The sequence below is a fragment of the Mustela nigripes genome, chromosome 5 (assembly GCF_022355385.1).
Source record: "Mustela nigripes isolate SB6536 chromosome 5, MUSNIG.SB6536, whole genome shotgun sequence".
NCBI lineage: Eukaryota > Metazoa > Chordata > Mammalia > Carnivora > Mustelidae > Mustela > Mustela nigripes.
Genome location: NC_081561.1, coordinates 37,267,320 through 37,555,677, shown reverse-complemented (window position 1 = coordinate 37,555,677; position 288,358 = coordinate 37,267,320). Strand labels below are relative to the sequence as shown.

Genomic DNA, 288,358 nt, shown 5'->3' with positions numbered 1-288,358 from the left:
AGCATCAGATTTCTGGTAATTGGGGAGAGAGGGGGGTTGTTTACCAGACCGACTCTAACCGATGTAATATGGCATACAACTGTAGGTTCAAAGAAATAGTTCTTTTCTCTTCTCTGCCCCTTTTAACAAGGGCACTTGACAACAGGAGAAAAAAAATCTCCAGTAATTTAAATTTATTTATTTATCTATTTATTTAAAGATTTTATTTATTTGAGAGAGAAAGAGAGCACAAGCAGGGGGAGGGAGAGGGAAAAGCAGACTCCCAGCTGAGTGGGGAGCTGGACGTGGGACTTGATCCCAGGACCTTGGGATCTTGACCTGAGCTGAAGGCAGATGCTTAACAGACTGAGCCACCCAGGCACCCCTAATAATATAAATTTTTAAAAAATTCATTTAGTGTATTGTTTGTTGATACAGAGTTCTTCAAACAGTGCCTGCATTTGTTAAGTGCTATGTGTATTCGCTAGTACTGTTATTGTTATTTTATATTTGTCAGAGAGAGAGAGAGAAGGTGCTAGTGCAGGCAGAGAGAGAAGCAGGCTCCCTGCTGAGTGAGGAGCCTGGTGCCCGATTCTATCCCAGGACCCTGGGATCATGACCAGAGCTGAAGGCAGATGCTTAACCAACTGAGCCACCAAGACATCCCTATTATTATTTTTACTTATAGTCCATCTATGACTATAGACTAAATGTTTATGCCCTCCTCCAAATTTATATGTTGAAGCCCAGTCCCCAATACGATGATATTTGGAGGCCAGGCCTTTGAGATTTAATTAGATCTGAATGAGGTGATAGGGGTAGAGCCCTCATGATGGGACTGGAGCCCTTCAAGGGAAGGAAGAGCTCCCTTCAACATGTGAGGCTATCCTAAGTCAGCACCAGAATCTGACCATGCTGGCCTCTTGATCTTGGCTTCCCAATCTCTGGGACTGTGAGAAACGCATTTCTGTTGTTGCCAAGCCATGCAGTTTACGGTATTTTGTCAAAGCAGCCGGAATGGACTAAGGCAAGGGCAAATAATACGAGCCAGCTCGCCCTGCTTCACAGGGTTGATACGAAGGTCATACTTGCTAATGTTATTCAAACCCACTTTATAAATCATAATGAGGCAATACACAAGCTTACATTTCTGACACAAGTAATAAAACGATGCCTTCTTTCAAGTTTCGAACAGCTATAGACATCTACATGGAAGTTAAACAGGAGAGGAAGGAATGGCAGAGGGAAAGCTGCAGTGGAGAAAGGGAGAAAATTGAAGAGAGAAGGTGCCAAAGCTGTGCGGGCTGGTAGGGTTGAGCTGCTGAGCACCTGAAATGCAGCAGGTTAGAACTGAGAGGTGCTCTATGTATAAACTGTACACAAGATTTTGAAGTCTGACTCTGGGGAAAAAAAAAGAATGTAAATGATCTCATTAATTTTTATATCGATGATGGGCTAAAACTATATTTTGGATGTACTGGGGTAAATAAAATATTGTTATTCGTTTTCTTTGTTCTATGTTTTAATCTACTAATGTAAAAACCACACGTGGCTTATATCATACTGCTATTGGACCGCGTTGGGCACCAGAAAGAGGGGAGGTGGACAGGGACAAGGCACCTGAACGAAGGTAGGGGAGAGAGAATGCAGTCAGTCAGTCATGGGATCAGGTCCACAGACCACTCAGGCAGAACTGAGTGTTGAGGTTCCATGGAACTGCTACATTTCGTAGCCCCAGTACACAGCACAGATAGGAATGTTACTACGGTATTTTCCCAACCTACCTGGAGCCAGAAGAAATAAACCAAACACTTTAGATCTGCCCCACAGGTCAGAACTTGGTAATAATTCCTAAAATTAGGAACTGCTCATATGCTCTTCTTTTGTCAGCTTTCCTCCCACTCGGCTTGAGAAGGACGCCAGGAACCAAACTATACTTGCTCAAAATACCTTTGAATAAGGCCCCCCTATGGTTGGTTTCTGTCCGCACAACCTAGCACAGAGATGGCACATTCCTCTGCTTACTGTGTGCTTTTCCCAGGTGCTTTGCAAATGCCTGTTGAATGAAGATTCTAGAAACAATTAATTAGCTCAACCACCCTAGTGATGCATCCTGTACTATAAAAATAGAAGCTTCAAGTCTAAGCACTCCAAAATGACCCAAGTTCACAGGCACACAGCTGACCACCCGCTGCTGCTTTGATTTCTAGGCCGCTGAAGCTGCACCGAAGTAGAGTTCTGGTTAATAAAGGAGACGGGACCTACCCTGACAGAGACCAGTTTCCCCTCTCCCTAAAAAAAAAAAAAAAAAAAAAAAAAAGGCCCGCCTCTGCTTTTAGGCTTAAAGATGAAATTTTGTCAGTATGCAGGCCAGGGACCCCAAAAGGCCTAACTCTAGCCTACCTTTGTGATGCCCAAAGGCACAGTACACAAGGAGCAACGTGTGAGGATACACGCGTATTAATACTTGGGTAACTACTGCCACTGAGGGCTGAGCTCTAACACACAGCTAGGCAGACATTGCAAAAAGGGCCTCCTTTCCCTACCCACGGAAATCTGGGGACCTTGAGCACAGGCACATTTGAAGGGCGAGGCAGGAAGGAGACTAAGCCTGGGGCAGGCCAAGAAAAATCCAATCCCTTATCTACTGGCTGCATCGGAACGGGGCGGGGACGGGGTTTGCCTCCCCAGCCGGGGTGCTCCTCCCAGCCTGGTTTTCCTGTGGCGGCTGGAAGCTGAGTGTAGAGCGAGGAAGGCAGAGCCTAATTGTGCGTCTGGGGTGCAGGACCTGCCCCGTTAGGAGTCGGTTAGTAGCCAGTAATCCTAGTCCCAGAGCGCTCCTGTCTCAAGTCAGCCAGATCAGCAGCGGAGCTCAGAGATGAAGCCCAGAGAGGTCCAAGTGGGATTGAGATGGCTGAAATGTTTCTTTCTCCAGCGGGCTGGAAGGCAAGGGCCGCTGACAGGGATGTTGCCGGCCTCCTCCAAGGCCCTGAGAAAAAGGATCTGGATCAAGCCTGGGCAGTCAGAGGCTGGATACACAAAACCACTCTACCGAAGACCTCATTATGATTCCATATTAGCCAATCACTTGTCTCAACTGGATTTTCTCTCTCTCTCTCTCTCTTTTTCTTCTTTCTCTCTTCTCCTCTCCCTGCTTCTCTTGACTTGTTTTGTTACAAATATACCCTTACACACATCAGAATTTGCCAGCTTAGTGATGCTGTTGTCTTAGCAAAAGATTTTTATTTCTAATAAAAATATTAATTTAGTAGTTATTATGTGCCAGTATGCTAAGCACTTTGAACATGTACATCATGGAATCCTCACAACAATACTACCCATTTTACAGTTAAAGAAACTATGGCCTAGAGAGGTCATTTAATTAGCGGGTTGTGGAACAGCAGCAGGAGCCCCGGCCTGCAGAAAGCCACCGCGCAGTTCTAAGCTCCAGCTGTGGTGCTCTATTTAATTTGCCTGAATCTCTCCCATTCCTTCAGGCCTCCTGCTTCCATCTTACCTTTTACTTACATTTAAAAGAAAGTAATTTACATGTAAAAATAAGCAAATAACATTTACTCCTTTTCTGTTTTCTTTCCTTCTCTTTGTTCTTAATTCCTTATCTTACTCTTCTGATTATTTTACACCCTCCCTTTATTATCTTATTTAAAATTTTCCCTTCCTCCTACTCTCTTAAAACTTTTGGTTATTTTTTTAAAGTAGCATTTCTGGGGCACCTCAATGGCTCAGTCGTTAAGCGTCTGCCTTCAGCTTGGGTCATGATCCCAGGGTCCTGGGATGGAGCGCGCATTGGGCTCCCTGCTCAGCGGGAAGCCTCCGTCTCTCTCTTCCTCTCTCCCTGCTGTGTTCCCTCTCTCGCTGTGTCTCTCTGACAAATGAATTAAAAAAAAAAAAATCTTTAAAAAATACATAAAAGTAGCCTTTTTGGTCCCCCAGGTGGCTCAGTCAGTTGAGCATCTGCCTTCGTCTTAGATCATGATCCTGGGGTCCTGGGATCCAGCCTCTGGTTGGTTCCCTGCTCAGCAGAGAGTCTGCTTCTCCCTCTGCCCATCCCACCACCACCCCATGATGGCACTCTCTCTCTCTCTCTCTCTAATAAATTAAAAAATCTTTAAAAAACAAATATATAAAAAGTAGTCTTTGATTATCAGTGGTATAAATACAGATGTGAGAGAGTGGTAAGGCCATACACTATCCTCTTCTCCCCCCTTGTGGCAGTGGCCCTCCCGTCCCCTCAAGGGCAATGAGTCTCAAACTTGGACATGCATTAGAACCATGTGGCTGGAGGGCTTGCTACAATATGGGTGGCTGACCCCAACTCCAGAGTTTCTGATTCGGCAGGTCTGTGTGGAACCTGGGAGTTGACATTTATAACTTGTTCCCATGTGATGCTCGTGCTGCTGGTCTAGGGACCACAGCTCAGGAAGCATTGCTCTATGGAGTTCTAAACACCTTCAGAGTAGGTTCCCCCAAACTCTTTCATTGGTTCTCAGGAGATTTGCAGGTCTAAGTCTCTCTCGGGGTAGGGGTGCAGGGGGAGGAGTTGTTTTTACAGAGCTATGATGCTTCCTGAAAATCATCTCAATTGTAATTTTAAAACCCTTGGTCTCTGGTACATGAAGTCACTGTAGTTTGGGCAGATTATGTCAATAATGTCATGAGCCAGAATGCAAAGTCCCATGAGCAGGTAAGAGGTCATTTACAGACACGGACAGGTATGGGGGAAAGTCAGGGCTGGTACTAGAGTCGTGGTCCTGATGCTGAGCAGCATTTTGACAGTGGCCTGATTCTACCATGATTACTTCCTTTAGTGGCACAACCATAATAGATGGTCCTTGGTATGTGGCTCCCTCAGTTTCTTCTCATGAAGTCCAAGAGAAATTAGCTTGGGTGAGTGTTAAATCTGAATAACTAGCTCAGTTATGCTTATGCTCAGTGTTTTCCTTAACGAATTGGGATCTAGACTAGGCCTCCCCAGGCCTTCTCAGAAGACTGGGGTATAAAGGCAAGGCAAGGCAGGGAAGCAGGAAAGGCATTAGGATTCTGGGAGGCATCTGAAACTGGGTTTTTTCATCCCTTTGGAAGCCTACTGAAGGTGGTGAGAGCACCAGAAGTTCCTTTACGATTAGATCAAGTCTCCAATTTGGGCATTTTTCTACCAGGAGATATGTGGGTCCCCTTGCAAGATCTTCCTTATGATGGGCTTTGTCTGACTGGCCTCTGTTTAATCTGGTTGTTGTTGTTTTAAAGATTTTATTTATTGGGGTGCCTGGGTGGCTCAGTGGGTTAAAGCCTCTGCCTTTGGCTCAGTTCATGGTGTCAGGGTCCTGGGATCGAGTCCTGAATCAGGCTCTCTGCTCATTGGGGAGCCTGCTTCCCCTTCTCTCTGTCTCTGCCTGCCTCTCTGCCTACTTTTGATCTCAGTCAGTCAAATAAATAAATAAAGTATTTAAAAAATTTTTTATTTATTAATTTGTTAGAGAGAGAGAGAGAGAATAAGCGAGGGGCACAGCAGGCAGAATGAGAAACAGGCTCCCCACTGAGCAGGCAGCCTGATGAGGGACTCAGTCCCAGGACCCCAGGATCATGACCTGAGCAGAAGGCAGACACTTCACCAACTGAGCCACCCAGGTGTCCCTAACCTGATTGTTTAAGCCTCACACCCAACTTCAGAAAGTCCCATCAGTCCTCACTAACAAACTGCTCTTCAGCTCACCTGCGCCCATTGTCCTCCCCCTATTTTATTTTCCCCTAATCCTTGATAATCTTTGCTGCTTGCCTGGCTCATCCCACTGCCAGTGATACAGTTCCAGGTTATAGGATTCCCAATTGTTGTTGCAATAACAGAAGGGGCTTGACTTATAAAACTGCCCTTACTTCCTATACCAGTTGCAAATTTGCAAATCCAAGGCCATCCTTAAGTTCAACAATTCACTAGAATGACTCAAAGAACTCACTGAAAGCTGCTATTCTCATAGTTCTGGTTTATTAGATCTAACAGACACAGATTAAACTCTGCCAAGAGAAGAAGATCATAGGGCAGAGTCTGGAATATTCCAAAGACGGAACTTCCAATTTTCTTCTTCTCATGGAATCATGGATGATGTTAATTTCCTGGTACTGATGTGTGATAATACACATTGGAGCATTGCCAACCAGGGGAGCTCACCCAAGTCTTAGTACCCAGATTCTTTATGGGGACTTTATTATAAACTTGGCTAGTCACCCAAAAGTCTGCCCTCAATCTCCAGTCCCTTGGGAAGTTGAACTGATCCCACCTGACTGAAAGTCCCCACCCTACATCACACTATTGTTGTGACTCAAAGCCTCCAGGTAAACAAAGGCATTTCCAGTTCCAAGGGTTTCAAGACTACCTCTCAGGGTTCAAGGGAGAAAGCCAGACATCTCCTTCAACAAGGTTAAATCCTTGACTACACAGTTACCAAGACCAAATCTGTCATGGTATGTCACTGAGAGCAGCAGTCTTTGGGGCGGCAAGCCACAAAGTTGGCATCCCATCTCATCCCAACTCATTCTGATTTCCCTGAGAAGATGTCAAACTTACCCTAATTTAGGATCTGAACTTTACTGGTAATACTGCACTTCAGGTAATTTCTCAAGGGGCATAACTTCATTAATCAGAAGGTGTGCTGAGAGAAAGGATGTTTATGAAGGATAGCCAGATGGAATCCACATATACAGTACGACTAGGTCACCTCTGGAGGCATAGCCTGGCTCAGGGTCTCATATAGGCATTCTTCTATCTCAGTCACCTGAGTGCATACATTATAAAATATATGCTATCTTGCAGAAAGAGACTGTGTTATCAACCTTTAGGATCTGTGCAACTAGACATTGCCAGCTACTTGGAACAAATAAATACTCTTACGTGCTATATAACATAAAAAATGAACTCAACAGCATGTCACTGGAAGTGCTGTTACTACAACCTGCTCATTTGGGAAGACACATCACAGATTGAGATTCTGACTAATTAGAACACCAGGGAATTCAACCAATCAGAACTCTGCAATGCCCTGATTACTCCTTGGTCTTGGTCATCACACAGATGCCAGCTCTCAAAAGTCAGTAACTAAAGCATAGTGGTAATTAATTTAGCCCTACACAGCAATACAGGTCAACTAAAAGGAGAATTGCCTGCAGCTATGACAAATGTGGGAAAAAAGTTATATACACCCCCAGATATCTCTACTGGAGAGAATATGTCAAGGGCAAAATATATTAGTAAGGTTTACAAAAATGAAAACAAGAAACAAAACACCTCCCCCCCCAAATTTGGAAGGGTGTAACTTTCTCATATAAAACACAAATCCTCATTAACTCTTAAAAGTATTTTTAAGTAAGGACATGATGAGAGTCAATTTTCAAATAACAATAAAGAGTAGGAAGTTGGGGTACCTGGGTAGCTCAGGTCTTGCTTTCAGCTCAGGTCATGATCTCAGGGTCCTGGGATCAAGCCCTGTATTCACTCAGCGGGAAGTCTGCCTGGGGATTCTCTTTCCTTCTGCCCTTCCCCTTGCTCTCTCTCTCAAATAAATAAATCTTTAAAAAAAAAAAAAAAAGAGAGAGAGAGAGAAAGAGAGAGAGAGAAAAAATTTTTAAAAAGGGTAGGAAGTAAAACTTCTCTATCATTCGACTTTTGCCCTACATCCCCTGCCCCCCACCCCACCACCCTGAGTACCCCTCAGTACTAAGCTTAATAGTGTCTTTGAGTTGCATCTGAGAATACACCTTCTACCTATCACAACTTGTCTTTGCAGCAGTTTAGGCCATCAGAGAGCTGTAAACGTGAACTGCTTTAACACTCCCTTCCTGTATTTGCTTTTGCCACACTGTCCTTTGCTCAGATGCAATCAGTCTACCCAGACACTTATTATAAGGTGAGACCCAGGAAAACATGTCCGTATTTGCTGTACAGATACTGTTGAAATCCTCGTTCATTACTTCACAGTATTCTCTCAGTGAAGTCTTACAAGAGAAATTTGTCTTTAGTTTCTCAGAACTGGGAATGATTCCACATCTTCTGATTTGTTTTCCTCTAAGGGACTGTTGCAATTACTATGGCCACATAAGAAGTCTCCCTAAAGCTTAGTGGTGTAAAATGATAATTTATTATGCTCACGAATTCTGTGGGCCAGGAATTCCAAGAGGGCATGGTGGGGGGTCATGTCTCAGCTCTACAAGTGTCTGGAAGACTTGAAGGCCAGGAGTTAGTTAGAATCTTCTGAAGGCTCATTCCCTCATACGTCTGATGCTGGATTTAGCTAAGATCTTGGCAGGTGTTGTTGGTAGAAAGAGTTAAAGTATACCTTCTCCATGCAGCCCAGGAGTCCTCACACATGGCAAGTGGGTTCATCCCCAAAGAGAGGGAGCTAGGTAGAAATTTTATGCCTAGCCATGGACATCACATAGCATCATTTCTATTCCTTTCCGTTTGTTGAAGCAGTCATGAAGTCATCCCGGAGGTTCAAGAAGGGAAATGGAGCCTACTTCTTGAATGGGCGCGGTAAGTTTCCAGGGAAACATGAGGAATGGAAATACTGCGATGTCCATTTTTGGAAAACATGACTGGCCACAGGATCTTCTGATACATGGTCCACTTTATACACTAACTACTGGAAATCCTAGAGGCAAATTTGTGGCCACCTCAGTGAGATTCTATGACTTCATGCCCGACATGGTGGGTATTTACCTCCCTCTGGCTTCATATTGCTTCCCTCTCCTGATTTTCCTTTGGCTTCATTTGCCTCATCAACTTTTATTTTACCTTGCAGTCTTTTTCTGTATCTTTCTGAATCACTGCAAATAATCTTGGGGGAAAACTAATATATAAATTAACTAAAATAGACCTCCAGGAAGAAAAATGATTTCTAAGTATCAAATTCATTTCAATAGGAGAAACAAGAACATGACATATAGGAATCAAATCCCAACAAATGCTCTTTGTTATCCAAATTTCAACCTTAACTTACGTTGACTTAGAATGGAAACCCGGAAGAGTAACTGATTTTTTTTCAAGTCACTTAAAAAAAAAATCTCTACAATAGAATAGTTTTGATTCATCAATTGGAAAAGTATGTTAAATAAGTGATTCCATTTCATAATTGTTCTGCAGTTTGGAAATATGAATTTTGAACAGTTCTGCAATACTTATTTCATCTACTTAAAATGTTTTGTATTGCACTACTTAAAAAATAATACACTTTTTCTGAAAAGGTAGGCCCAGAATTCATTAAGATTCTTGGCATAACTTTTTACAAAGAAGATAATACTATTTAATTTTTCAATGAAGCAATTATGTAGTCTTCCTATCTTTTCCACTAAAGATGAGATATTGAATAATTCTCCCATGGCATAATTAACATTTTATTTGACACGTCTATATTAGGGATTCCTTATCTATGAGGAGCAATGAGTTTTATTAAATATGTCATCTACCATATCAGATTTGTTATAATCAAGTTTCATTTTGCTTCATTTCTTGCTGCACTACTCCTGGGCTCCAAAACCAATTTACTCCCCTGTATATAAATTGGTTATTTCATGAAAAGGTAGCTACTATAACTATGAAATGCAAAATCTACCATAACACAGACTGCAATCGCCAATTTAGGCACACCTAAATTAGAAAGCTAAAATGTGATTATATTGTTAAAGGGATTAATTTAACACCTTTGTGATTGTTTCTCCTGGACATCCGGTCAGTGTAACTACAAGTTCACAGCCACAGAATTCTGCAAAATAAAGGAGTTAATGTTCTTAAAACACATGAAGATTTATATGTGAAACACTGAGTCTTTTGTGGCTTTACCAGAAGAATTAGAATTAATTAGTTCAGGTTTTACTGATCTTTTGGGGAAAGTTTGAAAGCTTGAAGACAACTGAGTAGGTCTTTTACAAACAAAGTTAGAACAGCAGTCACCTGACTAATAATCACCGTAACACATCAAGTCACTGTTCCCTTTACACACCTTTCAATTTCCTGCTTTGTTGAATTTGTTTCTGCAGAGTTGAAATGCTCTCCTGCTTCTCTACCCTGTATCCTCCTACTGGAGTTCTGCCCACATTTCAAGGCTTAGATCCCATCTCAACAATTGCAGAATCTGGGGTTGGGTTTTTGTTTGTTTGTTTGTTTGTTTTGGCACTTCTTCCAAGGCAGATTCTCTATTTCATTCTGCATTTTGGAGATTGTGCTCATCAGTGTATCCTTGGCTCAGCATTTGACATGCATTTCTCATTTCCCCCCAGCCTCCTTCCAGCTTCCCCCTCTTCAATAAGTTCCTTGTTGGAAGCCCCATGTTTTTATCTCCCCCATAGCACTCAGGCCAGGGCTCTGCACATAGAAGGTGGTGAAAAGTGTTACTTGAATTATAAACTGAGGTTGGTGTGCCCATGAAGTTGACATAAAAGTATGTAACCCCAAACCATTAGGAGATGATAACTATTACAGTCTGAGCCTACTGTGTTGCTAACCCCGGGGGTGTGTGTGTGTGTGTGTGTATGCATGCACGTGTGCATTAGAGTCATGTGGCATTTGGGCTGCATTTTGAGCCTCTTAACGTGCTTGCTCCCCTTAAATGCCCTCATTTAGCCAACAGCAGTGGCTCTGGAGAACGGACGAAGAGAGACTGCTGTCTGAACAGTGCACTTCTGCCTTCAATGACTTCCAGCCTCTCCTCCCCTCATCTCTGGCTTGTTAGACTTCATGCTTGGCCTCCACCTTTATCTTGTGCCATTATTTCACGATGGGATTTCATTCAATTGGTCTGCCAGGGTCTTAACCTGTTGCTTGCTTGCTTTTTTTTTTTTTTTCTTTTAAAGATTTTATTTATTTATTTGACAGACGGAGATCACAAGTTGGCAGAGAGGCAAGTAGAGGGAGAAGGGGAAGCAGGCTCCCTGCTGAGCAGAGAGCCTGATCCCAGGACCCTGAGACAGTGACCTGAGCCGAAGGCAGAGGCTTAACCCACTGAGCCACCCAGGTGCCCTTTAACCTGTTGGTTTCTTGGGAAATCTCTTCTTGTGGCCACACCAGGGCCCTGCTCTGGCTTCCAGAGCCCCTGACCCTTCTTACCAAGGGCAGGATCTCAATTTTGATAATCTTCTAAGTGATATTAATGGAATTCATTAATTTTGGAATAAATGATATTAATATCTCAATATTATGATATTCTAAGTAAAAATGGATGAAGATATTTTGTAGACATGGGCCTTATTATTTTTTTAATTTTGTGTTAGTTAAGTTCCTTCAGGTTAGGTTTTTACTCTTGGGGCTCTTTTAATAGTGTATGGAAAACAGCAATATCATCTTCTACAATAAGAATATTTCACTGTGACAAGAGATAGGGTAAATGGCACCGAGTGGGCAAAGTAATGTTTTCATGTCTCTTCCCTATGCACTCTGATTCGATGAGACCAGGTTTTTGTGGATTGGAACAGACTGGCTTCTGGAGACACAAGCCGCGCCCCATCCCCACACTCTGCTTCTGGCATTTTATGATCTATAAAGATTATTGAAAATTTGTTGGCCTCTTTTCCTGCTGGGATCTCAGCTGCTGGTTTTCAGCTAATGTTAATAGGTGCTTACTACCTCGAGCACAATAGCTCTATTTCGGTTTCCGAGAAATGAAACATATAACAAAATGGCTGGGCCGCTAAAGGCAAAAGAATTATTTGCATTAGCAAATGTGAAGGGCTTTATGGCCTACTTTTTGTGCTTACCTCATTCCTGTTCCCAGCTTAAACTTCCCACTTTCTTAAACCTATTTTGAATGTATTCGATTTGGTTGTAATACTTGAATTTTTTTTTTTTTAAAGATTTTATTTATTTATTTGACAGACAGAGATCACAAGCAGGCAGAGAGGCAGGCAGAGAGAGAGGAGGAAGCAGGCTCCCTGCTGAGCAGAGAGCCCGATGTGGGGCTGGATCCCAGGACTCTGAGATCATGACCTGAGCCGAAGGCAGCGGCTTAACCCAATGAGCCACCCAGGCGCCCCTGTAATACTTGAATTTTATAAGTACTCAGATCTTTTTCTGGGTACAAGGTAGGTTGTACACAAATTTCAGAAAGCAAAAACATAGTAATTTTTAACATTTAAGAACCATATGAAAATATTTTCAAGAGGGAATAAGCATATGAGAAAACTTTAATTAATGTTAATTTGGTAAAGAGGCAATTCTGGTCAAATGAATGTATAGTTAAGTGAAAGCTAATCAGAAGATGGCTGTGGTTCAACTATTGTTAAGAATCTTCCTGAAATGATCTTGCTACTGTTTTCGTCTAGTGAGTGGAATGCACTGAAAATAACTGATTTTTTTTCCCTTAGGTGACTAAGGCTCTCACAATGGCCCAGGGATGGCACTGTGAACATTAATTTGGATTAGACTGTAATTGGAGACATACAAGGTTTAAGAGAGGAGGCTGAATTTATACTGACCCCAGGACAAATTGTAAGTCGATTAACAAAACAAAACAAAACAAAACAAAACAAAACCAAAAAACCCTAACTCTCTTCTCTCAGTTTGGTTGTCAGTCATTGATTTCTTTTTCCTGATAGCAACTGATAGCAAACAAATTCCCCCTAGCCACTCCCTTACAAAGAAACAAATATTTAATTGAAGATGATGGTGAGGTCACTTTATCTGATTAATTTAATGAATCATTTTGATTGAGACCTTATTATTTATAGCTTTGGACCTGTGGCACTACAATTAGGGATGAGATCATTTGCTTCCTAAAATGGAATGAAAAACTTGGAAGGACCCTCTCATCCTCAATTTGCCTTCGAAAATTCAGTAAAATATTGCCTGGGAATTTTTAAATTAGGAAAATTATGTATTTTTAGCAGAAGCAATATATTAAAATTGTGCAAGAGAGGATAAAAAAAAGGAATCTCATCTGCCAAAGTAGAGGATAATTAGAGCCTAGTGAGAATATTTAATCTCTAATAAAGAAGAGAATTTTAACTGAATTACTGGATGGAGGTAGAAAAGGCATGCCCCACCCATGTGCTGGTTGGGCATCTGGCGTTCTCAATGATTCCCCAGACAGGTACGCATTCACACTAAAATAGGAAAGGCCCCTTTTAGTGAGGAAATTCTGTAGAATGGGATTGGAACCTGCTTAGGAAATGGTAAACTTCATTTAACAAGTTTGCTTGGTTTCTTGGGTGATCTTCAGTACTTTCTAGGCTACAGAAGGCAGGGAATTCGATGCAATGGGGAAGAGACAGAGAGAAACAAGATGGGTAGAGACGTCTGTGTCTGTGGTGTTGAGAGTGTGATCTCACAAGTGTGCACATGTGTCAGAGAGTGTACTGTTGGCAGGTTTGACTGGGAAGTCAACATAGAGAAATGGCAACCATTGTGGCACAGAAGAGAGCAGAATCTTCAATGATACAGTTGCCTCAGAAAATTTAGGTTCCCACTTTATCAGCACTTGTTTAGTAATTTTTTTATGAGTTGGTCAGTCAGATGCAGTTACTAGAAGCAAACAGAAGAGAGGCTCAGGAAATGAGTCTATTACATACACATGTTCTAGAAGCAGTAGGCACAGCATATGCAGGGTCACAGGGGAAAGACATCAGCTTGGTCAGGAGCCAGAGGACAGGAGAGGGGAACAGCGAAGCCATTACCTTTATTGGAGTTTCCTCTGAAAAGGTAAGACAGGGCAAGAACAACGGTCTAGGATTGGCTAGTTGGAATATTTTTGGTGAGCTTTGGGCTATGAGGGTGTTCTGTATTGGTCTGGTACCTGGCCCTGGGACGATTAAGGCAGAGGAATATTGCCTCCTAAGGTATATGGGCCAAATAGAGGATGTATGGCTCTCTTGGCAAATTAGTTTGCAAATCAAAGGCATGTTCCCAGGTATCTTAAGGTCTTTGGTAGTTGTAAATGGGACTGATTCCTTAATTTCTCTTCCTTCTGTCTCATTGTTAATGTATAGAAATGCAATTGATTTCTGTGCATTGATTTTATCCTGCCATGTTGCTGAATTCTTATACGAGTTCTAGCAATTTGGGAGTGAAGTCTTTTGGGTTTTCCACACAAGATATCGTGTCATCTGCAGAGTGAGAGTTTGACTTCTTTGCCAATTTAAATGCCTTTTCTTTTTGTTGTCTGATTGCTGGGGCTACGACATCTAGTATGGCATTGAACAATAGGGGAGAGTGGGCATCCCTGTCTTGTTCCTAAGGTCATAGGAGAAAAGTTCTCAGTTTCTCCCCATTGAGAATGATATTCACTGTGGGCTTTTTGAAGATGGCTTTTATGTTATTGAGGTGTGTCCCCTCTATCCCTACACTGTGGAGAGTTTTAGTTGAGAAAGGATGCTGTATTTTGTCAAATTCTTTTTTTCCGTGTCAGTTGAGAGGATCACACAGTTCTTATCCTTTCTTTTATTAATGTGATGCATCATGTTAATTGATTTGGGGATGTTGAACCACCCTTGCAGCCCAGGAATAAATCCCACTGTTGGTGGGTACAGCCACTCTGTAAAATAATATGGAGGTTCTTCATGAAGTTAAAAATTGATCTGCCCTAGGACCCAGCAATTGCATTAGTAGGTATTTACCCCAAAGATACAAATGTAATGATCTGAAGAGGCACGTGCACCCTAATATTTATAGCACCAGTGTCTACAATAGCCAAACCATGGAGGGAGCCCAGATGTCCACTGACAGATGAATGGATAAAGGTGATACACACACACACACACACAGGAATATTACTCAGCTATCAGAAAGGAAGACATCTTACCATTTACATGGACGTGGATGGAACTGGAAAGTATTATGCTGAGTGAAATAAGTCAGTCAGAGAAAGACAATTACTATATGGTTTCATTCATATGCAGAATAAAGAAATAGCTCAGAGGATTGTGGGGGAAGGGAGGGAAAACTAAATGGGAAGAAATCAGAGAGGGAGACAAACCATGAGATTCTTTTTCTTTTTTTATAATTTTTAAAAAAATTTTAATAAACATATAATGTATTATTAGCCCCAGGGGAACAGGTCTGTGAATCGCCAGGTTTACACACTTCACAGCACTCACCATAGCACATACCCTCCCCAATGTCCATAAGCCAACCACCCTCTCCCTACCCCCCCACCAACCCTGTTTGTTTTGTGAGATTAAGAGTCTCTTAAAACCATGAGATTCTTAACTCTGGGAAACAAACTGAGGGTTGCTGGAGGGGAGGTGGGTGGGTGGACGGGGTAACTGGGTGGTGGGCATTAAGGAAGGCACGTGGTGTGATGAGCACTGAGTGTTATACGCAACTGATGAATTATTGAACTCTACATCTGAAACTAATGATGTGCTATATGTTGGCTAATTGAATTTACATTAAAAAAAAAAAGGGCATGTTTCCAGCTGGCCCCTTTGCTCTCTCTAAGAATGGGCTAGCTGGGGGGGGGGGGGGTGGTCTCTGCACAGCCAGAGAGTTTCTTTAAGAAGTCAAAATTTCAGAATTCCCAGAAAAGTAAAAATCTATACAAAGATGTATACAAGTCATCACTGAGAATCAAAACATAATATACTGAAACCGAAGTCTATATGATAGCGTGAGATAGTAAGCAGAGGTTAAATGACCGTCCACACACCTGTTTATGACTCAGGGAAACGCAACGCATTTTAGAGCGGTATCTGTAGAGTGAGTGCGCCTGTATGTGGCCTGCATGAATGCTGAAGTGCTATCACCTCTTGTATAATCTTTGTTTTCCTAAACTTTATTTATCTAAATAGAACATTCTCATTAATAATAAATGCATAGATATGTGTATTTCCCAAGATAAACAGTACATATGTTGTAGGGATATTATCTTTTCTTGCCTTTATGGAAAAGCTAAGTAGACTACACTTTAGGTAAGTTCTCTGAAAAGAATGTTTACTACTGTTTTAATGTTCAAGGAAGAAGAAAATACGAATGAAAAAATATACCTTAACATTCTATAAATTCTATAGCTTACTACCTCCTCTGAGCATGCATATGTTTGCAACAAATCATATCCAACCATGCCAAAAACAATTTTTTTTCTCAGTTTCCCTCCAAAAGGTATTATGATGTTTGGCTCGTGCATAGACAGTAAACCAAGTGAGCAAGCAAGCACTGAGAAAAGTACTGATTGATGCCTGGCATAATTTAATCTTTTATTTTAAACATTGTCTTAGTTTAAAAAATTGACATCTTCTCCAGAGAGTGTTTCTTTCCACTCATCTCCAGGTGTGTCATCTGAAAGGGCTTCATGGGGGTTAATGACAGACTAGAGCAGAGCTGGTGAGGAATGCATATTTAATCAGAAGGTACTCTTTGTTCCCCCAATCCTTCTGCCTTTGTTCAAGTTCTCTGTTCTGCCTGATAAACACTGCATGCCCTACTTCCTTCTATAAAAGCTACTACTCTACTAAATCTGTTTGATATTTTCCTTTTATATAATGAAATGATCATGGCAAGGGGAAAAAAGGGTTCTCCCTTTTTCTTCAACCATTGGAAAAACCTAATTGGATAAACGTATTGTACCAACTCAGACAGTAGAGAAGTAGGAAGGTTAGCGAGGTCTACTCAGAGTTAGGGGATGCTTTTGACATCTGTATTTTTTTTTTTTTTTTTTTTGGTACGACAAATTTAAAATCCTTTAGATTGCTAAGAACTACTCTAGGTTTCCTGTTAGCTAATTCCGATGAAAGGATATAAATAACATCGTAGAAGTCGCACGAGATAAACAGAAACCAAGAACATATTGCTGTGAAAAAAAAATGAAATTAAGCTATATATACACCAAAGTCCCCATAAGTATGACATCTCTGAAATATAAGCATGATTACAAATGTAATTCATTTCAGAAGTATGTAGTATGAGAACTTATACCTCCAAAATGAATTTTGTCACCCTCAGAACAGTGGCAGTAAGGTCTCTAGACTACTGGCTTTTAAGCCAGAAGGAATCAGGCCTTCACTGTGGCATGAGCACTCATGACCAAGCCATCCTCCCTACCTGTATTAGTACGTGGTGGGGATAATGCCTACTTCTCAGGGGGACTCGAGGACTACAGGAAAGTGCACTACCCTGTGCTCTGGTATTCAGCAAGTATCAGCTCTCTATTCCTCTTCCGTTTAAGAAGAGGAAGGCGTAAAATACAAGACCCAGAAAGAGCAGGAGAGGCTTCTACTGTCTCCAGAGGCTACACTGCATTTATTTCAATTAGCCACATTTGAGCAAGCAGTACCCGGAGAGCACATGCCTTCTGGGAAAAGGTGGATTTGAATTTTGAATACTTTCAAGAGTAACCAAAGCCCATTTTTGTGAATGATCAAGTTTGGGTAAATGTTTTTTTGGTAACGTAATACACACGCATACACACGCACACACATGAGAGCCCATACAAGTGTGCAGTCCTTTTTATACACGGCCTGACCATAATGAGACAAATTATTTCTAAAGGCACTTCCCACAATGGTTTAGCTTTGGCAGCACGACCCGTCCTCCCAGTGATGACGCTGTCTAGTGCGCAACTGGCCTCGCGGTGGCTTCTGGGGAGCATTCCTGCTGGGGCTGAATGGGAATAATCACACCTTCCTGGTTTATCTCACCTTACAAGTTTAAATGGGGGTCACGAGAGCAAATCAATGAGTTAAATATAAAGTGCTACAAAGTTTGTTCATGGTGGACGGGAAAAGGACTTTAGAGGTCTAAGCTCTCCATTTTAGGTATAGAAAAGTGAGACTCAGAAGAGCACCAAGAACACCACTGGCAAGCGGCTGGAGTTTCCTGAACCTGCTACATTGATGAATGGGAACAGGATGTTCACATTTTCACATTTCCAGCTGGAAGTGCCCACAGGCCATCAAGAGTCGGTGACTGTGAGTCTTCCTGGTTCTCACAGAGATGTTCTACGAAGTTGTATTCCTTTCCCTTGTAAAAAAACAGAACGGCCCTTGATGTAAGCCACGAGGCCATAATGAAAAAGACACATTGCCATTGTTTTCTTACCTTCAGTGTCTCCATGTAATCAGGCGTTTGGTGTTTTTTTGTTTTTGTTTTAGTTTTCAATAAATGTTTTTCCTCCCAGTTTTATTGAGGTATGACTGGAATACCAAAAACTGCATAATTGATGTACACAATTTGGTGAGTTTGAACATATGTGGACTTCCAGGTTACATCACCGTAATCAAGGTAATAAACATACCTATCACCTCCAAAAGTTTTGTGTCTTCCCCTTTTTTTGTGGTAAGAACACTAAACATGAGTCTTAGCCCCTTGACATATTTTTAAGGGCACAATATCTATTGTTCTCCATGCAATCCTTGTCACGCTCTTGGATTCACATCTTCAACCCATCCTTGAAATGTTTCTTTGCACTTTCGTTATCCTCCTTTAACTGTATTTCTGCTCTGGCGGAATACAGACATTGCCGCTACCATCTTTTGACACAACACGTTTTCTTACACAGACTTCATGGATTTAGACTTGCTGAATTTTCCACTAAGTTCTATCTTTAAATTCACTTCACATTTTTGTTTCGGCTGCCCTTTCCCATGAGGACTTCTGTTTATCACATTTCTTTTCTCTGACATGGAAATCAGCAAACACGTCTGCTGCGGACAAAGGTAAAGCATCGCAATAATGAAGAAGCTTACATAAAAGGAAAATTGATGAATGCAGCAGCATGTGTTTGTGATTAAATCAAAGGCCGACTCAAGGCTGCCTAGCAATCCAACCTGATTAACTGTTTTCCAAATCTTGATATTGTACAAAGTAATTGACAACGGCAGGGACAAGGGAAAATCAGATGCAAAATTGGGTGTATCAATGGCAGATGGTTAATAAGACAAAGTGCCCAGAGTCTTCTAGAGTTTCCACATTTCTAGAAATGATCGTTTCTATGACCAACCCTATTTTCACAGACGATAATATAGTTGCCAGTATCCAGAAGGTGGAAAAACATTAAGTTGTTAGTAGGAACCAATCAACTGATCTTTACCACCCATAAAGAGGAAAGGCGTACAATTAATTACACCTTCTAAAGTCAGCGTTCTGAACTTACAGATTGTCCCATAATTATATTAGGTCCGTATTTTTTTCAGTAATAATGATGTTGAAGTTAATAACAGTAATCATAATAGATGAGAAAAGCTAGTCTACCAGTACCAAGTATTAGAACAGGCATTATTTTGTATTTGTAAAAATTTCTAATTCTCACAGGTGTATTCAATAGGAATTATAATCTCCTTTTTATTTGTGAAAAAAACTGAGGCTCAGCATTGTTAAATACTTTGCACATAGGTTGGTAATGTCGGCGCTCAGCCATACCCTAAATCCTGTTATTTCGACTCTGCTATGACCTCACTTAATTCTTGTTGAAACTCCATGGATTTGTGAGGAGAGAGCACAGCATAAAACATTTTTTGGAATTTATTGCCAATATTATTACAGTATAGTCAGGTAATTAACTTAACAATATAAAGCCAGTGAATTCCATTATTAAGACAGAATCGGGGAAAAAGGCTATGGGGTTTAGACTCAAATGACTGGGCCCTGCCATTGATCAGCCAGGAAACTTTAGCCAAATCACTTAGTTCCACTGAAACTCAGTTTTAGTCATCTTTAAAATTAATGTCTGATCAAAGGGTTTTGTGATAATTAAAGGAAGTAATGTGAACCAAGGAGTTTTTACAAATTTTAAAACTTTACACAAATGTGGGTTCTTAGTAGCGTTAAGCAGAAAGAAGACGGTGTAGTGAGTGTGTCAGAATAAATCATCAATAAGATTGGGAAGCTAGGAGCGTTTCCCAGCCCATACCAGTTGAAATGACTGAACCCTCCTGTTCCCAGTCCTACAGCATGGACCTATGGTTGTTTTTTTTAACATCATCTTTTAGCGATTTCATCGGTGTCAGCCCTCAAGTCTGGTAAGCATTTACCGAAGGAAAGGGGACCAATAGAGCTATGTTCGTGGCTGCCCAAATCAGCAGGAAGAACCTGGGCAGGCATGGAGCCATCATACAAAGAGCCGCTGTGGTGGGAACAGTGGACTGGACGGCACAGCTGACCCCGGAGAGATATTTGGACTCAAGGCTTGACCAGCACGGCCCTGTTGCTCATTGACATTATGTTGGGGTGCAGCCCTGCTGGTAACAGAAGCAGAGATGGGCTTTTGGAACAGGAAATCAGAGGGGACACTGAAAAGTACCTAAGAGAGCCCATCAAAGGTAAGGATTTCCAAGTCCCTGGAACTGACATCTTGGTCAGATAAGACAGAAAGGCAACACCTTGGTCAAACAATAGCTTTTTTTCTCCCAGAAATAAATTCATATCCTCATCTACTTCAATCACTTTCAAAGACACTATTTTGGGGGATGAAGAGTAAAAAAACTGAGTGGTAAGATTGAAGTCTTTATGGATGATCATTTGTATGAATCCTAACACAACTAAGACACAAAGCAGAAAACAAGAACAGGTTTATTGCTACTGTAGACATGAACCAAACATTGGTGTCGCTCATCTCTTAACTAAGGCCTTTAGCTACTAGCAAGGTGTGCCAGACTGTGCACACTGATCATCCCTTGCCTTCCTAAGATAGCTTAGTGGCAGCAGCTGACAAAAATCCACAATAAATGTGGTCTACAACTCTGTAATTTTACCATCTCTCTCTGTCTCTCCACACACACACACACACACACACACTCCCTCTTTCTCTCTCTCTCTCTCTCTCTCTCTCTCTTCCATTCCCTCCCATTCATCACTCAGGTGCCAGAGAGACAGGTTATATCAGAAGCACAGGCCTTATCCCTGGCTCAGAACTTTTTCTGGGCCACCTCTTGCCTGCCCCTCAGGCGTTCAATTCCCTTCTCAGGTGCATCGTTAATCTTCCGCTTTTGTTTCTTCATTCCTGTTTTCTCCCTGAGGTGAAAGCATCCCAGCAAATTTGCATATTTGGCTGTCCTCTGGAGGTCTTGGACAGGCTGTAGCAACTGGGTTGGAACCATTTTGTGTTCTCTCACTGATCCCATAGATGGAGATGGGGTTGGTGGGGGATTTCACTGCTGCCCCCAGAGAGGGAAAAACCAAATCGATAGCCCTGTTGCTGTTTCCATCTGTCAGGGTGACATGCCAACTGGCTAATGATGAATTATTGATACTCCTTCCCAAAGCGAGTTAACCAAACAATTCAAAATCAGTGAAAAGGGGGCGGTCAATTGCAAATGAGGTTAACTCCATTTTGTCATGTGGACAGGAAGCTGATGGCTGCCTCCAAGCCAAATCTGCTTGATTTATGTTATCGCTGAGAGAGGTTCTCAGTGCCACAAAGGGAAAGAACACAACAGAATGACAAAACTAGCCTTTTCACCAAAGAAGATTCAGATGGCTCTCCAAATGAGCTGCATTTACTAGTTAACCTCTTCTCCATTCCCCCAGCAAAATTTGGAGAGCAACAACCAGAGGGAATGTTCTCTCATAGTCAAAAGAAATGCCAAGATTTCCTTGACTAACTGGGATCTTTCCATGAATTTGACCTTCCATCCTAAGGGAAAGGTGATTACTGGAAATACAAAGGCTCATCTCTGACTAAATTCCTTCTAAATTCATCCAGGTTTAAGATACTAGAGCAATTAAGGAACCTGAGAGATGACAACCCATTGATTTCACTGAGCAGTGTCTTGGGAGATCACAATGCATTCCCTTACGTATTCAGGGCCCTACATTGTATTCTTTAAGGAGCGCTGAGTACACAGCTGCTTTATTTTACACAACACAAGCCCCAGGAGGTACTTGTGAAAACGTGTCTTCCAGGCTGCCCAAAGTAATAAATAAATGGGCATGTTGTGTGTTTCCATTCATTTGGTTGGACCTTTCATTCAAGTGCCTGCCAAGACACATGCACAGACCAGAATGTTTAAAGGATTAACTTTCATAAATTTTAAGCATTCCACAGCATTTCACCTGTCTATATTTTTCACTCCTTTCTCCAAACCCAGTGAACTGTTACAAACGCGGCTCTGCAGCACCATCTAGTGGGCAGGAAGGGGGGCTAGTGCACTGTTAAGGAGCTATATAAAATTTGAAAGTCAAATTTCAGGTGTGGCCCAACTCTGGTTGCTCACAGAGTATCCCAGCCACATTGTGAGCCTGAAACACGAGTAGGGCAGCGCGAGTGGAGGCTGCCCTGCGGTTGTAGGTTGTAGGGCAGGGCGGGGAGGCTGCCACCAAATGAAGCAGTGCATTGATCTGTACATTTTGATCAGTGGAGAAATCAGTTATTAATCAACAAAGAACTATTGATTTCCCAGCACAGTCCCAGCCAGAAAGCAGTGTATCAGCTGTTCCTATTAATGATGTGTTGGGAAGTCACCCACTAGCAACTCTGCCCCTGGCTTCAGGAGGCAGATCATTAAAAGATGCGAGATCCTGAACCCTCCGGAATGAGGACTGAAGGAGATTGAAGCATTTTAGGTGGTACACAAAACTGATTTGAATTTTTTAGTTCAAAATGGGGTTAGTCATTATTAATTCTCTTTACAGAAAAAGAATATGAAAACTACATATTGATGGCATGTGAGTTCTTCTGCTTAACTAAAAAATGTATTAAGACCAAGAAAAAAGATCAATAAAAGATCAATAATCAATAAATATTTATCAAGTGCCTACCTAGTATCAGGCATTCTTTTAGGGGGAATAAACATTAAAAATCCTGCCCTCTATATTTAGTATTTAATACTCTGTGTCCTGTGTTACAGATACAGGGTGCTGTCACACTTGGAACCAAAATTTCTCTCATTTTGTATAAATACACTTCAGAGTTCTACTAAAATACCATTATGGTACGAGATAGGTTTCTTAAAAGAGAAACAAAAACCTAACACATTCATCTTAGCCATTAGTTTTTCCTCCTTCGTGGGTCTTTGACGAGATTATCCTTAATGAGAAGAGTAAATCCTTGGGTCTTCAACAGAGTTTTCTCCTGGCAATTGTCCTTTATAGCCAGTCTGGAAGCAATTTCAGATGAATGATTAAAAAGTCATCAGGCTTTTAGACAAAGTCTAGGTTCCTAAAATCTTGCTCCATGGGCTCCACCATCAGAGAAAAAGATTTGGTCCTGGGGGTCTGCCTAGCTGTCTCCCCAAGTGAGATTTCACACTCTGTTCTTTGGGGGACAAGAGCAGTTGTCCAATCAACCAACTCTCCCAAGGGTTGACATCGGTGGAGAGTCTGGTAACTGAGGGAAAGCTGAAGAGTGGCAGGAAGAAACACTGGGTAGGATTGTAAAAAGCCACACTTACATGATCTGCAGTAGTGGGTGATAAAAGACGTCTACATTCCAGACACTGAGGAGATCAGGACGAGTGGAGAATGGGTCTGTGAGGTCATGCTGAGGTACCTGAGTGGAACATCTTGGTAGAAGTTGAGATACTATAAGATAAAGAGCAACTTTTGAAGGAAAACAGTTCATTCAATTTTGGAAAGAATAAATTTAAAACATTACAGGGGGGAGAAGAAAAAAAATGAATGGGGGGGCAGTGCCTGTGTTAAGCTTAATGAAATCAAAGGACTGGTGCTGGGTTCATGTTTACCTTTGTTAAAAAGAAAACTGAAGGCCCAGAATGCTGTCACTTAGGCCAAATCACGAAACTGAGTCTTAATGCCTAATGTAATTGTGGTTTCAACTGTCCCCAGACATGTAGTCTTCACTGGCCCATTAGTTATTTTCCAAGGAGCACCTGGGCCCTGCCCAGGACCTTCCCCCCAGCCCCTACAAGTAGTCCCGGGGATCTTCGGAATAAGACCCCTCCTATGCTCCCTAAGGGATGGTGACATCTTTGCCTGGAACAGTCCTTTCTTTTGCTAATAACTTCCTTGCCATCCTCCTTCCTACAAAAGCCTTCCATTCTGTACAATGGAGTCCATTCAGTACTCCTCCAAGGAGCGCCCCTCCACTTGCTAGATGGGAAGCTGTGGGATTCAAGAGTGCCTTAATAAAGCCAATTAGGTCTTCACAATTTACTTAGTTGGTTTTTCATTCTTTGACACATTCATCCTTTAAATATTAAGCCATCGAAAGATAAACTCCCATTTTCCTTTTTAACATAGCCAGTGGAGATCCAAGGATTCGTGTAATTAGGGCTACTTTTTTTTTTTTTTTTTAAGATTTTTATCTATTTCTTTTAGAGAGAGATAGAGAACGTGAGCAGAAGTAAGGGCAGAGGGAGAGGGGGAGAGAGAATCCCAAGCAAACTCGGCGCTGAGCACAGAGCTTGATGTGGGGCTCAATCCCAGGACCCCGAGATCATGACCTGAGCTGAAATCAAGAGTCAGTCCCTTAAACATCAAATCCACCTAGGCACCCCAAGGCTACCTAAAAAAAGAAAAAATCCAATGCAGTATTCACACACTACTTATGATATGCTTAAAATATGATTGGAAAGATAAAACAAGGATACTTGAAATGACTTCACATAAAGTAAGACTTTACATACCAACAGTGATTTAGATAGATACGGGTGAGATTTTCCCTTGAAACTGGGAAAGCTTCAACCTTCCCTTCTCCTTGATTACCTGCCTCTTTTCTCTGACACTCACCAATCACCTATCTTTCCCCACTTATTCACTCCCTTTGGGCTGCAGAAGCAGAAAATAGCTTTGGGCTGTAACTCAGGTAGGAAGAGGCCCAGGAAGTCTTAAATGGCAGGGAGCCTGAAGTCAGGCTAATAAGAGCAGAGCTATTCAGTTCTTTTTTTTTTTTTTTTTAAAGATTTTATTCATTTACTTGACAGAGACAGAGATCACAAGTAGGCAGAGAGGCAGGCAGAGAGAGAGGAGGAAGCAGATTCCCTGCTGAGCAGAAAGCCCGATGCGGGGCTAGATCCCAGGACCTTGGGATCATGACCGAAGCTGAAGGCAGAGGCCCCAACCCACTGAGCCACCCAGGTGCCACAAGCTACTCAGTTCTAATGAAGCATGTGAATCACCCACGGTTCTTGTTAAACTGCAGACTGTGTTCTCTGGGGCCTGAGATTCTGCATGTCTAGCAACTCGCAAGCTATGCTTCCATGTGCTCATGGATACACTGAAAGCCAGGTGCTAGGGCACTGTCAGACTCTCAGGTTTGGGGTCAGACTATCAGCTTTGGGGGCAGATTATCAGCTTTTGGGTTAAACTTGAGATAGAATATTGCCCCAGTCAGTTCTGAGATGGTTGGGCTTGGACAAGTGATTGAGCCTCAGTAAAGATTTCTAAGATTTCTATTTTCTATGTGCCTTCTGGCATCCTTGGTATCTTTGAAGATGGCTCTTAGACACAGGGAAGATTTTTTTTCAGGGACAGTCTTGGTCTTAAAAACTGTTACTTAATTTAAGCTACAGATTAAAAAAACTAAGGGCTTGGGCTCAGGGAGGCGGCTGCTGAGTCTGACTCTCTGGGACCTCAGACCAGTGACTTTCCCTTATCCACATCAACTCATTTATTCTTCACCATAACCCCATATGGGGACCATTATCATCCCCAGCTGGGTGTTAGCTTCCGCTTTTCTAAACGGAGAACACTAATAGTGTGCTTATAAGAGTTAATTGAGTTCCTAGGTGAAAATCATTTAGAAGAGGCTTGGCACGTCAAAGACCTTGTATCACTCAGCCCTTTAGTCTTTAGGTGTAACGTATAAATCTTAGCTTTCTGTTTCTAAATCTAGCAAAGTTTGACAATCATTTGTAAAATAGCGTTTACAGTTAAAGTTGGTTCTGGCCACTGGTGAGGGTGTGTGGGGGGGGGCGTTTTCTGCACACCACCTAGCAATTCTGGGACACCAGCTGGGTGTCCTGCAAGTCATCTCAATGCCGCTACCATCTAACAGAAGCATCAGATCCCATAGGGGAAAGACCCGCCCCCACCTCCTTTGGATGCAGGTTGCAAGCAATCTCCTGTGCTTCTGACTGACCCTCGCCCCGTAGAGGTTCCAGCAACCTCCTCCTTGGGGTGATTAACTTGCTAGAGCACCTCAAAGAACTTAGAGAAACATTTTACTTACTGGATCACCCGTTTGTTAAGACAGGATATAACTTGGAACAGTCAGCTGAAGAAATGCATAGGGTAAGGCACTGGCAAGGGGCTCTGAACTTCTGTGCCCTCTCCTGCTCTGTCACTCGCCTGGTAGTTCCAAGCACTCACCAACCCAGAAGCTCTCGGAACCCAGCCCTTCTGGGTTTTCACAGAGGCTTCACTCTAATCACGACTGATTAAAATCACGGGCCTTTGGTGATGGAACTCACTCTCCCTTGCTTTTTCCGTGGAGGTCATTGTGGGTGGGATTGAAAATTCCAACTCTCCAATCACTTGGTTGGTTCCCTGGGACCAGCTCTCTGCTTAGGAAACCTCAGGGCACTTCAAAAGTCACCTCATTCGCATAATAAAAGACACCTTTGAGGTTCTTCTCAGTAAATTCAAAGGGTTTTAGGAGCTCTGTGCCAGAACCTAGGAAGGACAAAGACCAAACATGTATTTCTTAACTGTAAACCACAATATCACAACAACTTAATCTGTCCTATGCACTTTCAGTTGCATTTATAGAGCGCCTGGGTGACTTCCTCAGTTAAGGAATCAGGACCTGTCTGGGATCAGGACCTGTCTGCTTTCAGCTCAGGTCCTGATTCCAGGGTCCTAGGGTGGAGCCCCATCTCAGTGCTCCCTGCTCAGGGGGAAGTCGCTTTTCCCTCTTCCTCTGCTGCCCCCCCTGCGGGTGCTTTCTCCCTCCGTCAAAATAAATAAATAAATAAAATCTTTAAAAAAAATTAATTGCATTTGTAAATCCAGGGGCGTCCTCATTTTAAGAAATTCATTTGTCTATAAAACCCATGATACCAAGTACCTGAATAATTCTCATAAATCTGAGACTCTGAACTTATAATTATGGGATCTTGAGCAGTGACATAGCAGTGGTAATGGAGGATAGTGGGAGGAAAGGCAGGTGGGGACGAGGGACCCCAGTCCTAGGCAGAAAACTATCCTTAAAAGGAAAAAGATACCATCCTATTGTTCTACGCAAGGTTAATCAGATTATAACAGCCCGCCAACAGTCTCATAAAAACCCCTAGACTCAGAAACTCTGGTGCAACTCTCTCGGATCCTCTTCCTCTTTGGGAGTTTTGTACTATCACTCAATGAACTTTGCTGCCTACCACTCTTCGTCTGGTCTAACTCTTCATACTTCAAAGCCGCGTGACCGAGAACCAAGGGCACTAAAGGAAAAGAAATCCTCAAACAATGGTAGTGATAAATGTGGGCTGGGGGTACAGACAATAAAGAGGTGCATTATCTGTAGCAAATTTAAAACTGATAATAAAACCAATTAAGTGTTGATTAGTTTGCTTTTTATTATCACTATGTACTGACATGCTAAATATATCTGAGATGAACAGTCCTCAATGCTGGGAGGGACCGCACCTATTGTAGATCTACCCTAATCTTGCGTTTTCTTGAATGTTCCAAAACTACTTAAAATCTTAGGCAAATTTTCCTTTACTTTTCTTTCTTTTTTTTGTTTCAAAGATTTTATTTATTAATTTGACAGAGAGAAATCACAAGTAGACGGAGAGGCAGGCAGAGAGAGAGGAGGAAGCAGGCTCCCTGCTGAGCAGAGAGCCCGATGCGGGACTCGATCCCAGGACCCTGAGATCCTGACCCGAGCCGAAGGCAGCGGCTCAACCCACTGAGCCACCCAGGCGCCCCTTCCTTTACTTTTTAAATAAAAATAGCAAATCTAAGTTGTCACTAGACTTATCTGTTAATTACTCTAATATATCATTAAGCATTATAAATGATTAAAGTATAATATTCACTGTATTTTTCCTTAAACATAGCTCAAAGTATTAACACTATAGTTTGATCTATATCATCACTTACACATTTAATTGTAAAAATTCCCAGGGTTTCATAATGTTGACTCAATCATGAAACACTTGTCATAGAAACAGAACAGTGTAGTGGGTTAAGAGTACACATTTTTGGGTAGACAATGTGGCCCTGTCACTTGCTAACCGTGACTCTGGGCTGGTTATACAACCTCGCTGTGTCTCAGTTTACTAATTTATCAAATGGGATACTAGGAGCCAAAGAACTAACTCAAAGGTCACTAATTAATAATATATTCATAATATATTATTATACTAATATAATATATTAATAATATATTAATCTATTAGTATTTGTTCAAAATTGACTATATCAGCTTCTGTCTATTTCTGAATTTTCTATTTCATTTTATTATCTATTTTTAGATAATACCACACTGTCTGGATTATTGTAGCTTCATGTTAATTCTTAAATCAGGCACTGCAAGTTCACAAATGTTCTTTTTCAAAGTGAGATTTTGGCTATTCTTCACTAGTGAAGCTATCTAGGCCTGAAGTTTTCTTGGTGGGAAGTTTTTAATTTTAAATTCAATTTCTTTAACAGATATAGGGCTAGTCATGTTTTTAAAAATTCTTTATTGTGTCAATTTTGGTAATTTGGGTCCTTTAAGGAATGTTTTCATTTATTATAAGTTGTCAAACTTATTGTCAGAAAATTGTTTATAACAGTTCCTTATAATCCTTTTAAAAACATATGTATCTTCCATAGTTAGGTTCCTTCTTTCATTTTGAGTATTGGTATTGGTAATTTATATTTTCTTTTCTCTCTTGATTGATCTTGCTAGGGATTTCTACGTTCTATTAACCTTTTAAAAGAGCCACATTTTTGTTTTGTTGGTTTTTCCTACTAATAGTCTAGTTTTGATTTTACTGATGTACTGATGTCTGCTTTCTCTATATTATCTCCCTCCTTCTATTTACTTTGGGTTAATATTTAGCCTTTCTTTTTCTAATGTTTAAGGGGGAAACTTAGATCAATGGCTTAAGATATTTTGTGTTTTTGAAATATAAGCAAATAAAGCTATAAATTTCCCTCTAAGCCCTATCTTAGCTGCGTTCCACACATTTTAATATGTTGCGTTTTAATTTTTATTCAGTTTGGAATATTTTATTTATCTTGTGATTTCTTTAATCTATGGGCCATTTACCAATATGTTTAATTTCCAATTATTTTTCTTCCTGTAGACTTTTCTTTAAAAGATTAAAAAAAAATTTATTTGAAAGACAGAGAGAGCAACAGGGAGAGAGAAAATGAGCAGGGGGAGGAGCAGAGGCAGAAGGAGAAACAGACTCCCTGCTGAGCAGGGAGCTCGATGTGGGACTGGATCCTCGGACTCGATCCTGGGACTCTGGGGTCATAATCTGAGCCAAAGGCAGACACTAAGGCACCCAGGCAACCCCATGGGCTCTTAGCTTTCCCCCTTCAGGCAGTCTTCCTGTAGGTCCCTCAGTCTGTTACATTTCCAGTTCGTTTTGCATTTATTTAAGAAACGGAGGACCAGGCTGATGCCTTAATGATAATTATTAAGTTATTACTATTAATTCAGATAAAGTATTTTTGATTGAAAAGTTGCTCTGTGCTTAACATTGTGATCTTCTTTATGCGTAGCTTCTGAGACTAGCCTCACTACTAGAGACAGAGATGTCCCGGGACCTTGTACATGTTCCTGTATTTATAGGAATGAAGTTACCTCACTTCTATCATACTCTAGGGATGAATTTCTGTGGTTGATACTGTTGATCTACTATCCCCAGCTTTTTTTTTTTTTTTTAAAGATATGGTGAAACATAACCCAATATTTTAAGGGACTTAGGTGTTAACTTCCTTCCCCCAAGGGGAAGAAATTCTGGTATGGGTTAAGACAAGAGGAGTCCCCAGGGACCACTGCGACTGGTCCCACTAGAGGAGTGAGCTTCTACAGCTAGTGCCAAGTTGTAGGTCTGGAGAAAGCGGCTGTGGAACAAGCCGTTCAACCTGCCTGTCATCGAGGCCTTTTCATAAGTCCTGGAAACAGTCATCTGAATAGGGTGGAGAAGACAGACCCGGTGATGAAGGTCTGGAGGACTTTTCCAGAGGATTTTGCTGTAACTATCCCTCAGGATTCTATTGAAGAAAAGCAATAAAATAAATAAATAAAAATAAATAAAAAAGAAGCGGGTTGTTGCCGTCATCTCTACAACTAATGTGACTTTTAAATAGTTTTTATTTAAATTCAAGTTAGTAACCTACAGTGTAATACTGGTTCCAGGAGAGGAATTTAGTGATTTCATCACTTAGATATATAACACCCAGTGCTCATCACAGCAAGCGCCCTCCTTAATACCCGTCACTCCACCCACCTCCCCTCCAGCAACCCTCGGTTGGTTCTCGTATCATTAAGAGTTTCTTACCGTTTGCCTCCTTCTCTTTTTTTCCCTTTCCCCCATCTTCATCTGTTTGGTGTCCTAACTCCCACATATGACTGAAATCAAATCGTATTTGTCTTGCTCTGACTGACTCATTTCACTTAGCATAATAATGCTCCAACTCTTTTCACATTGTTGTAAATTGCAAGATTTCATTCTTTTGGGTGGCTGAATAATATTCCATTGTGTATATATACAACATCTTTTTTTTTTTTAAGATTTTATTTATTTATTTGACAGACAGAGATCACAAGTAGGCAGAGAGGCAGGCAGAGAGAGAGAGAGAGGAGGAAGCAGGCTCCCCGCTGAGCAGAGACCCAGATGCGGGGCTTGATCCCAGGACCCTGAGATCATGACCTGAGCCGAAGGCAGAGGCTTAACCCACTGAGCCACCCAGGTGCCCCTATACGACATCTTCTTTATCCATTCATTAGTTGGTGGATATTTGGGCTCTTTCCATAATTTAGCTATTGTTGATAATGCTGCTATCAACATTTGGGTGCATGTACCCTTTTGAATCTGTATTTTTGCATCCTTTGGGCAAATACTTAGTAGGGCAATTGCTGGGTTGTAGGGTAGTTCTATTTTTAACTTTTTGGGCAACCTCTATACTTTTCTCCAGAGTGACTACACCAGTTTGCATTCGCACCAACAGTGCAAGTGTTCCTCTTTCTCCACATCCTCATCAGCATTGTTTCCTGTGTTGTTAATTTTAACTGTTGTTTCCTGTGTTGTTAATTTTAATCATTCTGAGAGGTTTGAGGTGATATCTCATCATGGTTTTGATTTGTATTTCCCTGATGCTGAGGGATGTTGAGCATCTTTTCAAGTGTCTGTTAGCCATCCGGATGTCTTCTTTGGAAAAATACCTATCGGTGCCTTCTGCCCATTTCTTAACTGCATTATTCGTTTTTTGGGTGTTGAGTTTACTAAGTTCTTTGTAGATTTTGGATGCTAACCCTTTATCAAATAAATCATTTGCACATATCTTCTTCTATTCCATAGGTTGCCTTTCTGTTTTGTTGATTGTTTCCTTTGCTGTGCAGCAGGCTTTTTATCTTGATGACATCCCCAATAATTTATTTTTTGCTTTTGTTTCCTTTGCCCCTGGCAATGTGTCTAGTAAGAAGTTGCTAAGACTGAGGTTAAAGAGGTTGCTGCCTGTGTTCTCCTCTACAATTTTGATGGTTTCCTATGTCACATTTAAATCTTCTATCCATGTTGAATTTATTTTTGTATATGGTGTAAGATAGTGGTCCAGTTTCATTCTTTTGCACGTAGCTGTCTAGTTTTCCTAACACCATTTTTTGAAGAGACTCTCTTTCCCGTTGGAGATTCTTTCCCACTTTGTGGAAGATTGGTTGACTATATTTGCGGGTCCACTTCTGGGTTTTGTATTCTGTTCCATTGATCTATATGTCTGCTTTTGTGCCAGTGCCACACTGTCTTGATGAATATAGCTTGATGAATATATAATAGAGCTTGAAGTCCAGAACTGTGGTGCCTTCAGGTTTGCTCTTCTTTTTCAAGGTTGCTTTGGTTATTCAGGATGTTTTGTGGTTCCATACAATTTCAAAATTGTTTGTTCTAGCTCTGTGAAAAATGCAGTTGGTATTTTGATAGGGATTGCATTGAATGTGTAGATTACATTGGGTAGTATAGACATTTTAACAATATTTATTCTTCCAATCCATGATCGTGGAATGTTTTTCCATTTCCTTGTGTCATCTTCAATTTCTTTCATCAACATTTTAGAGTTTTCAGAATAAAGATTTTTTTAAACCTCTTTGGTTAGGTTTATTCCTATGTATCTTATGGTTTTTGGTACAGTTGTAAATGGGATCGTTTTGTTTTTTCTTTCTGCTACTTCATTATTGGTGTATAGAAATGCAACAGATTTCTGTATGTTGATTTTGTATCCTGACACTTTGCTGAATTCATGTATCAGTTCTAGCAGTTCTTCGATGGAGTCTTTGATGTTTTCTACATAGAGTTTCATGTCATCTGGAAATAGTGAAAGTTTGACTTATTTCTTGCCAATTTGGATGCTTTTTATTTATTTATTTTTTTGTTGTTGTCTGATTGCTGAGGCTAGGACTGTCAATACTATGTTAAATAGTAATGGTGAGAGTGGACATCTCTGTCTTGTTTCTGACCATATAGGAAAAGCTCTCAGTTTTTTCCCATTGAAGACGATACTAGCTTTCATATAAGGCCTTATGATGTTGAGGTATGTTCCCTCTGTCCTTACTTTGTTGAGGGTTTTTGTCAAGAATATATTGTACTTTGTCAAATGCTTTTTCTGTATTTATTGAGAAGATCATATGGTTCTTATCCTTTCTTTTATTAGCATGGGGTATCATGTTGATTGACTTGCAGATATTGAATCACCCTCGCAGCCCAGGAATAAACCCTACTTGATCATGGTGAATAATTCTTATCATCTACTGTTGGATTCAATTTGCTGGTATCTTCTTGAGAATTTTTGCATCCATGTTCATTAGGAAGATTGGCCTGTAATTCTTCTTTTAAGTGGAATCTTTCTCTGGTTTTGGAATCAAGGTAATGCTGGCCTTGTAGAATAAGCTTGGAAGTTCTCCTTCCACTCTCCTGTTTCCTTTCCTTCCTCTCTCTTTCTTTTTCTCTTCCTTTCTTTTTTTGTTTGTTTGAACAGTTTGAGAAGACTAGGTATTAACTCTTCTTTAAATTCCTGGTAGATATCCCCTGGGAAGCCATCTGGCTCAAGCCTTTTGTTTGTTGGGAGATTTTTGATGACGAATTCAATTTCTTTAATGGTTATGAATCTGTTCAAATTTTCTGTTTCTTTCTGTTCCAGTTTTGGTAGTTCATATGTTTCTAGGAATTCATTCCTTTCTTCCAGATTATCCAATTTTTGGCATATAATTTTTCATAATACTCTCTTATAATTGTATTTCTGTTGTGATCTCTCCTCTTCCATTTGTGCTTTTACTTCTTTGGGTCCTTTCTTTTTGCTTTTGGATAAGTCTGACTAGGGGTTTATCAATTTTATTTTTTCTTTTGAAGAACCAGCTCTTGCTTTCATTGAGCTGTTCCACTGGGGTTTTGTTTGTTTCTATATCATTTATTTCTGCTCTAATCTTTATTATTTCCCTTCTTCTGCTGGTTTTAACTTATCTGCTGTTCCTTTTCTTGTTTCTTTAGGTGTAAGGTTAGGTCTTATATTTGAGGCTTTTCTTGCTTCTTAAGGTTGGTTTGTATTGCTAAGTGCTTCCCTATTATAACTGTTTTTGCTGCGTCCCAAAGTTTTCAGATTGTCAAAATGAAAACACATTTTCATTGCTTCCTTGTATTTTTAAATTTCTTCTTTAATTTCCTGGTTAAACCATTCATTCTTTTAGGATGTTTTTAGCCTCCATGTTATTTGTGGTCTTTTCACATTTTTTCTTGTGGTTGGCTTCAGGTTTCATAGCATTGTGTTCTGAAAATATGCATGGTATGATCTCAATCCTTTTGTACTTTTTGAGGGCTGATTTGTGACCCAGTGTGTGATCTATTCTGGAGAATGTTCCATGTGCACTTGAAAAGAATGTGTATTCTGCTGCTTTAGGATGAAATGTTCTGTGTATATCTGTTAAGTCCATCTGGTCCAGTGTGTCATTCAAAGCCATTATTTCCTTGTTGGTTTTCTGCTTAAATGATCTGTTCATTGCTATACGTGGTGTATTAAAGGCCCCTACTATTACTGTATTTTTATCAATGAGTTTTTTTAATGTCTGTTACAAATTGATTTATATATTTGGGGGCTCCCAAGTAGGGGTCATAAATATGTTGTTAGACCTTGTTGTTGGAGAGACCCCTTCATTGTGATTTATATAGTGCCCTATTTCATCTCTTGTTACAGTCTTTGGTTTAAAATCTAGTTTGTCCAATATAAGTATGGCTACTATGGCTTTCTTTTGATGTCCATTAGCATGATAAATTGTTCTCTATCCCCTCACTTCTTTTTTTTTGAAGTTTTTTTAATATATATTTTAAATTTTTTAAAAAAATTTTTAATTAACATATAATGTATTATTAGCCCCAGGGATACAGGTCTGTGAATTGCCAGGTTTACACTTCACAACACTCACCAAAGAACATACCTTCCCCAATGTCCATAACCCAACCACCCTCTCCATACTCCTCTCCCCCCCAGAAACCTTCAGTTTGTTTTGTGAGATTTAGAGTCTCTTATGGTATGTCTCCCGATCCCATCTTGTTTCATTTTTTCCTTCCCTAAACCCCAAACCCCTCACTTTGCCTCTCAAATTCCTCATATCAGAGAGATCATATGATAATTATCTGTCTCCGATTGACTTGTTTCACTCAGCATAATACCATCTAGTTCCATCCATGTCATCACAAATGGCAAGATTTCATTTCTTTTGATGGGGGCATAGTATTCCATTGTGTATACATACATACTTCTTCTTTATCCATTCATCTGTTGATGGACATCTAGGTTCTTTCCATAGTTTAGTTATTGTGGACATTGGTGCTATAAATATTCAGGTGCATGTGCCCCTTTGGATCACTACATTTTTATCTTTAGGGTAAATACCCTGTAGTGCGATTGTTGGGCCATAGGGTAGCTCTATTTTCAACTTTTTGAAGAACCTACATGCTGTTTTACAGAGGGTTGCATCAGCTTGCATTCCCACCAACAGTGTAGGAGGGTTCCCCTTTCTCCGCATCCTTGCCAGCATCTGTCATTTCCTGACTTGTTAATTTTAGCCATTCTGACTGGTGTGAGGTGGTATCTCATTGTGGTTTTGATTTGTATTTCCCTGATGTCAAGTGATGTGCAGCACTTTTTCATGTGTCTTTTGGCCATCTGGATGTCTTCTTTGCAGAAATGTCTGTTCATGACTTCTGCCCATTTCTTCACTGGAATATTTGTTCTTTGGGTGTTGAGTTTGATAAGTTCTTTATAGATTTTGGATACTAGCCCTTTATCTGATATGGCATTTGCAAATATCTTCTCCCATTCTGTCAGTTGTCTTTTGGTTTTGTTGACTATTTCCTTTGCTGTGCAGAAGCTTTTGATCCTGATGAAGTTCCAATAGTTCATTTTTGCCCTTGCTTCCCTTGCCTTTGGCGATGTTCCTAGGAAGAAGTTGCTACGGCTGAGGTTGAAGAGGTTGCTGCCTGTGTTCTCCTCAAGGATTCTGATGGATTCCTTTTTCACGTTGAGGTCTTTCTTCCATTTGAGTCTATTTTCGTGTGTGGTATAAGGAAATGGTCCAGTTTCATTTTTCTGCATGTGACTGTCCAATTTTCCCAACACCATTTGTTCAAGAGACTGTCTTTTTTCCATTGGACATTCTTTCATTCTTTGTCAAAGATTAGTTGGCCAGAGAGTTGAAGGTCTATTTCTGGGCTCTCTATTCTGTTCCATTGATCAATGTGTCTGTTTTTGTGCCAATACCATACTATCTTGATGATTACAGCTTTGTAATAGAGTTTGAAGTCTGGAATTGTGATGCCACCAACTTTGGCTTTCTTTTTCAATATTCCTCTGGCTATTTGAGATCTTTTCTGATTCCATATAAATTTTAGGATTATTTGTTCCATTTCTTTGAAAAAAAATGGGTGGTATTTGATAGGGATTGCATTAAACATGTAGATTGTTTCAGGTAGCATAGACATTTTTACAATATTTGTTCTTCCAATCCATGAGCATGGAACATTTTTCCATTTCTTTGTGTCTTCCTCAGTCACTTTCATGAGTACTTTATAGTTTTCTGAGTACAGATTCTTTGTCTCTTTGTTTAGGTTTATTCCTAAGTATCTTATGTTTTGGGTGCAGTTGTAAATGGGATTGACTCCTTAATTTCTCTTTCTTCTGTCTTGTTGTTGGTGTAAAGAAATGCAACTGATTTCTGTGTGTGAATTTTATATCCTGACACTTTACTGAATTCCTGTACAAGTTCTAGAAGATGTGGAGTGGAGTATTTTGGGTTTTCCACATAAAGTATCATATCATCTACAAAGAGTGAGAGTTTGACTTCTTCTTTGCTGATTCCGATGTCTTTAATTTCTTTTTGTTGTCTGATTGCTGAGGCTAGGACTTCTAGTACTATGTTGAATAGCAGTATCCCCTCACTTTCAATCTGCAGATGTCTTTAGGTCTAAAATGAATCTCTTATAGGCAGCATATAGATGGACTTTTTTTTTTAATCTATTCTGATACCCAGTGGTTTTTCATTGGAGCATTTAGTCCATTTCAATTCAGAGTGATTGTTGACAAATATGAATTTAGTGCCAATGTATTATCTGTAAACTTGGTGTTTCTGGATATTTTTTCTTTTCCTTTCTAGGGTCTTTCTTTTCCCATCAAAGAGTGTCCTTTCTTGCAGGGCTCATTTAGCGGTCACATACTCCTTTAGTTTTTGTTTTTCTGGGAAACTCTTTATCTATCCTCTATTTTGAATGATAGCCTTGCTGAATAAAGTTTTCTTGGCTGCTTATTTTCCCCATTCAGCACATTGAATATATCATACCACTCTCTTCTGGCCTGTCAAGTTTCTGAAGAGAGATTTGCTACTCACCTTATTTGTCTTCCCTTTCCTTCCCTATAGGTTTTTTTCCCCTTGCTGTTTTCAGAATTCTTTCCTTATTTCTGTTTATACAAATTTTACTGTACTAAATCTTGGTGTTGACTTGCTTTTGTTGATTTTAATGGGAGTTCTCTGTGCCTCCCAGATTTGGATATCTGTTTTCTTCTCCAGATTAGGTAAATTTTCAGCTATAATTTGCTCAATTATCCCCCTTTTCCCTCTCTTCTTCTTCTGGGACTCCTACGATATGTTTTTATGCTTTATGGAGTCACTGAGTTCCCTAAATCTACATTCATGATCCAATATTTTTCTTTTCCTCTTCTTTTCAGCTTCATTATTTTCCATAATTTTATCTTCTGTATCACTGATTCATTCCTCTGCTTCATCCGTCATGTGGTCATTACATTCAGTCAGTTTTGCATCTCGGTTATAGCATTTTTTATTTTGGCCTCATTTTTAGGTCTTCTATTCCTGTGATAAGGGACTCCTGGGATCTTCTGTGCTTTTCTCTAGCCCAGCTAGTATCCTTATGGTTGCTGTTTTAAAGTCTAGTTCAGGCATATTACTTATATCTGTTTTGATTGGATCTCTGATCATGACCTCTTCTTGTTCTTTCATTTGGGGTGAATTTCTCCATCTTGGCAGTTTGTCTGGGTCTCTGTCTTCTGTGTTGGGAAAGCCTGTTAAATTTTCTTCTCCCAAGAGTAATAACTATATTAAGAAGAGGTCATATGCTGTCCAGGGCCTGGTGCTTCAGGAAGTGTCTCTGGTGTATGCTGTGTGCACTCTGCTGTTGTGTTGTTTTTGGCTCCCCTGTCTTTCAGGTCAGTCCTCTGTAGAATTTCTCCTTGCCTGCAATGGGAAGTGTTTGGAATTTGTCCAGAGTGTGGTGAGTTTCAACTTGGTGTGCTCTGGTTTGCTTCTTAAAAGACGCCTGATGCTATTTCCACTAGCACTCTATGGTCGGTAGACTTGGTGTGTAGGGTGGTGGTGGTGGAGTTATGCTGGTCTGGGAGGAAGACCCACTGCTTTGGTTCTCAGGCACACTTTCCCAGGTAAAGAAGCACCTGCAGACCTCAGTGGGGATCAGAACTTGGTGAAAATGGCTCAAGCTTCCACTGTGGGGTGCTGTGCTGCTCACTGAAGTCCGTCTGTGCTTCCATGGTGTGGCCTCTTTTCTCTCTCTAGTTCCGCAGTCTGTTCTGTCAGTCTTCAGATAGATTTCCTGCATGTTCAGAAGGATTTGATATTTATCTAGCTGTATTCGAGGGACAAGGCAAACATAGATCCTCCTACTACTCCACCATATTAACTGTAACATGACTTTCAACAGATTTAACAAACATTTTAACAAACAACGGGGAAAACAGTTTCTAATAATAGCTAGCAGTTATTGAGCACCTTCTATGCATGGGCACTATACTGTCTTTCATATCTTACATTATTTAAATCACACAAACCTCATAAGCTAAATACTATTGTCATCATCCCCTTTACATTTGGGGAATTAAGTGATTTTCCTCAGGTTACTTGCAAGGACATTTTCCTCAGACATGTTTGTACCCAATACAGCTTTTTAAAGATGGAGAGATTTCCTTCCCATCTCAGGCCCCCAGTCCCTTTCTAGAATAAAGCCAACTTTGTTTTTGGGGCAACTGGAAGTCAAATATATTTTTAAAGTTCTCAGTAGAATAGACATCACAATGATTGAAACATTTTCTTCCAATTGTGTGGTCTCTTTACATGGCAAAATAAATGATGCAGAAAAACTCAAGACAATCTCGACAAGCTTCACATTGACAATGGGAGCAAGTACACTTCCAAATCCCATTTGTTTCTCCACTGCATACTAATCCCAGAGTTTATCAGTTTGAATTTATTCCCTGAAGAATAACTCCAGACTTAAGAACTCATTCTTAATCCTTTAGGGGAAATGTTCATATCCTGCATTAATAATCATAAGAATTCAGTAGCTATGTCACCAAGAGCCCTCAGAAGATCATTCTGTTCTCTCACATAGAGACAGGTTGATAATGAACTGATAAATAAAACCTTGAAAAATCAAAATTTACAACATAATACTTGTCAGTCAAACATGTTTTCAATATGATGGCTCTAATAATGTACCTCCTAAGAATTTATTATAATATTAAATAGACAAGCACAATATTGGTGAGAGAGACAGCTACACTTATTCAAAATTTTTCCAGTAACAGCAAACTCCTGGATAGAGGATTAGCTTTATGGCTACAGAACCTGTGCAGTTACATAGGGTGCAGGCTCACATGGGTCCTTTGCCTGCTTTAATGCTCTGTTGTTTTCATCACAAAATTCTTAATAATTTTATCTCAGAATATGGCTTTTGTAAATTAAGTCAATGGAACAATGGAGCATGCATGTAAGCAGAGATGTATACAATATGCACATCTATCATTTCTTGATATTCATCTGAAAGTGTTTGTTATGCTCTATGGGCAGAGAATTCCAGTGGATCCACTGTACATGGGAGTTCAGGAGAGTCAAAAGAATATAGGCAAATATGTTACATATATGACTAAGTGGGAATGCAGACTAAGTGGGAATGCAGATAGTCCCAAGAGGCTACATTTTTCATGTGAACCAGAACTTGCTTCAAGGGTAGAAAGAAGGCAATGGTATTCTAAGATATACAAATGAAAAGGAAATTAACCACATCCTTTTTTACTCATGTCATTTCCCTTTTCACTTACAGAGAAATTAATGACATAGAGGAAGGGGAAAAATAGGGGACCCCACAGTTTCTTTCCATATTCATCAGTAACCTGAAGGTAGAGATTGTTGACAGAATATGTAAGTATTAAAAGTGAAATAACATAGTTGAGTTAATTTTGTGTAGCATTTTTACTCTTCTGGTAAGAACAAAATAAATATGCATGTATAAGCCACAAAATATAAATTGCATAATTTCAGCAATTCTGCATTTGAGTTAAATGCTTTTATATTTGCATTTAAATTGCCATTACACAATACAAAGATGAATAGTAAAATGTATACTAATAATTTAAACATTTAGTTTTTTCTTCACTTCCAATGATATTACACAATAAATCCATAACAAGTCAAGAGAGAAACTGCAGAAGGAAAAAACTTTATGTTTTAGTACCTTTAATGAAATATTGAAAAAGGGGACCTACATTTTCATTTTGTACTGGGCCCCACAGATTACATAACTGGCCTGCCTGAACGAGCCATTTCTCTGCAGCCTGTTAGTAATGGCCAATTTCCTATTACTTTACTTTGTGTTCTAGCTGACCATTCCTAGTTTTCTCCACTGGCTTGTTCCTGGCCATCTATATGTGGAGGCTTGCCCATGCCTGATCCTGGAATCATATGAAAGCTTCCTGATTAAGGCAAAGTGTTGGCTCAATATTGTTAGAAAAGAGACGACAGTCCCCAAATGGAATTGCTTGTGCTAATCCCCATGTGAGCAAACCTAAACTTAATTATAGTTTCAACTTCCCCCAGGAGTAGGATCTTAAATAAATCAATCTTGAATTACCAGTCAGCACTAGTGAGGTAAACTGCCTGGTTGACCTCTGCCATTCCCTAAACAAAGGTGACCTTGACACAAACAATTAGCACTTAGCTAAGATAACTTCCTTGTCCCACCCCCTTCTGCCTATAAGTCTTTTATTTTGTGCAGCTCTTCAGAGCTACTTTCTGTCTGGTAAATGGGATGCTGCTTGATTTGTGAATCATTGAATAAAGCTAGTAAGATATTTAAAATTTACTCAGTTGATTTTCTTTTTTTTTTTTTAACCATATAAAGAACTTGCATGACAGTGGTGCCTAGGGCCAGACCATCTGGTTTTTGCCTTTCACCCCCATGGAGTACGAATTCTTTTTTTTTTTTTTTTTTTTTTTTTTAAGATTTTATTTGACAGAGAGAGATCACAAGTAGGCAGAGAGGCAGGCAGAGACAGAGAGAGAAGCAGGCTCCCTGCTGAGCAGAGAGCCTGATGTGGGGCTCTACCCCATGACCCTGAGATCATGACCTGAGCCTAAGGAAGAGGTTTAACCCACTGAACCACCCAAGTACTCCTGGAGTATGAATTTTTAATCCTTGTGGCCTTCCCCAGCTATCGACTTGCTGCCGGCACTGATATTTGCTATCTAGGGCTTCCCATGTTGTCTCACTGCCTGGGTCTGACCTTGAGAAACAGTATGTATTCCTATTCTACTGAAACCCAGCTTCCAGATTTCCTGGCCCACCATAACCAACAATGGCTCCACTTTTTCAAATTACTTTACTTTTGAATAGGTCATATATACATGTGGCACAAAATTCAAAAGATATGAAAGAGTAAACAATGAAAAGGAAAACTCTCCGAACTTTGCCTCTGACTCATTTGTACTCATCCTTGAAGTCTGTTACTCGACTTAGTTTTTCTGTATGCATTCCCAGGGATAATGTGTGTGTGTGGGTGTGTGTGTGCATGTGTAGTCACACAGACAGACACACATACATGCCTATATGTATATAACACACATATATACACATGTACATGCAAACACATTTATGTACATAAATATATGCACACACAAACATATATATGTATATGTATATATTCATGTTTTAAAAACACAAGTGGAACATTTATACTTTTTTTAACCTTAAGAATATATCCTGGAGATTCTTCCATACCAGTACATATTGGGCTCAATTATTCTTTTTAAGGGCTGCATAGTAGAGCCATTGTCTCTAAAAGACATTGAAATTGTTTCTAATATTTTTGTTTGTTTCTAATATTTTGATATTTCAAACAATGTTTAAATGAATTTCTTTCTTGCACATATTATCACACATTTGTGAATATTTATTAGATATGGAATTTCAGGAACTAAGAGAATATAAAATGTTAATTTAGAAATATATTAACAAATTGGTCTCCATATGGGTTGTGTTGACTTACACTCCCATCAACAGTGTATGCAAGTTTGTTACTCCATGCCTTCACAAACATAGTGGATCATTGAACTTACAGATCTTTGTCACTCTTGCAGGGGAAAATAGTATGTATAGCATCTTTATCTATGAGTAGATGTGCAGGACGGAGTGCAGATACATTGGAATCCACTAGGTAATGTCACTGTATGGGGTAGACTTCTAGATCCTTGCCAATGCTTCTCACTGTCAGAGCTCTAACTTATTCCAATAGATGAAGAGGGAAATAATGTTTCATTTGTGCTTCAATTTGATTTCCCTAATTAGTAATAAAGTAAAAAATATTTCATGTGTTCCTGGAACATTCTTGGTACTTTATCAATGAAAGGTCAAGTTGTGTCTTTTGTCAATTTCTATTGGGTTGCCTTTTTTTTTTTTTTTTTGATACTCATTTTTTTTAATCCTCTGTCTAAGGCCTGGCCATATTACTCCTTTGTGAGTTATATGTGTTGCAAAAATTGTCCCTAACTTTGTGGTTTGTCTTTCTACTCTCCTCAAGTTATCTTTCCATGAACATAAATTCTTAATTTCAAATTAGTTTAATATAGCAATCCTCAATTTTATGATTTATGATTTTTATGCTTATTTATGAAATCCTTCCCTACCTTAACATAATGTAAAAATGGTAAATGCTTACACTGTCTTCTAAAAGTTTTACAGTTCTGCCTTTTGTATTGATGTCTTCAGTCTGCTTGGAATTGAATTTTTATATAATGAGGGGCAGGAATTCCATTTCATATTTATAATTTAGACAACTAATTGGCCCATTACTTTTTAATGTGCAATTTATTGAATAGTTTCTCCTTTTCCCACTTGTCTGCAATTCTCTGGCTATCATGAATCAAGTTTCCATATATGTGTGGGTCTGGTATGAACTCTGTGTTCCCTCTTATTGACTACCTGGTCTATGTCTGGCCCAATAATCCACTCTCTTGATTACTATTGTTTCATGACAAGTCTTCATCTCAATTCCTCCACCTCATTCTTTTAGTGCTTTGTTCCGCCACATAAATTTGAGAGTTTATCAAGTCCTCAAAAACTCCTGTTAGGGATTTGAATAAAATTACTGTTAACCTATAAGTCAACTGGGGAAGACTGGAATCTTTTTTTTTTTTTTTAATTTTATTTATTTATTTGACAGAGATCACAAGTAGGCAGAGAGAGAGGGGAAGCAGTCTCCCTGCTGAGCAGAGAGCCTGATGCGGGACACGATCTGAGGACCCTGAGATCATGACCTGAGCCAAAGGCAGAGGCTTTAACCCACTGAGCCTCCCAGATTCCCAGAACTGGTATCTTTAAAATACTGAGTCTTCTTTTACAATTTTATGTATATATTTTTTCTTGAAGGTTTTTTAATAAACTTTAATAACTTTTTTCAAGAGGAACTTTCACATATTTAGAGCTTTCCTTAGATACTATATATTTTGTTGCTTTTAAAAATGGTATCTTTAAAAACCATTTCTAACTAAATGTGGCCAGTGAATAGAAAAGCAACTGGCTTCTCAGTATTGGTTTAGTACCTAGCAAGGTTGCTACATGATCTTGTGTTTTCTATTTGTAAAGATAGAGAATTGTATCATTTGCAAATAATGTAGAAAATTATATCATTTGCAAATAATGACAGGTTTGTTTCTTCTTTTTTGGTCCTAATATCTATAGAAAATGTTGAATAAAAGCGGTGATAGTGTGTATCACTGTCTTACTTTTCAGCATTCTGGGATAAAGTAAATTTGGTATTTTTTGGTATTTACTCCTAATGAAATTAGGGGAGTTCTCCTTAATTCATAGTTTACCAAGGAGTTTGATTTAATCTTCAGTTTTTATCATTGTGAGAAGTGATACACTTAATATGTTTCCAAAAAATTACTATATCTCTAAAATCTCTGTTCTTGGGGTGCCTGGGTAACTCAGTCCCTTAAACATCTGCCTTCTGCTCAGGTCATGATCCCAGGGTTCTGGGATCAAGCCCTGCATTGGGCGTTAGTCCCACATTGGGCTCCTTGCTCAGTGATGAGCCTGCTTTTCCATCTACCCACCTCACCCTCGTGCTCTCTTTTGCTCTCTCTCTCAAATAAATAAAATCTTAAAAAATAAAATAAAATCTCCATTCTTTCCTCTTTTGCCACCATTACCCTTTTTGTTGATGAAATGTTTTTATTTACACTTATTATACACTTATACCTTTTCTTATTTTCTAATTTAATATCTTTAATTGATATTTTTTATTTGTATCTATAAGAAGTGAGGAATTGTGTGTATTATATTATTTCTCATCATTCATTTCTCTCTTCCTCCCAAGCTGTGTTATAGCATTGTAATATTGTCCATGTTAATAGTGTTTAGATTCTGTTCTTCAACCATAACACCTATACTGGTTTTAGGTTTCTTCTTCTTATTCTTCTTCTCTCTCTCTCCTTTTTAAAGATTTACTTATTTATTTGAGAGAGAGAGGGAGAGCACGAGTACCCTCTAGAGAGCCTCTGTGAGCTCAGGGGTGGGGGTGCAGCGGGAAAGAATCCCAAGCAGATACTCCACTAGCAGGAAGCCAGGGCTCCATCTCAGGGCTTTGAGATCAGGACCAGAAGGGAAACCAAGAGTCAAACACTTAACTGACTTATGGTTTTAGTTTTACTTTAGGCACTGCTTTAGTTTTACTTTTGTAGTTAGAGTTAAGGTTTATAGCCAGTCTGTCCTTCGTAATTTCGTCATCTTGTTAGGCTATAGCGTGTCCTCTAATAATTTCCTAAAGATGTACTCAGGGCAGCTGTATTCCCTGAAATGTTTTTTCTGGAAAATAGTTTGTTGAGTATAAATTCTTGGGTCATATGTTATTTCTTTAGTAACTTTTTGGGCTTTTGAGCTATTATACCATTTCCTGGGCTCTCAGGCCAAAATATATATTTCCTTTAATAGATGAATTGAAGGTCTTGCCTCAATGTTCAAATAATTCTTTTTATCTTTGAAGTCCAGTCCATTACCAAGATAGGGTAGATGGTTTTTTGTCACTATGTGTGTGTGTTTGCGCGTGCGTGCACGCGCGGAACATAGCATGCGCTTTCACGTGAAAGGTTTAAATCTAACTTTTATTGTTTTGAAAAGTGTTCTTGAATTACCTTTAAATATTTTTCCTTTTCTGTTATTTCATTAAAATTTTTTTTTTTAATATGATCAGGAGAGAACTATGTTAGATTTCTCTCACTATTTTTTTTTTAAGATTTTATTTATTTATTTGACAGAGAGAGAAAGATCACAAGTAGGTAGAGAGGCAAGCAAAGAGAGAGAGGGGGAAGCAGGCTTCTTGCTGAGCAGAGAGCCCGATGCGGGGCTCAATCCCAGGACCCTGAGACCATGACCTGAGCCAAAGGCAGGGGCTTAACCTACTGAGTCACCCGGCCACCCTTCCTTTTCCTGTCTTCTATATTTATTATTTGAAATTATTTTTTATTCTTCATTTCCATTTCATTTGTTTCTGTTTCTCAATTCTGTTCTTTCTTACCTTTTTGGTGAGTTTAATAGCATCTCTCATCTTTTGGGCTGCTCTCAGTGTGGCCCTCATTTTTGTAATGATTTTGCTTTGCTCATCCTTCTTGAATGCTGCCATTCCTTGTGTTGCCTCACCATGCTCCTTCTCAGGTCTTGTATCTCTGCTTGAGCTCCCGCTCAACCGCTTTTCAATAAATTTGTGAATTCATGCTGATATATTTGTCCACAATGCCGTTTGTCTCAGGGCAACATTTTCATAATTCCGTGTTTCAGGAATTCTTCTTGTGTTATAGAATTCTGTGTATGAGTTGCCTTGGTCTCGATTTCTCTTCATAGATATTGGCAGCTGCAAGGCTCCTCCTGATGTAATATTTCTTCTCCATCCTGTCTCACTGACCCACTACTTCCTACATTTATAGACTGTTGCTATGATTCTTTCCTTACTCTTGCTCTCTCTAATTTTCCTTTGTGCCAGCTCAGGTCTATGTAAGCTCCTGTCACTCTCCCAAACACACCCTTCCTTGTTATTCCATAAAAGAGGTGGCTGACTTTGGCTCTCAGATGCTACCACTTACCTTAGGAGTTGTGCTTTCTTCTTTGGTTTGAGCTCTGTAGCCATGGGCCCTCTATCTTAGCATCTTTCAGGGCCCATCTTGACCTTCAATGAATCCAACTGCTCTTTCTTTAATGCTGTTGTGTGGGGTTGTATACACCTTTGTTTTACCAAAGATAAAATTTGCCTGTCTCTCAAACTCCTCATTACTTTTAGATGATATTTATGAGAAGAAAGTAAAAGTACTACCTTGACTCAGCCATTTAAAAACCTTTTTATGGGCTTCTTACTTTGTTGTTGGAATGGTCGTCCTGGGCCTATCTTCTGCTCTGGTTTTCCTTTCCAGGCTTGTCTCCATTTCTCTGGCCCAGGAAAAAATTGCATTCCCAGGCTCTTGCCACCCGAGTTGCCATCACTGATGGCTGGATGGGGCTATGAAGAAAGCCTTTGGGAATTAATCAGTGATGATGGATGAAACCTTGCCATTTATAAGAAAAGAAAATGTGTTTGTACTTTTAGTCACTCTTGACAAACTTAATTAGATATTGCAATAGTCTTATGGGATCTGAAAGCTCTGCATCTTTATACCTAGCAGAAGATCTTACAGCTTTCTCCTTTAGAAATGTCCAATCAGTTCTCAATGCCTAGTTCACTTCATCCAGAGGCTCACACTCCAGTGAACTCCTACGCTCAAGGTATCACATCCTACCTGCAAAACTCATAATGGAACCTCTAGTAATTTTCTTACATGAGTGCACAGCAGTGGCTCCCAAAACTAGGACTAATACAATCAAGACCATATTTTTATTATTCTTGTATGTGACCACAGTCTAAATTAAAAAAAAAAGAAGAAGGAGAAGAAGAAGAAGAAGAGTAAAGAGGAGGAGGTGGGGAAGGAACAGGAGGAGAGGAAGAAGAGTTGCAGGGTTGTAGCTGTTAGCTCAGTACTGTGGGAAGAATCGGGCCGGTTCTGGCCAGGCTGATACGGGACTAGACCATGTTTCTTTCCGTGCCTTGGTTGGTAGTCTCTGTGTCCTAGAGGAAAATGGGGGAAAGGAGGCGCAGGGGATACTTTTCTCATGGTGATGAATGGCAAAATATAGTGCTGATCAGCACAGGCTCTGGGGTCAGATGGCCTGGATTAAAGCCCTGGCATTTCCTCCTCCTCAACGTGTGCTTTTAACAAGTTCATAATTTCTGTGTCTAGTTTTTTTCCTTCTCTAAAAAGGGGATAAGGATTTCAATAATACCACCTCATAAGGTTTTGATTAAAGGCAATAATGTACATAATGTGTCTGGCAGGTAGTACTTAGTAAATACATGCTGTTATTGTTGTGATAAAGCTTAATCTTATCTTTTTAATGAAATACTAATGAGGAGGGCCCAGATCTTAACACTGAGACTCAAGAGGAGGATGTGTGGCTGAGAGGAACTTGCAGGCACTGTCACGCAGCTGTAAGCAGATCTGATCTCACAGATTGGCCGGGTCTCCCTTGGCGGGCCTTCTCCACCGGCCGGTGTCTGAAGGCTGCGAGAGCCACACCACCAACCATCAAGCATGCAGCGGCACCTGTGTGTGCTGTAACTCATAGCACTTTCCTATAGTTTTCTCCTTGCCCTTTTCAACAACCCTGTGATGAGGGTGATGCCTTGTCATTCCCACTTTACAAATGGGAATTTGTAGCACAACAAAGTTGTGCTACCGGTAAGAAGTAGAAGCTGTTTTCAACCCAAGTCTTTTCCCTTTTTCTGTGCTCACTTTGCTAAGCTGGCTGTGGAGAGGTTTGGAAACTGACTACAGTGGCCTCGAAAACGTCCTCTCTAACATGCTTCTCAAACTGCAGGGTTTGTAAGGATGATATTTTAAAATGTAGCCCTTCACTGTGTAAAAGCTTTTTCATTGGATCTAGTCCCGTTTGTTTATTTTTGCTTTTGTTGCCCTCGCCTGGGGAGACGGATCCGTAAATACGTTGCTAAGACTGACGTCAGAGCACTTACTGCCCGTGTTTACTTCTCATAGTTTTATGGTTTCCAGTCTTGCATTTAAATTTTAATCCATTTTGAGATAATTTTTGTGTGTGGTGTAAGAAAGCAGTTTACTTGCCTTCTTTTGCATGTAGTTCTTCAGTTTTCCCAACATTTATTGAGGAGTCTGTCTTTTCCCCGTTGTAAATTTTTGCCTCCTTTGTAAAGATTACTAAAACGAATATCCTATTGTTTGTCAACTACGCATCAATTTAAAAAAAAAATCGATTCTAGGAAACCGCCACCAGAGGGTCTGAGTTTGGGGAGGGGCCTGGGAATTCTGCCCTCTTAAAGGACCCAGATGTCTATGAGCATCTTCCAGCACCCCAGTCTGACCATCACTGCATTTGACAGCCCTTGGGTTACATCCACATTTTAGTTTCACTAAACACAGAGTCAAGTGATTCTGTTCACAGGCAGCCTACGAAGCTATACTTGCCAGGGACCAAGGATAAGTAAAACAGATAGAACACCCCTTGAATCTTCACGGAGTTCACAAACAAGTGTGAGAAATGGACAAGTAAACAATCCAGTGTCACAGAGTGTGATGAAACTGTTAATGCCTCTGGAGAATACGCCCATTTGGATCCTGTCCCTTCTATGTTTTTGCTCGTACGTAATTTTATATGTATTCCTATATTTGTCATTAGCACAATTTGGGACAGGCTTATCTAATTGTACGTTTATGAAGGTCTCATCTTAGGTTGCTCTATTTTATGACTCAATTTGTGCATTAAATTACATAAAATTCCTATAACCTTAACACAGACCGATATGTGTTTACATGTGAAATTTTTTCTCCCTGTGTATGTATGTCATTTTTCGTTAGCTAATGTGAATGATGTGAACCTTTTCCCTATAGTCGTCTTGGGTGGTAAATACCATGACCATTTGTGTCATCAGTGATACTACTTATCAAGTGCTTTTGCTTATCTGTATTATCTAATTCTCATCACAATATGATGAGGTAGATGCAAGAGTTATTACCTCTGTTTACCAGCGAGGAGGCAGAGGTTTAGGTTGACTTTATCATTATTGCCCAGCCGGTCAGTGGTACTGCTGGAAGCAAACTTCGTCCTTCTGGCTCCTAATGCATGGCTGTATTCATGGCACTGCATGGCAAAACCATTGAGGAAAACTGCAGAGACTGAAAAATGCCTAACCTGGACAGGGCTTCTGTAACATAATCATAGGAATCTGGTCATCTTCACTTAGCTGTACTGATCTAGGACCTACTCTGCCCAGTCCTTAAAGCTGTGTTTTGAATATTGATGGCGGTAAGCTATGCAAATTACAGTACAGAGAGCAGCAAATACACCAGGCCCATTAAGCATGAGTAAAATGACCACTTTTAAAAGTGGTTTATGGGTCTCACAGGGAAAACACACATATGGATAAAAGGAAACCAAAAGCAAGAGCTTAGTACCTTAGAAGTCCATCCAGAAAACTTACCCGAAGCAAGGACTGTGGCCTCGATCAGAGGGAGACTAAATGTCAGCGTCTGTTTCTATCATTTTCTTTTCTTAGCAGTTTTGACCTTTAATAGAATCGTAGTACATAATTATGTGTGTTCTTTGGAAAGTAAGCTAATTCTTTCCTTGCTCCATATGATCATTGTTATTTGGATGCCTTTGACATACATAAAATACTAGAGATAGTTGAGACAAGCCTGTGTGAATTGGTTAGCAACACACAGTTATTAATGGATAGACTCGTTAGGGAATTTAAGATATGGTCCCAGAATAAGTAGTGTTCAAAGTTGGCAATAAGCCCTGTTTGAGTATTCACATCATCCCCCAAACAGCTGGAGGTAGAGAGTGCATGATTCACTGGCGTTAGGGGTCGCTTCCTAGTGAATAAAGGAGTTTTATGAAAATCAATAGAGTGACTACAATTACCAAGTACATTACTTCAAGTATATTAACAGCCATAAATCAAACATGTCAACTGAAGAATAATGATGATGCTATGTACAAACCAGAAAGCATGATATCAGCTGAGGAAGTGGCCAGAATCTTGTCCAAGGGTTTCTGAGGAAAAGAAGTAGTTGCTTTTTGTTTGTTTGTTTGCTTGCATCACTCTCAAGGCAGTTTATTACAGTCTTACAAAGCAAAATATACAATTTTGTAATCACTGACAGACAGTTGGAAGGGAGAAGAAATCCAATCATGCTGAAAGATTTGGCTGGAATTGTCTTGACTCAACCAACGGAGACTGGCTTGGCTGGGAGTGCGTTTGTCAAAGCCGTGTACTCCCACGCAGCACGACAGAGCTGAGGATTGTTCCAGAACTGCTAAGCAGCAAAGTGCCTGACATGCTAACTAATTTGAAACTTTGGAATGCCAGGGTGGGAGGTTCTGTAGGAAACAGTTAGTGTGACCACTCCCATGATGCTTTCAACTCTTCTACAACCCCGGTTCCGGCATGTTCAGGCCCCTGAATCCCTCTCCGGCAAGGCAGCTCATTCTGCTCGTGACTGGGAGGAAGTTCTGAAACATCGCTGAGTTCCACTGTAGCCCCACAGCATCATCTTAGGTATTGAAGATTGACTTCATTCATGTAGGCAGCTCCTGAATCTTCCCTTCTCCACAATAAACACCCTTAGTTTCTCCAGCTGTTCCTCTCCTTTCATTTTCCAACACTTCACTTTTCTGTTTGAGCTTTGCTAGATACCCTCTAGTATTCATGTCCTTCTTGAAGGGTGGTACCCAAACGTGGAAGATGGTCAGCCTGACGCTGCCGAATATAGCTGTACTAACACCTTCCTCATTATTTTATTTTATTTTGGAGAAATAGTGAACAACTCTGGCTTCTAAAACCTATAGATGATTCATATTGGTGAAATTACACCAATTTATTCATCCAATATTTATTGAGCACTTATTATCTGTCAGGCACTGTGCTAGGTGATGGGAATACATATATATGCCTGCAAGGACTTTATAGTACCGTAGGAGAGATTATTATAAATACCGCCAATTACATTATGGCATGAAAAAGGCTATGGCAAGGAAAAGATAGAAGAGGGGTACCTAAACTAGCCTGGGGTAGTAGTGGTGATGGCATCTGTGGGACTGGAGGACCTGAGGGTTGGGTAGGGCTCTAGGAAGCCCTGGGGCTGGGCTTGGCTCCCAGTGAATGATGGGAGTATGCAGGGGGAAGGTGGGTGTGTGGAGAATAGCATTCTAGGCATGGAGATTAGCAAGTGCCAAGACTCAGAGACAAGATAGAAAAATAAATACCTGTACAGGACTCCAAGTATGTAAGTGTTAATGGTGGGGAGTGCTGAGAGATGAAAGAAGAGGACTGAAAGGAATAAAACATGGTCATACTAAGGATTTGGATTTTATTCTGAGCATAATGAAAAAGTCTCTAGGGGAGCAGAAATGGAAAACTCCCAGACCTCTGTCCTAGCACAGCAGAGATTACAAGACCTAGAACACAGACATTGGGTCTGGGTGAGATGTCTTCCTGCAGTTTCCTCAGACACCTCAATATGGTCATATAAGTTGTTTTGGGTGCTGACCTCATTGGGCATATGAAAAGCAGTGAGTCCACAGTTCTTTGGTTCTCTAGCCCTGTTACATAGACTGCTTTTACATAAACTCTTCTCCTTTTACATAAACTGCTGAGGCCACAATAGTTCCGGTATGCCTCCATGAGGTAAAAGGAAGGAAGTAGGAACTGTGTTCACTCATATCTAATGGACCTTATCTGTATCTTTTGCATTGCTTAGGGGAATAAATCAAAGTAAAAATAATTTCAAACTCAACCGAAGTTTTCATTCTTGGATTTACAACTCTGGACTTGACTGTGTAGGGTGTCCTAATCCGGAAGAAAAGTGACAAATCTGATTTCCTGAATCGGAGTCTGTAAATTTGTAGTGGTGTCTATCATGAGACTGTGTGATATTGTTCAGCAGCATCAATGGCCCAGGTGGGGATGACAAGAAGATTGATGTTCTTCTGGACAGGAGAGAAGAACCAGGGAGGCAAAGAAGTTGAGAATATTGATGTGCATAGTAGGTTTGAAAAAAAAAAAAAAAGTCCCTAAAAATATATTCACCTCCCAATCCCTGAAAACTGTAAATATTACATTATATGGCAAAAGATGTGAAGTGACTTGAAATGAGATGCTTATCTTAGATTATCCAAGTGAGGCCTGGTGTCATCACCTGTATCCTTGTAAGAGAAGGGCAGAGGAAACTCTGATATGTTCACAGAAGAGAGGATTGTGTGAAGAGGGAGGCAGAGCCTGGAGTGACGTGACTACAAGTCAAGGAAGGCCTGCAGCACCAGAAACAAGGAGAGAAGCACTGAGCAGATGCTCTTCTAGAGTCTCTGGAGGGAGTGTGGCCCTGTTGGCACCTTGATTTCAGACTTACTTCTTTCCTCCCTCCCTCTCTTTTCCCCTCCCTCTCTCTCTTTCTTTTTTGATTTTATTTATTTATTTGTCAGAGAGAAAGAGACGGAGAAAGCACAAGCAGGGGAAGTGGCAGGCAGAGGGAGAAGCAGGCTCCTGGTTGAGCAGGGCCCCTGATGCAGGACTCAATCCCAGGACCCTGGGATCATGACCTGAGCCCAAGGCAGAAGCTTAACTGACTGAGCCCCCAGGCATCCCTGATTTCTGATTTTTGCCTCCCAAACTGTGAGGTAATAAATTTCTCTTCTTCTAAGGCTTCAAGTTTGTGGTATTTGTTATAGCAACCACAGGAAGAGGATACAGTGAGAGAATGGCTGAAGCAGGGGACATGGAGACTCGGTTAGATACTGAAGATGGCAGAGGTAAGGAAACATTGCTATAATGGGAGAAAATGGATGTCTTTATGAGGTCCTGGGAATAAGGGAGCAAGAGAGAAATCTGGATGGAGAGGTGGTTGTAGTCAGGAAGACTTTAAGTTTCAGAGATGGAGTTGAGAAGAAGAAAGTGAGAGACCAGGGCTGTGACTGGATTATCCACATGACCATTGCACTCTCCCAAGGTAATGGCAGGACTTGCATGAAGAGGAAGACTGTGAATCAGATGCCAGGTTCCTCAAGGGATCAAGAGGAAGTGAAGGGAGATAAGAGGGAGAGGGTGGGAAGATGTAGACAGTTCAGGATGGTAGAGCCAGAAGACAGGTGCTTCAAAGGAACCTATTTGGAATTTTGTTCAAGATAGAAGAATCATGGTCTTGGAGAAACACTGGAGCAAAGAACATGGCCACCCTATTTTTTGAGTCCAAGATACATGGGATATTGGAAAGTATGCAGCTTGTACTCAAGGGATCTTCCAGAGCAGGGGCCCTGTGTTCTCTGGAGAAATCCTGGCACCCATGAGGGCCAGGACATAAAGAGAACCTTCATGAAGTCATTGAGGATGGACTGGTATTTGTTAACATGTAAGGTGATTTATCAACTAATGCCACATACAGTAGCACTTGAAAACTATGTCCGAGTCAGGATAAGCCTGATGTGGTAATAAAGTCACAACATTTTTGAAATGTGCTCGGGTGACACAAGCCTTTCAGTACAGTTCCATAGTGCCCAGTGCTAGGCCTCCTGGAGAAGGATGAAGGAGCTCCCCCAGTAATTTTAGTAATGGGATAATTTTAGTTAGATCGTGAATATAAAATTTTAGTAATCTTCAATGACTAATTTAGCAAGGTACTCTAAGTAACATTTTTGAAAATACATAAAGGAAGGTCTATGGAATTGCTTGTCATTTATTTGTCTCTGAGCATCAAAGCATGGGCCTGCAATCGGGGAACACTTTGAATACTCTCAAGAGGTCTCTTGTAATTCATGGTAGTTCTCCAGACTGAAGAGCCTTGAATTAATTTGCATTCTTTCGCTTTGTCACTTAACCAGTTACGGGTCACAAAATTGTATTTATGTCTCTTCCCCATTTCTCTGTCTTGTCCACAAATATGTCGTTAGAGACTTTGTTAAAGCTTCCTTAAGCACCATCAGCTTGAGCTAATGTATTAATGTAAAAATAATATCTAATATTATGCACTTTACATGGATAATTGTCATTTAATCCTCTGGATATCCCCATTAGGGAGGTTTTTTAGTATCACTGTCTTATGGATGGAGAGACTGTGAAGCTTAAGGGAGATAAGTAACTTACACAAGGTCAGCCTGTGAATGCAAAAGCAGGGATTCAATCCTAGCCAGGACTTCAGAAACCTTGTCCTTCCTCATTATGCTGAAGAGCTTTACACTTCCTGGAGGATGTAGAAATGGGAATGTGAGTCTTCAAATAAGAAAGTGCTCTGTTCCCTTAAGCCCAAAGGCATTCCGTTGGCAGCCCAGGAGCCCCAGCATTGATTGCTGCCTGTAGCCTGACCCAGCAGGGGCATGGTTCCTTGGGCTGGGGGTGGTTCCTGCAATCTCCAACAGTGCCTTTCCTCCCCCTGCAGTGTGGCTGGCATCCTGAGCCTTGGGTGCCCCAAGCCCAAGCACCAGGACCTCCATTTGGGAAAACTCCTATTATTACGTCTCCTACCAGCTGAGAAAGTGTGGGCTTCTTCCTGTTGCCATCTTGGTTCTGGGGCTGGGAATGGTCACACATTCTCTTCCTGTCCAAAGGGAGCTGTTTCTATGCTCCTTTTCCCTAGGGCTGAGGCTTCTGTCACCTTGTTTTCTACTTATTCCACTTCTACCAGTGTCCCCCTCCCTGTGTCTTTCTCAGTCTCTTTCTTTTTCTTTGTCTCTCAGTTTACTACCTTCCTCCCAACCTAGATTCAGCCCACCATCCTAGGGGACTCTTGCTACAGAGAGACAGATTTTCACTACATATTCTTTCCTTATTAGTTTAGTAACCCAGTTTGCACAGGAAATGTGGTCAGCCAGTCAATAATCGTTCTTATTCTGAATCCATACTTGTTCCTTTTGATCCAAATTTCCTTTCCGAAGCCTTCCCAAATCATCTTTTTGAGAATTAATCCTAGAATCCTAGAATTAATCTATAGTTTATAGGATTGATATCTGTAGTTTAGAGAATTTCTAGTTTTTGAAAAATATGAGAACAATATTTGCCTTTCGTTAGAGCTCCAGCCCAGGTGGTGAATCAGGGATCTTATCTAAAAATCCTTCCTTGTACTGGGATGTAATTCATCAAGGCCTGAGACTTAAACCCACAGCGAGAAGACAGAAGCTCTCTAAAAATCTCTTCATCTACCTCAGACTTCCAATCTCTCTTACAACATTTGTTCTATCCTTGTTGGGTCTGAAGATCATTCTCATTGACAGAGAAGCCTAAAGCAGACTGAGTGTTGAGGGCATTTGGTCATCTGGCAGCACTACATCATGCATCCCAAATAGATAATTTACATTTAACCCCAGAAGGCTGTCTAAATTAACCCTTTTAGTTTATAGTTGAGATAACTGATAAGAACCAGAACCAAAATCCAGGTTTCCTGACTCCCAATCTATATACTTTTTTTTTAAATTAGGTTTGCGAACAGGTTCTCAAAATGTCTAAACAGATTAAACAGTTTAGATACATTTAAGACTCTAGATCTTTAAAGCATATCCCCGTTCTTTCTCATTTAAAGAACTTTATTGGGCACTTAGGTGGCTCAGTTGGTTAAGCATCTGCCTTCGGCTCAGGTCATGATCCCAGGGTCCCTGCTCAGTGGGGAGCCCATTTCTCCTTCTCCCTCTGCTGCTCCCCCTACTTGTGCTCTCTCACTCTCTCTCTGTCAAATAAATAAATAAAATCTTTTTTATTTATTTTATTTTTTATTTATTTATTTATTTATTTGACAGAGAGAGATCACAAGTAGGTAGAAAGGCAGGCAGAGAGAGAGAGGAGAAGGAAACAGGCTCCCTGCCGAGCAGAGAGCCCGATGTGGGACTCGATCCCAGGACCCTGAGATCATGACCTGAGCCGAAGGCAGCGGCTTAACCCACTGAGCCACCCAGGCGCCCAATAAATAAAATCTTTTTAAAAAAGAACTTTATTTAGAAAAATAAATGCAACACTCAAAGGTTGAGGAAAATAAAACAGATGACGTGTTGGCATAGATTTTGGCATAATTGGAGTTTTAGCTCTGTCAGAAGACAATGATCCCATTCTTTGAACTTATGAGGTTAATTGTTAGGATAGCCCTTGAAAATCCATACTTTGAAACTCAGCTTGAAATAAAAACATAGATAAATGCAGATATAATAATTTGTTATTTTATTGTAAGGTTACATACCTTAAAAAATATGGTCTTCCATAAAACAGTCCCAGCAAATGGGCGTGGTAAGGACTTTCTCAGTGGATGTGCCCTGGGATTGATGTAAAACATGGAAAAGTAACAAATGATAAACGTATTGATTTCCCAACAAAGACATTTTCTTTCACAAGAGGAACATACAGATTCATGTGAGGCTGATCCTTAAGAGGACCTAGAGGCATGTGCAGGAAAATCAAATCCTTTTGTATGATATACGTATAAAGCTATGCCTATAGACCAGAAGAGAAAGTGTTTGCTCATCACCCATGGGCTCAAATCTACCTTTTTCTTTGAAATATGCAGGCGATCATACCATTATAATTAAATGTTCCTCTTTAATGTTTACTGGCTCTTCAAATAATTAAAGAGAATAATAGACTAGACTAAGAAATAAGCTGTGATTGCTGCAGCAGGTAGAGCATCTGTGAGGGATGCTCCCCATTGCTGAGATGGAGGGGGCCATGTAGCAAGGACCTGAGAGTATCTAGGAGACTGTTCCTTGGTGGACAGCCAACAAGACACCAGGATCCTCAGTCCTACAAACACAGGGAAGTGAATTCTGCCAATAACCCGAGGGAATCTGGAAGAAACCATTCCCTAGTTGAGATTCCCTAGTCGCTGACATCTTGATTTCAGCCTTATAAGACCCTGACCGGAGGACCCAAATAAAATGTGCCAGACATCTGACCCCTGGAAATGGGGAGAAAATAAACTGGTGTTGTTGTAAGCTGCTAAGTTAATAATTTGTTACACAGTAATAGAACATAAATTCAAGCGTGTTCTCAGATATTCCCTATAATTAATTGGATCTTACTTTGGTTCATTTAATATTACTGTGAGCCCACCAGATGGATAAGGCATCCTTAGAACATAGCTGTTAGGGGCGCCTGGGTGGCTCAGTGGGTTAAAGCCTCTGCCTTCGGCTCAGGTCATGATCCCAGGGTCCTGGGATCGAGCCCCGCGTCGGGCTCTCTGCTTAGCAGGGAGCCTGCTTCCTCTTCCCTCTCTCTCTGCCTGCGTCTCTGCCTACTTGTGATCTCTCTCTGTCAAATAAAATAAATAAAATCTTAAAAAAAAGAACATAGCTGTTAGAGTGGAAAGCCAACTTGGGATTTAAAGTTGGTGTGAAAAACGTAAAAGAGCTTTACTGTTCCTTCTGGACAAGCACAGTGATGATGTGCATGAACACTGGGATCTGAATTCACCACTCTGCTACTTAGGGGGAAATTAGTTAAGTTACTTAAGCTTTTTTCTAAATGGAAAAACAAGTATTTGCCTTGTAGACTTGACGTGCAGTTTTAGCAAAACGCTGTGTTTCAGCAAAATGCCCACCACAGAGCAAGTGTCTGATAAATTGTCACTATTATTATTATTATTCTAATCAAAGAAGGTAAGGCTGAGAGGGTGGTAAAGTACCATGAGAGTAAGAAGGAGGAAAAAAGCAGAGTGTGTGCAGGCAAAGATGCATCCCTATGTAAGCTCTTGCTAGTGGGTCACCAGCTATCACACATACTCAGCAGTCAGATTTTATTCATGGGAAAACCTTCAGAGAGCCTGGAGATAGAGTGAGCGCCACTTTTTTTTTTTCTTTTTTCTGCAGTGAAATAGATTGCATCCCTAGGTTATGTGTCAGTCACCCAAGGTCTATTCAGATTCTGTTCCTGTTTTGAATTTAATGCTCTGCCTATCTCACTGAACCCGAGGCCACTCAAAAGTGAAGCTGAAACTACAGATGATCAAAAAGTGGAGTCCACAGATAAAAAGGGACGTAAGTCACAAGGTATGTCTTTCAAACCTGGCTCCACTGGCGGTCTCTGTCTGCCAGGGCTGAGGAGAAAGAATGGGTCCATTGTGCAAGGCGCTGGACATCATCACCAGCAATGAAAGCATGTCTATTTATAAGGGACTTGAGAAATGCAAAGAGAGAGAAGAAAGAAAAAGTTGTTATGTATAGGTTTTTTTCCTAAATTTAATGGGTTCAATGCAATGTACCTTTCCATATATTGGAAAGGAAACAACATGGGAAGTTAAATCAGTTAATATTTTATGTCCATATATTTTTACATATAATGTAGTTATAAAATGGAAGATATTTGAATGTGATTTAGTGAATTTAGTGTTAGATTTTCAAGCAGAACGTTCAGGTTTTTGTTTCTGTTTTTGTTTTTGTTTTAATTTCTGAAAACTCTCTAAGATGTTGGATAATTATTTTCTGGCCTTCAAACACCTTCATTTTGTTTCAACAGTATCTATACTAGGGCTGTTATCTACAGGGATATTAAATGTCCATTTTCTCTAATAACAACAAACATTGGAAAAAATATAACTTTAAAATTTCCATCTAACATAAAACATTTATTACCTAGTGTGTATCTTTATATAATAAAAAAAAATTAAGAATTGAGTAACCCTCAAGGACTAGTTCTTATCTTAGTCTTTTTGTATCTTCACCACAGCCTTGTCTAGGTCCACACACCCGCTAGCGGGCAGTAAGTACCCAAGGAAGGAATGAAATGTTTCAGACTCTCATCCCCAAGAAGCAGGCTGGCCTGTTAGAAAAGAAGAACTGGCTTGAGATCCAAAGCCCAGCTGCCACTGTAGCGTGGCCTTGGCAAAGTCACTTCCCCTCTGGGCTGTAGTTCCCTTATGTGAAAAATAAGATGGTTGACCTGTTCCCTTTCAGCTCCGACATACGGGAACTTAATGAAGCAAAGACAATTCCCTGAAGTGGGACAACAGTGTCTTGTATGAATATGCAAGAGGATAAACAATCTTACAAGGAGGCAGACTTTTGGAGTATGTGTGTGTGTGGAAGGGTGCTTTTAGGCTGACTCTCAATCTTTTTGACAAAAGTCTGCTTCAGAGATGTTAAAGAGCTATTGAAAACGTTCCATTTAAAGATCGAGTGTTTTCTTCTTCTTGAAAAGGTTATCTATTATCTACTGGCAATCACTTACTTTAGAGGGTATTACTTACTCCTAGCGTATTTGTGGGAGCGAACGCGGGCTCGTGTGTGTGTGCACGCGCGTGCGCACATGGTATCAAATCCTGGTGTTGTTATAATTATGACCAAGGGAATCATTACCATCAAACTCCTGTGACAACAACTCACAGAGCCTTACATTTTTCGCGTTTTATGTCTGAAAAGGAGGGATGTGGAAGAGTGAAAACAACTCATTTCCAGCTGCTTTTGTCCTTAGGTATAAAGCATAACAGTTTCAAGAGCAAAGGAGGAATGTAAAGGGTGAGACTAAAAGGAATCACTCTTTGAAAACTAATGGCAAGTGATAAAAATAAGTCACTAAAAGACAGACCGCCTTTTGATACAGAGCAAGCTTTGATTCTAACAGTGCTGGCTCTTGCTGGAACAAGCACAGAGAAATGAGATCCTTGGCTATTTCAACCCTGAGACACCTACCCCAGAAAATCCTGCTGGAACCAATTACCAAGCATTTTATAGATTTCTGCCATGAGCTCTGCCAAAGATGCCATCTGCTCAGACCCACCTAGCACTGACCTGTTGGTTTCCTAACCTGCACAGGTACTGGGAGGATGCGGCTGCCTAACCCAGTCTGCTTGCCCTGAGTTAGTCTTACAGGGAGACGGCTTAGAAAGCTAATGGGTCAGACAGACGGCAGCGCATCCTGAAAATGAGGTCGCACAAGCTGCCAGCTTTCCAGTCTCTCCTGGGTAATGAGCCGCCGGGAAATGCGTTGAATGGGTCCACCTTTAAAGAGACACAGACAAATATATCATTTATTTACCACCACAGCTTGTGGAGAAAAGCTTTCAAGATTAAAAATTATAAAACATGATGCTGTGAAACAGACCTGCAATTCTCATGTTATTTGGAATCAGGTCACTGGAAAGAGAGCCCAAGCTGCTTCTTAGACAAATGGCTAGAACGTAAAATGGAGTGAGAATCTGGCATGCTTCAACTCACATCTTTCCCCACATACACTGATTCTCTTAGAGCTTTTTGTTTGCTGAGGAAGATGGGAATGGCTCCTGTGAGACATGCTGAAGCAAGGAAGGGTGATGAAAAGCACTTTGGAGGCAGAAACAGCAGACTTGGGTGGGCCTGCTGGTCTACTTATTATCCCTGTCACTTGGAGCTAGGTTCCTAACTTCTATGCTTCTCAGCATCCTGATCTAAAACAAAGGTGAGAATACCCTTCCTGGCCACCTCATGGGGTTTTGAAAACGGAAGAGATAATAATGTATAAAGTCTGACCACACTTCCTCACAGTGCTGCAGAGTACAAGACAAGCATTCAACATGGTTAGGACTGCAAAGTCATTTGAGTATTATCACACTTGTATTGCTCCGTGAAAGATTCTTAAAATATAATATCCAGACTCTAAGATCAGCACAAGAGAGACTGTGTTCACATTAATAAAAGCTTAGATTAAACAAAATCATTTCCTTGCCTTAATCTAAACTTCCAGGTGGCCAGGATTCATGCACCCTTGAGTCCCTCTATGGGGCACTGACTGTATTCAGTGTGCTCATGGGACATTAAAGTTTCTCCTTCATATGTCCATATTTTAGACATTGACTTTGGAGATTAAGCCGATAATTCTCTTCAACCACAGCCAGTAAGTCAATAGGAAAATACTCCAGGCTTTTTAGGATTTCTTAGGGTTGTCATGATTGTCTTTCACTTATAATCTCTTTGTGGTCTCAGAAAGAAATATTTTCATTTTCAAAATTACCCATCAGATTTCCATGGTTTAATGTGGAGTGTCATAAAAATATGCATTTTTTTAAAAAGTAGGCTCTATGTGGGGCTTGAACTCAGGACACTGAGATCAAGAACTGAGCTGAGATTAAGAGTCCGATGGTCAGCCACTCAACCGACTGAGCGACCCAGCTGTCCCAGCAAATATGCATTTGAGACATTTTTGGAGACAGTAGTATGAAATATATAATATTATATCTTAACTCACTTTTTGAATCGTGAAACATTTGAAAATGCTTATTCCTGTGAACTAAATTGATGTGTCCTATGTGACTGATTCAGGTACTAAGTGTAGAAATTCTGACTTGAAACTCTGTGTAAAATTAAAGTCACATTTCTAAAACATTAAGGCTTGGGTGATAGAAAGCAAAACTATGAGTGTTTCAGAGGAAAGTCACCATCTTTGAAGATCATTCTTTTGAAATCAGAATTTAAATTTTTCTCACTAATAATTGAAAACAAGTCTATCCTATAAAAAAAAAATAAGTAAATATAATTCCAAAGCCACAAGCTTGAAAATATATGCCAGGGGAAAAAAAGTTGTTTCTGTTTTATTACAGATTCTTAGGCTGGGTGTAATCAACATTTGTTTTATTGACACTTTTGCAATTTAATTGCTGCCATAGTCACTCTCTAAAGAATAAGCAATTGGCCCTCTGTATTATTAAAATAGCTAATCTACATCTCAGCTTTGTCATCCTTTCTTGCCAATAAGCTTAATAACATTTCTCCCCAAAGAAGCATTTGCATACTCGTGGTATGTAAAATACGGGAATTGGTATGCCCTTGGGTTAGCAGACCACTGGGCCCACACACACTTCTGCTGGATTTTTTTTTTTTTTTTTTGGGTGGCAAGCTTCTTTATTAGTTCTCCCTCTGTCCCGACAGTCTCTCCGCTTTATATCCTTTACCTCGGCCAATCACCGATCTAATCCACGCCCCTCTCCCTGATCACGCTGCGAGCCCGGGCTCACCCATGCTTGCAGCCAGCCAATCAGTCTCGCTTCCTCAATCCCGGGGCACCTCCGCATACGTGACTCCTTGCATCTATTTCATGGCTCTCCACAGCTCCCCCTTTTTATTTATATATGATGGCGGGGATCGTGCCTGTCTTAGGTTGCCGCCCTCACTCCCTACGCTTACCCGTCATCGGGTGTCCCTCCTGGCTGAGGGGTCCCTGTCTTAGGTTGCTATAGGGTGGGGTCTATAGCTCAATTATAGAGCTATAATTGAGAAAAAATATTACTTTGCCTCCCCCGTCTTTGGAAGGGCCCCATTTGAGTGTGACTTATGTTATTCTCTAGCATCATCTCCAATCACCCTCTGTGCCATCTGGAAAGGAGGAAGCCCTGCTTTCCAATATGTGCACTGATGAATGTAGGTTCTTGGAAATTATCACAGTTTGATAATTAAAGGGAGCCCCTCTCAGCCCATTTGCTCATCTAAAAAGCAGAGCTTAGTTGTAAATTCTAGGACCCAAGTGGCTCTTTATAACACTCACAGGCACATGCTACCTAGCCCCTATGTCCTACCAATGATGGGACAAAGTAGGCCGTCTGGGTATAAAATGAGAAATCAGAGTTATGAGAGAATTCTGATCTTTTTTTAGGTCTTGACCGAGTAATTAGGCTATCTACACATTTAATGAGGCAAGAGATCTAGATTTAGAAATGCGGAACTGGATGGAGGCTTAAAGATTAAAGTCCAACTCTTGCTAAACAAAGTAACTGAGAAAACCAAAACCAAAACAAACAAACAAAAAAAACAAAACAAAACAAAAGTAACTGAGGCTCCATGAAATTAGGTGGTCTGCTTCAGACCACAGAGAGAATATCTAGTGTTGGTGGCTTTCAGGTAATGATTAATATTTCCTATCTTGGAGACTTTACTGACAAGTTTCCATAAATAAAATCATTCTATTAGAAACCCATCAAAACCAAGCAACCTGGTAACCAGCCAACCAATCAAACAACCAGCCAACCAACCAACCAATCTGCTAACCTACTGAAAACTTTTTGTTTACATGTGTCTGAGAACACAATATATGTGCCTCCATAGTCACATAACATAACATAGTGGTTGTGTGGAGAGAGAAGGGGCTATAGCTGAGTACTTTTATGTGTGTCATCAGCACTGTATAGGATATTGAATTTCCTCAGGAGCATTCATTATTCCTTGAGGATCCATGATTAATATGTAGGTATAGATAGCCAGTGAAGTAAGTTTTCAAATGATTTTTTTTTTTTTAAAGATTTTATTTATTTATTTGACAGAGAGAGAGACCACAAGTAGGCAGAGAGGCAGGCAGAGAGAGAGAGAGGAGGAAGCAGGCTCCCTGCTGAGCAGAGAGCCCGATGCGGGACTCGATCCCAGGACCCTGAGATCATGACCTGAGCCGAAGGCAGCGGCGTAACCCACTGAGCCACCCAGGCGCCCTCAAATGATTTTGAAATCCTATTTTGCAACTTCTGTTCACAGTTTTCATTCATGTATGTGTTTTCTCAACATTGCTATAAAATTTTGCATTTCTATAGCTCAACTGGGTCTTATGTTAAAACTGATTCGTTGGAAGTGGGAACATAGAATTTGTAACAGATTAGTACTTACAGTAACTATAATAATAGTTGAATAAAATCAGTAAGAAATTTTAATCTGCACATTTTGAAGGTCAAAGTAACAGCTGGTGTTCAAATAACCTATAATACCATTATCTTAATGTCACTATTTTTCATTTTCGCACGTTTTGGGTTGTACTCAGAAACAAACAAAAATTTGTCTCTTCTGGGTGTATTCTTTTTCCCCTACACCCTATACCTCAAATGAGCACAAAATAACTGATCAACTTTTCTTGTGGTGTAGCTTTTTAAAGATGTGTTAGTATCCATAAAGGTATTATAGTGATAAAAACAACTTACCCCCTGTTAATACTATTCTTCTCATACCAACTGTCTAACATTCTGTAAATTGGTTCAAAACTGGTGCTTCCTTCTCAAGTGTGTCTGGTACCCGGAAGCTGGCACCAGCCTATTTGTTCTGTAAGTCTGCTGGTGCACTTGAACGTCTATCTCCTAGATGGACATATGCTCTATGTAGCCTGCAAATGCTGTGGTCATTCTGAGCCTAACTCTTATGTCCAAGCATTTCCTGGGGCCTGGCATGGCTTTCTCTTTGCCTTTCATTTTTCCAACTCCTGTACCATCCATGAAGCCTTCTCAATTTATAGGCCCATCCATAATTTCCCTAACTCTAACAGTAAGACTAATAATAAATTGCAATAACAAAATATTGTCGAGGAACCCAGACTGAAGAAAAAAGTAACAGCTTAGTTACTAGCTCAAAATCATGCCCCTTCTGTGAATAAATTATGAATAAACAAATTGTATATACACCTCAGCTTTCAAAAATCAACCTCAGTCAGTTGTTTTTTGGAAAACTGTAATACTTTGACCATTTGTCTTTTTGGGTTAAAAGCTGACATACATGTTAAGTGTCTCAAGTTAGAAGGCCTTGAAATAGAGGCTTTTACAACACACTTTGTATAGAAGAGTCAAAAGCTACCTTAGCAAAATCATTCTCGTAAAAACAACTACCATAAACACTTTTTTGAATACCATTACTTAGGCCTTTTCATTATCGAAATGTCTTGACTGATGCATAATCATAAATAATTCATTACTATGGGAAGGAAACCCTAGGGAGAGGGAAGATGTTTCCTTCTCTGTGTCTTTCTTTGTGTGCGTAGTTTTTTTCCTATCAGAGGGGACTTATGGATAGAATAATTTAATCTGATATATTCTTGTTTCAGAGTGATTAATTTATGAAGAAATCAATAAATCCAAATTGGTCTATCTTGAACCACTGTCTGAACACATGGAGGAACAGGAGAGAACACTGTGCTGGTGGTTGAGGGGCTGAAGCAAAGAAGAACAGGGAAGAGAGAGAGTAGCCCTCTGGAAGAAACTTCTATCTTGTTGATTCTAGTAAGAATTTTGTGATTCTTCCACCACCACCCTCTGTTTCCCCCAAACAAACAACACTTTAAACTCTCTTTCCTCTCTTCTTGAATTGGTATATTTACTGTGATAAAGCTATCTTTTTTTACACTGTAGGTGTAGAAGCACAGCACAATATAATTTAAAGCTATGGAAGAGATCATTATTTAAGACTTAGAATGAAGGCTTTGAACACTGATTACTGATGGCTCCGTTATCTTTGAAGTTTCTTTGTCTTACAGAGGAAATGTTGATTCATGTTGTAGAGTGAGAATGATGTGCATCATGTGCTATTGTACATTTCCAGTTTCCTGGTGAGGGTTGAAGCTCTCAGGGTGCTTAGAATCATCTAGTTCAGACAGATTACAAGATGAAAACAAAAATGGTTGCTGGGTAGGAGGGAAGTGAAGGTGAGTGATAAACCACATGTAGGGGCAAGAATCAAGATGGAAGATAAATTCACTTGTGACATGTAGATTGATGTAAATTGCTTGAAAATATTGACCACAAGCTATTAGAAAGTGTAACAGTGAGTTGGTACTCTCCAACTTTGGATCTTAATCTTTCATTTACATTACACTGGCATAAATGGACCTTGAAAGGATTGAGCTTCTATGTTTGGCTTATTTTATCTTCATTACATCTGAAATAATTGGTGAAATGTACTTCCACTCCTCAACTGAAACACACTAAATATTTCATATATTCTACATTTGAAATGGAAGGACCCACATGAATTCTAAGGAAACAGATCCTGGATCATTTCCAAAAAGTGATAATAACAACATTATGTGATCATTATAGTCATTGTAAATAGAAGTATGATAAATGCAACAGCTGCTTGAATGAACTTAGGACTGTTACATTTTATTAATGAGGGAAATGGTTCATTGTAGCATTTGGAATAATGTAATCTCTGCTTGGTTGTGACCTGTTAATTGATCAGAAAATCTAAGCAGAGTAAATCTAAATAGTATCTTCCTACACAGTAATTTAAAAACCACTTGTTTCCCATACTGTCTCTGATTATTGATTTCAATATATAACAGGATGTGGGACCATTTAAATGACTTTCCATTAGGCATCATTAGCCAGATATTAGGTGCCAGGGTTCATCCAGAGACATTACTCTCTGGAGAGTATCCTGATGCCATGGCTGTTAGAATGCACTTCCAAATGATATTCAGACTTTCTTTTTTTTTTTTTTTTTTGGCAACTTCTGTATGTAACTTTATTCAGACAAATGCATCATTATTCATGGTATTACTACAGCAATTTTGATATACTAGTTTGGCTGGACCTTTATTATAATTTACATGTTATATATAACTTACAGAACATTATAACAGTAAAAATTGTACACGTTAAAACTAGTGAAAAGTATGAGTCAAAATTTTGTGTATTTTGAAAGGAGTAGGAACAAATGGCCTTCCATCTTGTTTCCATAGTCAGTCAGTAAACTATCTCAATAATGCTCAGCCTAAACATGAGCACCTCTAGGGCTGACAATTGCATATACTGCTGAGAACAAAACTAGGACCATACACTCACAGACGAGAAGGGGCAGGCTAAGTGTCTCCTACTTGAGCAACTAGATTGTTTTCATTCCCAAACATGAAGTTGACTTAGCCCTGTTTTAAGTTCCCCAATCAGTCTCTGTGTCCTGAGGCAAGTGGATGAAAAGATGATGGATTGGTCATTATTTTGAATCATCTTTCTTCTTGTACTTCTACTCTCCATTTAAAACACGAGCGCTGATGACCTCAAATTGACTGTTTTTACTTTAAACAGGACATTAGGATCACATAGTGCATCTTTTTAAAAAAGCATTAAGTGAACAAATGCTTTCACCACTGTGAAAACAAAGAGGGTATATAGATAATTTAATGAGAATCCTATATTCCTTTAGTATTGAGTTCCTTTTGTTCTAGTCCTGCTGGATGTTGGCCCTGGGCAGGTCTTAAATCCTGCTGTGCACCGGAAGTGCTTCCTGTGGCTTCCCACCCTGGCTCTTCTCTGAGTGCTCTGCGAGCTCTACAGTTTAATCATCACAGCAATCTCCCGAGGTATGTGTTACTGTGATCTTGTCAATATCTTAAATAAAAATTGATATATCAATTTCAGTTGCTCATCTTTCATATTAAGAGCTATTTGTCTTTCTTTTTTTGTAAACTGCTCAATTTCTCTACTTTTTTTCTATTCGATTTTTTTCTTCTCAGCCTCTGGGAGCTCTTTATATGTTAATGAGATGAGTGTGGTATGTTATATTAGTGGCAAATATTTTCTAAATTTATTTGTCTTTTGACTTGGCTTATTTTCTTTTGCTATGCAGATATGTTTTTTGTGGACTATGTAATAAGATGTATCGATATTTTATTCTGTGGCACCATGGGCTTCCTTTAATGTAAAGTTAAAACATGTGAAAAAACACCTGTGCAGAAGATGCATAAAAAGCATAGGTTTTAACCTGCTCTAATGTGTATTATATTTTCCCCAAAGAAATTGATTTCTGCACAGTGTGTGACTTGAAACTGCCAAGAAGGTTAATGCCCTAGGCCTTGGCTACAAAGTAGGATTTAAGCCTGTAGAGTTATAAAGCCAAAAGATATTTATCATGGATTTTGGAAGGTGCCCCCCGCTCCCCCCGGGAATTATTCTGCATTATGGCTAAGCTTCCAGCCAAATGTTCTTGTGGGGAGCAAAAGATGTAGGGAAAAAAAAAATAGGCAGTTTAGAGAGCAATCTGCCAGCAGAAACTGAATCCTATCTTAACAAAAGCCTTTATGAGAGGTTTCAAGTAGACCTGTTTTATTGATGAAAAGCCAAGACTCCTCTCCAGATAATAATAACTATAAAAAGTGCTTTGCATACACTTAAAATATAATCCTCACAACAACTTGATGAGTAGGTAACATTAGAATCTTTATTCTGTAGACAATATGAGGTTTATAAATGTTCAGTAACCTACCCAAGGTTACACAGCTAGGAGTGAGAGACAAAATGAGAGCCTAACATAAATCTCATCCAATTCCGAAGACCAGGATCTTAGGTACAACCCTAGCTACCTACAGAGGCTAGCTTAACTTTTTGAGGCTACATTGCCCTTAACCAGGTAATTGAGTTTTGAAGGCAAAGCATGACTATCTTTATATCTACTGGTGGCATCAAAATTCCCTGAGATTTTTTTTTCTTCATTGGTTTTCAAATAGTAATAAAAAAGGTGCTATGGCAGCATCATATTCAAGTCTGAGTTATTGTGAGCTGTGGAGACAGCCACTGTTTTATTCATGTTTATGTTCCTAGCATCTGGCACAGTGCCTGGCATAGATACAGTCAATGGTGTCTGCTAAATGAATGTATGAATGAATACGTTCTCTCCTCATTATTCTCCTACTTATATAATTGATTATTTGCTTTCTAATTTATTTTTTGACTAGTTAATACATTTACATGGTCCAAAGACACAGAAGAGTATGCAGTAACCCTTTTGATCTCTCCAGCTATGGTTCCCATCTACCCAGCTCCCCTCTCCACAGGCAACCTTATTATTGGTTTCTTGTGTATTCATGCATCAATTTCAAGCATATTTAACCCCAAATCAATATAATCCCTTTAACACAATCTGATTCTCTTTTTTTTAAGATTTTATTTATTTATTTGACAGAGAGAAGTCACAAGTAGACAGAGAGGCAGGCAGAGAGAGAGAAGCAGGCTCCCTGCTGAGCAGAGAGCCCAATGCGGGGCTCAATCCCAGGACCCTGGGATCATGACCTGAGCTGAAGGCAGCGGCTTAACCCACTGAGCCACCCAGGTGCCCTGAACACAATCTGGTTCTTAAAAACACATATATTCATTATCAATATGAAAAGGCTTATTGAAAATTTGAAACATGTTAGAAAAGCAGAAAAAGGTCTAATATCTAGATAATCCATTAGAAACATTTTGGAGAATTTTTCTCCATCTGAGGGATCATTAGCTACCTTTAGTTACTCTGCTTCATGCTGCTATCCCTGACTTTAAGCCTGACCCACGTGTTAACAAGGACACGTGTTAACAAGGAAAGCCTAAATAGCACACTCTGGTAAAGTTTCAGCTGGATTGCTCCTAACTCTACCTGCTGCTATAGACAGGGCATTTTAAGGGGACACATAGGAGGCCACTATAAAATGATGACTTCTAGGGACTGAAGGGTCTCGTTTTCTGACATAAACCATGGCAGGATAAGGACATGAAAGCCCCAGTTAAGTATTTAACTGCAGGCATCTTGAGGGGGAACTTTGGCAAAATCTATTCACATCTGCAGAGATTGAGTCAGGAAGGATGGAGATTGGAACGGCTATATGCAGAGAACAAGAACAACGTACAGTTAGCTTGTCGGCTCTAATACGTGAAAATTCTGAGTCTCTGTGGCAGAGCATATATCAGTGAGGATATATGTGAAATGGAGAGATGTACCAGTGGTGAACTTTGCACAATGACAGAAACGGAGAATACCGACCAAACCCAAATCTTCAGTTTGTATTTTTAAGCCAAGGGCCACCACAGGCGAGGGGCTTCATTCGTGTTCTAATTGGAGGGACTGGTAATTTACGCCCTAGCTCTAGTATAAATACATTGGGATAGTTGATGCAGTTACTGTGTGTGTGTGTGTGTGTGTGTGTGTGTGTGTGTGAACCCACACATACAGAACTTTAGTACATTTGACATTTCCCAGGGGTTGAACCAATTTTCAACCCATCACTTTTTTTGTTTGGTTTGTTGTTTTCAAGATCAGGATTAAAAATCTACTCATGTGTGGCTCAGAAAGGTGGTTAGATCCCGGGAATTCAAACACAATTGTGGTTAACCTGAGCCCAGAGTAGACAGAACCAGGTAAGCTGCAGCCCTTATCTGGTATCTGAAGACAGTAGAGCTCTGTCTGGAAATTCCACAACCACACAGGCATTCTCCAAGGTTCTGTCTGGTAAAGCTTTTCTCTTAACTTTCAGCTTCAATGAATTGAGACTAATATGTTCAGTGAAAAGAGCTAAGACATTCTTACTGTAAGTCAGAGTGTAGAAAATATCCATGCAGTAAATTCACAACAGGAATGTTACAAAGTAATTGCTTCCACTCCCCTACCCATTGCCCCAGCTCTGTGGTGGTTGATTTATTCCTCTGCCACATTAACCCATTAACAAGGTGGAGAAGGCTGGGACTCCATGGCCTTAGAAAGCACCTGGCGCATAGTACCTGTTCACTAAATATTTGTTGAGTAGATATTGAATACATCTGCATTTTAAAAAAAGAAAAAAGGACAGTGAAGAAGCTGCAGCTTCTTGCATACTTATCTCATTCTACCCACTCTTGAATTACTTGAAATCTAGAGACTGAGCTATGCTTATCTTCAATGACTGTGCCTCCCACATTCCAGGAGGTAAGAATAATGTGGGGCTCTTGTTACCTAGAGAGTCTGATTCAGTAAGTTTGGATCGGGCTTCAAGGACTGAAAAATAAGTGTTATGGATGATTCTTCGTATCAGGTAAGTTTGGGAAACTTCTCTAGAGCCCTGAGCAGAGTACCGTACACATGTAAGTGCTCAGTAAATATCTGTTAAGTAAATTCAGCTACCGATGGCAGCCCCATATATACATATATAAAAGAAAACAGTGTCAGGTTTACTCCTGACTTTGAACACACAACAGTATTGCAGGAGTAGTTTAATGAGACTCTCCTGGAAGATGATGATTTGAATGTGGGAACAATAATTCAAATCTGGACAAACATCCTTTCTATTGTATAGCACATGGGCTCAGTCATGGAAAATGGAATAGGTACAAAGCATCTCATTTAAAATTTCATTCAGAAATGTTCAGATGAAGTTGTTTATTTCCTTGTAAGACTAGCAGTCATAGTGGAAATAATTAAACTGTTCATTTTCTTTTTCTTTCTTTTTAAAAAAATATTTTGTATATTTATTTGACAGAGAGACACAGTGAGAGAAGGAACATAAGCAGGAGGAGTAGGAGAGGGAGAAGCAGGCTTCCCACTGAGCAGGGACCCCAATGTGGAGCTCCATCCCAGGATCCTGGGATCATGACCTGAGCTGAAGACAGACCGGTAACGACTGAGCCATTCAGGCACCCCTAACTGTTCATTTTTTAAAGGGAACCTCTGAGTTCTCATTCATTAGCCCTCACCACTCCACTTCCTTAAAATATGTAGCTTAAGAAGCAAAAGCAATTTACCACCCAGAATATCACCTCATGGTATGTGGAAAGAATTGAAGACACACTTAGAAAGAAAATGTTGAGAAGATCACTTTGCCATTTGGTTTTGATATACTGGATTTTACTCTTCTTTTGTATAGCCATCTGCCATTTTTTTCCTGGTTAGGCATCTTTTCTTTACAGCAAGAGTCTGCACACTGCCTTCTCTTTTTGTGTGCTTTGATTTCTATTTGCTCCTACCAATGACCCAACTTTCTCCCTACAACTGAATTGTAAGAGGGACTCTGACAGGTCCCTCTCACCTCCATTTTCTTTTGTTATTGTTGGTTTAGAAAGGACTTTCAAACCAGTCTTCTTTCTAGGTGGTTGGGAGACTTACAGACTAATTGCCCTTTCCTCATTATCTTTGTGGTCCAAACACTTCGGGCTGAGGGCACCAAGTCCTAGATTAGAACATAGCCCTATCTGTATGTGAAGTGCCCAAGGGGATGGGAACAATTAGAAGGCATGGAGGGGGTGGGGGTGGAGAATTCTGAGGCTTGGTTACTCTGGGATGTCTTTGTACTATATTTCATTCCTTCTTTAGTTGTAAATAATAATTTAAAGGGCATTTTCTTGGCAAATATATTTCTCTATTATTGTAGTATTTATATACATATGAATTTTTCCCTAAAATTCACATGCAGGTCCTTAAAGTACTACATGTATAATCTAAAAATGATGTTAAGTAAATAATATTACCAACCCCACAGGTAACGTAGACATAATAGGGCAGATATCCATGAAGTATTCTGGATTTCACTGTTGACTTTCCTTTTCTTCTTATTCCTTCTTGACCTTTCCCTATGCCTGGGAGGACCGTCTCACATTAATGTTTGCAAGTCCAAAGCAGAATTAGTGGGGTGTCAATAATGCATTTGAGCTAAATGCTTCAAAGACCGAGGAGACAGAGACAGTTATGAGACAGGGACAGGAGAAGCATGGAGCTAATGTTAACGGACAATAGCAGCTGTACCAGGCTGGGGAAGGGACCACGTCTACTGCCAGCCACCATCTTCTGGAAAGCTGGCTGCACTTGGCACAAGCCCAATTCTTCAGACTTTGTGAGCCCCCCCCCCCCCACCCCCCACAGAGCCAGCCTACAATTTTGTCTTAGTTCTTTTAATTCTCTCTATGCCTTGCCCTCCTACAGAGTCCACACATGCTGCCTCAGTCTTGGCCAGATTAGCTTGGGTGCAAAGCCCCATCCTATTTCAGTTACGTGTTTTTTAAAATCCTCAGATTTCAAACACTGCCTAGATTTTAATAACTCTCCTGAGAGAGGGGTCCAATTAGGGAGTGCTCAGCCTCCCACTGTGTCCCTGGTTCTCCCTCTCCATCCCTTCTTGGGTGCCACTGGAAAAAGCAAACACTTTTTCCTCTGTCTTGTATCTTCTCTGCACGGTCAGCCTCTGAGGTGTATCAGTGGGTCTCTTTGTGAGCTAGGGATGGTTTTACCTTAGAAGTGGGATCTGAAATCAGCTTCAACCTTCAGGGATTAGTCAAAGCATTCCCTTCCTACGGAAGCATCTTTAATTGGTATTAAATGATGGTATGAGAAAATGTTTAACAGGGATGAGGAAGCAGCACAGGGATGAGACACCGTAAAAGGATATTGAAGTTAGAGTAAAGTGAGCAATGAAAAAGGTTAAGAACCAATGACTCACACTATTAAATAAAATATATAGCTATAAAAGAGATGGATATGAAGGCTATGGGGAGGAAGAGATGCATTTTTCACTTTCTTAGTCTCCGTTAATTCCACAGACTAACTTTGCTCTCCTCTCATCTCTTCAAGCTTCTCCAAACATCTCCCCTCCCCTCCTTTTAAAAACTAGGCTATTTGCCTAGATAACAATCTAAATTCGAGAAATCAAGTATTTTTCTATATTGGAATATAGGTGGACTTTTAATATTTTTAAGATGATAGTGAGTGAATGTGAACTTTGAAATGGTACACAATTCAGGTATTAAAAAAGATTTGTTCTAGAAATGTAAGTTGAACAGAACCAGTGACAGATGGCTCAGCATCAGGGAAAGGTATTAAATGCATCTTTAATTGGTGTTAAATACCTCCCTCTCCTGGAGGGAGCGGAGGAGAAAGGAGTCACTGAAATGACTTGATTGTCTGAACACTGCCATGGTGCCTTTTTGTTTATCAAGATGGCATATGTTTTTCTCATCATTAAATGTCCACCAAATTGTGTTGAAACCTGGAAGAAGATTATAAACCAGAACCTGGAGTGTGTAGGAAATACACGGGGGTGGAGAAACCAGCTTGGATTCTGATCCTAGCTCTGTCACAGATGGTGAGGCCTTTGGTAAACCAGTAAACTAGTCTCTGGTACTCGAGGTTTTTCATCTCTAAGTTGGTAAAATCCCTGCCTCCCTCTCTCAGGGGGCCACTGAGCACTGGGGGTGGTCAAATACTGTGAGCTCTTTAGTTTACGAAATGTTTCCCTTCAAATGTGCCCATGATGGGTAATCAAAACTCTGAAACGCTGGATATAAAAGGCGAATTCAGTAGCCCCGACAGCTCAACTCTGCGTTGCTCCAAGTTTATATAAAATGATACACATTTAGGGTTTTAGTTATAAATGTTCAGAATAACTTTGTGGCCACGTATTTAAGATCAAACAGAAAAGTTTGGAAATAAAATGAGCTGGATTTTCCAATGGTGGGTGAATGTTAAAGTTTTCTCTTTGTTTAGTTCTTCAATTATGTCCTTACTTAAAGTCTCCTTTTCAGTATTTTGTTCTCCTAGGCTGCCAGCCGTCAAGGTCTTTTTACCTTTTGAAAAGAAGTACTGATAATTGACAATGAGAGCTATGGATCCAATGATTACTAAGGAACTAGGATTTGTTTCTTCTTGCCTTGGTAAAATCATAATCTCAGATTAAGTATATTAAGTCATTGTTATAATTATAGAGTTTTTTTTTTTTTTTTTTAAATCTAGCTCTCTGATGATCCAAATAAAGCCAGAAAAAAATCTGATAGGCAATATGTTTTTAGGGAAGAAATTCTCAGCAGAGACATTTCCATTTAAGGATAATTAACATTAATCTGTACAAAAGTAAATGGCAAAGATTATTAATTTATTTTCATTGTATTTCAGTTTTTCTAAGACGAGCAAGAACTGTGGAATTTGCTTTTATTAAAAAAGATGGACATACTTTACCTTTTATTATTTAAAACTGTACTTGATAGTGTATCTGGAAATGAACAGTATGTCATGGACCAGATGCTGGCAGCAAAATAACATTTCTACATGTCTGCAAATATTAAAACCACAGATTAGAAAATGGTCTTGAAAATTCTAGAGTTATTATTTCTCATAAAAATTATGAAAAGGAATTAAATTAGCATCTTACTTAAATGCAAACCAAAAATTTTTAGTAACACCTGCCAAGACACAATATTATAAAGGGAAGCATTTTCATTTAAGGGCTTATTATTTTGTTCTGCAGAACCAATCTTGGGTGACTATTTACCACAATTCTTTTGGAGACATTCTTTCAACAAATCAAGCAAAACAGGAGGTACACAGGATAGTCCATAAGAACTACTCAGAAACACTTAAATAATAACACTTTATTAGGTCCTACCAGAAAATAATAGAATGTTCTCACCAAAATAGAAACACTTGGGCTCTGATCCAAGTTCAGTCCTTCATTATCTAATGCTTTGTAATGAGGGTAATGCATGCTCTCAGAACGCTTCAGTTCCTATAGAAGTATACACAAAGAGTAAACTGTCAAATTACAGAACAGTAGATGATGCAGGGTATAGAAATATCCAACCACCATCATTAAGCAAAAAAAGCTATATATTTAAGTGAATATACCAAGTGTTTATTAGGCGAATATTATGTTTAGTTTTCAGTTCTTAAAGAGCTGGAAGGGCTTAAGTAGGGCTTAATATAGCAATGGTTAAACAGGGAAGTTAGGACATTTAGGGTCATTTTTTTTTAATGATTTTTTTTAAAAGATTTTATTCATTTGACAGAGATCACAAGTAGGCAGAGAGGCAGGCAGAGAGAGAGAGGAAGGGAAGCAGGCTCCCCACTGAGCAGGGAGCCCAATGCAGGGCTCAATCCCAGGACCCTGAGATCATGACCTGAGCCGAAGGCAGAGGCTTTAACCCACTGAGCCACCCAGGCGCCCCTTGATGATGTTTTTCATTGAAGTTTAATATATATATTTAAATACAAGTAAGACTCCTCAGGACCAAAATATACCAGGGCACACTATCTCTTGTGGAAGATAAAAATTTCACATGCCACACTCTTTACTATGCCTTCAAGAAATACTAGGAAAATTCTTTGCAATTTCCTCAGCTTATTTGTAAGGAACACATGGACCCTAGTTAGGGGAGGTCCCACTGATACAGTAGCTACTTAAAATGTGTGTTTCTGGGGCGCCTGGGTGGCTCGGTCATTAAGCGTTTGCCTTAGGCTTAGGTCATGATCCCAGGGTCCTGGGATTGAGCCCTGCATCAGACTCCCTGCTCAGTGGGAAGCCTGCTTCTCCCTCTCCCACTCCCTCTGCTTCTGTTCCCTGTCTCGTTGTGTCTCTCTCTGTCAAATAAATGAATAAAATCTTTAAATAAAATGTGTGTTTCTGTGATAGTTGCTTGAGAAGCTACAGGTGAAGTGTGCTTTACAGTTTACAGGTGAAGTTTTCGGAATCATTGATAATGGATAATAACAGAATACAAAAGCTTGAAGAAGATTTAGCTACTATCTAGGGTAACACCCTTCTCCCCTCTTTCTGTTCTTCACATATACTTTTTTACAATTCCCCTCTCCCCCCAGAAGAGCACACAGAAATTGAAGGGATTAAGTGATTGTCTGCAGATTACAGAAGTCATCAGAAGCAGAGCTGAAACTAGGACCACAGTCTTCTCATTTGGAGGCCAGGCCCTTTTCCTTACAGCTCTCTGCTCCAGTAATGAAGTTCATGGCCACACAGCAGTATTTCCCAGCAGGGTTTTGGCACGAATTGCCCATGCTCACTTATACTCTTCCCCAGAGTGTGCAAAGACCTCTACATAGAAGTTGCATTTCCTTTTTTCATGCAGTGTAGTTCAGATGTTAGACGTCATGTGGGATCATCATAGGAATTACTGAGCTGTGTAGTCTTCTAGAACTTCACTTTTCTTCCTTCCTTAATCAGTGCTTCTCAAGCTCTCTGGTTATTATCTGGTCACTATCATTGTTGTTATTTTTAAAATTGTCAGTGTTCTTGCCACAGCTGAGTTCTAGGACATTTGAACTTGTTTATAGCCCCCTGAAGGAGTCGTGGCTACTGATCATGTCCTTGGCCATACAGCAGCATCAACTTGCTATAAGTCTCTAATTGTTTGCCCTCAACTTCTGCACTTGACAAGTTGGGGGAAAGTAGCAAATAGTTTGCGAACCAGCCCTCCTCCAGGACCACACTCTGAGTACTATAGGTCTAAGAGATTCTCTTATAAATAAGACGTCCCCAAGTAACACAGAAAGGACTCCAGCATTCTCTCTTGCATCAAGTTCCTCCCTACCCTCACTTTGTATTCAGCAGATGGCATTAATTTCTCCTTGAAAAAGCAGGAGCTATCAACAAGGGGCCTTCTTTGGGGCACCCGGGTGGCTCCGCTGGTTAAGCGTCTGCCTTCGGCTTGTGTCAGGATCCCGGGCACCTGGATCGAGCCCTGTATCAGGCCTGCTTCTCCCTCTCCCTCTGCCTGCCACTCTGCCTACTTGAGCTCTCTATTCGGTCAGATAGATAGATAGATAGATAAAGTCTTTAAAAAAGGAGGGCCCTCTTCTTCTCATGCTCCCTAACCCCAGATTATTTTTCTAGATAACTAAACTTCTAGATAAATATCCTCTCTCACCTTAAAGAGGGAGGTATCCTTCCTTCCTTCCTTCCTTTCTTCCTTTTTAAAAAAGATTTTATTTCTTTATTTGACAGGGAGAGAAAGAGAGAGAGATCACAAATAGGCAGAGAGGCAGGCAGAGAGCTGAAGGCAGAGGCTTAACCCACTGAGCCACCCAGGGGCCCCTGTAGGTGTCCTTCCTTAAATCTAGCTTGGTAGGGTGATTAAGAACATTTTCTCTGGAGCCAGGCTTCCAAGATTTAGGCCCCAATATTTTCTCTACAAGCTGTGTAATTTTCAGCTGTGGGATCTTGCACTTGCATTTCTTTATCTGCAGAGACCTTAAAATAGCACCAGTATGTAAGTACTCAGTACGTGTTAGCTATTATAATATTCAAGACTAACATTGTCCTCTGAGCTCTGGATCTGTTCCCCAATCTATTCCTCATGGGCCCAATGCTATTGATAACAGCCTTTTCCCCTGGTAACTTCAGTCTGCCATGCCTGTGATCTTTCATGCTTTGTATTCACATTTAATGCCTCCCCCAACCTTTTATAGTTACTCTTTCAGAATAGAAAATCTAGACTTAGTTCTTCTGCTTCCTTACTTCTCATTTGTTCTTTTTTCCCTCTCATTCATTTAAGAAGTTCAGAGTGTTAAAGAAGGTAAAGTGTGTGTTTTGTTTTGTTTTGAGAGGGAGAGAGAGAGAAAGAGAGAGAGAGAGAGAGAGAGAGATGGCAAGAGGGCTGGGGAGGAGCGGGGGAGAGAGAAAGAATCCCAAGCGGACTCCATGCTAAGCACGAAGTCCAAAGTTTGGCCCAATCTCATGACCCTGTGATCATGATCTGAGCTGAAAGCAAGAGTCAGAGGTTTAACCCACTGTATCACCCAGGTGCCCCAGAAGGAATATGGGATATTTAAATCACAACAGCTAGACGTGGATCCTGGCCTCAGAGTGAAGAAAATCAGTTGCATTAGACACACATCTAGGAGGACCTGCTTAAGAAAATCAATCCCTTTGATGAGGTGCTCAGCGTCTGGCACAACTGTCTCCTGGGCATCATTAGTAGCTTCAGGCTGAGTCTCCTTCCCAGTGCTCCAGTTAGCTGGAATGAGGTTAACATGCTTGGGGGCAGATAACTTTGTTGTTCATGACTTGTCCAATAAGACGGGATTCAAATTTCAGAGGTATTGACTTGCACCTTGGAAAAATCACTCTTACTTGGAGTTTTTGACATAAAACTGTCTTGAACCCTTCTAGAGACTCAAAAATTTTCTTGGACAACCTTTCGACTATGATGGAGGCTTTTCTGACAGTCCACAGCAGCACAAAGCAGTTTGAGAAAGGTGAGCCTAGTCATTGTCTGCCCAACACAACTATGAGGACAGACCCATGATTGATACCCAAGAAAGAGACAGACCTATACGCTCAAAGACTGCTGTGGAAGCCATTTGTTGCTTCTCATTGCTACTTACATCTCTGATCTTTCACTGGAAACATTTTTATTGTGCCTGAAGAACAACTTTTAATATTCATTCGCTGATAACAAATTTTCTGGTCTTATTTCTCTGAAAATATTTTCATTTTACATTCATTTGTGAAAGGTATTTTTATAGTACATAGAATTATAGGTTAACAGGAACTTTTTTTAACCACTTAAATACATTATTTTATTTTCTTCCAGCTTCTATTGCTAGTTCTTATATTAAGAAATAAACTGTCAGTCTAATTGTGGCTTTTAAAAAGATGATCAGTTGTTTCTCTTTAGTTGCTTTAAACATCTTTCTCTTTGTCTTGGCAGTTTTATTTTGATGTGTTTTGAAAAAAAACTTTTTAGATTTATTCTATTTGGGATTTGTAATTCTACTTCAGTTTTTGGCTTGATGTTTTAATCAGTTTTAGAACATTCTCTTTGTCAACACCTCTTAAAATACTGTTTTTAACTCACTCGTCTTCTCTCCTAATAGAACCCATTTACAGCTTTCCACTGGGTCTTCTATGTCTTTTCCCTCTCTTCCCGATTTTTTCATCCTTCTTGAGTTTCTATAGTTTATCTGAATAATTTCTTCTTACTTATTTTCCAGTTCACTAATTCCTTTTGCAACTATGCTCAATCTTCTACTAAATCCATTCATTAAATTCTGCATTTTGGTGTTTGTATTTTGAAGGTTAGAATTCCCATTTCTTTCTTTTTTGTAGTTTCCAGAACTCCACAAAAATTCTCAGTTTTATCTTTCATCTCTTTCAATATAAAACCTTAGTTATTTTAAAGTCTATGTCTGATAAAAATATTTGACCGAAGCCTCCATGGGTGCAAATATTGTCCCCTCCTTCTTTTCTTACAGATTTCAATCATGTTGCTTTAGCTCCTTGTGTACCATGTTATCTAAAAACAATTTTATTGAAGTATGATATTCAAGCAGAATAGTGTACATATATATGTACAACATATTAAATTGCTACAAATGATGCCTATCTATGTAACTTGTACTTAGATTAAGAATCATAGCATTACCAACATCCAGAAGCCCCCTTTGAACCTTTCTAGAAATTATTTCTGCATTTTTTCCTCCTCCACCCACCCAAGAATAACTACTATTCTGTTGTCTCATGGTACTGATGAGTTTTGGCCTAATTTTTGGACTTTATATGAATGAAATAATGAAGTATGTATTTTTTGGGTGGGTTTTATCTTTTTTTTTTTTTTTTTACTTAACATATCTGTGAGCTTCATCAGTATTATTTTATGTAGTAGCTGTCCTCTGTTCATTTCCACTGCTATTTCATATTCTATTGTGTGAATTTGTCATAATTTCTTTAGCATTCAATTGTTTATAGTTTTCAGTTAGGGTCTTTAACAAGCAGTGTGGCTAAGAATATCCTTATATTTGTATTTTGATGAATACATGTACTGCCCAGTTACTTTTGATTGCCAGGTACTGTGTTAACAAAATATTTTGGTAGGAGTTATAGAAAAATTTGACACTTGGGATATTATCTTTCTCTAGAGAAAATTTACATTTGCTTCTGCTTAGAACAACCTTAATCTAAAAACTGGAATGATTCTTTTTTTTTTTTTTCTTTAAAGATTTTATTTATTTATTTATTTGACAGACAAATCACAAGGAAGCAGAGAGGCAGGCAGAGAGAGAGAGAGAGGGAAGCAGGCTCCCCGCTGAGCAGAGAGCCCGATGTGGGGCCCGATCTCAGGACCCTGAGACCATGACCTGAGCCGAAGGCAGAGGCATTAACCCACTGAGCCACCCAGGCGCCCCAAAACTGGAATGATTCTTAATCTAAAAACTGGATGAGTTCTTGTCCCTGTAAGGGCCTGGCCATAACTGGGACACTCTGGTGTTTAGAGTACTGGACTTTGTGGGTCCTAACTCAAAGTTAGAACCCCATACCTGATCCCACAGAACTCTCCTTTCTAAAACTCCTTTTCTTTCTTGCTTTATATTTCTCAACTGGCTCATTTCTAGTTGCCTGCTACTTCTCTGGTCACCATGTCTCAGCTTTTTCAATCTCATACATTTTCTGTGAGTGAGTCATATGCATGACTTAAGGAGCCACCAGTACACTCAAGCCGACAAGATCCTTTCTTCTGAACTCCAGAACAGTATTCAGTATTTTCTCCTGCTTCTTGTATGTTTCCAGTAGATGTCTTATGGAGTTTCAAACTCAATGTATCCAAATGGAAATCATTTCAGGAAATGGTCTGGTCATCTCCTTCACTGTCCAAACCAGGGAGTCATCTTAAACTCCTTTTTCTTTCTCATTTCCCTCATTCCATCAGTCTCCAATTCCATAGATTTTGGCTTTAAATACACATACAACTTTATGTTTTAAAAAAATACTTGAGCTCAAATACTACATGTTTGGCCATGAGATTCACAAAGCAATAAAACAAATGAGAAGATACTTGGGAGGTATTCAGATGGCAAGGATGGTACTTTATGAGCCTTCTGTAGCATTCATGGGATGGTTCACACTATACTAAACCTCTCAGAATGCTGCTCTTTAGTGTCTAGTCAAAGAACCAGTTTCCATATCCTTCTGCCCACGTATTCTATTAAAATATATACCCATCTCCTAGGCATACATTATTCTTACTGTCCACCCCATCTGAGTCACCAACTCAATGGAATGCATATTTCAAAGCCTGAAAATAACAATTTATGCATAACTTGTAGATCCATGTGTGGAAGGTAGCCTGTGTGTTGATGAAGTCTTTCTCTATTTCTCCTTTGCCTTTCCTAAATTCTCACCATGCTCACCATGGTTAAGTGTAGTTACCATTTGCCATGATACAAGTTATTATAATTGACTATATTCCCTATGCTGTATTTTTCATCCTCATAGCTTATTTATTTTATAACTGGAACTTTGTATCTCTTTATCCCCATCCCCATCACCTAGTTCACTATTCTCCCAATCCCCTGCCCTCCGGCAACCAGTGGATTGTTCTCTGTATTTATGATTATATTTTTATTGATGTATGTTTGTTTTTTATATTTCACATGTAAGTGAAATCTTATATCATTTGTCTTTCCCTGACTTACTTCACTTACTTAATAGCCTCTAGGTCAATCCATGTTGTCACAAATGGCAAGATCTCATTCTTTTTAATGGTTGAATAATATTCCATGTTATATATAGCACCTCTTGTTTATCCATACATTTATTGATGGACACTGAGGTTGCTTCCATATCTTGGCTATTGTAAATAATGCAGTAAATATAGGAGTTCCTATATTTTTTTGAATTATCATTTTCATTTTCTTTGAGTAAATACCCAGTAGTGGAATTACTGGATTAAATGGTATTTCTTTTTTCTTTTTTAGTTTTTGAGAAATCTCTATACTGTTTTCCATAGTGGCCACACCAATTTACATTCTCACTAGTAACATACCAGGGTAACCTTTCTCCACATCCATGTCAACACTTGTTATTTCTTGTCTTTTCAGTTTTAGCCATTTTGACAGGTGTAAGGTAATACCTCATTATGGTTTTGACTTGGATTTCCCTGGCGATTAGAGACGTTCAGCATCTTTTTATGTGCCTTTGACCATCTGTATGTCTTCTTTGGAAAAATATCTATTCAGATTCTCTGCTCAATCTTTAATTGGATTGTTTATTCTTTTGGCATTGAGTTATAGAATTTCTTTATGTATTTTGGATATTAATGCCTTATCTGATGGACTGTTTGCAAATAAGTCACTGTATAATAAGCTGGCTTTTTGTTTTGTTGATGGTTTCTTTCACTACACAAAAGCTTTCTTTTTTGATGTAGTTCTGATAGCATATTTTTGCTTTTGTTTCTTTTGCCTGAGGAAACATATCCAAAATTTGTTGCTAAGGCTGATGTCCAAAAGATTATTGGTTATGTTTAAGGTCTTTTATGGTTTTACATTTCATATTTGATCTTTTAATCCATTTTGAATTTTTGTGAATGAGGTAGGAAAGTGTCCAGGTTAACTCTTTTGCATGTTGCTTTCCATTGTCCCAACACCATTTATTGAAAAGACTGTGTTTTCCCTATTATTTTTGCCTCCTTTGTTGTAAATTAATTGAACATATAAATGTGGGTTTATTCCTGGGATCTCTATCCTGTTCCTGATCTATGTGTCTATTTTTGTGCCACTACCATACTGTTTTGATTACTATAGCTTTGTGATATATCTTAAAATCTGAGATTATGATACCTTCAGTTTTGTTTTTCTTTTTCAAGATTGGTTTGGCTATTTGGGATCTTTTGTAATTCCATACAAATTTTAGGATTATTTGTTCAGTTCTGTGAAAAATACTATTGGTATTTTGATAAGATTTGCATGAATTGATAGGTTCCTTTGGGTAGTATAGTCATTTTGACAATATTAATTCTTCCAATCCATGAGCATGGTATAGTTCTCCATTTGTTTGTGTCATCTTTAATTTCTTACATCATTGTCTTATAGTATTTAGTCTATAGATCTTTCATCTCCTCTAATTTATTATAATTAAAATATAAATTATAAATAAATTTAAAAATATTTTATTCTCTGATAAAATTATAAATGGGATTGTTCTCTTAGATTCTCTTTCTGTAACTTTTTATTAGTGTATAGAAATGCAATTTCTATATATTAATTTTGTGTCTTTTAACTTCACTGAATTCATTTATTAGTTCTGTATATTAATTTTGTGTCTTTTAACTTCACTGAATTCATTTATTAGTTCTAATAGTTTTTGGTGGAGTCATTACAGTTTTCTATATATATTATCATGTCATCTGTAAATAGTGGCAGTTTCATTTCTTCCATACCAATTTGGATGAATTTTATTTCTTTTTCTTATCTGATGGTTGCAGCTAGGACTTCCAGTACTATGCTGAATAAAAGTGGTGAGAGTGGACATCCTTATGTTTTTCCTGATTTTAGAGGAAAAGCTCTGTTTTTCACCATGTTAGCTGTAGGTTTGTCATAAATGGGCCTTGTCATATTGAGATATGGTCCCCCAAATGCACTTTGTTGAGAGTTTTATAATGAACAAATGTTGAATTTTGTGAAAATTTTTTATGCATGTATTGAGATGATTATATGGTTTTTATCCTTCATTTTTTTAATGTGATTTATTGTGTTAATTGATTTGCAGATATTGAAACATCCTTGCATCCCTGGAATACATTCCACTTAATAGTGGTGAATGATCTTTTTAATGTGTTGTTGAATGTCATTCGCTAATATTATGTTGAGGGTTTTGCATCTACGTTCATCAGATTTTGGCCTGTATTTTTCTTTTTCTTTCTTTCTTTCTTTTTCTTTCTTTTTTCTTTTTTTTTTTTTTTTTTGGTACTGTCTTCATCTGGTTTTGATAATCAGGGTAATGCTAGCTTCATGGAATAAATTTTGAAGCCTTCCTTCTTCTTCTTCTTCTTCTTCTTCTTTTTTTTTTTTTTTGGAAATAGTTTGAGGACAATAGGTATTAACTTTTCTTTAAATGTTTCATAGCATTCGCCTGTGAATATGCTCCTGGGGTTTTGTTTGTGGGAGTTTTTGATTACTGATTCAATTTTTTTTTTAATTTTTTATTTTTTATAAACATATATTTTTATCCCCAGGGGTACAGGTCTGTGAATCACCAGGTTTACACAATTCACAGCACTCACCAAAGCACATACCCTTCCCAATGTCCATAATCCCACCCCCTTCTCCCAAACCCCCTCCCCGCCAGCAACCCTGATTCAATTTTGATACTAGCAACCAGTCCATTCAGACTTTGTATTTCTTCTTTTTTTTTTTTTTTCTTTTAAAGATTTTATTTATTTATTTGACAGAGAGAAATCACAAGTACACTGAGAGGCAGGCAGAGAGAGAGAGAGAAGGAAGCAGGCTCCCCGCTGAGCAGAGAGCCTGATGCGGGACTCGATCCCAGGACCCTGAGATCATGACCTGAGCCGAAGGCAGCGGCTTAACCCACTGAGCCACCCAGGCGCCCCTCTTCTTGATTCAGTTTTGGGAGGTTATATGTTCCCAGGAATTTATCCATTTCTTTTAGGTTGTTTAGTTTATTAGCATTTTTTTTTTGTAGTAGTCTCATATTATATTTCTGTGGTGTTGGTTGTTACTGCTACTCTTTTGTTTCTGGTTTTATCTTGCTCTTTTTTCTTTGTTTGTTGATGAATCCAGCTAAGGTTTATCAATGTTGTGTATCTTTTCAAAGAACCAGCTATTGATTTGATCTTTTCTATTGTTTTGTTTAGTCTATTTTTCATTTATTTCTGCCATGATCTTTATTATTTCTTTCCTTCTACTAACTTTGGGCTTTGCTTGTCATTTTTCTAGATTCTTTAGGTATAAGGTTAGGTTGCTCATTTGAGATTTTTCTTGTTTCTTGAGGTAGGCCTGTATTGCTATAAATTTGTCTCTTAGAATTGCTTTCATTGAATCCCAAAGATTTTGGATCATTGTGTTTTCATTTTCATTAGTTTCCATGTATTTTTTAAAATTCCCTCTTTGATTTCTTCATTGATGCTTTGGTTGTTTAGTACCATGCTGTTTAGCTTCCAGGTGTTTGTGTCTTTTTGTTTGTTTTCCTTAGTTCTTTTTCTGAGGTTTTGTGGATTTGTTTGTTTGTTTGGAGCATATTCTTCTTTGTTTGACTTTCTGTGTTTGTGACAGTGAACCTATCAGGACATCTACACCTGAACTTGAAGGAATAGCCTTGTGTAAGGATATCTCCTGTGTAGACCATGTGAGCCTGGCAGCTTTAGCTGACTGGCTGGGGCTGTAGCAGGCATGGGCTTGGTTTTGGGGTACTTTGTGCTCTAGCCATCCTGGTGGGAAGCTAGAACTCAACTAGGCACAGGCTGAGGGGTGTCCCAGAGCTCTCTATGCAGAGAGTGCCATGGCAGGACAGCTGAAGCTCAAATGAGTGCAAGGTAGGGGGTCCTGGGGCAATCTGTGCAGGGGGTTCCTTGGTGGAACAGCTGGAGCTGAAGTGGGCATAGACCAAGAGATCTGGAGGTACTCCATGCAGGGGGTGCCCTGGTGAGTCATCTGGAGCTGAAGTGGGTAAGATACTAGTGTGTCCCGGAATGCTTTGAATTTATGTGGCCTTGGTGAGATGACTGAACCTGTAGCTGTCCAGGGGTGTCTGGACAGGACACCCTGTACTAGGGCTGCCTTCATGGGGGCAGGGCTGGTGTGGGTTAGGAGCCTGGGGGCCACTAAGGCAGCCAGCCTGCTGGGACATCCAGACCTTCCTCCTGTCTGCACTATCAAGGTGAATAGGGAACATAAACAGTGGCACTCACCTAACCCATCAACCCAGGAGAGAATTTCATCAACTCCCTAGCCATTTGGCAGAGTTCCAGGGTTGGTTCCTTTTATATTTTAGTTGCTCTTTTAAACCAAGGCAGGGCACCTAGGGCTGGTGTGGGAGTGGGGCTAGAGCTCACCCAAGAGCTCTGGAGCTGGTAGGCCAGCTGAGTGGCCCAGACCCTGCTCCCATCTATGCTATGACAGTGGACAGGGAATGTAAATAGTAGAGCTTGCAAGTCCCTCTGATTCAAAGGGAGTCCCAATCATTCAGTGGAAGGCTAGTTCCTTTATAAATCTAACTGTCCCTTTAAAAAATGGCTTTTTTTCTGTGTCTCAGGGCAGATAAATTAGCTCCTGGCCCCTCAGTACTATCCGTCCTACAGCAATTCATAGTATGGGGGTGGGGATTCTCATCATTACCATGTCTCTGTCTCCCTGCCATTCTCTTTGTTGTTCCTCTATCCTCTGTTGTGCAGCAACTGTTCATTCAGCCCTCAGTTCTTCTTCAGGAGGGATTATTCTATATATAGGTGTGAATTTGCTGTGTTCATGGAGGAGGTGAGTTCAGGATCTTCCTATGTTTTCATCTTCAACCTTCTCCCTATAGTAAATTGATCTTTCTAAATTCTTATGTTGTTTATACCACAGCATTCATCATAAATTATATGTTGTATTTTTTGCTGATAGTTTCAAATGCATTAATTTTGTCTCCCCAACTTCAGAGTTAGCTTCCTGGTGGGGCAGGGGTGGGTGGATAAGGCCTGTGTTTTCCAGTCCTTTGTATTCTTTGAACCTAACATGGGCTTGGACTGTACTGGATGCCTGGTAACCATTTGACAGTTAGTTAATTTATAAAAAATTGAAATCACCCAAAACTTGTAGGATTTTTACTCTGATTCATAAAGGAAAACTTGTTCATGTAGGAAAAAAAAATTGTCTTCTCTGCCTTTCTAAGTACCAATGAACATGTTTTAACCTCTTAGCCAAAACAAGTTATTATACACAATTCATGCTCCCTAAGAATTTGTAAATGGGGATAGAGGGCAGTTACACATCAAAAAATTACTGATGTGAAATCAGTGGCTTCCAATATACTCGCATTCATAAAATGACTTAGAGTTTCCAATTGCTTTCCTATTTCATCATGAAAATGATTATATCTGGAATGATATCATCACATAAGCATGTAATAACATGATTGCCTTTAAAAAGGTTCTTTTTAGGGCCCGCACATGAGAAAATATATACTATTGATTACCATAATGTAAGAAAGATCAGATATCAACTGGAAATGGCTTCTTTAAAGGGATTCCAGTGTGTGGGTGGGGAGGGAATAACAGGCTATGTGGAATTTGTGTTAGGCCCATGGGTAGCATGGTGCCAAGGAAAGAAGCCTGGATGAGGAATCAGAGCTCCTGGGCCATATCTCACTTCTACCAATTGCTGTTATAATCTTGAATAAATCATTTACTATCTCTGAATCTTAGTTTTCCCACCCGTAGAACAAGACTATTAATACTATCCCTGGATGGGACGCCTGGGTGGCTCAGTTGGTTAAGCAGCTGCCTTAGGCTCAGGTCATGATCCCAGCGTCCTGGGATCGGGTCCCACATCAGACTCCTTGCTCAGCGGGGAGCCTGCTTCTCCCTCTGCCTCTGCCTGCCATTCTGTCTGCCTGTGCTCGCTCTCTCCCCCTCTCTCTCTCTCTCTGATAAATAAATAAAATCTTAAAAAAAAAAAATACTATCCCTGGCAAATTTTTAACCTTATTCATCTAATATAACACATATAAAAGAATTTCATAATCATCTAAGTAACATAGCAGTGCAAGGGAGTCCTTATTGGGAGCCTCAGTCAGTACCAGGGAGGTGTTTATGAGGAAGGGCTCTGACGCTAAATGGCCTGCAAGGTAATCCCTATTAGCAACCTTCTAACTTTCTCAACCGTAAAATGGGATTAGAACGATACATCTTACCTCACACAGTTGTGAAGATTAAGGAAGATAACACATAAAAACCACCAGCACTGCTTTGTACATAGTAAGATCGACATTGTCATTAGCTATTATTATTGCTAATTATTTCATGCATGATCTAAAAATAATAGGCAATTTGAGATGTTATCGATATGCTGAGAAACACCTGGCTAAAGAATGAAACAACCCTTCAAACAATTACTTTCTGATCGATAGGTAACATTTTTAGAGACATGGGCGAGGTCCCTGTCTTCATGGACTTCTATATGAAGAGGATGGGGAGAGACAATGAATAAATGAAGAAAAAATACATCAGGAAATGACTAAAATGGTGGATTCAGAAAGTACTGTGGATGGAGTGAGCAGTGTGTTGAGGCTGCCATTGTCATGTGGTGGCGAAGTCCGCTCTGAGGAGGGGGTGTTCATGCCAAGGCCTGAAGGATGAGAAAGAACCTGCTATATGGAGAACATGCAAAGAGAGTGTGGAGACAAAATCCCAAGGAGGTAGGGGCTTGCAGACTTGGGGACAGAAAGGGGTGAACCTGCTGGAACATAGTGTGGATGGGAGGAAGTATTCAATAAGATTGTACAGAGGGGCGCCAGGGTGGCGCAGTTGTTAGGCATCTGCCTTCAGCTCAGGTCATGATCCCAGGGCCCTGGGATCCAGCCACATCGGGCTCCCTGCTCAGTAGGAAGCTACTTATTTCCCCAAGTGGGAAATAAGTGTCTCCCTCTCCCACTCCCCCTGCTTGTGTTCTATCCAAAAACAAAACAAAAAAAAGTTTGGAGAGAGGGATTCAATCACATGAAGCCTTTTAGGTCATGGCAAAGAGTTGGATTTTATTCCATGAGTATCAAGAAAACTTTGAAGCATTTGTTTAGGGAAGGGATCAAAGAAGGCAATATAGAATATTTAATTATATATGACAAAGGCCTTTCCAGATGAGCATAAGTAGCAGACAGTTAATTTACAGTAAATTATTTTGTTCAATTAGCAGATTTTGGTGACATTAGAACAGTTTTCAAAATAAATCTAACTGACGGCTGCTAGGACCTTAATTAAATGTAGTATTTAACATTGGTACACTAGATTTAGATTTTTTGCTTTGGGCAATCAGTGCATTCTAAATCCATATTATTGGTCTAGGCAGAAACCACCACATTGTTTATGCCACCCTAGGACATTTAATCTCAGTGCAGTGTGCCCTGCAGTGAAGACTAATAACTTCTCATTTATTAGACTTAAAAGGGAGGGGTTTCTTTTAGCTGTGAAAGAAAACCAGACAAACAGAGCCTTAAATGCATATTGGCTTGTTTGTTATTATTATATTTTGCTTCATGCAACAAGTCCAGAGTAGGTGGTGTTTCAAAGGTTCAAGTTATATCAGAGTCCACTTCTTTGCAATTCCTCGATTTCCTCCCTCGTGGTCCCTACGTGGTTGCTGCAGCTCCTAGCAACACACTTATACCCCAGGCAAGAAGGGGGAGAGAAAGTGGTAGTGCCTGTGTCAGGAAATCAGACTCTTAGATGTGCACAGAAATCTTCTCTTTGGCTTCTACATCTTTGGCTTGAACTTTGTCACAGTTACTGTTCTTAGTCAGAGTAGGTAAATTTTTAGTTTTCAGTAGCTATACTAAAGGAAGAAAAGGAAATAAGGTTGAAATGGGTTTGAGTGAGCTGACCTATGTTATTTTTCACAGTAGGGTTATTACACAACTTTAGTTCCCCCTAGCAGTAACAAGATCTATAGCAGATACTGAATTGCTGCACACTCCTGGCATGAAAAATTACATCTGGAAAGGGTTATCTTGGGAGATAGTTAAATAAATTTTCCAGCTGACTATGAAATCTGAAAGTGAAGGTAAACATCTGCATCAGGTAGTAAATAAAATTTTAGGATTGACTAACTTTCATAATTGATCCCAGATTTCCGTGATTACAGTCACACACATAGCCATCCATTTAACTGATCTTTGTACTTGAGAGGGTGAGCTACTTGGCTTCACTTAGCTATATAATAAAGCATCCTGAAGCAGAAGTGCAATTGCTTCTGAGTGGGTTGGGCTCTTTGGCTGAACCTCCGCTTGTGTATTTTCATGTAACTTCAGGGTATTGTCCCTGTGATTTATTCCTGGATGGAAAAGAAGATGCAGACTCCAGATTTTATAGTATCTGGAAATGCCTTTAAAGGGGAAAGGGAAAGCAGTTAAGTGGCTAGAACTGTAACAATTATAAATCCTAGGCAATGTCTTTACAGAACAATGAAAGTGATTTGGCAGGAAGCTAATGGATTTAATCAATTTTTAAAAATCAAAATAGATTAGCTAGTGGGTGCAGTGGAAAGTGTACAGCTGAGATGTTAGCTCAACCTCCACCACTTACAGTGCTCTCTGGACAAGTTTCCTCAATGGTAACACAGGGATAATAATGGGGACCATACTGGACAGTTGACACTGGGCTATAGAGCAGCCAAATAGCCCTTAAATTTGAAGGGATTTCCAAAATAGGTGGGAGCGATGGTTCCTTTTCTCCACAAAAAGGGAAAATACTTTCTCTTTTCATCCTGTAGAAGCCAGAATCTCGGGCAGCACAAATAGATTTTGCTGAAAATAATCATGAATTGCTTCCTAAGAGCACAGCAAGTTCTTGGGGAGAGGCCTAAAGATCAGCTAGACATTAGTTTTGAAGGGGGTTGGTGTAGAGTCTGGAGTCCAGCATCCAGCATGCAATGGCAGCTGCTCTGTAGGCAGTTTTGGTGATGGGGTCTCGGCTGTGTGCCTTTCCCTGCTTTGTTTCTGTTTGTTCCTTGTTCTCTGGGTTCCAGGTAGTCTCCCCAATTATCCACTTAATGTCCGAGTTTCTCCTTTCAATATTTTTATTAATACATAACTTCATATAACATATAATCTTTTATTAGTTTCAGGTATACAGCATAATGGTTCTCTATGTTTATATATTGCAAAATGATCATCACAAAAGGTCTAGTTTATATCCATCACCCACAGTTACACAAAATGTTTTTTCTTGTGATAAGTTTTTTCCATTTAACATTTTCAAGTATATTTTAATTCCAGTGTAGTTAACATACAGTGTTATATTAGTTTTATGTACAGTACAATGGTTCCAACAGTTTCATATATTACTCAGTGCTCATCAAGATAAATGTACTCTTAATTTCCTTCACTGATTTCACCCATCCCCCTCCAACCACCTCTCTTCTGGTACCATCTGTCTGTTCTCCATAGTTAACTGTGTTTTTTGGTTTGTCCCTTCCTTTTTCCTTTGTTCATTTGTTTTGTTTCTTAAATTTCACTTATGAGTGAAATTATATGGTATTTGCTTTCTCTGACTGTCTTATGGGTTATACTCTCTAGACCGATCCATGTTGTTGCAAATGGCAAAATTTCACTCTTTTTGTGGCTGCATGTACGTAAGTGTGTATATACACACACACATACATACATGCTACCTCTTCTTTATCCATTCCTCTATGCACACTTGGACTACTTCTGTAGTTTGACTATTGTAAACAATGCTGCAATAAATATAGAGATGCATGAATCCATTGAAATTAGTCTTCTCATGTAGTGTGGTTCCTGGATCATACGGTAGTTTTATTTTTAATTTTTTGAGGAACCTCTATGCTGTCTTCCACGGTGGCTGGATGGGTTTGCATTTCCACCAACAGTGTACGATGGTTCCTTTTTCTTGGCATCCTTGCCAACATACATTATTTCTTGAGTTTTTTATTTTAGCCATTCTGACGGGTGTGAGGTGGTATCTCACTGTGATGTTGATGTTGATTTGCATTCTCCTGATGATGAGTGATGTCGAGCATTTTTTGAGAACTTTAAAAATCTACTTTCTTGGCAACTTTCAAATATATAATATGGTATTAATTATGGTCATGATGCTGTACTAGAGTGAGTTTCTGATATCTGTAACAGGGAACTCTAATTAACACTGGAAGGAGCCGGAGTGTAAACGATGCAGTGCATGCCACCCAGACCCTCTGTCGTAAAAGGCCTGTGTCTTCTTTCTGCTTGTTCTGCAGAGTGATGCTCAGCAGCAGGGAGCTGCTCCTGTTGGACGGTTGCCAAATCCCTACTTCGTTTTGCGCTATGCACCATGCGCACATCCTTAAGTGTTTAAAAATCCAACCCTTTGGGATGTTCATTTTTACAAGCATTTAAAATGCTGATTGGAAATCTTTAGTCACTTCATTAAAAGACCCCTTCAGGGTGTGCCTCAGTTGGCTGGGTTAACTAGTGGCAACAAACAGTGGTACTTTGGAGCACTTTTAACTACCAGGAAGTCCATCTTTGTTGTGTGTAAAGCTATTATTTCTTCAGGCAACAAACTAGCACAGTTCTTGAAAGTATCAAATAGGAGATTATGTCTCCCTCCAGATCAGCCATAGCTAGTGAAAATATGTCTTATTTATTTTTACTAAATTTGAATAAGAACTAACCTTTGTACTTTTTTGGTAGTCATTAGCTGTCTGATAATTAGTTCAATCTCAAAATTATGGGAGAAGGGAAAGTAGTGTATATTGAACTCCACAGTATACCAGATGCTGTGCTGGGCACTTTCATTTACTCTCCACATAATTCTCTTAGCAACCCTGAACATGACATAGCATTATCTTCACTTTATAAACAATGATCTTAGATTCAGTTTCAAGGTCCCTCAGCTAAGAAATGGTGGCATGGGATGCCACACATGTTTGCCTGATTCTAAGAATAATGTCTTCTCATTCATCTGATTACTGGATATTCAGCGGGTACCTAGCTTGTAACAGAGATAGTGTTAAATAATGAGTAAGTATCTCATCCCCTGAAGAACTCATTGACTAGAAGGTGAGATAGACTCCAAAACCAACAATATATATAAAGCACAGTGTGAGTGATCCATGATAGAAGCATATAGAGGTATAGGGGAGGGGTTCAGTTGAAATTGTGGGCAAGGAGGGCTTCGCTGATGCATGAGGTCTGTGCTGTGGCTAGGAGGAAGATTAGATTAGTGGTCAGCCAGATACAGAAGAGAGAGATAGACCTATCCATCTACCTAATCTATCTGTTAGGGACTGAATGTTTGTGTCCCCCTTCCCGGACTCATATTTTGGAGCCCTTGCTCCTATGGTGACTGTGCTTGGAGATAGGTCCTCTAATTAGGTTAAATGAAGTCGTAATAGTAGGGCCCTGATCTGATAGAATAATCAGAGTCATAGCTGGAGTGGACTTCACAGAATCATGCTATTAATTGGCCTTATTTTCCAGATGAAGAAACCAAGACCCATCAGGGTTAAACTGTTCGTTTTATGTTACTCAGCAGTTACTGACTGAGACACACTAGAACTCATGCTTCCATGACTCAACCGGTGCTTTCTGGATCACACTGAAGACCTAGAAGGGGCTTGACGTCTCCATCTAGGCCACATCTACTTCTACCGTGGAACACAGTTTTCCCTCTCTGCATAACAGAGAGTACATTCATTTCTACAAAGCTTAATGGAAAATGATATTCTTTTGGCTGGAGATGTTTATAGTGATGATGTTTTTACTATATATATATATTTATGATTTCTGAATATGAAATCAGTATTTGTAAGTAAGGGATACTTGCTATTTTTAATTGCTATCCTTCCATAAGTTTTTCTTCTTTTTTTTTTTTTGCAAGCATAATTTTTAGTGTAGGCAGTTGTTTTTTCTTCAAAGAATATTATTAATATCTCTTATTTTTCCTAGTGTCATATATTTTAGCAGAAGGGTCTGCAATTAGATAATTCCAATTATTCATTTGCATTGCATGTGAAGTGCCACTTTATGTGGAACCAGTTTTCAGTCTATTTACTTATATCTTACTTCATGTGCTATTTCCTGATTATTAAGAAAAGGGAAATAAATTACACTTGTCATAAAGTCTGCTGAGCTGACCACAGGCAATTTAAAATCTATAAACCTTTAGCTGTAACTTCTTAACAATACAGAAGATTAGCTGGAGGGGGGAGAAAAAACATTTGAAGGGAAAGCAAGCTCATGTTCTCAGGATGTAGTGGGGTTCCTCCCCTGCCCAGCTGGTGGGTACATTTACTTGTCAGTTTGGTTGACTTCAGTGTGCTCTGAAAAGTCATGTTCTTCTGGCAATTATTAGCTAATATGTAATGTGAAGAGGTATCACCAAGCATTAGTAATTTTATAGGACTAATTTAAACAAATAGACATCAAGTAACTAAAAGCAAGTAAAGAAGATGGCAGTTTAACGAGGAAGAAATCCATCAAGTATTGACCAGGGAGAAAAGATCTGAGTTCCACAGTGAGATGTATTAAGGGACATAGAATTTTCCTGGACCATGCAGGCCTTTTGGTTCTAGCTGAATGAATCTGTCAAAGCAGAGGAAGGGGTGGGGAGATGAAAAGGATGATTAAAAAGGAAAAATGAAGTGAGCAAATTAGCCTCTCTAGGCTCTTCACACTAGGTTGTCTCCTTTAGCAACTCTGTCCACACCTTGTACCTCTTCATAATACCTACCACACTCTGAAATAGTTTTTTTAGCATCTGTCTTTTCCTGCCTGTCTGTGTTCAGACTAGCCATGATATTTTGGCCAAGTGACTTAATAGTCTTTGCCTCCTTAGTTTCCCTACCTGTAATGTGGGGAAAATGAGATACTTACTTCATGGGTTAGTATGTGTAGAAACTTAGACCACCACCTGGCTCAGGGTTAGCCCAACAAGGATAAGGACTGCTTCTGACTTGTTTCCCACATCATTTCTGATTCTTTAGTACCATGATTTGCTCATTGTAAGGCCTTAATAGTTGTTACTCATCAACTGATCCTAGGCCCAGCAGCCCTCTAAAATACCCAGTCTTGGGGCCTCTGAGTGGCTCAGTTAGTTAAGCATCTGTCTTCAGATTAGGTCATGATCCCAGGGGCCTGGGATTGAGCCCCACACTGGGGCTGCTCAGGGGGGGTCTGTTTCTCCTTCTTCCCCTCCCTCCTCCCCCATCTCCCCACCTCTCTACCCCCCTGCTTATGCTTTCTCTTTCTCTCAAATAAATAAATAAACATCTGAGGAGCTGATCATCTGTTTTCTTCTGTGGAACCTTCATCCTCAACTCAGGGCCTTTGAAATAGATGGTGTTCTTTGGTTGAAAGTGGGCCCCAGGGACAGGATGGATTATCTCTAAATACTGCCCCTGGGGGTCGCTGGTTGTCAGACGAAGGTGGTGGCTCATGCTCATCTTTTCTAGAGAGGACCATTTGATCTAAGAAACTGGGAGCTTCTATCTATGTCATGAGTATCCTTCTCTATGAAGTACTTTTTCTAATTAAATTTTTAAAATTTAAATGACAATAGTATTAAGTCAAATTGCATAATCATAATTATGATAAAAGGAAAGTTACTTGCTCCAATTGTCCTGCTTACATCCCAATTTATAGAATTGGAATAGTTTTGAACTATTTTGTTTTAGTCATTATTCTTATAACAGCACATTAAGTATATATCTCTCTTGATTTTCCATTTTTGACTCTAGATAATACTTGCTGATTTCCTACCATAAAGATAAGGCTTTGCCTTTCTTTTGCTATCCTCTCTGCCTCCTATCACCTCATTCCAGTGTTTGGTAGTTTTATTTTTTAAGTGCTCTTCTGTCTTCTGAATAATGTTTCTGTCAGAATCATTTTTTTCTGATGGTTTACCATGGTCTTTCTTTTATGGTAATGTTGATGCCAGGTGATTCTTGCTGCTGTGTGTGTGTCACACCTGCTTCCTGAGAGTGGGTGAGATTTCCTGCAAATAAGGCATCACTCTGGGCACACTGTGTGTACTCTGATCTTGAGGGTAGGGTGTGCCCACAGGGAGGCTGGTTTAAAAGTTTAGGTTTTCCAAATGCCAGTATGAGGATGGCTTTCCTTTGAAGCCCCAGTACCCATACCTAAAGTCTCAAGCTTTCCCAGGTGGTCCATTCAATTTCTTTGGAAAGGAGCCCTCTATTTTGCCCAGGGGTAAAATGCTCCCACCATGGGTTAGTGCTGGCATAGGGTTGAGGAGTGAAGAGTAAAATCAGGCTGGGGAATCTGGAGTGTGCAGCGGTCCCTGTAGTGATTTTTCAGTGAATCCTCTTCCCATCCCCCCCCCCCCCCACTTCTCACTCTTGTTATACACCCATAGAGAACTCATATGTATTCAAAACCTTACTAGTGGTCCAGAATCCAATGTAAAGAATTGAGAGTGTAGGAATGAGTAACTGAGATGGAAAACAACTTCAGGCTAGTTCAGTGTGTCATTCCTAGATAGGGCTCTAACAATAATCTGTGAAATATGAGATCTGCAGGTGGAGGCCAAGGAATAAACTTTAATGTGTTGAAAAGAGGAAGTTTCAAATCATTATAAATGGAAGCTTAAAGATACAGGCAGGATCAACTATCACACTGAGGCTTAAGTTGAAAAAATTATTGGGATCAACAGGATATTACAGAGTCATTACTGACAAGTATTACCTTCAACTCTGGAGCTCTAAGAGACATAGAGCCCACTTAGTAAGACCCTTTATTGCACCAAGAGAAAGAAGAGACATAAAAAGGTTAGTGACGCCAACCTTTAAGCCAGATCTTAATCCCACTATACCCATTAGCCTGTAAATGTGGACAGGCTGGAATCATTTTACAACATCTCCGCTCCAGCCTTCCTCATTACACATTTGATTCATTTCCAAGGACGAAAGTGTGAATGTGCTTTCAGGATGTTGACTGTTCAATAATTTATGTAAGGTTATAAACACATTTCAGCACATTTAGGAAACAGATTTTCCTTAATTTTTTCTATGGTGTAGTCTCTAAACAATTTCTGGTCAATTAAAACCTCTTGTGATCAATGGTATTGTCAATTCCGTCTTTTATAATTTTCAGAAAAATCTATGCTAAAATGCATTTCTCACATGCATTCGTGTCTAAGAATTACCTCTCTACTATTTTTGTCCATATTGCAAATTTTGCCAAAACCATTTCCTCTTGTCAGCCAGAGCTCTAATATCATTTCTCTTATAAAATATTATGTCATCCATCATTGTTAATGTCACCCATATTCTCTTTATCATGTTTATGTCTTTCTTGTATACACAGCTCTTTGATATTTCAAAACCTTCCTGCTACCATTTCCTTGTTTTAACAATGTCTCTCGAATACCAAGGATATAACACAATTTTGCTTTTCTTTTGGAGAGATACCTCATATTTTTCTAACAATGACTAGTTTAATAGACATTTTACTTTGGAGTTTACTTTTTTCCTCTTATCTCAGCTTGGCTTTTCTTTTTATTCTTACCTTTTCCCTTTACCTGTAGATGTATTCCTGATATCTAGGTTCTGTTTTTATCTAGTTCTCATTTTTATATCATTTATATGAATAAAGTCCATAAAGTTATTTTCCAGATTAATCACAGGATTTCAAGGTTGAAGGAATGATAAAGGTCATCTAGCTCAGAACTCATTGGAAGGTTGAATTTCCTTGATAATATCTATCAAATGTTTATACCACCTGTATTTGGGCAATCACTGTCTCCCAAGTTGGTTTCTTATATGCACAGTTTCATTTTAGAAATTCTTCCTTACATCTGGTCAAATCTGTATTACACCAAATTATTCCTTTCTTTCCGCTCCCAGGAAGTATCCTTTCCTCAATATTTAACACATCTGACCAATAATGATTCTATTTGCATGTCTTTTTCTTTTAGCTCATGTAAAGAGCTCCTTTACTGTTTCAAAAACTCATCTACTCCTCCTCCCTCTTTCAATGCACATGATTTTTAATTTGCATCATTGAACTGTAAATTATGTAAATTATGTAATTTTTCTAAAAAATTAGAGAGGTAATATAAAACTAAAGTCATACAAAATATCCATTTAAAGCATTTTGAAAGAAGTGATTGTATAGCAAGAATGAATTAAGATTTGTGATGGGAAGACTGAATAGCCTCATATTAACTGCATTACTTTCCCCCTCACAATACTGTACCAGTGTTTGGTAGCTGTCATAACAAATTAGCCAAAACTTAGCAAGTTAACACAGATTCATTATCTTATAATTCTGTAGTCAGGAATCAGTTATGGGTCTCACTGGACTAAAATCAAGGTATCAGCAGGGATGTGTTCCTTTTTGTGGGCTGTGATAGGATCTGTATCCTTGACTTTTTCAGCTTACAGAGACTGCCTCTATATTTCTCATGGTTTCAGGTCTTATACTCAAGTTTTTAATCCATTTGGAGTTAATTTTTGTGTATAGTGTAAGACAGTGGTCTAGTTCGATTCTTTTGTATGTGGCTGTCCAGTTTTTCCTAACACCATTTACTGACGGACTTGTCCTTTCTCCATGGTATATTCTTGCCTCCTCTGTCACAGATGGATTGATGCAGATGTGTGGGTTGATTTCTGAACTCTCTATTCTTTTCCACTAGTCTACATGTCTCTTTTTATGCCAATACCATATTGCTTTGGTTATTATCAAATTGTGGGGGTATAGTTTGAAATCAGAGAGGATAATATCTCCAGCTTTGTCCCTTCTCAAGATTGTTTTGACTATTTAGGTGGTTTCGTATACATTTTAGAACTACTTGTTCTAGTTCTGTGAAAAATGCCATTGGGATTATTTTTAAAGATTTATTATTTTTTTAGAAAGAGAGAGAGAGACCGTGGTGGAGGAAGAAGGATAGAGAGTCTCAAGTGCACTCTGCCTTCAGCATGGACCCCAACACAAAGCTTGATCTCAAGATCCTGAGATCACCACTTGAACCCAAACCAAGAGTCAGCACTTAACCAACTGCCACCAGGCACCCCTGCCATCGGAATTTTGATAAGGATTGCATTCAATCTGTAGATTGCTTTGGATAGTATGAACAATTAAACAATTTTTCCAATCCATGAGTGTAAAATATCTTTCCATTATTTGTGTCGTCTTCAATTTCTTATGTCTTATAGCTTACAGAGTGCAGTGAATTTAACCTTCTTGGTTAAACCTTCTTGGTTAAATTCACTTCTAGGAATTTTGTAGATTCTATAGACTTATATAAATGCAATGCATTTATGTACATTAATTTTGTATCCTGTTACTTTACTGAATTCATTTATTAGTACTAGTAGCTTTTCGTGCAGTCTTCAGGATTCTCTATTTGTAGTAATCATGTCATCATCAAATAGTGAATGTTTTACTTCTTCCTTAAAATTTTGGACACTTTTATTTCTTTTACTTGCCCAATCACTATGGCTAGGATTTTCAGTACTGTGTTTAATAAAAGTGGTGAGAGTGGACATCCTTATCTTGTTTCTGATCTTAGAGGAAAAGCTTTTAGGTTTTCATCGCTGAGTATGATGTTAGTTGTGGGGTTTGTCACATATGGCCTTTATTATGTTGAGGTACTTTCCCTCTATTCACATTTTGTTGACAGGTTTTATCATAAATAGATGTTAAAATTTTGTCAAACATTTTTCTGTATTTATTGTGAGGACCACAGGATTTTACCTTTTATTTTGTTAATGTGGCATATCATGCTGATTGACTTGTGGATGGTGAACCATTCTTGCATCCCTGAAAAAAATTCCACTTGAACATGGTGTATATTCCACTTTAATCCACTATTGTATATGGTTTGCTAATATTATGTTGAGGATTTTTCCATCTGTATTCAACAGATATGTTGGCTTTTTCAAATTGTTGTGCTCTTATCTGGTTTTGATATCAAGGTATTGCTGGCCTTGTAAAATGAGTTTCTTCATCTTCAGTTTTTGGAGGAGATAAGTACTAAATCTCTGAATATTTGGTAGAATTCATCAGTGAAACTTGGTGGAATGTCCTGGACTTTAGTTATGCTTTTTGTATGATTACTCATCCAGTCTTTTTAATAATAATCAGTCTACTCAGATTTTCTATTCCTTCATGACTAAATATTGGAAGATTGTTAGTTTCTAGAAATTTATCCATTTCTTCTTGATTGTTTAATTAGTTGGTGTATAATTTTTCCTAGTGGTTTCTTATGATCCTTTGCATTTCTGTGGTATCAGTTGTAACTTCTCTTTCATTTTTGATTTTATTTATTTGAGCCCTGTCTCTTTATTGTCTGGGTTGGTATAATTACAAGTGTGACAATTTTATCTTTTCAGAAAAAAGTTTTATGGATTTTTAAAATTATCTTTTTAGTCTTTATTTCTGCTCTAATCTTTATTATTTCCTTCCTTCTACTAACTTTGATCTTCACTTGTTTTTCTAGTTTCTTTAGGTGGAAAATTAAATTGTTTATTTGATATTTCTCTTGCTTGTTGAGGCAGGTCTCTATTGCTTTGAAGTCCCCTCTGACAATCACTTTTCTGCATCTCATAGATTTTGGTATGTCACATTTCTGTTTTCATTTGTTTCTTGTTATTTCTTGACTTCTCCTTTCATTCCTTCTATGACCCAGGAGTTATTCAGTAGCATGTTGTTTAATCTCGACATATTTGTAGTTTTTCTAGTTTTCTTTTTGTAATTGATTTCCTGCTACATAACATTGTAGTAAGAGGAGATGCTCAATATAATTTGAATTTTTATGAATTTATTGATATTTGTTTTGTAGACTCACATGAGATCTATCCTGGAAAATGTTCCAATTATTCTAGAGAAGACTGTATATTCTGCTGTTTTTGGATGGAATATTCGTATATGTCTGTTAGTCCACCAGGCCTAATGTGTCATTGAAGGCTATGTTTTCTTGTTTGTTTTCTATCTGGGTGATGGATCCACTGATGTAAGTGGGGTGTTAATGTTTTCTACTATTGTTGCGTTGCTATCAGTTGCTCCCTTTATGTTTGTTAGTATTTGCTTTATGTATTTTGGTGCTTCTATGTTGGGTGCATACATATTTATAAATATTATATCTTCTTGCTTGATTGACCTCTTAATCATTGTGTAGTGACAATTTTGTCTTTTATTACATCTTTTCTTAAAGTCCATTTTGTCTGATATGAGCACAGCTACACCAGCTTTCTTTTCATTTCCATTTTCATGGAATATCTTTTTCCATCCATTCACTTTCAGTCAGTCTGTGTTCTTATTTCTAAAGTGAGTCTCTTGCAGGCAGTATATGGATGTGTCTTGGTTTTTTATACATTCAGCCATTCTATGTCTTTTGATCGTAGAATTTAGTTCATTTACGTTTAAAATAATTGTTAATAGGCATATACTTATGCCAGTCTAATTAACTGTTTTCTGGTTATTTTTGTAGTTCTTCTCTTCCTTTCTTCTTTTTTGGTTTTCTTCCCCTATGGTTTGATGGCTGTTTGGTGTTATGTTTAGATTCCCTTCTCTTTTTATGGATCTACTGTAAGTTTTTGCTTGTGGTTACTGTGAGGTTCACTTATACCATCCTATGTATATAACAGCCTATTTTAAGATAATAGCAATTTAAATTCTGAACATATTCTAAAACTACATTTTTTACCTTCCCTCCCTCAAGTTTTGTGTTGTTTGTGTCACATTTTATATCTTTATGTATCCCTTAATTTTTATAGTTTTAGTTCATTTTACTGCTTCTGTCTTCTAACCTTTATAGCAGTTTTATAAGTGATTAATCCACTACCTTTACTATATATTTACTTTTTCCAAAGAGATTTTTACTTTCGTATTTTTTGTCATTAATTAGTACTGTTTCTTTTTAGTTTAAGAGTCCTGTTAACATGTATTGTTAAGTTCTGTTTAGTTATAATGAACTTTTTTAGCTTTTGGGGTGTCTGAAAAACTGTGTATCTCTCCTTCAGTTCTGAATGATAATCTTGCCAGGTAGGGTAGTCTTGATTGGAATTACTTTCTTTTTCTCACTTTGAATATGTCATGCCACTCTTTACTGGCCTCCAAAGTTTCTGTAGAGAATTCTGCTGATAGCCTTATGGTATTTTCTTTGTAAATAACAATTTGTTTTTCTCTTGCTGCTTTTAAGATTCTCTCTTTAACTTTTGGGATTTTAATTATAATGTGTCTTGGTGTGAATGTCTTGGTTCATCTTATTTGGACCTCTATTCCTGAACCTAGATGTCTGTCTTCTCCATCTTAGGGGCATTTTCAGCTATTATAATTATTGTTATTATTATTATTATTATTATGTCCAGTTAGCCAACTTATAGTATATCATTAGTTTTTGATGTAGTGTTCAACAATTTGTAAGATTCTGCTCCTTTCTCTTACTTCTCCTTTTGGGACTTCTTTTCTTCTCCTTTTGGGACATTCATTCATAGTATGAATGTTATTCTGATTGATGTTGTCCTGTAAGTCCCCTACATAACTTCATATTTTTAAGTTCTTTTCTTCTTTCTGCTCTGTCTGGCTGAGTGCCATTGCTTTGTCTTCCAGCTTGCTGATCTGTTCTTCTGCCTCATACAGTCTGCTGTTGAACGCTCTAGTGTGTTTTTCAGTTCAGTTATTATATCCATCAGCTCTGTGGCTTTTGTTTGGTACTTTCTTACATTTGATATCACTTTGTTGAAGCTCCTACTGTGTTCATACATTCTTTTGCAAGGGCAGTGACCATTTTTGTGATGGTTATTTTGAATTCTTTATCAGGTAGATTACTTTTCTTTGTTACCATTAAGGTCTTTTTCTGGGATTTTGTCTTGTCTTTTGTTTAGAACATATTTCTCTGTTTCCTCATTTTGCTTGACTCTCTGTGTTTGTTTCTACATATTAGATGAAATAGGTACTTTTTGGTCTTGAGGGAATGGCCTTGTGTAGGTAATAAACCTTTTGTTCAAAACTTGTCCTAGCTCTTGGTTGTTTTGGAACCTTTATGATTGTCTAAACCTCCTGATTTATTCTTGATATGCCCTTGTTGTTGAGGGTGTGCCAAGACCTGTCAGTGATCCAAGGGGAGGAATCTCATTTAGCATCTAGTTTCAGGCTGATTGGAAGCCAGACCCTCAGGCAGCAGCTTTTAAAATATGCAAATATATTCTGTCCTGTGGGCCCGCAATGGTAATCTCTGCTGGCTTCCAGACCAGATCTGGAGGTGCCAATGGGTGACAGTTACAAAAATTGGGGCTTCAGATGAGTTTATAAGATCCTTTCTGGGAAGTCTCATCAAGACACAGGCCAAGGTGGGGTGGGGGTCCATAGGATGGTGTCTCCCAGTTTGTGTTTCCTGGGAGCACCTCCTTAACCTCTAAATGTGTGGGAAACCTGAAGCCTGTCCCTCAGGCTGAAGTTCCAGGTTAAGTTAATAGGCTTTTTTCACAGGATGACTGGATTGTGTTTCAGTGTGCTCTTTGTGCAGTGTTCTGGGGGGTGGTGGCCTGCCAAGAACAGTAGTTTGGATTGTTACATTCCAGGGAGCTCAGGAATGCCAGTCTCCTTGGCCACCAGGGCCATGCAATTGAGGGGCATCCCCTGTGTAGATTACCCCCACCTGCTGGCTTTAGCGACACAGCTGGATAGTGTAGGGGGTAGAGTATGCTCACAGCTTCAGAAAAGCAAAGGGAAAATGTTTTTGACTGTGTACAGTCTGCAGCTGCAGGAGGAATGCAGTGGGAGAGTGCCTTGTCTGTGTGCACATGCCAGCCTTAGGCTGGAAATAGAAGAATGCAGCTACCACTGGTGCTCATCAACTGCCTGAACTCACTGACTTTACAGGGTAGTGGGAGAATGCTGCAGCCATCTGTGCTCACTGGCCCCAGCTACAGAGCAGGGGAGTGCTGCAAATATCTGTGCTTTCCTGCTTCAACAAGGCAATAGGATAGTGCCACCACTGCTGGCCCTGACCTGTCTCAGCAAGGTGGCAAAACGGTGTTGCCACCAAGGTTTTTCATATAGCAGATAGGTGCAGAGTACAAAAATGGCATCCACCAGTGCCGCTTTTTCTGGGGAGAGTTTAAGTTGTCCCTTCCCCTTCCAGCAGATGCTTTTATTTTTTAAATTAAAAAAATTATCTAAGAGAGAGAGGGAGTGGGAGTGGGAAAAGAGCAGAAGGAGAGGGACAAGCAGACTCCGTACTGAGCATGGAGCCCAAAGTGGGGTCTGATCCCATGACCCTGAGATCATGACCAGAGCAGAGATCAAGACTTGGTTGCTTAACCAACTGAGCCACCCAGGCACCTCCAGCAGATGTTTTAGATTAGCAAATTGATCTCTTTCATGTATCATTTAGATGCTCTTCAAACTGCTGGGGAAGTTTGCCTTTTATTTTTCTTCCTGGGTTTCAAGTGAGTGAGATGTAGGTGAGCCCTTTAAAAGGGGAATCTCAGTTTCCTACAGCACTTTGAGTACTTTGGATGTCAGTACTGTTGGTTTTCTAAGCCAGTCATTTTTGGGGTTCATCTCTCTGGGGAAGATGACAGGGGTCAGGGTTCCTGAGTGGGGCACCAACCCCTTGCTCCTTTGATAGAAGCACTATACTGGTGAGATTCCACCCTACTAAGTGTTGTGGATGGGGTTTTTGGTGAAACTAAAAATGTGATATGGTCTTTTATTGTTTGTTGTGGAGATGTGGTTCATCTAGATTTCAGATCTTTTTCAGAGGGAAATGAATCATAAATACATAGAATATAGATTTGGTGTGTCCATGGGAGGAGGTGAGTTTGGATCTTCTTATGCTACCATTTTGCAGATATACCTCTTTTTAGTTCTCTGAACCAATAGCTACTGAGTACTTACTGTTTAAAAGCTATTATGTTTTCCAGAGTGGCTGTACCAGCTTGCATTCCCACCAACAGTAAAAGAGGGCTCCCCTTCTTCCACATCCTTGCCAACATTTGTTGTTTCTTGTCGTTGATTTTTGCCATTTTAACTGGTGTAAGGTGGTATCGCATTGTGGTTTTGATTTGTATTTCCCTGATGGTTAGTAATGATGAGGACTTTTTCATGTGTCTGTTAGCCATTTCTATGTCATCTTTGGAGAAGTGTCTGGAAGGAGCTGAGATGTTCTTCAACACATGAATGAATAAAGAAGATGTGGTCCATATATACAATGGAATATTACTCAGCCATCAGAAAGGATGAATAGCTGCCATTTGCATCGACATGGATGGAACTGGAGGAGATTATGCTGAGTGAAGTAAGTCAAGGAAAGAGGGTCAATTTCATATGGTTTCACTCATATGTGGGACATAAGGAATAGCATGGAGGTCCATAGGGGAAGGGAGGGAAAACTGAAGGGGAAGAATGCAGAGAGGAAGACAAATCACGAGAGACTCTGGACTCTGGGAAACAAGGTTATAGAAGGGAGGAGATGAAGTAACCAGGTGATAGCTATTAAGGAGGGCACATGTAAGGATATGCACTATATATTGTACTACATCAAAAACTAATGATGTACTATATGCTGGCTAACTGAACATAATAAAAGAACACAAAAGGTATTGTTACATATTATGACAGGTGCTAAAAGAAATGAAAATTATGTTCTATTAATCATCTCTACTAGATAGAAATCTTGCACGCCTTCTTAGGCTTTCTCAATAATGTCTCTTTCTTCTTTCCTGCACTGGTTGGCTAAACACTTTTGGACTTAGATGAAACGTCACATTGCAGGCAGTGGTCCTGGAAGTCACTAAGTGGCCGCATCAGATCTGAGCTATCACTGAGGAGTTGATTAATCCAGCTCCAAAGTTCAGGGGAGTAAGCCTCCAGTGGGGTAGTCCTTGCTCAAAGGAAAAAAGGGGGTTGGAATGGGTTGACTAATAATCCCCCCTCCTTTGTCTGGCATTTACTACTCTTAGGGGCAGCTCCTCCTTACAACTAACAGGAGAAGTTCTAAATGCTGAGAGAACAGGCACCTGTTGAGCTACTTCTGTATTTCTCAATAACTAGTTGTGGAGAAAGCAACAGCCAGGACAGTAGAACTCAGAATCATACTATCCTTTCCTTTCTTCTCTCTCCCTTTATCCTTCACACTGTGCATTCACTACCTCAGTCTTGCATTTCTCAAATCGTTAGAAGATTAATCCTCACCCCTAGGCTCTGTTTTCTAAAAGAGTGGTGCTAAAACACCATCTAATTGGGCTTTATCCAAATACCAGGAAATGAGAAAAACTAATGTTTCCAAACTCATGAATGCTTTTTCTATTAAATAAAAGCCTTAAAATAATGTGAAGAGTTAGTCTTAAACATAAACTATAGCCTTAAACATAAACTATAGACATAAACTATTGATAAACAGAAAAACACACTGAGGGAAAGTTTTAAAAGAAACACCTTACCTTATTTTTCACAGGGTTTGCTCTTGGGCTGAACTTCAGTAGTATCAATCACTACTTAATCTTGACTTTTTGTGAAGGATGAGATCCTTTATAATCTTTCCTGCTATTAAAAGAAAGGATAGGGCGCCTGGGTGGCTCAGTGGGTTAAGCCGCTGCCTTCAGCTCAGGTCATGATCTCGGGGTCCTGGGATCGAGTCCCCCATCGGGCTCTCTGCTCAGCAGGGAGCCTGCTTCCTCCTCTCTCTCTCTGTCTGCCTCTCTGCCTACTTGTGATCTCTCTCTCTGTCAAATAAATAAATAAAATCTTAAAAAAAAAAGAAAGGATAAAAAATGCACTTACTGCAGCAGGCAGCATGCTTCCTTTGACATCCTTGTTTCTCTAAACAATGAAAGAATTCGGAATTTAGAGTGAGGATTTGAATCTGGCTTTTTGACTTCCCATCTATATAAAATGGAGGAGTTGCCTTCTGTGAGGTGAGGAAACAGACTCAAGGAGAATTAACCAGTGTAAGGTAATACCACAATTTGGACTTTTTGCCTAGTATCAAATAAACAGCTTAAAAAAAAATTTTTTTTTCTTATAAAGGCTGCCCCAGTGTCTATAAATGTCATCCACATATGCATGCTTTACTGATTGGTTATCAGCTCATATCAAGCATCTCTCTTGTCTTCCTAACCAGGTCATAGGGGCCTGTGGGCAGGTTCTCTCTCTCTCTTTCTCTCTCTCTCAGTTTTCCCACATGGTCCAGCAGAGTGTCTTTTATAAAGTAGGCACTTGATAATGGTTGACTCATTATTGGAGATGACTGGCAGTGATCACTAACATAGTAAATACTGAATGTTAACTAAGATATTTTAAAGAGCCTTTCTATGTCTATATGTTGACCAGAGAGTGAAATCAAGAATATAGTGATATTGTTTTTATCCTAACTTCGACAATTTTCTATTCAGTTCCGAAGGTCTTCTGGACATGACCAAATGATGGAACATAAGATTTAACTCCACGTCCAGAAGACTATTCAGGTGCATGTTCAAATGTACCTGTACCCAATGGCAAATGAAAGCAGAAGAGCTATATGGGTTGCATGATGCGTGGTAGATGTTCTTTTTCCTATGTTACACAAACACTTCTAGAAGGCTTATTCTTTTAGCTTCACAAAAGTTGGCGCAATAGCCTGCACTGAACAGAATATGTGTTTGCCATTTTTATTTCTCAAAAGTAGCAATTTAAATTATATTTTTCTTTGGTGATATTTACATTGGTTAAAGCATGCATCTTAAATCAGGCAATTTTCTTTTAGTCAAAGTTGTATTGATAGATAGTTTTAAAAATAGATCAGCCTATTGTGCATGTCAAGCTATAAAAATAGAAGCCAGGTCTATGCTTGACAGATTCCAAAGATAGTCTTCACTATGATTAGCTAATACTCACGGTACTGCAGGTCTCTTTAATATTAATGAACCACTAATGTCAATGTGGGAAAGTGAGCAAAGAGCATGGAAGCTTTTTAATATAATCACCCTGGCAGGCAGCAGTAAGATTTACATTTGGGATTTTGCAGTAATTAAAGAAATTAGAGAAATACTCAGGAATAAGAATTTGCTAAAATAAGTCTGCTGCGCCCTCTCCCACGCCCCTTGCTTGTATTCCCTCTCTTGCTGTAATATCTTTTTCTGTCAAATAAATAAAATCTTTAAATTAAAAAAAAAGAAAACATTTATTTATACTGTAAAAGCATCCAATAACTTCTGCATATCAACTGCCCAGATGTACGGAAATTCTATACTCTCTACATTGTGTCCATGGATGTCCCTCTAAACCATGACACAAGATGTTACTCATATTATAATGTGTATTCACTGCTGATGAAGACTCAGAAAGAATGAAGTTTATTTGGGTTTGATGGTCTCTTCATTTCTCTCTTACTCCCTCTCTTATACATCAGAGTTGTTTGCAGTTCTACAACAGAAGTTGCTTAAAGACATTCTCTGCCTTCATTCTGAGGAAACCTAAATGATTTGAGTTTCTGCTGGGATTCCCTAAGGAGGGAGCTGAAGGGCAAGCCACAAGCCTAGGTCAGTCACCTACTGAAAAGCCATACCGTGTATGTCATCACAACATCATAATTATCATGTCATATTTATCTATCTCTCTCCCCCACTCAACTATATACCTGTTCAATTGTTGAATAAATGAATGGATATTAATAGGACTCTTCCTTCAAGACTTTTTAGTTTTTAGAACTTTTTAATTATCTCTGTTATGACTACATATAAAAGGGAAAATTGTATAAGCTCTTCAATATACCTAAGTGGTAGGTAAATATGTTGAGAACTTCCAAGAAAAGAGAAATAATATTTATCTAAAAATATTTACACAGTACCACTGCTGGTGTTCCTATGATAAATGAAATCCTCAAACTCAGTTGAGAACTCATTTTGGCTCATGTATAGCGAGGTCTGAACTTATTAGACTATTTCCAAAATTTTACTTATTTTTTTCATGATTATAGATAATAACATTTGTTAATCTTAAGAAAGTTATAATACATGGGTAAGTCTTAAAAATTACCATAATCTCACCAAGAGATAACTATGCCCATTTTCTGTTCTTGTAGGCTTTTTCAGTGTTATGTGTGAGCATATGTATGTATACACACATGTATTTTTATAAAAATACCATCTTACTTCATATTTTGCTTTCAGACCCAGTTTCTGTTCTTAACCAACTTGTGGTCATCTTTCCTTGTGAATAAATAAGTTTATTTGAACATAATAACTGTAATAATTAATAGTATTCCATTATGTAGAATTATTGTTTAAGTAGATTTATGTATATTTATTATCATAAATGTATTTATGAATTGACACATATGTATCTTTGCATATTTGTCTAATTATCTTAAAATAATTATAAAGAATATATAAATAATTCAAATAATAGAAAGATCAAAATAAAAAAATCATTATCTTGAAATAGTTTATTTATAGTTTTGCTCTTTTGGTCATAAAAATACATGATCTACATTTTGACATGTAGTGCCAAAAGTTCATCCAAAAAACCTGTACCAGTGTATACTCACCTCCCAAGTGGAATGTATAAACTTACCCATTTATTTGCATCATTATCCTTAGTTGACTATAATTCCTCTTTTGCAGCTTTTTCAAATTGGTAAGTGAAAAATGGTACTTCTTGGTTTAATTTGGATTTCTTTGTTTACCACTGATGTTGAACTTCTTTCATCAAGTTTTTTGGCCATATGTAGGCTAAATTTTTAATTTAACCAAAGATTTCATTAAATTTTTCTAATGTTCATTTTTAAAATTTTTTATTTTATTTTTTCAGTGTTCCAGGATTCATTGTGTATGCACCAGACCTAGTGCTCCATGCAATACATGCCCTCCTTAATACCCACCACCAGGCTAACGCCAATGTTTGTTAAAGAAACAGAACTCTGCCAGTCTCCCTGTACCTCTCTTAATTGCAGCACCCCCATTGTAATTTTATAGTAATTAGTATCTTCCTTAACCTAGCCTCAAGTTAGATACTATGTGGTATAGATTCCAAGCCTATGACCAGGCATCCCGTGAGCCTCCAGATAGTGGTGCTGGCTGTGGTTTTGAGGACAGAGAAGACAAAACCATAGATGGAATAGGTATCTAACACTGTGAAGGTAAACCACTAACTTTTCCAGGATGGAAGGGGTCCAAAGTAGTCAACTTGTCACAAGTAGCCTATTGGACTCTTTGAGAGATAAAATATACTGGGGATTCAAATTGGTTTCTGTTGCTAGCTGGTGGGCATTCAGAGGCAGCAATAACAGGTTTGGCTCTGGTAAGCGGAAATTTGCACTGCTGGGTCCATGTGCATCTTTTCTGTAGCCATCATAGCCAGGTCTAGGGTGACTGATGATTGGCCAATGTTAACTGGCCAGGCCACTTTGTCCTCTTAGTTATTTACTGCCTCTTCTGTAGTGGATGCTTTCTGGTAGTGTTAACATACGACATTAAAATCTCCATACTTTGTGTCCATTGCCATATGGCAATCCCCATGCCTCTTCCCCAGGCTTCCTTGCCTGAAGAATGTATTAAATATGGTTCCTGTGGATGAACAAATGTAACAAAGGAAATTCTACTTTTACACAAAGTTGAAGAGTTCAAGAGACTATTACAAATATAATAACACAGGTTGGTAAGTTTAATTAAAGTTGTGATTACTTAAAATTTAGAAAGGTCTTAATTTTTTATTGTTAGAGAACACTGCAAGTCTTCTGTCAATGGGAGAATGATGCCGGGAGAGAGAGCAGGAGACTGAGAACTTGTTTCCTGGGTGGTTACCAGGCCCGAGTCCTTATTCTAGCTCAACACTGCCAACACAGGCATAGGAACGAACACGACAAAACCAGGGTACAAAGCCATATTGGTGTATAGAGCTAAAGAGGATCTGACCTGAATTTGAGGCAAAGAACTCTCGGTAGTAGCTGCCAAACAAAAGCAAGAAGGATGAACCCACTCTTTCAAACTCTCTTCCCGCCAGCTAGAATAGAAGCCTTCTGGGCCTTTGGCGTAAGAAAGCTTCTGGTTTGAGGAATATGCCATAAGGGACCCTGCTAAGGGCCTTATGAAAAGGCACAGTTGGAGCAAACAGCCTGCTGACAGTTGAGATTTGAATTTCAAATGCGGGAACTTCTGAAAGAAAAACAGTCTTAGTGCAACATAAATTGCTTCCAAACACTCAAAGACACAGCAGAAAGGGCAACAGAAAACCACATGAGGCAAAACAATTTTGACAAACTGTTTTGGAATCTGTTCTCTTCCTTTGCATCCCCCACCGCCCCGCCCTCTTCCCCGCCCCAAGTAACCAAAAGCAGCAGTGAAATTAATTGAAACTGTGCAGGAAGTTCCAAGAAACTCTGAGGAAGCAGGTATATTTGAAAACTAGATGCTATGACTGAATCAACAGTCTCTGTTGGGGAAATATCCCCTAGAGAGAGAAAAATTCGTGATTGAGTATGAAGTCAGGCAGTCAGTTGGTATGTATTTAACGGTAAAGATGGAAGCTGTGTCCTGTTAACCAACTCCTAAGCTCTTCTTAAAGGCCCAATAAGGCCCAGTCACAGCAGTTAATCACCACATGTTTTATCATGTTTTGTCAATCTGTCTGCAATAGATTTCAGACTCCTCAACGGAAAGAACCTTCTTTTTATGCCTGGAAAAAGAACCCACTGGGGAATCTACCACTGTGTGGCTGGGGTGCGAGAAGTGCCAACTGTAGATGTGCCACATGCCCAGAAACTACCAGAAGGTTAATTCCTTTCTCAGAGAGGAAAATTGTTTTGTGAGCCATATCTGAGGAAATGAGTAAAATGAGTTGGAGGGTGGGCTTTAGAATAAATTTGAAATGTACAGGCAGATTGCTGTTTTACCATGCTTGTTTGCTTTGCGTTTATGTATCCCTACTGGTGACCCAGTCAAAGAGCAAATGTTGGATTCCTACATTTCAGGCTGCAGACCTATTATTCTACCAGTGGGAAATAAGATTCTCACAGTCCTATTACAGGGAGCCAAATTGCTTCATCCCCAGAAGCCAGAGGATTTCACTAGCTAGCAGTGGGGAGCCCATACAAAGCTGTAATTTGCAATCTGAATCTAATTTCAAACCTCATCTAAAAAAATGAAAATTAATATATTGAAGAAACTCCCTGTATTAACTCACCAGTTTCCCCCCAAATTCCTTAGAATTTATGGATAATCAATTTTTTGAAGAAAATTAGTTGGAGTTTAATCACTGTTTCCAGATTCTTTGGGGTAGACATGGGTGAAGGTTCACTGTGCATATTAAGAAAGAATTCATCATTGCCCAAAGAAATGAGTACCTTTCAGATTTTACCAGCTTAGGAAAACAATTCTGCCTATTAATAAGAGTGAAAAATTTATGTGAATTCAGCCTTAAAATAGACTTGTAGGAGAGCGTTATACCAATGTGAGATTGAATATAGGGGCTGTCACTCCCATAGATGGGGAGAACCATGTTCCTGAGAAAGGTCACATAGATCTAAGCTTTGGCTCTGCTCCCCCACACCAACCCTTTTCTAACACTGAATTAATGAGCTGGCTACTGTCTCCAGCTTCCCAACCATAACAAGTTCACAGTGGAGTGAAGGAAAAGAGCAAGGGAAATTCACAACTGAGAAATGTCCTCTCATAACTTGAAAGCTGCTCTATAGGCAGCACAAAATAAGGATATTATTAGATACATCTCCCTTCAGTGGTGGAGCTTAGGAATGAAGGTATAGGGCTTTCAAAAAGAAAGTGTCAAACAATACCAAAACCCCTTCTTTTCAATCTCCACACTTCTTCTTTGATTTCTGGAGCTCTTAACAAATCATGAGAATTGGCCAAGTTGTGTTTTTCCTCCCTTTACTTCATCTCAGTCTCTGCCAAACGAAAAGCTAAAAAGCTGAGAAATGATCACAAGTTGGACAGAAGGCAAGGAATTGAGTCTGAATAATTTACCAGCTGTTATTCAGTTCAGGATAAGTAGAGCCTGAAGGACACATACATGCTAGAGGTCTTGTGGGGCCTGAGGCTTATATAATTGTGGGCAGGGGGGTTAGAGGGAGGGGAGAGCATTTTCTTTTTTTAAAGAAAAAGAAGACCCATGTATGAAATCAATAATAGGTACAAAAGGGTAGTTATTCAGAATGAGAAATCACAAGGCATGACAACTTTTTTAAAGGCTGAGAAATCCTTCCCCATCTAGGATGTGTTATTTCTTGTTTCAATTACTGCAAAAATTCTTTTCTGTCCTTACCACCACTGGGCAGGCTGGTATTGGGACCCAGTACATAATTTGTAGGGTACGATGCAAAATGAAACTCTGTGGGTGCTTGGCCAAATATTAAGAATTTCAAAATGGAGACAACAGACCATTAAAAAAAAAGATTTTATTTATTTATTTATGTATTTATTAGAGAAAGAGAGAGAGCATAAGCAGTGGGAGACAGAGGGGCAGAGGGAGAGGGAGAAGCAGACACCCCACTGAGCAGGGAGCCTGACTCAGGGCTCAATCCCAGGAGCCTCTAAAGGGAGACACTTAACTGACTGAACCACTGAGGGGTCCCGACAGCAGAGCATTAAACCAAGCACTGGGCCCAACCGAGTGTGAGGTCCCATGTGACTGCATGACTGTATGTCCATGAAGGAGACCCTATCAGCATGGCAAAATACAGAAAAATAATACAAATAATGCAGTATTTTTATTCATTATGGACTCACCTCTATGATAGTTTTCTCCTATTTTTTTTCCTTTGGCTACATATGCTTGATTGACACCTCATATGTTGACTGTTCCATAATATTTTTCAATTAGGAAGACTTGAAAGATAATTCTGTTTTTCCTTTAGCATGTTGAGCATGTTTGATTGGAATTTGTCTTTTTTTTTCTTGGCAGCTTAGAAAAGCTTCTCCTAGCATCACAACTCATTATTTTTCATGTTTTTAGGGTTGTTATCAATTTGGGGGACACTATTGCTAAGTTTCTTTTTCATAGGAGCTGTGAGATTTGTTTTCCACAGCTAGACTGTGTGCCACCCACATGCTTCTGATACCAGGCTCCCTAGGACATGTTCACCATACAGTATGACCCCTGGGGGAGCAGACACAAGAGTGGGTGGTGGAAGTACTCCTTGAAACCATTCCTTCATTAGAACTGCTAGCAATAACATGGAAGTGCTATCTCAGACTAATTGATTCCCAAATTTAAGTTCCTGTTGGCTGACCCCAGAGACACACATGGCCCCAACACTAACAGATAGGAGGGAAAATGTGACTGAGTTTGTGGGAGAGTGGTAGTCAAGGTGGAAAGAAATAGTACCGATAGCTGATTATTATTAAAATATCTCACTTTTGCAGATTTTATAATAATATACGATAATGGAAAGGGCCCATGCAAGCGTGAACCACATTAGTCTCTTTGTAAATCTACTTCATACCACACCGGCATTGGCGATCTACCCACTTAGGATAAAATATTATGCTAGCCACAAAGCAGAGCTATGGAACTGGCTGTCGTACAAACTGGGCAAATGGTGGTCATGAACTTTGTTAGAGACAGGTGACTTTTACATTCCGTATAGCAAGGGCTGCTGGCTGATCTTCCATGCTTTTTTTAGGAGCATGTTAGCACTTAGGTATTAAAGCAGACAGCAATGGCCTAATGGGCAATGATACTGTAGAGTAAGATGGATGAAAAGAGCTTATTCACTTATATGAAGTAAGTGACCACTTTTGAACAGATCATTTGGCATTTACTCCTTGAAAAGTGCTTGTAGATTTGTTACAAAAAGTGTTTCCCAGAAAATTAAAGTTTTATTCTGAAAAGAAGTATTTACTCACTTCTCTAAAGGACTAGAATTATAATAACCAAGGATTGTGCATTGGAAAGAGACTTAATTTGGCAATGCCTCTTCATGTCATTTATATGTAACACATACCACAGGTATCCAGGATTTCTCAGAGTTTACTAGTAGGTATGCTTCTCAAACATTGGTTTTATGATCCAGGTTCAAGAGACAAAGGCAATAGGTTAAAAACAGAGAAAAGGGACTATAATGATAGGCCACCACATTGAAGGTGTCGTTAGAGTCAACTTTCAATTCTTTCTGCCAGAGAGAGGACCAGTGACATGGACAGTTGAACACTGGGTGACTTGATCAGCTGATTAGGGCCATGGCCTCACTCACTCTCTGGGACAAATTCCATGGCCTCCCTTTCACCCTCATCCTTTTTTATTTCCCAGCCACCTTTGAGACTGAGGGACTCTTCTTCTTGAACTTTCTTTCTTTGACTTTGCCTTCTCCACACATTCACCTTATTTCCTCTCATGGTGAGTTTTCTGTTCCTTCCACCTCCCTCTGTGCTCTGTGATCTCCCCATGGCTCTTTCACCCCTCTCCACCTCATGGATGCTGTCTGTGGACTCTGTCACTCCTGCCTTCATTCCTTACCTTTCTAGTCTCACCTGATAGATGCCCTGGCTCATAGAGCTTCAACGTGCCCAAGATTATCCTTCTCCTTTTGCATCCCAGTCCTCCTTGTCACTCTTGTCAAAGCCTTGGGTCATCTCTACTCTTCCAAACTTCTACTTCTGAAATCTCTCAATGGTCCTTTTCTCTCCATCTCCAATAACATCATTTTAGTTCAGAACCTCATCACTGCTTCACTGATTAAAATAATCTCCTAATTATTTTCTCTGATTCAAACTCTATCCTTTTTAATCTATTAGAATAGAATAAGATTAAATTATTATAATCTTTTAAATATTTCTTCTGGTTACCACTCAACTATTACACTTCACTCTCACACACCTTCCAAAGATTTCCACTGCCATCCTTCATAAAGTACAAAATTCCTTGCTACAACCTTTGGGACTTTTCATAATTTGACATTAGTACATCTTTCCAGCATTATATCATACAACTCTTCCTTATTCATCCTTTGATTTAGTGGAGTAGGAATAAAAAGGCAATGTACAACACAGAGTCTCCATGTGGATAACTGAGACCTGACCAAATTTTGTATTGTCTTGAAAGTACCAACAAATGTTTTCATGAGAGATTTAATGAGAAAAGACATGTAGCTAGGTTAATGACTAAGGAAAAGAACACAGGGAAATGGCCAATAATGAGCACAGATGCTCTTAAACAGAACAAGTTGGATACACAGGCTCGCTTCACCCATGGAATGGGTAAAGTCCTTGGAAAAAGCAACTCTTCAGTTAGTGAGGCCGGCTTTGCAAATGTCCCTCAGCACTGTTCCTGGAACACTAAAATCTTATGTAAATTATTATTAGTGAACTGAAAATTTCTGCCCTTTCCCCTGAAAGACAGGGAAATGCTCCAGAATACCTAACCTGACATGCTTTCCCTAGATCTATTATCTCTTTCTTTGCACTGATATTTTATGTCATCTTTTGTGAAAAGCTAATTTTAAGGCAGTTTTCTCCACATTACTTTTTCTCAGAAGAAGGTCTGATTATGTGGGGCATAAAAGGAAGTGAGAAAAATGCATTCGGCACAACTAAGGCTAGGATATTAGGAAAAAAGTGGCATGGTGATAAAAGAGAGACAAAAATTACTTTCCTTAAATTTTTTTTAACTTATTGGAAGAAGAGATATGGTAAAACAATATATATTCTTGTTCTTAAATATCCAAGCCTATTTTGCTTTACCTATTTACAACAGCTTCACATTTGTAATAAAGTTTACTTCTAACAAACTTATGTTGAGATCATACTCTATCCCTCCACCCAATCTCTCTTTCTCTCTCTCTCTCTCACACACACACACACACACACACACACACATATTTACAATATATTTGAAGAAATAAGATGAGTGAAGTCAATATTTAAAGTTCATTTAAAATCCATTGATATATGTTTTTTAATTAATGATTTTATATTTTGTTTTTGAAGTTTTATTAAGCTTATTTTAATTGAAGTATAGTTAACACACAGTGTTATATTACTTTCAGGTGTATAATATATTGATATATATTTTTAATTTACAGTGAATCCTCTTAGTTTAATCATATTGGCTTACATGTAGGAAATGAATTTTACCAAGAGATATATGTAGGAAATGAGGTGTCAAGAGTTTTACCTTTAGGAGAGGGTATCTTGGTATAGTTTGTATTTAATTAAACAGAAAAAAAACTATCACTTTGAAAAGCCAAATATATGCCTTAAGAATTAAAATAAATGAATTTCCAGTTAGAAAATAAATAAGTCATAGGGATATAACGTACAGCATAGGGAATGTAGTCAGTAATATTGTAACAACTTTGTAGAGAGGCATAGAGTAACTAGATCTATTAAGGAGATCATTTTGTAATGTATAAAAACATGTTGTACATCGGAAACTAATCTAATATTGTATGTCAATTATAGTTTAATTAAAAAGGAGAAAAAAGAGGACCAAAAAATTAAAATATGTTGTGATTATTTGAATTAAAATAAAGGCCATTAAAATTTCACAGATTTAATTATTTAAACATCTTAAAACAATTTCAAAATTAAGAACACTAAAGTAATGAGTAATTATCTAGCCTGCTTAACTAAAGAAAATTAGTTTACCAACATTAATTAAGTCTCTTACTGCCATTAGAAGTAAATTAAGCCTATTATCAAGTAGGTTTTTACAAATGGGTAAATTGAGACAGACAAATATAAAATGAATTTCCCAGGGTTATAGTCAAGTCAGTGAAAATTGGAACCTGTGGATTTTAGTTAATTTTTTTTTTTAAGAATTTATTACTACGAGAGAGAAAAAGACCAAGCAAGCACAAGCAGGGGCAGCAGGAGGGGGGAGAGGGAGAAACAGACTCCTTGTGAGCAGGGAGCCTGCCACCACAGGGGGTTTAATTTCAGGACCCTGGGATCATAATCTGAGCAGAAGGTAGATGCTTAACCAACTGAGCCACTGAGGTGCCCCTTAATTTATATTTGTATAGCTGTAATGATTATTAAAAATGTGTTATACTAGTTAATCACATTAGTTATTAAAGAAAATATACAAGATCTCTCGCTCTGTTGAGAGCATGTTTCTTCTGATTAACTTTTATAAAATATTAAGAGCAAAATTAATATATTTCTCATGCAAAGTAATAAAAATATTTAAAAAATTATTTGGGTACATAAAACAAAATTTTTTATTTGTGATAAGAATAGGAAATATTGATTGGTATAGAAACAGGTGAAATTTAGATAAACATCAAGAAGGAAAATCACCACCCATTTCCTTTAGATTCCCCCAGCCCAGGAACATTATCAGCTCATACTTTGCATCTTGGCTTTGAATTCTTTTATAGTGTTTGATCACTTGGGGATTCCCTTTCTGTCTTTGTTTAGGGATATTACTATTTTTAAGAGACTTTTTAAAAAAGCAATGTTAAATTTACAACAAAATTGGAAAGGAGGTACAGAGATTTTTCATATACTCCTCTGCCCCCTCTGCATGCATTTCAAAACCTCACTCCCCCTTCCCCATGATCATCAACACTTACCAGAACCATGCATCTTCTACCAAAGATGAAGCTACATTGACACATTGTAGTCACCCAAAATCCATAGTTTACTTTAGGGCTCACTCATGGTGTTGTATACTCTTATGAGTTTAGACAAATGTATAACAACATATACACATCATTATTATATCATACAGAGTAGTTTCACTGTCCTAAAAACTATCTGTGTACTGCCTATTCATCTCCCCATCATCATCTCCATCTCCCCACTATTGGCAATCAACTGAGCTGTTTGTTGTCTTTGTACCTTTGCCTTTTCCAGAATATCATATAGTTGGAATCATATGGCATGTAGCCTTTTACTTAGTAATGTGCATGTTTCCTCTTTTTCATGGCTTGATAGCTCATTTCGTTTTAGCATTGAATAATAGTCCATTGTTTGCATATAACAGTTTATTTATTCATTCATCAACTAAAGGGCATGTTTTGGTTGCTTCTAAGTTTTAACAATTATGAATAAAGCTGCTATAAGCACACTTCTGCAGGTTTTTTTGTGGACATTAGTTTTTAACTCCTTTGGGTAAATTCCAAAGAGCATAATTAGATGCCAGATTATAGCATATATAGCATAATATATAGATGTTAGATTATATGCTTAGGATATATTTTGTTTTATAAAAATATCACCAAACTGTCTTCCAAAGGGCTGTGTCATTTTTCCAAAGTTGCTGTATATTATCCCCAGCAATGGATGAATGTGTTCCACGTTCTCTTCAGCACTTGGTGCAGACAATGTCACAGATTTTGGCTAGTCTAATAGGTGCGTAATGGTATCTTACTGTTGTTTAAATTTGCAGCTGCCTGATAACAGATAATGTAGAGCATCTTTTTATGTTTATTTTCCATCAGTATATCTCCTTTAATAAGGTGTCTATAAAGGTCTTTTGTCCATTTTTCAATCAGGTTGTTTATTTTCTTATAGTTGAGTATTAAGTGTTTTTTTAATCTTCTACATTTTGGATAATAATCTCTTGTCAGATGTGCCTTTTTTTTAAAAAAATTTATTTATTTATTTGAGAGAGAGAGAATGAGCAAGGGGTAGAGAGAGGGACAAGCAGACTCCCCACTGAGCAGGGAGCCTGATGTGGGTGTTGAACCCAGAACCCTGGGATCCTGACCTGAGCCGAAAGCAGACTTAACTGACTAAGCCACCCATGTGCTCCTCAGATAAGTCTTTTACAAATATTTTCTTCCATTCTGTGGTTTGTCTTTTTATTCTCTTGACAGATCTTTTGCAGAGCAGAAGTTTTTAATTTTAATGAAGTCCAGTTTATCAATTCTTTCATGGATCATGTCTTTTGTGTTATATATGAAATGGTATCACCATACCCACGGTCATCAAGGTTTTCTCCCATGTTGTCTTCTAAGAATTTTATAGTTTTTCATTGTACACTTAGGTCTATGATCCATTTGAGTTATTTTTGTGAAGGTTGTAAAGTCCATGTGTAGATTAATTTTTTGCATGTAGATGTCCAACACCATTTGTTAAAGAGATTATCTCTGCCCCATTGTATTGCCTTTGCTGCTCTGTCAAAGATCAGTGGACTCTCTTGATGGGGGTCTATTTCTTGGCTCTCTTCTGTGTTCCACTGCTTTATCTGTTAAGTCGTTCTTCAATACCACCCCACCTTGATTATTGTAGCTTTATGTTAAGTCATAAAGTGAGGCTGCATCAGTCTTTCAGATTTGTTCTTCAATATTGTGTTGGTTATCTTGTGTCTTTTGTCTCTCCATATAAACTTTACAATCTGTTTATCAACATCCAGAACATAAATTGCTCGAATTTTGAATGGGAATGCACTGATAATATATACCAAATTAGGAAGAACTGACGTCCTGATAATATTAAGTCTTCACACCCATGAATATGTAATATATTTTTATTTACTTCTCTGACTTCATTCATTGATATTATTATTATTATTTAAATTAATTTTAAAAATTCATTTGAGAGAGAACAAGAGTACAAGCAGGAGGAAGAGTCAGATGCAGACTCCCCACTGAGCTGGGAGCCTAATGTGGGACTCTGGGATCATGATCCTAACCGAAGTCAGATGCTTAACCAGCTGAGCCACCCAGGAACTCTGATTATTATTATTTTTTAAGGAATGATTTATTTGTTTCAGGGAAAGAGAGAAAGAGATTGTGCATGCATGCACGAGTGAGGGAGGGGCCGAGCATGGGAATCTCAAGCAGATTCTCCCCATTGAGAGTGGAGCCGGACATAGAGCTCCATCTCGTGACCCAAGAGATCATGAGCTAAGCCTAAATCAAGAGTTGGCCGCTTCACTGCTGAGCCACCCAGGCGCCCCCATCATAACAGCTCCTTATATAAAACAAGGGGTGATTTTACATCTACTTTCCTTATTCTTTTTAACCTTGTTCTATAATGTGGTGAGCATTTAGCAATATATAAATTTGGTATAGGAGAAATGTCTCATGGAAGAGATCTATATCATGGTGCTTTACTTAAAGACTTAACTTTGCATACAGGTCAAGAGATCACCAAGATTTTTTAAAATATTTTTCTTTTCCCAGGGTGGGCAGTATAAGATAATATTAAATTAAGCAAATCTAATCTAGCAGGCTATCAGACCATTAAGAAACAAATAAAATAAAATAAGCCTCTAGGACTTTATTTGCATTCCTCAGTATTATTTCCCTGGAAACAGACAAGCAGCTCTTGTTTACCCTCTCACTTCAGATCGTGTCCCACTGGGTACCCATTTTCACAACACCCTGGATTTTGCCTCTCGGCCCTTAAGTACAGTTGTAATGATATACTTATGAAATTAATGTATAACTGCACCTCTAGATACAGTAATCTGTTTTGCCTTCAGTAGTATCTCTAGCTCAGAGCCAGGCTCTTAGTAGATACATAGTAAATATTTTTTTGAATAAATATATTATACAATTATGGACGGGCTGTACTATACCATGTGATAATTCTTATAATGGAAAGAAACTTCTGATAATCTTTAGGACTGGCACAAAAGTAAAAAGTACATTTCAAGATAAAAAATTGTTGACTATCACACAGAATTTGCAGTGATTTGAGATTCCTTCTGGGAGCCATTTTGGCAAAGGAAATGATTGCCTTCTCTTTATTTTCTCTTATGTATTAATTTTATTCTCCTTATTTTCTTTCCTCTGTCTTCCAAAATTTATTATTTGATTTTCCCTAAAGACAACTATGCAATGAGTTCATGCAAACATCATCTTTAAATTACTGAAATTTTGGTGAACAAATATAGAAACAAACTCCAGGGAAAATCTATTTTGCATTCTTTTTGATCTTTGTATGTATGAAACCTTTTATTCTTTTAACATCTAAAATATTATAGGATCTATTTGCAATTATGCATTTAACAATTCTATGACTGCAAAGTAATTTTCTTTAAGTCACACTTACAATTGCTCCCAATCAATAAAATGATGGCATTTAGTTGACAAAAATCTATCTGATGAATGATAGCTTAATTTAGTACCTGTCCCTAGTATTTAGTTTGAACCTTGGATATACTGTGGCATTGAGGTCTCCTTATCACTATCAATAAGAACCTATACAATTTTATTTTAAAATGTTTTCAAATGAGTTTCAAAATCTGGTCACATTTAAAGAGAAATATGGGAGCTTTAATGAAAGAAACACACTGCTTATAACATGCTGGGCAGATGAAAACAACATCCATTTCAATTGATTAAAAAAAACTTAGGGGCACCTGGGTGGCTCAGTGGGTTGGGCCGCTGCCTTCGGCTCAGGTCATGGTCTCAGGGTCCTGGGATTGAGTCCCACATCGGGCTCTCTGCTCAGCAGGGAGCCTGCTTCCTTCTCTCTCTCTCTGCCTGCCTCTCAGTGTACTTGTGGTTTCTCTCTGTCAAATAAATAAATAAATAAAAATTAAAAAAAAAAAAAAAAACTTAACATGGGAGGGATTTTGGTCAAAGGATTTAACCAAGATGATTACATAATGTGACAAAGGAACAATAAAAAAGACTAGAAAAAACAAAAAAGCATTTTGAAATCTGTTATCTCAACCTCTAATACAGGCTTATATATGTCCCTGAGACAAGTCAATCTCATTCTCCTCTGGTTCTCAGAAATGTCACAGTATGAGGAAAGATGAAAGGACACTAATTTGCTCCAAGGTAAATTTAAAAAATTTATGTGGGACAGCCTGGGTGGCTCAGTCTATAACCTGTTTATCCAGGTCCCAGAGACCATCTCTATTAATAATGAAATCAGAGTAAATTTTGGGTTTATGCTAACTTCAGATATCTTCTAAGCAGGTCAAGCAAACGTTCAAGGTGATGAATCAAAAGAGAAAGAATCCAGGAAGGACAGTCTGTTTTAATCCCAGCTGACAATCTAGTCCTATCCTTGATAGTCCTAGTCCTTGAAAGGCCTGGCAACTACAAAGGCTTTCAGAAAAAAAGAGTTCAACCTTAGCCCCAATAAAGTGATTTGGAGAGTGTTGCTAGAAACATGGAAAAAAATAGCAACCGGGATTAATTTCACTCCCTTAATAAAATCATTTCATTTGAGAAATAGATATTGTATGGCACACCTCGGTGACTCAGCCAGTGGAGCATCTGACACTTGGTCTCAGCTCAGGTCTTGATCTTGGGCTCATGAATTTAAGCCTCATGTTGGGCTCCATGCTGGATGTGAAGCCTACTTTAAAAAAAAAAAATACATACATATATATAGTGCTTCCCCCATGTAACAGGTGTAAATAATTTTTACAAAAGATTTTATTTATTTAAGAGAGAGAGAGTGAGAGTTGGGGGAGGAACAGAGAGAGAGAGAAAATCCTAAGTAGGTTCAACACCGTACACAAAGCCTGAGGCCAGGCTTCATCTCACAACCCTAAGATCATAACCTGAGCAAAAATCAAGAGTTGGACACTTAACCAACTGAGCCACCCAGGTGCCCCTAAAATATTTTAAACAGAGGCCATTGGCCTTGCAAATGATCAGAAAAATAATGAAAATATTATCCTGAAAAAGAATAGATTTTATGCAAAAGAAAAATTACTGGGGACATCAATAGTAGCACAGACCTGGGGCGCCTGGGTGGCTCAGTGGGTTAAAGCCTCTGCCTTCAGCTCAGGTCATGGGATCGAGCCCTGCATCAGTCTCTCTGCTCGGCAGTGAGCCTGCTTCCTCTTCTCTCTCTCTGCCTACTTGTGACCTCTATCTGTCAAATAAATAAATAAAATCTTTAAAAAGAATAGTAGCACAGACTTTCCATGTTGCATCCCCAAGACCTCTTTGTTCTATGCAAACAGCTGGACTTTCTCTCATTGGCCAATCTTGGACAGAGAGGTGTTTACTATGCAGTTCATTAAGGATGAGAAGGTTTCTAAAAATTCCACTGAGGAGTCTCAGATTTCATTAATTAAGGCAAATGTTTACTGAATCATGTGCTGGCAATTTGTTAGCTGCTGAGGACTTCAGACAAATATGATGTTGTCTTTGCTGGGGAGCAGTAATCCAAGGACTAAAAGCTCATAAAAAGAACATGTGGTGCCTGCTACGTACTTACACAGCATTAAATGAAATTTTTGGCTTTTCTATAATAAGCATTACATTTTAAATTCTAAAAGAGAAATCAATACTTCTTTACAAAAAATAATATTTTTCCTCTATAGACAAAACATTCCTATTCTGGAATTATAATAGGTCTAGATGTCTTGGGTGACAGAGACCTAGAAACTTCAGAACCAGAAGATAGGAGTCAACAGCTCTGTGGAATAATGGTGTTTACAAGTAAAGTTGGAGTTGCCAACAATGGTGCTGGCTCTCTCCTTGTCCCAGGAATTCACTCAGAAGCTGAAAACACACGTTTCAGGGTAGAAATATAGATAGCTAGGCTTCCAAATAAGGAAGAAGTTGCATTTGGTGAGCTCCCTCCTCCTCCTAAAATTCGTCATTCTAAATCCTTGGATTAAGATGAGTGTTGTGTGTTGTGAAGCTGCAGTGCTGCTGGGGAGCCAAGTGAGTGTGGGAGAAGTTAGTTAGCTATCAAATATATATGGCAGTTAAGTCTTGTTAATTCAGTTTTTATAGATACTCTATTACCCTGGGTACCTTACAAAATTAATCAAAGCAATGAAATAATGATAATATTTGTTAAAAGAAACCTTTGAAATAGCTTTATCACAGACCAGAAAGGTTAACATTCACCCCTGGTTTTTCATTTAAGAGTAGAAAGAGGGCTTCTCAGAAAATGGGGATGACTAGGTAGTAATACATACTCTTAAAAATGACAATCAAATCACCATAGTGGTGAGTTCATAAACATTTAAGATACCCTAGGGACGTTTGATAAAATGAATTATTATGGTCTATTTGATATTACATAAGGAGACAATGTAAGAATTTTTTAATAAAATAGAGGTTTTAAAATATTTAAAAATTTTTTTTGCTGTAAAATGAATTTTTGAATCTAGAGAAGTCAGGATGGTGTATATTTTGTGTAAGATTAAAGTTTCATTTTTGTGGTTTTAAGAAGCCGCTAATAGAGGTGTGAGCTTAGCAATCCTGTACTCTTAGTAAAGGTAACTAACAGCACAAAAGAATGAGAACAGTCCTAAATGAGATATTTTCCCCTCAGATACAGTATAATCAGATTTTCACTCGTGTGTGTCATTGCCTGTGCCAGCCCACTGCACAGCCCACAGTGGGTTCTCAGAAAAGTGCGTTAATATTAAATGAAAACATTTGCGCTCTCTCTACTTATGACTTTCATTTAGTCTCTTGGGAAAGTGTAATTTTTTTCTAGCTCTTGTGATATGCTTATCTGTGCTTGGCCCCCTTCAATTCTTTTAATCATTTGGTTTGGAGGTGCATTCTTGACACAAAGGCAGATGGTTTATGCCAACTGCTCTTTCTTCCCCCACAACCAAATAATAAAATAAAATTAACAATGCCTGGCAAGTGAGTCTATTTGAAAAACAAAGAGCTCTGTTATTTCTGTGGCTTGTGTGAATCAAACATCTAATGTGATGGATGGGCATCTCAGTCCCTTGCTCTTGGTGACTTAAGGTCACTCTGGGATTTTAGAGCTGGAAGAAATCATAAAGATCATACAGAGCAGTGGTTCCCCAACCTGGCTCTGTTTTAGAGCCACCAGAGGAGCTTGTTAAAAATTCATATCAGAACTCACTCCATATCTAGCAAAGTAGAGTCTCAAGCCGTGGACTGGCAATTTCCCCTGGTGATCCTGGTTTGGGGACTGGTGGTCTGGTTTTGAATTAAATGACCTGTCCAGGGGTTTGGTAGTAACAGAATTAGGACCTGAACCCATGGAACTGTTTGATTCCAGTTTTCTTTTCATACCACTAACCATTGTTATGACCAACATCTTTAGAGAGCACATAATTTATATCCATTTGTGAGTAAGAAAGTGCCCAGAAGTGCCCATGCTCAGGTGGGCACACACACGTAAGACACTTTGAGTTTTTTAAGTGCCTTTGATAGACCTTTCTCTAATTCTTTCTCTCCACATTTCAATGACCTCCTTGACAGAGTTCCCTGAACTCCACCTTCTCTTTGACTATTTCATTCATTCTCCTCTTAAGGCTTCCAAAGGCCATTAATCTGTTTTCACTTTTTTTCTATCAAGACTGTTAATCACAGAAGGACCGGTTTTTATGTTGTCTCACTACCTTCTTTTCTGTTCCTGTCTTCTAGTCTGGTGACTAGACATTTAGGGTTAGATTCCCTGGATTTATGTGCAAGTGGTTTATTTTTTCCCTTATTATTTCCATGCTTTTGTATGTTTTCATTGACCTCTGAGATATTTCTTCCACTTCATTTTGTATTTCACTAATTTGGTTCTCCATAGGGACCTTCTTGTCTTTCAAATCATCTACTTAATGTTTCTTTCTTTCTTTTTTTTTTTTTAAAGATTTTATTTATTTATTTGACAGAGAGAGATCACAAGCAGGCAGAGAGGCAGGCAGAGAGAGAGGAGGAAGCAGGCTCCCTGCTGAGCAGAGAGCCCGATGCGGGGCTCGATTCCAGGACCCTGAGATCATGACCTGAGCCGAAGGCAGTGGCTTAACCCACTGAGCCACCCAGGCGCCCCTGAATGTTTCTTTTTTAACTTAAATTTTTTTTAAGACTTTTTAAAATTTATTTGATAGACAGAGATCACAAGTAGGCAGAGAGACAGGCAGAGAGAGAGAGGAAGGGAAGCAGGCTCCCCACCGAGCAGAGAGCCCCATGCGGGGCTCGATACCAGAACCCTGGGATCATGGCCTGAGCCGAAGGCAGAAGCTTTAACTCACTGAGCCACCCAGGCGCCCCTCTACTGAATGTTTTAGTCCTTAAATGTTTAGTCTTAAATGCTTATGTTCTCTCTATAATAGTTATATATCTAACATATATATTTACTAGTAGGAGCTGTTTCATGTGATTAGGGAGGCTGAGAAGTCCAAGATCTGCAGCTGGCAAGATGGAGACCCAGGACAGCTAATGGTACAGTTCCAGTCTAAGTCTGAAGGCCTGATCACCAGAAGAGATGATGTGTAAGTTCTAGTCAGAGTTGGAAGGCAGGAGAAGACTGATGTCCCAGCTTGAAGGTATTAAGGCAGAAAGAGAATGCTTCCTTTCTTACTCTGCCTTTCATTCTCTTCAGGCCTTCAAAGCATTGGAAGAGGCCCACTCACACCAAGGAAGGCAATCTGCTTTACTTTGTCTACTGATTCAAGTATTGATCACCTTGAGAAACACCCTCACAGAGACATCCAGAAATAATGTTTAACCAAATATCTAGGTACTCCATTGCCCAAGTTGATAAATGCAGTTAGCCATCACCAGTGTCATCAACTTGGCACCAATTTGCATCTTTTTAACATACACTCAGCCTCCAAGTATAGACAATAACAAGGCCATAATTTTGCCTAACATGATACAACTATACAGAGTACAATTGGAACCACACTAGTCCCTTCCTCAGAAGAGGCTACTCCCTAGACCTGCCTGTCGCTTTACTAAGGATGAGAATAGGGAATGCCTGCCGCTGTTTTTAAGCACAGAATTTGATTCTTCCCTACAGTATAGTGCCAGCAATAGTCATGCTGTTACTGTTTGCAGCAAGCATAGTGACCTTTATTTCAAATACAGGACATCACTGTTTACCTATTTTTCCATAAGTACTTCTCTAATGGAACCCAGTTAATCACCAAGCTCATGGTCTCCAGACCCAACTATGATTCCTTCTCGGGCTGCCCAGCCCCCACCGACTGAGAGTGAGAGCAGCTAAGAGTGTCTGTGTAGGAGGAGGGGGGTCTCTGTGCTGTGCAGCACCACGCTAAGTGTGTGAGCAGCATCTGTGGTGGGTCCTGCAGAATCGATGGGGCTGTGGGCTTCCGTGGCTGTGGGCTTCCAGGCCTGCAGACTCAGCAAGAGTATGACAAGGACTGGGTCCCTTCTCCCTGACAGTGCTAATTCAGAGAGAGTGAGGAGTTCTGTATCTGGGCACTATTCTCTGTCTCATTTTGCTCCATTAGTCCCTCCAACATATTTGCAGCCAATTCCCTGTTTCGATTCTGTTTTAGCGTTGTTACTAGTCACTCCATTTGAAATCACCAGAAAGCTTTCTCTTTCCCTGGCTGGAAACTGATTGACATAGTCAGGTAATGAAACTTGTAGAAAGAAGTCTTGTTTATAATGAAGTTGATTGTGTTAAGGTATGAAAAATAGAAGACTCCTCGTAAGTTCATCAAATAGAGCTGTGGGTCTGTAAAACCACGCTTGATAGAAAATCTGCTGTGGGCTGATTGTTTATTCTGTGGTCCACTTTAAGCTAAACTCACTGATTTCTTCATGTTGTGAATCTTCTTTCTGTCTCCCCTTCCCCACTTGATAACCACCCAGTCCCTCATGGAGGCCATTCAGTGTGAGACAGCTTGAACCTCGACAAAATGGTGAAATTACAGAAAACACTGTATCAGTCATTTGTACTCATACTATGACTGACTAGCATAGCAATTACTTTCAGTGCATGGTTATCTCCACTAAGTATTTTCTTTTTAACCATTTAATCTCTAACTTGGGATTAAAACCTTTTTCTGATAAAGTCATTTTAGACATCAGTAGGATATTTTGTGCCCATGTACACCCCAGAGGATGCTGGGTACTACAATATTAGCAGAGCCAGCTCTGAGGTTAACCTTGACGACTTAACAACAATGGAACTCCTTTTATGTGAGTGGCCCCTTGAGCTCCCAGGGGAGGCTGGAAAAGGGCTAACAGTGCCCTTCTTCATTCATTCACGGAAAACCAGTATTTATTTGTCATATTACATAGCGGATACTGTGCTAGGTACTTTGGAGACAACTCTGATTAAAAAAAAAAATGACATATTCGTTAACATATCAGTTAACATATCAGCTGATCAGCCACGCTGGAGCTTTGGAGCTTGACGGGTGATCTTGAGTCTCAGTTTCTTCATCTACAGAGTAGGGGAAACCAGGATGTGTCCTGCAGTGAGCTGTGCCTCGTTTTCAATCCCCCTCCTTCTGCCAGACTGCTGGGGGCAGAGAATTTTATATCTCTTTATCCCCTACCTTGACTCAATATAGAACTGCCTAGTAAGCCCTGAATTGAACACAATTCCTTCCTTCCATTCTCTCTCTTGGATTCAGAGTGTCTAGATGTATCTTTGTATTGTTCTGATACAGAGATTTCTGAGTTTCCAGATGTATTTGTAATATATATATATATATATATATATGGTCCTATTTAATGATATTTTTCTAACAAAGAATCTTGTTCTCCTATCTCAGACTTTTTCCTGTGCCTTCTGTATTATTTCTGCCTGTAATAGGTAGAACACAAAGCTGTGTTGAACACATTCTTAATAATAAAGATATTCCTGAAAGACAGACACCATATGATTTCACTTATATGTGGAATCTAAAAAACAAAACAAACAACAAAACAAAACAGAGACAGACTCATAGATACAGAGAACACAGTGGTGGTTGCCAGAGGGGAGGCAGATGGGGAGATGCAGAAAATAGCTGACGGGGATGAAGAGGTACAAACTTCCAGATATGAAATAATTAAGTCACAAAGATGTAAAGTACCACAGAGGGAATAGAGTCAATAATATTGTAATAACTTTGTGTGGTGACAGGCAGTAACTAGACCTTGTGTGGTGATCATTTTGTAATGTATAAATACATTGAATTACTATCCTGTATACCTGAATCTAATATAATACTGTATGTCAATTATAATTGAATAAAAAAGATAGTCCTATATAAAAATCAGTTTGCCAAGATAATAAGGTACTGCTTAATAATCACGGAGTTCTCATAAAGAAGTTATCTTTGACATGTCCCAACATAAAACAAAGCCTAAAACAGCCATTATATCTGACATAAACTCAACTTCCCGTCTTATCACCCAACTTAGCATATTCTTGGATTTAATATGGGATTTCTGGGTAGGATCTGGGGAAATACTGGTGGCAGTTGTATATTCAAAGATTCCCAAATTAGCCCTTAAAATATAAAAGAATGAAAAAAAGTCAAATTGCTGCTGGGAATATTTATGTAACACTATACTCATTTTTGAAATTAAAATAAATGTCTCTTCTAGCATAAAGGCCTTAGTTAGGGATTTTTATAGCTATTTGTAGCTATAATTTACAAAACCGAGTCTATTTCCCTGTATTTGGATCTGTGCTTTTAGGCTGTTATGATCAGCAACCCCTTAGAATCGAGTCTGAGAAAAAGGCTGGTTTAGGTAGTTTATGTGGGAAGTGAGACTGGAAGTGAAATGGGAAAGCCCAGGTGAGAATGCACCCCTGGGTCAGCACTGCCGGAGGTGGCTAAGGCTTGATGATCTTGGGTCCTTCTGGTATCAGGTAGGATACTTATCGGAATTACCCACCTGAGGAAAGAATGGGAGAAGCATTGGTTCATCCCACCCCCCATTGGTTGAGGTGGCCCATAGGGTATCAAAACATCTGCAGGTTCCTCTTGCACATGTGTGGGACTGAGTGGGCACCAAAGCCAGACACGGTGTGCATGCTAGAGGAGAGGTTCTGTTTAGGTGGCAGAGGGCAGAGCCCCTGAGGAGCTGTCCCCAGGGCTGTGGCTATCTCAGAGGAGGCCGGGGAGATTGTGGGGCTGGATACCAGAGTGTCCAACATGGGCTCTCGGTATTTAGTGAAGAAAAAAAAATTTAGATCAAAGAGGACAAAAATTATTCACAAGGGAAATAATCCCACTTGAAGATGGTATGCTTTTCTTGACTGCTAATATCTGTATTCCTATACTTGGTATAAAGACAACTTATCAGAAGTGGGGAGATCATTGAGCTACTTAATTAAATATAATAAATCTGATGTTTTAACATTAGGTAAGGTGATTAATTCTGCATTCCCGAATCTAGCCTCATTTGGAACATACCCCTGGGGCACTTTATTCTTACATTTATAAATTATGAACTCAATGAACCTAATATTTTGCTGATAACGGGTATATAATACATTAAGGCTTGCTTGCTTTAAACAGATATTCTTTTTAATAGCAATTAGGATGGGGAAAAATGTCCTTTGTTATGGCCCATCCTTACTTTCAGGCTTTCTTATAGTTTAGCTTAGTAATTATAGGGTCATTAATACAATATGAATGCAAAACCCTTACAAATCTGAACAAAACAATTATAAAAATGAAGAGAGGAATGAAAGCTGGAATGAAAAGATATGGTAAATGAGGAAAATGAGCATTTTCCAAGATACCTATAAAAAGTGGATTTAGAGAAAAGGATACAGAAAGAAACCCTTGCACAGACACATCAGGAAAGATACTCTGTGTTACTTTGAATTTTGTGCCAGTCAAAGCCCTAGGTTGCTTCCGGTCATTTTTAAGAACAAGCTCAAAGCAAGTCATTCAAGGAACTCCATGTGCCAAGCCCAGTCCACATTTTCACAGCTGATTCCCAGAGCTCACTTGCAGGAACACTCTACTCCAACCCCACCTAATCTGAGCACTCTACAGATACTAGCTCATTTAATCTGCATACATGTCTATGAGGCACTGAGATGCACACGAGTAAGTGACCTGCCCCAGGGGTCACCAGCTAGTAGGTGGTGGAGCCAGGATTGAAACCGGGTCTGGCTCCCGAGTCTGGGCTCTCCACCGTCACATCCCTGGCTGGCAGCCTGCCCTCCAAACTTGCATATCTCTCTACTGCAGCTTTGCTATCTCTCATGGAGAATGTGCTCTTTCCTCCTTTCTACCTGTTAAAACTGACTTGCCCTTTAAGGCCAAAATCAAGTTCTACTCTCCTCGACAAAGCCTCCCATGGCTACACTGGTCCCAGTCATCTCTTCTTTGGATTCATAAAGTTCTTTTAATTGGCAGAATTCACTGCAAGTTATCGGCATGCATATGCACATTTTTCCCTAATCCAGGCATACCCTCATTCAAGATAGGCCCAAACCTTCTTTTTTCCTCTTAAAAATAAGAAGCTTTCACTCTGTGGCAGAATTGAAGGTCATGAAGCCAGTGCTCCAGAGGAGGACCCCAGAGGTGTGTGTGGTCACCACAAAGGCGTGGTCACCTTTTTGGGTTTCCTTGTAGCACCTGCTACTTCTTATGCCTTGGGCCTAGTCAGTACTCTGTATTCACTGACTTGAATTAAAGTTGAGAACTATGATGATATGAACTGCCATGATTTCATTTCTATTATTTATTCAAATGAAAGCTTAATGTATATTCCAAATTCCAAATAAATGTAGATTGGCAATTTTTACACTATATATGACAGGTAATTTTAAAAGTGCTCACTACAGCAATGTGGTGCTGGAGAGATTTCCCTATTTTCATTTTATATGTAGAAATTGAAAACTTCCAGTGGCCACCATGACAGCATTAATTGTACATAGATCGGCATACATATTTAAAGAAAGCCCAAATACATTCTCATAAAAACAAACTTCTAGTGGTTTTTCAGAGGGATTTGAAAATAGAGACACAGTTGAAATCAATAAAGATGGCATCTCTTGCCAATTTCTTGCCTGACTCACTTGTTCCAAAAGCCAAAAAGGTGTCTGCCTCAAGTCTGGCACATTGGTGGGTCTAGCTTGCTTCTCTGTGCTCTTGAAGTCAGCAATTCCCAGGGTCAGGAAAAGCAGGTGACCTTGGGAAGCTGGCAGTGGATTTGGGAAAGCAGTTTCCTCACATCAAATTAATGATCTGAATCTCAGGCCCTTCCTATCTTTATAAAGCTTAAATGTATTTATTGAGGCCCATCTGTTGAAAATAACAATGGGATTAAAAGCTTTAGGTTCTTCCCTGCATGGAAGAGACCACAGCATGTGATCAACATCCTTTGTCTCTTTCTCCTTCACTAGAAAGCCCTTGGGGCAGACACCTGCTCAGGCCCCCATTCAGGCCCAACCAATCCCCAAGACCCTGTGTAACACTCACAGTCAACTACCCTTTTGCCAAGAAATGGCTCTTTCTAGGGTAGTTTCCCAATCCCACAGATAAATAAAGTTTCTTTTCTTTGATGTTTGATTATATCCTTATTCTAAGAGGGTGTGACAAGAAAAATGTTTTCCAATGGCTACTAGGAATGTATGTGTGTAGTGCGGGTGGGGTGGGTTGGTAAGGGTGGGAATTTAATCATTTCCCTTGACTGTTTAAATTTATAATTATTTTATCTAAAATTTAACTTTACATAAAGAAAATTTCTTGGTAATAATAAGCATACTTATTAAAAGAATCTAGACTAATCGTATCACCCAGGCTTTTCAAAACTATTTACTATGAGACTCACTTAGAACCTTTTTATTATTTATTTTTTAATTAAAAAAATTTTAAGATTTTATTTATTTGAGAGAAAGAGAGAGAGAGAGAGCGCGCACAAGCAGGGAGAAGAGGGAGAAGCAGCAGGCTCCCTGCTGAACAAGGAGCCCTAAGTGGGGCTTGCTTCCAGGACATTGGGATTATGACCCGAGCTGAGGGCAAAGACTTAACTGACTGAGCCACTCAGGCACTCCTCCCCTGGGATCTTGATACAAAGCAGATCTGGAGTCAGTGGGTCCAGTAAGGAGCCTATGATCCCGCATTCCTTTCTTTTTTTATTTTATTTTATTTTTTTAAAGATTTTACTCATTCACTCATTTATACTGAGCCAGCAGGGAGAATCCCAAGCAGACTCAGCACTGAGCATGGAGCCTTACATGGGGCTCTATCCCATGACCCTGAAATTAAGACCTGAGCCAAAATCAAGAGTTGGTCGCTCTGCCAGCTGAGTCACCCGGTGCCCCTGTTCTGCATGTCTAACAAGCTCCAGGTGAGGCCGAGGCTGCTGTCCCTGCCTTTACACCTTAGAAATAAGAAGCCGCACAAGGCAGCCTAAGTCTTCACTTTTTTAAGACACTTCATCATTATGGCAGCATTTGTACTTTCTTTTAGCCCAGCTAGGGTGGCTTTACAGAGGCAGTAAGTCTATCTTCTGAGGGTTAGTGTGAGGGGATTCAATGATATCAGCCCTTGCTTCTCAAAGTGTCGTCTGTAAGCCAGCAGCAGCAGAGCCACCTGAGAGCTTACTAGAATTGCAGAAACCCCAGCCCTACCCCAGACTGAGTCAGCTGTATTTTATATTTTTTATTTTTTAAAGACTTTGTTTATTTATTTATTTGACAGAGGGAGAACATGGGTGGTGGGAGGAGAGTCAGGGAGGAGCAGAAGGAGAGGGAGAAGCAGACTCCCCTTGGAGCAGGGAGCCCAGGGGGAGGCTCGGCTCCCCAGGCTTAATCCCAGGACCCTGAGATCATGAGCTGAGATGAAGGCAGACGCTTAACTGACTGAGCCCCCCGGTGCCCTTCATCTGTATTTTAATAAGATACTGAGGTGATTGTGTGCACACTAAAGTCTGAGAAGTACAGATGTAGCCTGGATGTAGTAATCGGTGCATAGTAGGTGCTCAATGGATGGTAGCCATGACCCTTCAAGTTCTTAAACCATATGAGCTACTTATATTCTTCTTCCCATTTTATAGGTGAGGAGACAGAAACACAGTAACAGGGCTAGGATTCTAACCTAGATCTTTAGATTCTAAAGCCGTGCCCTTAATACTACAAACCTTTTCCTAAAAAGAAATTGAATTTCTTGAGTAGTAAAGGTCTCCATGCCTCTCACCTCGCTCACCTCTCCTTGATCCATTAGCTGCCCAGGCACCGCCCTGTGGGAAAGTGCCTGAGCACCTTTTCCCCAATCGGCGTACCCCCGTTCCTTGTCCCGCACACTTATATTCTGGAAGGTTCAACTGAAGGTTATGTGCTATGTTAATCTACCCAGAGGCATTTGGTTTAATCAGGGTTTTCTGAATGTAATCTTTTGCTCCAATACTCCTGTGGGGAGAATTCTAGGCTGTTTAGGATTGGTGAGGATGTATTTTAGTACACGTCTGTGCTTGAGTGTGTGTGTGTGTGGGGGGCAGTGGTTGAGTACTGTGGAGATCTCTCCTGGCATCCCTTAATCCTAACTCTTGGCAGATACTGGCTCCATTCATATGTAAGACCTGGGTGAGACTCACAGTAGTCCAGATTTTGGAGAGATCTTTCTGTCAGGAAAAATCAAATTCCAAATGAAAGTGGGAGGAGAAGAAGAAAGATATATCTGGACGATAGCCTGAAGTTCAACCAGAAATGTCCAGGACATGGAAGGAACATGATTTTGGGGCCAGAGGTATTAGTGAACAGTTATATCATGGAGACCAGTCATGCCACTTTGATTATGCCTTTTTTTTTTTTTTGGTTATTTTTCTTTTTTTAAAAAATTAAATTTAATTTTTTTCCAGTGTTCCAAAATTCATTGTTTATGCACTACACCCAGTGCTCCATGCAATACGTGCTCTCCTTAATACCCACCACCAGGCTCACCCAACCCTCCACCCCCTCTGCTCCAAAACCCTCATGCCATTCTTTAAGTCAGATTTTTCTTTCTGATTTTGCTTTCAAGTTTTTAGAAACAGGCTAATAGACTATAGGCTTACCAGATAGACTTAGCTATGTGTCTTGATCTTAATTGCTTTATATCTAAACTTGAGATCCTTTTTGGTTTGTTCCTGTTTCTCACCTCATGGGCATTGATTGATTTAATGCCTTTCTACATTTTTGTTAATAAGAATTGAATGGACTTGCTAATTCTCTTTAGGACTATTTTGACTTGATAGCTTCATTTAAAATTGGGGCTTTTATGCGGTGCCTGGGTGGCTTAGTTGATTAGTTGATTAAGGGTCCAACTCTTGATTTTGGCTCAGGTCATGATCCCAGCGATCTCAGGGCTCGAGCACCTCCAAGGGCCCCTTGCTCTGCTCGGAGTCTGCTTGTCCCTCTCCCTCCCTGATTGTCCCTTCCTCCTTCTCAATGGAAATTATATCTGCAGCTTGACAAATATGGTCTTTCCCTATGGTCTTTCCTTCAAGTTGCAGGCTCTCATCCTTGTCCCAATGATTGTTTTTGAACAAAGATTTTCTAAGCCATCATAGTGAAGAAATGGAGAGAACTAGTTCTCTTTTGGAGTGTTTTCGAATTCTGAATTAAAGGGGCTTCAACTGTCGACATTTCCTCCCCTAACATCTCTCCTTCTTCAGCTCTCACAGGCATCTCTTCCCTTGTATGTATATACGTGCACTTTTATGTACACACACACTGCTTTAACATTAATAAATTACTTTATAGACAGTTCAAATTTGGACATCTACAGCAATTCCTTTAATGTCACAGCACATTGCACCCATCACATGATAAAGTGTGAAAAGCAAGGGTCTGTTCCCATGGCACCAATATCATACAGTAAACACTTACACTGTACATGTATGTGTTTATCTGTAGTGGGGTGAATCTCAGTTCATAAACTCAGGCGGGCAAGAAATGTAACTTTTATTCTATAACTGCACTGAATTTTTGGATTTTGAGCTTTGGATCTGGTGGGAGTGGGCAGAGGCGTTCCCCCTCCCCCATACAACCTCCTGGATATTGCTCCTTAATTCTAAGATCCTACCCAGTTTTAAGATGTTGAGGTGGTGAACAGAGAATGGTTTACTGATGCCCATATTGATGCTGAAATCCTAGTACCCATGGCCTCTTTAGAACCTCTTTCTGTTATCTGGGGCTATTCTTTGGTCGTGGAAATCCTCTCCTGGCCTGTCTATGGTCCTATCTTCCTGCACATACACGACAGCTGATATCTCTGGCATTTGACCATTTCTTCTTGTTCTTGGGAATCATGCTGTCTTTTTTCTTTTTACCTCTTTCAAACCTTGAGGAAGCTTCTCCTAGTCTTAGGGAAATCCATCTTACTTCATATTTATGCCTGCTCAGTCCTCTCCTCTTAGACCTTTGGGAGTGAAAGCTGGATTTCTGCTAGAGAGCCCATTCATGCCCTTCCCTAAGGCACCAAACATGGACCTGAGCAGAAGGGGAAGGGAATTGTTGAAAAAGAGGCTGAATAGAGAGCTATCTTGAATACAGGGATAACACCTCAAAGTATCATTTCTGTACAATTCTGAGATTTAGTTATGTATATTTCATTTTGTAGGAACTATTCCCCGTCACGGTACCTATGGTCTTTCCTTCAAGTTGCAGAGTTTGCAATCAGTGAGGAACCAACAAGTGTTCATCCATTCTCTGCCACTTATCAAATAGGCCATTTGGTAGAACAGACACAAATCATAAGCTGTGCAGTGAAATTACCTTTCTATGATAAGTTTCTAAGGACAATTAATTTTAGGTGGCTGGCAAATATACCGTGCAAAGAAGTGGATTGTTAAGTAGCTATGTAGGGCCAAGGTTGTTTTTCTTTTTTTTTTTCCCTTTCCAATAAAGCACTGAAAATCTTACCTTTTAAATATACTCTTGAATTAATGGAAATTATATCTGCAGCATGACAAATATTTTCCAAAAACAAAGAATTTTCATGGAGGGAAATCAAATCAGAAGTAATTGGATGGGTATGAAATCCTTTCATTGCTATAATAATAAGATAATTTATGTAATACCTCAAGCATCTAAATCCTCTAATGGCTTTTTTGAAATATAAAAGACTGAAAAAAATCAGTTATGCCCGTTCCCTCCTTCACTAAGTGTTTATTTGAAAAACTCCTTGTTCAGTTAATGTTCTCTTGAAACATAATAGCAGCTCTGTCTGGGATGGAGAGACAAATTGTTTAGTGGTTTTCTTCTCAGAAATTTCTATAGTAGTTATGGGGGAAACGTTTTCTCAGATAAAGTTAATCCTCTTTTTTCCCCCAGTATTTTGATAATAGCTTATGGTGTTATATTGTACTTCCAATTTTTAGCGCTACTCCAAATCTGCTGCTCAAACTTTCATCAAATTTTATTTTTTTTTCTTTTAAATTGACCACTTCCCAGACACACCTCACTTCACCTCTGGCTATCCATGGCAACCCTGTAGAGCAGAACTCAAACAATCCATGGTGAAAGACAAAATTCTAAATCTGAACTCTCTATTCCTACACTAATTTCCTCATAGGCTAGAAACAAGGAGCTGGAAGACTGGCACTGGTGTATGGGCCACACTTGGGTGTCCTGGGGTCCTGTTTTACAGTCCACGATCTCTGCCCATGCCCCATACCACCCTGGATATCTTCCTAAAATACTGCTTTCTAAACTGAAATCCCTACTCATCATTCTGGAGCTCAAGATTCTGCAACATCTGACAGCATCCAGCCTGTGTCCTAGCCACACACCTCAGGCTCTGTGGTTCTCTCCCTTTGCTGGAAAGTAATTCCTTAGCACCCAGCTAGAGAGGAACCTTTCTTTGCTCACTACACTTGGCTGCACTGATATCCAGCTTGCCTATAACAAACACACTGAGCCACAGACACTGCTCTCTAATTGCCTTATTTTTTCAAATGGATTGTTTATTTTAATTAATGAGTGACTAATGAATTTGGTGGGCAAGAAGCATGGAATGTTTTTAGTCAAGGGATGAGGGGGGCAGGGAACAAGCCATTATGTATACAAGGGACAGGGGTGGTGGTATCAGGGGAGACAGGAAGGACAAGAATTTTTTTTTTTAAATAGCTGTTTGTTTGTTTAAAGATTTTATTTATTTATTTCACAGACAGAGATCACAAGCAGGCAGGGAGAGAGAGGAAAAAGCAGGCTCTCCAAGGAGCAGAGAGACTGATGCGGGACTCAATCCCAGGACCCTGAGATCATGACTGAACCACCCAGGCACCCCAAGGGACAAGAATTCTTAACTTTGGGTCTTTAGGACTGCATAAGTGATAATCTTAGGGGAGAGTTTACCCCTGATTTGAAGAGGGGTGTTTGTGTGTGTTTGGGTACTTGTGCACAAAGAAGGACATTTATGGAGAAGAGATTTATGGAGAATTACATGAAGATCATAAGATCATACAATTTGTGTATCATCTTTTCTTAACTGAGTTTTTAAAAAAGTTTTTATTTACTTACTTGAGAGAGTAAAAGCACAAGCAGGGGTAATGCCAGAGGGAGAGGGAGAAGCAGACTCCCTGCTGAGCTAGAAACCCATGAGGGGCCTGAGGCTTGATCCCAGGACCCTGGGATCATGACCTGACCCTAAGCCAGACACTTAACTAACTGAACTGCCCAGGCGTCCTTCTTAACTGAATTTTTTATTGAGAAAATTGTAGATTCACATCTGGATGTAAGCAGTAATACAGAGAGATCCCATACAGCCTTTATGCAGCTTCTCTCACTGGTCATCTCTTGCAGACCTATACTCTGGTATCACAACCAAGATACTGGCATTGATTCAAACCACCAATCTTCTTCAGATTTCCCTACTTTAATATGTCCTCATTTTTGTGTATGTGCTTATGCAAGTTTATCACATGTGTAGGCTTGTGTACCCGTGGCCACAGTCAGGACAGAACAGTTCCATCAGCACAGGGACCCACCCTGTTGCCCTTTTGGAGCCACCCTCTCTCCATTCCCCCAGCCTTATCCTGACCTCCACTCATTTTCCATTCCTAGATTTTGTCAATTCAGAAATGTCACATAAACGGGAGCATGCAGCATGCAACCTTTCAGGATTCCTTTTTTTCACTTAGCTTAAGTCTCCAGAGCTTCATCCCCATTGTACATGTCAGTGGTTCCTTTTTATTGCTAAGTAGTATTCCATGTTATGGATGCATCAGGTTGTTTAACCACTCATTCACTGAAGGACATGTAGGTGGATCCCCGTTAGGGGCGGTTACAAATAAAGCTGCTATGAGAATTCAGATACAGGTCTTTGTGTGAATGTAAGTTGTATTTGTTTGGGAGAAAAGCCCAAGAGTGTGATTGCTAGGTCATTTCGTAGCTGTGTGTTTTGTTTAACCTTTTAAACTCATTATTTACAATTATTTTCTGACTCCACATTTTTGTATTACGATACAAAGTGCAGTTGCCTGCTCAGTTATGATGTTAATACTTGAAAAAAGCCATCTCTTCTTTGTCTTTTTGCCTTAAAACTCATATCTCATTTTATACTTATAGCACGTTTATAAGCTCAGTGGTATTTTACAGGAAACTGAGACACAGAGATGTGTCTAAGTAACTTAGGCCATACAGAGAATTAATAGCATGGTCTGAAGCAAATCCCAAGACCCCTAAAGTAGAATTTTTGTGGTGACACATTAATGAGTCATGAAATCAACTCAGTCAGTCACAATCAGAATGTTTTTATAAGGAAAGAGACTAGGCTAGAATACAAAATATCATAGTGCATTGCTTATAGTAAGAATATGTACTGTGCAATTTATATATAAATTTATAAATAAATGTATTGTGTAACATATATAAATTGCATGATAATTAAAAATGCTTTCCTTACAGCTTAGTTGTTTCCATTAAAACCCCCATATAATTCCTTTATATTTTCCCCATGACTAACAAGGATGTACAAAAATCTAATTAGTCTAGAAGTTTAACTAATAATTCTTGGTTAATATTGGTTTGAAAGAAATCTTTTATCTATAGGAATTTTTCTAAGTGTTTTTGTCGTTTTATGGAACTTTATTTTCTTTATCACTTGAGGCAAACCTCATATACAAACCTTTCCACATTATAGGAAAAAAGGGAACACTACCTAACACATTTGATAAAATTAACTGATAACAAAACCTTACGAAAGCAGTACAAGAAGTTAGAAATGAGAGGGCTATCCCAAGGCCACACATTTAGAAACAGCTGGAGCCAAGGCCCAACTCCAAATTTTCTGATGCCTAATAATATGGTTTTCCTGAAATCATACCCTGATTCTCTGTAGGGTATTTTCTAAGCAGCATATGGTGTTTAGGTTGATTTTGTTATGGACAGTCTGTATATGTCAGAGCTTTTATACAGAGATCACTGAAGCGGTAACAAGCCGACCAGGAAGGAGAGAGACCATCTGCAGACAGTGGAAGGGCCATCATGTAGGAAAGGGAGAAAATGTTTCTATCTTATAACACAAAGCAGAATTAGGATCAGATTTTGGCATTTAGAATAAGGGAAACTTGTTCTTCCCAAGGAAAATATTTCTAGGTAAGCTGCTCAGGCGCAAAATAACTACCTACCATGGTCTTGAACTATCCAAATACAGAATTACTCAATAACCCACCAGAAAACTATCTATTTGAGCTGCTGGAGACAAATTCTTCAATTGGACCAAATGTTCTTTAAGGTCTTTTTCCAAATCTGAGTTCCTAGGAATCTACAGCTAAATGACTTTCTCCCCTGTTAGTCATTTATCTCTGCAAATTCTACCCACGCACCATATTTCCTTACAATCTGTTTAGAATTAAAGAAATGATTTCTAATTGAAACCTTAACTACCATGATTTTATTTCCAGTAGACATAATTTATCAAAAAACTGAGCTTAAGGAATGTGCATTTTTTTCCTTACAGTTTTTTGAATTGGGTCATAAATCAAATAACTCACATTTCAGAGTAGAAAAGAACAGGATGAAGTGTGAAATTCTGTGTTATCAATGTAAAATGGAGACTTGCCATTTTATAATCCTCAAGAAGTAGGTAGGAGCAGATATTACTCAAATGGAAATTCTGATGGAGAGAAGAAAGTGATTTGCTCAATGTCATGGAGCTAATAAGTGATCACACAGCTAAGACAGGGTCACACACTAACAAGGCCCACACTTGCTAATAGTCTTCGATGACTCCTTGGATAAATATTAAACTTTCCATGGGAGAATATGCATGAAGAGAAACTTCTCACCTCTAACAAGAGCATTTTCAAGGGGTTATAAGTCCAATTGTGAGTAATTGTTTATACAATAAAACTCACTATCCTCTACCTTGCTTACTAATATGTTCTTTTTAAAAAATAGAAGATTCTGCCCCTTTTATGGGGTGTATTTTCCTCAGGAACAAAAAAGAGGTTCCTTTATAGATACACAATTCTATTCTGAAGGCAAAACATTCTAAATCATAAGATTTTACCTCTTGGTCTTACATTTCAAACCCCTCCACAAAAGATATTGATGTCAAGATACTCATGTCAAGTAGTGTAAGGAATAAAAATGTGAGTATAAGTAAATGTTAAAGCAGTAATTCAATGTTTCCCTTTTTACACTGTAGTGTCAGTTAGGCAATACTCATATTTCTTGTGTTCTCACATGATTTTTACTTTACCTTACCGTACTTGAGATCAAGGTCTTGTCCACTGCACCAGAGAAGAGTCGATATTGGCTCCAATGTCTCACACGTTGTTCATAACACCTCTGGACCTACAGTAATGAGAAGAGGTTTGGTTAGATTCTGATTTAGGAAATTCTAGAGATTTTGTTTGAATAGGCATGGGATAGAGATGGAGAAGCTGATAATGTTGGTGGCTGCAGTACCCAAGTGAATGATCTAATAGAGAATGGACTGGCCAGGTTATAGGGAGAACTATATTTTCTTCTCCTGCATGGACTTCTCATTATGCTCCTTGCTGAATGGCCCCATGGACATTTTAAAATGGGCACAAATGAAGAGGAAGATGGTAAAGAGGAACCCACCTAAACATCAAGCCTCTGCTACTGCTGCTGTGTGAACCCATCTCCCTAGTAAACTAACTGCTACATTGCAGGTCTGGGCCTCTGCATATTCCTTGTAACTCTACAGAGCAACCTGACCAATTTTCAGAAATTGTTCTTTGGGACTTAAGTTTGTGAGAGTTTTAAGAAATCCCACATGTTGCCAGCAATCCCACAAAGCTTACCAAGACAGACTCTAATTGACATAGTTTACTGAGAACTGAATTCAAGAGATCATTGCTGAGGGGGACTTTGCTCTTAAGTTTGCAACAAGTGTTTATGCTATGACTATAAAAAGAAGAATGGTTTTACTTGCTGGGGTGGAGGGGTTCTGTTCTTCTTGCCCTTCCAGGCAAAGTGCTAGAGCAATTTCCTGGTCTCTCTCTTTAGAGGAGGAATTTTGGTGTTTAAAGAAGGAGTGGAGGAGATGCTTATATTAAATTCTTGTATTTATCCAAAAATTTTATGAAACTTCTAAAAGTTCCATTTAATTTTTAAACATTCCTGATCATTTTTATCATCTCTGCTTTATTCTAATATTATTTTTAATTGCCATTTAAATTTGTAGATTCACATACCGTTGTAAGAAATAATACAGGGAGACCCCCAGTTTCCTCCAATGATAATATCTTGTGATATTGTGCTATAGTTCTGCAAGAAGAAGATATATAGCACTATGTGCTATAATATCTTGCAGAATTATAGCACAATATCAAAAGATATTGACATTGGTACTGTCAAAATACAGAACACTTCCATCACCACAAAAGACCGCTCATGTTGCCCTTTTAATAGCCATACTCACTTCCTTACCATCTCATCTCCCCCTTGACCCTTGGGAAATATTACTGTTTTCCACTTCTGTCATTTTGTCATTTTTAAGAATTTTACATAAATGGAATCATAGGTTATGTAATCTTGTTGATTGGCTTTTTCACTCTATAATTCTCTGAGAATTCACCCAGGTTGTTGCATGTATCATTTGTTTTTACTGCTGAGTAGTATTCCATAATATGGATATGCCATGGTTTGTTTACCCATTCACCTTTTTCAGAAAGACATCTGGACTTACTCTATGTTTTGGCTGTCATCAGTAAATCTGCTATGAACATTTATGGGCAAGTTTTTATATAAGCATAAGTTGTATCTCCTATTTTTTTTGTCAGGTTTTCTATAGGTTTCTTGATTTTTTAAAAAGATTTATTTATTTATTCAACAGACAGAGATCACAAGTAGCAGAGAGAGGCAGAAGCAGGCTCCCTGCTGAGCAGAGAGCCCGATGCAGGACTCAATCCCAGGACCCTGGGATCATGACCTGAGCTTTAACCCACTGAGCCACCCAGGCACCCCTATAGGTTTGTCAATTGATCTTTTCAAGGTCTTTGATACATTTACTTTCTGTATTACTTTTCCATTTTCAATTTCAGTGATTTTTGCTCTACCTTTAATTTTTCCTTTTTTTCTCTTTGGTTTCCTTCCCCCGCCCCCAGTTTCTTGAGGTAGGAGTTTAAAGGACTGATTGATACTTTTGTTCTTTTTAATATCTTCACTTAGTGCTATAAATTTCCTTTTATGCTCTGCTCTAGCTATGTCATACAGATTGTGATATGTTGTATTTTCATTTTCCTGCAATGTAATTTTAAAAAATATTCCCTGAGACTTCCTCTTTTGCCCATGAATTATTTAGAAATATGTTGATTACTTTCCAAGTTCTTGAAGATTTTCTTATCATTTTGTTTTTGATTTCTAGATTGATTCCATTGTGTTTGGCAAACACACTCTATACAATTTCAATCATTTAAATTTGTTGGTGATTTTTTTGGTTCCAGGATATGGTCTATATTGTATCTAAATATATGGTCTGTATTAATCTATGTTCTGTGAGCACTTGAAAATGTGTATTCTGTTGTTGTTGACAGTAGTGTTCTATAAATGTTGTGTTCTCCAAACCACATTTGACAATACATTAGAGGGATCATTTACCACTATCAAGTGTGATTTATCCCAGAGATGCAAGACTAGTTCAATATATGCAAATAAATAAATATGATACAAACATTAACAAAAAAAGGATAAAAATTCGTCCACAGATGCAGAAAAATTATTTGGCCAAATTTGACAACCATACATGATAGAAACTCTCAATAAATTGGGTTTAGATGGAATATACCTGAACATACTAAAGGTCATGTATTATAAACACATGGATAACATCATCCTTGATGGGACAAAACCATGAGATTTTTTTCTTTTAAGATTTTATTTATTTATCTGAAACAGAGAGAGAGAGGGGGAGAACATGAGTGTGTGTGTGTGGGGGGGGGGAGAAACAGGCTCCCTGTTGAGCAAGGAGCCCCATGTGGGGTTCCATCCCAAGACCCTGGGATCATGACCTGAGCTGAAGGCAGACACTTAATCAACTGAGCCATCCAGGTGTCCCAACCATGAGGTGTTTTTGTTAAGATGAGGGAAAAGACAACAATGTCCATTACTAACACTTCTTTTAGCATAGTTTTGGAGGTTTTGGCTATAGCAGTCAGACAAGAAGACTAAGTAAAATGCATCCAAATTGGCTGTCACTATTTGAAGATGACATGATACTATACATAGAAAACCTTAAAGGCTATCAAAAAACAATTAGAACTAATAAGCAAATTCAATAAAGTTGTAGGATACCAAGCTAATATGCAAAAAATCTATTACATCTCTATATACCAATAATGAAGCTGCAGAAAGAGAAATTAAGAAAACAATTCCATTTAAAATTATACCAAAAAGAATAAAACATGTAGGAATAAATTAAAACAAGGAGATGAAAGATCTGTAGTCTAAAAACAGAAAGACAATGATGAAAGAAATTGAAGATGACAACAACAAATGGGGAGATATGCCATGGACATGGGCTGGAAGAATTAATATTGTTAAAATGTTCACACTACCCAGAGCAATCTATAGATTCAGTATAATCCTTATCAAAATTCCAATGGCATTTTTCACACAACTAGAGCAAATAATCCTAAAATTTGTATGGAACCACAAGAGACCCCAAATAGCCAAAGCAGTCTTGAGAAAAAACAAAGTCTGAAGTATCATAATCTCAGACTTCAAGATATACTACAAAGCTATAATGGTCAAAACACCAGGGTACTGGCACAAAAATATACATAGATAGTAGAACAAAATAGAAAGCCCAGATATAAACCCAGTAATAAGTATTTAGATGATTTACATTTATTGTAATTATAGGTAAATAATTTTTACTATTGCTACAGAAACATGTAAGATTTTTAGGTCATCTTAGTGGACTGAACTCTTTCATCGTACAAGTCTCTTCTCCATCTCTGGTAATTTCCTTTGCTCTGATGTCTGCTTTATCTGATCTAAGAAAGCTACTTCTGCTTTCCTTGATTAATGTTTGAATAATATATACCCTTCTGCCTTTAGTTTCACTGACTATATTGTTATATTTGAAATTTCATGTAGATAACACATAACTGAGTCATATTTTTAAATCCATTCTGCCAATTTCTTTTAGTTGGTGTATTTAGACTATATTTATTGTAATTATTATGTTAAAATTTGTGATTTTAATATTTTTTCTCTTTCTTTAATTTCTGCTTTATTCCCCCTTCCTTCTTGTGGGTTATTTAAACATAGTTTAAAGTTCTATTTTGATTTATCTATAGTCTTGGTTTTTTTTTTTTTCCTACTGATACCACAGATTGGGGAGTTGTTATTGGATAACTGAGATAAAAGTCCTAGATCCCTACCTAGCTTTCTCTGACACTATCCTAATAGGGGTGTTTGGATGTCTCATAATACTAGTAGAAATGTAGAGGTCTAGGCTCCCAACTTGGCTTTTGCTGGCATGGTGGGAGTGAGGCCTTATTTTTTCCTGTTGTGTTTGACAGGAATAGCACAGTTATTATCAGAAAGTTTTCTGCCTTGCTGGGCTTCCCCTTTATTGGCCTTTGCTGGAGAGAGCAGGCTTTTGCTGGCGCTCCCCCCCTTACCCCTGCCCCACCCAAACTCACTGACATCTCTGCATGCTAGATACTTTAGCTCCAAAACTGGAATATATGAGGCAAAAAGAAAACCCAAGGGGCTTACTACCATATCAGTCCTTGGCTCCTGAGGTTCCTTACCTCTACTTTTCATGGTCTTATGTTTGTTTTATACAATGACCAAGATTTTAGTTGTAATTAGAGGAGTAGGGGAAAGTATGTCTAGTCTATCTTCCTGGAAGTCCATTCTCTCATATTTTAAAAGTTATATTATATAATTAACTTTGTAGTTATATCTTATACTGTATTTGAAATTCTTGGAGAGCTAAGTCTCTCTTTTCCCCTGGGGACTTTCACTCATTGCCGTTTTTTCCTCTTTTGTTGGGTGATCCTTATTTGAGCCGAGGCTCAGACTTACAATGATGATGTTTATCTCCTTTGAGAATTTTCTTTTGCTTCTTCTACATACCAAGATATGCTACTTGGGACAACTTTAGAATTTGCCTAGTCTGTAATTTAATTTGGTTTAATATAGTCTCAGGTTCACCTCTTCTTCATTGCCTCTGTCTCAGGTTTAGCTTCCTGATTGCAGTACCAATATAGGCATCTTTCCTTCTTATGTTTGTTTTATATACAAACCTATAAAACCTGCCATCCTTCCTTTGATGTATCTAAGTGTGTATGTACACGTATATTGATCAGTGCTCACTTTTTAGTTCATGGGTTTGTTTTAGAGGCTGGGAACCATCTTGCAGAATTTTCTTACTTTCTTTGAGCCCAGAAAGTCAATAAAATTATGTTTTATGAAATCCAGTTATTTTGCAGAAAAAGAGTTGTACTGCCAGAAGCTGAAGCTATATTTTTTTACCTTTTCAAAAAACAAACAAACAAACAAACAAACACTCTGTCACATTTATTCTCAAGAGGCCATTGAGACATCTCATAACATTAGAGCTGCTTTTCCCAAACTATATTCTGTGTATATCATTGACATAAATGGTAACAGGTTTTTCTCAAAAAAAAAATTTAAATGTTTCATGATAAAAAATTGAGGTATATCATATATATTGTATCTTCTGCTCTTAGGAAAATATAGCAGATATTATCATATTAAAGATTCTGAGAATTTGTGAAGTAAATAAAACTTTACAATTATCATTAACCCTGCATTTCCCAAATTGCTTGAATGTGGAATCTCACATCTTAATTAGTTAATTTAAGGGTAGTTTATTCACACCCCACAGGACACTAGAGTTCTGTGAAACCATTTGGTTAATGCTGATTTAGAGTCTCTGCTTGGAAGCAGTGCATTTACAATGAGAAGATATTGGTTCTAGTTCTGGTTTTGTTGAGCTGTAGGACATTGGTTGAGTGTATAACTTGCTTAACCCCATTCCATTTTTTATAAAGAGGATGAAGGAAATGGTCTCTAGGGTGTTTTCCAGCTCTACCATTATCCTCTCTCAATCAATAGAGTCACCAGTGTCTCCTCTGTATTGTAAAGATGAGTGTGTTGGGATAGTACTGGAAATGTGTGTTCACTGCTTTCCAGACTTACAGAACTCCTCACCTCCCCAGCACTCCCCTCTCATGCATTTACACTACAGAAGACCTGCCTTTATTGGAATTTCTACCCCCTTTTGTATTCAGGTTGAATATTTCTCCTCAGACCTAGTTTTTGTTTTTCAGTCACAACCAGCGAGGCCAATAAATGAGAGTAATGGGAAGAACCCACATGTGATTGGAACTTCCCTGTGTTCATAAGATAGGCAGACCTTGAACAACAGGTTTAGTCCCTCATCTGTTTTTCTAGAATATAGAGATTTTAATTAATTGATTGATTAGTTAATTAATTATTTTGCGAGAGAGAGAGAGAGAGCCTGCATGGGGGGGGGCACAGAGGGAGAAGGAGACACCCTGCTGAGCAGGGAGCCCAGGACCCCAGGATCATGACCTGAGCCAAATGCAGACTCTTAACCTGCTAAGCCATCCAAGCACCCTAGATTTACTGTCCAAAAGTGAAAAGAACACTTTCTGACTCTGGAGGCAGAAGGCTGGGTTTGAGGGCCAGTTGATGATCTTGGGTCCCCATTTTAGCCTATCTGAGATCCTCAGTTTCCCCTCTCTAAAGCAGTGGTGATGCTAATTGTTGCATCTACATTATAGAGCTCCTGTGTGGATCCGAGGTGATAGTAAATAGGGAACTCTTCTGTGTACTACAAAAGCTCTGGTGTGTGAGAAGTGAATAATGCATTTTGTGATTGTGGTTACTTGCAATTTACAGAACAATATGTTGAAACAATAGCTAGAGATGCACATGCTGAGGCTGTTTATGAAAAGGAAATCCGGGAGATAATGAGGATTGAAAATTTAATTTTTAGGGGTGCCTGGGTTGGCTTAGTCAGTTAAGAGTTGGACTCAAGTTCTGGCTAGGGTCATGATCATGGGGTTGCGTGGTTGAGCTCTGTGTCAGGCTCCGAATTCAACAGGGAGTCTGCTCAAGATTTTCTCTCTCCCCCTCCCTCACCCTCTAATCCTCTCACCCTTCACACTTTTTCTTTCTCTCAAATAATAAATCTTAAAAAAAAAATTAAGTTCTAGACTTTCTCTCTGCCTTTCCTTTCTCCTGCTATCTTTTTATGTACGAAGGAAAAACACAGGAAACTAAAAAGTCATAGGACATTCCAGATAAATAAAGATTAAAGAAAATATGGGGCCAATTTAAGTTAAGGCATATTCATAGGCCAAAGTTTATTTTTAGTAAAAAATCCCCTTAGCCTTATTCAACTCAGAAAAAAGTAAACTGATGACCTAGTAGTAAAAATTTATATATACTTCTACTTAGTCTCATAAGTCATTCAGTTCCAGATCCTTTGTGAATTCATTCAATCCTTTGCCAATGAATTAATGAATAATATTCTTCTAAGTGGGTTCCTATGAGAATGGATTTTTGTGTATATAGCTTATTAAATCCTTTTTAATATCTATGATTTTACCATATTAATAAAAGCATCAAACTTATGCCATTGAAATGTAGAGGAAAAGTTATAAGCTTATTATTTCAGTATTCAATAATCTTTCTTGCAAAAGCACCATGCTATGATATTCTTTCCTATAAAAACGATAAGTGATACAAATCCACTCCATCAGGCTGGCTTGGTGGGCAAAGGCACCTTTAAAATCCTTATAGTCACTGCTTTCTGACATTTTCTCCACTTTAAGGAAGAGGACTAAAACAAAATAGAGAACTTACTCTAAAAGGACTGAGTCACAGCTTGGAACATTTCATGTTGATGTGATTTGAAATGATAGTTGAAAATTTCTGGTTGATGGGGATGCAGAATAAAACCCTGAGTAGACCTTGCATCACTGCAGTACAGGGAATGAAGTATCAAGATGAAGATGGGCATGTCCTCTCACCATCCCACGGCCCATTTCCCTTCCGGGCTCCCTGTAGGATTAGTACTCCATGTTCTTTGAGGATGGAACTTCAGTACCACATGTTTGATCTGAAAGTCATGCTACAAAACACTAAGAAATATTTTCCTTCCCTCTGACTCAAATATCCCATTTTCTCTCTTTACCTACCTAATTCTCACTTAACTTTCTGGGTTTTGGCTTAGATGTCGCATATAAATGGAAAGCAGTTCTAGACCCTGTGGCCTGAGTCAGGTCCCCTTTTCTATATTTCTGGGCACCATACAGAACACTTACTCAAAGCAATTCAATTTCCCTTAAATTAACCTGTTTACTTTCCCCCCTCACTTCTCACTCAAACACAACCAGCCAGCACAGCCCAGCAGCACTTTGTGCAGAGATAGGAATGTTCTAATCTATGCTGTCCAGTGTGGTAGCCACTATTCACATGTGGCTGTTATACTCAAAATATGGCAAATGTGACTGAGAAACTGAAGTTATAATTTTATTTAATTTTAACTATATTTATTTAAATTATTTAAACTTAGATTATAAAGTATATAAGAATTCTAAATATAAATTATAAATAAATATTTCATTTAAATTGTTCATTTAAATTCATTTAAATTGTTTGTTGAAATGATTTAGATTTAAATTTAAATAGTCACATGGTGGCTTTTGGCTACCATATTTGTCAGCACCACAATGGACTGTAAGTTTCTTGATGGCTGGGACTGCATCTTATTTACCATTATATTTCCAGTACTGGAGAACAGAAACCCAACACTTTCTAAGCACTCCAGAAATACCTGTTGACAACTAGTTGAATGTCAGTCTTCTGGCCTTATTTCACTATGATATTTTGTTTGATAGCTGTAGCTGAAATTCCAGTTTTCTCACTTAACATTTATTCAAGAGTAACTTAATTTCTCTGTGCCTTCAGTTTCCTCGCCTTTAACATGAGGTATAAATAGTACCTACCTCATAGGGTTGTAATGAACATTAAATGAATTTATACACATATTAATTTGTTAATTAATAAATAATATTAATTAGTGCTGAGTACAACAGCACTAGTAAGATAGTAAGTTCTACCATGTACTAGCTATCATTATATTAATTTTGCAGTGTTGCCTTTTATTAAGAAGAGTGAGAAAAACAAACAGAAGAAAATGAGTCAGGGATGCCTGGGGAGTTCAGTTGGCTAAGCATCTGTCTTTGGCTTGGGTCATGATCTCAGGACCCTGGGAGGGTCCTACATTAGGCTCCTTGCTCAACAGGGAGTCTGCTTTTCCCTCTGTCTGATGCTTCTCCTGCTTGTGCTCCCTCTCTCTCTCTGACAAATAAGTAAAATATTTTTTAAAAAAGGAAAGAAAATGAGCAAAAACACTACTTTGGTAGAAAGTACTGAATTTTGTGCAAGATCATTTAAACTAAACACGTTAGGGATCTTTACACACATGTTATTTATCTGAGATTCTTACCATCAAAAGGCTGAAGAGAGGAAGGCAAAGCATAAAAGACTTTTTTTTTTTTTTTTTTTTTTTTTACTTTTTAAACGTTTTTCCAGTATATTTCACATTTTTTAAAAATTTTTTTTCAGGGTTCCAAGATTCATTGTTTATGCACCACACCCTGTGCTCCATGCTATACGTGCCCTCCTTAATACCCACCACCTGGCCCTCCCAATCCCCCAAACCCCTCCCCTCCAAAACCCTCAGTTTGTTTCTCAGAGTCCACAGTTTCTCATGGTTCATCTCCCCCTCCGATTTCCTCCAGCTCACTTCTCCTCTCCTTCACCCAATATCCTCTGTGTTATTCCTTATGTTCCATAAGTAAGTGAAACCATTTGATAATGGACTCTCTCTGCTTGACTTGTTTCACTTGGCATAATCTCCTCTAGTCTCATCCATGTTGATACAAAAGTTGGGTATTCATCCTTTCTGATGGAGGCATAACACTCCATTGTATATATGGACCACATCTTCTTTACCCATTCGTCTGTTGAAGGGCATCTTGGCTCTTTCCACAGTTTGATGATTGTGGACATTGCTGCTATGAACATTCGGGTACAGATGGCCCTTCTTTTCACCACGCCTGTATCCTTGGGGTAAATACCCAGTAGTGCAATTGCAGGGTCTTAGGGTAGCTCTATTTTTATTTTCCTAAGAAATCTCCACACTGTTTTCCAAAGTGGCTGCACCTACTTGCATTCCCACCAACAGTGTAAGAGGGTTCCCCCTTCTCCACATCCTCTCCAACACTTGTTTTTACTGTCTTGTTAATTTTGACCATTCTAACTGGTACAAGGTGGAATCTCAATGTGGTTTTAATTTGAATCTCCCTGATGGCTAAAAGACTCTTAACAACAGAGAACAAATTGAGGGTTGCTGGAGGGGAGGTGGGTAGGGATGGGTGAAATGGGTGATGGGCATTAAAGAGGGCACTTGTGATGACCACTGGGTGTTATATGTAAGTGATAAATCATTAAATTCTACTCCTGAAAGCAATATTATACTATATGTTAGCTAGCTAGGATTTAAATAAAAATTTGAAACATGAAAAAGAAAAAGAGCTGCTATTCTGATGTGTCTCATAAGGGATTAGCTACAGTGCTGGGTTGACACAGCACTATAAACAATGGCAATAAAATGGAATAACTTGTTTACTTATTATTTATTTATTTATTTAATTGAGTAACTTCAGAATGTCGAGGAAGTGACAAATTTTAAGAACACAACCTTACTATCATTTATAATATAAATTAAATTTAATGCAATTATAGCAAAAATGTATCTTTTAAAAAATATTTATTTTAGAGAAAGAGATACTGGGGGTTGGGGGCGGAGCTTGATCCCAGTACCCTGAGATCATGACCTGAGCATAATCTAACTGAACCACTGAGGGGCCCCGGCAAAATGTATCTTATCAAGAATGTCAGTAAGGATGCTGACAGGAAGGACTATCTTAGAGCAGTCTCTCATTTCTGTCATTCTGAGCCAGCATGGTTGGCGACCAGGCTGGATCTCTGAAGTGACAAAATAAATCACAATTTTCTTTCCTAGTTTGACATCTTTTTCGATACGCAGTTGATGAGTGAAATTTTAAAAAATGTCTTCATCTTTAAAATGATTTCCTTCTTTATATTTAGATAGTTATTTAGATTTATTGTTATGTCCTTCTTTATTTGGGGAGGGAGAATCAGATGGTGGCTCTGGGGTTTGGAAACTCACACCATGCTCTCCCCATTTTGGGGGGAATCTTCAGGCGTTACTATCTGCTTTTTAGGATAAGAAAACTAAATTTCAGAGAGACGCCGTTTGTCCGAAGCTGCATGGCTTATAGGAAATAATAGAACTGAAAGTAGAGCCTGGGTTTTGTGACTTCTAGTTCAATGAGTTTCCAAGGAGTTTTGAGTTTAGACACTTGAAGAAAAGAAAGAAGGAGTTGAAGCAGGAATACCCATAAGTAGGTGCTACTTATTTCACTGGAATTTAACCTTTTATTAACCATAATGAAAGTGTGGTGTAAGCCACAGATCCTCTTTCAGATGAATGCTCGTAACAGTATTTTTGCTAACAAATTTGGGTAATAATAGTCCCTGAAATTCACTGATGGACCCTTACTTAAAAATACTCAGTGTGGAAATAATCTAATTTCATTTTAGGGCATTATAAATAATGCCTCAAAATCTCTGCACACAGTCATTGCTGGTCTGAAATATCTACTGCAAAAGGGCATACCCTCTTGGTATGAGGATAGATTCTGAACAGGTTTTATCATTCTCTATTACTGAAAACAGTAAGTGTAGATTGTGTTGCTTCTTCTACTTTCATATTTGATGTGGTCATGATGACAAGCTATTAAGTCAGAGTTTCTGCTAACAAGCTATGAAGTTTGAATACAATGCTTTTTTTTTTCTTTAATAAAGAAACATTATGTTTCTCCTTACCAATAATCTTCACAGTTAGGTAATGTTATTAATTACTACCAAGGTATATATATTTCAAAGGCATTTGTTTCCTGGCAAGTAAAATATCCTAATTCCAAGAAATTAAAGGAGAAGATATATCAGCTATTTGGTGCTTTCAAGTTTATAAAGTTGTACTAGAAGAAAAGCAAGACAAGAAAATTTTGAGGTGCTTTTAATAATGCTGGTATTTTATGAATTTAAACAAGTTGCTGAAAGGAATAGAGAAATTGTGTTAGGTAACCAGAGATCTCTTTAAGCATGGATATTAATGTTAAACATGCAATCCACTAGCAGCAAGTAGCTAGTGGGAACAGTATAAAAATTTAAAGAGACATAATGAAGGTTTTATTTCTGGTTTAAGACCTCATTTTTATTTCCCATTGGGAAAATGTGAAACCACTTCTCAGAACAGTAATTTTAAATTGTGTAACTTAAGGATGAAATAGACATAGGGAAGTCAGGGCAAGGAAATATGTGTCTTCAATACTTCCTTTAAAAATACATATAAGCCATGTATTTATTTATTTTATATCTTCCAAAATATATAGAAAATAGCTCCAGGACAATTTTGATAAAATTCATCTTGTCTGTCATAGGAGTTGCTTTTTATTCATTTTAAGGGTATGATGGGGTCTTCTGAAGAATTTCATTTTCATTAATAAACTCAGACTATCTTTCGTTGAAGCACAAGCTATTTTCAGGCTGAGGGGGAGAGACTGAACATTCATGCATTTTCTCATACAAGTAATTTCCTATGGTAGCATAGTGCAGCAACACTGCAGTTGCTGCACTAAGAAAGTTGTTCTTCCTTAGAAAATAATCTATAACCAGAATTGTCCATTATTTCTAAAGAAGGCCATACTCTGGCTACCCCTGATCATGGTCCCTCTTTTTATAGCTTGATTTAATTCTCAGCAAACAACTTCCAAGAATACTCATAAAAACAGATGGACTTACCTGTGAAATACCTGGTGGGGCTTTAACTGTAGTGGTTTTCTTCCCACAAAATAAACTATGTCTCTTTACACCAGTTTTTCTCAGAGCCTGATACAGTCAATACAATTATTAGTTCATTTCAACACCCACTGAGGACTTTTTATATGGCAGATCCAGCACTGGTGCTCAGGAAACCAGCATGAGTAAGACCCGTTATCTGCCTTCAGGAACCTCAAGGGTGGAGGACAAAAACTGATTCATAAAGATATGATTTTGAGACAATGAAGCCAATGATTTGACATATGTGTGCAAAGAGTATTCTGAATATGAGAAGGCACCAAGCAGAGCCTGGAGAGGTAGGAATCCTTGGTCAGTCAGAAAAAGGATGCCATGTGGTGCATGATAGTTTTATAAGAACATGTGCCATCATGAACAAAAAAGCGTAGAAAAAGCATGTACCTAGAAACAGTTCAGTGCATTTCAGAACTGCTGGGATAAGAAGAAGCTATGTGGCTGAAGAGACAGAGTCCATGTTGCATTCCAAGGAAGACCCCATACACCACACTAACTAAGGAGCCTGGAGTTTATCCTGCACCTTTATCTCTTCATAAGAAAGAACCACATAGGAGAGGTCTGGGGAAGAACTAGAGATTTGGAGGTTATCAACATGTTAGGTAAAAACTGTAAAATGAATGTGACCACTCAAATGAGTGCCTGGAAAAGAGAAGACTGGAGAGAGAATCCTGGAGAACCCCAACAAGTAAGAGTATTTAAAAATGGATGCGAAAAAACAGAATAGGAGGACAACAGGAACCATCATGATAGAAACTGTGAAGAGCACCAGACCAGAAAAGTCCAGTGAGATTAAACTGGAAATTGTATCTCACCATTAGGAGATAGTAGCAGGTTAATTTAAAACATTGATGGGCTAGTGCGAATGAGAGCCATACTGAAGTAAATTGACAAGTGAGTGGGAGTTAAGTGTAGTCAACTTGTATAAAAAACTTGGACAAGCATGAATGGAGAAAGCTGCTTCAGGGAGTTTGTCTGTTTTCTCTGCAGGAGAGCCCTGAGCATATTTAAAGGCGGATGGTGGGAGTTTGTGGAAATGAAGGAGAGGAACTATTGCCAGAGCCATGTTCAAGTGAATTTAAGAGGAAGTGGGATAAAGATTACATTCTGATGAATTGTCCTTCAATGAGAAGAGGGACACGTCCTTCTCTAAGACGGAATATAAGAAAGCAAGAGATATTAGGGCAACTTCAAAAAAACACTTAAATAAAACAAATTTTTGAGTAGATAATACCATGGTTCAAAATTAGGTATAAAAGTATATAGAATGAAAAATTTTCTCTCCATCCCTGCTTTTCATCATTATCTTCTTAAAAAACACTTTATTGAACACCTACAAAATACAGGTACTGTTTCCCATGCTGGAGACACAACAGTGAATAAAATAGAGAAAGTTCCTACTTATATGCACACATGTGCGCCGCGTGTGTGTGTGGCTGTCTGAGAGAGTGAGAGAGAGAAAGGAGGAAAAGATTGACAATAAGGAAATACAGAGTTGTATAAAATGTAATATAACATAATATAACATATACCAAAGGTCTTTGACAAAAATAAAGCAGTTATGGGGATGTAGGCAAATTCTGTATTTTTTTTTAATTTATTTATTTAACAGACAGAGATCACAAGTAGGCAGAAGGGCAGGCAGAGAGAGAGAGGGGGAAGCAGGCTCCCTGCCCAGCAGAGAGCCCAATACGGGGCTCGATCTCTGGACCCTGGGATCATGACCCGAGCCAAAGGCAGAGGCTCAACTCACTGAGCCACCCAGGCGCCCCCAAATTCTGTGTTTATATAGGATGATCAAGGAAAGATCTCTGAGAAATGGGTTAGAGCACAGTCCTGAATGTGGAATAGAATAAGCTGAGAGGTTGTCTTTTGAAAGTGTGTCCCAGGCAGTGGAGGCAGGAAATAAAAAGGCCCTGATCAGGAACGTAATGGTGAGTTTGAGGAACTATGAGAGGCTAGCCTGAGCGAAGCTAAGAAAAAAAGTGGGAGAGATAACTGTTGTTCCTACAGAAGTAACAGGAGATCTACAGATTTTCAGACTTAAGATTTTATCCTAATTTTTGAGTGCTTGCTTCAAAATGGGATTATGATGTAAATGCAAGACACAAAAAGATCTTGTTAAAGCGTGGATTCTGATTCGGTAGGTCTCAGGTGGAATTGAGATTCTGTATTTTCAACAACCTCCCAGGTGTTATGGTTATTATCAGTTTGCAGATCACACTTGGAATATAATAGTCTAGAAGCAATAATGAGGACAGTTATTCTACTCCAAACCCTATCGACTTAGAGGTATAAGAGAACAAACTGCTACTCTTTGTGAGGTATGAGTACAAAATGAGGTGGCAAGTTTCAATCAAAGAAGTTGCCAGAACATGCTGAGATGAGGTTAAAGATACAGGTCATTTGCTAATATATTGCTGAGTTCCTGAGGGCACAGTATAACTGTTTTGGGTAGGTAAGTGTGTGAGATTGGGTCAGATTAGGGGATGTACAGAATTTATGAAAAAAGCAGACAAATGAAAGGATGACACCTGGCACCTTGAACTCTCCTGGTGATTGAGACAAACACAGATGTGAAGAAGAAGAGATTTAGTCCTGATGCTCTCTCAGGGGAAAGTGTACCACCAGTTCCAATTTTAGCCTTCTGTATAAGGTTAGTATTTTGAATAGACAGTTGTAGTGAAGTGGGGAGTGTTGTGTGTCAGGAATTGTGGTTATTTCCAGGACCAAGAGGAGGCCTGGGGGTCTCCTCTACGGTCCTTTTAATGGCAGGGTCCAGGCCTGGGGTAATAAAACATTATCTGGAATGAAGAGAGTGTTTAGGGCCCTATTTACATTCCTCCACGGCCACATGATTTCTCCCTTTGAAGCAACCAATATTACTAGTCTCCTGTGTACCCTTTCCAGCTATTTTTGTACAGATAAAAAACTCAATAGGAATATAAAATATTTCAAAAAAACAATTAGCAAGCTTGATCTAATGGACATAGGAAGAATATTACACCTAACAGTTATGGAATACACCATTTCACTCCTTTCAAGGTCTCATGGAACATTTACACAGATTGATCCATATTGGCCCATGAAGAAAGTCTCAAAACATTTCAAAGGATTGTTATCAAAGAGACTATACTTTCTGACCATATTACAATTATGTTAGAATTTAATAACAAAGACCAAAAAGTCCATATGTTTGAAATTTAAAAAACACAGTTCTAAATAACTTATGGTCAAAGTGTCACAAATTAGGAAATACTAAGAACTAAATGACATGGAAATTCCTTTATTAAAACGTATTGGATGCAGCTAAGGCAGTGCTCAGAGGAAAGTTTTTAGCCTTAAATACTTCTGTATATAAGAAGAAAAAAATTAATAATCATCAACATTCAAAAGGAAAGGAAAAAATACAATTAGCCCAGGGAAAGTAGAAATAATAATAAAGAATATGAATTTAATTGTACATAATACCAAAGTATAACAGAGAGGCCCAGTAAAGGCAAAGTTTGATTATTTGAGGAGTATATTTGAGAAGCCTCTGGTGAATTTAAGAAAATAAAAAAGGAAGAGAGGCAGGATGGCAGATGAGTAGCAGACTGAAAGACATCAGGTCACGGCTAGATAGTTATCAAACCATTCTGAACACCTACAAACTCAACAAGAGATTGAAGAGAAGAGCAGCAGTTCTAGGAACAGAAAATTGACCACTTTCTTACAGGCAGGATGTGCAGAGAAGTGAATCTGAGGAGAGGGGAAGATAGACCATGGGGGAGGGGCTGGATCCCAGCAAGCAAGGGAGCAATGGAGCACAAAATCAGAACTTTTAGAAGTCTGCTCCACTGAGGGATATCACTTCAGAGGCTAAGCGGGGGTGGAGTCCTCTCAGGACCAGTATGGTCTCAGGACCTGTGGGGTCACTGAAAGATTGGGGGTGTCTGAGTGTGGCAGAGCTCCCGGTGTTGGAGCGGGGAAGCCGACTCTAGAGACAGAGCTGAGGAGTGAGCTCTCAGCTCAGGGTTAACTTAAACCATGATCCGCAGCACAGTGAGACCACTGCTCTTTGAGCAGGGACCCCACAACTGGCAGATCCAGGGAGACTCATCTTCCTCCTCTGGAGGCAGGAATATGCTGGGTTTGGAGACTCCAAACAGGGCTGTGCGTCAGAGATAGAAATGCTCAGGACACAGGCCAGGTGAGCCCAGAGAGCAGTTGGAGACTAGTGAGACAGGAGTGATTGACCCCTTTTCTCTGGGGGTGCACTGAGAAGTGGGGCCCTGAACGCTCAGCTCCTCTGGGCTGGGGATTGGGAGGCCACCATTTTCATTCCCATCCTACAGAGGTCTATGGAAAGTGTTCAGGAACAAATACTCCTGAGAGCAAACTCGAGAAGGTTTCTTTGCCTGCCCCTGGCAAGGGCAGTGCAATTCCACCTTGGGCAAAGACATTTGAGAATCACTACAACAGGCTTGTTGAAGATCAGCAAGAATATCCAGCCAAGACCTAGCTCACTGATCAATGAGAACAGCGGAACTCCAGAGATAGGGAAAAGGAATGCATGAAATTCATGGCTTTCTTTCCATGATCCTTTGGTCTTGCAAAGTTAAATTAAATTTTTTAAATTTTATTTTTCTTATTCTATTTTTTTAACTTTTCTTCTTTCCTCTTTTATGTTTTTTAACTAGTTTATCTTTACCTTTCTAAAAAAATCTTTTTAAACCTTCATTATTATAGTCATATTTTATCCTTCATTGTATTTAACCTTTTTTTTGTATACATTTAGGGTTGGGTTTTTTTTCCTAAAAAATTTTGGGATACAATTTCTTCTAACAGATCAAAATGTACCCTAAATCTAGCATAGGGCTTTGTTCTAGTCTCCAGCCTGAGCACATTCTCTCTCCACTTTTTTTTCTTCTTTCTTTTTCCAACCAACTTATCTTATCAATTCCTTTTTTAGAATTTTAAAATTTTCATTTTTACCGTCATATTCCATCCTTTCATTATATTTACCCTTATTTTTCTATATATATGTTTTTCTTTCTTTAAAATTTTGGGAAGTAGTTTCTTCTGAGACCAAAATATACCCAAAATCAATTGGGTGGCTCAGTTCTATTCACCAGTCTAAGATATATATAAAATTCTTTCTTTTTTAAAAATTTCTCATTATCCCCTTTCTCCTTCCCCTGGTTTGGGGTTTCCTATGATTTGCTTAGCATACATTTTTTCTGGGGTTTTTGCCACCCTTCTCTCATTCATATATTCTTATTTGGATAAAATGACAAGGCAGAAAAAAGAACAAAAGGCAGTACTGACAGCTTCAGACCTAATCAATATAGACACTGGTAATATGTCAGATCTAGAGTTCAGAACGACAATTCTCAAGGTGCTAGCTAGGCTTGAAAAAGGCATGGAAGATATGAGAGAAACCATTTCTGGAGAAATAAATCCCTTTATGGAGAAATAAAAGAACTAAAATCAAACCAAGTTGAAATTTAAAAAGCTATTAATGACATGCAGTCAAAAATGGAGACTCTTACTGCTAGAATAAATGAGACAGAAAAGAGAATTAGTGATATAGAAGACCACATGATGAGGAACAAAGAAGCTAAGCAAAGAGAGAGAAACAACTACTGGACCATGAGGGGAGAATTCTAGAGATAAGTGATACCATAAGATGAAATAATATTAGAATAATTGGGATTACAGAAGAAGAAAGAGAGAGGGACAGAAGATATATTGGAGCAAATTATACTAGAGAATTTCCCTAATATGGCAAAAGGAACAAGCATCAAAATCCAGCAGGCACAGAAAACCCACCCTCAAAATCAATAAAAATAGGTCCACACCCCATTATCTAATAGTAAAACTTACTAGTCTTAGTGACAAAGAGAAAATCCTGAAAGCAGCTTGGGACAAGAAGTCTGTAACATACAATGGTAGAAATATTAGATCAGCAGCAGACTTATCCATGGAGACCTGGCAGGCCAGAAAGAACTGGCATGATATATTCAGAGCACAAAATGAGAAAAATATGCAGCCAAGAATACTGTTTGCAGCTAGACTATCATTGAAAATAGAGGGAGAGATAAAAAGCTTCCAGGACAAACAAAAATTAAAAGAATTTGCAAACACCCAGCCCTACAGGAAGTACTGAAAGGGGTCTTCTAAGCAAAGAGAGAGCCTCAAAGTAATATACCCGAGAGGAAAAGAGACAATATACAGTAAGAGTCACCTTACAGGCAATACATTGACACTAAATTCATATCTTTCAATAGTTACCCCGAATGTAAATGGGCTAAATGCCCCAATCAAAAGACACAGGGTATCAGAATGGAAAACAAAAACAAAACCACCAATATGCTATCTACAAGAAATTCATTTTAGACCCCAAAACACTTCCAGATTTAAACTGAGGGGGTATAAAACAATTTACCATGCTAATGGACATCAAAAGAAAGTTGGGGTGGCAATCCTTATATCAGATAAATTAAATTTTAAGCCATAGACTATAATAAGAGATAAGGAAGGACACTATATCATACTCAAAGGGTCTGTCCTACAAGAAGATCTAACAATTTTAAATATCTATGCCCCTAACATGGGAGCAGCCAGCTGTATAAATCAATTAATAACAAAATCAAAGAAAGACATGCACAATGATACAATAGTAGTAGGGGATTTTAACACTCCCCTCACTGAAATGGACAGATCATCCAAGCAAAAGATCAACAAGGAAATAAAGGCCTTAAATGACACACTGGACCAGATGAGTTTTGAAGAGTTCTAAGATTATTCACCATGACCAAGTGGGATTTATTCCTGGGCTACAAGGATGGCTCAACATCAACCACTGTGATATAATACATTAATAAAAGAAAAGAACAAGAACCATATGATACTCTCAACAAATGGTGAAAAAGCATTTGACAAAGTACAGCATCCTTTCTTGATCAAAACTTCAAAGTGTAGGGATGGAGAGTACATTCCTCAATATCATCAAAGCCATCTATGAAAAACCCACAGTGAATATCATTTTCAATGGGGAAAAACGGAGAACTTTTCTGCTAAGATCACAGCAAGGATGTCCACTATCACCCCTGCTATTCAACACAGTACTAGAAGTCTTAGTCTCAGCAATCAGACAACAAAAAGAAATTAAAGGCAACAGAATTGGCAGAGAAGAAGTCAAACTCTCACTCTTTGCAGATGATATGATACTTTATGTGAAAAACTCAAAAGACTCCACTCCAAAACTGCTAAAACTTGTACAGGAATTCAGTAAAGTGTCAGGATATAAAATCAACACATAGAAATCAATTGGATTTCTATACACCAACAGCAAGACAAAAGAAAAAGAAATTAAGGAATTGATCCCATTTACAGTTGCACCAAAACCAATAAGATACCTAGGAATAAACCTAACCAAAGAGGCAAAGAATTTGTATTCAGAAAACTATAGAGTACTCATGAAAGAAATTGAGGAAGACACAAAGAAATGGAAAAATGTTCCATGCTCATGAGAGCATTGGAAGAACAAATATTGTGAAAATGTTTATGCTAGCTAAAGCAATCTACACATTTAATGCAATCCCTATAAAAATCCCATTCATTTTTTTCAAAGAAATGGAACAAATAATCCTAAAATTTATATGGAACCAGAAAAGTCCCCAAACAGCCAGAGGAATGTTGAAAAAGAAAGCCAAAGTTGGTGGCATCACAATTCCAGACTTCAAGTTCTATTACAAAGCTGTCATCATCAAGACAGTATGGTACTGGCACAAAAACAGACACATCAGTGGAACAGAACAGAGAGCACAGAAATAGACCTTCAAGTTTCTGGTCAACTTATCTTCAACAAAGCAGGAAAGAATGTCCAATGGAAAAAAGACAGTCTCTTCAACAAATGGTATTGGGAAAATTGGACAGCCACATGAAGAAAAATGAAACTGGACCATTTCCTTACACTATACATGAAAATAGACTTAAAATGGGGGCACCTGGGTGGCTCAGTGAGTTAAGCCTCTGTCTTTAGCTCAGGTCATGATCTCAGGGTCCTGGGATCAAGCCCCGCATCAGCCTCTCTGCTCAGTGGGGAGCCTGCTTCTCCCCCCTCTCTGTCTACTTATGTTCTCTCTGTGTGTCAAATAAATAAATAAAATCTTTTAAAAAATATAGACTCAAAATGGATGAAAGACTTTAATGTGAGAAAGGAATCCATCAAAATCCTTGAGAAGAAAACAGGCAGCTACCTCTTCGACCTCAAGCACAGGAACTCCTTCCTAGAAATATCACCAAAGACAAGGGAAGCAAGGGCAAACATGAACTACTGGGACTTCATCAAGATCAAAAGCTTTTGCACAGCCAAGGAAACAGTAAACAAAACCAAAAGACAACTGACAAAGTGGGAGATATTTGCAAACAACATATTGGATAAAGGGCTAGTATTAAAAATCTATAAAGAACTTATCAAACTCAACACCCAAAGAACAAATAATCTCATCAAGAAATGGGCAGAAGACATGAACAGACATTTCTGCAAAGAAGACATCCAGATGGCCAACAGACACATGAAAAAATATTCCACATCACTCAGCATTAGGGAAATACAAATCAAAACCACAATGAGATACCACCTCACACCAGTCAGAATGGCTAAAATTAACAGGTCAGGAAATGTCAGATGCTGGAGAGTATGTGGAGAAAGGGGAACCCTCCTACACTGTTGGTGGGAATGCAAGTTGGTGGAGCCATTCTGGAAAACAGCATGGAGGTTCCTCAGAAAGTTGAAAATAGAACTACCCTACGACCCAGCAATCACACTACTGGGTATTTATCCTAAAGATAAAAATGTAGTGATCCGTGGTGATGCAACATGGGGGCTTAAGTGGGTAGAAGAATAAATGAAACAAGATGGGATTGGGAGGAAGACAAACCATAAGTGACTCTTAATCTCACAAAACAAACTGAGGGTTGCTGGGGAGAGGGGGTTTGGGAGAAGGGGATGGGATTATGGATATTGGGGAGGGTATGTGCTTTAGTGAGTGCTGTGAAGTGTGTAAACCTGGTGATTCACAGACCTGTACCCCTGGGGATAAAAATATATGTTTATAAAAAATAAAAAATTAATTAAAAAAAATGTAGTGATCCGAAGGGGCACATGCCCCCGAATGTTTATAGCAGCAAGGTCCACAATACCCAAATTATGGAAAGAATCTCGATGTCCATCAACAGATGAATGGATAAAGAAGAAGTGGTATATATATATATATATATATATATATATATATATATATACACACACACACACACACACACACACACACACAATGGAATACTATGCAGTCATCAAAAGAAATGAAATTCTGCCATTTGCAACGACGTGGATGGAACTAGAGGGTATTATGCTGAGTGAAATAAGTCGATCAGAGAAAGACAATTATCATATGATCTCCCTGATATGAGGAATTTGAGAGGCAAAGTGAGGGGTCTGGGGGTTAGAGAACGAAAAAATGAAACAAGATGGGATCGGGAACGAGACAAACCATAAGAGACTCTTAATCTCATAAAACAAACTGAGGGTTGCTGGGGGAAGGGGATGTGTGGAGAGGGCGGTTGGGTTACAGACATTGGGGAGGACATGTGATATGGTGAATGCTATGAAGTGTGTAAGCCTAATGATTCACAGACCTGTACCCCTGGGGCAAATAATACATTATATGCAAATAAAAATAATTAATAAATTTTTTAAAAAGAATGTGCTTTTCACAAAGAAAAAAAAAAGAAAAGAAAAAAGGAGAAGACAAAAATTAGAAATAAAAAGGACCTATCTATAGAAGCTATAGAGCAAAATGGTAATAAGAGGATATGATAAGCAGCCTTGTTTATAACAGACTTGGACACATTCCTAGAGAACTATAATTTATCAAAGAAGAAATATTGGGCTTATGCTAAACCCTATGCCACCAAACAGTCTTAACTTACAGTTTTGGCTTTCCCAGAAATGGAATCTTAAACCAGTTAATCAGAAGTCACCTGATCAACACTAGTTAAGTAATCTTACTAATGACCCTGCCATCCTCTAAAGGAAATTAACTTTGTAGTAACCAACCCACTTTTTGACAGTATTTTTGTTGCTGCTTTCTGCCTATAAAAGTTTTTCATTTTGCATAGGTCTTTGAGGCTTTTCTGCTAGATCCGATGCTGCCTGATTTGAATTGCTTTTTGATCAAATAAACATGATTTTTAATATGCCTGTTTATCTTTTAACATATTCTCATATCCAATAAGTTAATTGATTTTGTAGTTAAGTCTTCCTACTCAAGGTGTGTAGGCACAGATTGTTTTAACAATATATTCTAGCAAGTACTCAAAGAATGTAATTCTACTCCTACACAAACTATTCTGGAATACAGAGAAAGAGGGAACACTTGACAAATCACCGTAAGAGTTTGGTTGTCATAATCTTGATCAGACCTAATGAGGACAGTTTAAGAAAGGAAAATCTAACAAACTTAGAAGAAAAAGTCCTGAGCAGATATTGGGAACAGGAGTCCTACAATGTATAAATAGATAGGTAGCAAAGGAGGGGAATGTGTCTTAGAAAGAAAAAGCATAAGAAGACAAGAGAAAGATGTCAAAAGCACAGAATGAATAGCTATCAGGCAAGTTGGTGGGTTGGTACCAAAAACAAACTCCATTTCCTTTACAATTTTGACACTTCTTGCTCTAACATTATAAAGTTTGTGAAGGAGATACTTCAAACTTTTACATTTGTTTATTCATATAGTTATTAAACCCCTTCCATGTACAAGGAATACTGAGCTAGGAAATTAAAAAGGTATGTTCTGAGGATTTTGTGAAAAAAGTGGCATCTCCCCACATTCCTCCATAAAACACAGAGGACAACTAGGATAAAAAAAAACAATGGGCCGCAGACAATCTTCACTAAACTAGGTCACAGAGTATGCCCACAAACCCCAAATTATGAACAAGTTATGACAAAACAACAACAGTTACAAGACCTCCTGGGTAGTAGCACCTGTCCAAGAGGAAGCGGAAAGAAGCAATGGGATGTCTTACAAACCTGAGGACTTCAAAATAGCAAACAAGCATTTACCTGAAAAACTCAGCTAGCCATGCTGAGAATAACAAGTGTAATGGAGAGGGTTTTTCGTGATCCAAAAGTGTTTGTGGTGAGGCATGGTGTGTGGTAAGACTGAAGGTGCTTGAATAGTCTGAGCTCCCTTCTCAAAGCTACCAAACAAAGGTCCCTCCCAGGACATAGCTGGGCAATAGTCCAAACTGAGAAAAAACTGCTGAAAGAGAATCTAAATTGAACAGGTCAGGGATAATAGAGACCATGAAATATAAAGTCCAGATCAAAGTGTCAAGGGAGAATAAAAACAGAAGATCTTAGAATTTAAGTGTTCATATTGTTGAATACTTTACAAAAACCACCAGGAGAGGGTGGCCTAGAGACATTAAATTGGAAAAACTATCTAAGCCAAGCCTCCTTTATAAAAAAGTTTGGAAAATATAATTCTCTGTTAAAATGAGCAACAGAAAAGGAGAGAATTCAAATCATATTTAAATTTATGATAGGATAAAAAGAAAGACTAAGGAGTAGAATCTCTATAGATAATGCAGGAATATGAGATAGATGTTCTCACAAAAATAAAAAAGCTATAACTCAGGGTGGGGGGCTGGTTGGCTCAGTCGGTTAAGCATCTGACTCTTGATTTTGGCTCAGGTCGTGAGATCAAGTCCTGCATCAGGCTCTGTCCCGAGCCTGGAGTCTGCTTAAGATTCTCTCTCCCTCTTCTTGTGCCCCTCCCCCACTCCTTTCTCTCCCTCACAAAACACCCCCAAAACCAAAAATGCTATAACAATATTTCAAAATGAACTAAAAGACAGAATATCTGAAAGATGAGACAGAATGTAGAAACCTCAGCAATACAGGGGTAGAACTCAAGAAAGAATAAGAAAAACATTTTAGAAATTGACTAAAAGTATAACACAAAAAAATAAATATACACAATGGGTAATGTCTTATAATAAAGAGAAGATAAAAATGAGGAAAAAATGTAAAGATCAGAAAGAAATGAGGATCGCTGGGGCTGGGGAGGTGGTATGCTGGGAAGTTAGTGCTTCATGGGTATAGGGTTTCAGTTTGTTAGATGAGAAGGGTTCTGGAGATAAGATGCTAGTGATGGTTGCTCAACAATGTGAATGTACTTAATACCACTGAGCTGTACCCTTCAAAGTGATTAAGATAATAAATCTCATGGATGTGTATTTTACCACAATAAAAAGAATTGAAAGGATAAGTAGAAGTGAAGAAAGAAATGATGAGTGTCAGCAAGAAAGTGATTAATTCAGACAGTGGGGAGGGTCCCGTGTGTGTGTGTGTCTGAGAAAATGGACCCAGAACAAATATCCAAGCAATAAGATCTAGTGATTTATGAGGGGAAAAAAAAGTAGATTATCAGCTTTTCAATAACAGTACCTTATCCTGAAGAAAACAGTAACATAGTTAAGATGGTGAAGGAAAGAAACTGTGAACCAAGGATTTTACATTCAACTAAGCTGACTGAAGTATAAAGACAGCAAACTGCCATCAATGTGCAGATACTTGAGGAACACTGTTTTTAGGAGCTTTCCCTTGGGGATAAGCTGGAGCTTCAGACAGCAAAAATAACTGGAGAAGCATTGCCATAGTGATTGAGAGTGAACATTAAGTATATATTTACATGGAGAAGAGACACAGGACCAAATAAATAAAATGTAGTATGCAATGGCTCTGTGTTCTGACTACACAGAGTAATTCTAAGAAATGAGAGAATAAGAAGAGCATACGAAAAACATGTAAAACAGTTTTTCAGTAATTATGATGGTAGTAGTTTTGGTATTGTAATTCTGAGAATGTTTTGTGTGACATGGAAGGAACATTCATTCATCCCTATTGTCCTTGACATGGATTCTTGCTGTGGACCAAAGGGGATCTGGATGAAAGAAGAGTTTAAGTAAATATGGAAATCAAATTGGAAGTATCAGTAGGAACACAGGAAGGATTTTATCTTTAAATAATAAATGTCAGATTTATATTTACAGTTATATATTATACATATTATATAGCACTATTATGAATATAATGGACTAAGCTAGGAGAGAGGTATATATTCTACAGGAGAGAAAAATAGGCATAATGTTACATAAGTGGCCAAGTTCCCTCCTTGTTCATTTCAGCCTGCCCACAGTACCTGCTTTCTGAAGTTGCTACCTTTGTATACTTAAGAGCCCTCATTTATGCCTTTTAGTAGTTAACCATCATTACCTAGTTAACAATGTTTTATATTAAGTTTTACCAGCTCCAATGATTTCTGTCTGCTGCTTAGATGCTGGCTGATGCAGGCAGTGCTTGTAGCTGAGCCTGTGGAATAGAACCAAACATTTGCATGTGCTGTGGTGAACTGCTGGAAGTTTCTGAGGAAGCCAAAGATGTTCCTAAAACATTGTGTCAGAAAGTTAAATATGGTTGACTTTTCTAGAAGAGGGAGAGCCAGGAGGTAAGAAGTGACGTAAGAGGTAAAAGAGGAATTCAGGTGTTGGCAGAGAAGATAAAAAGGAGAGGAGAGAGCTGAGAAAATTTAAGAAAGAACAGAATTTAGGATTGTTCAGAGAGGAAACTATAGGAGATGCCGAAGATTTTATGCCATCAGTACATTTTTGATGTACCAGAAATGATCATTTTAAGGCAAAGATGCTGATAAGGATACCAGAAGATGGATCTCAGTGGGAGGAAGGTGATTATTTGGGTCTTAGACATTTTGGGTTTTAAATGATAATGAGGTATCTGGGTAGAAATGTTTGGGAGGCAGTTGAGTATAAAGGTCTGAAGCTCGGAGAGATCAGGGTCATAGCTCTAAGTTAAGACTAATTATTCATCCAGTGTCTAGTATCTGGGGGCTGGTATGTAGAACTAACCCAGCACATTCATGGTCTCTGCCTCAGGGAGCACACAATCACGTGGCACATGTCTAAAAAGTTACTCATTCTAACGTTCTCTTTATAGACCTGACACCGAGGTCCTGAGGGTCCAGATGGCTCCCCATGTTTCTCACATTTAAGTAACAAGGTCAGAAATTGAATTTGGGTGTTCTAACATACTTTGGTTTTAGCATTCCAGGCCGTCTCTCCAGACATATTAGGCACTTAATGCCCTCCTTCCTACTCCTACCAATTGAAGTAAAATCGCAGCTCCTTCTTGAGCTGACTTCTCCAAGAGGTGAGGTGCTTTTCTTTCTATGGGAATTTTACTTTTAACGGACACCAGAGCCTTACTCTGCAGGGTATTGCTACCATGTTGGAATTTCAGAGACCAGCCAAGTCCTGATAGGCCTAAAGCTACACCTCACCAGAGAGTATGGACTTCCTCCAAAGTCTCAGCACCCCTCTACCTGCACCTCGGGCATTCTCTTGGAAACCAAATAAAAGAGTATTAGTCAAATGGAAAGGTGCCTAAGTACATGAGGGTAAATTTCAACTCCTACTCCCCTCTCATTCTTAAAAACTAAAATTTTGCTGACAAGGAAACAAGAGACCCTCGTGTGTTTGTGATTATCTAGCCAACTAAGTGTTTTCTTATTTTATCAGATATTAAAAATATAATGAAGAGGAATAGAGAAAGTATCAGTGTGTTTGGAGGTAGACAGTCTTTCTTTGGTTGCTTGAGAGCACATAGTTTTCAATGAGATAGCCTGGTTTAAATCTTGACCCCCTCCTGACTAGCTTTGTGACCTTGGGAAAGTAAGCTAAGCTCTCTGTGCCACAGTTCCTCACCAGTGAAATGTGGATACTTCTTCCGGTAGTTCTTACTGTATCTAAAGTGCTTAGAACAATGCCTGGCTCCTAGTAAACACTATGTAAGTATTAATACTATTGATACTTACAAAGTTTATTATATCTGACACACCTGACTTACTTGGTTTTTCCTGATTTGCCTGTCTGAGCTGTTGTGCTAGTGGCTGTGTAGGTGATGGCCCTACTCTCAAGTAATTTCACTTTATTTGGAAAGGCAGGATTTATGCCTGTGAAGAGATAACACACAGTGAGCTCAAGTAAAAATCCCAACTGCATAATCAAGTCAGTGCTTGCTGGGAGGGAGGGAGAATGAGTGGGTCTTAACGGTGGAGACCTAGGACTATGTCCATTTAAAAAGGAGGTGTGTATATGGAGGTGGAGATACGGAGCACAGAGAGAATGTGAGCAGTGAGGAGGGGACTCTGGACTAAGCTTTTATGTACCAGAAGCATCGTGATACAGAAAAGAGGAGATCAGAGAAGCAGGTGCGAACTGTGTGAGCAAGGGAAGGGAAGCAAAGAGACACTTGTGAGAGATATTGGCCAAGAAGACCAGTCCCTAAATCTCTGATATGAGGCTATGCATCTAGGAAAAATAACTGAGTTCTCAGGCCCAGGTAGCAGGTGGTGGAATGATGGTACCATTCACCAAAACAGCAAAACCACAGGCAAAAGCTAGCTTTGAAAGGACAGCCCATTTACAGCTTCCCAGGTTTGGCTGTTGGGAGGACTGGAAGAGACACTACACACAAATCACTTTGCACAGTGCCTGGCACCAAGTCAGAGCTCCATCTGTGCTAACCAGTATCATCTATGCTCTGGAGGCTGCACTGAAGGAATTTAAGTACAATGCTAAGACATGCTGGCCATGGATGTACATAGGAATGTACATATTATATTTTCTGGCTTTTGTTTGGATACTTGGCTTATTTTTCCTGAAAGAGACAAAATATATTCTTATAGCTGCAAGATTTACCTTGAACTCTCACCATGATTTTAACTATGATTAGAAAAATAGGTAACAAAAGAGACCGTAAGTGAGGACTTCCAAGAGGCCCGAGGGAGGCAAATTAGCCAACATTCTGTCATTTTCCCTCTGATTAAAAGTCTCCCTTGGAGTCATTTTTTTCCCAACACAGAATAAAGGAAAAGGGAAGTCTTCACAGCCTTTGGTTCAGAAACAGTTGATGGTATTGTTAGAACAAGTACATTTCATTATATGCTATAAAACTTGCTGAGCGTGCTGATGGCATTATAGAGTCATGTAGGGGAAATGCCCGAGGAGTCCTGGCTGCATTAGAATTCATTGTATATAGTGTAATGAGTTTAATTTGTGAAAAATAAATTTAATAATCTGTTGACTTTTGTTCTTTCTAGACTCACTCCTTTGAGTTTTACTTAGAAAAGCATTTACTTAAAAGCTTCATGAACAATGAAAACAAGCACTGAAACTCAAGCTTTACACCACGGACTGCAACATTTTAAGCTATGGTGGGGAAGAGAGGTGTAAAGGAGCAGGCAATTACTGCTTTTTTTTCTTTTTTTTAAGGATGTTTTCATTGAAAACTGGTACCCTTTTAAAAAACAATGCATCAGCTGTTGTGTTTATCTTCTTTCACTGCCAAAGCAAATGGAGATTCTAGGCTCAAAGAATACTAGATCCGAGAGGCGGCTTGGCAACCCTACACTCTGCAGATGAGGACACTGACCAGTGATGTGTTCCAGGCCACAGGAAAACCCCGGAATCCGGACGGGAACTTGGATCTGGCTGCCTGCTTATCTGCTGCCCCCCTTTCTTCCCCACCTCTCTGCCCTCACTGAATGCTCTTACTGGTAACCAGAAGGGGATTCTTTAAAGCAGTAGAAGACTTCAGAATTGGGAGGGGCCTTTGAGAGCAAAAGCCTCAACCCGGTGACGCTCTGGAGCTTGCTCAACATTGGAGATAAAAGTGAGTGAGGAGGGCCTGGACCTAGCTTTCCTGACTGAATTCTCAGCCATTTGTATTTCTTTAAATCACTCCAGATCAGTGAACGGGTGACTGAGTTCCTGTCAAAGTAACCGCAGCAAGGTTCATCCTCCTTAAGACCGCTGTACTTCATGCTTCTACTTACCCTGCTTCTCTGGACCTAGAGATCTCTGCAGATCTCCTCTGCAGACTAGAAGGACAGATGGGGCAGATGGTCTATAGGCTCTTCTAGCCCAAACATACCATACGCTGATGACTGTGGATACAGTGCATGACCGAATTCCCTAGATTCCTTTAATAAACATTTTGCTGCAACAGACTCACTGTTTCTTTCTTTTCCTTTTTTTAAGATTTTATTTATTTGACAGACAGAGACCACAAGTAGGCAGAAAGGCAGGCAGAGAGAGAGAAGCAGGCTCCCAACTGAGCAGAGAGCCCGATGCGGGGCTCGATCCCAGGACACCAAGATCATGACCCGAGCCAAAGGCAGAGGCCCAACCCACTGAGCCATCCAGGTGCCCCTAATTGTTTCTCTTTCAAACAACCCATGACATTTCCTGCCTCTGCACCTTTGCAAACCATTCCCCTTCCCTGGAATCACTCTTTCACCTTATCTTAATTGTCCTGATTATGCTTCCTACAGAATGTGAGTGCCATGGGAGTAAAGGCCTGTCCTGTTTGCTGCATTAGTCCACCACTGGGAACAGTGCCTGGCACACAGTAGGCACTCGGTAAATAATGAATCCAAAAGATTATAGTTGCTGCTTGATTCCCATCTTTTTATTATTTATTTTAATAATAATCTAATTATTAAAACATAATTAGGGGTCCTTGATTCTCACCTGGGGGCTCAATCCTGTCTTAGATTCTGCTCAGTTTCAAACAGAATAGCTGTCAGAGCTCTTGCCAAGAAAAGAAACAACTTGGCATTGAATTAATTTTGCTGCTTCTTGGGTTCTGACCTTGGGCCTTCTCTAGGGACTCTGGTTTCCCACCTTTTTATTGCCTTCAGAGTGCATTGGGGTCTGATGACGAGTCTAGCAATCTTCCCCACCAGGTGGGGGTTCGGTGCGTGTTACTTAACTTTATGCTTAAAAGGTGATGCCATTCTTCTGGATATCAACTTTTGCCTTCCAGGCTGCTCTACCTTCCTGTAATGGCCATTGACTCTGTCTTCACAGTGCCGACGATATCCTGGGAGTGAACGACTCTTGGTCTCCATCCCTCCCTATCCTTCTCTGGTTAAGTCAGTTACTTCATGATCCATGTCATGTTCTATGTAAGAGTCACTGTCCTGGTACCTGGCATATCAACGTCTGTTAAGATGTTTGCCTTGCCCTGCCCATGAGCCAGGGTTTTCTCCCTAAACTCCAGTCTACCTGCCCGATTTATCCATGTTGTTGTTTTAGGGTTCCTCTCTTGGTGCTGTTTCTCCTGTGGAGTCACTCTGCCACCAGGAGTTGGGGTGGCAAAGCCAACCACTGGCATAGATGGTCTCTTCAGTGTTTCATCCCTGACCCCAGTTAGCAGAGTCTGCTGGCCATACTGCTCTTCCTGCCTGAGATGTGCCCCTCTTTCAATCACGTTCATGTTCAGGGAAGGATGGTTCTTTCCTCTTCTAGTATCACGGTTAAAAGACAGTGTTCTGGGCCACAGTGCCTAGATACGATGAGTTGTATGGCTGAGGCAAATTACTCAGCTCTAAGCTTCAATTTCTTTATCTGAAAAGTGGGGGAGGAATGCAGGTCATAATAGTAATTTGTCTTGTATGGTCCTGATGAGGATTAAGTTAGGAGTATAACCAGCAAGTTCTGTAGCCCAGAGTTATTGGGCTCCCCTACATGCCTCAGCCCTCTGAACCGCTCTATCCTATGAGCTTCCATAACACTTATTCTCTATATTCTTATTTTGCATTTAGGGGTACTATATCGCACCTGCAATTTCCATTTTTAGATCCATATCTTACATGTCCAGCTATACTGTCGGTTCCTTCAGGTAAAAATCTGTGCCTAGTATCACCTTATACCTCCCAAGCCTAGCCCCATGCCTTGCATATAGCAGACACATAGTAAATACTTACTTTTATTGTTGACATGAATAATCACCTCATCATTCTAAAGATCAAACATTACCATCCCACGAACTCTGCCCACCCCAGAGTTCATTTCCCTTGTTGATGGTGCATGGGCAAGGATAAATGTCAAGGCAGAAAAAAACTCTTATTAACTATCCCAGGGATTATGCAGGTAGCAGCTGTCCTGGGACAATGTTCCTTATTAATCATGTTCTTAGACTTATTTGCAACAGTGGCTAGAAATAACAATGTTCAGACTAAAAATCTGCTTTCCAATTAGCTCAGGAAAAAAATGGCATCTGGGACTCAGCCAGTAGGAAGCTAAGAGACTCACTCCACATATTTCAAAATACTGCTTCACTTGTAATGGCAGTCGCCTCTCCTGACTAGAGAGTTTCAGATTGGTAAGTTTCCTGACCCCAAGCACTTTGACTTCACTTACTATTGACCAGTAATAGAATGAAAGGTGGTAAGTTCAATGTCACATCCTCTCTCCTGGAGAAAGGCATTTCACACAATTAACAACTTAAAATTTGGGAGCAGCCTTTTAAGAAAAGCTTATTTGGATTCTGAATTGAAAAGCAAAGACACTGGTGCTCAGACACGGTACTACATCTGCAGCGAAAGGATTAAAGGAGAGGAGTGAATCAAACAAGTAAGTTATGGAATACTCCAGCATTTAGACTAAAGGCTATATAGCTGGAGGTTGGGAGTGGGGACCTAAACAGGGAGGAAGTTCAGTTGGGTTCCAACTCCTCCCCTTTCTCAGCTCCAGAGGTGGCACTATCTCTTTGTCTATTTCTTCTATAAAGTGGGGGAAACCCCTATTTTCCCATCCTGCTTTCTCAGAAGGTTGCTGTAAAGATCATATGTGGTAATATTTTTGAAAGATCCTTTTGGGTTTAGAAGTGCTGAGTAAACATAAGTCGAACAAAATGGTTTTGTTGACCACAGAACCCTTCTGGACCTGGTGGTCTTCCCAGTGCCGGGCACAGAGGCCTGGACAGAGTGAACAGTAGGGTACAGGGAATGCCATGCTGGTGACAGTTACCACTTCACTGGAGACAGAGACAGGCTGATCTGAAGGAGGACAGGATATTCTTATGAAGTAAATCTTGCTTTTCCCTTAGAGTGAATATACAAATTCTAATTTAGGGATCTAGAGGGTTTTGTTCCAGATCATGTGGAAGGGGTCCACAGGCAACATGGCCAGGGACAAGATTTCTATCTACCTCTCCTCAGAAATCTCTAGATGCTCTAAGAGCAAATGCTTATTTTTCTATGGGCCAGTCTTCTTTTGGGAGGAGAGAACTGAGGAAGAATGAACTTAAAACTACAAAGGGGTTATTGTTTGGCAAAGAGGGGAGAGGGTGATTTTTCTCAAGGAAAGAAAAATGTGACAGTAGGGAGAGCAAGGGAAGAGTTTTAGGTCTGTTTCAGGGTTGGAGGTAGCACAGCCCATTACCAGCAGAGGCCTGGGTAGACTTCTGGATATTTTTAAGAAGAAGAAATGTAATTACCTTTCTGAGATGGCTTAAGGGCATTTCTTTTCAAGGCCACTTCAGTTTCTTTGCTGAGTCTATAAACTTTGTAAGGAAAAGCAGAAATGTATATCCACTTCAAGAATAATGTGACAAGCTATCTTTTACAGTAAACTCTTGCTTTTTAGAACTTTTTGTTTTTCAGTACTGAGAGTTCTAAGAAATGAAGGATAATATTAAAATTTGAGAGCAGTAACTCAGGAAAATACATTAGTAACTAAATTGTTAAGCTGTTACATAATTTCCCATTAGGTTATCTACCTTACCTGTTACTTCTAGAAATGTAGCCCCAAATGCTATCTCTAAAGAGGGTGGTAAACAATGAAAAGCCAAAAGCCAGGTATCTCTAAGAGACTGATAATTTCCAGCTTGGAGCAATTCATTGTCAAAATTCCCAGGGTCTTAGAAAGAAATTGCCAACATTAGATTGCCCACATTTCTCCAAGAAAAACAGAGATCAAAAGAGACATATATAAATAACATAAATAACTGACCCAAACAATAGCCTCAGAGGGGTTCCAAAGAGGCTTCCTTAGAGAGAGATGCTTACAACGCTTTTTCAGAAAAATTCAACTTTCTTAACAGTGCTAATAACATGAAACCTTTAGGAAGAACTTTCCATCTACTAACCTTTGGGGGAAAAGCCCCACTTATCCAGAGGCAAGAAACAGTTCATACTAGATGATCCATTAATCCCTGAACTAGGCCTATAGATGAAATGGTTTATAGAAAAAAGAATTTTAGAATTTACAACCTTTTCAAAAACTCAAAATAACTCCTGTTATTTCTCTGTTTCAAGTAAAGATTCAGGGGTGCCTGGCTGGCTCAGTGGGTTAAAGCCTCTGCCTTCAGGTCAGGTCATGATCCCAGGGTCCTGGAATCGAGTCCCGCATCGGGCTCTCTGCTCAGCAGGGAGCCTGCTTCCCCTCTCTCTCTGCCTGCCTCTCTGCCTACCTGTGATCTCTGTCTGTCAAATAAAAAAATAAAATCTTTAAAAAAAAATAAAGATTCACAGGCAGGTACAAAGAGTAATGATTTTTAAATTAAAAAGTTTTATGAGATTTTCAAGTAGAGGAATAAAGCTAGAGGGTCAAGCTTTTCCTCTGAAGGTGGCGGGGGGGGGAAAGGTAGAGTGAAAGGAAAATATAAAAGCCAAGCAGGAGAGAAGAAAAATATATTGAAAGATGCCCATTAAAAAATATTTACAGAGTATAATAAAACTATTTAATCTTAACTTTTTATTACTAAGAGCATTGTTCCCTAAGCAAATTAATAGCGTAAAGAAGATTCCAGGTAGGACCCAGAACTTAATTATGAGAATAAGTCATGCTTGTCATTAACAGCATAGTTTGCAAACCAAAAATGTCTTACCTGATGATTATGTGTTTGTAACAGAAAGGTTGGGAAAAATCCTACCTGATGATGCTTTGGCAAATCATCAGTCGGAGTTAAATGTTTATGATAATAATCAAAGTCTTTTAGAGACTGGAAAATATAAGAGGAAATCTAAACTGATTCTGCCTCTCAAGGTATATATGAGAAAATGGAGTTTCTTAGTGGTACAATGTTTGGCTAAGGATTGTGTCTAGTTGGTTAAAAGGATCTAGGATCATGTTTTAAAGTTTCTCATTCAGGTTTCTTTTCTCTATCATAATGCTTAACTGAAAACAGTCCCAGAATCGGAGAATTTCACTCCGCTTTGGAAGAGGCATTAAAATTCATGTTTTTGGTATCCTTTCCACTGAAGTATAATATAATATAATATAATATAATATAATATAATACAATTATATCATTTATATATATTATATATATAATACATACTGAAAAGTGTACAATTCTTAGGTACAGAGTAAACACACCCACCCTAGCAGAGAAAAACACATTACCCAAACTGCACAAAGCCCCTTTTACCCCTTCAAGGCAGAACCCACACCGTACAACACAGTTACTTATTTCTATACCCAGGTGAGGAATAAACAAACTGAGGTCCACATTGGATAAATGGTTTGTCCAAAAGCAAATTGTTAGCAAGAACAATGAAACAAGGTCTTATGATGCCAACTTCAGTATTTTTTCACCAAGTTAATTCCATCTAATTTAGCTAACAATATAAAGCCCAACACTGTAAAACTGCAAAAGAGTGCCCCAAACATTTGTTGAATGAATTAATGAAATCATTCCTGAAGTTCCTCCTGTTTCATACCTTATTTCTGTGACCTTGGTGTGTTTTTTCTTGGGTCTCTCACCCACATTGGAAGGTCTCATCATATCTTGTTGATGAATCTGGGCTGAATAATTTTGAACAAGGTACTATGAAGCTGTATGTGTGGGTGCTGTCACCCTTTATAGGGTTTTCCTCTAAGAGGGTTGAATGTGAGCTCATTTCACTGGGTGAACTCCCATGTCCATATTGGAAAACTTATTTCTGGGGTTAGTTTATTTTGATAGAAAGTAATCCTTCAACCACCTGGGGAAACATGAAAACTGTTAGAGTTCTAGAAGCAGTATGAAAGAAGTAGTTGTGTGACCAGTTCCTCCTGCAGACTTTCACTAAATCCTGTTTTCATTTCTATATCTCATTCCCATTGTCCTCTGGGGATGACTAGAAGTTGATCTACCTTTTATTGTCACCATGCAGTAACAAGTCCAAACAATGGCAATAATAAAATACTCTCCTACCTTCAAATATTAGCTTGGTCTGGTTCTAAACATTTGTGGTTGCTTTTTTTTTTTTTCAACCTTATAGATTTAATTTACATACCTTAAAACCCCCTACATTAAGGGCACATTTGATAAATACTGGTAATTATACACAGTTTGATCAATTTGGAGAACTGCATTCAGGATATTGTTCCATTCCTCTAAAGAGTTTTCTTGGGCCCCTTTGCAGTTGATACTCTGATCCAACTTTCAGTCCCAGTCAGCTATGGATCTGCTTTCTCTTCCTATGCATTTTACTTTCAAGAATTTCATATAATGGGGGCACCTGGGTGGCTCACTGGGTTAAAGCCTCTGCCTTCAACTCAGGTCATGATCCCAGGGTCCTGGAATCGAGTCCTGCATTAGGCTCTCTGCTCAGCAGTGAGCCTGCTCCTCACTCTCTCTCTGTTTGCCTCTCTGCCTACTTGTGATCTCTGTCAAATAAATAAATAAATAAAATCTTTAAAAAAAAAGAATTTCATATAATGAAATCAAATAGTATGTGCTCTTTTGTGTTTTCTTTCACTTAAGATATTTTTGAGGTTTATCCATCCTGTACATATTAATATTCCTTTTATTGCTGAGCAGTTTTCCATTTTATTGATATATCAAAATTTGTTTATCCAGTCACATGTTAGTGAACATTTGGGTTCTTCCAGTTTTGGACAATTGTGGATAATGCTGTGAACATTTGGTGTAAGTCTTCACATAGACATACAGTTTCATTTTTTTTGGATAAACCCCTAAAAGTAGGATCGACAGATCCTAGGTTTAACTTTCTACGATATGCTATGCTGACTTCCAGGGTAGTGCCATTTTGGTTTCCATCAGCAATGTTTGAGAGTTGTCACGGCACTACATCATCAACACTTGCTATTAGTATTTTTAATTTAGGCTATTGTGGTAGAGTGTTGTATTATCTAATTTAGTTTAAGTTTCATTTCTCTGATGATTTGTGATGATAACAAGTTATCATGCTCTTTTTAAAAAATTTTTTTATTTTTTAATAAACATATAATGCATTATTAGGCCCAGGGGTACAGGTCTGTGAATTGCCAAATTTACACACTTCACAGCACTCACCATAGCACATACCCTCCCCAAGGTCCATGAGTTATCATGTCCTTATTTGCCATATGTTTATCTTCTTTTGGTAAATGTCTGTTCAAATTGTTTTTCTCTCTTAATGGATTGTTTGCCTTCTTGAATTGAAAGAGTCTTTTTTTATATCTTAGGGTAAAGCCTTTGTCATATGTATTTTGAAAATATTTTCCTAGACTAAATTTGTCTATTTTGCTTCCCTCAACTCTGTTTCAGAATATAAGTTTTGGGGCGCCTGGGTGACGCAGTGGGTTAAAGCCTCTGCCTTCGGCTCAGGTCATGATCTCAGGGTCCTGGGATCGAGTCCCACATCAGGCTCTCTGCTTCCTCCCTTCTCTCTCTCTGCCTGCCTCTCTGCCTACTTGTGATCTATCTGTCAAATAAATAAAATCTTAAAAAAAAAAAAGAATATGAGTTTTAATTTTGATATATTTTGTCAGTTTTTTTCTTTTATAGCCATGTTTATAGTGTCTTAAGAGATCTTTGATTCAGGTCACAATTTTTTTTTGTTCTCTTCTAGATGCTTTATACTTATATTTCTTATGTTTAGGTCTATAATCCATTTTGAGTTAATTTTTATGTGTGGTATTATGAATTGAGGTTAATTTTTTATACAGATATCCAGTTTCTCCAGCACAACTTAAAGACTACTTTTTCTCCATGGAATTACCCTGTCTTAAGAAAAGACTTGGCATATTCCAGAAATATAAAGGTCAGGTGGTCTGAATTTAGTGAAAGAGGGGGAGAATGATACACAATGATGTTGGAGAGAGAAATAAAGGCCAAACCTTGTAAGGTCTTATAGGTCTTGATAAGAAATTTGGATTTCATTCTGATAGTAATATAATTGCTTCAGGGATTTTAAACATAGACAGAGGATAATCTGAATTATATTTTAAAAAAGACAATTCTTCATCTGTTTGTACCAATCCAATGAAACCATGCTAATGAAGGTCACTGCTGACCATGCAGTAGTAAGCTGAGTTTGATGGAGTTTTATTGTTTTTCAGTGGGGCAAAATTTGACCCAGAGCTCAGCAGTTTTTAACTGCCAACCACACATTTGCCTTTTCCCCTCTCTTTGTAGCAGCCTTTTTAAAACCAGAGCTAATGCACGTTTTTGAATGCTAGCTTATATATTGCTACTGCCAGAAATCTTTGCCAAGGTTATCAAAAATGCTACCTGGTGCTATATGTCTTTTTGGCTTCTCTTCCTTTTGCTACTTCCTTATTGCCAAAGCAAACACTGTGTTAATGCCAATAGGAAAAAGCTTAAGAAGACTTTTTAGTTATTAGAGACTGCATACCGCTTGGTGATTATCACTAGCTTGATTTAAACTATATGAAATTAACTAAACATGAAGAAACTAGGATAGTATTTTATAATAAAGTAGATTTATAATGCATTGTGATTATCCATTGAACTTCAAAATGATTAGCTTAAATTTATAAAAAAAGATTTTGATACAGAAAAGTTTTGTTCTGTATAAGAGTAGATTATAAGAGAAATTGTAGATTTCCTAATAATAGAATTGGTTTATTTTGGCAAAATTTTGTTGAAGGATGGTTAACTGGTTAAGTTATATCTAGATTACCTTTTCTGTTTAATTCCGAAGACTCTTATTTAAATATATATTTGTGCTTAAACTTTAGTAGCTTTAGTGTATGATTTAACTTTCAGAACATTCAGTATATTAAAGTTAAGAGATAAAAAGTGAAAGTTAAATCAAGTTGAACAAATAGGTTACTATTGTTTTTCCTTTAATGAGTTTTATATGATTAATATCAACTGTTTGGCTGATCGGTTCTACAGATAAGTTTCAAATTTGCATCATAACTATATAATTTATTTAATATTGTAAGAATGTTGGTTAAGAAGACAGACACTTTATTAAGTAAATGTTGGTACTAGTCTTGATAATGTTGATATTCTCTAATTTTAATTTCTTCATTTTATCTCCATGTTAACTTAATGTTCATTTTAAAGATTATTTTAGGTGTTTAAATATAGAATTTAGTTTTAGTCTTCTAAAGTTTTAACATTTACTCAAATAGTCTTGCTAGAAAGGAGTTAGAAAAATTTTTTTAATTTTATTTTTTAAATTAATTTATTAAAAATTTGAGTATAGTTGACATACAATGTTATATTAGTTTCGGGTATACAACGTAGTAACTCAACTTTTCTATACATCATGCAGTGCTCACCACAAGTGTACCACCATCTGTCACCATACAATGCTATTAAAATATCATTGACTATATTCCCCATGCCATACTCTTTTATTCTGGAATTGGGAAATTTTTTAATTTACAGAGATATAGAGAAACTTCCCTTTCTGTTGGACTAGATAATATGAAAATTCTCCCACTAATAGCATGTGGAAATTATGGGATTAATATCTTCAAAACAAAGAGAAAACTGAAACCAGAGTGGAAAGCTAGGACTAATGTCCTGATTTTTCTACAGTGTCTATAATACTAGAAATAGAGGCCAGGGTTTTGAAAGCTTTTTGAAGGAATAGAAGATAGAAGATGTCCAATAAGATGGGCAATTAACTAACACTCATACATAAAAACAGGATAATCAGAGGGCTAGAATCTCAGTGAATGGCTGAACTAGGAAAAGAAAATCATATCTTGGTGAAAGGGATCAAACGGAAACTTTAAAAGTTTTAGTCCTTGGCTTCATGTGGAAGAAAATTGTTCCCTAAAAGTTAATTTTCAGTCTACACACAAGCTCATGGTTTGAATTTACAAAACCTGCACCATTCAAGAAAAACCTTACTAACAATTTAAAGTGCTTCAGAGGACTAGAGTACCAGAGTGTTAAAGTACCTAACAGAAGTAAATGCATATTTATCAGGTCAAAGTCATTTCCAACTTGTCTCTTTCAAATTAAGGTCCACCAAATAAAAGTTACACACAAAAGAAAACAAGCTACAGTGAGGAGAATCATCAAAAACAGCAAACAGTAAATTAGATAGACTTGACCTAAGATCTGACACAGGATTGGAAATGTTGAAATTATGCTTAAAATATTCCTGTAAATAAAAAAAGAATATTGTAAATACGACCAAAAACTAAGATTGAGAATATTTTAACAATTATATAACACTGGAAAGGAGATAAGCAGAATCTATAGAAATAAAAGATATTTAAATTAAAACTCTGTGGGTTGGTCAAACATCAAATCAGACACAGTTAAAGAGAAATTATCAAACTGAAGAACAGATCTGAAGAATTATGCAGAATTTAGCACAGAGAGATTAAAAAAGTATGGAAGACAGGTTAAGAGATATGGAAGACAGAATGAAAAAGTCTAATACATAGCTAATTGGAGTTCCAGAATAAAACAGTACTGAGAAGAGGGAGAGATAATTTTGAAAAATTTTTTTGAAATATTTTTTATAATGAGGATTTTCTATAATTAAGGAAAGACAGAGATTCTTAGATTTAAGAAAACAATAAATCCCGTGCAGAACAAATAAAAATTAACAAACCCAGTCACACAGGAGTTAAAGTAGGATCATCAATGACAAAATAAAAAGTAACTTATTAAAATAGGTGGACACCTATCTTCAAATAAAAGTTAGATTGAGGTCATAGCAGCAAAATGGAAGCCTGAGAACACAAATACACCTCCAATGTGCTGAGAGAAAATAGAAGTTCATCTAAAATTAGAAACTTACACTGTCTTTAAGAATGAGGATTAAATATATTTTCAGGTAGACACAAATTAGAGGAGTTCACCACCAACAGAATTCACTTAAAAAATTTCAAAAAGATGCACTCAAAGTAGAAGCAGATGTCTCCGATAGAAGGTCTAAGATTCAAGAAAGAATGGTATGTAAAAAAAAAAAAAAAAAGGTAAACATGAGGGAAAATATAAACTAAGATGGGCTGTATAAAAAGTAGTAACACTGATTTGGGGGTAAAATTATTAAAATTTTATACTAATAACATTTAAGACAAGGAGGGAGTTGTCATATGTTGAATTATTCCCTTTGAAAAGGATATGTTGGAACCCTAATTCACAATATCTCATAAGGTCACTTTATTTGGAAATAGTCTTTACAGAGGTAATTTCAGTTTAAATAAGGTCATTAGATGGCCCTAATCCAATATGACTGGTGTCCTTACAAAAAAGAGAAATTTAGACACAGATAACACATAGGAATAAAACCATGTGAAGTTGAAGGTATGCTTCTACATGCCAAAGATTGCCAGAAAACCACTGGGAGCATTCAAGAAATAGAACAGATTCTACCACACAGTCCTCAGAAGGAACCAACACTACTGACACCTTGATCTTGGATTTCTAGCTTCTAGAACTGTGAGACCATAAACTGTGATTCTTTAGGTCACTCAATTTGTGGTTCTTTCTTACAGCAGCCCTAACAAACTAATACAGAAGTGTTTAGAGTAAAGTGTCCAAAGTGATGAGAGTTCTAATAATTTTATATTATTTGCAAAGATAATATTACATATTTTAAGGAAACTATGTATGTTGGAAGTTACTAAAAATGAAAATATATCTTTTACTTCAATAGAGAATAAACAATAAAAAATAAACTCTCATGGTATATATGGCTGATTCCACATCTGAAAGGTACAAGATGATCCTGGAGCATTTTCATACTGGAGAGCAACAAAAACCTCAAAGATTTCTACTAACAGACTCATAAACTAATCTGATTAGGTTGCACTGGCCAAGAAAGGGAAATTTATACACTAACAAAGATAACAAATGTTGTGGATTAACATTTATCTAATATATTTAAATCCAGAAGTTCAAAATGATACTAATTATTTAAGATTTATAGGAATAAATGAACAAACTCACTAGTTACTTTTGGAGGGTTCTAGAAAATGATTTCATTATTTTCGAAACTAGCCAAAAATCTGTCAATAATTAATCCTATTGTCTACTAGGAAGATGGTGGAGTAGGAGGATACTGGGCTTACCTAGTCCCATGGATATAGCTGGATAAAAATCCACATCAGTGTAAATAACCCAGAAAAGGTCCCCCCAAACTGGCAGAACAGACTCTCCATGGCCATATATAGAGGCCATGATGAACAGGGTAGAAGGGGCAGAGACATGATCAGGAACCAAAGTGACCCATGGGAGGGTGGGATGCCACAGGCATGGAGAGGGAAGAGGAGCAGGTACCATTCCAGGTACCCCAGGTACAGGGGAACCACACTGGGAAGATGAATCCCCATAACACTCAACTTTGAAAAGCAGAGGGCTTAACATCTCAAGTTCTTTAATTAGTGGGGCTTAACACCTGGAATTTTAAGAAATCAATGGATTTAGTTCTAGGAAAGCTGGACAGTGACAGGAAACTAAGTCCCCACCCTCAAAGAGACAGAACAACAAAAGCCCTGCTGAGATATAGGCTAAATCCCTTTTGCATACTGGTGGGAAATTCAAACTGGTGCAGCCAAGGTGGAAAATAGAACTACCTTATGATTCACCAAGTATACTACTAGTTATTTACTCAAAGAATACAAAAACACTAATTCAAAGGGATACATGCTTCCCATTGTTTATAGCAGCATTGTCTACAAGAGCCAAACTATGGAAATAGCCCATATCCATCAACTAACGAATGGATAAAGAAGATGGGATATATATACACAATGGACTATTACTCAGCTATAAAAATGAATGGAATCTTGCCATTTGCAACAACAGGGATGAAGCTAGAGAGTATTATGCTAAGCAAAATAAGTCAGTTAGAGAAAGACAAATCCCACATGATTTCACTCATATGTATAATATAAGAAATAAAACAAAGGAGCAAAGGGGAGAAAAAAGAGAGAGGCAAACTAAGAAATAGATTCTTAACTACAAAAAACAAACTAATGGGTACCAGATAGGAGGTAGGTGGGGGATGTTTAAATAGGTGATGGGGATTAAGAAGAGGCGTTGTGATAAGCACAGGCTGATGTATGGGAGTGTTAAATTACTATATCGCATACATGAAACCAATATAACACTGTATGTTAACTGCTGGAATTAAAATGAAAACTTAAAAAAACGATAGAAAGAAGTAAATAATAAGGGTTAGAGTGGAAATAAATGAAATAGAAACTAAAACAACAACAACAAAACAATAGTTCGATGAAACCAGGAGCTGATTCTTTAAATACATCACAAAATGATAAACTTTTAGCCAGTTGCATCAAAAATTAAAAAATAAAAACAAAAGAGAGACTCAAACAAAAAATGAAAGAAGTGAAATAGTAACTGAAACCACAGTAATACAAAAGATTAGGATGGGGTGCCGGGGTGGCTCAGTGGGTTGGGGCCTCTGCCTTCCGCTCGGGTCATAGTCCCAGGGTCCTGGGATCGAGCCCCACATCAGGCTCTCTGCTTGGCAGGGAGCCTGCTTCCCCCCCTCTCTCTCTGCCTGCCTCTATGCCTACTTGTGATCTCTCTCTGTCAAATAAATAAATAAACTCTTTTAAAAAAAGATTAGGATATTACAAAAAATGATATGCCAACAAATTCGGCAACTAGAAGAAATGGACAAATTCCTAGGAACATACAGCCTACTAAAATGGAATCAGGAAGAGGTAGAAAACTTGAACAGACTGGTTACCAGTAATGAAATCAAATCAGTAATAAAAAAAAACTCCCAACAAACAAAGTTCAAGTCCTTCAAACAAAGGACAAGAAGTGTTCACAGGTGAATTCAACCAAACATGTCAAGAAGATTTAATACCTATCCTCCTCAAACTATTTCAAAAATAGAAGACAATGGAAAACTTCCAAATTAATTCTATGAGGCCAGTATTACCCTGATTCCAAAACCAGAAGAAGACCCTACCAAAAACAAAACAAAACAAAAACAAACAAAAATAAACAACCAAAACAAATAAACAAAAAACAAAACAAAAACTACGAACTCATCTCTCTGATGAACATAGATGCAAAAATCCTCAACAAAATAGTAGCAAACCAAATTCAACAATACATTAAAAAAAGAAAAATCAGTAACCATGATCTAGTGGGATTTATTCCTGGGATGTAAGTGTGATTCAATAGTCACAAATCAATCAACATGATACATAACATCAATAAGGGAAAGGATAAAAACCATATGATCATTTTGATAGATGCAGAAAAAGCATTTGACAAAGTGTAACATCCATTCATGATAAAAACCTGCAACAAAGTAAGTTTAGAGGGAACATATCTAAACATAATGAAGGCCACGTACTCAATGGTGAAAAACTCAGAGCTCTTCCCCTAAGGTCAGGAACAAGACAAGTCTGTCTACTCTCACCACTATTATCCAACACAGTGCTGGGAGTCCTAGCCATAGCAGTCAGACAACAAAAAGAAATAAAAGGCATCCAAATTGGTAAAGAGGAAGTAAAACTTTCACTATTTGCAGATGACATGATACTGTATGTAGAAAGCCCTAGAGAGTTCACCAAAAATCTACTAGAATGGATACATGAATTCAGTAAAGTCACAGGGTACTAAAACAATGTACAGAAATCTGTTGCATTCCTATACACTAATAATGAAGCACCAGAAAGAGAAACTAAGAAAATAATTCCATTTACAACTGTACCAAAACAATAAAACATTTAAGAATAAACTTAACCACAGAAGTGGAAGAACTGTGCTCTGAAAAATATAAAACAATGATGAAATAAATCAAAGATGACACCAAGAAATGGAAAGACATTCCATGCTTATGGGTTGAAAGGACAAATATTGTTGAAATGTCTATACTGCCCAAAGCAATTTACAGATTTGATGCAATCCCTATCAAAATACCAATAGCATTTTTCACAAAATTAGAATATATCAATCCTAAAATTTCTTTGGAACCACAAAAGGCTCTGCATTAGCCAAAGCAGTCTTGAAAAAGAAAAAACAAAACAAAACTAAAACTGCAGGTATCACAATTCCAGATTTTAAGTTATATTACAAAGCAGTAGTAATCAAAACAGTATGGTGCTAGCATAAAAATAGGCACATAAACAAATAAATAGACAGTCCAGAAATAAACCCACAATTATATGGCCAATTAATGCTCAATAAAAGAGGCAAGTATATGCAATAGGTAAAAGACAGTCTCTTCATCAAATGGTGTTGGGAAAAGTGGACAGCCACATGCAAAAGAATGAAACTGGACCACTTTCTCACACTGTAAACAAAAATAAACTCAAAATGGATTAAAGACCTAAATGTGAGACCTGCAACCACAACAATCCAGGCAGTATTTACTCTGACATTGGCCATTGCAAGATTTTTCTAGATATGTCTCCTGAGGCTAGGGAAATTAAAGCAAAAATAAACCATTGGGACTACTTAAAAATAAAAAGTCTCTGCACAGTGAAGGAAACAATCAACAAAACTAAAAGACAATCTACTGAATGGGAGAAGATATTTGCAGAGAACATTTATGATAAAGGGTTAATTCCAAAATACATAAAGAACTGATAGAACTCAATACCCAAATCCCAAATCATCTGATTAAAAATGGGCAGAAGACATGAACAGACATTTCTCCAAAGAAGACATAAAGATGGCTAGCAGACACATGAAAAGAAGCTCAACATCATTCGTCAGCAGGGAAATGCAAACTGGACTACAGGGAGATACCTCACACCCATCAAAATAGCTAAAATCAAAAACACATGAAACAAGTGTCAGTAAGGATTGGAGAAAAAGGAAATTTCTTGCACTGTTGGTGGAAATACAAACTGGTACAGCCTTTGCAGAAAACACTATGGAGGTTCCTCAAAATTAAAACTAGAATTACCATATGATCCGGTAATTTCACTACTAGGTCTTTACCCAAGAAATATGAAAACTAGGTCTTTACCGAACAAATATGAAAACAAATATTGAGGGTTGTTAGAAGGGAGAGAGATGGGGGGATGGGATGCCTGGGTGATGGACATTTGGGAGGGTATGTGCTGTGGGGAGTGCTGTGTTTTGTGTAAAGCTGATGAACCACAAACCTGAACTCTTGAAAAAATTATACATTATATGTTAATAAAAAATTTAAAAGCACCACTAATATGAAATTATATATGTGCCCCTATGTTTATTGCAGCATTATTTTAAAATAACCAAATTATGGAAGCAACCCAAGTGTCCATAGATAGATGAATGGATAAAGATGTGGCACACACACAAACACAGAGGAATATTATTCAGGTAAAAAAATAAATGAAATCTTGCCATTTGTAACAATGTGGATGGATCTAGAGGATATAATGGTAAGTGAAATAAGACAGAGAAAAACAAATGCCATATGATTTTCCTTCATATGTGGAATTTAAGGGACAAGACAAACAAGCATAGGAAATAAGAGAAAAAGCAAAAAACAGACTCTTAACTATGGAGAACAAACTCATGGTTACCAGAGAGGAGGTGGAAGGGGGAATAGGTAAAATAGTTGAAGTGGATTAAGAGTATACTTCTAGTGATAAACACAAAGTAATATAGAGAATTGTTGAATCATTACATTGTACACCTGAAAGTATTCTTTCATGTAATACATACATGTAAAACTGTATGTTAATTATACTGGAATTAAAAATAAAGAATTCTAATAAATAAGTAAATAAATAAATAATTCTATATTTCCTAAAAGATATTTTGAGTCCTCATCCTATGCAAATATTTGTCTTGAGAGTTTCCCTTTATAAACCCATTCCAGGGGCACCTGGGTGGCTCAGTGGGTTAAGCTTTTGCCTTCAGCTCAGGTCATGGTCCCAGGGTCCTGGGATCGAGCCCCACATCTGGCTCTCTGCTCAGGGGGGAATTTGCTTCCTCCTCTCTCTCTCTCTCTCTCTGCCTACCTGTGATCTCTATCTGTCAAACAAATAAATTAAAAAATCTTAAAAAAAAAAGAGTAAAGCGTACAAGAGCATAAAGGAAATTTGAAAAAGAAATAAATCATTTAGATAACAAATAAAACAGTGGAAAAGAATAGACTAAAGGAATATTCCCATATATCTTACTTAAGGATGATAAATATGTCATTGGATATTGGCAAGAAAATGATGAACCATTCCATAAAGGATAGGCTATTTAGGGAATTAATTTGGAAGAATAAAATAAAAATCCAATCTCAGATCTCTATTTCATATAAAAAATAAAGTCTAAGTGGATTAAAGACCTGAAAAGAATATAAAATAAAATAAAATAATAATTATAGATTCTTAGTAGTAAAGAATTTCTTAAATAAGACAAAATAAAGCCTAAAACCAAAAAGGAGAAAGATTGATTAGATCTGACATTTGTATCATTTACCAAAATTAAAAGGGATTATATGTCATAATACATATTACTGATAACTTACTCAGTAACAGAGAACTCAATCAATTAAAAAGATCAATTACATATAACTGAAATTGGCAAAAGAGTTACATCAACAACTGATAGAAGACAACACCTTAAAAATAGTTCAGCAAATTCAACATAAGATAATGAGTGACCATTCACCCATGTGAGATTAATCAAAATTAAAAAGGGCTGCAATTCCAACTATCATTGAGGACACTTATTAACTGACCAGCAAAGCTACTTGTAGGCATTTACCTACAGAAGAGAGAATATACAGAAACTCTATCACATGTACACCAGGGACATACACAAGAACTTCATAGCATCATTGTTTATATGAACAAAATACTGAAAACAAATGCCCATGGTAAGCAAAACTGACTAACAATTGTGTATAATCACACAGCAGACTACTACCAATCAATCAAAATTAAGTACTGTCACAAATATCAAGATGGATGAATCTCATAAACATAATGTTGAGGAAAGAAACCAAATCACAGACTAAATAGGCATCGTTGTAATACTTATATAAAGTTTAGGTACTTCCATAAATATATATATATATATAACAAAATTACAAAGAAATGCACTGAAATGCCAAATGTAAAATTCAGAATAGTAGTTATGGATTGGAAAGATATGGGTATGTTCATAACAGTTGATAAATGGATTAACAATATTTTGTTTCTTAATCTGAGTGGTGGGTGCCTGAGTATTTATTATATTATAGGATGTTTATATAACTTTTATTAATTTAGAATTTATTAAGATTAGTAAGTTATTAATAGTAAACTATCAGTAAAACAGTTAGAAAACTGTAAATACATTCACTGAGTTTCTTAAAAGTGCCAGGCACTGCTAGACACTAAAAGGAATATCGTGTTAAACAAGAAAGACATAGTTCTTAGCTTTATAGACCTTAAAACCTACCTGGGAGGAAAAACATTGAACAAATAGTTACTGTTACTGTTTTAGATGACTTGCCATTCTCAAACATACAGTTTGTTATGAATTTCTGCTTTCTCTTGACCTTGCCTGCTTTTCTCTTGACCCATCTCCTACCATGTAGGTCTCCATAACCACAGTTTTCCCTGATGTCTCCCCGCAGTATTGATCCAAATTTCCTCTCAGATCACCATGCTTTCTGTTTTAACCTCTGAATTGCAATTATTAGTTCACCTTTCTGTTCCTGCCAGTAGTCTCTGAGTTCCTTAAAATAGGAACCATTTTCTATCTAACCACCATTGTGGTGCATGATAAATGTTGAAAAACTGTGTTTACATGTGAAAATAAAAGTAGTAAGATGATTACGTAGATAATACAAAATTAAAATGAAAGCAGTATACAAAATCCTTTGCCACAAAAATTAAATCCTATTGGGCAAAAATTTATTTTAACATGGCAAATATAAACACAGTGATACCACTAAACCACTAAAGGTTTTTAAAATTTGTAACAAAAAAACCTTATTTTATCCTATTCTCTTTTCAGGGTTTTCTTTGTCAAAATATTCACTTTCCCATGTGCATGGAACTTCTTTTATATGCCATCAAAATAAATAGGTGAAGTCAATAGAGAAATTTTGATGAAAACATTCCCATTCAAGGAATTTTTTTAATATATTTCTAAATATAGAGAATATTCTATGTTTTTTCCTATATTTCTATATTTTCTCTATTTTTTCTATATTTTCATGCATATTTTATTAGTGACCAGTGTCCTGCAAAATACATTTATAAATATATCACTAGGAAAAACACTAGTATTTTTTAACCTAGTATTTTCTTTGAGTTGATATATCATAAGAACTTCTCTTTGAGCTGCTTTATATGTACAAGAATCAATATCTTGTTGTAGCTTTTTTTTTTTGCTATAAATTTGATTACTACTTTTGATAATGTGGTACCTTGGTATAATATAACTTTTTTCCAACTTCTCCCAAGGATTAAATCTTACTAAATACATTTTCAGAAAATCTATTAAGTATTTATTACCAGAGTCCTTGTGATTAAAAGAATACCAAATGTTATGATTTATATTTGCTTGTATGTGATAGCAACTTGAAATTGAGATGACAGCCTTAGTATTACATGCATTTTGGCCAGAACATATTATAAAAGATAGACATTCTGCTGCCCTGAGACTAAAATTTTTTTCCAAGATTTCCTACAGCAAATAACCTCTAATTGTACACACATTTAGGAAGAGAGTGAATCAAATACCTTAAAATCATGAAAACACAGGTGAATTTAATTTTCCATTATCCCTATTACCTGGATTCTGGCTTTTGCCCTAAGACTTCCTCTCACAAAGGTATATCCTATTTCTATTTCCAGGGCCTCATTGGCTTTTATTAGAGCACCTCATCAACACAGGGAAAAAGACAGCAATCTGGTACATGTAATTCAAAAGAATTTCTCCAAGACTTCTTTGAGGTAATATCAGAAAGTTCCCTTGATATCTACCTTAAAAGAAAATTGGATCTTAAATTTAACTCCACAGAAACACATCTTTTGAAGTATCACAAATAAAGCAGGTTTCCTGCCTGGGGACACTTGCCTATTGCTCTAGCAATTGCACTTACTATACTATGGAAAATGGAACATCGGTACATTTATTTGTCTCAAAAATTGCCCTAAGAAGGATGCCCACTATCTCTACTATTATTTCATGTTGAATTGGGAGTACTGGACAATTCATTCAGATGTAACAAAATAAGTAGAGGCACAAGAATTAGGAAAAATAAAGAAATAAAACTATTCTTATTTGCAATTTATGAGAGTATTCTTGGAAAACCTGAGAGAATCAAAACCAAAATTAACACATACATAAATTCTGTGAAGTAACAGAATGCAATTTTAATATATAAAAATCAGTAACCATTTAGAAGACATAATGGAAGAAAAACTCGATTTATGACAACAGAAAATATAAAATACTTAGGCATAAACTTAAAAAGAAATGTGCAAAATCTATATTTTTTAAAATATACCCAAAATGCACAAAAGCAGAGAAAGAAATTCTTCATTCTTGAGTAGAATGAATCAACATAAAAGAGTTCATTCTTCCTAAGTTATTATGTGAATTAAATGTGATCCAATAAAAATCTAACAAATTTTATTGCTAGAGCTAGAGGATTTTTTTTTTTTTTTTTTTAGGAATTTTATTTATCTCTTTGTCAGAGAGAGAAAGAGCACAAGCAGGCGGAGCAGAAATCAGAGGGAGAAGAAGGCTCCCTGTTGAGCAAGGAGCCCTATGAGACACTTGATCCCAGGACCCCAGGATCAAGACCTGAGCTGAAGGCAGACGCTTAACCAAGTTAGCCACCCAGGAACTCCCTAGAGAATTTAATTCTAAAGTTCACATTTATAAATAAATATGCCAGAGAAGCTAGGGAAATTCTGAAAAAGCAGAATAGTTAGTTTTACGAATTATTAAACAAACACTTCTATAATTAAAATAGAGGTACCATTGTGTGAAAAGACAGATCAGTAAAAGGAATAGCATAGCATGTTCAGAAACAGACCCAAATACATATAAAAATCAACATATGGGGACTTCCTAGGAAGATGGTGGAGTTGGAGGACTTAAACCCACCTTGTCCCATTGAGCCACTAGACAGCACATCAGTGTAAGTAACCAAGAAAACTACCCGAAGGCTGGCAGAATAAATTCCACAACTAAATTCAGAGAAGAGGTCACACTGAAGCGGGTAGAAGTGTGGAGATGCCCTGGGCAGCTAATCCCTGTGGGTCTGGCCATTGGAGGAAAGGAGATGGGGGCTCAGAGAAGAGCAAGAAACAGACTATTACACCTGGGAACCTGCACAGAGATGAATCCCCATAGCATTTGGCTTTGAAAATTTTGAGGGGATGAATTTCATAAGTTCTTAGAACCAGGGGGAGTTAAAGCCTGGAACTTTAAAAATCAGCAGTTTGTCTCTGGAAGAACCCAAAGGGCAACAGGAAGCTGAGTCCCTGCCCTAAAAAGAGAGCATGACAAATAGTCCAAGGAGATATAGTGTAGAAGCAGTAGTTCAAAAAATGCCTGAAGCATATGAAAGGGAGAGTTATTTACTAAACTTAGAGCTTGCGGGTGCCATTTCTTCCTGTGCCTCTCTAGCAAAAACACCTGGTCACCTGCGGGAACCAGTCTAACACCAGATTTCACTGTCTAACTGGTTTACGCCATGCTCTGCTCCCTGCAATTTGGTGGATCTGTCCCTTCCATCCAGGCCTGCATCAGTCCTGGCACTGCAGGTTCACTCCTCCGCAAGACCAGTGTACCCTCGCCAATGCTAGATCATCTGACTGTGAGCTTTGTAGGGCCCTGGACTTGGCAACTGTGGCTGGTCAACTCCTGGGGAGGACAGTGCACCTTATTAAAACCATATCCCCTGCCCTCATGCACCTTGCAGAGTGGCCCTACTCTGCAATGATACGAGCAGCAGCTGCATATCCCCTGTGGAAGAAGACCAGCACCATCTTGTTAAAAGCACGTGCCCCACACACTACTTCAAGAGCAAGAGACATAGCAAATGAGGAGACAGAGGAATATGTCCCAAATGAGAGAACAGGGCAAAATCATAGCAAGAGAGCTAAGTAAAACAGGGATAAGAAATATGTCTGATAGGGAATTTGGAGTAATGGTCATAAAGATACCCCTGGGACTTGAGAAAAGAATGGAGGACATCAAAGAGACTTTAACACAGAGATAAACAAGAACCAATCAGAAGTGAAGAACACAATAACTGAAATAGAAAACACAAGAGATGGGATAAATGGCAGGATAGAAGCAGAAGAATGAATCAGTGTCCTACAAGAGAGTGTAATGAAAAAATCAAGCTGAACAGATGAGAGAAAAAAATATGCAAAATGAAAATAGACTTAGGGGACTCACCAACTCCATCAAGTATAATAGCATTCACATTATAGTGACCCCAGAGGAAGAAAATATTTATTATGTAAATGGATGTCAAAAGAAAGCCAAGGTAGCAACACTTACATCAGAAAAGAATTAACTTTAAAACAAAGTCTGTAACAAGAAACAAAGAAGGACACTATATTATCACTAACAGAAAAACTGACCAAGAAGACATAAATTGTAAACATTTATACACTTAACGTGGGAGCATCCAAATACATAAAAGAGTTAATAATAAAAATAAAAGAAATAATTGACAATAGTACCATAATAGTAAGGGAAATTAACACCCCACTATATCAATGCACAAGTGATCTAAGCAGAAAATCAACAAGGAAACAGCGGCTTTGAATGACACAAGGGACCAGATAAATGTGACAAATACATCCAGAACATTTCATCCTAAAGCAGCAGAATACACATGCTTTTCAAGTACACAGAAAACAGTCTCCACAATATTAGGTCACAAAACAAGTCTCAACAAATTCAAAAAGAACAGTTATACCATCCATTTTTTCCAACCATAGTGCAATGAAACTGGAAATCAACCACAAGAAAAAAATCTGGAAGGAGAACAAATACATGGAGGTTAAATAACATGCTAGTAAACAGTGAATGAGTCAACTAAAAATCAAAGAGGAAATTAAAAAAATACATGGAGACAAATGAAAATGAAAACACAATGGTCCAAAATCTTTGCAATACAGCAAAAGTGGTTCTAAGTGGGAAGTTTATAGCAATACAGGCCTACTTCAAGGAGCAGAAAAATCTCAAACAACTGAAACTTACACTTAAAGGAGCTAGAAATAAAAAAGAACAAACAAAACCCAAAACCAGTAGAAGGGAGGAAATAATAAAGATTAGAGCATAAATAAATAAGAACTACAGAACAGATCAATGGAACCAGGAGTATGTTCTTTAAAACTATCAACAAAATGGATAAACTTTTAAACAGATGCATAAAAATAAAAAAAAAAGAGAGGACTCAAACGAAATCTGAAATGAAAGAGGAGAAATAGTAACTAACACCACAGAAATACAAAAGATTATAAGAGGATATTATGAAAAATGTTATACCAACAAATTGGACAAACTGACCCAAGACTGATGAATGGATAAAGAAGATGTGATATTTTTTCCCCCCAATGGAATATTACTCAGTCATCAGAAAGGATGAACATTTACCATTTACACTGACATGGTCGGAACTAGAGGGTATTATGCTGAACAAAATAAGTCAGTCAGAGAAAGACAATTATCATATGGTTTCACTCATATGTAGAATATAATAAACAGTACAGTGGGTCATAGGAGAAGGGAGGGAAAGCTGAATGGGAAGCCATCTGAGAGGGAGAAAAACCATGAGAGACTCTTAACTGTAGTATACAAACAGCTGGAGGGGAGGGAGGTGGGGGAAGGGGTAATTGGGCAAATGGCATTAAGGAGAGCATGTGATGGGATGAGGACTGGGTGTTATACACAACCTATAAATTATTAAAACACTACATCTAAAATTAAGTATATACTATATGCTGGTTACTTGAATTTAAATTAAAAAATATTGCACACTGTATGTTAACTGGAATTTTTTTTATTTTGGACAGGCAGAAATCACAAGTAGGCAGAGAGGCAGGCAGAGAGAGAGGAGGAAGCAGGCTCCCTGCTGAGGAGAGAGCCCGGTGCAGGGCTCGATCCCAGGACCCCGGGATCATGACCTGAGCCAAAGGCAGAAGCTTTAACCCACTGAGCCACCCAAGTGCCCCTGTTAACTGGAACTTAAATACAAGCTTAAAAGAAAAGGAACTTATGGTAGGTATTAAGGAGAGCACATATTGCAAGGAGAACTGGGTGTTATACGTAAACAATGAATCCTGGAACACTACAACAAAAACTAATGATGTACTGTATGGTGACTAACATAACACTATTTTTAAAAAAGGGAAAAAAAGTAACTTATACAACTCAATACCAAACTACCAAACTGCCCCCCCACAAATCTAATTAAAAATGGACAGAGGACATGAACAGACATTTCTCCAAAGAAGACATCCAGATAGCCAAAAGATACATGAAAAGGTGCTCAACATCATTCATCATCAGAGAAATGCAAATCACAGAATAGCTATAACCAAAAACCCAAGAAACAAATGTTGGCAAGGATGTGAAAAAATAGGAACCCTTGGCGCCTGGGTGGCTCAGTGGGTTAAGCCGCTGCCTTCGGCTCAGGTCATGATCTCAGGGTCCTGGGATTGAGTCCCGCATCGGCCTCTCTGCTCAGCAGGGAGCCTGCTTCCTCCTCTCTCTCTCTCTGCCTACCTCTTTGCCTACTTGTGATGTCTCTCTGTCAAATAAATAAATAAATCTTAAAAAAAAAAAAAAAAAGGAACCCTTGTGCACTACTGGTAGGAATGCAAACTGGTGCGACACTGTAAAAGACAGTATGGAGATTCCTCAAAAATTAAAAATAGAATTACCCTATGATCCAATAATCATATTACAGGATATTTACCCCAAAAATACGAAAACACTAATTCAAAGGGATACATGCATTCCTACATTTATTGCAGCATTATTTAGAATAGTCTAATTATGGAAGCAAGCTAAGTATCCATTGATAGATGGATAGAGAACATGTGGTTTATACATATTCAATAAAATACTCGGGCAAAAAAAAAAAAGAGAGAGAATGAAACCTTGTCATTTGCAACAACATGGATGGAGTTAGAGAGTAAAATGCTAAGCAAAATAAGCCAGTCATAAAAGAGACAAATACCATACAATTTTGCTCATATGTGGACCTTAAGAAATAAAACAAATGAATAAAGGAAAAAAATAAAGACAAACTGAAAAACAGATCTTAACTATAAAGAACAGGTAGTTGCCAGAGGGCCGGTGGGTGTGGGGGTGAGAGGTGAGGGGGATCAAAAAGTACACTTATCTTGATAAGCATTAATATAGTTCGTGAATCATTAAATTTTATACCTGAAATGAATGCAACTCTGCTAACTATATTGGGATAATTAAAAGAAAAAAAAGAAAAAAATTCAACATATGATGAAAGTGACATCTCAAATCACTAGGGAAAAATGTAGGATTTTTTTAATGATGTTTGTACAATTGGAAGGCTACCCATACTTCATATTATATACCAGAACAAACTCCAAATAGGGCAGAGGTCTATTGCAAACTGTGAAATCTCATAAGGACTAGAAGAGTATAGGTGAAGCTTTTAAATAACCTCTGGGTGAGTTATGATTCAAATCCAGATACAATAAAAGACTGACACATTCAAATACATTAAAAATATTTTAAATTAGCAAAACCACCATAAACAAAGGCAAATGACAAATGGCAGTTGAGAAGATATTTACTACCTTATTGTAGAGAAAGAGCTAACATCTTATATAAACATTTCTTAAAATATATTTTTAAAAACCTACAACCTAATACAAAATAAGCCAAGATACAAACAATCAGTTCATGGAAAAAATATACACAAAAAGCCCTCAAAGATATAAAAAGTTTAATAACTTCCTCATAAGAAAAATGTCAGTTGAAACTACATTGAAATACTATTTCTTATGTATTAGAGGAACAAGAATTCAAAATCTCAATAACATATTTTGCATACAAGACTACAAGAAACAGGTTCCCAAATATTGCTGATCAGAATTCAAAATGATATAACACCTTTGAAAGGAACTTTGCATTATATAGCAAGGGATTTACTATCAACACAGCAGCAATTCCCACATATAGGAATTTAACCTAAGATAACACTTTCCCAAATGTGAGGGAAAAAAATATGCACAATGTTACCCATTCAAACATTATTTATAATAGCAAACTACTGAAAACATCCCAAGTGTCCAGCCACAGGAAACTGTTGCAATAAATTATGGTACATTCACACATGGAATACGACTAATTAAAAAAAAAAAAAGGTTGAGGAAGAATTCTATGAATTGCTATGAAATTATTTTCAGGCATACTGTATTTGGAAAAAAAAATCCAAACCCAGGTATATATAGTATACTATTTTTTGTGTAAGAAAGAGAAACGAGGTTATATACATACATTTTCAATAAAAATAAAGATAAGTGTGTGTGTATTACAAAACAGAAATCAGGATAGATAAGCCAAAAATGAATAAAAATTTTTACCCAAACAAGGAATGGGGGAATGCAGTAGAGGGACAGTACTCCTCAGAACCTATTGTTTTAAATTTTGAACAACATAAATGCTTTACCTCTTCAGAAAGAAAATTAAAAAGAATTTTTAAAAGATCATCCTCACAAATGGATACAAATAAAAATAAATGAATCTAATTATATATCAAATTGATGATATAATCATATGGAAAAAATGAATTCAAGTTTTAAACACAGTACCTTGGGATGCCTGGGTGGCTCAGTCGGTTAAGCGTCTGCCTTCAGCTCACGTCATGATCCCAGCGTCGTGAGGAGCCTGTTTCTCCCTCTGACTCTGCCTGCCACTCTGCCTCCCTGTACTCTATCTTGCTGACAAATAAATAAAATCTTTTTTAAAAATTAAAATAAATAAATATAGTACCCTATGTATCATAAATGGGTTTTTCTCTAAGTACAAGAAAGCTGGAAGAAATCCTGAACTCTATTTTTTTTGTCATTGATAAGGTATTGTAGTAATACCAGACATAATTTTTGTACATTGTAGAAAAGGGAAAATTAATGAATATATGGATATTCTTGGGAACAGATTTTTCACTGTGAAAAAGAAATACTAATTTAGAGGGGGTTTAAGTCTTTGGATTTGGATTGAAGCAATCAGTATGAACTCCTGACTTAAATATGTACATATATTTCTTAGTTTTATCCACTGAAAGGGATTAAAGAATGACATCCCACTAGTCATAAATACACCCAACATCCTGATCTCAGTTTCTAAATACATTCCCCACTAAAAGAAATCCAAGTAGCTGCTTCTAGAAATTCCTGGTTCTGAGAAGGGATCAAGAAAGTGGAAGTTAAGCCTCGGACATCTTTCACCAGAGGTATGATAACTTGTTAAAAAGACCCAAGGGCTGTCTTAATAGAATCCCACTTATAGTGTCTGGGACAATTAAAGCATCAAAAAGAATAGTGTAGGTAATGGATTACAACATAGCTAACAAAAAAGAACACATGAATCCATAGTAATACACATAACAAGGCAGAAGGTTATGAAATGTACTTTTTTTTTTGCAAAAGAATGTCAACTAATGAGGGTAGAAATAATAATAGAATTAGAATTTTTTCCATTTTTGGGGGGCACCTGGGTGACTCAGTTTGTTAAATGTCCAACTCTTGGTTTTGGCTCAGGTCATGATCTCAGGGTGTTGAGATGCAGTCCAGCATCAAGTTCCAAGCTCAGCAGGGAGTCTGCTTGTCCCTCTCTGTCAGCTCTTCCCATCACTCATTCTCTCTCTCTCAAATAAATAAATAAATAAATATTTTAAAAAATAAAATTTTCTATTTTTCAAACACCAATATAATAATTCATTCAGGCAAAAATCATGAATGGATGGTGAAATCACTGAATGAAGATATGTTAGGCATAGAATATTCACACAGACCTTCCAAATTATTATTCCAGAGATTACATATTAATTTCAAAGTATAAAGAATTTCTTTACATGGTGGTAATATGGGGAACACCACCATAATCAAACAAGGAGTGTATTACCAACAATGGGACAAACCGATACTCTTTACTTCCTGACATGAAGCATATCGATAGAGTACTCTTGCCAAAAATGTTCAACATGAATTAAATGATTCAAAAAACCCAATCAAGTTGAAGTTTGGGACTATAGAAGACAGCTGGCCTCGGGTTTTTGTTTTTTTAGAGAGGCAGGGAGGAAGAGAGAATACGAGCAGGTGTAGTAGAGGGGCAAAGGGAGACAAAGAATCTCAAGCAGCCACCACAAGCCAGCATGGGGCCCAATGTGGGGCTTGATCTCACAACACTGAGATCATGATCTGAACTGAAATCAAGAGTGGGGTACTTAACCAACTAAGTGACCCAGGTGTTCAGCCCCTGAGTAGTGTTCTTTTTTTAAGTCCATGTCATGAAAGGAAATGAAAGAATGAATGAATGAATGGTGAGGCAGAATATCCTAGTTTATTTATTTTTTTTAAGATTTTATTTATTTATTTGACAGACAGAGATCACAAATAGGCAGAGAGGCAGACAGAGAGAGAGGGAGAAGCAGGCTCCCTACTGAGCAGAGAGCCCAAAGCAGGGCTTAATCCCAGGACCCTGAGACCATGACCTGAGCCGAAGGCAGAGGCTTAACCCACTGAGCCACTCAGGTGCCCAGAATATCCTAGTTTAAAAGGAGGCTGAGTAGAAATGAAAATTAATGCAACAAGTGATTCCTGTTTAGATCTTAGAAAAATAAAACAGCCATAGGAGACGCTTGAGAACAACTGAGGAAATGTGAATTTAGATTTCAATTTTGATGGTATTACTGTATCAGTATAAATTTCCTTGTAAGTGATAATCTTATGGTATTGCGGTTAGGAAGATATTGTGTAAGGAAGCAAAGTATCTGTTTTTAAGTGATACATGCTAAAGCACTCAGTGCTGAAGTGTCATGATATCTGCAGCTTATTTTCAAGTGGTTCCAACTGGCTGCAGGGGAACAAATACAGAAAAAAAGGAGTGGTGGCAAAATGTTAACTACTGGTGGGAGTAATGAATATATGGATATTTATCAAACTATGCTTTTAACTTTTTTTTACTTTTTAAAAAATTCAAAGAAGAAAACAAATCAGAATGCAAAAATGATATTTTTTTTTTTTCTGAGTGTGTTTCTACTCTGTTGAGCATCCTAAGACAATTTTATATCATTTACATTCAAGCAGTATATATTCAAGTATAGCAACATTCCCTGAGAGAATGCAGTCAGATTGGTCACATTCCAAATTACAGGAGGGGAATTTAGATTTTCATTTTTCTTCTTCTGTTTCTCAGGGCTTCACCTCTCCCTTTAGCAACGGAAACAACTGCTTCAATCTTAAATGCCCACTTCTACCTACAGAAGAAAACTGTGGTAGAATTTCCCCAAAGTCACAGAAAACTTCATTTCTTGTCATTCCTCCTAAAAGGTTTTGCATTTTCAAGGAGACTATGAAAAAGATGATGAAATGATTCTTAGATTGAAAAATACTCAATCTAAAATATTTAAGAGCATGGCTAGCTCTTCTCAGTGTGCCTTAAGACAAAAGTGTCTTATTTGAAGACTTACAAACCAGCCGTTCATTTAAGTATTCGCGTATCTGACTCATGTTATTTCTTACCATTATGTGCATTTAAAGGTAACTAGATTAGTAGTTTGCACATCAAAAAATCATGAACTACTCCATGGCAATTTGTGGTCTCTAGACAGCTTATTTCCTTAACTATTTTAGGGTTTTTCCTTAAATGCACATTACTTCTCCAAATGGCAAAATATAGGACTTGTATCAAAACTGTAACCAATGACCAGCGCCAAATTCCTGTGTAGGGGAGAAGTGAGACATCATTTTGTAATTAGTGCCCACTAGTCTGGCCAGTAAGATGAAATACCAGGAGATAGACCACCCTTCAAATTTTTTCTTTTACCAATTTTCTGGTATCAATTCTAGTCCCCTTCCTGGTAAGAAATTAGACATTCAAAACATTATCATCATAGGGCAATGATTTTTATTGTTAAAGCTCAGAGCTTTCATTTTTGTAAATAATATATAGTCCTAAAGCACAGTGGAAAATGGGAAGGAAGTTTCTTATTCTCCCTTTTAATTTTTATTTATTTGTTCATGATGGTGTCTAACTCAAATCAGAATGTCCATCAAGGCTGGTGGAGCTATGTGGACATCAAACAGACATGTTTCCTAGAGTCTGAATTTGGTATCATTTTTGTGACCCATTTTAAGACAAATCATAAAAAGTCATTAATAAAGAGTCGAGTACAAAGGTGAATATTTATTTAGGATGAGAAAGAAGTGATGTATAACTTTTAAGAGCTAATGCCAGAAACAGAAAAATCCTGAATAACAACATACCTTTTTATTAATTGTCTAATACATATTTTTTACTATAATCTCATCAGCTTTTCCATGAAATGTCAATTTTATAATAATTTTTTCTAAAGAAAATGAGATGGTAATTCAGTCTTTCACCAAGCACTGCTGATTGAAATTTATAGGATTCAATTTTTAAGAAATTTTCTCCTTCTATAATTTGTTTGGTAATGTCATGAAATTTTAGGATTGTTTTCTAATTTGAAAATCTCTACCAAGTTTCTTTCATATATGAATTATAATATTTCAGATAAGATTTGAATATTAAGTATACTTTCAATAGGAGATAACTTATTACCAGAAAAATCTTCCAAAGACTAACTCATCCTTCCATAGAGTTCAAACTTCCTTTCTCCTTCAGTATCCTAATAGCTCTAGGACTGAATTGTGGGCATCTCTGTGTAACATGCTGAGCTAAGTGATGGCAGGAAATGGTAGGGGTTTTTCTGGAAACAAATCTATGCAGAGTAGCTAGCAGTGATTCCAGGCATGGAATCATTATCCATTGATAATGAATCATTTATATATAATCCCCTGCACCCAACACTTCACAGTGGCTGCGGCGCCTCCTGCCAGGAGGGGCAGTATGATGGAGAAATTGTGGTAGAAAATGATAATACTTTTAACTGATTGCAATAAAAATATCTTACTTTTGCAAATTTTTCTAAAGCATGTAACTATGTAAACATATTTCCGGGGATTAACCTTGATTAGTTTCATAGTGAACCCATTTCTGGCCTTTACTACAATATAAAACTGTCCTTTTTCAAGTACTTAGTAAAATTGCTGAAAAGCCAGTAATACAGGGATCATGCTCTATGATCCTCTCCATTCACACTATGCCATACACATCTAAGTAAGAGCAAAAATAAAAAATATTTTTACTCTTTAGTTAGTGAATTTTTATATTTAAATTTGCCCAAATGCAGAGGTAGGGATGAATGAATTAGCAAGATTTTTTTCGGGTACATAGTGATTATATGGCTTAACAGAACATTGTTCAGAAGCTTTTAATTGAACTTAGGTGCCTCATCATTGTACAGAAAAATATTTCAAAGGACATTATCAAAAATAATAAAGATTTAGCATTTAATAGAAAACTTAGGTGGAAGGGATTAATTATGATCTTTAGAGGAAATGGGAGAGATTAAATATAATGTCCACAAAGGCAAAAGTAGTATTGGCCACTACAAAATCCAATAGAAATATTTGTTAGAAAAAATAAGGGTAAATATCATTCTGTGCATTTTCCCTTCTTCTAGGGAATTATTTATGTGGAATAGAAAATCTGATGGGATACTTCCTTTACGAAAGAGGTAGCAGGTGTCTGTTGGAGTATTTAAAAAAAAAAAAGGCGGAATTATTTGGATATAATTTGAAAAAAAAGTTAAATGACAAAAATGCAAGTGGAAAATAATTCTCCTTTCCTCTTGGACATTTTTCTATGCAGAAATTTTTCTGTGCAGTATTGGAATTAGAGGAGATAATAAACTATGTATCTAAAAAATTATAATTCCCAACCAAAATGAAAAATTATTTGGTAATTTAGATAATGAAAAGACTCTTATCTTTCAAAACAAGTTCAATAGTTTTCTTCCCTTCTTATGGCTTTAAAATGATTTACACACAAGTCCTGCAAAGTATAATACATGTAATATTGCAATATCCTCATATTATAGCCCAAAGAAACTAACAAAGATCAGGGTTTTTTACCCGAGATTAGCAGAGTCTGATTAAAAAAAAAAAAAAAAAAAAGCTCTTCTTGATTTTTTTAATGCACAAAGTGTTTGTGTATGGATGTGTATGGGTATGTGTGTGAGCTTTCATTCTCACAGATTGAGAATCTGACAACTTGTGTTTTATTTCTACTTCTGTCACAAACTAGTTCTTTTCTTTTAAGAAAATTACTTACACTGAGCCTCAAGTTTTTCAATCCATGTAATGAGGACTGGAGTATAAAATATCGAAGATTTCTTTAAGTCCCAACCTTCTATGAGTCTATGTATGTTTTACAAAATATTAGTTTTCTTTTACTCAGGGAATGGATCAGACACAATTTAGGTTATAGAAAAGAATGAAAACAAAAAATTAAAATCAATGAACATTCATGATCTAATAACTAAAGTAAATAGTTTGTAAGTCCTAATGGCCCTAAGATTAGAGTTTTGCCTAAGGCTATCATAGCCTATTCACTGACAAATCTCAGATTTATATATCTAGGATAGGCTATTTGCACTCCAATTTGTATAAGCAACTGACTACACGATTATTACTTGTATGTTTCTTGGATTTTAAATTTAGGACATATAAAGTCATACTCTAGGCCCTGCCCCTACCCCTCTTAACTTGGAAATAACACTTTCTACTCTACTTCCATGACCTCTGTGATTCCAGCAACTTGAGTAAGAAACTTCAGCATCTGCCCTGACTCCTCTTCTGCATACCACCCACATTTTTTTTTTAAAGATTTTATTTATTTATTTGACAGAGAGATTACAAGTAGGCAGAGAGGCAGGCAGAGAGAGAGGAGGAAGCAGGCTCCCTGCTGAGCAGAGAGCCCGATGCGGGACTCGATCCCAGGACCCTGAGATCATGACCTGAGCCAAGGCAGCAGCTTAACCCACTCAGCCACCCAGGCGCCCGATACCACCCACATTTAAGGCTAGGAGTTTTTCCTCCCTCCAAACTATGCCATGAATAAGGTTGCTTCATTACCAGTGTGAGCATCCTGGCCCATACAACTATATTTTCTTACTTGGGCTTTTGTAATCATTTAGTGGCCTCCCTGCTTCCACTTTTATCTCCTTATAACCAATTACTCCCCCAGCATTCAGAGTATGCAATAATAATGTTACTATTGTAAAAGTGATATAAATATATGAATTTTTCAAGGAATACCACCGTTTGGAAATACAGTAGAAGAATATTACTGTAAACATCTCCTTATACATTAGGTAGTGAATAGAGATTATTTTATTTAAAAAGATACTATTTAATATGATATCTTTCTGCTTTTAGATTTTTAAAATTCTAAATTGATCAGTCATGATTTTTTGGATTATCTGTGTTAAACACTGTGCGTTGATGTCCTACCATGGCAAATGAGGATTTAGCTCCCCTGTTCTTCCCCACCCTCCCTGCCCTCCCTCCTGCCACAGTGATTATTTCACTACTCTAGGTCTTATTTTGACCACATTTGTAACCCTCCCCCAGAATATACATTTTCCCTTTTTTTCTGTCCAGCAGTAACAACCTATCTTGACTTCTTACCTTGTAAAGTGAGGCCTTCAATTCTTCACCCTTGCATTGTTTTTATTTTCATATTAACAGGACTGAAAAAATTGCCTTCCGTGTTATAGCCACAGTTAACTTTTCAATGCTTTGCTTTTGTTTAGCTTTTGTAAGTTGGAAAATCAATAAGCACTGCTTTACATTACTTTAACTACGCAAATGTGGTTTGTTGCTAAGCCAAACAGTGATTATAGGATAGCGTGTACTTTTCATGTACAGGATCACTCTTCAAATTTCTAAATGCCTTTCTTTTCTCCTTTGGTCAATTCTTAGGTTTGTCTGAATTCTTCATTTCAAGGATACTATCAAGTCAATGGAATATACCCCACTGCACACATTTTTTTTTTTTACCTGCATACTTCTTTCTCGACCTCACTTCAAGAATGACTTTACCATATTCTAGTCATGTTGGGTGTTCTCATTATTATTGTCCCAGGTTAGATTCATTGCTTCCTACAGCTTATGCCTTTTTCATTCTTCGCTTCTTGTTTTCTCTGACCCATCTTAAGGAATCTTATCAAGAAGGATACATGGGAGAGAAATTTTCTGAGTCCTTAGATATTTTAAAACCCTTTTATTACATCATCATACTTGATTAATAATTTGCCTGGGTCAAAGCTTCATTTTAAGTTTGATATCCGTTGTTATCAGAATTTTGAAGACAATGCTGCTTCCACACTAGCACTCAATACTGTTTTTCCTCTCTGAAAATTTCTAGACTCTTCTGACCTTGGCATTCTTAAATCTATCAATATTATGTTTAGGAATAGATGTTTATTGCACTCATGCTGAACATTTCCTGGGTCATCTCAATCTGAATACCTATATCTATGCTAAGCTATGCTATGCTATTATTCCTTGGTATTTTTCTTTCCTTAATTTGTTACCAATAGTGATACTAATTTTCTAAGTGTTCTTTCTTGCTATTTTACTGGTTTATCTTCCTTACATAGATCCTATTCTTGCTGTATGCATGTAACATCTAACATATCTTTAGTATAATAATTAGGATATTTAGAAGTTCTTATCCATTCCTTAATTTATCTTTCTTTCTCTGGGGTATTTCACCATGTGTATCTTGGTCTTTAAATGTTTTCCCTGAAATGTCAGATAATTCTTAGTTGTTCATTGCTTTAGAATAATGAAAAAGAGAATTGGAAATAATGTGCAGTGGCTTCCTTAAGGTGAATGGATAGTGATCTGGCCCTTAAGCTGAAGAACCACTAAAACGAGAAGACGGGCTTCATTTTAAGTATCAATGTCTCTACTTTGGGGTTTCCAAACTATTAACTTTCTTAGAAAAGAATGGTTTAGCTTTGTTTACGTTTGATTTTTTTGGGTGGGGAGCCTAAGAGTAAGTGAGGGATATAGGGTGACTACCTTTTCTTTACATATTTAATTAATTTTTTAAATTTTCATTTTTAAAGATTTTATTTAATTGTCAGAGAGCGAGTGAGCACAAGCAGGGAGAGCAAAAGGCAGAGGGAGAAGCAGGTTCTCTGCTTATCAAGAATCCCTATGTGGAACTCTATCCCAGGACCCTGGGATCATGACCTGAGCCAAAGGCAGACACTTAACCAACTGAGCCACCTACGCATCCCTAAATATTTTCATTTTTTAATCAACGCTAGGTCTCTATCACACCTGTCATACCTGCTTCCTTTATAGCCAGAACCATTCCTACACTTCTACCCTTTCATCTGCTTTTTGGACTTTCTAAAACTTACTGAACTCTTTTGTCAACTACTGGCCCTTACCTTGTTCCATCAGATCTTATACCTTTGTTATCACTTTAATCCAGTCTTGGGGGAGAGAACTGATCAACACATGTGCTCAGTCTGTCATCTTGAGCCACTATCAGAATCTACATTCTTTTTCATAAAAAGCAGCTTAATTTTACTTGACCTTAAGACACTAAGCATTTCAGGGGCGCCTGGGTGGCTCAGTGGGTTGAGCCGCTGCCTTCGGCTCAGGTCATGATCTCAGGGTCCTGGGATCGAGTCCTGCATCGGGCTCCCTGCTCAGCAGGGAGCCTGCTTCCTCCTCTCTCTCTCTGCCTGCCTGTCTGCCTACATGTGATCTCTCTCTGTCAAATAAATAAATAAAATCTTTAAAAAAAAAAAAGACACTAAGCATTTGAAAGTTTTATGACATTTATATTGTATTTTGTAACCTTAGTAGTTTTCTTAGTTTTATGTTTAAATGCTTTAATGTCCATCACTATTTTTTTTTACTACTTCTTCATTCCTAAGTTCTAAATTTTGATCCCCTCTTGCTATATGGATTTTATTTCAAAGAATTTATAAAAACACTTGTAAGTGCCATATTCACTGAGTTCCTTCATGCTAGAGCAGACTATGTGTCTATTGCCTTTCAACCTAAAGAAACAGTTGGCTGATTATAGAAAACGTAGGTCACACCTTCCTATAATGCTGTGACAGTACTGCCTTCTGCTAGTCAACACAGGAGATACCATATACCATGGAGTCTATATTCACTTCTTGATTGACTAGATTCCATTACTGAGTCATTTTCTTGCCCCTCAAGAAAGTGAATGCATGCTATTTTTTTTTCTTTTCACATTTAAGAGCACCTTTTTGTAGTCTTTATAGTTGAATGAATATTGGCTGGCACAATATTTTTGGATCACACTTCTTTTCCTTTAGAGTTTAGTAGGCAGTGCTCCATTGTCCTCTACCTTGGAATGTTGCTCTGGAGAAGATTAAAGCAAGTCTGCTTTTGTTCTAGGTTATAACAATTCATCTCTGAATGCCTAAAGAATTTTTTTCTTGTCCTCTAAATTCAGTAATAACAAGAATATGATTTAGAGTTGGTAGTGTTGAATATACTTGTTGGAATATGATATAAACCTCTGAGTTACAGAGTCCCTGATTCCTACAGTTCAGGATTATTTTTCTATTAATTACTGGAATGCTTTTTCTGATTCATTTATTGAGTTCTTTACCTCAGAGACATTTATCATCCTTGTGTAATGTCACCTTTGTCACTCCTCCATAGCTTTTATCTTCTATTTCCATTAATCTTTTTATCTTTTTCCTTTGATTTAACTGTGCTTATCTCAAGTCTTTTCTCTGTGTAAGTAATTTATTTTTCAGCCCAGTCCATTCAATTTTTTTTCTGTATGTAATTTGCTTATTAGTTTTGTAATGGTGTTATTTTAGTTTCAATTTGTTTCCTTCTATTTTCAATTTTCATTTTTATTTCATTCTTCATTCTTATCATCATACATTTAAGCTCTTATTTTATTCAATTCATGTTCTTAAGAGCTTTTCTATGGTGTGAAACACTGGTGAGACGTTTTCCTAGGTTTTTAGACTTTACTTGCCACAGAGTTTCTTTCATTTTTGTTCTGTTTGCATAGTTCCTATGTCATTATACTTTCATCTTATTCATATTTTCAGTGGATCCTGTATGTAAACTTTTGTTTTTGTTCTGGTATAGTCTGGTGAATTTGCCTCAAGTCCCCTCCCAAAGTCCCTATGTCTAAGAGTCTTTACCTGTAAGATTTGGCTTAAGAACTGGTTACTGAATTCTTCTCACTTCTGAGTGGCCTGAGGATTTTGGTGTGTGTGTTTTGGAAGATGGGTTGGAGTAGGGAGAGAGCAAAACTGGGACTGGGTATAGTCCAGTAGTTCAAATAGTCTACACTTTTACTAGCTTTATTTCTGATTTAAGTTTTTGATTGAAGTGTTTGACATCTTCTACTATATAGTTTTGGATTTGTCAATTTTACTTTGTAATCCTGTCAGTTTTCTCTGTCTAATGCAATGTTATATTATTAGGTGTCAAACTGTTTCATTGTCTTGGGAATTATTCCCTCTTTTTTATAATGCAACTTACTGTGAAATCTACTTAGCTTTCTAAAACTTCATGTTCAAATTTTCTTTTTTGGTTTGGTGTTAAGTATGCCTTTTATAACCAGTATATTTATGAATTTATATTATTGTTACTCAATCTGATAATCTCTTTTAATAGGTGAGGTTTATCTATCACATTCACTTTGATATTTTATGCAGTTGGGCTTATTTCTACTGCCCTGTTTTGTACTTTTTGCTTATCATTCATTGTCTTTGTTTTTGTTTTTCTGTTACCCTACCTTCTGTTGAAATTATAGAGGATTCTAAATTCTTTTTCTTTCTTTCTTCACCCCTCTTTGTCTTCTTATTTCTCCTCCAAATTCTTCTATTTTTCCTCTTTTTGATTTATCCGGTTTGGAACATATCAAGACTGTCCCTATATTGACTACCTAGTGTTTGCCTTTTAAAATTTTATGTAGAGCAAACACACAGAAATAAGCATATGCATAAGTATATAGCTCAGTGAATTTTCACAAAGTAAATACATCTGTGTAATAATCCAGATCAAGAAGTAGACTATTGCCAGCATCCCACAAACCCTATAATGTCCCATCCCAGTTTCTCCCCTTCCCTTTCTAAGGTTAATCATGATTTTGTCTTTCTTACCATAGATTACATTTGTCTGTTATGAACCTTATGTAAATGGAAAAATATAATATTGCCTCATTGTGTGTGATTGCTACTGTTCAATGCTATCTCGCTAGACCCATCTATGCAGTTGGATGTAGTGGTGACTCATTCACTTTAGTATAAACTATCCCATTGTATGACTACACAATTTATCATCCATTTTACTCTTGCTGGCCATTTCAATTGTTTCTAGCATTTGACAATGATGATTAATGCAATTTTGAATATTCTTGTTCCTGCCTTTTATTCACTGTTATGGTGGGTACACATGTAGGAGTGAAATCTTAGGATGCTGGGTTACAGGCTATGCATGCATTCAGCTTTAGTAGTTACTGTCAAACAGTTTTCTGAAGTGGTTGTACCAATTTACATTTCCATGTATAGTGCATGAAAGCTCTAATTGTCTCATAGCTTCACCAATATGTAGTATCACTAGTTTCTTTAGATTTTACCTATTCTCACAAGAGTGTATAGTTACACAATTTTCAGTTCCCTGATGAATAATGATGAGTACTTCATATGCTTATCATTTATTATCTTTCATGAGTTACTTGTTCAATGTTCAAGTTTTTGCTAATTTTTTAATGGGCTTTCTATTTTTATAATGTTTCACAGGAACATTTTATATATTTTAGATAGTAATTTTTCATCAAATAAAATATTGAAAGTATTTTCTCCAGTTTGCAGTTTTCTTGTTTTTCACTGGCATCTTTAACTAAACAGAAGTTCCTAATTTTGCCTCATTTACCAACACTTTTTTTAAACAAGTTTTTGCCTGTCCTAAAGTCATGAAGAAATTCTGTTTTCTATGTGATGTAGTTTTTTGCTATTGTTGCTCTCTGAACTATTTTCCTTTGTAGTTTTTAACTAATGGGGCATTCCACCATACCACCATTGATGTTATATATGATGTCATGAGCATGGCAGCCATCAACACTGCAGCCCACAGACTGGGCAGTCCCCAGGGTATCAGATGGTAATGGTTCCAGAGAGTTCTCTGGCAAAAGATTGGTTCTGCATCTATTGACAATTTTGTAAAATGTGATGTTTCCACTGTGTTTAATGTTTTTCTGCTTCTTTCTGCCTATTGGTAGTTTGGTGAGAGCTTTGATAAACAGAGCAGAAGCAGAAGGTACTATTTCAATCTGGGCCAGTCCGTTCTGAATGGTCAGTTTCACTGTGATCCTCAGACCCTTCAATCACCAGTTGCCTTGGTGAAGTCATCACCAAGCTTTTATGGAGACAGACCCAGGGGGCAATTTTTGGGGCCAGGACAGATATCACACTGCATTCTCCACAGGTACACAACAGATACACAAATTTGATTCATTTGGGTTGAACTTAGGTGGTATGGTAAAGGTGGCTGGTGTTAGATGAACCTCAAATCTGAAAACCAAAGAAAGTTGCACCTTTGTCTCCTCTGAGCTGAAAGCCAAAAGTCTACATGATATTTTGTTATTATCATTCACATAGACATATATCTCTGACCTGTCCCAGAATTGATTTTTGTATCTTATGTGAAGTAGGATATGAAGAATATTTTTCCATATGGATAACCAACTGACCCAGCTTCATTATTTTTTTAAATTTCTTTTATCATTTTTTATGCTTTATAAGAAAACAAGTGATCTCACATGATTCTAGTCTCTTCATTTGTCTATTTGTTTACTCTAGTTCTAATACCAAACTATCTTAAGTACTGCAGCTTTGCAATACATCTCAATAACTCTTAGGGAAAAGTCCCCCACTTTTATTATTCTTCAAAATTGATGTGTCTAGTCTTAGTCTTTTACATTTTTATATATAGATAAATTAGATCAATTTGTTAATTTCTACAAAAATACTTTAGAATTCTTAACATATAAGATATAAATTAGGTGTAAGTAAAATTAATCAATTATACTGAAAGCATAATATAGGCAGTAAGCTTCTTGAGATCAGCCTTGGAAATAAGTTATTGGATCTGAGTCCAAAACCAAAGGCAACAAAACCAAAAATAAACAAGTGGGACTTATAACAAACTAAAAAGCTTCTGCACAGCAAAGGAAATCATAAGCAAAATGAAAAGGCAACCTACTAAATGAGAGAAAATATGGCAAGTCATACATATGAGAAAGCATTAATATCAAAATATATAAACAACTCATGCAACTGAATAGTGATAAAAGAATCCAATTTAAAATGAGATAATAATTTGAATAGACCTTTTTTCCAAAAACAAAACAAAACAAACAAACATGCAAATAGCCAATAGGCACATGAACAAATGTTCAACATCATTAATCATCAGGGAAATGCAAATCAAAAACACAATGAGATATTTCTTCACATTTGTTAGATGGCTAGTATCAAGTGTTGGTATGGAGAAAGGGAACCCTTGTCTACTGCTGATAGGAATATAAATTGGTACAACCACTGTGAAAAATTAAAAATAAAATTACCATATGATGCAACAATTCCACTTGTAGTTATTATCTGAAGGAAACAAGAACACTAATTTGAGCAGGTATGTGTACTCCTATGTTCAATGCAGCATTATTTATAATAGCCTAGATATCAGAACAACCTAAATGTCCACTGGTAAATTAATGGATAAACAAGATGTAGTGTATATATGTAATGGAATACTATTCAGGCACATAAAAGAATGGAATCTTTATATTTGTGACATCATAAATGGACCTGAAGGCATCAATGCTAAGTGAAGTAAGTCAGACAAAAAGACAAACACAATATGGTATCACTTATATGTGGAGTTTAAAAACAAACCAAGCAAAAAATAAACAAAGAAAAACCAAGCTCATAGTTACAGAGAACAGATTGGTTGTTGCTGGGCCCAGGGGTTACAATGGGTAAAAGGGATCAACTTGTACAAAATTATAGGTATAAAATAAGTAAGTCATGAGGATATAATGCACAGAATAATGACTACTTAGTAACACTGTATTGCATAATTGGAAGTTGCTAAGACAGAAAAATCTTAAAAGTGTTCATTACAAAACAAAAAATAAAAAAATTATAACTATATATGATAGATGATGTTAATAAGATTTACTGTGGTTATTTACTGTGAATACAATATATAAAAATACTGAATCATTATGTTGTACACCTGAAACTAATAGGATGCTATATGCCAAGTACACCTTGAAAGGAAGAGAGTACAGGAGGGAGTTAAGATGGTAGAGTAGGAGGGGGAACCCAGTGCTTGCCTCATCCCCCAAACATAGCTAGATAAATATCAAATCATTCTGGACACCCAAGAAATTGATGTGAAGACTGAGAGACCAAACTGCCCAACTAGAGGGAGAGAAGAAGCCATATTGTGAAGGGTAGGACATGTGGAGATGTGATTTGAGGGAGAAAAGTAACATGGGTCCTGCGGACGGGATAGTGCCCTGATCACAGAGGAGAGAGAGAGAGACAGAGGTGGGGGGAGTGAACGAGAGCATAGTACATGGGGACTGCACAAGAAAACCACTTACTCTAAACCACTGACTGGGAAAATTAAAGGAGCTGATTATAATAAATTTTTACAACTAGCAGAGTTCAAATACTGAAGTTTTAAAAGTCCACACTGTCGCTGGTGTGGAGCCTGGTGGGCACAGCGGTGCTCCTATGGAGGAGGGCAGAGGCACAGGAGCAGATGGAGCAATCTGAGGATCTCCTGGGAGGAACTGGAGAAAACTGTCCCCCTTCTTTGAGCATATCTGGGAGAAGTGGCACTGACTCTTAGGGGACAAAAGAGCTAGCATGTGTCACTGCACTGCCCAGTTCCTTAGAGTAAGGGCAGACACACCTGCTGAGGGCAGTTAAACTGGATGCCTGCTTTTTTGCTGTGCTTTACTCTAAACTCCAACCTATTACACATTGGTGTGACTGCCCTTCTGGGACAAACCAGAAGGGTTTGTCACAGCCACAGTGCAGCAAAGCCTCCCTGATATCAGCACAAATACCCCTGCACACACCAAGTCTACTGACTACAGAGTGCAATAAAGCTTCAGCTCTACCAGAAATAGCATCAGTCCTCTTTTAACAAGCAGATCAGAGCACACCTAGTTAAAATTTGCCACACACTGAACAAAGTCCCAACACTCCCTAGTACAGGCAAGGACAAACTCTATAGAGGACTGACCTGAGGGGAAGAGCAGCCAAAGACACAGCAGCAGAGTGATCTAGACAAAATGCCAATACAGAGAAATTCATCCCAAAAAAGAAAAGTTCATGACCAGGGATCAAATTGAAACTGATGTATGTAATATGCCTGAACCGGACTTTAAAACAACAATCATAAAGATACAAGCTGGGCTTGAGAAAAGCATAGAAGACACCAGGGAGTCCCTTGCCACAGTGATAAAAGACCTAAAAATCTAGTCAGGCCAAAATAAAAAATGCTATAATTGACCAGGAAAACTGACTGGATGTAATGACCAGAGGATGGATGAACAAGAGGAATGAGTCAGTGATAGAGAAGATAAAATTATGGAAAATGATGAGGTTGAAAAGAAGAGGGAGAGAAAAATAATGGATCACAAGTTAGTCGTAGACTTAGGGAACTCAATGACTCCATAAAGTATAGTACATTTCTATTATAGGAGTCCCAGTACAAGAGAGGTAAAAAGGGACAGAAGGTTTATTTGAACAAATTAAAGCTGAAAATTTCCCTAATCTGGGGAAGAAAACAGACATCCAAATCCAAAGGTACAGAGAACTCCCATCAAAATCAACAAAAGTAGGCAAACACCAAGACATATTATAGTAAGTTTTGCAAAATACAAAGATAAGAGGAAAAGAATCCTAAAAGCAGCAAGGGAAAAGAAATCCCTAACTTACAAGAGAAGACAAATAAGGTCAGCAGCAGAGCTATCTACAGAAACCTCACAGGTGAGAAAAGAGTAGCAGCATATACTCAGTGTGCTGAATGGGAAAAATCTGCAACCAAAAATACCTTATATAGCAAGCCTGTCATTTAGAATAGGAGAGATAAACAGTTTCCCAACTGAAAATGAAAGGAGTCCATGACAACTAAACCAATCCTTAATGAATACTAAAGAGGACTCTTTGAGTGTGGGCGGGGGGGGGGGGGGGGAGAATGACCCAAATCAATGAGACTAGAAAGGAACAGAGAAAATCTCCAGAAGCAAGTGGAGGTAAACAGGTAACAAAATAGCACTATATTCATAGTTATCAATAATCATTCTGAATGGAAATGTACTAAATGCTCCAATCAAAAGCCATAGGATATCAGAATGATTAAAAAACAAAATGCATCAATGTGCTGCCTACAAGAGACACATTTTAGACCTAAAGACACCTGCAGATTAAAAGCGAGAGGATAGAGAACCATTTATCATGCTAATAATAATGTCAAGATGTCAAGAGAATGCCAGAGTAGCCATACTTATATCAGAAAAACTAGAGTTTAAACCAAAGACTGTAACAAGAGGTGAAGTAGGGCATTATAATTAAGGAGTCCATCAATCAACTAGATCTAACAATTGGAAATATTTATGTCCCTAACTTGGGACCACCCAAATATATAAATCAATTAATAATACACATAAAGAAACTCATGGATAATAATACAATAATAATAGGAAACTTTAACACCCCACTTACAACAATGGACAGATCATCAAAGCAGAAAATCAACAAAAAAACAATGGCTTTGAAGACACACTGGACCAGGTGGACTTAACAAATATATTCAGAACATTTCATCCGAAAGCAGCAGAATCCACATTCTTTTTGAGTACACATGGAACATTCTCCAGAATAGATCACATACTGTGTCACAAATCAACAAATACAAAAACTTGAGATCATACCTTGCATATTTTCACATTTTCACAACACTATGAAGCTTGAAGTCAACCACAAGAAAAATTTGGAAAAAAATCAAATACATGGGACTCAAGAACATTATACTAAAGAACGAGTGGGTGAACTAGGAAATTAAAAAAGAAATAAAGAAAATTATGTGGAAACAAATGAAAATGAAAACATGACAGTCTAAAACTTTCAGAATGCAGCAAAGGCTGTCATAAGCAATAAAGGTCTAATTCAAGAAGCAAGAAAAATCTCAAATACACAATCTAACCTAAAGGAGCAGGAAAAGGAACAACAAATGTACTCTAAAGTCAGCAGTCAAACTGTCCCAAAACAAACAAAAAAACCCCAAATAATACAGATTAGAGCAGAAAGAAATAATACAGAAATAATAACAACAACAACAAAAACCCCAGCAGAACAGATCAATGAAAATGGGAGCTGGTTCTTTAAAAGAATTTAAAAAATTTATAAACCCTTAGTCAGGCTTATCAAAAAGAAAAGAGAAAGGACCCAAATAAATAAAATAATGAACATAGGGCCCCTGGGGCTCAGTCAGTTAAGTGTCTGACTCTTAAATTTGGCTCAAGTCATGATCTCAGGGTCATGAGATTGAGCCCCATGGTGGGCTCTGTGCTGGGTATGGAAACTGCTTAAGTTTTTCTCCCTCTCCCTCTGCCCCTCCTCCCTTGTGCACGTGCGCTCTCTCCCACTCTCTCTTGCTCACTGAAAAAAAAAAAAAGATAGATAGATAGAATCATGAATAAGAGAGGAGAGATCACAACCAACACCACAGAAATACAAACAATTATAAGAGAATATTATGAAAATTTATATGCCAACAAATTGGGCAATCTGGAAGAAAAAGAGAAATTCCTAGAAACATATAAACTATCAAAACTGAATAGGAAGAAATAGAAAATTTGAAAAGACCCATACCCAGCAAAGAAATTGGATCAGTAATCAAAAATCTCCCAACAAACTAAAGTCCTGGGCCAGATGGCTTTTCAGGGGAATTCTACCCAACATTTAAAGAAGAATTAATACCTATTCTTCTCAAACTGTTCCAAAACAAAAAAACAAAACAGAAATGGAAGGGAAATTCTAAACTCATTCTATGAGTTTGCATTATCTTGATTCCAAAGCTAGATCAAGAGCCCACTAAAGATTGAGAATTATAGGTCAATATCCCAGAAGAATACGGATGCAAAAATTCTCAACAAGATGTGAGAAAACTGAATCCAACAGTGCATTAAAAGAATTATTCAGGATGACCAGGTAAGATTTATATCCTAGGCTGCAAAGGTGGTTCAATATTCACAAATCAATCAATATGATACACCAGATTAATAAAAGAAAGGATAAGAACCATATGATTCTCTCAATAGATGCAGAAAAAGCATTTGACAAAATATAGCAGTCTTCTTGATACAAACCCTCAACAGAGTAGGGATAGAGGGAACATACTTCAACATCATAAAGGCCACCTATGAAAGATCCACAATTAATCCTCAATGGGGAAAAATTAAGAGATTTCCTCTTGGGTTAGGAACAAAATAGGGATATCCACTCTCACCATTACTGTTTAACATAGTACTGGAAGTCCTAGCCTCAGCAATCAGACAAAAAAGAAAACGACAGTCATCCAAACTGGCAAGGAAGAAGTCAAAATTTCACTATTTGCAGATGACATAATACTCCACCAAAAACTGCTAGAACTGATACATGAATTCAGTAGAGTTGGATACAAAATCAACATACAGAAATCTGTTGCAAGTCTATACACCAATCATGAAGCAGCAGAGAGACAAACCAAGGAACCCATCCCATTTTCAATTAAACCAAAACCAAAAAATACATAGGAGTAAGCCTAACTAAAAAGATAAAAGATCTATAGTCTGAAAACTCTAAAATGCTGATGGAAGAAGTTGATGATGACATAAAGAAATGGAAAGACATTCCATGCTCAATTGAAATATTGTTAAAATATCTATACTACCCAAAGCGATCTACACATTTAATGCAATCCCTATCAAAATACTACCAGCATTTTTCACAGAGCTAGAATAAACAATCCTAAATGTGTAGGAAACCACAAATGACCCTGAATAGCCAAAACAATCTTGAAAAACAAAGGCAAACCTGGAGACATCACAATTCCGGACTTCAAGCTATATTACAAAGCTGTAGTCATCAAGACAGTATGGTACTGACACAAAAACAGACACATAGATCAATGCAACAGAACAGAACATCCATAAATGGACCCATAATTATATGATCAACTAATCTTTGACAAAGCAGGAAAGAATATCTAATAGAAAAATGCAGTATGTCTTTTCAACAAATGGTGTTGGGATAACTGGAGAACAACATGTAGAAGAATGAAACTGGACCACTTTCTTATGTCATACACAAAAATAAATTCAAAATGGAAGAAAGACCTAAATGTGAGACAGGAAACCATCAAAATCCTTGAGGAGAACATAGGCAGCAACCTCTTTAACCTCTGCAATAGCAACTTCTTATTAGACATAGCTCCTGAGACAAGGGAAACAAAAGCAAAAATGAACTATTGGGACTTTAACAAGATCAAACTCCTGCAAAGCAAAGGAAACAATTGATAAAACTAAAAGGCAACTTCAGAATGGGAGAAGATATTTGCATATGACATATCCAGTAAAGGGTTAGTATCCAAAATATATAAAGTATGTTAAAACTCAACACCCAAAAAAGAAATAATCCAATTTTAAAAATGGGCAGAAGACATGAACTGACATTTCTGCAAAGAAGACATGCAGATGGCTAACAGACACATGAAAAGATGTTCATCATCACTTATTACCAGGGAAATACAGATCAAAACTACAATGAGATCACCTCACATTGTCATAATGGCTAAGATTAACAACACAGGAAACAACAGATATTGGCAAGTATGTGGAGAAAGGGGAATCTTCTTACACTACTGGTGAGAATACAAATTGGAGGAGCCACCCTGAAGAATGGTATGGAGACTCCTCAAAAAGTTAAAAACAGACCTAGTATTTGCACAAAGGATACAGAAATGCTGATTTCAAAGGACACATTGACCCTGATGTTCATAGCAACATTATTGATAATAGTCAAATTATGGAAGAGCCCAAGTGTCCACTGACTAATGAATGGATAAAAAGGATGTGATATATGGGGCACCTGGGTGGCTCAGTGTGTTAAAGCCTCTGCCTTCGGCTCAAGTCATGATCCCAGGGTCCTGGAATCGAGCCCCACATTGGGCTCTCTACTTGGTGGGGAGCCTGCTTCCCTTCCTCTCTCCGCCTGCCTCTCTGTCTACTTGTGATCACTGTCAAATAAATAAATAAAGTCTTAAAAAAAAAAAAAAAGAAGATCTGACGTATAGGTGCATGTGTGTGTGTGTATATACATATATATGTACGAATAGTATCCAACCATCAAAAAGAATGAAATCTTGCCATTTGCGACAATGTGGATGGAGGTAGAGAATCATGTCCAGTGAAATAAGTCGGTCAGAGAAAGACAAATACTGTATGATTTCAAACATATGTGGAAACTAAGAAACAAAACAGATGAACACAGGTAGAAAAAAAAGAGATGGAGGCAAATCATAACAGAGACTCTTAACAGTAGAGAACAAACTGAAGGTTGCTGAAGGGGATGGCCACAGGGATGGTTTAAACGGATGATGGGTGTTAAGGAGGGAATTGTGGTGAGCACTAGGTATTATACATTAGTGATGAATCACTAAATTCCACTCCTGAGACTAATATTACACTTTATTTTAACTAATTATAACTTAAATAAAAACTTAAAACATTAGAACAAAAGGAAATGGAGTAATATCTGACTCATATGAATAAAACTGCTAAAATTAAGAAAAAAAGAAAAAGAGTAGATACAGTACAGACCTTGAAACCATATCAATAGTCTTTGCACTCTTAAAAATAGCTAAAGTATTAATTTATTTCTAAAAATATCTGTAGTTATCTAGTATTTTTATCCTCCTCTCAAACCCAAGCATCTAAATATACATCAATTATAGGCTAAGTATCTATTTCCCCACATCTTGTTTTTTGTTGCCAAGTTATCTGTGTATAATATTCTTTTTTTTTAAAGATTTTATTTATTTATTTGACCAACAGAGATCACAAGCAGGCAGAGAAAGAGAGGAGGAAGCAGGCTCCCTGCTGAGCAGAGAGCCCAATGTGGGGCTCGATCCCAGGACCCCGGGACCATGACCTGAGCCGAAGGCAGAGGCCTTAACCCACTGAGCCACCCAGGCGCCCCTCTGTGTATAATATTCTAAATTGAAAGTTCCCCTTGTTATGCTGAATATATTTCTCTGTTGTTTAATGGCATCTATTGTTGCTGTGAGAAATCTGCTTGGTTTAATTACTATTTCTATTGGTAATCTGTCTTTTCTCCTGGTAGTTGGTAAGAGTGTCCCTTAATTCTTGATTTTTTTTTTCCTAGCTTAACTATGATGGGTCTAGGCGTGAATATGTTTTCAAAGATCCTGCTTGGTTCTTAAACATCACCTTCTATTTGAGGATGCATGTCTCTATTCAATTTTCAAAATTTCACAATACTTTTCAAACATTACTTTTTGTGATTCTATTTCCTTTTGGAAGTCTCACTTTTCGGGCACCTGGGTGGCTCAGTGGGTTAAGCCGCTGCCTTCAGCTCAGGTCATGATCTCGGGGTCCTGGGATCGAGTCCCGCATCAGGCTCTCTGCTCAGCAGGAGCCTGCTTCCTCCTCTCTCTCTGCCTGCCTCTCTGCCTACTCGTGATATCTCTCTGTCAAATAAATAAATAAAATCTTAAAAAAAAAAAAAAAGAAGTCTCACTTTTCTTTTAGTCTATCATATGTATTTCTTAACATTTGGGTGACCATATAGCTTATTGTCTAAATTAGGACATATTTGAGATTTGAGAGTTAAATGGAATGTCATTAATAATTATATCAGGACAACAGATATAAATTTGAACTCTACCAAGCACACTGGGGTGTATGATTGATCTATTTAACATTTTTATAGATTTTATTCCCTATGTTGTGATCTGCATGAATCTTCAGTAATATTTTCTAATTTATTATTTTCTCTTTTATTGTCTCTGTTCCAAAGCTTATCAAATCTTTTGAATTTTTATTTCAATCCATACTTTTAATTTCCAATATGTCTAGTATTTCTGCTTTTTAACTTATTCAATTTGTTTCATTTCTGTTTTTCATTGTTTTTATATAATTTTTATATAATTTATATATTTTTCTCTTTAATCCTTAAGCACTCAAAGCATATTTATACTAAATTTTTTGCTAGATAGTTTCATAAATTTTTACCTAGAATGAAATTTTGTATAACTGTTCATTTTTCTCTGGGTCACATTCACAACACTAGAATTCTCCATGAGTTTCGAAATTTTGTTTTTCGGCCTCATTTTGAATGAGATTCCTCCCACTTCTTTTTTTTTCTTCACACTTCCCTGTCTAGTGGTTTTGCAGTTTTAGTCTCACAACTTCCTGAACCCCAGCTCTAACCAGATACTGTGCAGAATTGCAGATCTGCCTATGGTCTCAGTAGGGCTAGGACATCAAGTTCTGGGCCAGGGGCAGGTGGCACATATCCTCAGGTGCATGGAGTGTTTAGTCCTCTTGCTTCTGAAGCAGTCTACAAAGTCATGGGTGGCTGCACATTTCCAACCACCTTTCCTCAGGAGAAGCCTCACCTTGCACCTGTTTTCAAACCTGGCTCCAGTCTTCTGATTTCTATGGAACACCTTCAGTGTTCCTTCCCTGAATTGCCAGCTGCCACTGTCTGCTTCAGGACTAGAACCCAGCAAGCCTGTGACCTCTGTTCTACCCAACTTCAGGTTTCTCTTCTATTTCTGGTATCTAGCAATGCTTAACAGGTTTTGAACTCAGACATGTGTTTTAGGTTTTTGCTTTTGTATCTTTATATACTTTGCTATGTGTTAGATCGAGGAGGTACATTAAAGCAGGAACTAACTGTTCTACTTTGACCAGAATACTTACAATTTTAAAATAAAGAAGTACACTGTATTATTTTAAACTAAAATGGGTGATTATAAAGTATCCAGATTTACCAAACTTGGAGGACATTTAGAGGTATATTTTGTGTAAGTCTCTGAAACATTTTTGTGTATATGCAATAGTGGTAGTGTTAATGGAATGAACAGAACCCTTTATCTATAGGATGGTTTAAAAGAACTTTTGCCAAACTGTAGTAATTTCTTTTCTAAATTACATCATACAGAAATCTTTTCTATTAGCTGAAGCATTTTCTTTCCTATTAGCTGAAGCATTTTACAAGTCACATTGTGACTTGGCTATTTTGAAATGAGACATATTTTACTCAGAAAAGACAAATATTGGGACGCCTGGGTGGCTCAGTTGGTTAAGCAGCTGCCTTCGACTCAGGTCATGATCCCAGCGTCCTGGGATCGAGTCCCGCATCGGGCTCCTTGCTCCGCGGGGAACCTGCTTCTCCCTCTGACTCTGCCTTCCACTCTATCTGCCTGTGCTCACTCTCGCTTGCTCTCTCTCTCTGACAAATAAATAAATAAATAAATCTTTAAAAAAAAAAAAAGAAAAGACAAATATTAAATTTTCCATGTAAAATAGTTATGGAATCTGCAGGAGAAAAAGAAAAATAAAGGAGGAAGGAAGAAAGAGCCCATTCACTCCAGTGTTTTGAATAGTACCTGGCCCTCAGTAAATATTTGTGGAAAAAATGAAAGGACAAGTATCTGAGTCTCACGGCATTGCTGGTTAGCACTGCAGAGTCCAGGGAGGAGGGTAGGGAACATGCTGTGGGTGGGGCAGGGAAAAGCGCAGCATGAGGGCTCACAGATACAAAGTCAGGGATCAGGTGAAAGTGAGAGGCGAAGTGAAGCATACAGTTAGCGTAATGGTCATAGCGTTTGTCGTTCTATAACCTGGTTGTAATAAAATGATCTTTTTTTTTTATTTTGACATTTTTATGTGGCTGTGAGTTTTCTCAGTCACATCAAAACCATTATGCCAACTCAGCCACATCTAAATGTCCTGCTTCCCATTTTGAGCCTATTTTACTGAGCTCTACTCTTCACTCAGAGGTGAGGAGAGAGGCCCCAGTGTGAGGTTATATATAGATACCCTCCATACTGTGGAGGGAACACATTTGGAGAAAAGAAGTACATGAGTCATCCCCCTGCTGCAGTCCCTGCATTGTGGAACATAAATAGAAGGTCCATTCAAGGATATATTGGAATCAATAGCAGTTTCCAGCAACATAACTCGACCAATCTTTGTCATCCAAGCCCCTAGAGGACAAACAAGGGAATAGGCTGGATCTTAAGGAATCAGCCAGGATGATTCTGGTTGAGTCACAGTGGCCTCTGCCTCAGCCCTGTTATCATCTTAGGCTCTGGGTACAATAGCAGCAGTGGAACTTAAATTTCTAAACTGCTATGTGGAAAGGAAGTAAGGACCGCTCTTTGGATCACTTATTCATTCCCAAGACCCACCCCCAAGAGCAGAACTCTTCAGTAACTACTGACTGAACTATTTTATCATTCAAAAGGAAACAAAGTAGAGTGTATGAGAACATTTTAATGTGCATGTCTCACTCAACAAAGTTGTGAGTCACTGTAAACTCAAGTTACAACACACTCGATAGCTCAACATAAATGTATTCCATAGGTAGACACTTGCTCTTAATTTGTTTTCTTAAAGATTTTATTTATTTATTTGACACAGAGAGAGATCATGAGTAGGCAGAGCAGCAGGCAGAGAGAGAGGGAGAAGCAGACTCCCTGCTGAGCAAAGAGCCCACCCAATGCAAGGCTTAATCCCAGGACCCTGAGATCATGACTTGAGAGGAAGGCAGACGCTTAATCCACTGAGCCATCCAGGTGCCTCTTGCTCTTAATTTACTAGCCAAAGACTAAATAGAACTTTTGTGCAATCTCCTGCATGGGCGGGGAAACCAGTTCCAGCAGGTTCAAATGACTCCTACTTAGACTGGTTTCTAGGAACTGGAAATCAGTATAATCACTCTGAGGAAGGTGGGCCAAGACTAAACCAATCTGAATTAAAGACCAGGCAAGAAAGACAGGGAGGGGAGTTATACCACAAATCCTCCTGTCTGTTGGCTTTATTGCTGTAGCATTAGCATTAAAAAGGGTCATAGTTGCTTCTTTAATTTCTGTGTCCTTGAAGAGGATTAGCCATGGGAAGGTTTATTCATCCTTGTGATTGATTATTTTAACTGGGAAGAAAAGCATTTATGTTTGTTTAGTGCCTTGAGCATGGGATTTTCCTCACATTAGCTCATTTTATCCCCACATTAATGGTTTGAGATACATTTTATCTTTTTACACATAAGGAAATTATACATGGGAGGTAAATAACTTGGCCAAGTCATCAGCTTTAAGTGGGAGAGTTAGTACTGAAACTCAGGAAAGCCGTATAATGAGTAAGAAGTGTAGTCACCTAAGTCTGTGTGGCCTTTGTTAAGCTGCTTAAACTTCCTGTGCCTCAGTTAACTTAGTTTTAAATCAGGAATAATAATCATACCTCCTCTCCTCGTATGGTTGTTATAAGTTAAGAATTTACAGCATAGTTTTGCACATAGCCATTTTCATTTATTATTGGTGGAAGTATAAATTGGTATTTCCTCTTTGGGAGGCAACTTTGTAATTGCTTAAATGGGAAGTCTAATACATTATCATTATTATTATTGTTAAAAATTTATAGTATAATTGAGAAATACATGGACATACTTAAATTTTTTAATTTTTAAATGTGTATCTTCTCTCTCCCAGCAGTTCTAATTTAGGAATTTATCCTTCAGATATGTTCACACACATGCATGAAACTATTTATACAAGGTGTCCATTCTGGCACCATTAGGAATAGTGAAGTCTAAGAAAGCAGAAACATCAGTTAGGAACAGATTAAATTAAGATATTAAGATATATCGAATGTACTATATGACCTCCAAGATACATTGCAAATTGAAAGAAAAGGTGGCATATTATTTGTACAATTCTGCCATTTGGATTTGAAACTTTATGTATAAATAAACAAATATCAATACTTATATGTACCTTAAGTATTTTTTCAGTTATATACAAGGAACTGTTTACCACTGTTAGCCTTTAGAGAAGGAGGCTAAAGAGATAATTTCTTATGCAAACAATTTTTTTAATACAAAGAAACCAATTTTTAAAAATACTACAATACTGCATTATTGAACTAAGGAAAATTGTTAGGTACTCATAGGTAGTTGGATTGAGATAATCCCCCAATCCTGGTAAGCAGGAACCTTTTAGTAAAATGTAGGATCTGTAAGAACCAGGCTGTCCATGCAGAGATCTAAAACATACCTCTGAGTGTCAAAGAAAGACAAATCTCACCACACTTTTGTCAGCTCAATTAAAATTTAAAAGAAGCATCTAGAACACATTTCTGTATTTCTTTCACATTTTATGACTCTCATCTCTAAATCCTACTTTTTCTTTAGCTTCATCTCTGTATCAGTCAGCTCAGGCTGCTGTAACAAAAATATCATGACTGGATAGCTTTAACAACAGGAATTTATTTCTCACAGCTCTGGAGGCTAGCAAGTCCCAGACTGAGTTGCTGGCTGACAGTTCCCTGAATTCCCTGGGAAGAGTCCTTTTTTTTTTTTCCTTACAGATGGCTGCCTTCTCACTATAGTTGCATGGGGAAAGGGTGGAGGAAGCAAGTTCTCTTAGGTCTCTTCTTTTATAATGGGCACTAATCCCCAAAAGGGGCCATACCCTCATGATGACATCATCTAAACCTGATTACCTACCAAGAGCCACATCTCCAAAGACCATCACATTTGAAGTTAGGGCTTTAAGATATGAATTGGGGGGGGGGGGCACAATTCAGTTGATAGCATTTTATTTGAGCCAAAAAAATTTTTTTTAAGATTTTATTCATTTATTTGACAGAGAGAGACAGTGAGAGAGGGAACACAAGTAGGGGGAGGAGGAGAGGAAAAAACAGGCTTCCCCCCGAGCAGGGAGCCTGGTGTGGGACACAATCCCAGGACCCTGGGATCATGACCTGAGCCGAAAGCAGACACTTAATGACTGAGCCACCCAGGTCCCCAATTTGAGCTAAAATATTAAGCTTAAGTTTTATAATAAGATATTAACTCTATAGCAGCTTGTTGTTCTTTAAGAGTCATGAAATTTCCTTTATTAGCCATATAGAATGTCTGTAATCCAGGTCAACTGCCGACAGCATCAGAATCTTAGAACACTCTGTTTAAATGGTGCATATTGAATGTCTGGCAGTGGGTAGTTAAGAAAGATGGTCTTGGGTTATACATCTATTCATTACTGTACATACTCCAAATTCTCATGTTTTTTTTCCCTTAAAAAGGCCTTCCCTAATACTAGATGGAAACAAAAGGGTATCCTCCACCTCTTTAACTCTTGATAGGTGCTAAGAAGAAAATTAACACTGCTATCACAATTTGTAACTATTGTATTTTTAGATCTCTTTTATTTACTTTCTGAATCCTCTACAAAAATGTAAGTTCCATGAAGGCAGGGACTATGACTATTTTGTTCACAAATGTGTCCCCAAACCCAGTACAAACACTTGCTAAATATGAACCATGTTCTTGGATCAAGTTAGATCATAAGGAGGCTTTACACGTCTGGACAATAACATCTTTATCATTGCTTTTATAGAACTGTCTCTTAGTTGTTGGCCATGGATTTTTACCTTAGGTTACTCTCAAAATTAACCAGGCAAATTTAATGCATATAGTAATTGTGAAACCAATACTGATGTTGTTATTGATATCTAAGTCCCTCTACTGTCACATAGGGCTAGGTCCCTCCCAGGAATATCTTATCCCCCAAATATTTGTAGGTAATTATTTTAAATTATAAATGAAAAAATACTGATTAAATATAATTAAGTTTCCATCTTCATTGCAGCTAGGAGAAAACTCCAGGTTTGATGCTCAAACATAGCTACTCTTAGAATTGACTCTTATTGTTGGCATATGCTTCCCCCTCCCACTTTTGGTTCTATTTAAGGAGTCTTATTGTAAATATCTTGCCTTCTTTTTAAAAAAAAAGATTTTATCTATTTATTTAAGAGAGTGAGTGAATGAGAGAACACACGAGCAGGGGGAGGAGCAGGAAGAGGGAGAAGCAGACTCCCCGCTGAGCAAGGAACCTGATAAGGGGCTCCATGCCAGGACCCTGGGATCACTGGCTGATCTGAAGGCAGACACTCAACCAACTGAGCCACCCAAACACCCTCCTCCTCTTTTTGAATAATTCATCTCAAATACTTTCTATATTAAGTAAAAAGTAAGTACATTAAATTGATAGCAATGAATTACATTGTTTTTGTGTTATTTTCCCATTTCACTGGGTCTTAACTGCAAAGATTTGAGTTCATGACATATTTTGGTTTTTGGCTTAATACTGGCAGCATCTGGCTTCTCTCTGTCCTTTCTCTCTTCCATTTTCTCCTGTTCCCTCCCACCAAAGACATCTTTCTTTCCTATAATACCACTGTTGCTGCCACCTCTTGTATCATGAACTGCCCCATAAGATCTGACAGTATACCATACACACTTGCTTCCTTGGGATGTGCCTAGCTTTGCTTCCTCTTCTTTGTCCTATGTATAGCTTGGCTATAAATATATTCTTGGCTTCATCTTCTCTACTTTACAATATCTCTAATGCTACTGTAACACAAACTATTACCCATATAAAATCCATGTCATTGTTTCTTCTTTAATCATCCCTGAAATCCATTTATTGGTAAAAATCCTTTTAAACCTTAGGAATAATACCATGAATCACTATCCAAATTTTCTCTACTTATAGATTATAATTATAGTGCCTTATTTAATATTAGTTGTATTGATAAATAACCCTGTATAAGTATAAATAAAGCATTAGAAGTAGTCCCTTAGACCTCTCTTGTCCCAACCAAAAATTGTAATATATATGAAATATATAGGACACATACACATACACATATACATTTTCCCCCAAAGTCCTTTTAGAATGATGAAACATAATCAATTTACCAAAAGACGAAATTAGGATGATGACAGGCAATTAGAAACTAGAAAAACATAGCATTAATTTGGCAACTGATAGGGTGCCTGGGTGGCTCAGTGGGTTAAGCCTCTGCCTTTGGCTCTGGTCATGATCTCAGGGTCCTGGGATAGAGCCCCACATCAGGCTCTCTGCTCAACTGGGAGCGTACTTCCCCCTCTCCCTGCCTGCCTCTCTGCTTACTTGTGAACTCTCTCTGTCAAATAAATAAATAAAACCTTTAAAAAGAAATTTGGCAACTGATGAACTACTTTTCTGTTGAGAAGATAAGAATCCGAGTCTGAAAGGAACTAAGTCTCAATCTTCGACATTAAGGTTCCTTAAACGTGCAGGTATTAAAAAGAATTGTAATTGAGCATAGTGTTCCAAATTTATTATTTAGTACATAACATAGCAGGTACTAAATTGAAGAATGAAACTAAAGAAAATATCATAGGAAAATAAAGTTGAATCTTGTAAAAATCAAAGACCCCGTTTTTCATATAAATTGTATAGTAGAAGTTGCTTAACTAGGAGTATGGAAGAAAATTGCAAAGTCTCTCTATTTTCGACGTGGTTGTATTCACTGCCTGGTAATAAATCAGTCAGGGAACCTTTTACATAAAGGGATGTCACTATAAATTAGCATTTACATTTTATCTTAAGTAGTATCACCATAAAATATTTAATCAAGACACTAAAGCTGTCAAAGTAGGTGGATAATTTGAGACCTGGTGTGTGAAAAAGATCTGATTCTTTCATGTTGGAATTTTTCTTTGTTATATAAATTTTGATCTGTGAGTTTACCAGAACTTGCCACAGTAATAACAATAGATAACTTATTTACTAATCATAACAGATGTTTGGCAATCAGAGAGCTATTTAAATACTTCGGTTAGTAACTAACCAGAATGGACTAAATTTAAAGAAAATAACACCAAAATGCTTTCTTATTTTGTTCTGAAACAAAGAAGATATTCTTTTTTTTTTAATATTTTATTTATTTGAGAGAGAGACAGTGAGAGAGAGTAAGAGTGAGGAGAAGGTCAGAGAGAAGCAGAACCCCCATGGAGCTGGGAGCTGATGCGGGACTCAATCCCGGGACTCCAGGATCATGACCTGAGCCAAAGGCAGTCGCTTAACCAACTGAGCCACCCAGGTGCCCACAAAGAAGATATTCTTACCATGCAGATGGTTTTTTCTATTCTTTCTTTTTTATTTAGGCTATCTTTCCACATATTTCTCAATTATTTCACAGATTTGAACAACAATGATAATAATGATAATGATAATTTGACTTTCCATACAAGATAAAAATTGATCTTTTCCACACTCTTATTTGGCAGGAGACTGGGAAATAGATAAACTGAAGCCTAGAAGGGTCCCTGTGTGTCCCTTTGTCCTGGCTTCTTAAACTTCAGAAGGCAGCAAGAGCCCATCTTTTGGCTGCTTGTCAGGGATTGCCATTTTGTTTGCCTCTTCCTAATAGACAATCCTTGCTTCCCTTTTCACTGGCTCTTTGACCCACAAGCTGCACCAGTTAACTACTCCCTGCCCCAGGATCTTCTTGACTTCTATGGCTGGTTTAGCTCTGCATTTCTGACTTTGATCTTTGACTTTACTCTTTGTAGTCTGCCTTACTGCAACCAAGGAGGTCATGCAAATCACTTCCTGCCACCTGCGCCAGTTTCTTAAGTCTATTTCTGCCAGGCCAGCTCTGACCTCCACCATGAGAGGAGGACCAGATATCCTGCCTGGAGCAACTAAGTCCGGATGCTAATCCAAATAAAAGCACTTTTAGAATATGCCATTCAAAATGTTGAAAATGAAAACTGTCACAAATTCTTAACTATTTTCAGTCATCATCAATGACTACATTGATCAAACAAATATTGTGATGGTAAATCTGTGAATTCCTCTTACTTTTTAAAGCCGAAGTAATAGGGGCACATGGGTGGCTCAGTGGGTTAAAGCCTCAGCCTTCAACTCAGGTCATGATCCCGGGGTCCTGGGATGGAGCCCTGCATCAGGCTCTCTGCTCAGCAGGGAGCCTGCTTCCTCCTCTCTCTCCCTCTCTCTGCCTGCCTCTCTGCCTACTTGTGATCTGTCAAATAAATAAATAAATAAATCTTTTAAAAAAAAAAAGAATTAAAAAAAAAAGCTGAAGTAATAAATTCCCCAGGTATAGACTTCAAACAACATCTGTTGACTTAATTAGAGAAGAAATGCTTCAAAGATGAATTCTTTTCCTGAACTTGGTTGTCTTTTCAACAGATGATACATCTGAAACAATAGGTAGGGAGCAGATGTGGGATGGTCTGAGTCCTAGCTTGCATTTGGCAAAACTCTGACTACAGAGTGAAACCATTAAAGGTGTTGTCAGTGAGATTGATGATGTTACGCATTTTGAAATTGTCCTTGACAAATTATATAAAATGCACGATTCTTCTACAAAGACACATCATGAATTGTATGTAGCAAAATGTAACACATAATACACCATTTTTCAGGGGCAAGAATTTTATTTGTTCACTGAGGCACCTTCAGATTGAGTTAAAACAGATTCTGAAATAACCCTGCTAGACTAGGTCACTGTAAATAGTTCAGAATCAAAAGGAAAAAGAAGCATGAACAAATGGAGAAGGGGCTGTTTAAATAACACATGACCCTCTCCTAGTATAGGACTCCCCCTTCTATATTGGAGTGGGCAAGGTGGGCCATACAGAAGCGAATCCCAAGAGTTGTGAGATCATGGATGATAAACCTGAATCCAGAGTGCCAATCCAAAGTTTTGATCTGAGCCTCTTAAGCAGGAGTGACTCGCCTTGTCCTACGAAGAAACCAGAGGCATATCTTCCTAGATGGATTGAGTCAAATTTCATCCCAATGATTGATAACTTAAAATATTATTTTGGATTAAAAGAGAAATATATAGGATATATAATTTTAAATTCCCATACACTTTTAAGATGAAGAATAAGAATTCAAAGAAATCTTGTACTTGCATTGATTGATCACCCCTCCAACTAATGGCATGTATTTACTTGCCTTTGACTTACATGCTGACAAAGAACAGAAAGATAGCAAAATATTGTATATCTAAGTATAGGGTCAGAATGGACAGATAAGGCACAGCCTTAGGAAGCTTGGAGCAACTCCAGAGACCAAAACTGAAATCCATGCAAGACTTAATAAATAAGCTAGTTCTCTTATTTCCTACCTGCCTCCTTTCCATGGACCAAAGCAGAAAGTCTTTGGTCTCAGGGATCAGAGAGACTTTTTAGGGCCATTAAATCCAATCTTCTTATTACATAAAAATTCCACAAGAGTCTTAAGAAGTAGTTTTCAAGTGTCTTCTGAAATACTCTGAAAGACAAAGAACTCATTACTATGTAAGGAAGCTCTTTCTACCTTCCAAGAATGTGCATTGTTTAGAAAGTACAGGGTTGTTATGAACACTAGTTTCTAAAGTCAGATGGTAAGAAGAAAAATTGGCCTTAGGAATCTATTTATCCTGGCTTCTCATTCAGAGCTTTTTTTCACAAAACTTTAGTAGAAATACTTGATTATGAATTGATCTAAAGGAAACTGACTTGGCAGCTGTAAGGGAAGTCCTAATTTAAACCAGAGGGACAAGAACAAATGACATCATAGGAAGTTATGAAACCTAACTCAGTAGAGAGACAGGCAGATTGCTGACCACAACCTAAGACAACTTATTCTTCAGTAAAAAAAGTCTTATGACCCACCAGTGGACTACTTCCCCCTTTTTCCCCTCATTTCCCCTCCTATATTCTAGAGTTTGCAGATGGCCCAGATACACACCATTACCTCAGAAGGGAAATGTTTTAACGCTATTATCCCATTTTTAAATCAACAAAATTAAAGAATCTACAATAAATCAAAATATCTATAAAAATATCTACAAAAAACCCTACAAAAACAAAAATCTCAGTGCTTCCATAATTACCTCTAATTCTAGAGAGTCACTTCCCCCCCCAAAAAATAGAACATTATTTTGAAGTGACAAAAACATTGCACTTATAATTAAGCAATGGATTCTTCTTTCTTATCAAAGGCAGAACTTCCGTAGAGATTTTATTTGTACTTTATACATAATATCCACCACTTTATGATATCATCATTCCCTTTTAATGCCATATTAGCTGAATATCTATACCAAGATAGGATATGTATGAAAGCCAAATAAATTTGGGGATTCACAGACTGACATTTAACTCGGGCTCGCCAGCCACAAAAGTAAAGGCTTATAGTGGAATGTGCCTGGTCTACTAATGTGCATAGAGTTCTCAGTCTAAAGTCTTATTAGAGAGACCACTGAGGAAAATCATCCTATTCATATAATAGCAGAAAATGTTCTAGTGATCCAAACCTTCTTAAAGCATGACTTGACAGCCTAAGATAAGGAGACATGTGAGAAATAATCTGAGCTATAAACTATTTTCAATTTATATATAATAAATTCAAGCACTGTAATAACCTTATGAAACAGATACTTTATTGATCCCATTTTATGGAAGAAGAAATGAAGGCACAGTCTCATTCACAGGCCTAGCCTCACACACAGGGAACAGTCTGCTCATTCTATAGCACCCCCTGCATGAATTCCTTGGGCCCACCTGGCTAGAATAGCTTCAGCAATTCTAAGCGAAAAAAAATTCAGAGTGGAATTCAACCTTCTCAGCTTCAAAACAAAAAGCAGGAAGCTACTTGAACTGAGAAGCCAAAGATCATGCCTAAAGCAGAAAACTTTCAAGATCAAATTATTAGCAGAAAAAGATAAACACAGTCTTTCCTACAACAAAAAAAAGCCAAGAAACAAAATACTTCATTACTGAGCATAGTGTAGTGGAAGAAATGGAAAATAAATTATTGGCAAGAAAGAGGAAGTACAAAAATCCAGCAACAATTGGCCAAAATACATAATGATGCAGAGACTCCAGCATTAGCTAAAGGAAGTTACACCTAATTTTATTTAAAGTCTCAGAGAAATGGAAGCAGTTGAAAATGCCATGAACACGTTTAAATAAGAGAAGTTGTTATATGAAGAGCTTGTTAAAAAAGAGAAAATAATTAATGAATTGAGTGCCATATCCAGAAAAACCAACACCTGGGCTTTGGGTCACTCAGAAACAGAATTTTCACAGCAACGTCAAGCAAATTTCCTATGGACAAAGCGTCATCACACGTTCTTCCAAGAGAACTATAGTTTCTGAAAAATTCTTTCAGCAAACAGAAAGATGACAAGTGCACTGGACTATGACAGTTACTAGAACTTTGTAACAGTAAGGAACAAACATAAAGAGAAGCCTACATTTATGGGAGAAATTCTAGAACACTACCCTGGAAGAACACAAGATAAAGTGCAACAACATGAAAAATGCTAGAAAAATTTCTGACTCTAGGAGAAAGGAAAAAAAAGAAGTCCATTAAGACTTGGAAAACCAAGGGGGCGCCTGGGTGGCTCAGTGGGTTAAAGCCTCTGCCTTGGGCTCAGGTCATGATCTTAGGATCCTGGGATGGAGCCCTGAATAGGGCTGCCTGCTCAATGAGAAGTCTGTTTCTCCCGCCCTCTCTGTCCCTCCCCCTGCTTGTGCTTTCTCTTTCTCTCTCTCTCTCTCTCTCTCTCTCTCAAATATATAAAATCTTAAAAAAAAAAAAATTGGAAAACCAGGCGCATATCTGGGTGGCTCATTTAAACACATGCTTTCGGCTCAGGTTATGATCCCAGAGTCCTGGGAATGAGCCCCACATTGGGCTCCCTGCTCAGCAGGAAGCCTGCTTCTCCCTCTCTCACTCTTCCTGCTTGCATTCCCTCTCTCACTGCTTCTCTCTCTGTGTCAAATAAATAAAATCTTAAAAAATAAAAAAGGAATTGGAAAACTAAAAACAACAAAAATTTGGGGATTTTCAAGTTAAAGACAGGATATACTTACGCTTTTTCATAATAAACAAGATGATGAAAGTAAAAAGAGGAACAAAGAAGAAAATTGCCAATTGAAGTTTGCAAAAATACCCAGAAAAGTATACAAGTATCAATGAAGTGTTTCTTATATTTTAAAAACTTAAAAGAAAGAGAAAAACGTAGCAGAAGGAGCATGGATGCTAATCTAAAGTAAAGTTACTATTAGAAAGTTATGCCCAGGAGAAATAAGCATAGGAAGAACTTTTGAGGCTTAAAAGGGCAAAGGCAAAACAGTTGTGATGAAATTTCCAAGTATTAAGAAAGAGATTTACATAACCTTGGATCAATAATTCTAGATAGGCAAAGGAAGAGAAGGCAGAAAACCAAAGAAGACCAAAAAATTAAGACTGAAAATGTTGCAGAACTAGGACTAGACCCTGGCTAAACAAACAAACAAACAAACAAACAAAAAAAACCCAGAGGCACTTGGAGACCTTGGAGGAATGGAGGTTTATTTCACACTGGTGGGCCCAGAAGAGAGTAATCTCTCTGGGTCTGAGCCCCAGACACAAAGGGGGTAGTTTATACACCTTTACTTCCTTATCTTTGCTACTCTTGCGGTTGTGACAGGTGAGGCTAGGGGAAAGCCTGAAAGGGGGCCAGGACTGGGATTCCCCTGCATTGGTCAGCCACCTCAGAACACAGATTTTCCTTATCAAAAACATGCTAGGAGAGATACCCCTAAGCTTTCCAAAATTATCAACATTTGGAAAGAATGGATCGAAGATATAGGTCCACATTCTGGGCCATTTCTGCATATTCCCCACTGGGCTCTTCCAATTTAGAGAGGAGGACAATAGAGAACATGAGATAATGAACTTGGTATACAGTTGATGAGAATGTTAACAAATTCAATTATTCTGAGAAATACTGTGACAAAACATCTTTAAATAACACTAACCTCATCAGTTAATTATTAATTGTATTATATGGGAGTTGATAGGTATGAGGTTGCATACTGACATTGCTGTGAATACTTTCTATTTATATTAAGGAAATATTTAGTTGATATGTTGGTCTATGGTGTAAAAGCTATTGAAATAAATTTACAGTACAAACATTTAATGCACAGCAAATTGAGAAGATTTTTTGTTTCTTTATGGAATAACAGAAGTAATTGGAAAAATTTCAAAGTGGTATTTTTTTAAACCAAAAATCTGTAACTTTTAGAACCTGGAGGTAAGTTGGCTTGAGTAAATGTAAAATTTTCTTTTAAGAGTTATAAGTTCATACTGCTAAGTTTAACAAACTGATAGCGTGATAATTGCTGCATTTTTTGTATGATAAGCATTTTGTATTTGTTTGAAGCAAAGGGGGAAGAAAAGGAAAGGAAAAGAAAATGAAAAAGAAAAGAAACTAAAACATCATGTTCCCAAAGGGCACGATATCGTTACACAGCTGGCATTCAGCCCCAGGCTATGTGGTCCTAGAGTCCATCCTCTTAACTACGCAGACCACCACAGGTAGCAGAAAATTTTAAATAGCTAATATTCTATCTAAATATCTAAGGGATACAGAGAAAGTGTTACAACCTTAAAACAAGAACAGGATCCTCTGAGGGAGGGATAAACAGAAACCCAGAAAGAGCTCCCAGGCATAGAAAATGTGAAGAAGGGGGCACCTGGGTGGCTCAGTGGGTTAAAGCCTCTGCCTTCCCCTCGGGTCATGATCTCGGGGTCCTGGGATCAAGTCCCACATTGGGCTCTCTGCTCGGCGGGGAGCCTGCTTCTCCCTCTCTACCTGCCTCTCTGTCTACTTGTGATCTCTGTCTGTCAAACAAACAAACAAACAAATAAAAATAAAAGAAAAGAAAATGTGAAGAAGTTGAGAGGTGCCTGGGTGGCTCAGTGGGTTAAAGCCTCTGCCTTCCCCTCGGGTCATGATCTCGGGGTCTTGGGATCAAGCCCACATTGGGGAGCCTGCTTCCCCCTCTTTCTCTCTGCCTGCTTCTCTACCTACTTGTGATCTCTGTCTGTCAAATAAATAAAATCTTTTTAAAAATGTGAGTAAGTTGAATAAAACAATAAAAGGACCAGAAAACACTTTCTCGGGGCCACCACAATAGTAGTTCCAGGGGATTCGGTTTATGGAAGCTCCCAGATGTGCAGTGACTGAACCTAGCAGTCGCTGGAGCGGTTCCCGGTTCCCATGGTTATGGGGTCAGGTTGCTGCTGCTGCTGCTGCTGCTGCTGCTGCTGCTGCTGCTGCTGCTACTGCTACAAAAGGGTTTGTGGTGACGGCTACGTGTGGTCCCTCGGGCCACCGAGGGACACAACCTAACAGCACCTTTGCCTGCTGCGCCTGCGGCATCTTTTTGCCTCCTACTCTGGGGACTCCTTGTCGTTGCTGAGGAACTTGTTGGCACCAGACACTACACAACGTGCAATTACGGAGGAGTTATCCCGTGGAATGATCCTTGACCGAAAGGAGCCGGGACCAGACAAATACTCTCTTGCCCCCGGAGGGACTGTGTGGAGAGGCGCAGCTTTCCCGACGCGACGCCGCAGGACCCAGCGCCCAGCTTTTCACGAAGCTGGGGTGGCCTCCTCCCTAACGCTCTTTCCTCTCCTGCTTCATACCCATTTTCTCTCTCTGCTGGTTCTCCGGCACTGCACTCCCCAGGAGTAAGGATTTTACCTCACGTGCTGTCTTCTAGAAGGTCCGGTCCATGGCGATCGTCTTGGAGAAGGGTCGAATCAGCCCTGAGGCGCTCCCGCCAGGACCACGCGTCCCAGAGGAAGCCTCTTCTCGCGGGATCTCGGCCGTTTTGAGGCAGGCCCGGGAGCCCTGGGATGAGAAACACCCGAGGACCCCGGTACGGGGCTTCTCTGTAAGGGACCTGGCTCAGGCTACCTGTCCTCCAAACCCCAGTGCTCAGGCAAGCCAGGCTCCTCTTGCCCCTTCAGAGTCACAGGGCAGCCAGCCTGGCCCCAGGGCCTAGCCAGGTGTGGGAATGGGCTCTGGCCCAAATGCTGTGCAGGAGCCAACCACTGAGGCCAGCTGCAGGGTGGGAACTGTGCATATGTGGACTGGAAATCTACAGACTTCGAGGAAGGCTCACCAAATGCCCAGAAAATGAATGAAAAAGACCATTTCTTAGACAAGTCAGCACGAGATGCTCAGCAACAAATAGACAAAAGTAGCAAATAAAAGATTATAAAAGTTTCAACTGAAAAAAATACCTACCATTTACAAAGGAACAGGAATCAGTCTGGCATGAGTACCGTTGGAGTCTAGAAAACAGAGGAGCGATGTCTTCAAAGATTATAATCGCCAAATTCCCGGCCAGGGTGAAAGTAAAACAAAAAATTTAGACATGCAAAGAATTAGATCATTTACCCCATTCACATCTTTTTAAAAGAAGTTACCCAAGACTATACTCCAGGAAAAGAGGCATATTCAAGGAAAAGGAAGACAGTCTGAGGAGAGAGTGATTTCCACGTGGAAGGGCAAAAAAGAGAAGTTCTAGGATCATAGGCAAGCAGACAACTAAAAGCAAAACCAGTCAGATTGGAACAGGAGAATGGAAGTCTAGGTAAAAAGGGGAGCTCCGTGGGTTAGTATGATGTAGAGTTTGAAAATGTGAAGGAGATGATCAAGGCAAATGCTATAAGAAATCAAGAAAGCAATTTGAAATTTCAGGCAAAATACACAAGATAGACATTACCTAAAAATGAAGGAAATTATAATGTTACATAATTTTAAGTAATTGGGTAGTATAAGAAAAGAATCCATTTGACTCTGATGCTTGGGGTTGACCAGCAGTGGCATAGAGTCATGAAATCAGGGAAGGAAGTGTAATTCTAGCCCACTATTTGGCAACATTATAACATCCTTCAGAGTGCACAATATTTACAGAGTACTAAAAATAGAATGCTGCTTGTTGGTTTCCATCCTTTAGCATGAGTCTATATATAAAGCAAGCATAGAAGGATACAATGTAATGATAAAGTCCAGGTGTAGTTGATACAAGATAGGAGGTGGAAGGAGAGGGAGGAAAGGAGTGTTCAGGTTCTTATCTTATGGAATGGGGAAATAAATACTGTTGAAGGTGGATGGAAAATTCAGCCACGCCGAATTATATTACTTCGGGATAGAGTACAATGAAAAGTGAAGAGAGATACCTAGGATAGAATCCCAAAGAATATCAAAAGTTAAAAAAAGAAAAAGCAGCAAGACGGTAAGCATGAACACCTGGAAGGCACAAAAATGGAAGCAGAAGAGCAAATGAAGAGGGTATTGGGACAAGAAAGTCTTTCAGCTGTAACAAATGTTGCTGAGGTCAAGCAAGATAAAGACTGGGTGTGTCCTTTGGATTCCCCAGAAATCTGAACAATGGGAACTCTGGCCACAGAACAGTGCCTTGCAAAGAAAGTGAGGCATAGTAGCAACAGATTTGGGTGATGCTGCAGTTTGGGAGTGAAGGAGAGGATGGGAAAGGGTAGCAGACAAACAATGACATTGGATCACAGGACCATTTTGGAGTTGTCAGGTATAGAGGGAGTTGGGCACGTTCCAATGCTGAAATGGTTGTGGATCGGGGAGGTTTAAATGGAAGGGTATGGGCAGGTGGACTCCAGAGACCAGAGAATGAGTTCACGGAAGAGGGCACTTCCTCCTCTGCAGGGGGAGGAAGGAGGTAGCAGATGATGTAATTACAGTTAGATGTGTAGCAGGCAGGAATTTGGGGAAGTTCCTGTCTGACAGCTTCTAATTCCTCTATGAAGGAAAATGCCTGCCTGTGTCTGCTGAAAGAGAACAAGCAAACAGATTAAGACTTGCTTTACTGTGTGATTTTTCTTCAGTATTCAGCAATCCAGGGTAGAGGCAAGGCAGGTGGAGAGCTGAGTCTATTCAAGATTGGGGTTTTGCCAAGTGGGTGCAAAAGGTGCGTAGGTATTTTCTGGGAGCATAAAGGGAAGAAGGCAGGGGCAGGCCAATTAGCAAAAGGCTAATTTATCAAAAGCTAATTTTGCATATAGCGAAAAGAACTCCAGTTATGTAACGAAATAAACTTTTTAAATGGAAAGCAGGAAACAAGAGGGTCATAAGTGGCACTTTGAGTAATGAGCCCAACAAAAATAATGTTGACACCGAGGATTTATTAACCTGACTTGTGCTAAAGGTAAGACCTTACTGCTCTCTTCTAAAGCTGGGCAATTGATAATTCCAGAATGTAGGGGTTCTCTCCTACTTAAGCTCAGTCTTTGCAGACTCTGGAGAAGTAGGCCCAGCTCACTTGAAGAAGCCTTGTGGTTAGGCACCAATTGGGGCAGAAAACATCTGATTATAAACATGTATAGAATGATTCCACTGTGATGGGAAAGATACATGAAAATGTGGACTATTCTAGAAAAGGCCTTGATATTACTGGAGGCAACCAACTGGGCCATCGTGCTTCCCTGGTCTCAGCTCTGCTCAGCTTTTCTGGAATGGCGTTTTGGCAGCTCAAGTCCTTTCATCAGGCATCGGTGAGACTTCACTGATGGTGCTGGCTCAGGAAGAGAGCTATGCCAGGTGATGATGAACTTTGGTCCAAAGACACTGTGGTATTGCAATGATTGCAAGAGCTGCTTTGGACTCCAGTCCTCTAAGAAGGTCTGGCCTACCAGTCAGGATTCTGTGGCAAGAAAACAAAAAGCTTCCCAGATTAGGGGATGTTGAGAGATATAGGGCATTTCTGAAGGAGATTGGGATGTGTGGTTGTGCTCATATATCCCATCAAATAGACCTGAACAAAGTCTATTATTTGAGACCAATTTCAGCCTGTTTGTTTGCTGCTGTGGGCCGCAGGCTCAGAAGCATCATTCAGCAGTATGCTGACACTCGCTTTTTATCCCAGAGGTGAGGCTGAGAGGAGCAGGAAAGTGGGGACTTATCCAAGTTCAAGGATCCTTGTTCCTTAGAGCTCCCAGTTTATTTCCTTTCTTCTTTCTCTTCTGAAACCTTACATTATCTGGGTCTCCTTTGAGATTTTTAATGTCTTTTTACTTTGAACTATAGTTACTTATTTAAATGTCATCTCCTCTTACACTTTTGGCCAGATTTTGCAAAATGGTTGTGATGGGTACATTTGACCTGCAGGGTTTTTCGTTTTGTTTTGTTTTTGTTTTCTTTTCCTGCTACCTCACATAGAACTTGGGAAAAAAAAGAAAACCCACCTAGAACTGGTTACCGGCTATAAAATTTCAAAGCCTTCAGAGAAAAATTTTAAGAGAAGTCATAAATCTGCATATCAGGATCTGCAGCACAGGGTAAAGTTTCCCACATCGTAGCTACCCCTTTTATTAGAGCATGCACTCTCCAGGACACCCCAGTCCCCACCCAGGTGCTTTGTCTACCTGTAATGCCTTTTTTTGCCTCTGCCTCTGGAAATCTTGAGAGTAGTTAGGAAAATATGATTGAAGATTGAGTGTAAGTCATTAAGAGCTTGGACTTCTCCAAGTAAGTGGTGGCTGGAAAGAAATAAGAAGGGAAGAACACAGGAAAGAAAGTATAAAAGAAGAATTTTCAGTATTTAGTGACCTATCCAGTATGGCTTGATGGGAAAGGAGTTGTGACCCTGAGTGTCCAGAGGAGTGACGATGTTTATAATAAGCAGGTCAGATGCTTTTTACCAGATGGTACACATATCTCCAAGCTACTTTGAGAGTTGGCTGGTAATTACTTCCAGTTGCCCCCTTCTCCAGAAAATTGCCTTACATGAAAGGAATGAGAAAACTTAGATCAAAAGGTCACACGAAGCACTCTCTGGGGAGTTGGTGGCAGAAAGTCGATCCTTCACTGACAAGGATGTACAAAACCTAGTCCTTCTTGCCTTAAGATGGAATCATCCCAGTGGTACAATTTATGCTTCGCAGAAGATGGATTCCACTTGGGAACACAGCCTTATTTAGTTTCCTTCTCCAAATCTCACTTGCTTTACTCCTTTTTTTTTTTTTTTTAAGTATTATTTATTTGTTTTGGGGAGGAGGGGCAGAGGGAGAGAGAGAATCCAAAGCGGACTCCCCACTGAGCACGGAACCCTATGTAGAACTCGATCCCACAACTCTGAGATCCTGACCTGAACCAAAATCAAGAGTTGGTCGCTTAACTGACTGAACCACCTAGGCGCCCCTGCTTTACTCCTTTTATCCTGAGAGTGCTTTCTCAGTAAATCATGAACACCAGAATCTCAGGAAATTAGGTATTTCTTGGGAAAGCAGCCTTAGATAGTATTCATAACAGAATTATGTAGCTTAAAACCTGGGAAATTGCTAACGGTGGGGAGATAACATCTAGGAGTTCCTCCCCATAGGGATTCTTTTATAATCATCGTTTTGTGTCTAGCTCAGCAGCACAGGGCCTGGCATATATATTGTGCAGTAAATTTTATTTTGTTGGTCAAATGAATTTGATTTGGAGTCTATTGAGTCTGAAGCAGCAGCAGGGCATCCAGTGTGAGATATGGCACATGGGCGCAGGAAAGTGATTGTGGCTGGATATCGAGGACTTTCACTGGGAGAGAAACAATTCAAGAAGGAGGCAGTAATTAGTGTCAAGTCCAAATACAGTCTTGAGTCTTTTTAACATAAAGCAGCTGGTATTTGTCTTTACCTCCATTAGGTACATAACTCCAATTACCCTAGACCAATGATTTATAATCCTTTAGTAATATTTAGGCAAAATTCCAATTAGTGAGTTTTGCTCACTACTAGTAAGTAGGTCCAGTGGAAAAGATTAACATTCCATTGGAGAAGTACTTGTGGATTTTGTTTATATCTTCTGTATTCTATTCCCAGATAACTGAATGAGGCTTCTGAGATTCTTTTAGGACAAAGAAGTGTGCAAAATAAAGTAATCAAGTGTTTATTGTACTTACACTTAAGAGATTTAGGTCTATCTCTCTTCATTACATTGATTATATTAATTTTTTTTTTTTTTTTTAATGAGAGCAGGGCGCCTGAGTGGCTCAGTGTGTTAAAGCCTCTGCCTTCAGCTCAGGTCATGATCCCAGGGTCATGGGATCAAGCCCCATATCAGGCTCTCTGCTCATCAGTGAGCCTGCTTCCCCCTCTCTCTCTGCCTGCCTCTCTGCCTACTTGTGATCTCTGTCAAATAAGTAAATAAAATCTTAAAAAAAAAAAAAGAAAAAAGCATTCAGGTATTCCAAAGGTTACACTATTTATCTTTTCAAATACAGGTCTCCAGTATCCTAAGGAGGGTGGTTTTGAATGCTTTAAATCTTGGTTGTCTAATTTCATCCCATAAACTGTAATTATAGCTCTTTATAACATGCTAAATAATTCCTCCCCGAATGGATGTTTATACCTTTCAAATATTTATAGACTGTCATCATTCCTTAGTCATCTCTTTGCAAAGTTGCACATATTTTGTTCCTATAATATTTTTCATAAATCAATTTCCTCAATACTAAGCTGCTTTTCTTAGTTCTCCATTCAATTTGTCTCCATCTTTTTAATATAGTGCTAATCAAAGTTAAATGAGATATTTTGGGCTCAATTTATCCTAAGGTTGTTTGAGAGGGTTTAAAATTTCCTCACCTGGATTAGTTCCTCCTTTATATATATAGCTCAGAATAGTGCTGACTCTATCATTGTTTTTTATCATTTTACTTTGAAAAGTCATAACTAATTTACCATGTAATGGCACTCAGAAATCTCCATGCTGTTACTGTTTCTTCACTGATCATTGAATATGCAGGAATTAAGTGAGTTCAGAACATATTTCTATAATTTGCTTCTTCTTATGCAATATTGAATCTCTGTTCCAGCTTCTTAATATCCATAAACTGTTATTATTTCTCATTGTCCCTCCAAATCAGTAATATCTGGAAACTTAAAATACATTATTTTCATTCTAGATTTTTCAGAAAGATATTAAATTCTTTCTTGCAACCGCATTTTTAGTCTTTCAACATAATTATTTCTTTCTAACCAATGTTCCAGTTGACCTGGCTGTGTCATTATTACGACAATGCATTAAGACAGTTCCTTTTGCTTATTATATCTTAAGCATATTCCCCTGTTGATGGGATACTATACAAATACCCTCAGTGTAACAGATTTGTAAAAATAGTCTGAAATGTTAAATATTTTCTTCTTCAAGTAACATCATTCCTCAACAACCATTTCCTGTATTTATATATTTCAAGTTTTAAAACATTTCATTTCCTGGGGCACCCGGATGGCTCAGTCATTGAGCGTCTGCCTACAGCTCGGGTCACGATCCCAGGTTCCTGGAATTGAGCCCCATGTTGGGCTCCCTGCTTGCAGGAAGCCTGCTTCTCCCTCTCCCACACCCCCTTCTTATGTTCCCTCTTTCGCTGTGTCTCTCTCAATCAAATAAATAAGTAAAGTCTTTAAAAAATTTTTTTTCATTTCCCTTTTTCAGTTTACAAGCCTCATATGGCTTCCTAGTGCCGGAGTAGCAGTAACGTGGGTGTGGCCCGTGACGGCCCCACTCAGTCTGACCCCACTCCACCTCCCTGTTCTCAGTTCTTTTTAATCCGCCCCCTGAGCGGTGCACCACCACACACAATGAATTTCTGTGAAGACTTCAGAAGGATCCCCACAGAATTAGTCCTTCCCTCTCCCAGTACTTGTTGCCTTAAATTGTGCCTCTCTAGAAGCCCTTGTTTCACTGAAAGCTTTACTATTATTTGTATACATTTTTGTCTCCCACACATCATTATGTGAGTTTGTTTTTCCTCCGCCCAGTGCCTCATAGGAGAAGTACTTTAAAAAATGCTGAATAATGGCAACTCCAGATTTTCTACCTACACAGGGAGATAGTCCAGCTGGAGAGAAAGCTGCAAGAAGAGACCTATCCTGGGGCACCGGTGGCTCAGTGGGTTAGGCCGCTGCCTTGGGCTCAGGTTATGATCTCAGGGTCCTGGGATCGAGTCCCGCATCAGGCTCTCTGCTCAGCAGGAGCCTGCTTCCTCCTCTCTCTCTCTCTGCCTGCCTCTCTGCCTACTTGTGATCTCTCTCTGTCAAATAAAATAAATAAAATCTTTAAAAAAAAGAAGAGACCTGTCCAAAAGCTGCCTCGGTAGGGCAAACACAGGACATTTACTTAGATTGCTTCTTTGGGAGTGGCTCTGGGTGACTCGGTAGAGGTCATGGGGGTCACAAACCTCTGTGCACTCCTTGGGGTTGGAAGCAATCAGGGAGGAAGGAAAGGACAGTCAGGCTCAGAACGGCGAAATGACTGTCAGAAGTCACCCTGTGATTGACAGGATTAAAAATCATGGGCTTGTGTTTTTCAGTCCTGGGTTTTTCCCATGATTCGTTATTCTGTTTTGCTTGGGTGTTTCTCTTAATGTCTAATTCCTATCTCAGAATGACATCAGACAGAGCAGATGACATTTTTCTACCATCATGTAGCCTGCTTGGAAGATAGAGTCCCCTCCTCCCATCTTGAGCCCATACTAATCAGCATCTAGTCAGTAAAACAGGTTTTTCAAACAGAGAGAACTTGATAAAAGGCATTGGTTTCCACAGCGTAGGAAAGCCTGATGGAGCAAAAGGCAGAAGATGGGGTAGCGAAGAGTTAGTGATTACAAGAAGTCCCCATCAGCCCTGGCTGGAGGAACACAGGAAAAGGCAGTGTTGCCAGATGCAGGGTGAGGCTCACCATGGACATTCCTGGAGATCAGAAAACTCACGGCTGACAAATCCGTGGTCATTGCTGCTACAGCAGCGGAAGGCCAGTGGGGAGGGGGGCCCAGCCAGCTGGCTTCCTGGCTGCTCTTTTGCTGTTTTAACTATGGATGGTCTGGAGATGCAGCCATCAACCCCAGGCCACAAGGCCAAAAGGCCACTGAAGCCTGAGACCTTCCACTGCTGTCAAAAACACATTTTGTTAAAAATAAAATAAATTTCCCCCCTTCCTTCAGCTCTCTAATCTTCTATTAGTGCCTCTTTTGGGAACAACTTATTCCAGAAGTCATCTGGCTGAGAAATCAGGGAAATTTAATTTCCAGTGTTTTAGGCCTAGAATTTCACAAGGTAGAAAAGAAACCAAGAGAAAAATGGGCAAATGAGTGTCACATACCCCTTATTCCACCAAATCTCTGGCATAATTCCAGTTCTCTACTCTTTTTACCGATAAACTAATTGCAGCTTAGATTTAAGTATCAATACAACTAATTTTATAACCAGATAAAAGAAGTTTGGGGTGTACGAAATTTCCAGTTATTTCTTCAGATCCGTTCTTCTTACAATGTGTTTTACAGAATATGTTCTGTAGAAAGATCTGTCAGTCCCATGAGTTTGGGAAAATCTCTGCACTTTATATCCACCCTTGGGATTGCACACTACATCTTAATACTTGAACGTCTCTGAGAAGTTCATTAGTCCTGATCGAAATTGACATTTTTGACTTTGTAATTGGTCACAGTCCAGGGAATAGAGTAAGCAGAGAAATCTGTGTGTGTGTGTGTGTGTGTGTGTGTGTGTATGCATGTGTATATAATTTAGGTAAGGGTTATGAATGAAACAAATAGGGTGCAGTGATAGGAAATATTATAAAGGGAGAGGGACCTTATTGGATAGCATGTTCGGTTCAGACTCTGGGGGAGTAGTATTTTAACAGAGACCTTAAAGAGTGGTTGGAATCAGTCATAACAAGGAATACACCTACACAGGGCCACTAACTAGCCTATAGATCATACCTGTCAGCAAACAGCCCCCACCCTAGTGAGATGTGTCCAGAAATTGAGAATAAGCATTTGAAATATTTATAGTAATTTGATAGACAACCTTTATGGCATTAACTCTGAAAATAACTCTATTTTAGAAATTGTCATTCATTCCATGATAGATTGAAGAAGAAAAGATCTGATCCTCACCGCGGATAATTCAACAAACTCTGCTCTAGCAGAAGTAAACTTTGGTTGCAAAGTCTTTAAAGAAGGAAAGAAAGAAACAGCTGAGTTTGACAGAAGGCCCATGACTGAAAGTGTAGTTGTATGTAGGGTTTGCGGACCAAAAGGAAAAAAAAAAAAGAGTAATTGGATTTTATTGCAAGTACGGTGGGAAGCTACTGAAGAATTTTAAATAATTTAAACAGACACATCATATGATTGAGATATTTAAAACAATCATTCTAACTGTTTTATGAAGAACCAGCTAAAATGAGATAAAGAGTGTAAAATATGCTGATCAGCTTGGAAGCTTCTGGAGAGATGATAATGGCTTAGATGTGGCTGTGATGGACAGGAGGGGGCTAACTGGGGGAGAATTGGAAGAGACTTGGCACATGACTCCCTGAGGAGCTGGAGGCAAAGGGGGAGAGGGGGGATACCGGGAAGGGAGACACAGGAGGAGGCTGAAGTTTTTCTGAGAGGAAGATATGGCTAGATGTACACATTCAGGGATCAGCATTATTTAGTTTCCATAGCCATAAGGACTAGATAATATTGAAGAAAATGCAAAGGGAAGACTCAGGACCAGACCCTAAAGAGTATCTTGGGTCTCTCTAAGGCCCTGTGAGTTCAGGTAGAAGAGAACTAATTACCTCAAGTGCATGTTGATTCTTAGACATCCAGATTTGTTTCTAAATATCACTAATATTAAATTCCATTCAGTAAAATTACTGAGCACCTATACTATTTAGAAGCTGACACAGAGGTGCTGTAGAAGCTAAAAGCCAAGCGAGACTCTTATGAGCTTGCTATCTGGAAGGACATTTAGATTAGCTACACAGCTGTAAGACTTGTACTGGAAGTGCTGTAAAAGAATGTGAATTGAAATAAGAATCTGGAAATCTTCACGGGGAAGGGGGCATTGAGTTGGTCTTAAAGGAGGTGCATGAATTTGCGTCAACAAAAATAAAAAATTAATAGTATTAATAAAATAAAATATAGTATAATATATATTTATATATAATTATAACAAAAAATAAAAAGTATATAATAAGTGTAGATATACATATATATGTATATAATAATGAATAATATTAGCCCCATGCATACACACACATTTATATTTATTTCCACATCTTCATTGGCATATATATATTATATAATATATACACACAGTAATAACTATGTATAGTGTATATATAAATACTCTAAAACCTATATATATGTATATATACTGTATAGTGTATGCACACACACAGGTACACTAAAATACAAATTCATACCTCCATTCCAATTCAAATCCATTACTACAGGGTTTATTCTGACAGAAACCTGGCTTTCAGAGTTTATCATGTTTCTTTTCTTTTTTTAATTAAAATTTTAGTTAACATACAGTGCAATATTGGTTTCTGGAGTAGAATTCAGTGATTCATCACTTACATACAATACCCAGGGCTCATCACAACAAGGACCCTCTTTAATCCCCATCACCCATCTAGCCCATCCCCTACCCACGTCCCTCCAACCTCAGTTGGTTCTCTATTGTTAAGAGTCTCTTAGGGCACCTGGGTGGCTCAGTCGGTTAAATGTCTTCAGCTCAGGTTGTGATCACGAGTCCTGGGATTGAGTCCCACATCAGTCTCCTTGTTTAGCAGGGAGGCTGCTTTTCTCTTTCCCCCCACCCCTCAACCCTGCTCATGCCCTCTTTCTCGCTCACTCTCTTTCAAATAAATAAAATCCTTTTTTTTTTTTCTTTTTTTAGAGAGAGAGAGAGAGAGAGAAGCAGGCTCCCTGCTGAGCAGAGAGCCCGATGCAGGACTCGATCCCAGGACCCCGAGATCATGACCCGAGCCGAAGGCAGTGGCTTAACCCACTGAGCCACCCAGGCACCCCTAAAATCCTTTTTTTAAAAAAAGAGTCTCTTGTAGTTTGTTTCACTTGTTCCTTTTCCCCCTCTCTTTCCTATATGTTCATCTGTTTTCTTTCTTAAAGTCTACATATGAGTGAGGTCAGCAATGGTCAGCTTTTTGTTGAATTTAATGGGAGTTCTCTGTGCTTGTACTGTGTGTATGTGTGTGTATGTATTTTTTTTTTCTGTTTAATCTTTGTATACACAGGTAGGTTCAGACATGCTAAATCATATCTCTATGAGAAACACATTTGCTTTTATTAACTAGAATATATTTGTACAATAATTTTTGTCTTTAGCCTTAATAGCATTTGATCAAAATATTGCTTTCTAAAATTTCTTAGTGTGGTAATGTTATTCATAGTTTGGTTAGTAACTTTTGTTAGAGCTTATATTCCATTTTGGGATACCCCCATATCATGTTATATTTTTATTCACTTTATATAGAGTAAAATTCACTCATTCGGGGGTATAATCCTTTGGGTTTTGACAAATGCTTAAGTCCATGAATCTACCATGAATCTAGACATGATAGAGAGTACTTTCATCATCACCTAAGCTCCTATATGCTGCACCTTTGTAGATACCCCCCCCCTCAAGTCCTGGCAACCATTCATGTTTTATCTTTCTATTTTGGCCATTTTCAGAAAGTTATATGAGAAGAATCATATAAAAATGGCACCTGGGTCTGGTTGCTTTCACTTGGCAAGATGTACTTGAGATCCATGATGCTGTTGGAAGTATCATCTGTTTGTTCCTTTTACCATTGAATAGTATTCATTGTGTAGATGTGCCATGCTTTGTTCATCTGTTCACTGATTTTAAAATATTGGGTTGTTTCCAGTGGAGTGTTTGGGACTAGAGATATGAAAAACATTCATGTATAGGTTTTTGTGTGAACACAAGGTTTCAGCTCTCTAGAGTAAATATCTAGGAGATTTTTTAATTATTTCCTCCCGTGTTTCAGTTTAGGTCATGTCTATCGACCCATCTTCAAGTTCACTGATTCTTTGTTAAGTCTACTGATGCCCATTGAAAACATTCTTCACCTCTGTGTGGTTTTCATTTCTTGCATCTCAACTTGATTGATACTTCCTTGTTACTTTTCACCACTCTGCTGAAATTAACTACCTGATCTTGCATGTTGTTCTCCTTCTCTGCTAGAGCTTTATCATAATACTCATAGTTATTTTAAATTCCTTGTCAGATAGTTCTGACATATCTGTCATATCTGAGTCTGGTTCTGACAGTTCCTTTATTTTTTGACAATGTGTTGTTTTTCCCTCACCTTTTCATATGCCTCATAATTTTTTTGTTGAAAGCCAGACACCTTGTCCAGAACAGTAGAGACGGCAAATAGATGTTATGCCTGTAAATGCATATACCTGTCCTTCTGCTAGAATTTTAGCATGTGGCTTTGCGTTAAGAGTTGGGCTGAGTTTGACATTACCTTCCTCAGCTGCAGTGCTTACCCTCAATTCACCACAGGAATCAAATTCCCTTAGTGACTTCTTGCATGACAGTTGGAGGGTGGTTTGCTGGTAGTCTCCTCCCCCAAACTGCCCAATTTTTTCTCCACCCTTAGTTAAGTCTTCCCTTTGTGTTGTACCTCAGAAAGGTTTGTCTCCATTCTCTTGGCCTTCTTCCATCAAGAGCCACTATCACTTTTTTTTTTTTAATGTCCTCCAGTTCACTTTATTTATTTATTTTTATAAACATATAATATATTTTTATCCCTAGGGGTACAGGTCTGTGAATCGCCAGGTTTACACACTTCATATGGTCACCCCAAGACATACCCTCCCCAATGTCCATAACCCCACCCTTCTCTCCCAACCCTCCTCCCCCTTCTCCCAAACCCCACCCCCCCAGCAACCTGGGAGGCCGCCATTCTCATTCCCGTCCTCCTCCGGAACTCAGCAGAAAGCATTCAGGGAACAAAAGCTCCTGAAAGCAAACCTGAACTGATTACTCAGCCTGGCCCCTGGTAAGGGCCGGCAATTCCGCCTGGGGCAAAGACACTTGAGAATCACTACAACAGGCCCCTCCCCTTGATCCTTCTTGGATCAACAAGAAATCCAGCCAGGACCAAGTTCATCTACCAAGGAGTGCAGGTTCAATACCAAGGAGAGCGGCAGAATTCCAGAGGAGGAGAAAGCAAAGCACGGAACTCAGGCCTTTCTCCCCTTGATTCTTTAGTCTTGCAGTTAATTTAATTTTTTATTTTTTTCTTCTTTTTCAAACTTTTTTTCTTCTGCTGCTAATTTTTGTTAACTTTTACCTTTTTTTTAAACGTTTTTAACTAGTTTATCTAATATATATATATAAATATAATATTTTTTTCTTTATTCATTTTCTTTTTTTAATTGTTTCTTTTTTTTTCTTTTTCTTTTTTTTTTTTCCTGAACCTCTTTTTATCCCCTTTCTCCCCGCCACGATTTAGGATCTCTCCTGATTTGGTTAAAGCGTATTTTCCTGGGGTCTTTGCCACCCTTTTAGTACTTGCTCCTTCATATACTCTTTTTTTAAATTTTTTTAAAATTTTTTTAAAGATTTATTTATTTATTTATTTATTTGACAGACAGAGATCACAAGTAGGCAGAGAGGCAGGCAGAGAGAGAGAGAGAGAGAGAGAGAAGCAGGCTTCCTGCAGAGCAGGGAGCCTGATGCGGGGCTCGATCCCAGGACCCTGAGATCATGACCCGAGCCGAAGGCAGCAGCCCAAACCACTGAGGCCACCCAGGCGCCCCTCTCCTTCATATACTCTTATCTGGACAAAATGACAAGGTGGAAAAATTCACCACAAAAAAAGGAACAAGAGGCAGTACCGAAGGCTAGGGACCTAATCAATACAGACATTGGTAATATGTCAGATATAGAGTTCAGAATGACGATTCTCTTAGCCACTATCACTTTTTACTCGGCTTGTGAGTCTGGTGGTGGGAGAGGAGTTCTCTATTATTACTAAGACTCGGCTTTAGGGGGCGCCTGGGTGGCTCTGTGGGTTGGGCCTCTGCCTTCCACTCAGGTCATGGTCTGGGGGGTGGTTCTGGGATCAAGTCCTTCATGGGGCTCTCTGCTCAGCAGGGAGCCTCTTGCCGCCCCCGCCCCACCTGCCTGCCTCTCTGCTTACTTGTGATCTCTGTCAAATAAATAAATAAAATCTTCAACAACAACAACAACAAAAAAGACTCGGCTTTAGGTAGGCACTGTGTCTATAGGGTATGGGCTTCTCTGTACACCCGTCCCTCCCTTCACCTTAGTTGTGCCCCTGAGAGATATTCTAGAGCCTTACCTGGGTTAGGGTTATGATGATCACCTCCTCCCAGTGTGGTAGAGACTTTCTCAGTTTTAGCACTGAAAGTCCCATGTCCATCCTAAGCAAACTGGAGCTAGAGATGAAAGATCATTTTCTATTCTTTTCTTCAGCTGCAATGGGTTTTCACCAGTGTCCTAGGATGACAGTGTTTGTTATTCTATTCCATAAGTAAGATAAAGGAGACAGGTCCTACTTGGGGTTTCTTATCCCTTTAGCAGATACTGCTATTTGGCCTTTCAATCCTCCATGCTCAGGATGCTCTCTCAGTGTGTGCTAGGTGGGGCTCACAGAAAAGGGTCTGCAAGAAGGTGCAAACTCTCCTATACCTTCAGATGTAAGGAGCTTCACATTCTTGCATAAGCTTCATTCAGGCTCAAAGGCTGAAAAAACTCTGACTGAGTTTTTTCACAACCAGTGTCTGATTGTGTCTGTCCCAGGTAAGCAACTGGTCACGTCTAATCTTTCCCTGCAAATATCTGTCTCTTAGATTTGGGGCTAATTGGCTATCTTGTTACCTCAGCTCTCTGATGGGTTCAAGAAAAGTGATGAAACTTTGCAGTCAATTGCACAGGGTTTTTTGTCATGAGTGACATATTTTTAAGCTTTCTATGTCCCTGGGACAAATCTTTGATTTTTACATTTGTACTAATAAAAAGAATTTCAACTGTGCATACATAACACACACACACACACACACACACACACACTCTATACAGTCAGCTCAAAGCTGCCCTATGTTGGCAAATACACTCTAATTGGCCTGTGTTGGATGTCCAGTTCAGAACAGACAGATTTGGTTATAGCTTCAGTGAACTATCCTGAAAATGTGTCATTTCCATATCTCTTTTGCATGCAATCCAGGAATGTTATGGGTGTTTCTTTGGCATCTAGGGTGTCAGCCACCAAATTGACATTCTATCTCCCTGCACAACAGTCCTTCTCTTTTCTTCACAAATTGTATTTGAATCATTTACTTAGCTTTATTTTTGCTGTAGTAGATTAGTGGAAATGTATTTAGTAAATACATATTGATTGTCTTACAGAGTAAGGCATATTAGAGATGTAAAGAGTATGTTGAGTTTTTATGGAAAATCCCAGTAGCTTATCCATTTGGAGCTCAAGGTAATCTTGTAAGTTGATAATTCATGATTTTCAATGTCATACAAGTCTCTGTGTTGGGACCTGTATAAGCAGATTCATAGAAATCCTTCTGCTAGCTCTGTCACCTGGCATTTTGCTGCAATGGCATATCCTTAAATATGTGCAGGTTATCTTTATAATCTTTATTTTCCCTGAATGTTTAACATAACATTTTTTTAAACTGACTTATATGACAGATTTTATACCTACAATTGCTCTTTCAACTTAAATCTATTATAACCACTATCATTATTACTGTTTTATTACCTAGAACCATGCACATTGTTTCTCTCATAATTATTATCTTTAACGCATAAATGTTACAAATATAATTTGTTGCATTTTATAGTTACTTAAAAAATGTTTATTGAACATTTGCAGCTCCTTTGTATTCTTCATCCTTTACCCAAGACATTCAATATGTTTACAAAGAAAGTGTCATTTAAAAAAAGGACTATACCATTTGTAACTATTATAATTTGTATTAAATACATTTATTAACACTAGTTTCACGGTTGTTTATAATAGCAAAACATTCCAAGAAAATTAAATAACAGAAGAGATGGTTTTGGAATTACGTACAGCCACTTAATTCAAGTTTTTATTATTTTATCAGTATTAAGACTTTGTTAAAGTAACAAACCATAAAAAATAACTCTTTTGCTATATAATTCTATGCATTTTAATGTATGTATAGATTCCCATAATCACTAACACAATCAGTATATAGTGGTTCCACCACCACTAAAATTTCCCTACTATTTTTATTTATCACTCCCCTTACCCTTAACCCCCACAACCACTCATCTGTTTCTCCTTTCTATCATTTTCTGTAGTTTTGCCTGTTTCAGAATGTTATTTAAATGGAGTCATGCAGTATGCAATGTTTTCAAACAACTTCTTTCACCCATTATAAGGTCCTTCCATGTTATTTGGGTGCCAGTATTTTATTCCTTTTTACTCTTGAGTAGTTTTCCATTGTATGGATATACCATATCTTGGTTATCTATTTACCTATTGTAAATATTTAGGTTATTTCCTTGTTTTGGTGACTATAAATGAAATGGCTATAATCATTCATGTACAGGGTTTTTTTTTTTTTTTTGTAAACATAGTGTTTATTTCTCTAGGTTAAAAGGGATTTCTGAGTCATATGGTAAGTGTATTTTTAACTTTATAAGAAACTGCCAACCTGCTGCAGACTCTCTGTACCATTTTGGATTCCTCTGAGCAATATATGGGAGTTCCAGTTGATTTGCATCCTCATCAGCATGTGGTATTATCAGTGGTTGGTTTGTTCAGTTGTTTTTTTTGTTTTTTGTTTTTTTTTTTGCCATTTTCACAGGTAGATAGTTGTATCTTATCATAAATTTAATTTGTATTAGTCATAAATGGGTAATGACATAGAGCATCTTTTTATTTGTTTACCTGCCATTTGGTTAGCTAAATATTTTCTCTGGTGAAATATCTGTTCAAATATTTTGCCCGTTTAAAACATTGTATTGTTTGTTTTCCCATCGCTGGATTTTGAGAGTTCTTTTTTTATTCTGGATACAAGTCTTTTTTTGGGGGGGGGTATGTAATTTGCTAATATTTTCCCCAATCTATAAATTATCTTTTCATTTTCTTAGTAGTATTATTTGCAGAGTAGACATTTTAAATTTTGATAAAAATTAATTTATAGACTTTTTGAAAGTTTTGTGGATTGTACTTTTGGTTTCATATTTAAGAATTATTTGCTTAACTTAAGGTATCCAAGAGAAGACAGACATACTGACAGCAGACATTCTAAACTTGAGTGAGAGAAAAAGACCAGCAAGCCAACCTCCCATCTTTTTTTTTTTTTAAAGATTTTATTTTTATTTATTTGACAGACAGAGATCACAAGTAGGCAGAGAGGCAGGCAGAGAGAAAGGGGGAAGCAGGCTCCCCACTGAGCAGAGAGCCTGATGCAACGCTAGAACCCAGAACCCTGAGATCATGACCTGAGCGGAAGGCAGAGGCTTTAACCCACTGAGGCACCCAGGCACCACCCCCTGCCAATCTCCCATCTTAATAATATAGGGGCACACTGAAGGTATTGAGCAGGGAATGAAGGGATATTTTCAATGGAATCTTATGGATGATTGGTCTGGCAAAGATATACTACATGAATTGGAAGAGAGTGGGTAGAATCATAAAGAAAAAGTGGGAGATTATTACTATTGAAGTAATCTAGATTTGCAGTGTTAAGCGCTTAAGCTAGCATTGTGACAATATGTCATGGGAATGTGAAGGAACATATGGATAGGACAATCATTTTAAAGAAAAAATTCAATGTATAAGATTTAACAATACAGGGTGCCTGGGTGGCTCAGTGGGTTAAGCTGCTGCCTTCGGCTCAGGTCATGATCTCAGGGTCCTGGGATCGAGTCCCGCATCGGGCTCTCTGCTCAGCAGGAGCCTGCTTCCTCCTCTCTCTCTCTCTGCCTGCCTCTCTGCCTACTCGTGATCTCTCTCTGTCAAATAAATAAATAAAATCTTAAAAAAAAAAAAAGATTTAACAATACAGGAAATAAACAGGAAGAATTAATCAAGTGTGATTTGAAGATCTTAACTTGGATAATCACAGGGAAAGTTGGAGTAATAGCAGAATAGTTGGTAAAAAAAAAAAAAAAACTGGTTTTAGGAAAAAACAATCATGAGTTTAGATTAGGATATCTTAAAGAGGGTTTATGTATCCCAGCACCTAGATCAGCACCTGATACTCAACACATTTTATTCTTTAAATAAGTGACCTTGAAACTTTGAGATGACAGGAAATATCTCAAAGGAATTATATTCCTTTTCTCAGTATTCAGTCAAAGGTACAGAAATATAGGGCAGCCATGAAGTCTGGAAACATAAGCAAACATGTGTAATAAATGGTTTAGAATAGTATATTATACAACATAAAATGGCATCATGTGATATGTTCAATGTATTATTCCTCTTGAGCAATGCATATTTGATGTAAAATTGCAATGAATATGATAAAAATGGAGAATTTCCATCAATTCCTGCATGTATATAAGTCATGCATTTCCTCAGAAAATTTGTATCTCTGATTTTCACTGATAAGTCTTTAGTTTATCCAAGAAGAAGCAATCATGAGAGTTCAACCTGTGTAAAAATAAAATAAGAAGTTTCAATTCCAGAACTTTCTAATTCCAGTAGAACTCCCATGAGAGGACAAGGCTGAAGATATAGAATGGTGGCCATCATCAGGGAGGTTAGATATTTTAGAGTGGATATTGTGCTATCTGATGAATTTCCTAAGGGAGACAGTACAGAGGGAAAAAAGACAGATATTAAGGAAAGATTTGGAGGTAACATGAGGACCCAGGACAGTGTGGAATCCTGAAAATGGTGGAGCAAAGTTTTTAAAGATGGGTTATGTCACCCAAGTGGTAAATGCAGTGACCAGAATGACAACATCACAAAGATCATGAGGCTTATGCAGTAACTTCTAGCAGTTTCAGTAGAGTGGTGGGGAATTGATACAGTTTTGGAGGGGATGAATAATGAGATAGGGGAAACCTACAGCTCTCTCTGCATTTGTAGAAGTTTGGTAGTGAATGGAAGAATTAAAAAAAAAATACAAATAGTAGCTGTGGAAGCATCTGATCAAGTTTACTTTTTTTTTTTTAAGCTAGGGGTGTGTGTGTGTGTGTGTGTGTGTGTGTGTGTGTGTGTGTGTGAAGGTAGAGCCTGTAGAGAAGGAGAGATGAACAATATTGGAAAAAGAGTGGTAGATATTAAAGCATGGTCCCTTAGGACTTGGCTGGAAGGGGATTGCAAAAATTCTATTTCCTACCTCAATCTTCACTTTTATCTTCATCGTCTGGGTTTGTAACCAACCTGCGGACCTGTTAGAACATTTCTATTTTTCTGAAAAACTACTAAAATACTCTGGGCACAACTGACTTATAAGTGGTATTAACACTCTGGGTCAGTTTCTTCTATTGAATTTATCTGGTTTTGCCTCTTCTCATCTTCAAACACTTCATATAATAATCTCAATCATCATCAATTAATATTCACTGAGAAACTCCCTCCGTTTGGGGCATTATACACATTGCAGACTGATTGTTACTATGAGTTCCTAGGAATGACATTTTTAGTTATTAAAGTAGACCTTGGGGGAACCTGGGTGGCTCACTGGGTTAAAGCCTCTGCCTTCAGCTCAGGTCATGATCTCAGAGTCCTTGGATCAAGCCCCTCATTGGGCTTTCTGCTCAGCAGGGAGCCTGCTTCCTCTTCTCTCTCTGCCTGTCTCTCCGGTCAACACCAATGATTCATGCAATTACTTTGGCAGGTAAAATGACAAGACGATTTACTAATTATTATTAATTAGTAATTAATAATATTAATTAGTGATTAACTAATATTAATTAAAATATGTTTATTTTCCTATACTTGGCAGTTGTGGCTCATGTATCTCGGATCAGACTGGGGTCTGTCTATAACCTCCCAATGATTTCTGGATGATTCTGTCTACAGCATAGACACAAAAGTTTGTCTCATTGACACTTAAGAAAATGCTTATTTTTGCTGCACTTTTCAAACTCAAAACAAAAATCACTGTTTCTGTTTTCATGACTGTAAAGATAACTACAAATATCATATCATTGAAATTAAGGAATGAATGTATTGTAGTTAAGTCTATGGACAGCTAACAGATACCAATGACAAGTAAACTGGTGAATTATTTTTGTATTAACAAACAGTGTTTGTTAATAAATTTTGATGAAAGCAATGGGTATCAGTTTAAATGAACAAACAAATACTAGGTTAGGCTTGTTTATTCATCTAAGTATTCATTAGAAAGCATTTAAAGTGCATATAATGTATTTCCTCTTATAGAAGGCTCTGAGGAAGAAAAATATCAACCCATTTGCTAATTTACTTTTCTAAGCAATAAACAATCTTCAAAGACTTGGGAATAGAGATTTCCTCTTCTAAGACCTAAATTTTGATTCAGCATTAAATGGACTCAGATTGAATGAGTGATTACCAAAAAGAGGAGTGGCTCCAAGACTTTCAAGGGAATCTGTACTCTGTTCAAGGATATCTGGTGAGGGCCAGCATCCCAGTTCACAGACAGCCATCTTTTTACTGTGTCTTTGCATGAAGGAAGGAGTGAGAGAGCTCTCTCGCGGGGTGGGGGTCTCTTTCATGTAGACACTAATCTCATTCTTTGGACCTCCTCCTTCATGACCTTATCACTTCCCAAAGTCCTTACCTCCTAAAATTATCCAACCAAGGGCTAGGATTTTAACATATGTATTTGGGGGACACTCATGAGCCCTGATAAGCAGACACTCTTATATATACTAGGGATTGTCAGTTACAGTTCTCATCATGAATTAAAAATTAGTATACTGGGGGTGCCTGGGTGGCTCAGTGGGTTAAGCCTTTGCCTTTGGCTCGGATCATGATCTCAGGGTCCTGGGATAGAGTCTCACAATGGGTTCTCTGCTCAGCAGGGAGCCTGCTTCCTCCCCAGCACCTCTCTCTGCCTACTTGTGATCTCTGTCAAATAAATAAATAAAATCTTAAAAAAAGAGAATTGGTATACTGGTTTTACAGACTAGGCTTTTGAAGAGCTCTTGTAATATCAGTAAACATCCTCAAGTCAGATCAACTCAAAAGGATGATATGCTAGAGATTCTGAGATTGTGTGGTTGAGAGCAGCCTCCCTGTCTTGCTGAATTCACCATGGCAAACACCACCTAGTCTCTCATGGGAAGAATCAGCCCTTCCAGTGATCTTGGCCTGCTTACCATTGAAGAAGCGGAAGTGAGCAGCAGGGTGATGAAACCAGTAGAGCTGATGGAAGCAAGACCGGTGCATAGGCAAGAAGGAGAACCAAGTTCTTGACCTTTCTTTCTTCTTCTGTCTATTACTAATATTCTAGGGGAAAATGTGTATGTTCTACACTACCGGCCTCTACTTCCGCTTTCTATTCTAATTCTTTATTTTCACCATTTTACAGAAACTGCTCTCATCAAGGTCACAATATGGCAACCTTGATTATCTAGACTTAGCTTTCCTCCTATATGTTATCTCCTCAGCTTTTGCTATTAAACTTGAGAGCAGGGATGTGTCTTGTTCACCATATTTTCACCAGTGTCTATCACAGATCACAGTGACTGGCTCCTAGGAAGCACTACATACATTTTTATTGAAAGAATGAATAACTCTAAAACTCGTCTTACTAACAAAAGAACCAAAGTTATTTTTTTTTGGTGCTGTCATAGCATTTTGTCATAAGATCTTGTATAATTATTTATATTTACTCAACTATGTTCCCACAGAATTGAGAACAGCAACTGTGTCTTGTACACCTTTGTATCGCAGCCTAGCACAGGGCCTGGCATATAATAGATGTTTAGTAAAAGCTTGTGGAATAAATCAAGTAGGTGACTAGTGTTAATTCACTTACTCCAATAATTTGTAATAAATCATCCCAAAATGTAGTGGCTTAAAAACATAATCACTTATTTTCTCCCATGGTTTCTGTTTTGCCCTGGAATTTAGGAAGGGCTAGGCTCATTGTTGGAGGGGGGAGTGCTTTTCCAGCGCTTGTAGTCAGATGTCAGCTGGAGCTGTAGGAAGCTGAAAGCATGGCTGGGGCCAGAGGATCCACTTCCAAATTGCCTCACTCACTTGTCTGGCAAGTTTGTGCTGCCTGTTGGCTGGAGCCTCTGTTCTTCTCTTTGTTGGCCTCTCCCTAGGTTCCCTTGAGTGTCTGCAAGTCATGGCAACTGATTTCCCTCAGAACAAGCAATTGTGGAGATTAAAGTGAAAGCTGCAATGCCTTTCATGACCTAGCCTCAGACGTCACATGGTAGCACGTTTGGCCACACACGGCCAGACCTCCTTCAGTGTGGGAGGAGACTTTTCAAGGCCACAAAAATGAGGAAGTGGACTATGAGGAGTTGGACTATCTTGGAAACCGGGTAGAATAGACAAAAATTTCAAGTGAGACAAATCCTCTGTCTAAGCACTCTTCTAAAGATATTTGTAAGCTATGAAGCCTGGAAGAAACAGTTATTGCCAAATAGGATAGTGCCTGTCTTTGAAGAGACGGCCATCTGGATGGATTGTACCTCCTCTTGCCATACACGCCATGCCTCAGTTTTTTCCTGATGGAGTTGCTGATATCTATGAAGAGTTATTCTTTAACCCCCCCCCCCCACCCTCCCCGCCCCAAACAGCTTGCCTATCTCAGAGAAGGCAAGACCAGAGTCTGGGGTTGGTTAGGGCTTAAGCAGCCTACGCTCGTCTTTGGGCAGGAGCATGACTTGGCTTCTCTGGTACACTGAGGCTGTCATCAAGCCCTGGAATAAAATGCCAAATGCTTGCCTTTGGGTCTCTCAACATCCCAGGACTCAGTGACAGCACATCTGCTGGTTCTCCGGTGTCCTCTTAGGGACACCTGTGCCCTGAGTAGTCTGGAGGAGATCCATTCCTACAACCTGCTCCTGGGAGTCTTTTCACAAGATTAAAAGTAACTGTAGAAGAGAGGGACTGGAACTCTGAGGAAGCCTGGAGGAACCCACAGGAGTCACATACTCCTTCGGTATAGATTTAATAACAAGCATGCTTCCAAGCTGGCTGAAAGTCCATAATGCGTTTACCTAGCCATTTCGTATTCAGTTACTGTCATACTTTGAAGCAATCAGATAAATTTAAAGGGCCAAGAACACAAATTATATAAAGTAATAGCAAATATTTAACAGTAATTGGAAAAAGGGGATTTGGGGATAAATACTTATTTATATTCATGGAAAAGAAGCAGTAAGTTTGGAGGTAATAGGTAAGACTTTTTCTTACTTTTCTTTTTTGATTGAGGTGAAAATTCCTGCATTACACAGTGTTTATATTAATTTTCTTTTGAAATTTGAAAGTCTTGTTTTACTTAAATGTTGTTAGAGAAGATATTTTCAGTTTCTCTTTTTAGTATAGCATTTTAAATTGAATACAAACTCCAAAATATGGGTCTAAATGCTGCTGTATTATTCAAATAAAGACTCCAAACAAATGTTATTATTGAACAAAGATTATTATTTTTCCAATTTATTTATTTATTTATTTATTTATTTATTTTAAAAGATTTTATTTATTTATTTGACAGAGAGAAATCACAAGTAGTTGGAGAGGCAGGCAGAGAGAGAGAGAGAGGAAAGCAGGCTCCCCGCTGAGCAGAGAGCCCGATGCGGGACTCGATCCCAGGACCCTGAGATCATGACCTGAGCCGAAGGCAGCGGCTTAACCCACTGAGCCACCCAGGCGCCCCTATTTTTCCAATTTAAACATGGCTCTATTTTTAGTCTACAGGCTGAATTTATTTGCTTGGTTATGCAAATGATGGTTTATCACCAAATTCTTATATTAATTTCAACTTATCTCCATTGATATCTTATTATATGCTAATTCAGTACTCAAAAATTCTATGAATTTTCCTTTTCTTTATTAATAAGTTTAGTGTGATTAGTACAAAGGACTCTAAGCTATGAAAATACTCGGTATTGGAAATTAATCTAGAGCTGGTCTTTGAACTGTGAATTATTTCTTGGGAATAAATTAGTCCTTTAAAAATGTTAAGCTTCTCTTTTAGCAAACCACCATATTGCATGGATTGTACAATGTACAGTTTTCATATTTAAATAACTCTGAGGGCGCCTGGGTGGCTCAGTGGGTTAAAGCCTCTGCTTTTGGCTCAAGTCATGATCCCAGGGTCCTGGGTTCGAGTCCCACATTGGTCTCTCTACTCAGCAGGGAGCCTGCTTCCTCCTCTCTTTCGCTCTTTGTCTGCCTCTCTGCCTACTTGTGATCTCTGTCTGTAAAAAAAAAAAAAAAAAAAAATCTTAAATAACTCTGAGATAGGATGTACGCTGTTGCTTCAGGGTATTGGCTAATACTCCAGTGGTCTGGAAAAGGCTACAGAGGACAGCTACCTAACATATGTAGCCAAGATGGCTCCAATTTCTCAAGTCTGTTGAGAATGTCAGTTTTTTTACTCCCTACATGTTTACTTTACTATAAAATAATAAAAACAATGAGCACCTCTATAAAAAATAATGGAAATAGAGTTGCTTTTAATAAAAGATGGTAATTTTTTTAATAGCACTAATTTTTTTCCTCCATAGGTCTTACATTCCTAGGAATTACTGAGAAGTTAATTCCTGAGGTTGGATAACATGGCCTTTGATCTACTCTTTCTTTTTATTTGGAAGGCCTACAAAGGAACATACATAGCAATAAACCTTTATTCTTAATATCCTTAAAATACAATTCAGTATAAAGAACACTTTAAGATATATCACATGTGTCTTGGGTTCTATTTTTTTTTTAAAGTTTCATTCCAAAAACCCCAGCTATTCCTTACAATGGCCTCACCCTTCAAGGACATGGCTGAAACCATGACAAGTTTCAAGACAGTTATACTCCAGTGTAACTGTCTTCAGTCTTATTCTGGCTGTGGTATCTGTATAGCTTAGAGTAGTTTCTGCATACAGGGAGTTAGTTATACTTTATAATAGGCATTGTCATAGTAGTTTCTCTTTGTACCATGTATATATATTATTAAATATTACTATTTCTATTAAATTCAATGCTCTTTGTAGATATATTAGATAAATAGTTATTAGAGCTAACAGATATCAATAAGTTAATATCTGCTTGCTAAATGTTGAAATTTTTTTAAAGATTTTATTTATTTGAGAGAATGAGTGAGCAAGAGAGAACACAAGCTGGGGGAGAAAAAAGAGATGCAGGCTCCCCAGTGAGCAGGGAGCCTGATGACGGACTTGATCCCAGGACCATGGGATCATGACCTGAGCTGAAGGCAGACACTTAATTAACTGAGCCACCCAGGTGCCCTAAGTGTTGAATTTTTTACATAAAGCAAAGACATGTTTCAGTGTAGAAGTCTTAAATACTCTCAAGAGTTAGGATGTTGAAAAATTTAGGTTTTTGGGTAGGGTAATTCCTGTGTATAGAACCAAGAGATGACAGATCTCCAGAATTTTTATAAATACATAGATCGGATACAACGTGATCAATTATTGCTATAAACTTTCAAAATTATTACTTACGGTTTTATAATACCTCACATAAAATTATGTTCTTTAGAAAAAAAATTGCACAGCTTGGCACAAAATCTATAGCCCTATAAAAACTTGATATATTGACCAAAAGGTAGCAGGAAGGTAAGGATTTAATTATAGCAGTTATATATACAAACACATGTAGGCTTATGCAGACACTTTCCACTGCACCATTATCTACTGCTGTGTAACAAACCCCTGCAAAATTTAATGACTTAAAACTTAAAAATCAGTCATTTTATTATATGTCAGTATTTTGAAGGTCAGGAATTTGAGCAGAGTTCTGCTGAGTGGTTCCTTTGTTCTGCATGGCATCAGTGGAGGTCACTGAGAGGAATTCAGTCGGTGGATGGTCTGGTCTGGAGGAGCCAATGAAAGTCAACAGGATTGAGCAGGGGATGCTGGAAGGCAGGGCTCAGCTAGGACTGGTGACCTAAAGACATACACAGTGGCCTTTCCAGCATGACAGTCTCATTAGAGTTAAAATTCTTTTGGGGCAGCTCAGGGCTACCAGAGAGTATGTTCCAAGACAACTCAGTAGACGATGCAAGTTTCATTGTAGCTTAACCTTGAAAATTCAAGATATTCTATTTTTTGAAAATCCTCTCTATCTTAGTTTCCAAAGCAAGTCACTGAGGTCAGCTCCAATTTAAGGGCTAAGGAATTAGAGTCTCTTGATGGGAGGAAAGCAAAGAATATAAGGCAGCTCCAATCTACATACAACTAGACCAACTGATGGAGCACCTGGGCATAGCAACTATCCTTAGACTCCCTCTGTCTGGAATGCTTATGGCTGGACGGACAGCATTTACTTCTGCAATGTGCTCTGGTTCTCTGCCAACCAAAGATGAATCCAAATCCCCAGATATGAGCAGTTGGATTCATGTGTTCTACTGCTGCTCCATTTTTTCTTCACTGAGCCATTATAATCAAAAAAGTCTTTCTGTGCATCTGATGTCTATTATTTATTAGTTTTAGAGCTTTTCGCAGTCATGGACCACAGAAGGTCAGAGCTGCGAAGGACCCCGATATAAAATTTGGTTGTATTTTATAGATGAAATTTAGGACTAAAGTACCTATGCGACCTGTCCAAGGTGAGAATCTGATTAGGGACAGAGCCGCAGCTGGGATATCTTATAGCATGCTTGAAGAGAGGCAATCTTGATTTCTCTGTAGGTTGGGCACCCTGTGCACCTGATTCTTCCACTAGAAATAGACTACTGGCCTTGACTCAGTCTCCTATTTTATCATGCAGTACTTTAGAAGAAAGTACATAGTTTCAAGTATACCAATTTATAAGATATTATCTTATTTATCTAACCTATTTTCTCAGTTCCCATTCAACAAATGTTACTGACTCCCTACCAAGTTCTGGCATACATACAGACATGACTGCTTTCAAGAGGCTTTCCTTCCTGGTAAAAGGTCGTAACACAAAGTTTACAATGGCCATTTTGCTCTGGGCTCCTTATTTGATCATGCTATTTTTATCTTTATTTCTGTAACACGTTTTCTCTCCTTTCATTTCTGGAACAGACCAAGAGGGTTTCTTCTACTCAGGGCATGGATGTGGAGTGGGTGATAGTTAAGACATTCCACAGATCAATGGGGAAGTCTAGCTGTTATTGGTCCTTTTGTTTCAAGAGGTATTTGGTCATCAGATGAGCTGACAGAGCTTTGACTCCTCTCGTCCATGGGGACTCTGGGTGGCTGGCCTAAATACATAGTCCTGGTAGCTTGGATTTTCTGTTCTTGTGGTGCCCGGTCACCATTAGCTTTTGTCGTCTTCTGCTGTGGCTCATTCATCTTTCTCGCGGACCAACCGGGAGAGGAGGAGGGGGTGTGGACGGGACTCCCCGCGGACTGTGACAGCGCCTTCGACAGCACGTCCACCCCAGCCCCCGGCTCCCAGGGCTGGGCGGGACCACTCTTCCCGCTCCGCCGGGAGGGGCCCCAGGCCCGCGGTCCTGCCCGGAGTAGGGGTGGAGAGGGGCGGGTGAGCAGCCGACCCCGAACCTCCCCAGGAGACGTCAAAGGCCGGGCGGAGGCAGGCCTTCCGGGGTGGAAAGCGGGCAGCGAGGTGTGGCCCCGGAGCCGGGGCCGGCGGCGCTGAGGCCGCGGGCGCGGGCAGCGGCGGCAGGTCGCTCCCCGGGGCTCCCGGCCGGCGCCGGCTCCGGCGGGTGGGGAGGAGAAGGAACCAGATGGGCGGGTTCAAGCGTTGGCGGCGGCGGTCCCGGGGCCGCCGGCTCCTCCCCGCGAGTGTGCCTGTCTGCCGCTCGCCGCGCTGAGGCAGTGCGGCGGCGGGCGGGCCGAGGCTGCCGCCCAGCGCCCTCGCCGAGGCCATGCCCGGGCCCTAGCGTGCCTGCCGCAGCCCGCGCCCAGTGCCCCGTCCCGCGCCCCGCAGCCCTGCAGTCCCGCGCCCGCCGCCGCCTCTTCAATGGGCAACCTGCTCGGCGGGGTCAGCTTCCGCGAGCCCACCACCGTGGAGGACTGCGACTCCACCTGGCAGACGGACTCGGAGCCCGAGCCCGAGGAGCCGGGGCCGGGTGGCGGCGGCGAGGGCCCGGGGCAGGAGCCCGAGCAGCCTGCGCAGCCCCCGGAGCGAGTCGGCGGGCGTTCCCGCGCCGGCCCCGAGCCGGACGAAGACGCCGAGGCGGCGGGCGCCGAGCAGGTACGCGGCCCCGCGGTGGCCTCGGGCTGGGCCAGGGCGCCCCTGCCCCTTGAGGAAGGACGTCGCCGGGGACAGGGGCAAGCGCCGAGCGCCCCCCGCGCACAGGGGCCCGGGGCGCCGGCGGCCGCTGGTCCTCCGCGGCCAGACCCCTCCGCGCCGGCGGCCGTCCCGCTGCCCCGCGGACGCGGGGGGGCCTGCCGTGGCCCGGAGCGCCGGAGCCGTCCCCTGCTGGCCTGGGGCCTGACCGCGGGCGCGACAAGGAAGTCCCTCACGGCAGAACCCAACTTGAATGGGTGTTTTCTTTGCCTCTGCAGCGCAGCTGGGTGCTGCGAAGGTGGGGTGGGAGGAACCTGTCTAAAAATAGAGGATTGTGAAAACTGGTCTAGTGCGTGTTATTGGTAAAAATTACCCAGAATAGGGAGGCACTGCAACTAAGGAGCAGCGAGCATTCTCCTCTGTAGGAGGGTCTACAGCCATTCAAGTATTGTGGAAGGTCCCCAACCGAAGTTAAAATGCCACAATTCTTACCCTAAGTAAGGCCTTTCAACTGAGGAGTTCAGGGCATTCTTCAAAACTCTTGTACCACCCAGAGACTTGTTGCTCCACCTGGGCTTAAATCATTTGCCTAATAGAATTTGGAGGAGACGTTAGTAAAGGGATAACTATCCCTTTTAACCTCTGACAGACTGAAAATAATTCGGAAAACTAAAAAGGAGGAATTGTATAAGCAGCCCTCTAAAAGAAGTGCGTGCCCTGGAGGTATTAAAGGTTTGTGGTTCTGCATTAGGCCCTCCTCTTTATCAGCTGTGGAGGAATGAGAGTGGAAAAAAAATGGAGCCCAAAGTCAAATATGACCACAGGGTGCTTGGCTGGAGAGCCTAAATATTACAGCTAAGGCTGCTTTATAAAGCTGGACGATCATTTCTGTGTAGGTCAGGAGGAAGCAAAGTCCCAGTGCAGGCTGTACGCTAAATATGTTATTTCAGTCACCTGCAGTTTCGGGGGTTGGGAGGAAGTTGCTGTTTTCTTCCCCATTTGAGACAAAACTGAGGTTTAGAGAGTATGAGGAGCTTGCCCAAGAACATTCAGGAGAGAATGAATGATACAGACCCAAGTATGTTTGTAACTAATGTAGAACCTTTAACCTGTTGGAATTGGGACTAGCTCTCTGACCCCTTGTTTGGGATTTGCTGGTTTGCTGATGGGCCATTTTGCATTGTGAATTCAGCAGCCCCCTCCCAAAGTATTAGAGGCTGTACGCCAGTTTTTCCCTTTCTATGTCTCCCAATTAAGTAACCGTCTCAGAGAAGTTTGGGATATCAAAAAACGCCAGCTTAGATTCAGTCCCGCTAACTAGGTCCATCTATAGAAAACAATTGGATAATTAATGTTTCAGTCAGTTAATTGTGACAGAAATGGTAGACCACAGCAGACCTCCCTTTTCCCCTTTAATGATTTATTTTTCTTGTTACTGTCACCATTTAACTTTCCTAAAAAAAATCTCCTTTTTAATGTTGCTTTTTGACTGTCAGCTCCATTTGTTGCCCCTCCTGGTAGTCATTTGCAAGTACGACTAGACCTACCTTTATGATCCACCCCAGTCTGACTACTTCTCACCTCCTTCACTGCCTTCATTCTTAGTTCAAGTGAAGATTTGACAAGTGATGGCGACATTAACAATCACCAAGTCTGGGGAAAAAGCATCATCAGAGGTTAAGTCAAGAATTCTCTTCAATTTTATATCCTATTAGACGTCCAAGTGGAATTCTTAACATATCCATGGATGGAGCCTTAGTCCAGGACTGCAATCATCAACTTATATGAATGGTGATGTATGACGTCCTGGCAGATAAGTGGTCATTAAGGAGTGATGAGAAATAAGAACTAAGCCCTGGGCACTCCTCTATTTAGAACATATGAAGGGGAGGAGGAGCCAAAGAGAAGTGTGACAAGGGGAACCAATGAGATTGGAAGAACCCAGAAGAGGTGTGGCACCTGACAGTGTTTCATGAAGGAGGGAGGCATTGAACTGGCCAGCACTGCTGCGAAGATGCCCGAGTTGAGCACTGAGATATGGTTTGGTAAAAATGGAGATTTGTTAGTGATGTTGAAAGAGCTGTTTAGATGGAATGCTGAGGATGAAAGCCTGATTGTGGTGGGTCATGGGAGAAGAGGAGGAGAAGATAGGGGATATGTACAATTCTTTGGTGATATTTTACTGTAATAGGGAGCAGAGCTGTGTAGCTGCATTTGAGGGGGATTTGGCAAGGAATGTTGTATACGTTTATAATTAGAGATACTACAGCATGTTTGTCTGCTGAGGGGAATGATCCAGAAGAGAGGGAAATTTTGATGATGCAGGAAATAGGAACAATGAATATATTAAGGAACAGAATCCTTGGCTGAGCAGGTGAAAGGCACAGGATAGAGATTCCAAAAGGAGCAGAAGTTGAGGAACAGGTCAGATACTTGCAGGTTGGTACATTTAGAGGTTGGAGGATGCAGTCATTCTCACAATAATCCTGGGAAATAGGTAAGGGCATGACTCATTATCTTTGTTTCACAGAAGATGAAACCAAGATTCAGTTAAGTGGTTGGCTTAATGCCTCACAAATAAGTAGCAGAGTTAAGACAATCCAAGTCTTGGGCTGTTGACATTGTACCAAGGTTCCTGTCGTGCTCCTTCACTTTTAGTGGAGCTGAAATGGCTTCATGCCTAATTAGCTGGACTTGCAGCCCCAAGCCTGGGATTCCAGTTCTATGCTCTCACTGAGCTTTGGGGTCTTGTTCAACTTCTCTAAGCACGGGCTACCTTGTTTCTAAGCTGGAAACACTAATACCTGCCATCCAGGTGTGTCCTAAGAATCAAATGAAATAATATATATGTAAGCGCTTTGTAAATGGAAAAGTGCTTTCTATACAAATGTAGGATGATGATTCATATGATTGTAGCTCAGGCTAAATAGATTCAGAAACTTGCTAGGCAGAGCTATTTTGAAACGTGTGGCAAGGACCAGAATTTAAGCTTTCCTTGCTTATGTAACATGACAGAGTAGCTAATGTTAAACATCGGAGAATTTGGTGTTAAAGTAAGTATCTCTATACTTGTAGTAATAGTGAGAATCACACCACTTCAAAAGGTGCGAAAATTGCTTGGAGGATGCTAATCTGTCAACACAGATGGGGGTGGAGGGTGATGAGAAAGGGATTGGGAGGGGGTGAAGCTCTTAATGAATATGCAGACCTAAACTTTGTCTTCTGTTTCATTGTTATCATCTGTCTTATTGTCCTTCTGATTATCGCAGGACACAAGGCACTCCCTTAGACATTCTAATAGTAGGCTTGGTTAGAGAAACGAAACTGATTACGTTGATCCATATCATACATTTTAAAAATTATTCACGGTGTTGAAAATTTTTAGAATTTAAATAGTATGAATAAACTACCATATATAAGTTACTATGATCTGAAGTTCATTTCATTTGAGAGCTTTTACTACTCTGTGTATATATATTTTAAATTTGCTGATTTATGTCACCTTGTGTTATCACTGGAGTCACAGATTATACATGCCTGTGTGTACTTGTTATGGTGCTACGAAGGATGGAATTTAGAAAGCTATTTAATTTGTTTTAAAAATCCCCTTTTCATTTCATAAGTTGTGTTTTCCTTCTAAGTACAGCTAAATGTTGCAGTTAGTGACAATTTTCTTTGTAGAATTGATTTATTATCTTAACAATTTTCTAGTATTATATATTCTAAAATTTTGTCAGAATCATTTGTGTGACCTCTGGTAAAGTAAATGTCTTAAATTCATTTTGAGTTCTGTTTCTGATGAATATTGATCTAGAACATTTGGCCTCTATAGTTCTTGGTGAATAATAAAGTTTTTCTATTCAGTAAAACGCCTTAGGACAAATGTTATTGGGTTCAAATCAGGCAAATAGAATGCCAAAAGATGTTGTAGTAAGCATCATTAAAAGAAAATTTCTAATACTGTCATTATACTGAAAACCTTTTCAGGCTTTCGTTATGGGTGTTCATTATTTTAAGTGTTCTAGAAATTTCTCAGATTATTTTCCTTCACCATGTAAATGGAATTTCACTTTTTATTTTAGGGTGGTGATTCCACTGAAGCAACTACCAAACCAAAGAGAAGTTTTTATGCTGCGAGGGACCTGTACAAATATCGACATCAGTACCCAGTAAGAGTATAGAACATTTTTCTCTAAAACATAAAATATTTCCCTTCTCTGTTTTTCTTATTTTGTACTGCTAGTAAGCAAACATGCAAGAAGGGTCCTTGTGCCTTTTTTCTGTGTCCATATGCTGGAAATTGATTTATTTTTTTCCTTTAGCAGAACTTCAAAGATATCCGATATCAAAATGACTTGAGTAATCTTCGTTTTTATAAGAATAAAATTCCATTTAAGCCAGATGGTAAGTAATCTGCTACCCTGGTAAAAAGCAAACTTTAAATAATAACATATGCTTACTTGTTCTTTGTTTATTGTGTGGTCGGTACCTTCTTAATGCATTTATTCATTGACTGGCTTTACTTTGCTCTATAGGCTAATGTGTCCCCAAAGTCCTGAACTCTAGAGTTGTGAACATCCGTTTGGCAATTTCTGGAGGAATAACTGTGAATTAGCAATACCTTTCCACCACTTGTTCATGGTGGGGGTCATGATAGTGTTAGTGGGGGCCACATCTGTGAGAGGCAAAGAGATGAGATTCATAAATTCAGAGAGCCAAAGAATATTAGGTTACTAAGAAGTGTTAGAGGAGATCAAATTAATCTTTCTCATTTTAAAGATGAGGTCACTAGGTCTTAAAGCTTGGATCACTGACTTGTCTGGTCACTTGATTGTAGAGTTGGGTCTAGGATCCAGGGGCCAGTATTCTTTTCACCACACCATACCTCCAAATTATTTAGAACATAGCTGAAGAGTAACGGTTATATTAGAATTATTAGATAATTATTAGAATTATCTAATTCTAATTCTAATTCAAGGAGCTCCAGCAGTCCCAGTGCAGTGTTCTGATACTCTAGGAAGGGAACTCCAAAGATGGTAGATCTCCATTCATCTCTGCTGAGTAAACTGCTTCCTCCTTTGCAAGTGTACAACTGTCCTCATAGAATCTTTTCTATGATTCTCCCCCTATAAGGAGGGGATGCATCTGTTATGGTAATATGCATATTTCACTGAGGCTTCGTGCTGTGGTACATGATGAGCATCCTAATTTTATCCAGGTTAAACCAGCAAAGTTGGCTTCTCTCCTTCTCGCCCTTATCTCTTTGAGGTGACCAGATGGCCCTGGCTTCTGCTCTTTTTTCTTAGTGGAAACTGAGCCAGATCCACAGCCATGTGGGTCAGGGAATGAGGGTCAGAGATTGCAAAGCTTTCCAAGTAGCAGGACTACATTCTTTGGTAAACTAACTGGAGGAAGGCTATCTAAAGACTGGGAGAAGTGCTGGGAGGAGGAATTCCTGCACTGTGTACTGAGAGATGTGACAGTTGGGAGTCTGGACAGGAGAACATTGTCACAATGGCCAGATCCACTTGTCTTTAATTAATTTTCTGGTGTCCCAAAAATCTGCTCTAATTAAGGAGGAAACCTCTGGGTAAAAATGCTCTGTTGTGTTTACTAAGGATAGAAGCACACTGCTTTATTTACTAATTGAAGTAGTGTTTGTTAAATTATTAATTTTTTTAGAACCTGGGACAAGAAAACCGTTTGAAGAAATGCAATGATAGATTGTTAATTTGACTCCTACTTGAATTTAATAAAAGTTACCTAAAGGATTGCCTTCAAATATTAAAAAACATTGAACATGACAGTATTTAACTAGATTATTTTCGTATTTCTAGTAGTGAATTTTTTTTGTGGTAGTAATTTAAAGTAATAACTTCAAGCACTGCATTAATTTTTTGTAATCTTTACCACAAAACTTATTTTGAAATCTTATGGGGTCGGTAGGGGTCAGAAGCTTTATCTGAGATCACATAAAGTGTTATTCTAGTTCATTATATAAGTTACATAAACTCACCCAATTTCTTCCCCAGTATGTGCACACGTACACATATCCTTCCCCCTGCCCCTGCAACAAACATTCACCTGCCAGTAAGCATGAGCCTGCAATGACGTATTTTAATTATTAAGCAGGAAGAGGCATAGTTGGAAGGGATAATTGATTTAAAAATGCTGATAAGGCCAAGAGTATGATTCAAAAACAACTTTTTCCTCAACCTTCCAAGAGTAGACTTCTACCATAAACTGGTGGTATCTGGTAAAAGCAAGAATAAGATGAGTTGTTTTTGGAGAAATATGTTGTATTTTTTTCTGTAAAACTCATTAAATGGGCCACATAGTCAATTATGGGGACCTAGATAGAGTTAGAGAAGCAGGAAGGTTTTGTTCTACAATTGGCCCTTGAACAGTGTAGGGGTAACAGGTGCTAACCCCTGTGTAGTCAGAAATCCATGTGTAGCTTTTGACTTCCCCAAAACTTAACTGCTAATACCCTCCTATTGACAGGAAGATTTGCCAGAGGTAAAAATAGTTGATTAACATGTATTTGGTATGTGATAGGCATTATGTACTGTATTCTTACAAAAATAGTTCAAACTTATATTGTTCAAGGGTCAACTGTAATGGGTTCTTATGGGGAAACAGGAGGATGTGGTGAAGAGGGCTTAGTTTTTGAAATGAGAAAGACCTGTATTCTACCTTTAGATTTATGATTTTGTCAGTGTGTGACTTTGAACAAATCATACAATGTCCTCGTTAGTAAAATGGGGATGGTAGCACTGGTTTGGGAGAGTTACATGAAGATTAAGCTGGATGATATATACTTTGTGTAATATGGATCCTTTTTCTCTATTTTTCCTTCCTCCCTTTCTTTCTCCTTTTTCATGCTTTTCTTCTCTCACCTTTCTTTTATTCCTTTCCTTTTTCCTGGGCTACATTTCATCTTGATCCCATCTTGTGTTTAAAGAAGTTAGGACCATCTAGGGCAAGGGTTGGCAAACTTTTTCTGTCCAGGGACGAATAAGAAGTACTTTCAGCTGTGTGGGACATGTAGTCTCTGTTGCACCTCTGCAACTCTACTGTGGTTGTGTAAAATAATAAATGAATGTGCATGGGTGTGTTCCAATAAAACTTTATTTATAAAATAAGTGACATAGTTTGTCAATTCCTTTAGAGTAACACTGTTGGATAGAACTTTATGTAATTCAAGGTACCATAGAATTTTGAAAAATTAGGCCTATTACATAACTGAGTATATGGCATAGGATATTCTCCTTGGCATAATTTTTGTGTGCTATTATTAAATTTCAAAGGTTTTAATATAAAGATTAAGTGGTTAAAAGTTAAAATGCCTTCAACATTGTCTTAAATGTCTGGCTCATCTTCTAAATATTTACTACCTAGGTGTTTACATTGAAGAAGTTCTAAATAAGTGGAAAGGAGATTATGAAAAGCTGGAGCACAACCACACTTATATTCAATGGTCAGTTACATTTCTGTATCTTGAACCATGTCCTATTTAATCATGTATGTTTTCCAGATAACATTAATATAACAATATTATTTTTCTAAAAAATAGGCTTTTCCCCCTGAGAGAACAAGGCTTGAACTTTTATGCTAAAGAATTAACTACATATGAAATTGAGGTAATGCAAGCTCATTTCATTTTATAGGAGATGGCTCAAATAATATTGTTCTTTTATTGTCCTGGTAACTACTGAATCATTTCAGCTGACTTTTTTGCCCCCTTAGGAATTCAAAAAAACAAAAGAAGCAATTAAAAGGTTCCTCCTGGCTTATAAGATGATGTTAGAATTTTTTGGAATAAAACTGGTTGATAAAACTGGAAATGTTGCTCGGGCTGTTAACTGGCAGGAAAGGTTTCAGCATCTGAATGAGTAAGTAAAGCCCTGGAGTATATCAGGGGCCAGCATGTTATTTTTTCTGGATTGGAGTTCTCTGTATGGAGCATAGTAACAACTAGTAGATGGACCAGAAATTTGAATTCAAAAGCTAGTCTGAAATGCATTTTATTCCTTGCTCTGTCTTCTAAAGCACAACAAAACAATAAGAAAGAATGACATTTCAGGTCGGAATAAGGCCATTCCTCTTCAGAGCTGTTTTTTCCTGAAACCTCTCTACTGCCCAGGCCACGTGGGGTCTCTCTCCCTCTTTATACCATGGTTCCTGGCACTCATACCCATTTCATGTATACAGCTTTCCACATCTCCTCTGCTAGGTTGTGAGTGTTCGTCAGGCATGGTACCTTCTTAGATTAAATCCATAAATTAAGACTATGACATATAAAAATCATTTTGTAGACTGGAAGGGGAAAGTGAAGGAGGGGGAATCAGAGAGGGAGAAGAACCATGAGAGACTGTGCCCTCTCGGAAGCAAACTGAGAGTTTTAGAGGGGAGGGTGGTGGGGGACCAGTTGAGCCTGGTGTTGGGTATTAAGGAGGGCATGGATTGCATGGAACACTGGGTGTTGTACACAAACGATTAATCATGGAACACTACATCAAAAATTAGTGATGTACTGTATGGTGACTAACATAACAACAATAACAAAAAGACTGAAATGTGTCTGTACATTACTAAAAAAGAAGGAAAATTAGAATCTTCATTATTTGGGTAAAAAACAAAAGCCCACTTTTGCTTACTAAATCCTAAAACCCGTGAAGGAAATTTTAATATAGTTTATTTGGAATTGATTTACTGTATTCTTTTGCCTGGATATTTATAACTTTCATTAATACTTATACCCAAAGTTTATTTTTCTTATTATTTTCTTTGTATGCAAAATGATTTTTTTTCTTTTTAATTATAGGGTGACTTATGAATGTTGGACCATAAAACCAACAACTTTAAAGCATTTTTTAAAGCTTTTTTTTTTTTTTTTTTAGCACATTATAATTAGCTGAGCTGGGCAAATACCAAGGGGAAAAAAAAAAGTAACCTAAGAAATTTTTCTTTGCCCAACAGTTTTAGGCATCAGTTAACTGAATTTTTTGGTGTTTTCCAGAACTTTCATCTTGCTTTGCTAAAATGAGTATAAGTATTAATGTTTAAGCCTTCTTTTTACTTTATTAGTCATAGTCAACACTATTAAAATGGTAGCTTGTACTAAAACACCGAAGATACAGGCATAAAGTTTTATGATCCTGAGGACAAGATCCAGTAACTCATAACTCAAGTTAAATTTGATTTATTTAGGACACTTAGAGCAGAAGCGTATATGCCTTTGCCTAAGCAATGTGGATAGCTGGATAGCTGTCTCTGGACAGAGTTTCTAAGGCCTTCTGTCATACTGTCAACGAACGCTATCAGCAAGTAGCCTACTGACGTGAAGGAGAGCAGCAGAGCATCATTGTAGAGAATCGCCATCCTCAGCTTCTTGTTTCTGCTTGGAATAGCAATCTCATTTAGTAAATGTTTGTCGAACGAACAAACAATGAACAAAAGACATTTGCCAGCTTAAATCCTCCTTGGGGTTTTATTTTCTGATTGTCTAACTGATAGTTGGAAATAGATCCCTTCTGAAGGTTTTAATTAAAATGATCTCCTGGCTTAGGTCAGGGGAAGGGATCCTGAATTAACCATCAGATTCCCTTGCCCCATTCAGATCCTTTTCTCTCCACCACCCACTGTCTCTCATTTTCCTTTCCCTGGGTATTGCACAGAGCTTTTATTTGTGTTTTAATCTGTGTGACATCTTGAGTTTCTTAGAGTAGGCAGGAAACTCAATATATTTATAGTAGCCCAGCAGAAAAAAAAGTATTGAATGAAAGTGAAATGAAGTAACGTTTAGTGAACAAGTGACCATGACTAAAAGAACTAAAATATTTCCAAACATGGGAGTACAGATATGTAGACCAACCACTCAGATGTATTTCCAATTTTATTTGTAAATTAAATTTACAAATTTAATTAAAGGATAAGGATACAAATCCTTAGATTATGGAGTCTACTTTAGACCCTGGAATTGCTTCTCACTTTTATTTTATTTTCTACCTCCTGTGTGTTCTTTCTTCACCTACCTGGTCTTCCTGACACCTGCAGTCCTTTTACCATCCTTACTTCTTTTGGGAAGCCCAGCTTCTCTCTTTTAGCTGCTGTGCACCTCCAAAGACTGCTCACAACATTAGAAGGGTTTTATCTGCTTTCTTCTCTCTTCTGTTTTGTCTTTCTTTGTCGTATTTATTTCAATTCATAACTGAAACACTCAGTTTCTTTCTTGTATACTTCCGTTCCATAATCTTCATTTTTGTTCTCTTCAACCCAAGTTTTTGTCCTTTTCTACTGTTACGTAAATATTTTAAATCAGAGACTGTATAGATATGGATAAATGTGTACAGAAATCCCATCTTGGCCCTTCGTCTAGGACTAGATATGTGCAGTTGAGCTGTACATTTTGGTTGCAATAGAGTGCATTTTGTTGCAATAGAGTACATTTTGTTGAATCATGTAACTCATCTTTGGGATTTTTAAAGAGAAATATTCCTCCCAATTTTCCATGCATTTCTCTCTCAGGTTTATAGAAGCAGATATTGCTCAAGGATTTTATCCCTAAATTTTTGGGGAATAGAAACTCCATACTAACCTAACACTAAGTCATTTCTGCTGTTAATGGCACACTGTCTTAACCTCGTTCAAATTAATCTTGCCTTAGAAGATTTTTACTTCCTAACTATTGAAAAATACCGATTCTTAAGACTGAAACATACCTGCTGTGTTTTACCCTTTGGCCTCAAAGAGTTGAATATTAAGATAACACTTTTGTGGTCAACATCCAGGAGAATGGGGATGATAAAACTGCTGTGCTTGTCTTTTCCAAGGTTTGGCTAGCCTGAATCATTAAGGTTTTTGTTTTGTCCAGACAAACTTTCTTATTAACATGTGAAACTGTGGAACCATCCCCTTGTGTCCCTCAGGTAATTCCACAACCTTCTTCACTTTTCCCAGATAATTTACTAGTTCTTCCTAAGTGAAATATTGCAAATACTTTCGGAAACGAAAGCAGGTGTATGCATTGCTTGTATAAAGTTCAGTGTCTGGTGTATAAAACAGGTTTTCGAGGGGCGCCTGGGTCGCTCAGTGGGTTAAAGCCTCTGCCTTCTGCTCAGGTCATGATCCCAGGGTTGTGGGATTGAGCCCCACATCGGGCTCTCTGCTCGGAGGGGAGCCTGCTTCCTCCTCTCTCTCTGCCTGCTTCTCTGCTTACTTGTGATCTCTGTCAAATAAATAAATAAAATCTTTAAACAAACAAACAAACAAACAGCCTTCATCTGATAACAGCTTTAGTTTGGGGACAGTGAAGAAGTTTGTGCAGTGTGGGGAAAAAGGCATCTTTGGAGTCCTTGCCATTAGAAGCAAAATTTAAAATTCTCTAGGAAAAAGGAGACAGAGGCCATGGACGGAAGACTATTAGGTGATTAAATTGGGAAAGGTACACATCGGTGGCTCTGAGTACCGCATTTAAATAATAACAATCACAATATGAATTTTAAATAATTTCTACTTTTTTTTTTGAGTCCTACGTGCTCTGCATAGGTCTCAACTTATTTGATTCTTCTAACAGTCCAGTAAGGGAAGGGCCATTTCGCTTATTTTGCAGATAAGGATATGGAGTCAGAGAGAGATACCATAACCTCATGTAGCTGTGGGGGGTAGAACCATGGTGCAAGCTCAGGTGTGTCCCCAAAGCCCTTGCTCCTCACTACGTTGCGGATAAATGCCCTAGTAGACCACATCCTCAGTGTGCTTAGGAAACAACAGCTCAACATCAGTGGGAATAAATTTTAGATCTAAATATTTCTCAAACATGAAGAATTAAAGTAACAGGGGGAATTTATATTACATATTTTAATATTGCATAGATTGCCATTACATTGAAGTATAAGGTTTTAATAACTTCTAATTTATTCTTCCAATGGTGTGTGATAGGACTTTCGGTAAAGTCATTGTTCAGTTAAAAAATATTTTTCCAATAGTTTTCATTTCCCTGCTTTTCTTCACCTGATTTCCACCCCCCCACCCCCACCAACACACACATTTTATTCAATCCTCTCTTTCAGGTCCCAGCACAACTATTTACGAATCACTCGTATTCTTAAAAGCCTTGGTGAGCTTGGATATGAAAGTTTTAAATCTCCTCTTGTAAAATTTATTCTTCATGAAGCCCTTGTGGAAAATACTATTCCCAATATTAAACAGAGTGCTCTGGAGTATTTTGTTTATACAATTAGAGACAGGAGAGAGAGGAGAAAGCTCCTGCGGTTCGCCCAGAAACATTACACGCCTTCAGAGAATTTTATCTGGGGGCCACCGAGGAAAGAACAGTCAGAGGCGGGAGGCAAAGCCCAGAAGATGCCTGCCCCTCCCACCTCCGGTCACATCAGTCAAACTTCTATGCACAAAAAATCCAAGGACTCCAAAAATTCCTCCTCAGCTGTTCATTTAAATGGCAAAACAGCCGAAGAAAAAAAAGTGGCACCTGGAGGGCCAGGAGAGGAGAAAGACAGGCCTAGTGCAGAGCCCAGCGGTGAAGCTACCAAGCCGAGAAACACAGAGGACAGTAATGGCGAAAATTCAAATTCTGAACTGGAAAAAACAGTCACCAGTCCTACTGAGCAGAAGGAGAGTACAGCTTCTCCTGAAAAAGAGAAGGATGGCGACAGTCATAGCAAAGACCCTGAAGATCCTGGAACTGCTGATGCTCCCGATGATGGACAATCACAGTGAATTATCAGATAACCCACACCCCAGCTTAGGTAAGGGAGGAGGAACTGTACAGGGTCTCCTGAAGAGCGGAGGGCACATTGCAAATTTTCCCCGTCTGTTTTTGATTTCCCAAAACTTTTTTTGCTGGTTTTTCATTTTGGATGACAATGAATTTAATCTTTAGTAAGAAGTTTTAAGCAAGACCCAATAAACGAATGTATTCTGTAATGCTTTTAGGATGTGACTTTTCAAATTCTGTACCCAATGATTGCTTTGAAGTGATTTTCAATGTATCTGGGAATAATCATGTAGTATCTCATGTATCAAATAAATTCCTTGGGAGATTACAGTCTACATGGAGAAAAGCAAGGGGACGAATTTCGTTCTGTTGCCATGCTTTTTGCCAATTTATGGATTTATTTCTTAAGCTGGAAAAACAGTTTGGTCATTTCAGATATATTCATAGAGTAATTTGGACTCGTCATTACAACACCTTAATATGTTTATTTTTAAATTCTGGTATGTGAGATTTATGTTCTTGGGGAGCTATAATCTCCCAGCCCATTTCGTGTCCTCACTGCCCTTGCCTGTTTCCCTCTCTCTGCACTTGCCCTCACTGGCCATCTTTGTCAGCCAGCATGTGTGTTTCTTGGGTATGTTCAGGTGATCCCCTGTACTGAAATTTAAATGGAACAGAAAGGCACTTTTCAGCTGTACGATCATCAAGAATTTGCTTTCTTAAAATAATAAAAATGTCTTTCTATGTTAAATGCTTAAAAACAAATTTTGATGCAAAAGTCCAAGAGAAAGATTTTGCTTTTATGGCTGTTCCATATAAATTTGGTGCCTGTGTCTAAATGCAAATGACTAAAGAATTAAAAAATAAGAAAAGAAATTACTCATTTTTAAATGGCATGCTTCTTACGCTGTCAACAAGGTAGTGGTCCCCAATCCTTGACTATCTCAGTGTTCTGTGGGCTATGAAATTAATAATAGTACTTAGTCCAGAGTATCTTTAAAAAAAAAAACAAACAATTTGTTGTATCTCTAAGTTGTGAAACCTCAAAATTGAGAATAGATTTGAAATTCCATATCCTCAGGTTTAGCAAGCACTTGATGTTTTGATATTGGTTAAGAGGAAGTCATTTTATTTCCTCTACTACTATTATTAATTAGTACTACAAATCGGAAAATAATCAGAAATGCAGGGCTGAGAACTTCAAAGCATGCGTACAAATAGTTAAAGCAATTAATAGAAAAAAAGTTCACTTTCATTTAGAGCGGAATTGGCTTTTGTGTATCTCTTGTGCTTTTAGATTCACTTTAACCACCAGAGAATTTTTATTATGTTCTATTTGTTAGTCATAACATACCATCTTCTGTTACCTTTATGATCAGAGGATTTCCAGCCAAAGATTTCTAGAGAATATATCAACAGTATGCCTTTAGAAATACCTTATTGCTTTGAAGTTTACATGAAACACCACATTTGCTCAAACTTGACTTTTTAAATACAAATATTAGAAACAACTTGTATATCATATTCCAGTTAATCTAGAGTATTTTCTCATTTTTGGTTCCCATAACATCCCAATTTTTGCTTTCTATTGTTTGTGAAGTGAACATAAAGATTTGGGGAAACAATTCTGCTTTTGCATTTCAGTTTCGTTTTTGTATGGACCCTCTATTGTGGTGCTTGTAGCAATGTCCCCATAGAGATGATAAACAGTTTTCAGGGTTAGATGGTGAGAGTAGTTGTCACATTGAACTGAATTGTAGGAACATGATTAATTCAAAATATCTTACCAATTCTGAATACATGATAAAACATTCAGACTGCTTTCTAAGTGTATAATACTAAAAATTTGTGATCAGATATTAAAATATTTTAAAAAAACAGTGGACAGAGACAAAAATAAATGGATATAATCTGAATGTCTTGGAAACTGAGCCCTTACAGGTAAAACATTTCATTCAACAATTTAACTTTTAGAATATTATTCCTAATTAGGGGTTTGATTAGATTGTGCCAATTAATTAGAGAAGATTTAGTCTCAAGGGAAAAACTGCCTGGCTTCCATTTAAAACAGTGGCCTTTTCCCATTATTATTTTTAAGATCCATATTCATATGTAACAGTATGATTCCTCCATTTAATCTGCAAATATTTTATGAGAGAATTCTTCAGTAGAGAACAAGTGAGGGGATGTCATTCCTTTTGCAAATAAAAACTGAGTGTCTAAAATTTTTTTTCTATAAAGAATACTTTGTACAATTAATAGTTTTTTAAATAAGATCTATAGATACGTATTTATGTGGGTCTTAAATATGAAACAGCCCTCTGGGTTTGACGCTGATGTTTTGTATTTTGAAAAACTACCATATGCTTGCAGAAATTTATTGAGAAGCTGTTTTAAAAATGCAGTGAAGCATGGCCAAATAGCTAGAAACATTATTGAATCTTTGCAAATATATAGACTTTATTATTGCACCTTGGATTGCGAGAATATAAACATTGGCTATTGATAAAATATTAAATTGCATTTCATGGCAAATAGATGTTATATCGCTTGGTTAGTCTAGTACATTTCTAATATTTTGTGCTTTCATATCTCTAAGGGGATAATATATGTGAAAGTATTTTGAAATACTGTAAAGTGATATATAATATAAGATATATTTCTGTACAGTAGGGAGAAGTTTATAACATTAAGAATATTGTATCATTATACAGTTTCATGCTCAATCTCATAAGGAACTCAGAAGAATCATGATAGAAGTGAAAATGTGTTTGCTTTCTCTAAATCAGGTCTAGTTCTCAGTTCAAAAATTATTTTGTATAGTTTTATTTTGAATTTAGGTTTTGAGACTACTTTTTTCAGCTTCAAGTAGAAAATAAAATATATAACTCAGGAGTTACTAGAGAAGTTCTAAGATTTTTTAGCTAAGTATTAAAAATATAAATGTATGAAAATGTCATTTAACAGCTATCATTGTCATTATGTTTCATGTTTTGTTGTATAGAATTATCTACTTTGCTTCTAGCTTTTATGTTTTAATCTGAGTGAAAATATGATCTGGTGAAAAAGGAAAAACAGTGCCAGTGTTCTGAGTTACTATTCAAAAAACCATTTTAGTAGGTAAACTCTATATCAAGTGGTCAAAACTGGTTGAACTGATAGAGACTATTTGGTTAGAGTTAAATTTCCCTTTAAAATAGAGTTATGGTTGAGTTTATACTCTCTTGAGTAACTAAATCAGCCAGGCTCTTTGTCTTTCTATAATTGCGGTTCTTCTAGAAGCTATATTTTCTAACCTGAGAAAAGGACATTCTTGACTTTACTTGAACGTAGCTTCGTCTATGAGTCTTTCATGTCTGTCTGGGCTGAGTGGGGATCCTTTGTTATAGGAATGGTTTTGAAGACTTCTAATTTGTTTCCCACCAAGAGAATTCCAGAGTATGGGTCAATCAGGGTCAGTGTAGGATCTAGAACATTAGCAGTTACATATATTGGCTTCTTTAGATTTTTTTTGTAGTGTTTATGACATGAACAGATTTGTGTGGGGGTAATCTCTAGAGTGACAGTGAGTACTACCGTGCCTCCTTCCCTGTTCTAGTTATCCAGCCCACCCAGCAGATTGTGTTCAGGGACAGGCTGTGTTTTTAAAAATCCCTTATTACTGAAGTTAATAATGATATAGTTATAAATATGAATGCCTGGAGGTGTCCAGATGTGCCTTAACTAATGTAAATGGTTCTCATTCAGAAGTTTAGATTTTTACTCCATTGTAAAATCTTGCCATGAGGAACTTTCCAAACCATGAATATCACTATTTTACTGAATTTACGTTGGTGCTTTTTCATTTTGGAGAAATTTCCCTTTGTGACAGTAGCATAGGAAGTGTACTTGCCACAGTGTTCAACAATGTCATTTATTTGACAGAAATTGTTTACAGTAAGAAAGATTAACTACATTGGTACACTTGTTTATGTTCTTGCTGGATTTTGCTACATGCTATGATTTTCATTTTAAACATTACTCAGTTACTACAAGTAATATTTATCAGTATTTCACTGTTTTCTTTGCTGCAGATGGATGCAGAAAATGGAAATCTATTAGAGAATTATTTAGAAGTGTAACTCCAGTAGATGGTCAGAGGAATCTGAAACTAATTTTCTTACTAGAAACATTTAAAAAGCACTGTTTTTGCTTTTTTTCCTAGATTAGAATCTTCTTTGTCATCTGCTTTTTTTCCTGATCTGTTCAGGAAAAATAACTAATTTTAGTTATTTGTGGGAAATAGCTTCTTAATATGTTTGTTGCTTGAATTTAAGTTTTCATGTGGAGGATACAATTAAGTGTTTGTTTTATAGCTGAGACTGTGCCTGGAAGTAGAATCAAGAATGGGGACTAAGAATCAGGTGGGCGTCTTGGTACAGTGGAGCCAGCACTGGGTTCCAGTCTCTCCAAAGGCATGATGGGTCCTCAGAGCTTCCTCGGAATCATGAGGGTGTTGAGCCCCACTATCCTTGACTTCTGAAGAATGTGGACTAACTTGGATTCCAAATACAATTTTAATAGGTATCGATTTTCACAAACTATGTTATAATTTATTACCATTTTGTAGTTGTTTAGGAAATTATGAGCAATTGGACACCTCCTATGTAAATCGTAGCTGAATCTTTATAACCATCTTGGGAAACATCAGAACACCATTTCTGCCTACCCCTCCTCTCAGTTCTTCAATCAAAAATTCTTTTGGGTTGTTCTTTCATAGGTTAAATACTAAAAAGTTTTTATAAAATGACTCTGTATTTTAAAAATGAACTGAAAGGGAAGAGACATTGATGCCTACTTGTAAGGCTTGAAGACCTTGTTAAAAAAAAAAAATCAGAAACCTCATGAAAATATATTTAAGCTATGAAGTTCATCATATTTTCATTTTTAAATTATAGCAGAGTTTATGGAACAGTTTACATTTACATTACAGAGAGATTAGTTATATAATAATCTTGGCCCTAAGATATTTTCAAGTTCCGTACTCATTGGTCAAATGGGCATTGATTTTTTTCGGGGCTAATTTAGTTTCAGGTGAAGAAAAGGAAAACACAAATGGAACAAAAGATTAGAAACAGTAACAAGAAACTTTCTACAGAAATAAAGATATAACCAATGATGAGTTTGCACAAGTGACAGAATTATTGGGAACAGATGAGGAATGATCTATAAAAGCTTTATGGTAGGGATGTGATTTCAGAATTAGCTCTATGTTATTTTTGCCTAGGAGATAAGGGATTGGTGTGCAAACAGAATCCCATTAATACTCTCATCTGAACCATGACTTCCACCCACTCCATGGTAGAATGAAACATTTCAGTAGAGGGGGTAGAAGTAGACATGATCAGGTACCAAGTTTAATTTCTTTGCCAGTGTGTATCAATAGTTGGTGGTTTTACTAACCAATTAAACTGAGGGACTGGCTGAGATAGGATTCGGTAATAAGATTGTCTAGAAATGAAGTAACAAAAGAGTTGACATCATATTAATTGTGTAGCATTAAAATTAAGAGAAAGAAGTGAGAGCAAAGCATTAGCTGATCCTTTGATAAACATGTTTTTTCATTTTTATAAAAAGACAATTTACTCCCTTTTCCTGAATAAGCTATTGGCCTTTCATTAGTATTACCTAAGAAGATAGATGGCCAACTGGGTCCTGGCACTATTTTACTTTGGAAACTACTGTGTCCTTTGTATTTTAGGTACTTCAGGAAAATGGGTATGATTCCTAAAAAGATGTGTGGTTTACTTCCCATGTAAGCTCTCACTGTCCAGCAGCCACTGGGTCTTCTCTGTGCTCTGTATTCTACTGAAGTATGAATTACAGAACGCTGTGCATGTCTGTTAGTACCAATACCATGTGTGTGTGGTAGGAGTTGTAACCAGTTTCTGGATCTGTATGGTACTATGAAACACTTGTTTTATAATTCTATAATTGTATGGCAGTGTTATGCCAAAAATGTATAAAGAACAATAGTTTCTGTTGCCGACTGCTGTATTTTAAAATATGGTTTCTGAAATAATATATTTAGAATTCCTTTAGAGTAATTATTTTTAAAAACTATTGCCAAATACACATCCTGTAAAACGAATAAAAGCCACTTCATCTTGGTTAACATTTTAGCATTATGTTAGAGTACATTATATTGATTTTGCACGATTAAAATATTTTTGAGGAGCTGGAACAAATGACTTGCTGTTTTTCTATGATTAGACATATTTTTATGATGATCATATGAGATCCACAGTATTTCCTTTCATGTTGCAAAATAAATATTTTATTTTGAAGGGTGAAATCTTATTTACATATGAAGTTATTTTTGTTGCAAGATTTCGGAGGGCAGATTGCATGTGTAAATACTTGGATGTGTATTGTTTCTTTTTTTGCTTTTCTCTGTTTAAAAAGTATATTGAACCCAGATAAATGAAAATGAATAATTAATGGAGATGACATTTCTTCACCAAAGAGGCTGGTCTTTTTAATAAGTCTTTTTAGTAAGAGGATAGTTGGCCCACAAGGTTACATTAGTTTCAGGTGTACAACAGAATGATTCAGTTTCTCTGCATGTCATGCTCAGATCATTACAAGAGTAGCTACCAGCCGTCACCATATAACGCTATTACAGCAGCATTGTAAATAAGTCAAAATTTTGACTAAAGAAAATGCAGTTGTGAGGTGAAATGAAGAGGTTGCTCTAGATACCATGGGACCGTGTGGATGAAGATGAAGAGGGGCTTTGCTGCACTGATCTAGACAGGCAGGAAAAGAGAGGACAAAAGAACTAAGAATAGACTGTGGTAAGAGTCAGAATGAAATGACATTGTGCATAATTGAAAAACGGTTAGGGAAAAAAATAACAGCCACAGTGGTGAGTGAGCATGATTTTAACTGCAGCCTTTGGGATGAATTGTTTAGTAGAGAGGAATGGATGCAATTACCTTCGTGAGGGAAGAATGGGCACATTCTGGTGATAGAAAATAGAGAAGTTTTCTTTCCCCTAAATGTTGAATGGCTGTAGGCAATGTGAAATCCTAAGAGACTGGAGAGTCTCAGTATAGTGAGAAATTCAAGACTGAGTCTGCATTTCTTTAAGAGCATAAAATTTAATATGGGAGAGAATTTGAAGAGAAGATTTGTAACATGTTCCTTATTTTAAACCTCAAGTGGATGCACAGCAGGCAAGCTGGTGTTCCAGGGAGGGAAGGAAATCCCAGCCTGGATAAAAGGAGTGATGGGCAGTTTGGCTTCTTGTAGGTGATTTTACGCTTTGGCGATTGTGACTAAGGGGCTGAACTGACAGAGGGAACATTAAGGATTATCCTGCCCTTGGGATTATCCCTGAGAAAATGTTGGATTATTGGAAAAGCATTTTAAAATAGGTTCCTAAAAAGAGGGATTAGAGAGCCAGCATGGATTTGACTTGACTTCTCAGAAAGACGGGGTTTACTAAGGAATTTTGCTATACCACCCTACTATTTTTATAACCTTGGTGTATATTTAACACTACCAATGAATATATAAATATCTTGTCAAATGGCATATAACATTTTTGTTGTGATTGAAATAGCCTGTTTTCTCAACTCTCGATTTTGGAAAAGGAAGATTTTAGAGGAAGAAGAATAAACAAGGGGTGGATGATGTGAACCAAATGAGATCTGACAGTTTACCTTAGAATGCCGAGCTTGTCTGAGATCTTTGAATGGATGATTTGACTCTTGTCAGAAAGAGAAGTTCAAGAAAAAGCCCCGAAGGAGTAAAAAGTGAGGGGTAAGATGTATTTTGTTTAATGGAGCAAAGCTGACTTTCAGGCCAGAGACTTGGATCCATGCGACAAAACCATCACTTACAGGTGGCTGTGTGGCTTTGGACAAGTCCTGTAAATTCTCAGGGTCTTTGATCTCTCATTGGAATGGCAGCTATTTTATGTTTCTTGAAAGGATTAAGTGTGGGTTAAACATGAGGGACTTATTCAAGATACTCCTTTACTGTGGCTCCTAGTATTCTAGGAAAAAAATGCGATGTTTGGTCATGACATATATCATGTAGAATGTGTCTCAATGGAAATCAATCTACTCTAATTTATGTTTATCAGACTTACAGATAGAGACAGATAGTTTTAGTATAGTTTTTACTAAAAAAGCTGGTAGGTATGGAATTAATGATTTTATGTTTAATATACTGGTACGAACAGAATAGAAAATTTCCCTCACTGTGAATATAATGAATGTACAAAAGAGCCCTTTATTACTTCCTTGATTTTTTTGAATTGGTTTCCCTTTTTTGCCAAGAATGAGCTGGACTATGAGGCAGAGCTGAAGCCCTTTGATCAGGATCAGGAGAAGATCTAGTTTATTTTAGGATACTGTCAGTTCTGATTTTTATCAAAAGCAGAAAATTTTGATTTCAAAAAAAAAAAAGAAAATTTTGATTTCAAACCCTCCAAATATATATTTACTTCAAGATTTAATGGAAGGCCACCTGATAGTTAAGACTATTTAAAAACATGTATGTATGTATTCTATGAACATTGTGGCCCGGTTGTTATTGTTTTCTTATAATCAGGACTAAGAGAATGAATAATCTTGTGTTACATAAACATTCATCTTTCAAAATTCTAAACTGTAGGTATCTTCATACTATGAAATTAAAATGGGTTCACCTCAGGTCTTGGGTCATTGTCTTATTCAACCATTTGTCCTTTTAGAATGCCACACATATACTATAAATAAGATATGAAATACATTCTCATGGCATAAATAGTAGTTCAACGGTTCTGTTTTCTCTAGCGTTCATTGTGACTGGTTTCCCCTCATTTTTCTGTTCAATGTCCATATGTGGGAAGGGAAATTATAGACTCTCATAGTTGGCAGTGAGTGTGGACCCTAATCTTCTAGATAATGATGAGGTGACATGGCTTTCCTTCCTCAAATGCTGCAAATGCAAGAGCTGGAGGGAGGACCTACGCCTCCTGGCTCTTACTCAGCGTGTTTGCAAAGGGTGGCCCCGTTAACTCCCGAGAACCCTCTGCTAATTGGAATGGATTCAGAAGCATCAGTCTAGACAGTGGGTTGACCTGTGCTGTAGTATTAACGGAGGACCGGAGTCCTCTCCACAGAAGAGTTTCTTTCACCGCTGAGCATATTTGCCACTGGCCATTGATCAAGTTTAGCCAGCTCTGAGGCAGGTTCAAACATCTCCATGTGGGAAAGAAACCCACTGGTGCTCTGAAAATGGACTTTGAGGACAGTCATCCCTGACCATGTGACTTTCTGTGCAGAGTAGCTCCTTTAGATCTCATGGACGTGGACGTGTCCATACGGCTGTCACCCTGACATTTCTGATCTCGTTGAATGGCATCATGTCATCTCCAAACTGGAAACTGGAGAGCTACCTCAGAATTTTCATTTGTCAACACATCCAGTTTGGCAACAAATTCTGTTAATTCTCTTTCTCAAATTTGTCTCCATTCCACTCCCTTATTTCCATTGTCCCCATAGGCCTTTATCTATTGCAAACGACTCCCAGTTTTCCCTCTGCCTTCAGAGAGAATGCAGCCTTCACAAGACGCTACGGTGTACCTTTGTATCTTGGGTGCCTACCATGGGGCTTGGCACATAGTAAACACTCAATAAACAATGACTGAATTTAAAAAAATGTTTATCAGTTATAACTTGAAACAAGATGTTTAAGTGTAGGGACAGCTATTTCTGGATCTACTTCTGAAATAAAATATTTTCCTCAGGACAAAGAGCCTTCAAAGTGAGTTATTGTTACAACAAGCACAAGTACAAGTACAAAGATTTACATTGAAACATTTTGTAAATATTTTATGCTTTGATAAACCCAGATCATAGTTTCTTCCTGGTTTCTTGGGTCAGTTAGTAACAAATGTCATTAATTCAAATTCGAGGTTTTAAAAAAGGAAGAAAAGGACAGGATCCTGCTTTTCCTGCTTGACTTGGAATTTTAGGTAAGATGAAGTAATTTAAAGATCATAGCAGTGGATCAACAAAATCCCTGTTTCCGTGCCTGGCTGAGAGTTACATGCACGGAAATAAACAAGTGTGAGCGTGAGATGAAGTCTCTCTGTACGAAAAGCATCTGGAGCGTTGGCAGAATAAAAGCAATTCCCTTGGCAGTTCACAGCAGAGCTGACTTTTTTCCCCCTCTGGTTTTACACTTTAGACCAAGATTCAGATTGACAGTAAAGGCCACACTTGAGGAAATGGCTTTTCCCCATAGTGTTTGATTTTCTGATTATACTCCTTCTTTGATGTGGGCTTTTCTTTTTCCTACACTTGACAACCAAATTTTAATGAAAAGCTCACTTGTCTTAGTGAGCTTATCTTTCATTAAAGGGAAAGCCTGTGGAAGTTTTCATGGATGGAAGTAAATGGTCGTCCAAATTCTTTTCAACTTCGTGAGCACTCTTTTGAACAATGCTAAGCAAGGCTTGAGTGTGATGTATACTCAGAAAAACTTAAGCTAAACTTAACTTTGTGAAAAGGGTGATGCTTCATTTTGTCCTTTTTTAGCTTATTGTAATGAACTCAAATTATAAAAATATAGTGAGGTCACAAAGTCACACCAGACTTATCCATATAAAGAAAATGTAGCACCTACTTCTATAATAGCTCATGAATCCCACCTCATGAGTC

General features: G+C 38.4%; 1 protein-coding gene, 1 long non-coding RNA gene and 1 pseudogene across 5 annotated transcripts; 2 read left to right on the top strand and 1 right to left on the bottom strand.

Annotated features, from left to right (window-relative positions):
- Window positions 1-121,745: 121,745 nt before the first annotated feature.
- LOC132017221 (uncharacterized) lies at window positions 121,746-237,211 on the bottom strand. Its single transcript, XR_009404202.1, has 3 exons — window positions 237,029-237,211; window positions 141,742-141,831; window positions 121,746-121,945 (listed from the first exon to the last, which is right to left on the bottom strand). It is a non-coding gene; the product is annotated as an uncharacterized LOC132017221 (long non-coding RNA).
- LOC132018485 (coiled-coil domain-containing protein 112-like) lies at window positions 193,284-236,396 on the top strand (annotated as a pseudogene).
- Window positions 237,212-264,550: 27,339 nt separating the features above from the next.
- Window positions 264,551-284,000, top strand: OGFRL1 (opioid growth factor receptor like 1). 4 transcript variants are annotated; one of them, XM_059400158.1, is made up of 7 exons: window positions 264,551-264,886; window positions 269,005-269,091; window positions 269,248-269,326; window positions 272,324-272,402; window positions 272,499-272,565; window positions 272,672-272,817; window positions 276,997-284,000. In XM_059400158.1, exons 1-7 carry the CDS (start codon window positions 264,653-264,655, stop codon window positions 277,661-277,663), a joined length of 1,359 nt encoding a protein of 452 aa, XP_059256141.1. In that variant the 5' UTR covers window positions 264,551-264,652; the 3' UTR covers window positions 277,664-284,000. The 4 variants fall into 4 exon arrangements, with proteins under 4 accessions (XP_059256141.1, XP_059256140.1, XP_059256143.1 ...); XM_059400157.1 differs by having other exon boundaries at window positions 269,245-269,326; XM_059400160.1 differs by lacking the exon at window positions 264,551-264,886 and adding an exon at window positions 266,536-266,598 and having other exon boundaries at window positions 269,245-269,326.
- The last annotated feature ends 4,358 nt before the right edge of the window (window positions 284,001-288,358 follow it).

Excerpts from the sequence above, each read along its gene's own strand:
- OGFRL1 (XM_059400157.1), top strand. The coding sequence starts at position 264,653 with ATGGGCAACCTGCTCGGCGGGGTCAGCTTCCGCGAGCCCACCACCGTG. Across the intron at positions 272,403-272,498 it reads AACCACACTTATATTCAATG|GCTTTTCCCCCTGAGAGAAC; the intron begins GTCAGTTACATT and ends TCTAAAAAATAG. Across the intron at positions 272,818-276,996 it reads AGGTTTCAGCATCTGAATGA|GTCCCAGCACAACTATTTAC; the intron begins GTAAGTAAAGCC and ends CCTCTCTTTCAG.